The 242500-nt window shown below is 43.1% G+C and overlaps 5 protein-coding genes across 11 annotated transcripts in view; 2 read left to right on the top strand and 3 right to left on the bottom strand.

The window, feature by feature from the left end:
* The window catches only part of CAPN10 (calpain 10), a 31358-nt gene extending 9501 nt beyond the window's left edge, over positions 1-21857 (bottom strand). The window contains exons 1-10 of the mRNA XM_070753775.1: positions 21702-21857; positions 19897-19993; positions 18793-18997; positions 16067-16198; positions 13078-13274; positions 10304-10521; positions 8168-8309; positions 6465-6631; positions 5528-5811; positions 99-301 (exon numbers count right to left, since the gene is read on the bottom strand). Coding sequence (XP_070609876.1) covers positions 99-301; positions 5528-5811; positions 6465-6631; positions 8168-8309; positions 10304-10521; positions 13078-13274; positions 16067-16198; positions 18793-18936 — 1487 coding nt within the window. The 5' untranslated portion in view covers positions 18937-18997; positions 19897-19993; positions 21702-21857. The remainder of the gene's footprint in view (positions 1-98; positions 302-5527; positions 5812-6464; positions 6632-8167; positions 8310-10303; positions 10522-13077; positions 13275-16066; positions 16199-18792; positions 18998-19896; positions 19994-21701) is intronic.
* A 4250-nt stretch (positions 21858-26107) lies between these two features.
* Positions 26108-66223, bottom strand: RNPEPL1 (arginyl aminopeptidase like 1). Its single transcript, XM_070753773.1, is given in 13 exon segments — positions 26108-26920; positions 31552-31694; positions 33625-33852; positions 37759-37867; positions 40157-40269; positions 42265-42378; positions 43586-43821; positions 46261-46377; positions 51224-51375; positions 54457-54597; positions 65228-65494; positions 65496-65612; positions 65614-66223. Coding segments are annotated over 13 exon segments (2367 nt in total). The 5' UTR covers positions 65974-66223; the 3' UTR covers positions 26108-26650.
* An 11082-nt stretch (positions 66224-77305) lies between these two features.
* Positions 77306-142292, bottom strand: ABCC5 (ATP binding cassette subfamily C member 5). 4 transcript variants are annotated; one of them, XM_070753769.1, is made up of 30 exons: positions 142195-142284; positions 133087-133266; positions 128186-128346; positions 125572-125727; positions 122948-123095; positions 118112-118345; positions 117143-117316; positions 116444-116591; positions 114219-114367; positions 113997-114104; positions 112088-112438; positions 110493-110564; positions 108277-108401; positions 106481-106553; positions 105484-105687; positions 101624-101767; positions 100184-100286; positions 98252-98436; positions 96278-96424; positions 95126-95255; positions 92979-93132; positions 92648-92776; positions 91375-91561; positions 89658-89747; positions 86404-86593; positions 85697-85856; positions 85104-85182; positions 84032-84145; positions 81962-82126; positions 77306-79020 (listed from the first exon to the last, which is right to left on the bottom strand). In XM_070753769.1, the coding sequence occupies exons 2-30, from the start codon at positions 133213-133215 to the stop codon at positions 78919-78921; spliced, it is 4311 nt and encodes a 1436-aa protein (XP_070609870.1). In that variant the 5' UTR covers positions 133216-133266; positions 142195-142284; the 3' UTR covers positions 77306-78918. The 4 variants fall into 4 exon arrangements, with proteins under 4 accessions (XP_070609870.1, XP_070609871.1, XP_070609872.1 ...); XM_070753770.1 differs by having other exon boundaries at positions 128186-128343; positions 142195-142283; XM_070753771.1 differs by lacking the exons at positions 133087-133266; positions 142195-142284 and having other exon boundaries at positions 128170-128258.
* A 17433-nt stretch (positions 142293-159725) lies between these two features.
* Positions 159726-204234, top strand: EIF2B5 (eukaryotic translation initiation factor 2B subunit epsilon). Its single transcript, XM_070753768.1, has 16 exons — positions 159726-159934; positions 171720-171844; positions 172865-173050; positions 176518-176695; positions 179849-179929; positions 180286-180363; positions 182056-182365; positions 183535-183680; positions 184644-184782; positions 187456-187557; positions 189104-189211; positions 193125-193215; positions 198315-198438; positions 200428-200553; positions 202623-202733; positions 203906-204234. The coding sequence occupies exons 1-16, from the start codon at positions 159779-159781 to the stop codon at positions 203969-203971; spliced, it is 2127 nt and encodes a 708-aa protein (XP_070609869.1). The 5' UTR covers positions 159726-159778; the 3' UTR covers positions 203972-204234.
* A 19886-nt stretch (positions 204235-224120) lies between these two features.
* DVL3 (dishevelled segment polarity protein 3) overlaps positions 224121-242500 on the top strand; it is a 72675-nt gene continuing 54295 nt past the window's right edge. For all 4 annotated transcript variants that reach the window (XM_070753766.1, XM_070753764.1, XM_070753767.1 and 1 more), the window contains exon 1: positions 224121-224364. In XM_070753766.1, coding sequence (XP_070609867.1) covers positions 224198-224364 — 167 coding nt within the window. In that variant the 5' untranslated portion in view covers positions 224121-224197. The remainder of the gene's footprint in view (positions 224365-242500) is intronic.

The following is a 242500-nucleotide window of genomic DNA, read 5'->3' as shown; positions in this document are numbered from 1 at the left end:
TTTGGGCTGCATTGCACCTGGAAGTGAAGGACCACAGATTTCAAAGGGTCCACCAATCTCTCTTCCCAATTCCACCCACCCCACCTGGCTGGAGGTACCTGAGAGAAATTCTCCCACTGGAGAAAACCCGGAGCAGGAAGTTTCCTTCCGTATTATTCAGGAAAGTGCTGGGAACGACCAGGTAGTAACCAGGGGAAAGCTCACAATGAAGATGGACCTCTCGGTTGAAGGAATGACACGCCGTGCTCGCAACGGGGGGCGCAGAGAGCGTCTTGGGGAGGTTGAACTGTTTCTTCTCAATCTGGAAGACAAGAGAGCAGCATGGGCCTGGATACAGGAAGTCCTCGACTTACAACAATTCATTTAGTGTAGCCGTGTCAAAACTCGATTTCATTGAGGGCCGCATCAGGGCTGTGTTTGACCTCGGAGATCTGTTTGTGTGTTAGAATAAAGCCTTACTTGGTATCGGACCAGATTACTTACAGGACCGCCTTGTGCCACATGGGTTAGGTCCCACTGAGTTGGTCTTCTCCAGGTCCCGTCAACTAGACAATGTCGTTTGGCGGAGCCTAGGGGAAGAGTCTTCTCTGTGGGGGCCCCGGCCCCCTGGAATCAGCTCCTCCCAGAGATTCGTACTGCCCCCACCCTCCTCGCCTTCTCTAAGAGCCTTAAGACTCATTTATGTCACCAGACTTGGGCCCATTAGATCTTGACCCTGGCCAACAAACGATTGTATGGTTGCTGTACAAATGGGTGTGATTAATTTTAATATAACTAGATATTTTAGATAGTTATGTAATTTTAATTTAATTGGATTTGATCTTATTGTAATCTACGAGTTTACGCAGAGGGGCGGCATACAAATTTAATAAATACTAATACTAATACTAATAATAATAATACTGTTTTTATATGTTGAAAGGCACCCCGAGTCTTCAGAGAGGGGCGGCATAGAAATCCAAAAAAACAAAGAAAAAACATTCATGACTGGTTAGTTTCTCTAAGTAAATAAACTAACTGAAAAAATTAAAAAGGAATTAAGAGAAACGGGCAAAGTTGCAAATTTATTTATTTATTTATTTATTTTATTACTTAGATTTGTATGCCGCCCCTCTCCGAAGACTCGGGGCGGCTCACAACATGTAAAAACAAATCATAAGCAATCAGACAAATTTAAAATATTTAAATATTTAAAAAAACCCATATGCTAACAGACACACACACAGACATACCATGCATAAATTAAACGTGCCCAGGGGGAGATGTTTCAGTTCCCCCATGCCTGACGGCAAAGGTGGGTTTTAAGGAGTTTACGGAAGGCAGGAAGAGTAGGGGCAGTTCTAATCTCCGGGGGGAGTTGGTTCCAGAGGGCCGGGGCCGCCACAGAGAAGGCTCTTCCCCTGGGGCCCGCCAACCGACATTGTTTAGTTGACGGGACCCGGAGAAGGCCCACTCTGTGGGACCTAATCGGTCGCTGGGATTCGTGCGGCAGGAGGCGGTCTCGGAGATATTCTGGTCCGATGCCATGAAGGGCTTTAAAGGTCATAACCAACACTTTGAATTGTGACCGGAAATTGATCGGCAACCAATGCAGACTGCGGAGTGATGGTGAAACATGGGCATACCTAGGTAGGCCCATGACTGCTCTCGCAGCTGCATTTTGCACGATCTGAAGTTTCCGAACACTTTTCAAAGGTAGCCCCATGTAGAGAGCATTACAGTAGTCGAACCTCGAGGTGATGAGGGCATGAGTGACTGTGAGCAATGAGTCCCGGTCCAGATAGGGCCGCAACTGGTGCACCAGGCGAACCTGGGCAAACGCCCCCCTCGCCACAGCTGAAAGATGTTGTTCTAATGTGAGCTGTGGATCGAGGAGGACGCCCAAGTTGCGGACCCTCTCTGAGGGGGTCAATAATTCCCCCCCCAGGGTGATGGACGGACAGATGGGATTGTCCTTGGGAGGCAGAACCCACAGCCACTCCGTCTTATCCGGGTTGAGCTTGAGTCTGTTGACACCCATCCAGGCCCCAACAGCCTCCAGGCACCGGCACATCACTTCCACCGCTTCGTTGACTGGGCATGGGGTGGAGATGTAAATCTCCCTGATGGGGAGGCTTGCAACAATAAAGATGGATATCTTACCTAAAATTGTCTTTCTATTCCAGATCATCCCAATAAAATTAGATCAAGGATATTTTAGGAATCTAAACAAAATAATAAGTAAATTCACTTGGCAACAAAAAAAAGAATTAGGATAAAAATGCTTCAAGAAGCAAAAGACAAGGGGATTTGTATTTTATATATATTTTATATAAGTTTTTATATATTTTATTATTAGATTTGTTCCATTGTTATAGAAACATAAAAACATAGAACACTGATGGCAGAAAAAGACCTCATGATCTATCTAGTCTGCCCTTATACTATTTTCTGTATTTTATCTTAGGATGGATCTGTGTTTATCCCAGGCATGTTTAAATTCCGTTACTGTGGATTTACCAACCACGTCTGCTAGAAGTTTGTTCCAAGGATCTACACTCTTTCATTAAAATAATATTTTCTCATGTTGCTTTTGATCTTTCCCCCAACTATATATATACTGTTATACTGTTTTTATTACTGTTGTGAGCCGCCCCGAGTCTTTGGAGAGGGGCGGCATACAAATCTAATAAATTGAATTGAATTGAATTTGGTTTACCAGATTGGAGGGAATATTATCAGGCGGCAGTTCTTACATGGGCAAAAGAATGGATTAAACTGGAGAATACAAGAGTACTAGAATTTGAAGGACATGACCTACAAGATGGTTGGCATTCCTTTCTATGGGATGACAAACACAAATCAAACTGTTACTTTTCAGGACATTACATAAGAAAATTAATATTGAATGTTTGTTTGTTTGTTGATTGATTTGATTTGTATGCCGCCCCTCTCCGGAGACTCGGGGCGGCTAACAGCAATAGTAAGACAGCGTATAACAATAATCCAATACTAAAAACAATTAAAACCCATTATAATAAAAAACCAAACATACATACAGACATACCATGCATAAAATTGTAAAGGCCTAGGAGGAAAGGGTATCTCAATTCCCCTATGCCTGGCGGCAGAGGTGGGTTTTAAGTAGCTTACGAAAGGCAAGGAGGGTGGGGGCCATTCTAATCTCTGGGGGGAGTTGATTCCAGAGGGCCGGGGCTGCCACAGAGAAGGCTCTTCCCCTGGGTCCCGCCAAGCGGCATTGTTTAGTTGACGGGACCCGGAGAAGGCCCACTCTGTGGGACCTAACTGGTTGCTGGGATTCGTGCAGCAGAAGGCGGTCCCTGAGATAATCTGGTCCGATGCCATGAAGGGCTTTATAGGTCATAACCAACACTTTGAATTGTGACCGGAAACTGATCGGCAACCAATGCAGACTGCGGAGTGTTGGTGTAACATGGGCATTTTTGGAAAAGCCCATGATTGCTCTCGCAGCTGCATTCTGCATGATCTGAAGTGGATGAACATTAAAAAACAAATGTATAGAGGCATTTCCCATTTTTTTTCACCATTAGAAGCCTATGTACATCCTACATTTTAAAAATTCGGCAAAATTATAACCCACAAAGAACCGATATAAAAGAAGAAGAATTGCTAAAAACTAGATTAGAACTATGGGACGAAGGGATATATCCAGAGCGGTGGGAGTACCTCCAGATAAAGTTGAGATATGAAAGGGACAAGAAAGATCGTGGGATAGAGAAAAGAACAATACTAGATAAAATATTACTAGGAAAGGATGAAAAATCAATTGCAAAACTGTACCGATATCTGTTAAATTACAAAATAGAAGAGGAATAGTTAATCAGTGGAACAGCTTGTCTCCAGAAGTTGTGAATGCTCCAACACTGGAGGTTTTTAAGCAGATGTTGGATAACCATTTGTATGAAGTAGTGTAGTTTCCTGCCTAAGCAGAGGGTTGGACTAGAAGACCGCCAAATTCCCTTCCAACTCTGTTGTTGTTATTATTATTATTACTGGCCCATGGTCCTCCCCAAACCCCACAAGCCAAATTCATTCAGAGAATTTAATGAGTGACCCAAATGAACTTGCGTTCTTTCGATGCTGCTTTTGCCATTTTTATTTTCTCATAAAAAGTCCATTAAGGGAGAAAAGAGGGACTTGTTGCTCGACAACATTTCATTTCATGCAAGGAACCAGTCAACTTCCAGCACCTTCAATTTTGCAAGGCCAACCTCAGGTGAGGGGAGAAAAGGCCAAATCTGCAGGTGGTATAAAGCCCCATTTGCCCAGATCTCTGAAATTGTTTGGATTTGCTCCACGGAAAAAAATAGACAGCCCTGGGGACAGGTAGGAAGTAGGTAACAGAACACAGGTGTTGTGGTTGGCTCTGGGCCAGCTCCTGCAACGGGGAATTTGGATGTTGGCTTAGGAGAGTCCTCAGGTTCCCAGAGACTTGTCTTACTGCCATCAGCTTCAGACAGTGAGGATTCCTTGCCAAGGTTAGACGCTGGGGAAGAAGATGAATCATCAGATAGATAGAGAGATGGATGCAGCCAGCCCGTTAGTTAATGTTGTGGTTCGCTCTGGCCCAGCTCCTGCCCCAAGGACTGTGGAGGTGGGGGAGACATCCACATGCTGCAGGCCTGTTTTGCCCCCGGTGGAATCTGATGATGAAGGCTCCTCTGACCAAGAAGACATGAGTGACAGGGAGGAGGAAAGTGTGGCAGACAGCTCAGAAGGAGATCAATTATCTCTCTCCTCCTTGGATTCAGAACAAGAGTTAATGATACAGCCACGCATGCAGAGAGCGATGCATAGGCAGCAACAACTGAGAGATTATTATCAAAGAAAATGAGGCCACCTGTGGTTGGGTGGGGCTGTGGTAATTAGTATAAATAGCAGCCTGTGGGTTTGGCCATTGTGGACGATTATCTGATCGTTGTGTTTCGTGACTGCTTTACTGACTTTGACCTTTTGTGTACTGATTTTTCCCACTTTGAAACTAACCCAGAGCAAAGTGTGTTTCACTTTGTGAAAGAAGAAGGACTGTGAATGGCCTCACAGCTGCAAGACAAGTATCTCAGAACTGATAAGGGACTTGTATCAATTACCAGTTTGTTTGGAGACGAGGGCTCTTTGCTATACCAAAAGAGGGCTTGGTTTAAGTGAATTTTCATTATAAAGAACATTGTTTTGAATTTTCAAACGTGTGTGTGTGTCTGAAATTTGTACCTGTGAATTTTGGGGAGGAGTCTACCAAAGAGCCCGACAGAACAGTTAATGACCCCATCCTATGCCCACCCACCTGGGCGGAAGCGGAAGGAGGACTGCCACGCTGGCACAATCTGAGTGCGCAATGCCACAATTTTGTGGGTGGGGGAAAAGGGATGTGAACTTTCAACTGAGTGGGAAATTTGGATTCAGGTTCCCCAGTGTAGGTGTCAGGATGGCTCTGGAAATACATTGGGAGGACTTTGACTCGGACGCTAATTTAGTTCGGATGTTACCTGGAACCTTGACATCCTACCTTCCATATGTGCAAGCCCACAGCATGGTAATTCTTCCCTCGGACGCTATCCACCAAGGAAGGGTCGGCTTCCGGGAGGCGAGGCCAGGCGCGAATCCTGCCAGCCCAATCCGTGCTGTACTTCCGGGGCTTCTGCAGGAGGGCAATGCACAGCTCGCTCTGCTCGCAGACTCTCAGCCAGAATTTGGGGTTGGTGGGGAAAGTGCTGTTGTTACGGCAACCTCCCGCCGACTGCCCTCGCACCCAGGACCCGTACAGCTTCTGCGTGTGGCTCAGCACTCTGTCTAAACGGGAAGGGGGGGAAAGAACAACACTCGTTATGGCTCTCCTGCTAGCGGAGAGGAACAAAACTTTTTAATATTTAAAAAATATTTAATATTAATTATCAATATTAATATTCTGAAGCATTTCAAGTCACGAAACCTTTCACAAATTGTCAGCAAAATTGTTAGAATATTGATGGCTGGGAGAGCTGGTGGTAACAAGGTCGAGTCTGTGCCGAGAATCGAAACTGAATACTTAAGCTTACGGCTGGGCGTGGCTCACTCCTCTCTGCACTCTCTCACTCTGAGCGGTGCTGAAATGAAACTAACTGTTCTCAGCTTAAAAACGCAGCTTGAAAACGGGGCAGCACTCAAGCGCCACTCAAAGACTGGTGAGCTGAGCTGCCGTTTACCTCAGCTGAGGCACAGCAATCCACTCTGCCACGCGAATTGGTTGAGCTTAAAAAGAAGGGAATATAGGACAGGGAACGGCGGGAGCGGGAATGGCAGAGGCAGGGCCAACCTGAGGTAATATTTGCTACTTCTCCGAACTCCTCAAAAAGGCCACTACCAGTTCGCCCGAACCGGTCAAAACCGGCTGAATACTACCTCAGCTTGTATTTTGCAAAAAAGGTATTTTCTTTTAAAACTGGCTCTTTCCTGTCACCACATACCAGTGTAAAGGCTCTGAAGTTGTCCTTCTTCGGTGACAGGATATCCGGTAATAACCTCATCAAATTCTGTGAAAAATTCCTCTTCTTCAGCCCAAAAGTCTCCTTCCTGTAGCTGGGATAAAAGTTCGGCGGCCACCACAGGATCCAGCTGATTCCATCCTGGCCCTCTGAAGACCAGAATAACAGGGAATGAATGAGGGTGAAAAAAAGAAATGGTGGCAGCACTAAATGCTAATGTAACACAAATCTAAGATAGTTCATAGTTTATATTATTTTATATGGGAAAACTATTTTTATCAGGTAAAGAGCTTAAATTGTCGCATGTTGTTTTTACCACTGTTGTTAGCCGCCCTGAGTCTACGGAGAGGGGCGGCATACAAATCCAATAAATTAAAATAAATTAAATAAATAAATAAAATAAATGCTGGAGTGAGGGGAATTTCTTTTCTCCCCATAAATAATGAAGGATATGGGATTTATAGAATGCTAGATACTGAAGGATACATGCATAGAGTAAAACATGGGATTCCAGGAGATATTCGGAAGATAGGAGTAATTATTCAGTCATACAAGACAGATACATTAAAGTGTATAAAACAGTGTTTACTTTAGAAATAGCACAGCCAAGTTAAACAGTCCGGTCATACACATTCAAATCAGTCAATATCTCTCAATTGCATTGGCATCCTTCAGTCTCGAAAGACCATGGCATCATGCTCTGGATTCCCTAGATACAATAATAATAATACAAGCCTGTCTTTGTCTTACATATCAGATGTACATTACAGCTTGCAAATACATCAAACTATCATCAAACACACAGAGCTTACTACATCAGTCACAGTGAATCAGCAGAAAGAACAGAGAGAGAGAATCATGCTTTCTGGCTCCCTCTTATGGCAATTTGCAACACTACCTCTTAAAGCTATAGTTCTTCAATACATACAAGCATTCATTGTTAGCTTGCTTATATCAGAGTGTCCAGGGGGTAAGCATTTTGAAATTCCCTGATATTTCCCTGTAACTTGTGATCTAGTTAAGGCACAGTGGTAGATGACATCATACCAAATGGCAAAGCCGTGGAGAAATATCGGTAGCTGAGGAAGTAAGTAGTTGCCACAGTTATGCTCATTTTTGCTCGACTCTGCCAGGCAGCGCAATCCTTTTTTTTTTTTACATGGTTTTTTTACATGATTTTCCCGACTTTAAAATTTTTAATACAGTTCGTTTTTTCCCCCTGATTTATTCTGGGTTTTTTTTCATGAATTCCCTGATAATCCTCAGACATTTATTTATTTATTTATTTATTCTATTTTTTTATGCCTCCCTTCTCCTTAGACTCAGGGCGGCTTACAACATGTTTGCAATAGCACTTTTTAACAGAGCCAGCATACTGCTCCCCACAATCCGGGTCCTCATTTTACCCACCTTGGAAGGATGGAAGGCTGAGTCAACTTTGAGCCGGTGATGAGATTTGAACTGCTGACCTGCAGATCTAGTAGTCTGTTTTAGTGGCCTGCAGTACTGCACTCTACCCACTGCACCAACTCGGCTCAATTTCCCGAACTGCCGATTTCCCTGACAATTCCCTGTTTTCCAGGTTTGCTGGACACCCTGTTATATATTGCAAACCCAACTGTCTTGTACATAGTACTAACAGAAACACTACTGTAGATGCTGGAGTCAACGTATGACCGACTCACCCTTCCCTCCAGGGGCCTTTCCAACAGCGCCTCCCCCAAGGATTCCGGATCCGCAGCAGGATGGTCTCTTTCCTGGACACCTTGGAAAGATCCTGCATGTCAACCACAATGAAGGCATGGAATTCTCCCAGCTGGCTGGTCCCTGGAATGCAAAAAACAGATGAAGTAGGTAGGTAGCTGCCGTTTTGTCCAATTTCTGAGAGCTTAAATTAGGCACACCACTTTATTATTTATTTATTTATTTATTAATCAGATTTGTATGCCGCCCCACTCCGCAGACTCGGGGCGGCTCACAGCAATAATAGTACAATGTAAACAAATCTAATATTTAAGTTAATTTAAAAACCCCAATTTAGAAACCAATCATACATACAAACATACCATGCATAAATTGTAGAAGCCTAGGGGGAGGGAAAGTGTCAATTCCCCCATGCCTGACGCCAGAGGTGGGTTTTAAGGAGCTTACGAAAGGCAAGGAGGGTGGGGGCAACTCTGATATCTGGGGGGAGTTCGTTCCAAAGGGTCGGGGCCGCCACAGAGAAGGCTCTTCCCCTGGGTCCCGCCAAACGACGTTTAGTTGACGGGACCCAGAGAAGGCCAACTCTGTGGGACCTAACTGGTCGCTTGGATTCGTGCGGCAGAAGGCAGTCCCGGAGATATTCTGGCCCGATGCCATGAAGGGGTTTATAGGTCATAACCAACACTTTGAATTGTGACCGGAAATTGATCGGCAACCAATGCAGACTGCGGAGTGTTGGTGTAACATGGGCATACCTAGGGAAGCCTATGATTGCTCTCGCAGCTGCATTCTGCACGATCTGAAGTTTCCGAACACTCTTCAAAGGTAGCCCCATGTAGAGAGCATTACAGTAGTCAAACCTCAAGGTGATGAGGGCATGAGTGACTATGAGCAGTGACTCCCGGTCCAAATAGGGCCGCAACTGGTGCACCAGGTGGACCTGGGCAAATGCCCCCCTTGCCACAGCCGAAAGATGTTTCTCTAATGTGAGCTGTGGATCGAGGAGGACGCCCAAGTTGCGGACCCTCTCTGAGGGGGTCAATAATTCACCCCCCCAGGGTGATGGACGGACAGATGGGATTGTCCTTGGGAGGCAAAACCCACAGCCACTCCGTCTTATCAGGGTTGAGTTTGAGTCTGTTGACACCCATCCAGACCCCAACAGCCTCCAGGCACCGGCACATCACTTCCACTGCTTCATTGACTGGACAAGGGGTGGAGATGTAGAGCTGGGTATCATCTGGGAAGCCAGGCAACGGTAGTGAGACTGTCCACTTAGGAAGCAACACTGATTGACAGTTAATGTCACATGCTGTTGTGCAAATTCAACTTTGTACAAAACCAAGTATTCAATGAGAACATTTCATTCATTCAGATCTAGCATGTGTTCTTTGAGTGTTCCCTTTATTTATTTTTTTGAGCAATATATATTTTGATACTGTTGTATATACTCCTGTTCAGTTTGAAGATTCTGATTCAGATAGTGTTTATGAATTAGTGGCAGGTCCTGATTTACAGGCAGCAGAGCAAGGAGGAGGCCAGCCACAGGACGTTTCTATGAGCCCAGACTCCAGTGAAGAAGAGACAGATAATAGATGGGTAAATCCGCATTTCAGACATTTACAAAGACGAAGGGAACAAGTGTCAGGGAATAAATATTAAGGGAGGAACGGGTTAATTACTTTAGTGATTAATTCGTCACGTCCGGATGCCAGGAGAGAAGAAGGGCGGAGTTTTCAATGTTGCTATAAATTCAATGGATGTGCCACGATGCGGCTGTGAAGTAAGCTATGCCTTTTTTATGTATTTTAACAGTTGCTTTTATTACACTGGACTAATGCTGCCTAGCCATAAATCTTAAGATAAGGGAGGAGAGCTGGAAGGATGTTTTTTATGCTTTTTATCACTAAGGAATGAGATGAAAGTGTTTGCCTGCACATGACGTAGTTTGATAACAGAGGAGATAAGGAATAAAGATTATTTTTTTTGCTTTATAAATCTCTGTATTCAGCGAGCCTTATTTCCAATTAACCAAGGTTCTAGCCAGAAACCAGAACAGATACACAACTTTCCACGAGACTAAAAATGAGGCTCTGTAAAAATTCTCCTTCCCCTACCTTGCCGCGAACTGAAGACGGAGCAGCTCATGACACACTTCTCCTTCAGGTTCATCAACCGTCTGAACACCGTCTTCTCCAAGACTTTGCCAGCCCGCTCTCGCTCAGGATTTTGGCTCAGGTCTTTCAGGGACCAGCGTTCCGCAAGGCCTCCAGTCAAGTCGACGAGGGCATCGGCTACTTGGCCTGCCCAGAGCTGCTCATAAGATCCATGAACCCTGAAAGGAGAATGATCCAAGCACGGCTAGTCCTCAACGTACGACCACAATTGAGCCCAACATGTACCGTATTTTGCGAGTATAAGACACACCTAAAGAGGCTGAAAATTCAGGTGCGTCTCATACTCTGAATGCAGCTTTTCTCGAAGCTTTTTTTTCCAGCCCTAACTAGGTGCTAACGATCTTCCCAGCTCTTACCTTGCAGGTTCTTTCATTGTTATTCTTTGTGAAGAATGTTTTCCAAGCCCTAAGTCTTTGCAGGGTTTTTTTCATTGCTCTAACTTATTGAAGCTGACTGTAGATCTGAAGGTCAGCGGTTCAAATCTCATCACTGGCTCAAGGTTGACTCAGCCTTCCATCCTTCCGAGGTGGGTAAAATGAGGATTGTGGGGGCAATATGCTGGCTCTGTTAAAAAGTGCTATTGCTAACATGTTGTAAGCCGCCCTGAGTCTAAGGAGAAGGGCGGCATAAAAATTGAATAAATAAATAAAATAAATAAATTACTCCAAATGTTTCTTTTCAGCCCTAACCAGGTGCTAACAATGTTCCCAGCTTTTACCGGCTTGCAAACTTTTTCATTGTTACTCTTTGCGAAGAATGTTTTCCAAGCCCTAAGTCTTTGCAGATTTTTTTCCATTGCTCTACTTGCGAAGAATGTTTCTCTCCAGCCCTAACGAGGTGCTAATGATTTTCCCAGCTCTTACTGGCTTGCAAAGCTCTTTCATTGTCACTCTTGATCCTCAATTTACCAACTTCGGAAGGATGGAAGGCTGAGGCAACCTTCAGCTGGTGAGGATCAAACTGCTGACAGCAGGCAGAGTGATCCTGCAATATGCATATGCACCTTGGGTGTCCAGTAAAATAATTCTATTCTATTCTTCTATTCTGTTCTATATTCTCTTCTCTTCTATATTCTATTCTACTCTATTTTCTCTTCTCTTCTCTTTTCTTCTATATTCTATTCTATTCTATATTCTCTTCTCTTCTGTTCTATATTCTATTCTATTCTGTTCTATATTCTATTCTATATTCTATTCTATTTTCTCTTCTATATTCTCTTCTATTTTTTCTCTTCTCTTTTCTTCTATATTCTATTCTATTCTATTCTATATTGTCTTCTCTTCTGTTCTATATTCTATTCTATTCTGTTCTGTTCTATATTCTATTCTATTTTCTCTTCTCTTCTCTTCTATATTCTATTCTATTCTGTTCTATACTCTATTCTATATTCTATTCTATTTTCTCTTCTCTTCTCTTTTCTTCTATATTCTATTCTATTCTATATTCTCTTCTCTTCTGTTCTATATTCTATTCTATTCTGTTCTGTTCTATATTCTCTTCTATTTTCTCTTCTCTTCTCTTCTATATTCTATTCTATTCTGTTCTATACTCTATACTCTATTCTATATTCTATTCTATTTTCTCTTCTCTTCTCTTTTCTTCTATATTCTATTCTATTCTATATTCTCTTCTCTTCTGTTCTATATTCTATTCTATTCTGTTCTGTTCTATATTCTATTCTATTTTCTCTTCTCTTCTATATTCTATTCTATTCTATTTTCTCTTCTCTTCTCTTCTGTTCTATATTCTCTTCTATTCTGTTCTATACTCTATACTCTATTCTATATTCTATTCTATTCTATTTTCTCTTCTCTTCTATATTCTATTCTATTCTGTTCTATACTCTATACTCTATTCTATATTCTATTCTATTCTATTTTCTCTTCTCTTCTATATTCTATTCTATTCTATTTTTTCTCTTTTCTTTTCTTCTATATTCTATTCTATTCTGCATTCTAACCACTGAGCCACAGCTATACTACTAATAATTAAATATTAGTAGAGAGACTGGAAGTTTTTATTTCAGAGTCAGCCTCTTGCTTCAACAATCTGGGTCCTCATTTTACTGACCTGGGAAGGGTGGTAGGCTGAGTCACGTTTGAGCAGATCAGGATCGAACTCCTGGTTGTGGGTAGACTTAGCAGGAATGTGGACAGGTTAAGTAGCTCAAAAGGGACCCTAACCTAACCCTAACCCCCTACTTTCTTGGGCTGTACAGGTAGTTCTCAACTTACAACCACAAATGGGCCCAAAATTTCTATCGCTAACCAAGAGGTTTTTATTTATTTGTTTACTCAAATTTATAAGCCGCCCTTCTCCAGTGGACTCAAGCATACAAGATAAAATAAATGCAAAATCTTTAAAAAACCCAAACATTAAAAAAAACTATTCATCCCAAATTCATCCAATATCACTAACCTATTATCAGCCGGTGTTAACACTCAATGGTCCCAGGCAAAGCCGTGTTTTTAAAGCCTTTCGAAAGGCAAGGAGGTCAAAGGGGAAGGCAGATTAACAACCTAACTAACCTAACAACTGCAGTGACCCACTGAACAACTATAGTAAGAAAAGTCATAAAATGGGGTAAAACAATGGAAAATTTAGGGTTTACAAAAGCAATGGAAAGCAATAAAAGCCATGGAAAATTTGAGGTTTACAGTAGCCGTTAAGTCGAGGACCGCCTGCAACCAGATGTGACCATGCCCATCACATACTTGGCATAAGCTTTCTCCAGCAGGGGGAGCCAAAACACGCCTTCCGTCTGGCACTGGGAGAAACAGAGTTTGCCCCCCAGGCAAGGCAGCCGGTCATCGATGGTCACCTCCACCCAGTGGCCAAACTGCCAGATACGACAAGTGAAGCAGCCACGGTATTTCTCATCCTTCCAACTGGGCTGTCCTGGAGGTATCACCTGGGATAAAGAGAGGAATCACTCAATTGGCTGGAACAGTCGTCAGTTTCCTAGATTTGACTGCTTAAGCCAGGGGTCCCCAAACTTTTTACACAAGGGGCCAGTTCACTGTCCCTCGGACTGTTGGAGGGCCGGACTATTAAAAAAAACTATGAACAAATCCTTATGCACACTGCACATACCTTATTTTAAAGTAAAAAACAAAATGGGAATGTACTATTTAGAGGGGGGGAAGAAGTCTGAAATTCATATATGTTTATGTTTTGTTTTTAATTTTCTTTTCTTAATATCTGATTGTTGGTTTTCTTGGCTTATAGAAAAATGTATAAAGAAAGAAGGAAGCACTTTGGCATAAGTTAGAAATATAATTGGTGTTGCACTTTTTGAAGGAACATTAAGGAGGCAATTTAATTAAAAGAAAATGAATGTAACTGGATGACAAAATTAGAAAAAAACCTTTTGCAACTTTTTTGATGATTGATATTAGTTACTAACAAAATACCGCATTTTATTCATAGAAAATTAGATGGAACACTGTGTTGTGTCACTCACCCGCGGGCCGGATAAATAGCCTCAGCGGGCCGCATGCGGCCCATGGGCCGTAGTTTGGGGACCGCTGGCTTAAGCCTTCCCCACCCAGCCTTTCCGAACATCCCAAGGTTCTAGACCAGTGATGGCGAACCTATGCCACGCGGAGCCATATCTGCTGGCATGCGATCTGTTGCCCGAGCTCAGCTCCAACATGCATGTGTGTGCTGGCCAGCTGATTTTTGGCTCACACAGAGGCTCTGGGAGGGCGTTTTTGGCTTCCAGAGAGCCTCCGGGGGGAGGATGAGGGAGGGTGTTTTTACTCTCCCCCGGCTCCAGGGAAGCCTTTGGATTCTGGGGAGGGTGAAACATGAGCCTACTGGGCCCACCAGAAGTTGAAAAACCGATGAAAGTGTAATAAAAGAAAAATAGAATGCAGAGAGATGGATAGATTAACATTCAAAGGGAGAAAGGAGAAACAGAATATTTTAAAACACAGGACTTGTTTTACCAATGGTTAGTTCACAGAAACAGAAGTTAAAAACTCAAATGTTTAAGAGACCAGGGATGGCGAACCTTTTTCGGCTCGGGTGCCATAGTTTCACCATCACTGAACTATATAATGAAGGTTTATTAGTATCATTTTCCCTCCTAAAAGAGAGTGGAAATGTCGGTGTCTCTTTTACACCGAATGCAGCCATTTTTGCTGTCCCAAAGCCCTGCCCCTCGCCCCCCAGAGAACTCTTGGGTGCTAGGGAATGGCAAAAATGCCTGTTTTTGCAAAAAAAATGAGCTGTTTTTTGCCCAATTTTTTGCAAAAATAGGGTGGGCTATAGCCTGTAAAGAGTTCCTGGTTACTAGGAGAAGGCAAAAAAATGCTTCAATTTTTGAGAAAAAAAATGGATGAAAAATGGCTTGTTTTTTTACAAAAAATTGGGACATTTTTGCCATCCCCCAGCACCCAAGAACTGTCTGCAGGTTCCCCAGACCCTTTGCCCACCCAATTTGTGCAAAAAAAAAAAATGGTAAAAAGTGCCACATTTTTTTTAAAAAATGGTCTGGTTTTGCCTTCTAATTACCTCATCTAGCATGTCTGGAGGAGGAATTTGGGGAGTTGAAGTCCACTAGTCTTAAAGATGTCAAGTTTGAAAACCTCTGGGTTAGGGATTAGGGGTGCAAGAGTCTTCAAACATGGCACGTTTATGGACTTCAACTCACATTCCTGAGCTAGCATGACTGGAGGAGGAATGCTGGGAGTTGAAGTCCACTAGTCTTAAAGCTGTCAAGTTTGAAGTTTGTAAAAAGTGTACATAGAAACTTAGAAAACTGACGGCAGAAAAAGACCTCATGGTCCATCTAGTCTGCCCTTATACTATTTTCTGTATTTTATCTTGGGATGGATATATGTTTATCCCAGGCATGTTTAAATTCAGTTCCTGTGGATTTACCAACCACGTCTGCTGGAAGTTTGTTCCAAGCATCTACTACTCTTTCAGTAAAATAATATTTTCTCATGTTGCTTTTGATCTTTCCCCCAACTAACTTCAGATTGTGTCCCCTTGTTCTTGTGTTCACTTTCCTATTAAAAACACTTCCGTCCTGGACCTTATTTAACCCTTTCACATATTTAAATGTTTCGATCATGTCCCCCCTTTTCCTTCTGTCCTCCAGACTATACAGATGGAGTTCATGAAGTCTTTCCTGATACGTTTTATGCTTAAGACCTTCCACCATTCTTGTAGCCCGTCTTTGGACCCGTTCAATTTTGTCAATATATTTTTGTAGGTGAGGTCTCCAGAACTGAACACAGTACTCCAAATGGGGTCTCACCAGCGCTCTATATAAGGGGATCACACTCTCCCTCTTCCTGCTTGTTATACCTCTAGCTATGCAGCCCAGCATCCTACTTGCTTTCCCTACCGCCTGACTGCACTGTTCACCCATTTTGAGACTGTCAGAAATCACTACATGGTTGTAAAAAGTATTCTGCTACACTGGTATTTTATTAAATGATACATTACTACACCATTTGGTTCAGAATACTTTTTTCCTTGTTTTCCACCTCTAAAATCTTGGTGCGTCTTATACTCCGAAAAATACGGTGACTTGTATAATTTTATTTAAATGGAGATTCCTGAAATGTGGGGCTTTGGGTGCAGGGATGCAAATGTTATTGTGGTTAAACAAAATTGAACGGAGGCAACAGGCTTCGCTTAGCAATCTGAGGGACCTGCACCCCATGTGGCAGGAGAGCCACGTTTTACCTTGGTGAGCAGGTATTTGTTTTTCTGCAAAGCGGCACAAGCACAGAGAAACCAGCAATCTCCCAGCATGCCTTGCTTGACCGGCCATTCATGTTGATTGTCCGAAAATAATCGAGGCGAAGAGCAGATCTCCTGATGGGGAAGAGAAAGAGAATTTAGGGAGGAAACATGCTACGTTTGCAATATGTTTTCCTTCCTTCCTTCCTTCCCCCATCCATCTTTTCTTTCTTTCCTTCCTCCCTCTCCATCTTTCTCCATTCTCTCTTCCTTTCCTTCCTTCTCTCCCTCCCTCTTTTCCTTTTTCTCCCTTTTTTCCTTCCTTCCTCCTTTCCTTCCTCCCTCCTGTTCCTCAGTCCCTTACCCTTCATCTCTCCATTCCTTCCTTCCTTCTCCCCTCCCTCTTTCCTTCCTTTCCTTCCTCCCTTTTTCTCCCTCTCCTTCTTTCTCCATTCCTTCTTCCTTTCCTTCCTTCTCTCCTCCTCCCTCTTTTCCCTTTTCTCCCTCCTTTTTTCCTTCCTTCCTCCTTTCCTTCCTCCCTCCTGTTCCTCAGTCCCTTACCCTTCATCTCTCCATTCCTTCCTTCCTTCTCCCCTCCCTCTTTCCTTCCTTTCCTTCCTCCCTTTTTCTCCCTCTCCTTCTTTCTCCATTCCTTCTTCCTTTCTTTCCTTCCTTCTCTCCTCCTCCCTCTTTTCCCTTTTCTCCCTCCTTTTTTCCTTCCTTCCTCCTTTCCTTCCTCCCTCTTGTTCCTCAGTCCCTTACTCTTCCTCTCTCCATTCCTTCCTTCCTTTTTTCCTCCTTCTCCTTGCTTCTGCCTCCCTCTTCTTTCTTCTTTCTTCTTTCCTTCCTCCCTCTCTCTCCCTCCCTCTCTCCCCATTCCTTCTTCCTTTCTTTTCTCCCTCTTACCTTCCCTTTTTCTTCCCTACTTCTCTCTCGTTCCTTATCTCTCTTTCCCTTCCTCTCTTCTTAAATGTATAGGCTGCCTGACTCTCAGCAAATCTAAATCTAGACAGCTAATATTGGTACAAAGAAAGATTTGTTGTTATTGTATTAGTGTACTGCACTGGCTTCTATACTATTGCTTTTATATACCGTTTCCTCCAAAATAAAGACATCCCCTGATAAGTCCAATCGAGCTTTTGAGTGCATGGCAATAAGGCCAAGCGCTTATTTCAGGGTTCAAGGAAATATAAGACAGGGTCTTATTTTCGGGGAAACAAGGACACCACTCAATTTCTCTTTAAAATGAGGCAGCCCATATACACTGCTCCAAAAAAATAAAGGGAACACTTAAACAACACAATATAACTCCAAGTAAATCAAACTTCTGAGAAATCAAACTGTCCACTTAGGAAGCAATACTGATTGACAGTCAATTTCACCTGCTGTTGCGCACATTCAAGTTTGTACAGAACAAAGTAATCAATGGGAATATTTCATTCATTCAGATCCAGGATGTGTTATTTGAGTGTTCCCTTTATTTTTTTGAGCAGTGTATTTTATAAATAAATGAAATAACAATTAAACTCATTTCTCACGACTGCATTCTCAGAGTATTTCCCTCATCTAACGTGTGTTTTTCAAAAACAAAAAGTTGGCCAAGAGGTGAGGATGTATAGTTGAACTATTAAACTATAAAACAAGAAAGTAGCCCAATCGAAGCAGGAGGGTGGGAACCAGGATTGATCTAGCATTCCAGCTGGAGAGAAAGTTGTTTGCACATTTATTCCAGGGAGCTGGTGAATTTCCTGAGCTGGAAATTCTAGGAAGATTGGATTCTAGTAAATAGTAAGGTTATCATTGTGTTTAATGAAATGCACTTAGAATTACCCCTAAAGATTTTATGCCTCTTTACAATAATCCATTTGGTGACCGTTTGAAGTTACAATATCATTGAAAAAAAGCAACTTATGACCATTGTTCAAAATTATGATGATTGCCGCACCCCTATGATGAAAATTCAGACACTTGACAAACTGACTCATATTTACAACAGGTCGAAATACCCCCGGAGTTATGTGATCCCCAATTTGCAATCTTCTGACAAGTAAGTTCAACAAGGGGAAAAAATCAGATTTACTTAAGAACCGTGTGACTAAATGAACAACTCCAGTGATTCATTGGAGGAGGGAGGAAAGGTAAGGTAAAATGAGACAAAATTCACTTATAATGACTGTCTTGCTTAGCAACAGAAACCTTGGATTCAAATTGAGGTCCTAAGTCAAGGATTACCTGTATATGAAGAGATCTTTGCAGGCACGCATTTCATTTCTGTTTTCTGCAACAGGAGTTTCCAACCTTGGCAACTTTAACACTTGCGGACTTCAACGTCCAGAATTCCTCAGCCAGATTCTGGGAGTTGAAGTTCACAACTCTTAGAATTTTTCTGGCTGAAGGATTCTGGGAGTTGAAGTCTACAAGTCTTAAGAGTTTTTCTGGCTGAGGGATTCTGGGAGTTGAAGTCCACAAGTCTTACAGTTTTTATCACTGAGGGATTCTGGGAGTTGAAGTCCACAAGTCTTAGAGATTTTCTGGCTGAGGGATTCTGGAAGTTCAAGTCCGCAAGTCTTACTTTTTCTCACTGAGGGATTCTGGGAGTTGAAGTCCACAAGTCTTAAAATTGCCAAGGTTCTAGACCCCTGTTCTAAAATATGGACAGTTCTTTCGGGCAGCTGTCCAGATAGCAAAGTGTTAGGAGTTTTACCCCACCATGATTTTCAAGAACAAACCTGAGGTCTCAGCCAGTAAATTTCTCCCTTGAACTGAGCCAGCGGAGTAGAACAGTTGAAAAAGAGAGAATCGTCACTAGCTGGAAATGCGAGGTCCTTGTATAGGTCTTCCTTTGGATCTGCCAGGACCCCGACGCCCAGCATCTTTTCCAAATCTGCAAGGACCTGCAGCCCCTTTAGAGGCAACTGGGGACACGATTTAAATCTGCAAAACATGTTAGGAGAGAGAAACTACTTTAAAATGGTGTTTTAAGAAAAGTAGGCTTGTTTTGGAAACACTCAACAGTCTTTGTTAAGAACCTGCAGTTAATATTTCATTTTTCTCTTTTTTAGATATAAACATATAATCTTTATTGACAATAAATAGGGAAGGGATACGTAAAGTGCTATTGCTAAAATGTTGTAAGCCCACCCTGAGTCTAAGGAGAAGGGCAGCATAAAAATTGAATAAATAAATAATAAATAACATAACATAACATAACATAAAATGAAATATTTTGTTTCATTTTTCTTCTTACATATTTAAAATGTGTTGGCCTTTATTTAATTGAAGAAACATGGGATAAAATTACAAATTATATAATTATATAAAACTATAAAGGACAGAGGAAGATCGATGTTCTCTACATATTTAAAATGTGCTGCCTTTTTTCTTTTAATAATAATAAATTAATTAATAATTTATTAGATTTGTATGCCGCCCCTCTCGGAGGACTCAGAGCGGCTGAAGAAAGCACAGGATAAAATGATAGAGGACAGAGGAAGATCAATCAAGAGCAAAAGAAAAAGAAACAATACAGGAGAAAAAGTCTACAAGTACAAATGTGATTTATAACTGTTTTTCACACAGCCATGGTTCATTTACCATGGGACAAAACTCACTTCGCAACTCTCTCTCTTAGCAACAGAAATGTTGGGCTCAATTTTGGTCGTACATCGAAGACTACTTGTATTTTAAAGAGGTGATGATCTTGACATTCCATTTAAAATGGCAAAATGTATCTTATGCCGTAATCCAGGGTGAAGCATGTGCTTTTTCCTTCGTAAAGTTGACACTGATTGAATTGCATCTTCTGTGGCATACAGGGGAGCTAATTTGCTTACCATGTTGGTCTTCTCTGTTCCTCATTTGTAGTTGCTAAACTCTCTGGACACCCCAGCTACATTGTGATTCATCGACAAAGAGAGCAGATAGGCAAGGCTGCAGGTAAAACACATTCATAACCAATTAAAATCAAAGAAAGAGGGAGAGAGATGGAGAGGGCTGCAAAGCACTATGAAGCGGTATGTAAGTCTACTACTACTACTACTACTATAGGGTTTCCTTCCTGAGCAGGGGGTTGGACTAGATCAGTGTTTCCCGACCTTGGCAACTTGAAGATATCAGGACTTCAACTCCCAGAATTCCCCAGCCAGCATTCTGGGAATTGAAGTCCAAATATCTTCAAGTGGGAATTGAAGTCCAAATATCTTCAAGTGGGTAGTGTTTTTAATAGGAAAGTGAACACAAGAACAAGGGGACACAATCTGAAGTTAGCAACTTCAGCAAACCACACCAACAAAATGATGTTCAACATCGACAAGAGCAAAGTCCTTCACCTAGGTAAAAAAACCTGGACACACATACAGCCTGGGAGAAACCCCTCTCAGCAGTAGCGACTGCGAAAGAGATCTCGGAGTCTTGGTGGATAATCAACTAAACATGAGTCAACAATGTGCAGCAGCAGCCAAAAAAGCCAATACAATCCTAAGATGCATCAACAGGGGAATACACTCCAAGACCAGGGAAGTCTTAATACCACTCTACTACGCCCTGGTCAGACCACACCTGGAGTACTGTGTTCAGTTCTGCTCACCACACTTCAAAAAAGACATTGAAACTCTGGAGAAGGTGCAGAAAAGAGCAACCAAAATGATCAGGGGTCTAGAAACCAAGACTTACGAAGAGAGACTGCGGGAACTGGGCATGGATAGCCTAGAGAAAAGGAGGGCCAGAGCGGACATGATTGCAGTCTACAGGTATACGAGGGGTTGCCACAGAGAGGAGGGGATCACTTTATTCTCCAGGGCACCAGAGGGCCGGACGAGGAACAACGGCTGGAAGCTGACCAAGGAGAGATTCAACCTGGAAATAAGGAAGAACTTCCTGACGGTCAGAACGATCAACCAGTGGAACAATCTACCAGCGGACGTTGTGAACTCCAACACTCTGGACATTTTTAAGAGGAAATTGGACTGCCATTTGGCTGGGGTGCTATAGGGTTCCTGTTTAGGCAGGGGGTTGGATTTGATGACCCGCATGGTCCCTTCCAACTCTAACAATAAATAAATAAATGAGAAAATATTATTTGACTGAAAGAGTAGTAGATCCTTGGAACAAACTTCCAGCAGACGTGGTCGGTAACTGAATTGAAACATGCCTGGGATAAACATATATCCATCCTAAGATAAAATACAGGAAATAGTATAAGGGCAGACTAGATGGACCATGAGGTCTTTTTCTGCCATCAATCTATGTTTTTAAGTTGCCAAGGTTGGGAAACACTGGACTAGATGACCTCCAGGGCCCCTTCCACAACTTGGTTATTCTCTTAATTCCTTTCGGCTGCGCAGGTCAGTGATCCCCCACCCCCGAAAGCTGATCGCGGTCGAGGCCCCTCCGGTCCGCACTGGCCAGCGAATGAACCCCTGCAGGACCTCGCCAAGTGTTCGATTCCCACCACCCCATAGGGATAGACTGCTCCCAGGCAAGGAGGCTCTCTTTAGAGGAGGAGCATTCTCCCCGGCTTCTGAAGCCCCTGGTTGCATCTCCTCCGACCCTCGATCCCCCCACCCCGCAATCCTGCTTCTTCCTCTCCGCTTTCCCTGCCAGACAAAGCTGGCGGCCCCCTTCCCATCCCCACGCCCACCTTTCCCCCAAAATCTCGGCGGAGGGTGGGGGTCCCTTCTCTCTCTCTCCAGGGGGACCCAAAGGCGTCCCGGTCCGCCGTCCAAGCCGCCCGTGGATGCCGCCGATGTCAAACGCCGGACGTGGTCCAAGGAACCACCTTAGCCGATTTAGGAAACTACCGCTCCCAGCTTGCAGCGGGAGCAAGGAGCCACCCCCGGCTTCCCGGCATCCTTTGCCGGAAGAGGAGAACTACGTCTCCCAGCAACCCCTTGGAGCCCCGCCCTCCCGCTTGAATTAGGCCAGGGAAGCGGGAGCGCCGCTTACTTTTGGTCAGGGCTTTTTTTTTTTTTTTCTTTATCTGTGCGCAGGCGCAGATACCGGCGTCTCAGCCGTCAACTGCTGCTTCCTTGGCCGCACGTGGCGGTTCCCAGCAGCTGCCCCACCCCCACATCGAAGGGGGGAGGAGCTCCCCAAAATTAGTCCTCCCCAGTAATTCAATAGGCAATCAGACGGGAGGGCCGGAAAAGCTCTCCCCGAAAATACAATACAGGCAGTCCTTGATCTACGACTATTCTTTTAATGACTGCTCAAAATTGCAACGAAGCGGGGAAGAGAGGGACTGTGGGGCCCCGCCTTTCCGCCTGACCGTTGCGGCATCCCCATGGCGTCACGTGATCAAACCTGGGTTGCTTGGCAACTCGTATTTCTGACAGGCCGCACCAGTTGCAGAGGCCCAGTCCTCCAGAAGTTGGGCGGCATATAAATTAAATAAATCCTGGAGTCACCTGATTTATGGCCTTCCGAGTCTCCTTAAATGTCCCATTTAGCAACATACTTTTATGTACAGGGAAAGCATCTGCACGAAGACATATTCCTCGTGTGTCCAATCACACCTGGCAAAATAAAATTCTATTCTACAATCTGTTCTATTCTACAATATCTATTCTATTCTACAATATGTTCTATAATATCCTATTCTACAATATCTATTCTATAATTTCTACTCTACAATATCTATTCTATAATTTCTATTCTACAATATCAATTATTATTATTATTATTATTATTATTATTATTATATTTGTATGCCACCCCTCTCCAAGGACTCAGTGGCTCACAATTCTATTCTACAATATCTATTCTATTACTATTCTATACATTTTGGGATCAACTGTGGTCATATGTTGAGGACTACATGTATGCCATCTTTGTAAACCACTTAGAGGGCTGTAAACTAAAGTTGTATACAAGTCTAAGTACTATTACTATTCCTTCTTTCCTCCCTCTCTTCTGCCTTCCTTCCTTCCTCCCACCAGCCAATTCCCTATTGTGCATTTACTGCAGGCTAATTCATTGCTCACTTCTAGTTCGATCCTGACCAGCTCAAGGTTGACTCAGCCTTCCGTCCTTCCGAGGTGGGTAAAATGAGGACCCAGATTGTTGCGGCCAACATGCCGATTCTGTAAACCGCTTAGGAGAGGGCTATAAAGCGCTGCGAAGTGGAATATAAGTCTAAGTGCTATTGCTATCCTACTGGGAAGGATAGCCTTTCTTAGACATAAATATAAATATAGCTGCTATTGCCTCATTTGCAGTCGCTCAACACTGGTGCCAATGTTTTAACAGCCAGGAAGGCAAATCCTCACTTCCAACAGAGGTTGGGTCCTTACCGTAAAGAGGATCCAAATCTTTGGGGCAGAAACGTGGAGTTGCACCCAATTTGCACCTCAACTGATGTGTTGCCTGTTGTGTTGTCGCTGTGAAACAAAAGCTTTTTATAAAATGCTGCTTTGAAAACAGCGGTTGGGGAAAAAAAGCAGATGTCATGCGAAGGGACTGTTGTTGAAACACGGAGTCAGGGCAGGTCATAAAAGTCAAGATGGCTGCCACACAATGCATGCAGGGCTGCAGGCAGTTCGGTCTTCAGGCAAGGTTTTGCCTCTGTTGCTATAGGTAGGCCTCGACTCACAACAGTTCATTTAGTGACTGTTCCAAGTTTCGAGGACACGGGAAAAAGTGACTGACGTGACTCATTTTTCATAGCATCCCCGTGGTCGCATGACCAGAATATCTCCGAGACAGTCTTCTGCCGCACGAATCCCAGCGACCGATTAGGTCCCACAGAGTGGGCCTTCTCCAGGTCCCGTCAACTAAACAATGTCGGTTGGCGGGCCCCAAGGGAAGAGCCTTCTCTGTGGCGGCCCCGACTCTCTGGAACCAGCTCCCCCCAGAGATTAGAACTGCCCCTACCCTCCTCGCCTTTCGCAAACTCCTTAAAACCCACCTTTGTCGTCAGGCATGGGGGAATTGAAATATCTCCCCCGGGCCTATACAATTTATGTATGGTATGCTTGTATGTATGTCTGTTTAATAATGGGGTTTTTTAATATTTTAAATTGTAAATTATTAGATTTGTTATGAACTGTTTTTATTGTGTTGTGAGCTGCCCCGAGTCTACGGAAAGAGGCGGCATACAAATCTAATAAATAATAATAATAATAATAATAATAATAATAATAATAATAATAATAATAATAACAACAACAATAATAATAAAAATTCAGATGCTTGGCAACTAACTTGTACTTGCAACGGTCATGTGATCTCCTTTTGCCACGGGCCAACTGGAAAGCCAGGTTCACTAAACAACTGGGTTACTAATTTAACCACCATAGCAATTCACTTAACAACCGTCAAAGGTCATAAAACGGGGCAAAACTCGCTCTCTTGCTTAGCAACAGAAAGTTTGGGGGGGGGGTCAATTGTTGGTCATAAGTTGAGGACTACCAGTAACGTCCTTGTGAGGCCGTCAACAGCTAGGGGAGGAAAAGCCACAAAACCTCCCAAAAGTCACAAACGTTAGTTTTAATTCAACATTTATAAGTGATGTTATTGTTAAGGCATCCAGGTACATCTCCAAGGAATTCCCACCCTGGTTTGCATACATTCTCCTGGAAAACAATAAAAATAAAAAGGCAGGTTAACACAGCTAAGGGTTGGTAGAAAGGTTGAGGCCGCTGGTGTCAGAAGTGCTGCCAATCAAAAACCCCTTAGAACGAGAAGGTGTTTCTGAGGGAAGATGTGGGCTTTGCACTTTTCCAAACGACGGAGGAATTCCAGAGCCGCTGCGTCAACTCACGACAACCCAACTCACGCAACTTTGGAATCCAACTTCATTGTTGCTGCTTCGTCCTCCTTTTGTCTGAAGGCCAAAATTGCCCCGAGTGAAAAAGATACAGAGCCAAAGAGGACGTGGAAACAAAGACAATTTAAGCACCTTTGTGATCCTGGAACCAGTTTTCACCAAGTAGGAGGCAGCGGACAAGTACCCTCTCTGGACACTAGAGGGATATCTAGGGCCAGAGGTCTTCAAACTTGGCAACTTTAAGACTTGTGGACTTCAACTCCCAGAATTCTCTATGCTGGCTGGAGAATTCTGGGAGTTGAAGTCCACAAGTCTTAAAAGTTGCCAGGTTTGGGGACCCCTGATCTAGAGGGGTTATCTGCCCACCTTTACTGAGACAGAGAATTAAAATATTACTGCTAAACAAGGGAAGCACACACAGAGATGCTTTGGTAAAAACACACGAAAGGAGTTGCATGAACTTGTGTGCGTGTATGTGTGTGCGGGGAAAATAAACAAAGCGGTTTGGAACCCCACCCGTGGCACCACCCAAAGACCACAGCACCAAAGAGGTGAAGACAAAGTCAGTAGGTTTATAGCAGCCGCAACACAGGCTTTTGTGTGGTTTTTTGTTTTTGCAAAGACCACACTCCTATTTTACCTGTTGTGGAAATAACAACATTACACTGTTGCGTTTGGCGATTGGCCCTGGAAATAACTGTGGCGCAATCTCGCAAGGTCTTCTCATCCCCGCTGGGCAAGTGTATGCCTACTACACCATAACCATTGGGCTTGCTGGTCTCTGAGAAAAGCAAAGCAGTGCTAACGCCCACATTCCTACACCTTTCCATGGGTTGACTTCTCCCCCCCACCCCAAGTCCGTCCAGTAATGGGATCCAGCCGATATGGCTAATTGCGCGCGGCTCCACGGCTCCGGCACATGAGATTGAGCGCAATTTTGCTTCCCGCAGCTGTGCAAGTAGCAAAATCTTGCGTGGGAATGCACATGTGCGCGTTTCGGTGGGTTTTTTGCCCGGAAGCATGCGCGGATGCAAAAAACCTCACCGAAACATGCTCGCACATGTGTTCCCGTGCGAGATTTTGCTACCTAAATTGTGCTTGATCTCATGCTTGCGCACCAGAGCCGCACGGAGTTAACCATACCAGCAGGAACGCCCTACTGTCCCTGCCTCTATAAAACCTGCAGTGCGCTCCCACCCTCAGCCTGTGAACCCCACCCAAATCTCTTTTTTTAACATCCGACCCATTTTCAACCGTTTCCCTGAAATCGAGACAACCGCTTAGAAGAAACATTTCATTCTTTTAGGGGTTCTGGGGTCTCGCGAGCGCAGCGTTTACAACGGGACAAATCCCCGACTTCAACATTTACCATGATCCTGATCAGTTTTGGGGGGTTTTCCCCCCTTCCCTTCCAGCCTGGGACCAGGCAGGATTCTTCCTCCTCTCAAAGGCTTGGAAAGCGAGTGCTGCAAATTGCGTTCTGTTGCCAAGCACGCACACCAAATTAAAAAAAAAAAATCAATCTGATGTTTTCACATTCATGATGCAAACGAGCCCAAACAGGCGCTGGCTCCCAGTCGCTGCTTACAGTTAGAAGAAGAAAAAAATTACATCCCTGATATCTCGCTGTGCCTAAGGGAGACAGGCACCTGAAGGCACGTAGGACTCTCGATGTACACACGCGGGGAGGCATTTTTTTTTTTATAAAAAAAAATCCAATTCCCCCTCCCCTCCAGCAGGTGGCACCAAGGGCAAGAGAAGGGCAGTCCTAGCTTGGCGTTCCGGCTGGCCCTTCCTTCCGGCTTCCAAGGTCCTGCCATGAGCTAAGCGGACACATTGACGTCCCTGAGAGAAACAGCACCGTGCGTGGCTCCTCGGTCCTCGAGCTCGGCGCCCGGAGGGTCCACTGCCATGGCGGCCGTGTCCATGGCAAGAAAGGGCGGGTTCAAGCCCTGGGTCAGGATCTGATGGATGGTTTTCCGCAGGTTCGGGTGGAGCTGGGTCTGGGTCTGTAAAAAAACTTCCAGAGCGAAGGACTTGAGGGTGCCGGTGCAGAGGTCCTCGTACAATGGAATCGTGTACATGCGGGACATCTGTAAAAGGAAACAGAAGGAGGTCGGGATCATCACACGAGACTCATATCTCTTGGGCGTCTTCCTCGATCCACAGCTCACATTAGAGAAACATCTTTCAGCTGTGGCGAGGGGGGTGTTTGCCCAGGTTCACCTGGTGCACCAGTTGCGGCCCTATTTGGACCGGGACTCACTGCTCACAGTCACTCATGCCCTCATCACCTCGAAGTTCAGCTACTGTAACGCTCTCTACATGGGGCTACCTTTGAAAAGTGTTCGGAAACTTCAGATCGTGCAGAATGCAGCTGCGAGAGCAATCATGGGCTTCCCAAAGTATGCCCATGTTACACCAACGCTCCGCAGTCTGCATTGGTTGCCGATCAATTTCCGGTCACAATTCAAAGTGTTGGTTTTGACCTATAAAGCCCTTCATGGCATCGGACCAGAATATCTCCGGGACCGCCTTCTGCCGCACGAATGCCAGCGACCGATTAGGTCCCACAGAGTGGGCCTTCTCCGGGTCCCATTGACTAAACAATGTCGTCTGGCAGGTCCCAGGGGAAGAGCCTTCTCTGTGGTGGCTCCGACCCTCTGGAACCAGCTCCCCCCTGAGATTAGGATTGCCCCCACCCTCCTTGCCTTTCGTAAACTCCTTAAAACCCACCTCTGCCGTCAAGCATGGGGGAACTGAAATAACTTCCCCAGGCCTATATTGTTTATGTATGGTGTGTTGTGTGCATGTTTTTAAATTTAAATTATTAGATTTGTATTACATATTGTTTTGCTACTATTGTTGTGAGCCGCCCCGAGTCTACGGAGAGGGGCGGCATACAAATGTAATAAATAATAATAATAATAATAATCATCATCATCATCATCGAATCTGATCATCGTAGTAACAAAACTTCTTCTGCCTCACATATCCCAGTTAGGTCGCACAGAGTCATAGAAACATAGAAGACGTCATGGTCCATCTAGTCTGCCCTTACATTTCCTGTATTTTATCTTAGGATGGATCTATGTTTATCCCAGGCATGTTTAGATTCAGTTACCAACCACGTCTGCTGGAAGTTTGTCCCAAGCATCTATTACTCTTTCAGTCAAATAATATTTTTTCACATTGCTTTTGATCTTTCCCTCAACTAACTTCAGATTGTGTCCCCTTGTTCTTGGGTTCACTTTCCTATTAAAAACACTTCCCTCCTGGACCTTATTTAACCCTTTAACATATTTAAATGTTTCGATCATGTCCCCCCTTTTCCTTCTGTCCTCCAGACTATACAGATTGAGTTCATTAAGTCTTTCCTGATACGTTTTATGCTTAAGACCTTCCACCATTCTTGTAGCCCGTCTTTGGACCCGTTCAATTTTGTCACTATCTTTTTGTAGGCGAGGTCTTCAGAACTGGACACAGTCTTCCAAATGGGGTCTCACCAGCGCTCTATATAGCAGGATCACAATCTCCCTCTTCCTGCTTGTTATACCTCAAGCTAAGATTGGACTGCTATTGGACTAGTGTGATGTAGGATCTCCTGCACCAGCAGGGGGTTGGACTAGATGACCTGCAAGATCCCTTCCAGCTCTAATAATAAATAAAAGACTTATATACCGCTTCACAGGGCTTTGCAGCCCTCTCTAAGCGGTTTACAGAGAGTAAGCATATTGCCCCAAACAATATGAATTCTTATTTTATTGTTGTGAGCCACCCCGAGTCTTTGGAGGGGGTGGCATATAAATCTAATAAATAATAATAATAATAATAATAATAATAATTATTATTATTATTATTATTTACCAACGTTGGAAGGACGGAAGGCTGAGTCAACCTTGAGCCTACTGAGATTCGATCTGCCAAACTGCTGGCAGCCGGTGATCAGCAGAAGTAGTTTGCATACTACACTCTAACCACTGCGCCACCGAGGCTCTTTCTAAATGCAGATGGACTGCAGGGACTAATCAACAGAGCAGGAGTGATACCATATCATCTATCTCCATTCTACAACACGGTCCTTTCAGCGGTTCCAAGAAGGCTCCACAATCTTTTGCATCATTCAGGTGACCCTGAGGACACAGATCAACCTCCAGGTGACCTCAAGGACTCTCTAAAAGGACGCAAATGACCAGTTATCTGCAAGGAATATAAATCCTTCCATTTTCCACCATCCAGTCGGAGTTGAAGAAGCTTCTTGGATAGGAAGCGAAACGTCTTCAAAGAAAACCATAAAGTCCACTTGCCTCTTGGGGGTGGGGAGGGGGGAAGCACCTTTGGGACAATCATGATCTGGATGACTGAGAATCTCCATAAACCTTTGGGCTCAATTGTGGTGTTAAATCCAGGATTATGATCTGCTAAATATTCTGAAACAAGCTCTCTGTCTCCACCTAGTGGCCCATTCTCCCAAGATAAGAAGGGAAACGTATTTATTTCATTATCCCTTGAAGTTGTTAGGATTAATATCCTGGTTTTGTGTTCAGGACAACATACACAGTGTGTGTATGTTTGGTTTTATAATAAGGGTTTTTAGTTGTTTTATTATTGGATTGTCACATGCTGTTTTTATCATTGTTGTTAGCCGCCCCAAATCCACGGAGAGGGGCGGCATACAAATCCAATAAATTATTATTATTATTATTATTATTATTATTATTATTATTATTATTATTACTTTTTTGCCCAGCGTTTCTCATCCTTAGCAGCTTTAAGATGTGCGGACTTCAACTCCCAGAATTCCATCACCAGGGAATTCTGGGAATTGAAGTCCACACATCTTTAAATTTCCTGGGCCATTCTTGGAATTGAACTCCACACATCTTAAAAGCTGCCGGGGTTGAGAAAATAATGCTCTATTCCCCCAATGTAGTAGGCTGGGTTGAGAGGGTGTGTGGCTGGCCCAATATTTAGCCAAAAAGCTGAGTCTATCTGGGGCTGGGGTCTCCAAGCTTGGCCACTCATGGTCCTTCCATTCCACCACCTATGCAACTCATTGTTGAGACATTTAAAATTTAAATAGCTGAAGCAGTGAGTAAGAACACCTGCTTACAATTAACTGGTTAAAGAGAGTTGGGCACTTTATGAGAGAATCTGAGCTGTGATTGGCTGTTTTAAGATTGAAAGGGGAGTTTCCTTGTTTCCCGCCTTTTCCCCTGTGTGTGTGCTCTCTCTGATTTACCTCATGACGCTCCGAATGTGTGGATTTAATTAGATTTCTATGCTGCCCTTTTCCTCAGATTCATGGAGGCTCACAATAAAATAATACATAGCATATAAACATCTAAATCTAAAAAACATACTAAAACTCCAATTTCTTTTAAAAAAACAGTCACTCATATTCAGGCAATCAAACATATAATTAATTCATCGCCCGGGGCTAGATGTTGGTCTTAGCGGCCCCAAGCCTGTCGGCAAAGATGGGTCTTTAGACTCATATTTACCTGAGGACGTGCCTGTTTGCCTATCTTATTTTGTTGCAAATATCACGTGGCTATCTATCTATCTATCTATCTATCTATCTATCTATCTATCTATCTATCTATCTATCTATCTTCTATCTACTATCTATCTATCTACTATCTATCTATCTATCTATTATCTATCTATCTATCTATCTTCTATCTACTATCTATCTACTATCTATCTATCTATCTATCTATCTATCTATCTATCTATCTATCTATCTATCTATCTATCTATCTATCTACTATCTATCTATCTATTTATTGGATTTGTATGCCGCCCCTCTCCGCAGACTCGGGGCGGCTAACAACAGCAACAAAACAGCATATAATAATAATCCAATACTAAAACAGTTTAAAACCCTTATTATAATACCAAACATACATACAGACATACCATGCATAAAATTGTAAAGGCCTAGGGGGAAAGCGTATCTCAATTCCCCCATGCCTGGCGGCAGAGGTGGGTTTTAAAAAGCTTACGAAAGGCAAGGAGGGCGGGAGCAATTCTAATCTCTGGGGGGAATTGGTTCCAGAGGGCCGGGGCCGCCACAGAGAAGGCTCTTCCCCTGGGTCCCGCCAAGCGACATTGTTTAGTTGACGGGACCCGGAGAAGACCCACTCTGTGGGACCTAACTGGTCGCTGGGATTCGTGCAGCAGAAGGCGGTCCCTGAGATAATCTGGTCCGGTGCCATAAAATTTGGCATTTTGATAGGACCACCGTTACCAGAGGAATGCTGTCAATTTAACTTATTTGGGCTTCAGTAAGGCATTTGATAAAATAGACCTTTATAAGGCCTTGGTAAAACCACACTTTGAATACTGCATTCAATTTTGGTCGCCATGATGCAGAAAGGATGTTGGGACTCTAGAAAAATTGCAGAGAAGAGCAGCAAAGAGGATTAGGGGACTGGAGGCTAAAACCTATGAACAACGGTTGCAGGAACTGGGTATGTCTAGTATAATGAAAAAAAGGGACCAGGGGAGACATGATAGCATCTTCCAGTATCTCAGGGGTTGCCACAAAGAAGAGGGAGTCAACCTATTCTCCAAAGCACCTGAGGGTAGAAGCAATGGGTGGAAACTAATCAAGGAGAGAAGCAACTTAGAACTAAGGAGAAAATTCCTGACAACTGGTTTCCTGCCCCAAATCCCACACACTGAGCAGCACCAAGCTTTTCAACCCAGCAACTGGTACCTGGTTTTCCAAGAAGCGACGGACTTTGTGAACCCCAGGATAGTAATCATTGCGGACGATGATCTGCAGCCAACGGATACGAATCTCGGCATTCATGTTTTCCAGCTGGGCCGAGTAGCATTCAGACAACTTCGTTATCACCTCTGCAGAAGACAACATGGATCTCATTTGTTTCTGAGTCAATTTAGAGGCCATCCAATGACTTTGGATGGCGCATATGTGTGTGCTGGTTAATATGAGGGTCGCCCAGAAAGTAATGCACCACATTTTTTTTCTTAGCCCACCGTAATGGTACGAATGCAAAACTTTAGATATACGTTATTTGAATTGTCAGGAGTGTGCAAATTTTGCGTTTCTTCAGACAGATAGCGTAGCTGCAGCAGTTTCGAAATGGCGCCTGTAAATGATGTACATTACAAGCAGCATGTCGTCACTGAATTTCTCACTGCAGAGAAAGAAACTGTTGGGAACGTTCACAAACGTTTGTGTACAGTTTATGGAGAATCTGCAGTCAACAGAAGTACGGTTAGTAGCTGGGCACAGAGGGTGAGGCCATTAGAGGTGATCCACACAGTGCAGAAATGGCTTTGTGACTAGAAAAAGGAGTGGTACCGACAGGGCATACACACCCTTGTGTCTCGCTAGAGGAAGGCCACAGAACGGGATGAAGGTTACGTGGAAAAATAGGGAGTGTAGAAACATTGTTCTTTCTGAAAATATTATTTTACTGAAAGAGTAGTAGATCCTTGGAACAAACTTCCAGCAGACATGGTTGGTAAATCCACAGTAACTGAATTTAAACATGCCTGGGATAAACATAGATCCACTGAAAGATAAAATACAGAAAATAGTATAAGGGCAGACTAGATGGACCATGAGGTCCTTTTCTGCCGTCAGTCTTCTATGTTTCTGTGTTTCTATGTTTCTTGTGTGTAAATTTCATTTTGTTCAATAAATAATTGTTGAAGAAAAAAATGTGGTGCATTACTTTCTGGGTGGAAAGTAATTTCTGGAAAGTCATTAAGGTGGAAACAATATTTTGTTTTGGAGTTGGGCGACTTAAAAATTAAATGAAATGAAATGAAATTATTAAATGAAATGAAATTAAATTAAATTAAATTAAAGATCTCATCCCAGAGGATAGTCACCAGCTGAGAGAAAGAATGCTTTTTGGGTCCCATAAAATGACACTGCTTAATTGACTGACCTTACTGGACAACTAGAAATAACCAATGACCAAAGCAGTGGGGACAAATGAGCATAATGCAACTCACTCATCAGACTCATAAATAGAGAATTTATGTAGCTCACAGGGTGTCCAGGGGAAAAGCATTTTGAAATTCCCTGATATTTCCTTGACATTTCCCTGTAACTTGCGATCTAGTTAAGGCGGGGTCGTAGGTGACGTCATACCAAATGGCTAAGCCGTGGAGAAATATTGGTAGCTGAGGGAGCAAGTTGTTGCCACAGTTATGTTCATTTTTGCTTAACTCTGCCAAGCAGTGCGATCCGTTGGATTTTTTACATGATTTTTCCCTAACTTAAACCGCTCTGAGTCTTCAGAGAGAGGTGTTATAAAAATCTAATTAATAATAATAATAATAATAATTATTATTATTATTATTATTATTATTTTAATACAGTTTGGTTCCCCCCCTAATTTATTCTGGTTTTTTCACACATTCCCTGATAATTCCGATATTTCCCGAACCGCCAATTTTCCTGCTAATTCCCTGATTAAATTAAATTAAATTAAATTAAATTAAATTAAATTAAATTAAATTAAATTAAATTAAATTAAATTAAATTAAATTAAATTAAATTAAATTAAATTAAATTAAATTAAATTAAATTAAATTAAATTAAATTAAATTAAATTAATTCCGGTTTGTTCACACATTCCCTGCTAATTCCCTGATATTTCCCGAACCGCCAATTTCCCTGCTAATTCCCTGATTTCCCTGTTTTCCAGGTTTGCTGGACACCCTGAGCTCAAGAGTTGAAACCGTGGTTCTCTGAGCTTGTTTGTTTTTGTGCAGGCGTTTCATTACCCTACCAGGCAATTAAACTCACCGTGTGGCAAGGGCGACCCATCCAGTAACCTATCCAGGAAAAGCACTGTTTGGAATGTTTGCCACTCGGCGATGTTGACGCTGTTGGCGGCAGCTCCTGCATCCAGAGGCTCTGTGGTCCAGAGATGGAACAGCGTCTCCACCGGCTGGGTCAAGGTGGATCCCTGAGATAAGTCTGGTTCGACTAAAGGAGGCCCTGTGGCATTGAGCCAGCGGTCAAACTCTAGCCCTGCAACAGATTTGCCGACAAGGATCAACTTGGAAACGCGTAACCCGTGGTCATGTGATCAAAATTCAGGCGCTTGGCAAGTGGTTCCTACTTATGACATTGTTGCGTCCCAAACACATGTGATCTGCCTTTTGGGACCTTCTCGCAAGCAAACTCAATAAATTTTTTATTGTTTTTCTCCACAAGACATCCATACATACATAGTGATACCTTGTCTTACAAACTTAATTGGTTCTGGGATGAGGTTCTTAAGGTGAAAAGTTTGTAAGATGAAACAATGTTTCCCATAGGAATCAATGGAAAAGCGATTAATGCGTGCAAGCCCAAAATTTGCCAGCCGAAGCACCCATTTTTGCGCTGGAGGGATTCCCCTGAGGCTCCCCTCCATGGGAAACCCCACCTCTGGACCTCTGTGTTTTTGCAATGCTGCAGGGGAATCCCAGCACTGCAAAAATGAGCACTTCGCTGGCAACGGAAGTCCAGAGGTGGGGTTTCCCAGCGAAGGGAGCATCAGTGAAATCGCAGCATCACAAAAACACCAAAGTCCTCAAAACCCCACCTCCGGACCTCTGTGTTTTTGCGATGCTGCGATTTCACTGAGGCTCCCCTTGCTGGGAAACCCCACCTCCGGACTTCCGTTGCCAGCAAAGTGCCCGTTTTTGTGCTGCTGGGATTTCCCTGCTGGGATTCCCCTGCAGCATCACAAAAACATGGAAGTCCGGAGGTGGGGTTTCCCATGGAGGGGAGCCTCAGGGGAATCCCAGCAGTGCAAAAACAGGTGCTTCGCTGGCAACAGAAATCCGGAGGTGGGGTATCCCATCAGCGGCAGTGGGTTTGTAAGGTGAAAATAGTTTGTAAGAAGAGGCAAAAAAATCTTAAACCCCGGGTTTGTATCTCGAAAAGTTTGTATGACAAGGCGTTTGTAAGACGAGGCATCACTGTACCTTCATTCTTAACAAAATACACAGTTATACATTTCTATTTAAGAGTATATGGACCTATATCTTAATTTGCACCTTTTATGCATTGATTTTATGATTTTACGCTGCCCAGAGTCCACTAGGAGTTGGGTGGCCTAGAAGTTAAATTAATATAAATTAATTACTCGCCTGTTCCCCCTTTTATATCCTACCACGCCCCTCTTTTTTTTCTCCCCCCCCCCAAACGCCCTCACTCTACTAAACAAATAATTCCCTCAACACTGTCAGACTTTTTACTAAATCTGCACTTCTATTCTACTAGTTTTTCTCATCATTCCTATCACCCATTTCCTCCCACTTAGGACTGTATGGCTGTCACTTGTTGCTTGTATCCTAAGATTTTTATTAATATTGATTGTTTCTGCATTGCTTGACCCCTATGACAATCATTAAGTGTTGTACCACATGATTCTTGACAAAGGTATATTTTATTTTATGTACGTTGAGAGCATCTGCACCAAGACAAATTCCTTGTGTGTCCAATCACACTTGGCCAATAAAGAATTCTATTCTATTCTATTTCTATCTCCTTCAACCTTCTTTCTCCTTTTCTCTCACTTCCTTACTTCCCTCCTCTCTCCTTCTTCCCTTCCTTTTCTACTTCCTTTTCTCCCTGCTAGCCTTTCCATGAGTATATCTGTTCACATCCTATAAAAGAGGGCGGTGAAAATATTTACTGATCCCTCACACAAACTGTTTCAACTCCTACCCTCAAAACGTCGCTACAGAGCACTGCACACCAAGACAACTAGACACAAGAACAGTTTTTCCCGGAACGCCATCACTCTGCTAAACAAATAATTCCCTCAACACTGTCAAACAATTTACTAAGTCTGCACTACTATTACGACTAGTACTACTCATTCCTATCACCCATTTCCTCTCACTTATGACTGTATGACTGTAACTTGTTGCTTGTATCCTTAAGATTTTTATTAATATTGTTCCTTCATTGCTTAATTGACCCCTATGACAATCATTAAGTGTTGTACCTTGACAAATGTGTATTTTCTTTTACACTGACAGCATCTGCACCAAAGACAAATTCCTTGTGTGTCCAATCACACTTGGCCAATAAAGAATTATGTTCTGCTCTGCTCTATTCTATTCTATTCCATTCTATTGTTAACAGACAGGTACCTCATGTCCCTAATCCTTTAATTATTGGTGTGTCTCTTAAACGTACTTCCCCCCCCCCTCCAGTATCCATATCTATGCTTAATTCTTATACGGTGTTCCCTCGATTTTCGCGGGGGATGCGTTCCGAGACCGCCCGCGAAAGTTGAATTTCCGCGAAGTAGAGATGCGGAAGTAAATACACTATTTTTGGCTATGAACAGTATCACAAGCCTTCCCTTCACACTTTAAACCCCTAAATTACAATTTCCCATTCCCTTAGCAACCATTTAGATTACAGTGGTACCTCGTGATAAGAACCCCTTGCCATACGAACAATCCGAGATACGAACCCAAGGTTCGGAAATTTTTTGCCTCTTCTTCCAAACTTTTTCCGACTTACAAACCCGCCGCCCGAAAGCCGAACCCGGAAGTTTGGCAAAAGTTCGGGTTCGGGTGGCCGCCGAGAAGCGCTGCCGCCCGGCTGTCACCTTTTGAAACAGCCGGGGGGGCTTCTCGGCGTTCTCCCTGACGCCAAACCCGGAAGTTCAGCAAAAGTTCGGGGTCGGCGTTTGGGTTCAGGAGGACGCCGAGAAGCCCCGCCGCCCGGCTGTTAGCTTTTCAAAAGAGCTGCGAAGCTGTCGGGCCGGAGGCTGGAAAGGAAGTGGGGAATCCCAATAGGGAATTCCATGGGCGGAGCTTTGACGTCACAAACATGTCCTTCCTGACTGGCCGAAACGTGATGACATATGATGTTTGGTGATGACATATGACATCATCGGGCGGGAAAAACCGTGGTATAGGGAAAAAACGTGAAGTCTTTTTTAATTAATATTTTTGAAAAACCGTGGTATAGACTTTTCTCGAAGTTCGAACCCGCGAAAATCGAGGCAACACTGTACTGTATTTTCCTAGGCATATTAAATACAAACTTAATGCTGCCTCCTCAACTGCCTAATTTCGTCACTTGGATTTACCACCTCCATTTTTTTATTTTCCTCCAATCTAATCTACATTACAGTGTTCCCTCGATTTTCGCGAGTTCGAACTTCACGAAAAGTCTATACCACGGTTTTTCAAATATATTAATTAAAAAATACTTCACGTTTTTTCACCCTACACCATGGCTTTTCCCGCCCGATGATGTCATATGTCATCGCCAAACTTTCGTCCGCCTTTAATAAAAAAAATTTTAAATAAACTTTAATAAATAAACATGGTGAGTAATAATCTAAATGGTTGCTAAGGGAATGGGAAATTGTAATTTAGGGGCTTCAAGTGTTAAGGGAAGGCTTGGGATACTGTCCATAGCCAAAAATGGTGTATTTACTTCCGCATCTCTACTTCGCGGAAATTCGACTTTTGCGGGCGGTCTCGGAACGCATCCCCCGCGAAAATCGAGGGAACACTGTACTTATCTTCTATACATACTCATTTTCTAACCAATAATACCTGTAACCAACATTCAAATGCTTAGCAACTGGTTCCTATTAATGACAGTTGCAATGTCCCAGGGTCATGTGGTTACCTTCTGCGACCCTCTGACAATGGGGAAGTGTGATTCACTTAACAACTGGGTTACTCACTTAACAACTGCAATGATTTGCTACACAAGTGCGGCAACAAAAGTCATAAAATGGGGCAAAATGAACTTAACAACTGTCTCGTTTAAGAACAGAAAGTCTGGGCTCAATAGTAGCCATAAGCTAAAGGCTCCCTGTAGTTTATCTCGTCCATCTGGGCAGCACTCCTAAGATTGTGTTTGTGTGTGTGTGTTTGTGTTACATTCCGCCAAGGTCCTCTTCCGTACCTGTTTTGCAATCGATGCATTGTTCTTTCAGGTCTGGAAAAAATGCCAAGAAGGAATCCAACAGATCTTGGGCTACAACGCTTGTGAACTTGTACTTCTCGATATAAGTCTGAAAGAGAGCCAGCATAAGCACAAGTTATAATAAATAAATAAATACAGGTTACAAAATTAATGGGAAAAAAGCAAGGTTGAGCAAGAGGAAACTGGAGGGGCCCTATGTGGAAATGGTCAGAAAAGTAACAGAGATGAGTGCATGTATACACTAGACCAGTGTTTCCCAACCTTGGCAACTTGAAGATATCTGGACTTCAACTCCCAGAATTCCCCAGCCAGCGAATGCTGGCTGGGGAATTCTGGGAATTGAAGTCCAGGTATCTTCAAGTTGCCAAGGTTGGGAAACACTGCACTAGAGAACAAAGTAAAATATTAAAACTGAAGGAGCAGAAAATAATAATAAATAAGGTTTGAATAATAATAAATTATTAAAAATAATAATAAATTATTAAGAATAATAATAAATTATTAAGAATAATAATAAATTATTAAGAATAATAATAAATTATTAAGAATAATAATAAATTATTAAAAATAATAATAAATTATTAAAAATAATAATAAATTATTAAAAATAATAATAATCAAGGTTTAAATAGATCAAGAATAGCCGTGCTGGATTTCTAATCTTTTAACACAAAGATTCTCCGCTAATGGAAAGTTTCTAGACGTCATTCATCCAGCACAATATTTTTCTTTCAATTACAGCAGGCTCCAGTCCTTTACGACAGTGCAGTAATTTAGGGGACCAAGACTAAATTATGAAATAATAATAACAACAACAACAACATTAGGCACCTACATTCCCTCCAAGTCCGATGACCCACTAATGGAGTCATTAACTAATGGGCTGGCTGCATCCATCTCTCTATCTGATGATTCTTCTTCTTTCCTAGCATCTAACCTTGGCAAGGAATCCTCACTGTCCGAAGCTGATGGCAGTAAGACAAGTCTCTGGGAACCTGAGGACTCTCCTAAGCCAACATCCAAATTCCCCGTTGCAGGAGCTGGCCCAGAGCCAACCACAACACCTGTGTTCTGTTACCTACTTCCTACCTGTCCCCAGGGCTGTCTATTTTTTTCCGTGGAGCAAATCCTAGGAACAATTTCAGAGACCTGGGCAAATGGGGCTTTATACATAGAAACATAGAAACATAGAAACATAGAAGACTGACGGCAGAAAAAGACCTCCTGGTCCATCTAGTCTGCCCTTATACTATTTTCTGTAATCTATCTTAGGATGGATCTATGTTTATCCAAGGCATGTTTAAATTCAGTTACTGTGGATTTATCCACCACGTCTGCTGGAAGTTATTTCCAAGGATCCACTACTCTTTCAAATAATATTTTCTCATGTTGCTTTTGATCTTTCCCCCAACTAACTTCAGATTGTGTCCCCTTGTTCTTGTGTTCACTTTCCTATTAAAAACATTTCCCTCCTGAACCTTATTTAACCCTTTAACATATTTAAATGTTTCGATCATGTCCCCCCTTTCCCTTCTGTCCTCCAGATTATACAGATTGAGTTCATGAAGTCTTTCCTGATACGCTTTATGCTTAAGACCTTCCACCATTCTTGTAGCCCGTCTTTGGACCCATTCAATTTTGTCAATATCTTTTTGTAGGTGAGGTCTCCAGAACTGAACACAGTATTCCAAATGTGGTCTCACCAGCACTCTATATAGCGGGATCATAATCTCCCTCTTCCTGCTTGTTATACCTCTAGCTATGCAGCCAAGCATCCTACTTGCTTTCCCTACCGCCTGACTGCACAGGTATACCACCTGCAGATTTGGCCTTTTCTCCCCTCACTTGAAGTTTGCCTTGCAAAATTGAAGGTGCTGGAAGTTGACTGGTTCCTTGCATGAAACGAAATGTTGTCGAGCAACAAGTCCCTCTTTTCTCCCTTAATGGACTTTTTATGAGAAAATAAAAATGGCAAAAGCAGCATCGAAAGAACGCAAGTTCATTTGGGTCACTCATTAAATTCTCTGAAAGAATTTGGCTTGTGGGATTTGGGCCAGTAATAATAACAACAACAACAGAGTTGGAAGGGACCTGGAGGTCTTCTAGTCCAACCCCCTGCTTAGGCAGGAAACTACACTACTTCATACAAATGGTTATCCAACATCTGCTTAAAAACTTCCAGCGTTGGAGCATTCACAGTTTCTGGTGGCAAGCTGTTCCACTGATTAACCGTTCTGACAGTCAGGAAACGTCTCCTTAGTAATAAGATTAATAATTTTCCAGAGCTTTTAGCAAATGTTTGTAGGGATATATTCACACGTGCACTAAAGCAGATTTTTTTCCGGAGCCCCCTCCCGCCCCAAACCAGATTACTAACTCGTAGAAAGGCATCGAAATGAGTTGGGTCTCCACATAGCTGAGACAGATAGTAAACAAAGCAGAACCCTTTCTCGTAGGTGAAGAGGTTCATCAGGTTGCTGGGATTCACACCTGAGGGGGGGGGGAAAGGAAGCGAGGATAAGAAGGATAGAAAAATAAATGGCAATACAATTGTCCTTGACTTATGACCACAACTGAGCCCAAAATATCCCTCTGCTGAGGAAGACAATTGTTCCCTGGGTTCTTTCCCCACCTTATGACCTTCCTCGCCACAGTTGCTAAGTGAATGACTTATTTATTTATTTATTTATTTAATTTTATTTATTTAGAAACATAGAAACATAGAAGACTGACGGCAGAAAAAGACCTCATGGTCCATCTAGTCTGCCCTTATACTATTTCCTGTATTTCATCTTACAATGGATATATGTTTATCCCAGGCATGTTTAAATTCAGTTACTGTGGATTTACCAACCTGGAAGTTTGTTCCAAGGATCTACCACTCTTTCAGTGAAATAATATTTTCTCATGTTGCTTTTGATCTTTCTCCCAACTAACTTCAGATTGTGTCCCCTTCTTCTTGTGTTCACTTTCCTATTAAAAACACTTCCCTCCTGGACCTTATTTAACCCTTTAACATATTTAAATGTTTCGATCATGTCCCCCCTTTTCCTTCTGTCCTCCAGACTATACAGATTGAGTTCATGAAGTCTTTCCTGATACGCTTTATGCTTAAGACCTTCCACCATTCTTGTAGCCCGTCTTTGGACCCGTTCAATTTTGTCAATATCTTTTTGTAGGTGAGGTCTCCAGAACTGAACACAGTATTCCAAATGGGGTCTCACCATTTAATTTTATTTATTCATTCATTCATTCATTCATTCATTCATTCATTCATTCTTTATGGCGCCCTTCTCCTTAGACTCAGGGCGGCTTACAACATGTTAGAAATAGCACTTTTTAACAGAGCCAGCCTATTGCCCCCACAATCCGGGTCCTCATTTTACCCACCTGGGAAGGATGGAAGGCTTAGTCAACCTTGAGCCGGGGATGAGATTTGAACCGCTGACCTTCAGATCTACAGTCAGCTTCAGTGGCCTGCAGTACAGCAATCTACCTGCTGCGCCACCCCGGCTCTATCCCACCAGCTATGATGAGCCAAGACCTTGTTTGCTGTCTTCACCTTCTGCAACTTCCCTTTGGGTAATTCCTTGAGTAATCTACGCAAGAGAAGGCAAGCCTTCTAGATTAGGGGTGGGCAATTAATTTTGCCAGGGGGCCGCATGAGAAATTGGGATGGTTTTAGAGGGCTGGACTAAGATAATTAACTCAGTTCTACCCAATACTGTAAAGACGCAGAGCCTGGCCTGACCTAAACACCCAGACCCCCTCTACAGACCCCTAATTGTTTGCTTTACAGCAACACGGTGCATCACAGTCACTGCGTTGGAGTGTTTGCGTGGTTTCTGTGCTCAGCCACTCTCGGTAGGAGGTCGGGGTCCGATCCAGTGCGAGGATGAAAGAGCTCACGGCGTCTGCCGGGACGCCTCCGGTTCCTGGTTTCCTTGTGATTCATCAGGAAAGCAGGAACCAGAGGTGTCCCGTCAGACGCGGTGAGCTCTTTCATCCTCGCACTGGAGTGGACCCGGTCCCTGACTTCCGCAGACCGGTCACAGACAGCGGGCAGGTCGGATGCGGCCCGCCCGGCCTCCCCTTGCCCAGGTCTGTTCTAGATGGACCATGAGGTCTTTTTCTGCCGTCAATCTTCTATGTTTCTATGTAAACCCATTGGTTTGATTTGATTTGATTTATTAGATTTGTATGCCGCCCCTCTCCGCAGACTCGGGGCAGCTCACAACAGCAACAAAAACAATATATATTAACAAATCTAATAATTAAAAAATCTAAGATAACAATTACACATTTAAAATCTAAAAGCAAGAAACCCCAATATAACAAACATACATACAGTCATATCATGCACTAGAACTACATAGGCAGGGGGAGATGTCTTAGTTCCCCCACGCTTGACGACAGAGGTGAGTTTTAAGGAGTTTGCGAAAAGGTTTGATGTTATAAAAGACAAGACCCAGCCCTCTTTCTCACCTGGTTCAAGTTTAACCTGAAGTTTGCTGACGGGATTGTCCTCCCCAAGGAGCTTCATTTGTCGGTGAAGGGCATCAAGGCGGAAGGCTGTCTCCAGGCAGGTAAAAGCAGCACCTGTCCACACCCATACCCCAAAATACAGGGATTTTAATAGAATTCTTTATTGGCCAAGTCTGATTGGACACACAAGGAATTTGACTTTGGTGCAGGTGCTCTCAGTGTACATAAAAGGCAAGACACATTTGTCAAGAACCACGAAGCACAACACTTAATGATTATTAATATTAATAATGAATATTGATGAATATTAATATACATCGTAAGGTGATGCGGTCAGATCTGACATGTGGGCACATCCTGGAAAATGTCAGGGGCTGGCCAGCCCCAATGTGAAGAGAAAACAGGCCAGCAGTTTGGGAAGTGTCGTCAAGCTGGCCACGCCCACCCAGTTGGCCACGCCCACTCGGTTGACCACGCCTGCCTGGCCCTCCGAGGTTGTTCTATCCCGGGCCTACGCAGATTGAAAACCAAGGAGGAATCCACGCGCTGATATTTCAAATCAACCTTTTTATACAGGAAGCAGCATTTATACAAGCCAAAGTCATGCATGTGAGTTCATCTTGGCAGCTTCTCAGTGGTAGGAGTTAAGAGATAACAGTCCAGTGGCTAGGAGATCAAAGCTAATTGCCCTTTCCTTGATGAGATAAAGAGTCTCCAGTTTCACAGACTTACTTTTGCAGCTTCCCAGACTCTTACTCCAAGGATTTTAGCAGGGAAATAACTGTTAGCTAGCGTAACATGGATGAGACTCCCAAACACCAACTGACTCCATTACAAAACGTTGGAACTCCACCACGAATTACCCATATGCCACCCTTAAATACCTATGGGGAGTGGTCAACCATTCCCTAGAGTTACAAACTACAGACTACTCCCTTTTCCCATACAAGTATTCCTGTCTTCTAAAGCGGGCATCTAGCAAAGGCTCATAGTCTTCCTTCTTCTCCTCTAAGTCAGACTCTACTATCATTGACAGATCTGCCATCTCTGGTGGTCCTTCAGGTTCATCCAGGTCTATTTCTCCCTCACTCTCACTCTCTGCATCAGCTGGCAAAACCACTGGCCCAGGGTACCAAGATGGGCCTGGATCCTCCTCCTAAGAATCTAACATTACCAGAGTTGGTCAAGGGCCACTCACAACAGAGGTCAACCCCAGCCCTGATTTGGCCATCGTTGAAATTGAGTTTGACATCCCTGCTCTAAAAAGAACCAACTCCCACAATCGAAAGGCGCAATACGTAGGCTTGAGGGCGGAAATTACCGTAAGTCTCCGTCGTGATTCGGCGCTGAGCGTAGGTGGCCAGCCCTTCGCTCAACCACATCTCTTCCCAGGTGGCGTTGGTGACGGCATTGCCAAACCAGCTGTGGGCTACTTCATGGATGATGTCAATGATGAGAAACTCGTCGCTCTCCAAGATGGACGAGATGACGAAGGTCAAACATGGGTTCTCCATGGCAACGATGGGGAACGAGGGGGGGAGGAAAACGATGTCGTACCTGGAAACCGAGAGGGGGGGCAGGGAGAGCCCAGATTAAATTTACGAATCCTGAAGCCATAATTCTCAAAGCAGAAAGACAGGCGTTAAAAATGCAGATATGAATCAATAAAATTCCCCATAATCTGCTAGGAGCCCTCATGTTACAATTACTTAAGTGAGTTTTGCCCAATTTTACGAGCTTTTTTTTCTTGCCTCTCTTGTTAAATGAATGTTTCAGTTGTTAAATTAGTAATACGGAATCTATGGAGAGGAGCGGCATACAAATCTAATTAATAATAATAATAATAATAATAATAATTTATGTTTTGTTGAATTTATGTTTTGTTGAATAAAGAAATAAAGGGAGATTAATAATAATAATAATAACAACAGAGTCTGAAGGGACCTTGGAGGTCTTCTAGTCCAACCCCCTGCTTAGGCAGTGTTCTGGTTTCTGATAAAAGTTTAGTAATTACAAATAACTCTCATTAAATGCATCATTTCATGAATAAAGCAACTCCGTTTATTTCTCTGCTCTCCTGTATTTTCAACACATTCCGGACATCCCTCGGTCCGTTATCTCTCTCTTCTGCATTTCTCACATTCCTTTTCCTGCTTCACTGAGACAAGATTTATTTCCTAACTACATAGTTTTAAAAACGACAGCAGCATTGACTAAATACAATACAAAATACTTGGCTTACTTTAGCGTGATAAAAACACCTCCATATTTCCTTTCAGCAAAGTTGAAACTCCATCCTTCTTCTCCACTAGCCCCCTGACCTGCCAAATACCTCACTACAATATTTAACCCATTCCTCTCCTTAATATCTTCTTCCAGACCTTTGCTCTCTGTGTTTCTGAATTCTTCTGAGTTTAGGATTAACCCAGCAAGCATCTGATTCTCCCTCGCTAGATCCTTGACTCATAGCCCCATCCTGTGGCTGGCCTCCCACCTGTTCTACTACCTGTAACCCTGGGCCCCCCACTACTTCATAAACGCTATCTGAATCCGAGTCTTCAATATCTTCATCATCCTCCAACTGATCAAGAGTATGTACAACAGGCAGGAAACCCTACACTACTTCAGACAGATGGTTATCCAGCATTTGCTTAAAAACTTCCAGTGTTGGAGCATTCACAACTTCTGGTGGCAAGCTGTTCCCACTGATCAACCGTTCTCACTGTCAGGAATTTTCTCCTTAGTTCTAAGTTGCTCCTCTCCTTGTTTAGTTTCCACCCATTGCTTCTTGTTCTCAGGTGCTTTGGAAAATAGGTTGACTCCCTCGTCTCCCGGGCAACCTCTGAGATATTGAAACACTGCTATCATGTCTTCCCTGGTCCTTCTCATCAAACTAGCCATGCCCAGTTGCTGTTCTTCATATGTTTTTGCCTCCAATCCCTCTAATCATCTTTGTTGCTCTTCTCTGCACTTTTTCTAGAGTCTCAATATCCTTTTTGCATCGTGACCAAAACTGAATGCAGTATTCTAATTCTGGACTTACAATTACATTCCCCTGCAGCATCGCAAAACCCAGAGGTGGGGTTTCCCATGGAGGGGAGACTCAGGGGAATCCCACCAGTGTGAAAATGGGCGCTTCGGCTGACAACGGAAGTCTGGAGGTGGGGTTTCCCAGCGAGGGAAGCCTCAGCGAAATCACAGCATTTGCGATGCTGCGATTTCACTGAGGCTTCTATCACTGGGAAACCCCACCTCCAGACTTCCATTGCCACCCGAAGCGCCTGTTTTCACGTTGGTGGGATTCCACTGCTGGGATTCCCCTGCAGCATCGCAAAATCCGTCCCACCAGTGCAAAAATGGGTGCTTCAGCTGGCAAAAGGGGTGAATTTTGGGCTTTTCCAAAATTCATCGCTTTTCCATTGATTCCTATGGGAAACATTGTTTCGTCTTACAAACTTTTCCCCTTATGAACCTCATCCTGGAACCAATTAAGTTCGTAAGACAAGGTATCGCTATACTAAAAAACACTATCTAAAAACCCTTATCATTAAAATAGCCACATAACCCAATCATACCATACATAAACTTTATTAGCAAGGGGATGTATCAGTTACCCCATGCCTGGCAACAAAGGTGGGTTTTCAGCAATTTACGAAAGGCGAGGAGGGTTCTAATCTCGGGGGGGGAGTTGATTCCAGAGGGCCGGGGCCGCCACAGAGAAGGCTCTTCCCCTGGGTCCCACCAGATGACATTGTTTAGTCGACGGGACCCGGAGAAGGCCAACTCTGTGGGACCTAATCGGCAACTGGGATTCGTGCGGCAGAAAACGGTCCTGAAGGTATTCTGGTCCAATGCCATTTAGGGCTTTATAGGTCATTAGCAACACTTTGAATTGTGTCCGGAAGCTGATCGGCAGCCAGTGCAGACCACGGAGTGTTGACGAGACATGGGCGTATCTCGTAAGGCCCAGACTTAGGTCTGCTATCCTGAGCTTACCTGCCCCATATGTAGGGACCATAGAGGTTCTCGGCAGCGCTGAGCCAGTGCTCCACTCGTCCTGAGAGTTTGCCGATGGCTGTTGACAATAGGCACGGCTCGGCCCAGACTTTGCTCCTGTTTGAAAAGGAGGCAGAAAAACAACAGCGTTCACACACTGGGGCCTAGCACTGATTCGGCATTCCTAGCTGTGGAGGTGCAAATGAACACCTATTAGAGCAGTGTTTCCCAACCTTGGCAACTTGAAGATATTTGGACTTCAACTCCCAGAATTCCCCAGCCAGCATTTGCTGGCTGGGGAATTCTGGGAGTTGAAGTCCAAATATCTTCAAGTTGCCAAGGTTGGGAAACACTGTACAGTAGTACCTCTAGATACGAGCTGCTCCACATGCGAGTATTTCAAGATACGAGCCAGGAGGGGAGAGACATTTCTGTTCAAGTTCCGAGCTCAAATTCGGGATACGAGCCGAGCGTCCACTAGGTGGTGCAAGGGGAAAAACAAAGTCTAAAGCCATTTGTTCCAGATACGAGTTTGCTCGAGATACAAGCTCCCTTTCTGGAACGAATTATGCTCGTATCTAGGGGTACTACTGTATTAGAGGATGAGGAGTAAACTGTATTACCCCACGCAATGTAAAACGTGGAGGTGGAGGATATCCAGCTAATATTCCAGATATGAGCAGTACTCCAAACAACCAGACCAGATAGCTTTGAGTATATACATATTATTTACATTAGGCAAACATCATAGTTAGTAACAGTCCTAGTCACAAACACAGCAATCTCAATACATATACAATGGAAGCCTCAATCAATCCATATGCAGACTAACATCAGAACACATAGTTCTTACTATACACAGTAGTCCTTACAATAGTCATATAGACAAACCAGCAGAGAATCAAAGAGATAGCAGGGAGCTTTAGGCTGCAAGAGAGAGAGACGCCGCTGACTCCCGCTTATAGCTGATTGCTGATTGCAACACAACCTCTTAGTAGTGTGCTAATTCCTCAAAACCATACATTGCTGGCTTAAGTTACATATTGGAAAACCCAACTAGTTATACACACAGTACAGTGGTACCTCGACATACGAGTTTAATTCGTTCCAGACCCGAGCTCGTAAGTCGATCAATTCGCATCTCGAACGAATGCCTTTAGACTTTGTTTTTCGCGCCGAGATAACTGGAAGCAAGGAGATACTTGCGCCACCTAGTGGAAGCTCGGCTCGTATCCCGAATTTGAGCCCGGGTGTCGAACAGAAATTTCACTCGTGTCGCAGCTCGTAACTTGGAATACTCGCATGTGGAGCAGCTCGTATCCAGAGGTACTACTGTACTAACAACACCTACCGTATTTTTTGGAATATAGTACCTCCACCCACCCTCCCCGAAAAAAACAGTGGAATGCCGATGCATCTTATGTACCAAATACAGCCATTTTTGGCTTCCCAAAGCCCCGCCCTCACATCCAACTTTTACAAAAATGGGGTGCACGGAGGGTTTGGGAGGCCTGCAGGGTGCTCCCGGGGGTCGGCGAAGACAAAAACCTTTTTTTCTTACTGACCTCTTTGAAATCTTGGTGCGTCTTAATAGTCCAAAAATAGTCCAGTTAGGTCCCACAGAGTGGATCTTCTCCGGGTCCCGTCAACTAAACAATGTCGCTTGGCGGGACCCAGGGGAAGAGCCTTCTCTGGCCTGGCCCTCTGGAACCAACTCCCCCCAGAGATTAGAATTGCCCCCACCCTCCTTGCCTTTCGTAAGCTACTAAAAACCCACCTCTGCCGTCAGGCATGGGGGAATTGAGATATTCCTTCCCCCCAGGCCTTTACAATTCTATGCATTGTATGTATGTATGTATGTTTGGTTTTTATATTAATGGGTTTTTAATCGTTTTTAGTATTAGATTACTATTGTACACTGTTTTATTGTTGCTGTTAGCCGCTCCGAGTCTCCGGAGAGGGGCGGCATACAAATCCAATAAATAAATAAATAAATAAATAAATAATATAGTACTGTAATTGCACACTTTCAAGAAAGTCCATGATTGCAATACAGATAGTTCCTTGACGTACAGCCGTTCGCTTTGTGGCCGTTCGAAGTTACAACAGCACTGGAAAAAGTGACTTAGGGTCCTTTTTTTTTTACACTTTTGACCAATGCTGGACAACTGACTCATATTTATGATGGTTTGCAATGCCCCCTTTCTGTGACCTTCTGACAAGCAAAGTGAAGCCAGATTCACTGCACTACAGTGGCAAGGAAAGTCGTAATATGGGGCAAAACTCAACAAATACCGTATTTTTCAGAGTATAAGATGTACCTTTTTCCTCCCTAAAAGAGGCTGAAAATTCAGATTGTCTTATACTCTGAATGCAGTTTTTAAAGCTTTTTCCCCCAGCCCTAACTAGGTGCTAACTATCTTCCCAGCTCTTATCTTGCAAGTTCTTTCACTGTTACTCTCTGTGAATAATGTTTTCCAAACCCAGTCTTTGTAGGTTTTATTGTCCTACTTGCTCCGAATCTTTCTTTCTAGCCCTAACCAGGTGCTAACAATGTTCCCAGTTCTTACCGCTTGCAAGATCTTTCATTGTTACTCTCTGCGAAGAATATTTTCCAAGCCCCAAGTCTTTGCGGGGTTTTTTTTCATTGCTCTAACTTGCTCTGAACATTTCTTTCGAGCCCTAACCAGGTGCTAAAAATGTTCCCACCTCTTACTGGCTTGCAGGCTCCTTCCTTGTTACTCTCTCCAAATAAGGTTTTTTTGAAAAACCAGGGGATAAAATAATGTGCTGAAGCTGACCAGACTAAGGACGCGAGCCAGATGAATATCTGGTAAGCAGATTCTTTCCCCTATTTTCCTTCCCAAGCACTAAGGAGCATCTTATACAGTGATCCCTCGAGTTTCGCGATCTCGAGCTTCGCGAAACGCTATATCGCGATTTTTAAAAAAATATTAATTTTTTTAAAAACCACTTCCGCGTTTGGCTTTGGGAGTCAGCTGGGAAGCGGCGCGGCTGTTTTAAAAGGTCGCAGCCGGCCTGGGGGGCTTCCCAGCACCCCCCCAAACCCCCAACCCGGGTTCGGGGGGGTGCTGGGAAGCCCCCCAGGCTGGCTGCGACCTTTTAAAACAGCCGCGCCGCTTCCCAGCTGAGTCCTGAAGCCAAACGCCAAAGGCGAACTTCCGCATTTGGCTTCAGGACTCAGCTGGGAAGCGGCGCGGCTGTTTTAAAAGGTCGCAGCCGGCCTGGGGGGCTTCCCAGCACCCCCCCGAACCCCCAACCTGGGTCTTCCCGGCCGCCCACGCAAAGGGGAAACCCCGGCTCCTCGCTGATGCCCGCCGCTCGCCCGCCCGCCAGCAAGAGGGGGAAGACCCAGGGAAGGTTCCTTCGGCCACCCAGCAGCTGATCTGCTCGGTAGCGCAGCAGCAGCGAGGAGCCGAATCGGGGTTTCCCCTTTGCGTGGGCGGCGGGGAACGCAAACTCCACCATCTACGCATGCGCGGCCATAGAAAAAAAGGGCATGCATGCGCAGATGGTGTTTTTACTTCCGCAACCCTACATCGTGAAAAATCGATTATCGCGAGGGGTCTTGGAACGGAACCCTCGCGATAATAGAGGGATCACTGTACTCCGAAAAATACAGTACAGTACAGTGGTACCTCGGTTCTCGAACACCTTGGTTTTCGTACATTTCGGATACCGAACAAAATTTTCGGCAAAAATTTGCTTTGGTATCCGAACAAAAATTCGGATACCGAACAGCCACAGAAAATTTTGTTTATTATCCGAAATGGCCGATGTCTATGCCTCCTGCATGTTACATCCCCTCTCTGCAACATGGGGTGGGGGCTGAGTCCAATGAGTCCCTGGGCGACTTGGCAAAGCAGCTGCCACAAGATCTGAGGGGACGGGGTGAGACGGAATGGGAGTCGGAATCCGACACGCCCATTCTGGCCGCCCACTTAACAGCCTCCCAGTCTCTATAGTCTAACCGCTCCAAGTTGACTCACTGGGAACCAATTAAATCTATTTTCTTTATTTCCTATGGGATAAAAATCTGAGGAGATCTATAGTCTAACCTCTCCAAGCTGCAGGAAGGGTGGGGGTGGCTGCAATCCCGGCAGCTTCGGGGGGCTCCTTTCCTCAGTGCTTCGTGTTGTTACCTGCAGGCAGCTGCACCAACTTTCTCCTTCCCGGCGGCAGCGGCGGCGATGGCGGCGGCTTCCCTTCAAGGAGCAGCAGCGCTGGGAACATCACGTGATGAAGGGAAGCCACCGGAGCCATCTCAGCAGTTGCCGCCGCTCCAGAGGCTTCCCTTCATTACGTGACTTCCCGGCGCTGCTGCTCCTCGAAGGGAAGCCACCACCGCTGCCGCCGGGAAGGAGAAAGTTGGTGCAGCTGCCTACAGGTAACAAGACGAAGCACTGAGGAAAGGAACCCACCGAAGCTGCCGGTATTGCAGCCACCCCCACCATTCCTACAGCATGGAGTAGTTAGACTATAGAACTCCTCAGATTTTTATCCCATAGGAAATAAAGAAAATAGATTTAATTGGTTCCCAGCGAGTCAACAGGGGCTGGGAACCAATTAAATCCATTTCCATTATTTCCTATGGGATAAATTAATTCGGTACTCGACCAAATCGGTTCTCAACCACACTTCTGGAACGAATTGTGGTCGAGAACCGAGGTACCACTGTATCTCATTTACGAACATCAATTCCAGGCACAATTGTGGTGGTAAGTTGAGGACTACCTGCACTTTACAACCACATTGTTTAGTGATGGCAACTCTGGTCTGAATTGCCCTTGTAACTCAAGGGCTCCCTGGGTGGCTTTCCACAAGTTGCTGAACTACAATTCCCAGCCTCTCCAGCAACCGCAGTGGTTAAGATTACAACCTAAGATTACAATTATATCCCGGCCTTCCATAAATCCTGCTAAGTCAGAAAAGAGGGCCTTACCTAGGACCAACCTCTGCAGAGACAAGATCCCCGGCCACCAGAGCCACCAGGTAAGAAGGAATGGGGTACTCCATGTAGAACTGGTATGTGCCCTCTTCCTCTTCATAGGAACTTTGGGTGGCGCTCATTAACACCTGCATACCTGCAGGAGCCTGTAAAAACAAAGAATAGCAGAATAGTAGAGTTGAAAGGGATCTTGGAGGTCTTCCAGTTCACCCCATGGTTCAAGAATCACAAAACAGTCATTGATCTGAAAGCATGGGTGATGAACGATGCTCTCGGTCATGATCTTTGGCAGCCCCTGCACTGTACTCAATGGCTGAGTTTTCCACAGCTTGCTTTGCCAAGTCAACACATAAAGTCATCCTGGAGGCGTCTGTAATATGGCAAATGATTTAGCTTTACTAGATAAGTGGTCAAAGCAACAGAAACTGCAGTTTAATGTTTCCATTGTAAAATAATGCACTTGGGGAAAAGGAATCCTCGATCTGAGTATTGTATTGGCAGTTTGGTGTTAGCAAAAACTTCAGAAGAGAAGGATTTTGGGGTCGTGATTTCTGACAGTCTCAAAATGGGTGAACAGTGTGGTCAGGAGGTAGGGAAAGCAAGTAGAATGCTTGGCTGCATAGCTAGAAGTTTAGGGAGAGGGGCAGCATACAAATTTAATTAATAATAATAATAATAATAATAATAATAATAATAATAATAATAGTATAACAAGCAGGAAGAGGGAGATTGTAATCCCGCTGCATAGAGCGCTGGTGAGACCACATTTGGAATACTGTGTCCAGTTCTGGAGACTTCACCTACAAAAAGATTTGGATCAAATTGAAGGGGTCCAAAGACGGGCTACAAAAATGGTGGAAGGTCTTAAGCATAAAACTTATCAGGAAAGACTTCATGAACTCAATCTGTATAGTCTGGAGGACTGAAGGGAAAGGGGGGACATGATCGAAACATTTAAACATCGAAACATTCAGGAGGGAAGTGTTTTTAATAGGAAAAAGTGAACACAAGAACAGAGGAGCACAATCTGAGATTAGTTGGGGGAAAGATCAGAAGCAACGTGAGAAAATATTATTTTACTGAAAGAATAGTAGATGCTTGGAACAAACTTCCAGCAGACGTGGTTGGTAAATCCACAGTAACTGAATTGAAACACGCCTGGGATAAACGTAGATCCATCCTAAGGTAAAATACAGGAAGTAGTATAAGGGCAGACTGGATGGACCGTGAGGTCTTTTTCTGCCGTCAATCTTCTATGTTTCTAACAGCCATTGGTCTGAAAGCATGGATGATGAAGGATGCTCTCCGCGCTGCCATGCTCTCCGCACTGTACTCAATGGCTGAGTTTTCCACAGCTTGCTTTGCCAAGTCCACACATAATAATAATAATAATAATAATAATAATAATAATAATAATAATAATAATAAAAAAATAAAATGAATAATAATAATAATAATAATAATAATAAATAATAATAATAATAATAATTATTAATTTATTAGATTTGTATGCCGCCCCTCTCCGAAGACTCGGGGCGGCTCACAACAACGATAAAAACAATATTATAATGGCACAAATCTCATATTAAAAATAACTAAAAACCCTATCATAATTAAAAACCAAACAGCACATACATACCAAACATAAATTATAATGAGCCTGGGGGAAAGATGCCTCAAATCCCTCATGCCTGGCGGTATAGGTGGGTCTTAAGTAGTTTACGGAAGACAAGGAGGGTGAGGGGAGTTCTAATCTCCGGGGGGAGTTGATTCCAGAGGGCCGGGGCCCGGAGAAGGCCAACTCTGTGGGACCTTATCGGCCGCTGGGATTCATGCGGTAGCAGGTGGTTCCGGAGGTACTCTGGTCCAATGCCATGTCGGGCTTTAAAGGTCATGACCAACACTTTGAATTGTGACCGGAAACTGATCGGCAGCCAATGCAAGCCACGGAGTGTTGTAAATACGTGGGCGAATCTGGGAAGCCCCACGATGGCTCTCGCAGCCGCGTTCTGCACGATCTGGAGTTTCCGAACACTTTTCAAAGGTAGCCCCATGTAGAGAGCGTTGCAGTAATCGAACCTCGAGGTGATGAGGGCATGCTTTGGACAACAAAACTGGTTACAAATTAACGCAATAAGCACATATTTAAGTAAGAGGGAAAATAAAGAAATATTCATCAGACAAGAAACGAATTTAGAAAAGATATTAAGGGAAAAGAGTAAGAATATAAAAGCACAAACAGGTAATATATAGAGAGAATTATTACAAGCAGAGGAACAAGTAGTAAAAGGATTGACGAGATATTGGCAGGATGAGTTAGAAATTGACGAATGGGATATGGAAGGCATAATTGAAAGTATTAAAAGAATCAAAAACACAAGAATAAGAGAGATGAGAAGAAAAATATTACATAAATGGTATTATACACCAGTACAATTAGCATGCTTTCAAAAAATGAGGAAAGGAAATTGCTGGCATGGATGTAAGGAAAAAAGAGTATTTATGCATATGTTTTGGGAATGTAATAAAGTTCAAAAATTTTGGAAGCAAATACAAATGGAAGTGAATAAAATTACGAATGGCAACTGGAAAATAACCAAAGAAGCAGCATTATTGATAAAAAATAGTGAGGTAAAAGAATATGAAGAAATTAAAACTGCAGCGATAGAAAGTGCCCAGGCAACCATAGTGCTTGGGTGGAAAGATGACAATAAATGGACAATAAAAAAATGGTGCAGGTACATGGTGGACCACATTCACTATGAAATTATGGAAATTAGATTACATAACTATAGTGAAGAGAAATTAGCAGCAACAATGAGGCGGTGGGAGAAGGTTAAGAATTATATATTAACAATATCAGCAAGCGATGCAAATGTAAAAAATAAAATTCAATCACTTTATAAAGAAAACAATGTAATCCAGAGATAAAGCAAATGAACGATACAGAATTGAATCTTGGTGAAGGGAATTTTTATTTTCTTGTTTGGCGACGGTATACTTTTTTATGTTTTATGTTTTTGCTTTTTGTAAAAATTTTAAAAAATCAATAAAAATTATATATTATTAAAAAAAGGGAAAAAAAGAGGGCATAAATAAGCAGTGTTAGGAAGTGGGGACCAACAAGGGAGATGGAATTGCTGAATTCTGCCTGTTGCTGAGCGTTAGGTTCAGGTCTGATCAAGGTCTGGTTCTTCTGACCTTCTGGGGCGAAGGAAATGTCTTACCTTGACCACTGCGGAGTAAGTGCATTTCACAGCGGGCGTGTCAAAACAAGGGAAGAAGGAGCGGTTGCACACCGAATGGCCTTGGGTGAAAACAAATGGCTTCGTGTTGCCGTAGGTGAGCTCGGGATCCAGCCACCAGATCTGACCGAAGGAACAGAGAAGGCAAAAACAACAATAATTTAATTTAACAACAACGAATAGATCATTTGACTTATGGCCGACATGAATCCCCGAATTTTGGTTGCTAAGCAAGACACTTGAGTTCTGCCCCCTTTCACCAACTTTCTTGCCACAGTTGTTAAGTGAGTCGCTACATTTGGTTGCAAAAATCGTTGTGAGCACGCTACACTGCAACCGTCGTAATTAGGAGTCGTTTGTCCACAGGCTGAATTTTGGTCGCATGACCATGGGACCCCTACAACAGTGTGAAAAGCAGTCATAAGCCACTTTTTTTCATCGCCGTTGCATCTTTGAACGGTCACTAAATGAACTTTTGCAGGTCAAGGACCACCTGCTCTAATATGTGGACGTATGACCGCAATTGAGCCCAACGTTTCGGTGGCTAAACAAGATAGGTATGACGTGAGGTTTTTTTTCTCCATTTTACGATTTTTCTTACTACGGTAGTTGTTAAGTTAGCAGCACGGTTGTTAAGTGAATCCAGCTTCCCCATTTGTTTATTGGAAGGTTACAAAAGAGGATCACATGACTCCAAGGCATTGCAACTGTCGTAAGTACATGCCAGTTGCCAAGCCTCCAAAGTTTGATCACGTAGCCATCGTGATGTTGCAACGGTGGTAAGTGAAAAATGGTCGTATGTCACTTTTTCCGTCACTGAATGAATGACTGTAAGTTAAGGACTACCTATATAGCGTTTTTGGGGTGTAAGACCCAACTCAGATTCTTTCTTTCTTTCTTCCTTTCTTTCTCTCTCTCTCTCTCTCCTTCCTTCCTTCCCTCCTATCTTCCTTCCTTCCCTCCTATCTTCCTTCCTTCCTCCCTCCTTCCTTCCTATCTTCCTTCCTTCCTCCCTCCTTCCCTCCTATCTTCCTTCCTTCCTTCCTCCCTCCCTCCCTATCTTCCTTCCTTCCTCCCTCCCTCCTATCTTCCTTCCTTCCTCCCTCCCTCCTTCCTTCCTTCCTATCTTCCTTCCTTCCTTCCTCCCTCCTTCCTTCCCTCCTATCTTCCTTCCTTTCTTCCTTCTTTCCTTCCTCCCTTCTTGCCTTCCTTCCTTCCTGTATTTACGATGTGGTGTTGCTCTTTCTTCCCCTAACAAGAGCTTTCTATTTTAACAGACACGGGATTTTATTAATTTCATAACTAGATCAAACAGCAATGGGATGCAAATTCACCTCCCTGCCTCAGTTTAAAGACCCTCTCTAAAACTAACCCACGAAACATATCCTTTGTACTGGAAAAGTATCAGTCCTGACTGGAGTAGATAATATAGACCTGTGGCTGGCTGGGGAATTCTGGGAATTGAAGTCCACCCATCTGAAAGCTGCCAACATAGAGAAACACTGATATGCTGTAGATGCATTATAGATACAACCCCGTCCACTTCTCTCTATACACCAATGACTGCATCTCAACAGATCCCTCTGTTAAAATACTGAAGTTTGCAGATTATGGAACAATGATGAATCAGCACACAGACTAGCCTCGTGGTGCAACCGGAACAATCTTGAATTAAATACACTTAAAACTGTAGAAATAGTGGTGGGTTTTAGAAGAAAACCTCCCGTGCTACCCCCTTTTACAATACTAGATAACACAGTATTAACAGTAAAGTCCTTCATGTTTGTAGGTTCTATCATATCTCAAGACTTAAAATGGTCACCTAACATCAAAAACGTCATCAAAAAAGCACAACAAAGAATGTTCTTTCTGCCCAGGGAGCTGCTGATACAGTTTAACAGAGGAATCACTGAGTCTGTCATCTGCACCTCTATAACTGTCTGGATCGATTCTGCAACCCAATAAGACCGACACAGTCTCCTTAGGTACACTGAGAACATATACACCACAGACAAATTCCTTGTGTGTCCAATCACACTTGGCCAATAAAGAATTCTATTCTAGAAACATAGAAACATAGAAGACTGAAGGCAGAAAAAGACCTCATGGTCCATCTAGTCTGCCCTTATCCTATTTCCTGTATTTTATCTTACAATGGATATATGTTTATCCCAGGCATGTTTAAATTCAGTTACTGTGGATTTACCAACCATGTCTGCTGGAAGTTTGTTTGTTTGTTTGTTTGTTTGTTTGTTTGTTTTATTAATCAGATTTGTATGCAACCCCTTTCCGTAGACTCGGGGCGGCTAACAACAATAATAATACAATGTAAACAAATCTAATATTTAAGTTAATTTAAAAAAAACCAATTTAAGAAAACAATCATACATACTGACATACCATGCATAAATTTTATAAGCCTAGCATCCAAGCATGATGTTCCAAGGATCTACTACTCTTTCAGTAAAATAATATTTTCTCATGTTGCTTCTGATCTTTCCCCCAACTAACTTCTGATTTTGTCCCCTTGTTCTTGTGTTCACTTTCCTATTAAAAACACTTCCCTCCTGAACCTTATTTAACCCTTTGACATATTCTAATTCTATTCTATTTTAAAAATAGTATTGCATGGAACAATATGCCGCCCCCTTAAAATATGCCCCCCTCTGGCCAGCCTCTTTGATCTCCTGGACCTAGAGAAAGAGAATAGAAAGTCTGGCCAAGGTTGGTACATTTAATATAGTGGCATGTCTTTCTATGAAATTCTATTTTTAATGCACCATATAAATTACTTTAGGCAGGACGGTTAAAATGTCATCACCTAATAGAGAAGGACATGACAGCGAATGCCAAATAAGTCTATCAAATGAGTCTGTCATCTGCACCTCTGTAACTGTCTGGTTAGGTTTTGCAGCCCAACAAGACTGACACAGACTTCAGAGGAGAATCAGAATTGCAGAAAAACAATTACTGCCAATCTGCTTTTTCCACTGAGGGTCTATACAATACTGCAAAAGTCCAAAGGAAGGTCGTGAAAATATTTACTGACCCCTCGCATCCTGGACATAAATTGTTTCAACTCCTGCCCTCAAAACACTATACAGCACTGCACAAGACGACAACTAGACACAAGGACAGTTTTTCCCCAAACGTCATCACTCTGCTAAACAAATAATTCCCTCAACACTGTCAAACGATTTACTAAGTCTACACTACTATTAATCTGAAAGAGTAGATGCTCGGAACAAACATCCAGCAGACATGGTTAGTAAATCCACAGTAACTGAATTTAAACATGCCTGGGATAAACATATATCCATCCTAAGATTAAAAAATACAGGAAATAGTATAAGGGCAGACTAGATGGACCATGAGGTCTTTTTCTGCCGTCAATCTTCCATGTTTCTATGTTTCTTCTCATTCTTCCCGTCACCCATCTCCTTCCACTAATGATTGTATGACTGTAACTTTGTTGTTTGTATCCTTACGATTTATCATTCTAGTTCCTAATATGATTTGAGTGCTTATTTGTACCCGGACTATCATTAAGTGTTGTACCTTATGATTCTTGATTAATGTAATGAGTGATGTTTGTATGATGACTGATTAGGTCCCACAGAGTTGGCCTTCTCCGGGTCCCGTCGACAAAACAATGTCGTCTGGCGGGACCCAGGGGAAGAGCCTTTTCTGTGGTGGCCCCGACCCTCTGGAATCAACTCCCCCTGGAGATCAGGACCGCCCCCACCCTCTTTGCCTTTCGCAAACTCCTGAAAATCCCCCTTTGTCGCCAGACATGGGGAAATTGATTCCCTTCGGCTGCTCCGTTTTATGTATGGTTGTAACTCTCTTGTGTAATAACAGGAACTTTCAGCTCAACTGTGGTCGTAAGTCGAGGACTACCTGTATTCACTGCCTCAGTTATGGGGGGGAAATGTAATAATGGAAAAGCTTTCTCCAAATAACTTCCCACCAGTTGTTCCATCTGTTGTTCCAAGGATCAGATGCTCAGCCAATACCAAAATAATCCATCTGAAGAAACAAGAATATTTATATCTATACATAAAACCATCTGGAAGAATGGGAAATTGAGAAGAAGGCCTGTCCAGACATTGCTGACAAAACAGAATTAAACTAAAGTGAAATTCTCTGGGGGGGAAAAGGATAGCAGTATGTAAGAGAATATTTTTTTTCTTCTTCCATAAATCTACATCTATAAAGGCCAAATACCACTCACTCATCACAGAATCTCCAGAATTGTAAAGCCTACAAACTTGAAAGTTGACACGTATGTTCCTTTTGGTTTCTAGGTGCTCGCTAAGAAAGGATTTTTCAAAATAAGCATCAGATCATTAGTATTTCTTATATTATTAACATGCTCTGATGCTACACCTTTGCTAAACTGGATGTGGGCGTGGCCAACGTATGACTCATCGGGCATGCGGGCTGGGAATTTAGACGTTCTACTGCCCCTCCCCACCTGAAAAGAACTCTGTTCCAACTGCCAGTTGCCTTATATTAACATGCTCTGGTGCTAAGGAGTTATACATTCTAGTAACTAGTACACATTCTAGTACACATTCTAATACACATTCAAGCCCTAGTAACTACTCATCAATTTATCAAGCCCAATCACAGTTTCATAGAGAAGCACGGGTATCCAGCTACTAGTGCAATACATTTCTCCCTACTGAAGTACAAATGATTCTCAACTTACAACTATACATTTAGTGATTGTTCAAAGTTATAACAGCAGTGAAAAAGAGACATGATAATTTTTCACACTTACGACTACTGCCACATCCCCGTGGTCATGTGATCAAAATTCAGACACTTGGCAACTGGCTCATATTTATGACAGCTGCCATGTCCAGGGATCCTATGTTCCATTTTTGCAACCTTCTAATACAGGTAGTCCCCGGGTTATGTCGTCCCCAACGTACGACGTTTTGTCGTTACAACGACCCAGGGACAGTTTCGAAACCACCGCGGCGGCTTCAAGGGACCAATAGCCAGTCCTTCTCGGGGCTGCATTGCTGTAGTCTTGGAGGCTGCCGCCGCCGCCTCCATTCAGGCGAGGGGATCTCCATGGTGGGCAGCCTCGGAGGCTACAGCAACGCAGCGCCAAGAAGGACCAGCTGTTGGTCCCTTGAAGTCGGTCCTTCTCGGCGCTGCGTTGCTGTAGCCTCCGAGGCCGCCCACCGCGGAGATCCCCTCGCCCAAACGTTCAGCAGGAGGCTTCGCCAGCTGTTGGTTGCTTAGAAGCCGTTGCCGAATTCCGACTTACACCAAACTCGGCTTACGATGGACCGTAGGAACAGTCGTAAGTCGGGGACTACCTGTAATCATGTTACCAAATTAACTGCAGTGACTCAGATAACAAATATGATAAGGTCACAAAATGGGGCAAACCTCACTTAATGTCTCGTTTAGCAACATAAATTTTGGGCTCAATTGTGGTCGGAAATTGAGGAATACTTGTATGCCTTGCTCCTGTCAGCCCAGTCTTCCATTCTGTCTGGTTTACGTCACAATTTGATTTTGACATCCCTGGGTGTAGACCAAATAATTTTTCCCCTCCTATTGCCTGTTTTGTGACCTTTATACAAAGGAAGTATTTACTCTTTCCGCCCTTGATAACCAAGTTTGCGGAGGGTGAGAGAATTTATAAAGAACTTTTAGCAAATCCAAGTCAATTTTGCAGAGTCATCCCGGCTACTTTGGAAGAACTCTTGAGAAGCTTTTTTTGTAAAGATTACCAAGGGAGGCTTGTGGCTTTGCAGAATCTATATTTATTTATTATTATTAATCTAATTTATATGCCGCCCGACATCTCAAGGACTGATTTTTAAATGTTTAGTTTCTTAGAATATTTTAAACTAATTATTTATGTTAATTGGATTTAGATGTGTTTTATATATTGTGTTTTTATTGATAAGTTGTGAGCCACCCCAAGTCCACGGAGAGGGGCGGCATATAAATCCAACCAATCAATCAATCAGGACCCACGTTGTTGGGGACAATATGCCCACTCTGTAAACTGCTTAAAGAGGGCTGTAAAACACGGTTAAGCGGTATATGAATCTACCGCACAAATCCCAGCGACCCATAAGGTCCCAGAGTTGGCCTTCTCCGGGTCCCGTAGACTAAATAATGTCGTTTGGCGGGCCCCAGGGCAAGAGCCTTCTCTGTGGCGGCCCCGGCCCTCTGGAATCAACTCCCCCCGGAGATTAGAACTGCCCCCAGCCTCCTTGTCTTTTGTAAATTACTCAAGACCACCTATATTGCCAGGCATGGGGGAACTGAGACACCTTTCCCAAGCTTTTATATTTTATGTTTGGTATGTATGTGTTGTTTGGTTTTAAATGATAGGGTTTTATATGTGTTTTTTCTCTTTTAATATTAGATTTGTTCCACTGTAACATTGTTTTTATTATTGTTGTGAGCCGCCCTGAGTCTTCGGAGAGGGGCAGCATACAAATCTAATAAATTATTATTATTATTATTATTATTATTATTATTATTATTGGAATAACTGCAATGATTCATTTAACAAATAGCAATAGCACTTAGACTTATATACCGCATCACAGTGCTTTACAGCCCTCTCTAAGCAGTTTACAAAGCATATTTCCTGTAGGAGTCCTCCTTAGGGTGCTCATTAACCAAACTGGTACTCTCTTAATGAGACATCTGCTAATGTTGGCTATCCCGTAGACTGGTCCAGATTCTACCCTTGGTGCTTGTGCGGCTTTTCACAATGGGTAGAGCTGTGCTGCTAAATCGTAGGAATCCCTTTCTGGATGATGCCAAGCACAGCTTGCCGGAGGGTCTGGGTCCAGTATGCTTTCATAGCAGGGATGGGTTCCTCCCGCTTCGAACCATTAGCGACCCGCTGGTGACGTGACAATGGCATCATGGATCCAGTTCGGTTGGTGCTGGTCTGTGAGTGCTGGTTGTTGTTTTTTTTAACTGTTTTGAAGGTTTTTCCTGTTTTGCTACTTGTAAAAGGGCCCTCCCACCTGCTTCAGAGTTTAAAGTGACCTTTATTATCTATCTATCTATCTATCTATCTATCTATCTATCTATCTATCTATCTATCTATCATTTATTACATTTGTATGCTGCCCCTCTCTGTAGACTCGGGGCGGCTCACAGCAGTGATAGAAACAATGCACAATACAAATCTAATAATACGAAGTTAAAAACCCATAATTTAAAAAACATGCACACAACACACCATACATAAATTATATAGGCCTGGGGAAGATATTTCAATTCCCCCATGCCTGACGACAGAGGTGGGTTTTGAGAAGTTTACGAAAGGCAAGGAGGGTGGGGGCAGTTCTAATCTCTGGGGGGAGCTGGTTCCAGAGTTTATTCCTCCACCCACCCCCCCAAAAAAAGCACAGCTGATCAGCTCCTCAGCTGTGTTTTGGGACTATTCCATCTACTGAGCATGCACGGAAGCCAAATTGCACCAAAGAACGCGCACACAAATCTCACAATGCGAACCGGTGGCAAAGGTACGTGGAACCCATCCGTGCTCCATAGAAGAAGTTATCCAAAGCAATTCTTTGGGCCACTTACATTCTCAAAACTGATGGAGGACCCCTAAGAGAATTGGTTTCCATGGACTGCTTCTATAGAGCTTCGGTGGCGCAGTGGTTAGAGTGCAGTACTGCAAACTACTTCTGCTGATCCCAGTGGTTTGGCAGATCGAATCTCAGTAGGCTCAAGGTCGACTCAGCCTTCCATCCTTCCAAGGTCGGTAAAACAAGGACTCAGATTGTGGGAGGAAATATGCTTACTCTCTGTAAACCGCTTAGAGAGGGCTGTAAAGCAGTGTGAAGCGGTATATAAGTAAATGCTATTGCTATTGATGTTTACTGCAATAGATATGAAAATGGAGAGACTTATAATCTTTATAATTTATAAAGGGACCATGGAAGTCTTCCAATACAACACCCCCCTCCCCCTACTCAGGACATTGCACAACCATTTATATGGAATGGTAGAGTACCATTCCATATAAATGGCTGTCCAATCTCCAGTGATGGAACATCTACAACAGTGATGGCGAACCTATGGTACGGGTGCCACAGGTGGCACGCGGAGCCATATCTGCTGGTACGCGATCTGCTGCCCTAGCTCAGCTCTAACATGCATGTGTGTGCCGGCCAGCTGGTTTTTGGCTCACACAGAGGCTCTGGGAGGGCGTTTTTGGCTTCCAGAGAGCCTCCACGGGGGTGGGGGAGCATGTATGGAGCCTGGGGAGGGCAAAACATGACCCTATTGGGCCAACCAGAAGTTGGGAAACAGACCATTTCAGGCCTCCAGAAGGCCTCCGGGGGGCGAGAGAAGCTGTTTTTGCCCTCCATGGGCATTGAATTATGGGTGTGGGCACTCGCGCATGTGTGATAGCACACGCCCACGCTCTTTCGGCACCCATGCCCTCATCACCTCGAGGCTCGACTACTGTAACGCTCTCTACATGGGGCTACCTTTGAAAAGTGTTCGGAAACTTCAGATCGTGCAGAATGCAGCTGCGAGAGCTATCGTGGGCTTTCCTAGATATGCCCATGTAACACCAACACTCAGCAGTCTGCATTGGTTGCCGATCAGTTTCCGGTCACAATTCAAAGTGTTGGTTATGACCTATAAAGCCCTTCATGGCACCGGACCAGATTATCTCCGGGACCGCCTTCTGCCACACGAATCCCAGCGACCGATTAGGTCCCACAGAGTGGGCCTTCTCTGGGTCCCGTCAACTAAACAATGTTGTTTGGGGGGACCCAGGGGAAGAGCCTTCTCTGTGGCGGCCCTGGCCCTCTGGAACCAACTCCCCCCAGAGATTAGAATAGCCCCCACCCTTCTTGCCTTTCGTAAGCTTTTTAAAACCCACCTCTGTCGTCAGGCATGGGGGAACAGGGACATTATTTCCCCCTAGGCGTCTACAATTTATGTATGGTATGTTTTGTATGTATGATTGGTTTTAAAATAAGGGTTTTTAGCTGTTTTAGTATTGGATTGTCGCATGTTGTTTTTACCACTGTTGTTAGCCGCCCCGAGTCTGCAGAGAGGGACAGCATACAAATCCAATAGATAAATAAATAAATAAAAGGTTTGCCATCACTGACCTACAGCTTCTGAAGGGGAAAGGTCCCATTGATTAATTGTTGTGTCATAGATTGATTCTCTTTTAGGTTAGTTTTCCATAGTTCCTTCTTGTTCTACCTTCAGGTGCTCCGGAAAATAGGTTAACCCCTTCAGCACTATGGCAGCCCCTCAAATATTGGAACATGGCTATCATGTCTCCCCTAAGTCCTTAACAGAATATCAGAATAACCAAAAAAAGGTTCGCCATCACTGCCTTACAGCATTTCAAGAAAAATGGTTATCTACCGTAATTCCTTCTTAAAAACCTCCAACTTTGGAGCACCACAGCTTCTGGAGGCAGGCTGCTCCAATGGCTAGTTGTCCTCACTTTTTTAGGAAATTCCTCCTTAGTTTTCTACATTGCTTCTCTCCTTGATGTGTTTCCGTCCGTTGCTTCTTGTCCTGCCTTCTGATGCTTTGCAGAATAATTTAATTTAATTTGTTACGTTTATAAGCGACCCAACTCCTCTAATTGACTACTCACTCTTTTTTTCTGGCAGCCTCCCAATTATATTAGAACACGTCTTCCCACTTATGACTGTATGACTGTAACTTGTTGCTTGTATCCTTAAGATTTTTATTAATATTGTTTCCTCATTGCTTATTTGTATCCTGTGACAATCATTAAGTGTTGTACCTCATGATTCTTGACAAATGTATCTTTTCTTTTTATATACAGTGAGAGCATCTGCACCAAAGACAAATTCCTTGTGCGTCCAATCACACTTGTCCATAAAGAATTCTATTCTATGGATTTTCTATATTTTATTCTAGTCAAAAAATATTTTTTTAAAAATGCAGTCATCTTCTTTTCCTCTTTTGACTTGTTTTCCTGATTTTATCCCTCCAGGAAAAAGTGCTTTAGAAAGATACATTTGTCAAGCATCATGAGGTGCAACACTTAATGATGGTCATAAGGGTGAAATAAGCAATGAAGAAACAACATTAATAAAATCAATACTTTAAAAGGTGCATAGAGTAGAAGAGAAAACAAAGAATAGAATAGGAATAAGATAAGTTCAAATTAGAATAGAGGAATAGAATAGAGGAAAAGAATAAATTAGAATTAGAATAGAGGAATGGGCTAAGTGTGATTGGACACACAAGGAACTTAATTGATTAAACTCTAAGTTTATACCCAAAATAGACAATATTTCACAATACGCTGTTATATCATCATCACTCACTATACCTGTCCTAATCTAATTTATTCTATCCTGTCCTATCTTATCCTATTCCTCTATTGCAATTCTAATTTATCCTATTCCTATTTTATTCCTCTATTCTAATTAATCTTATTCTATTCTATTCCTCTATTCTAATTCTAATTTATCCTATTCTATGCTATTCTGTCCCTCTATTCTAATTCTAATTCTGATTTATTCTATCCTATCCTATCTTATCTTATCCTATTCCTCTATTCTAATTCTAATTTATCCTATTTCTATTCTATGCCTCTTTTTAAGTATGAATCGACCTGCCTTCGGGGAGCCTTTCAAGTGGCCTGAGGGGAACCGCTGAGGGTCTCGCCCTTGAAAGGCCCCGTTCCGATCCTCACCACACTGGGCCGAAAAGGCCTCTCCGGCTCCCCACTTACCGCCGGGGCATCCACGGTGGTGTAGCGGACGATGATCTGGAAGGGCTGCTGCGGCTCCAGCGAGGCCGGCAGGGAGACGCTGAGCGCCGAGCCGTAGTCGGTGAAGGGGTCCACGCGGAAGAAGAGCGGGCAGGGGGCGGCGGGGAAGGCGGGCAGCGGCGGCGCGGGGGCCTCGGCGTTCTCCAGAGGGGCGCAGGCCCAAGGCCCGGCCGGCGGAGGATCGCCCCAAGGCGGCGGGACCTCGGCCGGGACGTCCGGGGGAGACGGCTAGGCCCGGCCGGTCTCCCTCAGACGGCGCCTGCCCGAAGGCCGAAAGTGCGCTGGCGGTGCTGAGCGGGCAGTGCGGGTGCGGGTGGCCCGTGGGGGCCGAGGACGGGCGGGCGGGGCGGCGGAGGAAGGGCGCCCCGGCCTGGCTCGCCTTCCGCGCCGCTCCCGCCGGCCTTGGAGAAGACGAAGCCGCAAGGCGCCTCGCCGGCCGGGCAGGCCCGGAAAGCCACCGAGGCCACCCGCATGGCCGGGTGCGTGTCCAAAACCAGGACGCGGGATCGGCGGGGCCGCCGGTCTTCCTCAGCTGCATCTTGCTGGTCCCCGCCGGGCTCCGTACGGCCGCACAATTCCAACACCAGACAGCCGGCCAGGGCTCGGGCCTCAGGCCGCAGGTCCAGCCCGAGGCGGAGGTGGCAGAGGCGGAAGAGCGAAGCGCTGGAGGCCGAGGCCAAGTCCGGGAGCGTCTCGAGGGCCGCCATGGGGCCTAAGTGAAATCCATGGGCGGGCGCGGGAGGCCCGGCGGCGGCGGCGGCCGACAACTCAGCCAGGCCGCCCGGGGAAACCGCTCGCCCGGCGCCAGGAAGAGGCGAGGCCCAGCCGGCCTGCCCCGAGCGGGGCGCGCTGCGTGCGGCTGGCGGAGGAGGTGGAGAAGGAGGCGGCGGCGGCGGCGCTGCTGGGCGGCGCCCGAGAGCGGCGCGAGGAGGCCGGAGCGGCCTTTGGACGCGCGCCCTGCCTGGCCGGCCGTTGAACGGGGAGACTCGAGCTAGGCCCAGCCCGGGGCTTTTATTGGTCCCAATCGCCCGCCCCCCTCCCCGGCCGGAGTTCAGTCTTGGGACGGCACAGAAACGGGAAAGACCCGGCGCTGGTGAGCGCATTGTGCTGGGAGGCAGGAGGGGGATCCCTTTCTTGGATTGAGCGGGTCCAAAAACGGGCTACAAAAATGGTGGAAGGTCTTAAGCATAAAATTTACCAGGAAAGACTTCATGAACTCAATCCGTATAGTCTGGAGGGCAGAAGGAAAAGGGGGGGACATGATCGAAACATTTAAATACGTGAAAGGGTTAAATAAGGGTCAGGAGGGAAGTGTTTTCAATAGGAAAGTGAACCCAAGAACAAGGGGGCACAATCTGAGGTTAGTTGGGGGAAAGATCAGAAGCAAGGTGAGAAAATATTATTTGACTGAAAGAGTAGTAGATGATTGGAACAAACTTCCAGCAGAAGTGGTTGGTAAATCCACAGTAACTGAGTTTAAACATGCTTGGGATAAACATATCCATCCTAAGATAAAATACAGGGCAGACTAGATGGACCATGAGGTCTTTTTCTGCCGGCAATCTTCTGTGTTTCTATGGATCTGGCCAGGTGATCTCGGGAGGGATCGTGTGGTCCCGCAGAAAGTGAGCAGGGTGGGAAGGAGTCTTTCTTTGAATAGGGATCAATTGGCATGCCAGGAGTTGGAAGGGAACCTTGGAGGTCTTCTAAACTGACACACGCACACACTCACTCAGGCAGGAGACCCTGTACTTACGACGGTTCGTTTAGTGACCGTTCAAAATTACAACGGCACTGGGGGGAAAAGTTATGTGATGCAGCATCCCCATGGTCGTGTGATTTACATTAGGAGGCTTGACAACTGATTCACATTTGTGATGGTTTTCACTGTCCCACGGGGTCACCTTTTGCAACCTTCTCACAAGCAAAGTCAATGGGGAAACTAGATTTGCTTAACAACCATGTTACTAAGTGTGGTGAGTGCTCCTCGTCCACCTCTGGCAATGATAGATTCGGAGGAGGATGAGCCAGGCCCATCTGGGCACCCTGGGCCAGTGGGGTTACCAGTTGATGCAGAGGGTGAGAGTGAGGGAGAAATAGACCTGAATGAACCTGAAGCACCACCAGAGGTGGCAGATACGTCAATGAGGGATTGGTCCAAGTCAGAGGATGAAGGGCACATTAATGATAATAATAATAACAACCACAACAAAGTTTGAAGGGACCTTGGAGGTCTTATAGTCCAACCCCCTGCTTAGGCAGGAAACCCTACACTACTTCAGACAGATGGTTATCCAGCATCTGCTTAAAAACTTCCTGTGTTGGAGCATTCACAACTTCTGGAGGCAAGCTGTTCCACTGATCAACTATTCTGACTGTCAGGAAATTTCTCCTTATTTCTAAGTTGCTCCTCTTGTTTAATTTCCACTCATTGCTTCTTGTTCTACCCTCAGGTCTTTTGGAGAATAGCTTGATTCCCTCTCTTTGGGGCAGCCCCTGAGATATTGGTACAAGGAGCAAATAAAAGACTTTCCATGTTGGGATTAGTTCTGGACCAAATCTTCTCCAGCTAAAGCCAAATTTAAAGAACTTGATCTTTCCTGCTTAAACTGTTTAAGATTTAAGAAATTTGGAAATGGAGCTATTGGAATTTTAAGAAAGCTCCATGTGGAAAAATAAATTCTGTGACCTCCCTGAATCACTTGAAAAGACAGAAGGGATGATACAGGACGGCAGAGTTGGTTCTGACTTCTAAAAATGAAATCCTTAAAGTGTGGAATTCTCTGCCATATAATTTTAAGTCAATGAAAGCACTTGGGATTGCTTTCCTTGCTTGGTTTAGATCATCTTAATGCTCGTGAGCAGCTGCTTTCTGCTTTGAATCATATAAAAAATGACACCAGGAATAGAGTTACGGATGACCTGCATGAGTTGCTCTCAAACTTACAAAATATGACCCAAGATTAGACAAATTATTAGCGGGCATGCAACAGTAAAAGTCACATTAATAAAAAGCATGCCAAATGCCAAAATTTCATTTCAATAAAAAGTTGGTTGTTTCATTGAAAGCACTGTTATTGTGGGTTTAATCACGTATGAGTTTTTTTCTAAACTAAAACCTCTATTCAGGTTACCATATTTTTCAGAGTATAAGATGCACCTTTTCCCTCCCTTTCAGAGGGAATGTTAGCGCATCTTATACACCAAACAGCCATTTTTGGCCTCCCCTGTGTCTTTGCAAAAAACAGCCTGTTTTTCACAAAAACTGGGGGGTTTGTGCCTTCACCCAGCCCTCAGAAGCACTCTGCAGACCTCCCAAACCCTCTGTATGCCCCATTTTTGGCAAAAAATTGGTGTGTTTTTAATCCATTTTTGCAAAAAGCAGGGTGTGCAGAAGGTTTGAGAAGCCTGCAAAGTCTCCTGGGGGTGCCAGGGAGGACAAAAAAAATTTCTTACTTACCTCTTTACAATTTTGGTGTGTCTTATAGTCTGAAAAACTACACTTGGAGATAAATACGTGGGGTTTGGGTTGCATTTGGGGCACTCAGTCTCAAAAAGGCTCGCCGTCACTGCCCTAAAGCCTCCTTCTATCCCATTTGCTGTGAGTGCCTGACAGAGGTGGCACTTATGGGCCAGGCCAGCAACTCCAAAACATCAGCTTAAGCTGGCCTGGCCCCATGTCAAAACACCAAAATTCAATTGAGATCCAGACTAAAAAGTTGGGAGGGCATGTTAAATGTTTACTTCTTCCTAGGCAAGGTGTAACAGAAAATAATTGAGAAGCAGTGCTGTATACATATAGTATACTATAGTATAAACAGTTGTGTGCAAAAAAGGAAAGTATGGGTTTTAGTTACAAATGCCTTAATGGGCATTGCAGGAAAGCAGGAGAGGATCACTTCCCAGATTGCAGGATACAGAAGGAAGGGTTTAATTTACATGTAGCAAGATTTTTACTTGAACATGGGAAAAAATGTTAAGTAACTAGATGGCGGTGACTTTTCAGATGGATTTGAACATCCATCTTAAGCCACAGGTCATTTACCCAAAGACTTAGTAAATCTGTTTTCCCCCCTTTTCTTTGATAAAGAGCGTTGAACTTACCTGAACGGTCTTCTCGATGCACTGCAAGGAGAGTCCAAGACGGGTTATACTCCAGTCTGATTGGCTGGGACTGAGTTTTAATTTAAATAATTATTAGGCAGGCACCGCCTCCCCCCCCTTAGCCCTCCAGTCTAAAGTAAGGCGAAGGAGCAGTAAAGCAAAACCATTTATTAAACAATTAACATTCAAAAACATCAAACCATGAAATTCAAACCTCCACAGAACCCTGGTCCCAACATCGGGAGGGTTTGGACTCTCCTTGCAGTGCATCGAGAAGACCGTTCAGGTAAGTTCAACGGTCTTTCTCCAATGCACTTGCAAGGAGAGTCCAAGATGGGATATGCCCAAGTTATGATCACAGGGAGGGACAGGACTGGACCAGGGGTTTCTCAAACGAACAGACCCCTTGCAGTACCCTTCTCCCAAATGCAGCTTCCTCTGAGGCAAAGGCATCAATCCTATAGTGTTTTATAAAGGTTGACGGCGCAGCCCATGTGGCCGCTCTACATATGTCCTCTAAAGATGCCTGGGTACGCCAGGCTGATGAAACAGCAGCACTTCGCGTCGAATGTCCTGTTATCCCCGGAGGAACTGGGGATCCCTCAGTTCGATATGCCTCTGCAATACATTCCCTCAACCATCTACTTATCGTTGTGGAAGACACCTTGGTACCTCCGCTTCTGGTGGAAAAAGACACAAACAGGGCTTCAGATGTTCTAACAGGCTGAGTCCGTCTAACATAAATTTTCAGGGCCCGCCTCACATCCAGTTTGTGCCATCTCAAAATAGATGGATGAGTTCCTTGAGTACAGAAGTCCGGCAGTATGATATCCTGACTCCTGTGAAAAGCGGTGTTTACCTTTGGAATAAACGCCGGATCTAGTCTGAGCACAACCCTGTTAGGTTCAAACTTACAAAGGTCCGGTCTTGTAGACAAGGCGGCAATCTCAGAGACCCTCCTGGCTGAGGTGATAGCAACCAGGAAGGCAGTTTTAAGGGTTAGTAATCTCATTGAGATCTGACGTATAGGCTCAAATGGAGGACCTGTCAAGGCGTGCAATACTAAAGGAAGATCCCATGAAGGAAATCGATGTATCACCGGTGGTTTGAGATTAGCCGCTCCCTTCAGAAAGTCTCTAATCCAGGGATGTCTGGTAAGTGACCTGAATCCATCTGTTGGAAGGATTGTGGCCAGCGCGGCGACATGACGGCGTAAGGTGTTAGGGGCAAGGCCCTTGTCTAGTCCTGTTTGCAGGAAAGTTAGCACCACCTGTGGTGATGCCACCTGAGGGTCTGACTGTCGCTGTTCACAGAAATCGTGGAAGACCTTCCAGGTTGCCTGGTAAATGCGTCTTGTGGAAGGCCGCCGGGCCGCTTGAATGGTCTCAATGACCGTGTCAGGTAAAGCTTGTTGTTTTAGATACTCCCGCTCAAGCGCCACACGGTTAGCTGCCACCACTGTGGCTCTGGGTGTGAGAAGGACCCCTGTGTCAGAGAGATCCTCTGATCTGGTATTTTCCAGCTGGGCGCCCCTGATAGTTGTACTAGGTCCGCGAACCATATACGGCGGGGCCAAAACGGGGCTATTAGTATCACTTCCGCTCTCTCCTCCAGAATCTTCCTTATCACTCTGGGGAGGATGGACACGGGTGGAAACGCGTATAGGAGACCCGGGGGCCATTGAAGAGTTAAGGCATCCACTCCCTCCGCGTCCGGATCCGGGTAGCGAGAGAGGAAGCGGGGAAGTTGGGTGTTCAAGTTGGTAGCGAACAAGTCTATCACCGGTTCCCCGAATCTCCTTACCACTTCTTGGAAGATCCCGGGGTCCAGTCGCCATTCGCTCGGGTCGAGTGTCTGACGGCTGAGCCAGTCCGCCCACACATTCTCCACGCCCGAGATGTGTTCCGCCGATAGAGAAGCCAGGTTCCTCTCTGCCCATCTGAGAAGTAATGTTGACTCCTTCATAAGTCGACGTGACCGTGTTCCCCCTTGTCGGTTGATGTGGGAACGTGTGGAGACGTTGTCGGTAAGGATGCGTACGTGGCAGCCCCGTACTAAGTGAGCTAGGCTGTGGAGGGCTAATGAAACAGCCTTCAATTCCAGGAAATTTATGTTGATTTCTATTAGGTCCTGAGGGTCCCAAAGTCCCTGCACCATATGTGAGGAGAGGTGAGCACCCCACCCTGTCAAGCTGGCGTCCGTTGTTATAGTAACAAATTCCCTGTCCAAGAATGTGGAGCCCTTGGTCAGTGAATGGGACCTCCACCATCGTAGAGAGTTGCGAACTCTGGGACTGAGGGAAACTCGCCTGTGAGAGTGACTGGTCTTGAGTCTCTGATACGGTAGCAGGAACCATTGGAGCGGACGCAGATGGTGTCTCGCCCATGGTACTATATCTATACACGATACTAGTGTTCCTAGGATCTTTGAAAGCAGGGCAAGAGTGGGATAACATTGAAGTCCCAGTTCCCCTATCAGAGTTCTGATTGTCCTTTGTCTTTCCTGGGACAGGAAAACCATCCCCTTGACAGAGTCTATAGTGGTGCCCAAGTGGGCGAGGCGATGAGTCGGTGTTAGATGGCTCTTGGACCAGTTGACTGTAAAGCCATGGTCTTGTAATGTCTGGATTGTCAAAAGAGAGTCCCTTTCTGCTTGCTCTCTGGTCCTTGACAGAATGACGATATCGTCGAGATACGCCATCACCCGTACCGACTGGCGTCGGAGACTTGCTGTGAGGACGTCCAGTAATTTTGTGAACGTCCTGGGGGCGGAAGAGAGTCCAAAGGGCATCGCCTTGTATTGGAAGTGCGTGCCGTTGAGGTAGAACCGGAGAAACTGTCTGTGCTGTGGAAATATGGGTACATGAAGGTAGGCCTCCTTCAGGTCTATGGATGTCATCAGGTCGTTTTGTCTTATGGAAGCCAGGATGGACCTTAATGAGTGCATCTTGAACCTCCTGTATTTCACATAGAGGTTCAACTGCCGGAGGTTGAGGATCATACGAACGCCTCCTGAGGCTTTTGGCACGAGGAAAATTGCTGAATAGAATCCCCTGCCTTGGTGATTCAAGGGTACCTCCTCTATGGCCCCTATCTCTCGGAGGTGAGACACCTCTTGAAGCAGGAGTCTCCGCTTTTGTGGATCTGACGGAATGCGGCAAGGGAGGAAGCGATGTGGGGGGGGTCGAATGAACTCGATCCGCAGACCCTGGGAAACCGTAGATGTCGCCCATGCGTCTGATGAGGTGGTCTCCCAGATGTCCGGGAAAAGCCGCAACTTGCCGCCTAGGGGGATCTCGCATTGAGAGTCATTTGCTTTTCCTAAAGCCTCTGCTGCCCCCTCTGAAGGAGCGACGGCCTTGGAAGGATCTGCCCCTGTCGGACTGGTAGGACCTGTCCGATCTGAAGGACCCCTGGTTGAAAGAGCCCTGGAAGTATGGCCTCGACGCCTGGGTGTTGGTCGAGGAGGGCTCCGTTCGAAAGGGCTGCCGGCGCTGATAAGGTGTGGAGCGCCTATCTTGCCGTCTGTTAGCCCTGGGCATCACCTTCTTCTTGTCCTTGTCCTCGACCAGTACATCGTCGAGGACCTCCCCGAACAGCTTTTTCCCTTTGAACGAGGATGAGGCGAGGCTCCACTTAGACTTGACGTCCGCTTGCCAATTGCGGAGCCAAATGAGTCTGCGTGATGCCACTGAAGAGGCCATTGCCCGCGATGCAAATTTAGCGGCATTGACCGTGGCATCTGCTGAAAACTCAGTGGCGGCCAACAACTTGTTGAGGTCCTGCCGCAGTCTGCCGTCCTCTGGGTCCGCTCTGTCCTGGATTTCCTTGATCCATAGAATCATGGCCCTGTTGAAAAACGAGGCCGCCGAGGCGGCTCGCACTGCCCAGGCCGCCATCTGGTGGGTCCTGCGAGTCACGTTCTCCGCTCGCTTGTCCTCCGCCTTCAGTCCCTCCTGAGACTCAGAGGGCACTAAGGCATTGGATACCAGGCTCGTTACGGGCTTGTCCACCGGTGGGAATTCCAACAGTTCCTCCATCTGGTGGTCGAAGGTGTAGAATCTGCGGTCCAGATTGGAGGGGCCCTGGGCCGCCGCCGGGTTTTCCCACGGGCGCTGAATGGTCTCCAGGAATAAATTGGAGGATGGGATGTTCACAGTCTCCTGTTTGGGAAACACGAACAGACCCCCTGTTGGCTGAGATGCTTCTGGTGGAGCTGCCTGACCACTCTCGCCGGCCTGATCAATGGTCAGCTTGGCCTTATTTAGGATCACCTTGAAGAGGGACGGCCTGAAGAGACCCGTGTAGGCGGGCTGTTCCGGGGGTTGGTCATCCCCGGACAGGTCTTCCTCAGCCTCACTAAAATCCTCTCGGTAGGCCTCCTCCTCATCCATGGAATCTGTTACCGATTGCATGCCAGGAGCCGTCCAGATGTCCCTAGGTCTCATTGGGGGAGGTCCCCCGGAGGCCTGTTGGTGTTGTTGTGCCCCCGTGACCAGGCCCTGGTTGTAGGTGGAAGTAATCAGTTCCTGCAGGGCCGGGGACATGTTCTGCCACGTATCCTGGGTATGGCGCAGGCCTGCCGCCGTAGGGGTGAAGGTGGCACTCTGTCCGTATTGCAAAGGTTGAGTGGGGGGGTAGATGGAAGGCCACCCCACCGCATGCCTCCCCGGGCCATAATGTTCAGGCTTGGATGGTAGCCAGGACTGGCTCCCTCTCTCTGGGGACCAATCCCTCTCTGAGGCAGATGTTGCCATCCCCTGGAATAACGTGGGGGAGGCACTGGGGGGATTGGCAGTAAATTGCTGGGTGGGGGGCAAAGCCGGGCCCGCCACCTTCTGTGATGCCTCCAGCTGTTTTTCCAGCGCTCTGATGCGCCTCTCAGCTTCCCTTAATGAGGAGCTCTGAGATGACTTGGTCTTGGAGGACTTTTCCTTGGGGGTGCAAGGCTTGGGCACAGTAGCCTCCTCCCCAACAGGCGCTGCCTGGTCTGCCATGTCCCTGGTATCAACTCACGGTCTCCGCTGATCCTAGAAACTACTCGGGTCAGCCACAGGGAACTTTGCAGCCGCTGGTCGCTACCGGGAAGGCGAAAGTGAAAATAGAACAAGCCTTTTCCTTACTGCGCCTGTGCAAACAGCCTCTTTCCACGAGGCTTGTGTCCCGGTGTTTATCCAAGCCGGCGACCTCACCAACATGGCCGCCGGCTGGTTGTCCTGGCGACGGGGCCTGATTGGCTGAGAGTAGTCAGCCGGGCCTCCCTGGACCATCCCAAGCTGGCCGCCGGAGGACGTCACGGCGACCTACCCAAGATGGCCGCCGGCCGTATCCCTGGCAACCAAGGGATACAATGCCGGCGGGCGGGAAAGGCAGCGATTCCCGCCCTCCTTGCTTTTCGCCGGCGATTTCTCTCTCCACGAGCCGATCCGCTGCTTCTCCCCCGTGCTCGGATCGGCTCACGCCTGCCTGCTTCCTCGGGGGTGGTTGCGCAGGGAACGTCCTCCCTCGCGGGCCGCCGTGAGCGGAGCTTCCTCCCGGCCCGGTGGTGTGTTCGCCGGGGGGGGGACGGACCCCCCGAGGCGTCAACCACATCCTCGACCTCCGGGTGCCACCTCGGGGGTAGGCAGCCCGGGCGCTCACTCCTGCACCCCCGACGTGGCCCAGCAGAGTCTCCTCTGCCTGGGTGGGTGCCAGCGTGGAGGAGCTGCAGGCACTGGGTAAACCCACTGGAGGTTAAGAACCCAGGCCCGCCCGAGGCGAAAAACCCCCATATACCTAAAGAAAGGAAGAGAAAAGAAAAGTTAGTAACATATATAAACACAAATTTTAAACAAATTACAATTAAAATGTAAGAGCAATAACTCAGTAGTCCCTTTACTGCGACTGAGTTTTTTAGACTGGAGGGCTAAGGGGGGGGAGGCGGTGCCTGCCTAATAATTATTTAAATTAAAACTCAGTCCCAGCCAATCAGACTGGAGTATAACCCGTCTTGGACTCTCCTTGCAAGTGCATTGGAGAATGTATGCATTTTAATTTTTGCACTTTATTCTTTTTACATTTTTTAAAATTCCTCTTTAAAAAAAAAAAATTTAAAAACCCTGTGGATTATACACTGGGGAACAATTTGTAACCCAATTTCTGTTGAGTTTGATTTTTTGAGCTTTTTTATAGTTAATTAGGCATGCTGGTTTCAAAACTGTAGTTAGTTTTCTTCTACCACGTCAAGTTTTTTCTCTACACCTTATATATATATATATAATATAGCCGCCCTGAGTCTACGGAGAGGGGCGGCATACAAATCTAATAGATAAATAAATAAATAGTTGATCAGGCAACATGAGCAATAAATTGCATTTTTTACATTGCCATTTTGCTAACTTCCCAGAAAATCTTGATGCAGTCAGAGATGAGCAGGGTGAGCGATTCCACCAAGATTTGAAAGTCATGGAGACACGGTATCAAGGTAGATGGGATGTAGAGATGAAGGCTGACTATTGTTGCAGCATCAAGCGAGAATGTCCACAGATTAAACACTCAAGAAAAAACTATAAGCGAAAATGTTTACCTTAGCATGTATAATTACCATTTGATTAAAAAACAACTATTTGTATGAACACAATTTAACTTGTAGTAACTATTATAGCCTTTGTATGAATAAAATTATTCTTTGTAAATACTATATTTGGTAAGTTTTTACTTTACTTTTCTTTATATGCATAATTTGTATGACTTTTGAGGGTATCCTGTAGCTTAAAAATATAATAATAATAATAATAATAATAATAATAATAATAATAATAATAATAATAATAATATTTGGATTGGGAGTCACTGCTCACAGTCACTCATGCCCTCATCACCTCGAGGCTCGACTACTGTAACGCTCTCTACATGGGGCTACCTTTGAAAAGTGTTCGGAAACTTCAGATCGTGCAGAATGCAGCTGCAAGAGCAATCATGGGCTTTCCCAAATATGCCCATGTCACATCAACACTCCACAGTCTGCATTTGTTGCCAATCAGTTTCCGGTCACAATTCTAAGTGTTGGTTATGACCTATAAAGCCCTTCATGGCACCGGGCCAGATTATCTCCAGGACCGCCTTCTGCCACTCGAATCCCAGCGACCAATTAGGTCCCACAGAGTGGGCCTTCTCCGGGTCCCATCAACTAAACAATGTTGTCTGGCGGGACCCAGGGGAAGAGTCTTCTCTGTGGCGGCCCCGGCCCTCTGGAACCAACTCCCCCCCAGAGATTAGAATAGCCCCCACCCTTCTTGCCTTTCGTAAGTTTCTTAAAACCCACCTCTCTCGTCAGGCATGGGGGAACTGAGATATTCTTTCCCCCTAGGCTTCTACAATTTATGTATGGTATGTTTGTATGTATGATTGGTTTTAAAATAAGGTTTTTTAGCTGCTTTAGTATTGGATTGTCGCATTTGTTTTTACCACTGTTGTTAGCCACCCCGAGTCTACGGAGAGGGGCGGCATACAAATCCAATAAATAATAATAATAATAATAATAATAATAATAATAATAATAATAATAATTTGTTAGATTTGTATGCCGCCCCTCTCCGAGGACTCGGAAAGGCATAAGATAATGTGATAGACAAAAGCTGGTTATTTTTGGATCCAGAGACCAAATGCTAGTTGAAGACAAGTCAGATTTAAAACAACAACATTGCTGTTCCCCAGTGTTATTGAATATACCGTGAAGGCCAGGTTCAATTTTCATGCAAAGCAGTAAGGATGAAACTTACTTAGGAAACTGCAACACAGTGTGCTAAATAAAACAAAATAAGCTATTAAGCGTAACTGGATTCGGTCATGGGTTCCTAAATTGTGGCTGATTAAATAGCAACAGTACACAGTTCATCCCAGTTGCTTCGGGGAGAAAAGTCGACACAGCTCCACAATGAAAGGGCACACACACATCTTTACAAAAACCAAAATAGTTTTTATTCGCTTTTGCAGATGTCTGTCTCGACACGACAATTTGCAAAACATGCTAAGGCTATAAAATGTCCAGCTGGACAAACACAAACCAACAAAACATGCAGTGCTGACCGATCGAAACAGTTATTACAAGACTGACCATGCCCTTCTGGGCTACCAGTCCCATACAACACAGATGGTGTACAGTAACCATGGTGACGTACAACACAGGACCAGCAACCTGAGGTAGGCCTCTTTTACAATTAGAAAATGAAATTTCCTACACCAATGTCAAAACCTGATCAGGTGCCTGCTAAAAGCTGCGAGATGCTGAGGATGTCATCCTTCCATTAACGAGTATGCAAGAGCAAAAGTTTGTGCACATACAGTCGGGTGAATGAACAACGGTTTTTAAAAATATCAAAGTGTCTGGAATAAACGTTCCAAAATAAACGCTAATATCTCAAAAAGTCTGCATCTTGGCAGAGAAACGCCGTAGTAAGTAGCAGGGTCCAATCTAAAAAAGTTTACCTGCTACAGCTTGGGAATAACGCTGTATTGGCAGGGGATAAAATCTTGCAAAAAGATCTGTGGGCTTTAGCTCCCAGAATTCTCCAGCCAATATGGCCGGCTGGGGGATTCTGGGAGTTGAAGTCCACAAGTCTGAAAAATCGCCCACTTTGGAAATCCCTGCCTGCATGCTTTGGAGTGGCGCTTGACTGCGTTGGATGAAATAACAGCCAGCCAAACTGACCGTGTCGTTGGGTGCACCCAGCTGAATGTGCTGGGGTCAAAAGTACCTGAGTTTTGTGATGGCCCTTCACTTCCTGGCTACAGTTCAGTATTTGCTAACATCACCCCAAGTGAGGGGCATGATCACCACCACCACCCCAGGGCACAGTACCATGTGAAACCGTGGCTCCTATCTAACAATTGTCAAGGATCTTGACTGCTGTCTTGTCGGGGGGCCCGCATGCCTTACGTAGGGATGATGGAAATGGGAGAGGGAGGGAGAGTTACACAAAAGTTTCATTTCCTCCCAGAAGTTGGGGGGGGGGAGGAAAAGCACCAGGGAAAGTCCAGTGCAGCCTGGCCCAAGCCAGGTTCCCAACCCCGCTAAAACGGTACAAAAAAATAGAAGAAAAAAAATAGGATAGAAAAGAATATGCACTGGTATTAACCGCAGCGCTCATTTTAATATAAAATAAACAGCTTACATTTCCACTGTAAATATAGGCTATGTACAGAATTCTGTATAGATATAGCTACATGTATAAAGCTTCAATATAGGCCTCTGGATACATTTATAACGTGGCTCCCTGAGCCATCTTGTAGAGTGCATTTTAATAGCAAAAAAAAAAAATAATTAGTAAGAAGAATACGAAATAAATACCATAATAAAAACTATGAGGAATCTTCCTTATAGTGCTTTCCCTCCCCCCCCCCCCCACAAAAAAGAAAAAAAATAAATCCTGACCCCCGATCCTAAAAACAAAACAAAAAACTATTAAAAGACAACTTGCTTGAAAGGCATGAAAATGGAGGGAGGGGCATCCCTGCCACAGGCAGAAAAGGATTACGCTCCATATTAAAGTGACTTTTTTGCCCTGAAATTTAGCCCTTTACAGTAATCTTGTTTTCTGCAGCAGCAAACATGGCGTAGAAGCGGGAATTGTCATTGGACAGAAGGGCAGCTGGAGTGTCGAATTCCACCACCTGAAACAAATGGAAGAGGAAAGTGTTAGTACAGGGTACATGGTTGTTAGGGATTGCCATTGTAAACTGCATATTGTACACTTGTACCAAACTTGTACTTAAAAAGTTAATGTGCACTCAAAGAGTTAACTTGTACTTGAAGAGTTAATATTCAAGGCTGTTTCATCACTTCCTCATTGAAGCTATAAAAGCTCATTATGTTGCTCAGTCACTTCCTTTACTTTTGTCTGAGAGATGGGGGAGTGGTGTTTAAGCTTTGTGCTTGTATAAGCTTTGTGCTTTTATCTATATTGTATTTTAGCTTCACGCTTGTTATCTATATTGTGTTTTGCTTTGTGCTTCTATCTTGTAATTGCTCAGTGCGTAATATTCTGTATTTGCTTCGTGCTTATTCTGGATTGTTTATATTTTGTTCATATGTAAATAATACTTATTTAAGTAAGTCTGTGTCTTGGCTTTATCACACATCCACGCTCTGTTAAAATTCTCTGCTCGGTATTGTCGAAGGTTTCATAGCATAGCTAACCGAGAGAAGCCAACAGAAAGTGCATGAAATGCAATGCACTGTAGAAGCAAACAGAGGTAGTGTTCTGTGAACCGCCCAGAGTTTTCGGAGAAGGGCGGCAAACAAATCTAATACATAATAATAATAATAATAATAATAATAATAATTATTATTATTATTATTATTATTATTATTATTATTATTATATACATATAATCATAATAATTTCCAAATCCTACACGGGAAGAAACCCGAATATACCAAGACCGTCATACCTGTACCCATGAAAATCTACGAAAACACACACATGTGTGTGTGTGTGTGTGTGTTTTATGTCGGATCACCCTGGTATATTGAAGGAACATCACTGCTCCTTTTTGCCTCTAGGCCCAACCAAAATGGTGCCATCCTAGTCTCCCTTAATTTTAAAATTTCAGCAAAAAACATGTGATACATACATATATATATACATGTATGTATGTATGTATGTATGTATGTATGTATGTATATATTGGACTTGTATGCCACCCCTCTCCATGGACTTGGGGCGGCTCACAACATACAGTGGTACCTCGAGATACGAGTTTAATTCGTTCCGGACCTGGGCTCTTAAGTCGAGCAGCTCTTATCTCGAACGACTTTTCCCCATAGGAATTAATGTAAATAATTTTAATTGGTTCCAGCCCTCAAAAAACTCACAAAGTTAGTCTAAATTATGCAGAAAGACATGTTTTTAATGAAGAAATGTACATGTACATATAAATGAATAATGAAGTTTCTTTCACTTAACTTGTAAACTTTCTTAAACTTTTAAATTTACATATGTTCAACTTCTCTGCCACCCAATCCTGTAGGACAGAGGTCCCCAACCCTTTTTGCACCAGGGACCGGCTTTAAGCGATCAAGAGAGGAATGGGTGAATGAATGGACGGAGGGTGGGAAGGAAGGAAGGAAAGAGGGAAGGGACAGGAACAGAGGAAGGAAGCAAGGAAACTTATGAAAGGGGAGAGTAAGAGAGGAATGAGTGAAGGGAGGGAGGGAGGGAAGAAGGTGGGAAGGAGAAAGAAAAGAAGAAATAGAGGAAGGGAAGGTAAAAGAGAGAAAGAAAAAGAGCAAGAAAGAAAGAAAGAAAGAAAGGGGGAAGGGACAGGAACAGAGGAAGGAAGCAAGGAAACTTATGAAAGGGGAGAGTAAGAGAGGAATGAGTGAAGGGAGGGAGGGAGGGAAGAAGGTGGGAAGGAGAAAGAAAAGAAAAAATAGAGGAAGGGAAGGTAAAAGAGAGAAAGAAAAAGAGCAAGAAAGAAAGCTGCAAGCACCCCCCCGAGCCCCCCAGGCCGGCTGCAACCTTTTAAAACACGCGCGCCGCTTCGCAGCTGTCTCCTGAAGCCGAACGCGGAAGTTAGCGTTTGGCTTCAGGAGGCAGCTCCTTGGCGCTTGTATCTCGAATTTGGGCTTGTAAGTAGAACAAAAATATCTCTCCCCTCCCAGCTCTTATCTTGAGTTGCTCTTAAGTAGAGCAGCTCTTATGTCGGGGTTCCACTGTATAGCAAAAACACAACAGTACATTTTATCCAATTAATATACTAAAAGGTTCTTAAAATTCTAACTTAAAACATTCATGCTTCTGAAAGCTCTGTTTGAGAGGCTGGGTGGGGCTACATTTGGTGTACAAGATGCACCCAAATTTTCATCCTCTTTTAGGGGAGAAAAAAGTGCATCGTATACAAAAAAAATACGGTAATCTCTTGGAGAAACAGAATAAGAGAATTGGAAGGGACCTTGAAGGTCTTCTAATCCAACCCCCTCAAGCAGGAGACCCAACACCATTTCAGTCAACTGGTTGTCCAATCTCTTCTTAAAAACCTCCAGTGATGGAGATGGAATTTCTGGAGGCAAGCCTGATTAATTGTTCTCTTTGCCAGGAAATTTCTTCTTATTTCCAGGTTGGATTTCTCCTTGATTAATTTCCATCCACTGCTTCTTGTTCTTCCTTCAGGTACTTTGGAGAATAGGTTGACATCCCCCCTCCCTCTTTGTGGCAGCCCCTCAAATATTGGAAGACTGCTATCATGTCACCTTTAGTCCTTCTCTTCGTTAAACCAGACACACATAATTCCTGCAACCATTTTTCACAATTTTAGCCTCCAATCCCCTAAGCATCTTTTGTTGGTCTTCTCTGCACTTTTTCCAGGGTCTCAGCATCTTTTTAATACCATGGCAACTAAATGATTCTAGGGAAACTTATCATTTTAGAAACATCCGGGCTTGTTTGCCTTACGAGGAAGACTGCTTCAATGCTGGCTATGAATTGAACCAAATTATCCTGCAAGAAATTTCATGAGAGCAGAGGCAGAGTTTTGCCACCTATTGAGAGTCTCCTGGCTCCTGGTTTCTACGGTGATTCGTAGAAGAAAAAGAGCTTTGCAGCTCGCTCACCTGTCCTTGCATCAGTACCATAATCCGGTCAGAGCCCAGAACCGTATGCAGACGATGAGCGATTGTCAGCATGGTGCAATCCGCAAAGGCTTCTCTGATCGTCTCTTGGATTAGTAAATCGGTCTCGGTGTCCATGGCTGCTGTTGCTTCATCCAGGATTAAGATCTGTGGAACACAACATGAGCTTCGTTAAAAATGTAGCAATCAGCCTTTTCCCTGGGCTTCCACTACAACTAAACATTTTTTTCCCAAACGCCATCACTCTGCTATTTTATTTATTTATTCGACTTCTATGCTGCCCAATCCTGAAGGACAAAATTAAACAAATACCATGTCCAACTATTCACTAAGACTGCATTACTATTACTATTTTCTCATCATTCCTATCACCCATTTCCTCCCACATGACTGTAGGATCGTAACTTGTGGCTTGTATCCTTATGATTTATATTACATAGAAACATGTCTGACGGCAGAAAAAGACCTCATGGTCCATCTAGTCTGCCCTTATACTATTTTCTGTATTTTATCTTAGGATGGATAGATGTTTATCCCAGACATGTTTAAATTCAGTTACTATGGATTTATCTACCACGTCTGCTGAAAGTTTGTTCCAAGGATCTACTACTCTTTCAGTAAAATAATATTTTCTCATGTTGCTTTTGATCTTTCCCCCAACTAACTTCAGATTGTGTCCCCTTGTTCTTGTGTTCACTTTCCTATTAAAAACACTTCCCTCCTGGACCTTATTTAACCCTTTAGCATATTTAAATGTTTCGATCATGTCCCCCGTTTTCCTTCTGTCCTCCAGACTATACAGATTGAGTTCATTAAATCTTTCCTGATAAGTTTTATGCTTAAGTCCTTCCACCATTTTTTTAGCCCATCTTTGGACCCGTTCAATTTTGTCAATATCTTTTTGTAGGTGAGGTCTCCAGAACTGAACACAGTATTCCAAATGTGGTCTCACCAGCGCTCTATATAGTGGGATCACAATCTCCCTCTTCCTTAATGATGACAATCATTAAGTGTTGTACCTCGTGATTCTTGACAAATGTATATTTTCATTCATGTACACTGAAAGCATATGCACCAAAGAGAAATTCCTTGTGTGTCCAATCACAGTTGGCCGATAAAGCATATGAGCGTCGCCCAGAAAGTAATGCATCACATTCTTTTTCTCAGTCTACACAGTAATGGTACGAATGTGAAACTTTAGATATACGTTATTTGAATTTTCAGGAGTGCGTGTGTAAATTTTATGTTTCTTCAGACAGATAGCGTAGCTGCAGCAGTGTTTCGAAATGGCGCCTGTACGTGATGTATATTACAACAGCATGTCATCATTGAATTTCTCACTGCGGAGAAAGAAACTGTTGGGAACATTCACAAACGTTTGTGTATAGCTTATGGAGAATCTACAGTCAACAGAAGTACAGTTAGTCGCTGGGCACAGAGGGTGAGGCCATTAGAGGTGATTCGCCCAGTGCAGAAATGGCTTTGTGACCAGAACAAGGAGTGGTACTGACAGGGCATACACGCCCTTGTATCTCACTGGAGGAAGGCCATAGAACAGGATGGAGATTATGTGCAAAAATAGGGAGTGTAGAAGAAACTTCATTCTTTCTTGTGTGTAAGTTTCATTGTGTTCAATAAATAATTGCTGAAGAAAAAAAATGTGGTGCATTACTTTCTGGGCGACCCTCGTAATATAGTATTATTTGGTATTGGTATGGGTATTGGTGTTCTGTTCTGTTCTATTCTACTCTACTCTACTCTACTCTATTGCAGAACACAAAATTAAAGGCCTAAAATGTTGAAAGTATTTATTTATTTATTTATTTATTTATTTATTATTTGGATTTGTATGCCGCCCCTCTCCGAAAACTCGTATGCAAAGGTGGTGAGGGGGACATCATCGGAACGCAGTTCCTCCCGTTTAGTTAATGAAAGCTTAATTGTTCTCAGTTGTCCTGTATAAATCTTGTTCATCCTTGAATACATATAATACATATACTTTGTTTCAAACCTGATTGTAATAATTAACCAATTACTCAATTCATCCCTCACCTTACAACGACGCAACAAGGCTCTGGTGATGCAAAGCAGCTGCCTTTCCCCGACGGAGAAATTTTCCCCATTTTCCATCACTTCGGATTCAAGTTTCATGGGCAGCTGAGAAATCTAAGTGAGAATGAAGCAACAGAACAAGATCAAATACGTGGTTCTAAACCAGAGGTAGGGAGCGATGGCACTCTTATGACTTGTGGACTTCAACTCCCTGGTTCAGGAATTCTGGGTGTTAGAAGTACCCAAGTCATAAAAGGGCCACTGTTCCCCATCTCTGTTCTAAACCAAAATCTCCAAACTTCGCAGCTTTAAGACTTGTGGTCTTCAATTCCCCAGCCAACATGACTGGCTGAGGAATTCTGGGAGTTGAAGTCCACAAGTTTTAAAGGTTGCCAGGTTTGGAGAGCCCTGCTCTAAATCCTTGCAGATGCCCCATCATCTTTTCAGAATCCATCAGTTACGAATTTGCGCCAATGACAAAATGAACTTCCAAGAGATAAAACCTTTTCCATCAGTGGCGGGAACAGCATACAGAAAGGATACGCCCCAAATAAAGCAAGCAATTTTACACTGCTGATTTGTTGGGTCACAAATGGGGGAATCACATGACCCTGGGATGCTGCGGCCCTCATAAGTAGGAACTGGTTGCTAAGCGCCTGAATTCTAATCATGTGATTATGGGTGGGTGCTGCAACGGTCGTTAAGTGTAAAAAATGGCAATTAGTCACTTTTATCAGGGTTGCTGTGACTTTGAACAGCCACTAAATGAACTGTTGTTAAGTTAAGGACTACCTGTAGGGAAAAAGCCAACAAGAATCTAATCAATGACCCCCCAGGGCCCCCTTATAGACACTCAAAAGTCACCATATAGGATGGTAGAGACAGAGATAAAAAAATTAGTGACTATAAATAAATAAATCAATTGAGAAATAAAATAAATAATTAAAATCAATTATCCCAGATAATCCCTTCCTCCTCCTCCTCCTCCTCCTCCTCTTCCCACTGTACTGTAGTTATGTAATAGTGGAGTACCAGAACAGAAAGGAAATTAACTACCAATCCTTGTACTTACACAGTCTTTCATGTGAGTCCTTTCCAAAGCCTCCCAGATTTGCTCTTCGCTATACTGCGTGAAAGGATCTAAATTGGATCTAAAGAAGCCAAAATATAATAGCAAATCAAGACCCATTTCCATCAGAATATAATCCACAGGAAACTAAACACTCCTGAAGGGTAATTCTATCTTGTAGGGAGTAGCAAAAGGAAGGAGGAGAATCAAGGACAGGATTGTTAGTTAAATTATGAAGTTGCTTTGACTGGAATTGCACACACTGAGCACATTCTGGAACTGAAGTCCACACACCTTAAAAGTTGCCAAGGTTGAGAAGCATGCTTACCAATCTGTTGCATGAGCCCAGACATTATAGTTTGTAAACAAGAACAACTAAAGGTCAATAAAGCGAACCTATTATGGTCTAACAAATTGTGGCTTAGCACGATCCAGTTTCAGAATTATTTGCCCCAGTAAGCTCATTTTCATAATGACTAACAAGACAATCCCTTCTCTCTCTTCTCTCTCTCTATCTCTCGCTCACTTTCTATCTCTCTCTTTTCTTTCTATTTCTCTCTCTCCCTCTTTCTCTCTCACTTTTCTGTAATACCAACCTCACAGTGCCACTGAAGAGGACTGGCTCCTGGGGGATTATGGAAAGCTTGCTCCGGAGATCTGCCAAGCCAATGTCACTGATTTTCACTCCATCTATTTTAATGCAGCCCCCTGACAGTTCCACCAAGCGAAAGAGAACCATTCCTAAAGAGGATTTTCCTTGGGGAAAAACAAGGAAGATTGTAGTTAGCCATCATGTTGAGTAACGTACAAGATTAGTCTATACACCATGGGTGGAGTAATAGATTTAGTAATACAGTAGTACCTCTAGATACGAGCTGCTACACATGCGAGTATACCAAGTTACGAGCCGCGACATGAGCGAAATTTCTGTTCGACACCTGAGCTCAAATTCGGGATACGAGCCGAGTTGCTTCCAGTTATCTCGGCAGGAAAAACAAAATCTAAAGGCATTCGTTCGAAATGCGAGTTAATCGACTTTAGAGCTCGGGTCTGGAACGAATTAAACTCGTACGTCGAGGTACCACTGTAGAAGCAGGGTTTTTTAACTTCTAATCCCCACAAGATGGCTCCAGTGAGCTTTTAAAACATCTAAACAGGTGCTAGCACAGGGGTCTCCAACCTTGGCAACTTTTAAGATCTATGAACTTCAACTCCCAGAGTTCCTCAGCCAGAATTCTAGGGGTTAAAGTCCACAAGTTGCCAAGGTTAGAGACCCCTGTTCTATACAGCACCCCAGTCTTACCTGAGCCGGTTCTCCCCACAATTCCAATCTTCTCCTTGGGTTTGATGGTGAAGCATACTTTCTTGAGGACAAGTGGAAGGTTCTCGCGATACCGCATTTCTGCGTTTTCAAAGCGAATTTCTCCTTCGTGGGGCCAGTCTGGAAGGGGAGCCTTATTTTTGATGCGGGCTGGGGCCTCCAGGGAAAGTGTCTTTTGAAATCACAGAGAGAGAAGAGAAAAGATGTCAAGTACGGACAGCACTCTAGGAACAATGAACAGAATGACAGAGTTGGAAAGGGACTCTGGAGGTCTTCTAGTCCAACTCCCTGCTCAGCAGGGAAGCCTATATCCTTTCAGAGAAAAGGTTGTGCAATCTCTTCTTAAAACCTCCAGTGATGGAGCATCCACAAATTCTGGTGGCAAGCTGTTCTGCTAATTAATTGTTAGGAATTTTCTCCTTAATTCTAGGTTGCTTCTCTCCTTGATTAGTTTCCATTCATTGCTTCTTGTCCTGCCTTCAGGTGCATCAGAGATTAAGGTGGCGTCCTCTTCTCTGGGAGAGCCCTTCAACAAGTCTTCGGAGAGGGGCGGCATACAAATCTAATAAAACTTAAACTATTGGAAGACTGCTACCATATCATCCCTAGTCCTTCTTTTTACTGGATTATTATTATTATTATTATTATTATTATTATTATTATTATTATTATTATTATTATTTAGATTTGTATGCCGCCCCTCTCCGTAGACTCGGGGAGGCTTAAAGCAATGATAAAAACAATATATAGTGACAAATCTAATAGTTAGAATTTAAAATAATAATACATTTAAAAAGTCTAAATAACAAGAAACCCCAATATATAAAAAACATACATACAGTCATATCATACACAGAAAACTACATAGGCAGGGGGAGATGTTTCAGTTCCCCCACGCTTGACGACAGAGGGGTTTTAAGGAGTTTATGAAAGGCAAGGAGGATGGGGTCAGTTCTAATCTCTGGAGGGCTGATTCCAGAGGATCGGAGCCGCCACAGAGAAGGCTCTTCCTCTGGGTCCCGCCAAACAACATTGTTTAGTTGATGGGACCTGGAGGAGACCAACTCTGTGGACCTAACCGGTCACTGGGATTCATGCGGCAGAAGGCGGTCTCGCAGATACCATGGTCCGGTATTATTGTTATTACTTTATTCACAGTAACAGTAATACACAGCAAACGAGATTGATATGCTGGATTTTGTATCACAATATCACAAGTCAAACACTTCCCAAGCGTCTAGGACTGTGTGATGTATTTTCATATGATGCACGCAGATCCAAGTACAGTGGCCTTTTGCAACTGACATTATCATCACCATTACCATCATCATCATTATCATTATTAGTTTAATTTATATGCTGGCCAACTCCCGAAGGACTTTGGGTGGCTCACAACAAAGAGAAACAACATCTAAAAAGGAACAATTTAAAAGACATTTTAAAACCCATTAATAAAACCATATTAATAACCCATTAATAAAACCATCTTGTAGCCGGATCGAGATGATACATCATTTGATCAACAGCCCCAGGCCTTCCGACGAAACCAATCCAATCCCTGCATCTATTAGTCATATGTTTTAGCCGCCAGCTCCCTAATAATCTTTGTGCTCTCCTCTGCAGTCTTTCTAGAGTCTCGAAATCTTTTTTGTATTGCGTTGACCAAAACTGGATGCAATATTCCAAGTGTGGTCTTATCAAGGCATTATAAAGTGATGCAAACACTCTACATGATCTTCATTCTATCCCTCAATTAATGCAGCCCAGGACTGTATTGGCTTTTCTGGCAGCTGCCACACACTGCTGGCTCATACTTAAGTGAAAGTCCCCTAGGACTCCAAGATCTCTCTCACAGCTACTGCTATTGAGTCAGGTACCACCTTCTTAACAGAGGCAACTTAGAAGTCTTAAACAATCAACATCAAGAAGCATCATCGGGAACTAACATTTACAGATTAGGCAGCTATTTATTGAATGATTAAGGGGAGAAGTGGGGAGAGGCTGCCCCAAGGCAGTAGCCCACAATCCTGAGCACCAGGGACAAGTTCCATGGAAAAAGTTTTTCCACAGACCAGAGGGAGTGAGGTTTTACATGCTGCCTGCATCTCGCAGATGGAGATTCACTTGTCTGGCGGCCCCAGGGGAAGAGCATTCTCTGTGGCGGCCCCGGCCCTCTGGAATCAACTCCCCCCGGAGATTAGAACTCCCCTCACCCTCCTTGCCTTTCGTACACTACTTAAGACCCACCTATACCGCCAGGCATGGGGGATTTGAGGCATCTTCCCCCAGGCTCATTATAATTTATGTTTGGTATGTATGCGCTGTTTGGTTTTTAATTATGATAGGGTTTTTAGTTATTTTTAATATGAGATTTGTGCCATTGTAATATTATTTTTATCGTTGTTGTGAGCCGCCCCGAGTCTTCGGAGAGGGACGGCATATAAATCTAATAAATTAAATTAAATTGAATTGAATTGTTTACACAGACCAGCTGCTGACATGCTGCTGATGCATGGACTGGGGGTTGAGGATCCCTACCCTAGAGCAACATCCTAGCTATCACTTAGCTGGAGGAGCCAGCATGCATTGGGAGACGACTACTGATTATTTCTCATTATTTCTTTCTTTTTTTCAACACAGTTAACTTCACACAAATTATCAAATTATCTTTCTCTCACAAAAGGCACATCCAGCTTGCTGATCACTGGCTCATCTGTGAGAAGTTAGCCTAGTGTTAAGATTACCATATTTTTCAGAGTATATGACGCACGCACACACCCCCCAAAAGAGGCTGAAAATTTGGGTGCATCAAATGTAGCTTTTTCCAAGCTTTTTTTCTCAGCCCTAACAAGGGGATAAAATAATATCCTGACGGTGATCAGACTAAGGACGCTATCCAGGCAGATTTTTCCCCCGTATTTTTCTCCCACAAAACTAAGGTGCGTCTTATACTCCCAAAAATATGGTATGTTTTTTCCTGGTTCCTAGTGAGCACATTCTTTTAGGGATTTGAGGAACATTTTTGATTTTCACACCATTATTATTGTTGATGGCACTCACTTCTGTCCTTTTGATTTTTATCTTTAATTAGTACACTGCTGGAGACTTCTATTGTTGGGTGATTTAAGAATATACTGCAGAAATCCAGTGGAGCTCATCAGCAGGAACAGGGGGCATCTTTCTAAGAGGCAGGACACCAGAGAAAATATTGGGTAGCGGACAGAATGTTTAAATACCTTGATGTAGTGGTCAATTCTTTCCACAGATGTAAAGCGGGCCTCCGTCTCTGAAGCCAACCTAACGGTAAACTGGAACAGTCCTGTTAACTGAGAAGGAAACAAATCGCTGTTAGTTGCCGGACTATGAGACATTAATCAATTTATTAGCTGTGAAAACTAATAAAACCTCTTTCTACTGAACTGGTAGCCCAAAAGATTGGCAGCCTCTGCTCTATGGAACAACTTAATCCCAGTTAAATGGGATGAAGTATGGAATAAATTAATCCTAATTAAACATAGAAACATAGAAGACTGACGGCAGAAAAAGACCTCATGGTCCATCTAGTCTGCCCTTATACTATTTTCTGTATTTTATCTTAGGATGGATCTATGTTTATCCCAGGCATGTTTAAATTCGGTTACTGTGGATTTATCAACCACGTCTGCTGGAAGTTTGTTCCAAGGATCTACTACTCTTTCAGTAAAATAATATTTTCTCACGTTGCTTTTGATCTTTCCCCCAACTAACTTCAGATTGTGTCCCCTTGTTCTTGTGTTCACTTTCTTATTAAAAACACCCCTCCTGGCCTTATTTAACCCTTTAACATATTTAAATGTTTCGATCATGTCCCCCCTTTTCCTTCTGTCCTCCAGACTATACAGATTGAGTTCATGAAGTCTTTCCTGATACGTTTTATGCTTAAGACCTTAGAAACATAGAAACATAGACGTCTGACGGCAGAAAAAGACCTCATGGTCCATCTTTGCCGTCAGACTTCTATGTTTCTATGTTTCTAAGGTTTCTATGTTTCCACCATTCTTGTAGCCCGCCTTTGGACACGTTCAATTTTGTCAATATCTTTTTGTAGGTGAGGTCTCCAGAACTGAACACAGTATTCCAAATGTGGTCTCACCAGCACTCTATATAGCGGGATCACAATCTCCCTCTTCCTGCTTGTTATACCTCTAGCTATGCAGTCAAGCATCCTACTTGCTTTCCCTACCGCCTGACTGCACTGTTCACCCATTTTGAGACTGTCAGAAATTAAGTGGCGGTTAAGTGAGGCTTTCTCATGAATCACGCCACAATAGGAAGGAAAGGAGTTTCATAAAATTCAAGGCTTCCCATTATTCCTTGTTAGTGGTCAAATTCCATTAAGCTGCCTCCATGCAGAAAAACAGACACCAACAAAAACCATGGTTAATTGTCTTCAATTTTCCACCTCCTCTGATCCACCTTATCCCTCCATTTGTAAGCACCCATTTTTTTCTCATCCACAGGGCACTTTCTCTTCCAAAGAAATTGTTTTAATAAGGGATACCTGCAACTTTGCACTTCAAATCTCACTAGGTTCAAGGCTGACTCAGCCTTCCATCCTTGGGGGGAGGGGGGGTGTTGTAAAATGAGGGGCCAGATTGTTGGGGGCAATGAAGCACTACACCATGGTGTGTAAATCTATGTGGTATTGCTCTTCGTTCCTTCCCTTCTCTTTCCTTTCACTCACTCACTTAGTCATTCACTTTTGTGGTGACACAGTGGTTAAAATCCAGTATTGCAGGCTAACTCTGCCCGCTGTCAGAAGTTTGATATTGATCTGGTCAAGGTAGACTCAGCTTTCCATCCTCCCAAGGTGGGTAAAATGAGGACCCAGATTTTGGGGGGCAATAGACTCTGAAAACCATTTGCAAAGCACTGCAAAGCGGCATATAAGTCTTCAGTACTACTACTGGTCACCTGAACAGCATACGAGATGGCGAGCCCAGCATAAGCGGGCGGGATCTGGCCGTGCATTAAGACTATCATTAAGCCAGTGACTGTAATGAGGGCTATGCTGACAATATCCAGCCTGACAGCCAGCCAGCGCATCGCACAGCTGAACAAGTAGACGGGCGCCTGGTTATCATCCAGCAGTTGTTGGTATCTGCAAGAAAGAGAAAATATTTACAATTAAAGTACAGATTGTCTTCGACTTACAACTGTTTGTTTAGTGACTGTCTAGCTACAACACCGAAAAAAAGTGACCTCTGACTATTTTTCATGATTGTTGCAGCATTCCCCATGGTCACATGATCAAAATTCGTACGCTTGGCAACCGGCATGTATTTACGACTGTTGCAGTGTCCCGGACTTATGTGATCACTTTTGTGACCTTCTGATAAGCAAAGTTAATGAGGAAAGCCAACAACCATATCACCACCTTAACAACTGCAGTGATTCACTTAAAGATCGTAAAATGGGACCAAACTCAGTTAACATCTGTCTCGCTTGGCAATGGAACTTTTGACTTCAATTGTGGTTGTAAGTCAAGGACAACCTGTATTTCATTTTTAAAATTGAATTGGAGGAGAAATTTAAAACACGATCCATGTGAATGCTAGCAAATTCAGATAGCAGTGTGAGAACTAATTCATGTGAAATATTAAACCCAAATTGTGGCTTACTATTTCTAGATTGATACATGAACTTGCATTCTCAGTGAATTCAGCTACTAAGGCTTATGCAATAAACCTAACCTTTAAAAATCCTGTTTTATTCTATTTCTACCATATTTTCTATTTCCCTTTTATTTGTTTATTTTAATAGATTCTAACAACTCTTTTATCTTCTTTCTTGCATTATTCCCTAATTCTTTGTCTCTCTTCTCTAACCACTCGTACCACCTTTCCCACACCTTATAATATTCCGAAATATTAAATGATGCACATGATGTATATAAATAGAATTATGTAATATATGTATATAAACAGAATTGTGTAATATACTTATATAAATAAAATTGTGTAATATATGTACATTAATAGAAATGAAACCTGAAAGAGGAAAGAACTGTAAAACGTAAATTGTACTAACAACGCAAAAATGTTGAAAAGAAGGAAACTATAAATTTCCATGTTTGTCTTTTAAATGTTTAATAAAAATATAAATATTTTTAAAAAGATTAAAATCCTGCTTTATCTGTCTTGTAGCAGCTCAGACTGAATGTCAGAAAATAAACAAGAGTACTAACTTGTACAGGAATTCCTCTCCTTTATTGTAGGCATGGATGGTAGAGAGACCTTGAATGCTTGAAGTGATGTGAGAAAGAAATGGAGACTGTGTTATGTTGTCCAGTCGTTTCAACTCCCGAATGAAGACTCTGCATACAAAAAAAAAAATACACAATCAACTGGAAGGACAAGATCTAACAAAATTATGAAAATAACAAGCCCTTTGATGCTGAATTGGGTTTGGAAGCAGCTGGCAACCAATGAAGCTATTCCAACAAACACCGCAAACTTATGGAAGAGCCTCAAGGCTAATAATGCCTTAAAAGGACCCAGAATAATTGCTGCTCTTACCTAGATACAACATGCAGAATGGTGAAAAGAACTACAAGGGGCCCCACTGCCATTAGGAACCATGGGAAGACACCAGAGATCACTCCCACGCAGAAGAACACCAGGATGACATTCTGTATGAACATTTCAGCTTGAAAGGGCAGGCGGACATCAACTGGAAGAGATGGACAGGCACAGCAGGTTAGGACACACTCAAATTCTCACCAACACGAACAATGGAGAGAGCCAGGTTAAGTGTCATGGTGAAGATGCTGGCCTAGAAACCAGGAAAGTTTGTATTCCAGGTCTCCCCTAGACCTGAAAACCACTGGGTGACTTTGGGGCAGTCGCCAGGAGACTGTGAATTCTAGTCTCACTTTAGCCACGAAAGCTGGTTAGGTAACTTTGGATTAATCACTAGGAAACCTTGAGTTCTAGTCCTGCCTTAAGACATGAAAGCTAGTCACTCTGTCTCAGCTCAACCCACATCACAGGGTTGTCATTGTGGGGGAAATAGGAGTATTAAGTATATTTCCCATCTTTAGTTAAATATATATAAGTGGGATAAAAATATAACAGTAATATAGAATGGAATGGAATTCTTTATTGGCCAAGTGTGATTGGACACACAATACCAAAAGATGCTAAAGTATTTTTAAAAATTATAGAATGTGCAGAACTAGATATGATGACTAAACGTTTGAATAATCAAACTGAAACAGAATTTTACAAAATATGGGACAAAGTATATGATTGGTGGAATTTTAAAAATAGTATTAATAATTAAACACACAAGAATATATAACTACTGTATTTGAAGAATTATAAGATAGAATGAAATAGTATATAGTATAACCAACTTAGAAGTGTTTATTTTCTCTTTTCTCTGTATTACTAATACTTTGTTTTTTCTCTTTGTATAAGTATACAATATTTTAAAAGATAAAGAAATTTAATTAATAGGCTTAATATTAAAAACATAGAGTTAAATTTAATAAGAATGTAATTTACACGTGTGGCATTTCTGTATTGATCTGATAACAATTAGGGTTTTTTATATTTTTGTACTAGTTAGACTTCTACGACAAGCGGAGCAATGGTAGCTCCTTAAATGTTTAATGTTGTATGTCTTTGTCTGTCCTTTTGAAAAACAATAAAAATATTTTTTTAAAAAAAGACATGAAAGCTAGTCACTCTGTCTCAGCTCAACCCACATCACAGGGTTGTCATTGTGGGGGAAATAGGAGTATTAAGTATGTTTCCCATCTTTAGTTAAATACATATAAGTGGGATAAAAATATAACAGTAATATAGAATGGAATGGAATTCTTTATTGACCAAGTGTGATTGGACACACAAGGAAGTTGTCTTTGGTACATATGCTCTCAAGAAAAGATACATTTTTCAAGAATCATGAGGGATAACAATGATTGTCATAGGGTTCAAATAAGCAATCAGGAAACAATCAATACTGAATTTAATTTATGAGACTTATGAGCCTCCCAACTCCTTGCGGATTCTGAGCGGGTTATAAGTCTATAAATAAGACTCTGGATGATTTATATTAATATAAATCATAAGGATATAAGCAACAAGTTACAGTCATACAGTCTTAAGTGGGAGTGGGTGATAGGAACAGTCTTATAGATATACACGATAGAGGCAGGTGTGGGAGGACAATACCTTGTTATAAACTCTCCTGTCCAGCCCAGAATAGATTCAGGTAAAGCCAGCACAGGTAAGATTCACTCATGGCTCTCCTACTCTGTTATCAATTTTTCTGTTCAGAAAGGTTAAATGAATTGTGTTCTATCCTGTGACCCTTTTTTGACATTGTTAAGCCAATCACTGAAATGAATCACGCGGCCATTAAGAGAATGTCACTTCGCATCATTGACTTTGCTTGTCAGAAGCTCCCTTCTTTATGCGTCCTGCAACCATCGGCATGTATTTACAATAGTTGCAGGACATGTCGGTTGTCAAGCATTCAAAGTTTGATCACCTGACTGTGGGGATGCCACGGTGCTCGTAAGTGTGTAAATTAGTTGTAAGTACTAAATCACTTTTTTCAGTGGCTGTTATAACTTTGAAGTCATTAAATGAATGATTCTAAGTCAAAGATACCTGTATTAGCACCAATAGGTTATTATCAAACGAGACTTTATTACCTTCATCCATATCTTTGGAGAACCTATTGAGAATCCGCCCCACAGGTGTAGTGTCAAAAAACTTCATTGGGCTACGAAGAATCCGACGGAAGAGCTCATCGTGCAGCCTGGATGAGGCCCGTAATGTCCCCTGTAGTGACATAGGATTGTTGGAATCAGGCACCCAGGAGTTTTAGAAAAGGAAGTTCACAAATGGCTAATAGGGACCCCAAGAAGGACTACCACACTACCAATGTCTTCCAGCACATTTGTGAGATGATATCAAACTATGTCTATTGTCCAGAATAAAAGGATGGGAACAAGAGATAAGAATTATTTTGTTAACAGAATAACAGAGTTGGAAGAAGCCCTAGGAGGTCTTCTAGTCCAATTCCCTGCTCAACAGGAAACCTTATAGCATTGCAGCAATCCCGTCTTAAATATCTCCAGTGTTGGAGAAGCCACAATTTCTGGAGGCAAGCTGTTCCACTGATTAATTGTGCTTACTGTCAGGAAATTTCTCCTTAGTTCTAGGTTGCTTCTCTCCTTGATTAGCTTTCATCCATTGCTTCTTGTCCTACCCTCAAGTGCTTTGGAGAACAGGTTGGTACCCTTTTTTCTTTGTGGCAGTTCCTTAGATAATGGAAGACTGATATCATATCACCCCTGGACTAGACTTACCCAATTACCGCAACCGTTCATCGTGTTTTATCCTTCGCTTCCCTAATCATATTTTTTGCTCTTCTCTGCATTTCATTATAGAATCTTAACATCTATCTATCTATCTATCTATCTATCTATCTATCTATCTATCTATCTATCTATCTATCTATCTAATTGGACTTCTATGCCACCCAAATCTGAAGGACTCAAGGCGGCTTACAACATCTATGTAAATACAAAACAATAAAAAAGAAGCCAAATTTAAAATCTAAAAAATTATCAAACCCTAATTAAAAACCCCATAAATTAACCAATCACAACAACATGCATACTAAACATTCATACGATTTGGCCATGGTTGTGGTGACCAAAACTGGATGCAGTATTTACAAATGTGGTCTTACGAAAGCATTAATAAGTGATACTAACACTTCACGTAATCTTGATTCTATCCCTCTATTAATGCAGCCTGGGACGGTGTTGCTCTCTCCTCCTTCCACAAATACCTACCTTGACAAAGGCAATGCCACGAACAGCCTTCAGAATCAGCATGACTCCCATGGACAGCGCATAAATGCCAGCGTAGTAACGCATGTGAGGGTTATCCTTCATACTGTCGCTCACTGTGGTTTCATTCCCCAACATCAAGGTAGTGTTCTGGATTTATTTTTTTTTAAAAAGGAATTTCAGGATTAAGACAGAAATAGGATGCACATTGGCCCAGTTCATAGATACAGTTAAGGAATCCGCACATCCCTTGTCCATGATTTTGCTTGGATAGAGGTGGTTCTCCTGACAGACTAAAGGGATATTTAGCTCAGAATAGGAGCTGTTTCTTTAAAAGGTTGTCTTAGAGCAGTCTTCTCAAATAGTGTGGCAGGCCCCCCTGGAGGGGCACAGAGTGATGTCAGGGGGGGGGGGCGTGTGACCCCCAGAGAAAATAGTTTTTTTCTGCCATAGAGAGTAAGACGTGTGTCCTACCTGACGCTTGTACAGTCATACCTCGTCTTACGAACCTAATTGGTTCCAGGGGGAGGTTCGTAAGACGAAAGGTTCGTAAGACGAAACATTGTTTCCCATAGGAAACAATGTAAAGTCAATTAATCCGTGCAACCCAAAAAAAAAACCCCGCAAAAAAACGCTGCCGCCCGGCTGTCACCTTTTAAAACAGCCTGGGGGCTTCTCAGTGACCTCCCGAACGCCGAACGCCAAACCCGAACTTCCGGGTTCGGCGTTCGGGAGGCCACCGAGAAGCCCCCAGGCTGTTTTAAAAGGTGACAGCCGGGTGGCAGGGCTTCCTGGCAGCCTCCGAACGCTGAACGCGGAAGTTCGGGTTTGGCGTTCGGCTTCGTTCGGCTTCCCAGCAGTTTCCCGAAGCCGAACGCCAAACCCGAACTTCCGCGTTCGGCGTTCGGAGGCTGCTGGAAAGCCGCGTGGCTGTTTTAAAAGGTGACAGCCGGGCTGGGAGGCTTCCCAGCAACCTCCCGAACCCGGAAGTTTGGCAAAAGTTCGGGGTTCGGGAGGTTGCTGGGGAGTCCCCCAGCCCGGCTGTCACCTTTTAAAACAGCCGGGTGGCTTCCCAGCCGTCTCCCGAAGCCAAACGCCAAACCCGAACTTCCGCGTTCGGCGTTCGGAGGCTGCTGGGAAGCCCCCCAGCCCGGCTGTCACCTTTTAAAACAGCCGTGCGGCTTCCCAGCAGCCTCCGAACGGTTTAGAAAAAATTTGCCTCTTCTTACGAACTTTTTTCGTGTTACGAACACCAAACCCGAACTTCCGGGTTCTGCGTTCAGAGGCTGCTGGGAAGCCCCGCCGCCCGGCTGTCACCTTTTAAAACAGCCAGGGGGCTTCCCAGCAGCCTCCCGAACGCCGAACCCGGAAGTTCGGGTTTGGCGTTCGTAACACGAAAAAAGTTCGTAAGAAGAGGCAAATTTTTTCTGAACCCCGGGTTCGTATCTCGAGTTGTTCATAAGATGAGGGGTTCGTATCTTGAGGTACCACTGTACTGGTATCTCCGTCGTGTTCCTCAGTGTTGTGTCCAGGGCAGCCCGTTCTAAAAGAAAATGTCTCGTGAGTTCAATCAAACTTCTCAAACTCATAAGACTTTTCTTTTAGAACAGTCTGTCCTGGACACAACACTGAGGAACACGACGGAGATACTGGCACAAGTGTCAGGTAGGATGTACGTCTCGTGGTGAGACACAATTTGACCTGCAAACCCGGTCAGGTGGGCCGGATTGCGATACAGTCGTGGCAGAGAGTTGGTGGCTGCCAAAATGTTTACTTTTTCCTGGGGCCATTACCTTAGGGGAATGTACTTGGAAATTGCACTCTGGGTAATGTAGTCCATGACATGTGACCCCATCTGTGAGTTCTTATTGGCCATCAAGCTATACCTAGGCTTCTGGGTAATCCTGCCAACAGCCATTTTAAAGTCTATCAGGAATCAGAGAAATAAATAAATTTGATGATGCTGGTTGCTCTTACCCCACTGCCTTCCTTGATCCAGTAGCTCAGCCACCAGTTGCTGAAGGCCGTACTGCCCACATTCAATATGAAGAGTGTCATGATGGTCAGGAAAGCGACTGGGCCTCCAGCGGCTTGGATGTAGACCCAATAAACTGACCAGGGGACAGAACCTTTGCCTTTCTCTTCCATCTGCATCAGCTGAACTAAAGCACAGGAGGGGTGGGCAGAGGAGGAGGCTAAGCAGAGAGAATTCAACAAATCCAATCTATTCTAGACAGAGGTATTCCTCGACTTACAGCTAAAATTCCCACTGCTAATAAAGCCAGTTGCTAAAAGAGCTTCGGCCCATTTTACGACCCTTTTTTTGCCACAGCTGTTAAGCAATCACTGCAGTGGTTAAGTAAATCATGTGATCACTCAGTGACTACATGACTCACCCATTGACTACATGACTCTGAGACAGTGCCACCATCATTAACACAATGTCAGGTGCCCGATTTTTGATCACACGACCATGGGGATGCTCCAACAGTTGTGTGAAAACCCAGCATGTCACTTTTTTCAATACTGTCATAACTTTGAATGCTCATTAAATGAATGATTGTAAGTCAATGACTACCTGTACTCATGTTTTACTACTCAATTTTAGCATATTATACTGCATTTTAACTTAACTTATTATTTATTCAAATTCCCTCTATTTTAGCCAATTTTATTGTATTTTAACCAGTCACAGTTTTATGACAACCGATGTGGTCCTTTTCCTCGCTTTGATATGGTCGATTGACTAATCAAATAAAGTTGATATTGACTACCTGTACTCAGCTAAATAATGATTCTCCTAGCCTAGGTAGGTACCTAGGTAGTCCTTTATTGACAACCACAATTGAGTCCAATTTTTTTTATTGCTAAGCGAATTTTTGCCCCATTTTATAATCTTTCTTGCCACAGTGCTTAAGTGAACCACTGCAGTTGTTAAGTTAATAACATGGTTGTTGAGTGGATCTGGATTCCCCATTGTCTTTGTTTGTGAGAAGGTTGCAAAAGGGTTATGAACCTGGGACACTGCAACCGTCATAAGTATGAGTCACCTGCCAAGCATGTGCATTTTGATCACATGATTTATAATTTATGTTTGGTATGTATGTGCTGTTTGGTTTTTAATTATGATAGGGTTTTTAGTTATTTTTAATATTAGATTTGTGCCATTATAATATTGTTTTTATCGTTGTTGTGAGCCGCCCCGAGTCTTCGGAGAGGGGCGGCATACAAATCTAATAAATTGAAATTGAAATGACTATGGGGATGCTGCAGGGGTCATAAGTGTGAAAAATGGTCATAAGTCACTTTTTTCAGTGCTGTTATAACTTTGAATGATCACTAAATGAACTATTGTAACATGAGGACCACCTGTATTATAGAAAGTTCCCTGATAAGTTTTATATAAGCAGGCAGCATTCAAATGTAGCCAAGTAAAATCTGTAAATAGCTAGAATTCAACTTTGGTTAAATTTTCCTACACGCAACTTAAATTATCCTAAATTCTTGCTTAGATTACTTCTCTCATTTTGAAGACAAAAAAGCACATCGTTTCAAACTTAGCACTAAATCTTTGTGGCTAAAAGAAAGGCAAAACCTAATCTGAACTCAGACCCAGCGAGATCATCTGGAACCTATGGCATTGTTAACAGAATATTTGCATGCACACAAGTTGACCTACTACTAAAGAGTAGTAGATGCTTGGAACAAACTTCCAGCAGACGTGGTTGGTAAATCCACAGGAACTGAATTTAAACATGCCTGGGATAAACATACTGTATATCCATCCTAAGATAAAATACAAAAAAATAGTATAAGGGCAGACTAGATGGACCATGAGGTCTTTTTATGCCGTCAGTCTTCTATGTTTCTATGTTTGAGCAGGTGTTAAAATTGGATGAGAGGTTGTACCTTCTTCCTTCTTAACTGCTTTCTCTTTCTTCACAGATCCCGTTTTGGTGCCTTTCTCCGGGAGTCTTTTCAACGAACTGTTTGCAGTCTTCTTTAAGTTAACCTGCAAAAGAGTCAGGAGGTTAAATCAGATTCGGCCTACCTTAATTTTGCAGGGAAAATATCATCAGCACGTTCCCCAGGAGAGGAAAAAAGACCTGGTTAAAGTCTTCATAAGAGGATGTCCCATATGCTAGGACACGTATGATAGGTTTCCCTGAAATGATATAGGATAGTGATGCCTAACTTTTTTTTCATTGCTGCCGAAAGCGCATGCACTGGCACTCATAATGCAATGAACGCACGACACCCACCCGGGCATGCCCATGTGATCCCCCCGTTTCTCCCCCCACACACACACACATGTGCAACCCCCTGCACTCCCCCTGCCCCCTCTGGAGGGGCTCCGGAGCCTGGGAGAGGCCGTTTTCGCCCTCCCGAAGCCTCGGAGAAAGCCAATGGACCCTGGGGATGTGCCCCATCCTCGAGACATGCACAGCAGATATCTGAAAATCACAGTGTACTTGAACTGGGCGACAGCTCGCATGCCTGCAGAAAGTGCTTGTGTGCTGCCTGGGCCATGCGTGCCATAGGTTCACCATCATGGATATAGAGTCCCTTACTTGAGCCAGGGGTTAGACTAGAAGACCTCCAAGGTCCCTTCCAACTCTGTTGTTCTGTTACTCTAACTACCATTTTAAAGACTGACTTCAATAGAGACTTCCCTCTCTTTCTGCCATGACATGAATCATGTTATAATTTGTTTGAATAGTTGTTTACTATAAATTTGTTCTTTGACAGGCACTACAGCAAGAACTAAGTAAAGGACTAGAACAAAGAGGTCAATATTACCCCAACTAGGTAACATAAGTCTGATGATATCACCTAGTTAGGGTAATGAAACACCTGGAACATCTGCAAGAAAACAACCAAGCTCAGAGAGCACGTCATGTCAACCCTGAGCTATAAATATTCTCCTTTATTGAGCTTAGTATCAGGAATCTGGCTGGTGATTCACAGAAGTCAGAGGTTTACCCAGCCTTCATCTTGGCAGATTGTACAAATATGTGGACCCAGATTGTGGGGGCAATAGGCTGGCTCTGTTTAAAAAAGTGTTATTGCTAACATGTTGTAAGCCGCCCTGAGTCTAAGGAGAAGGGCGGCATAAAAATCGAAAAAATAAAATAAAATAAAATATAAAATAAACAAACAAACAAACAAACAAATAAATAAATAATGTGGAATCCTGGGCGGTTCAGAAAAACATAGTACAAGCTGACACAGTAATTTTGCTGTCATATGAATGGCTTGTAAGAAATAATAAGTTATTTGGTCTTTAGGATAATTTACATATGACTTTATTTTCACTTAGGGCAACAACTGTGGCAGCGAAATAAATACCTCAATGTGTGGCGTTTCTCCCAGCTGCAAGCTATTGAAGATGGCTGCATAGTCACCGTTCACATTCATCAAGTGTTCATGGCTTCCCCTCTCAGTGATGCAACCTTCCTTCATGAAAATCACCTCATCGCAATCCACAAGATACTGATAAAAAGAAGAGGAACACTTGCATGGTGAGGTGGAGACAGTGACGAGCGCCACCCGGTATTTATTTATTTATTTATTTATTGGATTTGTATGCCGCCCCTCTCCAGAGACTCGGGGCGGCTAACAGCGACAATAAAACAGTGTACAATAGTAATTTGGTATTGATGATTAAAAATCAATTAATATAAAAACCAAACATACATACATACATACCATGCATAGAATTGTAAAGGCCTAGGGGGAAAGAGGATCTCAATTCCCCCATGCCTGGCGGCAGAGGTGGGTTTTAAGTTGTTTACGAAAGGCAAGGAGGGTGGGGGCAGTTCTAATCTCTGGGGGGAGTTGGTTCCAGAGGGCCGGGGCCGCCACAGAGAAGGCTCTTCCCCTGGGTCCCGCCAGGCGACATTGCTTAGTTGACGGGACCCGGAGAAGATCCACTCTGTGGGACCTAACTGGTCGCTGGGATTCGTGCAGCAGAAGGCGGTCCCTGAGGTAATCTGGTCCGGTGCCATGAAGGGCTTTATAGGTCATAACCAACACTTTGAATTGTGACCGGAAACTGATCGGCAACCAATGCAGATTGCGGAGTGTTGGTGTAACATGGGCATATTTGGGGAAGCCCATGATTGCTCTCGCAGCTGCATTCTGCATGATCTGAAGTTTCCGAACATTTTTCAAAGGTAGCCCCATGTAGAGAGCGTTACAGTAGTCGAGCCTCGAGGTGATGAGGGCATGAGTGACCGTGAGCAGTGACTCCCGGTCCAAGTAGGGTCGCAACTGGTGCACCAGGCGAACCTGGGCAAACGTCCCCCTCGCCACAGCTGAAAGATGTTTCTCTAATGTGAGCTGTGGATCGAGGAGGACGCCCAAGTTGCGAACCTTCTCTGAGGGGGCCAGTGATTCTCCCCCCAGGGTAATGGACGGACAGATGGAGTTGTCCTTGGGAGGTAAGATCCACAGCCACTCCGTCTTGTCTGGGTTGAGTTTGAGCTTGTTGACACTCATCCAGGCCCTAACATCCTCCAGGCACCGGCCCATCACTTCCACTGCTTCGTTGGCTGGACATGGAGTGGAGATGTATAACTGGGTATCATCGGCGTATTGATGATACCTCACCCCACGGTATGAATGGGATTGGCGATCTGTTAGGACAGTGATGGCGAATCAATGGCACGGGTGCCACAGGTGGCATGTGGAGCCATATCTGTTGGCACGCAAACTGTTGCCCTAGCTCAGCTCCAACATGCATGTGTGTGCTGGCCAGGGGTTTTTTTGGCTCCCACAGAGGCTCCGGGAGGGCATTTTTGGCTTCCAGAGAGCCTCCAGGGGGAGGGAGGAGCATGTTTTTACCCTCCCCTGGCGAAACACGAGCCTGCTGGGTGTTCTGCCGGCGTGTTTCAACCGCCCATAATTACAGGGTAATTAGTCCAGGAAGACACACACCACACGATAAAAGGAAAACCCAAACGTTTTTATAAACAGAAAAAACAGAAACAGCTCCCTTTTTAAATGTCAAAGGGATTTTCTGATACACACAAGGCACAGGTGAAATGCAATCCAATAGCTCACCCAATAACTGGGAAATTGAGTCCAATTCTAAATTCCAGAGAGTCCACACACACAATCGTGAACAGCAAAAAACCGCAATCTTGACGAAACAATGAATCAGATAAACTGCCATGAGGCTAACACACCAGGCTGCACTTTTATCTGTAGCACTAATTACAGCAGCCCCACCCAAGCCATTAGATTTTTCTAAGCAGGTTTTAGCATGTTTAAGTACCCACTCCTGTAACCTCTCTTCCTATGGAAAAATTATTTCTACCCCATAATAATTTGGCTATAAAAAGTCCACACAAGCAGACCTCAATGTACAACCACAATTGAGCCCAAAATTTCCAGTAAGCAAGATAGTCATTGAATGAACATAGCCCCATTTTACAACCTTTCTTGCCACAGTTGTTAAGTGAACCACTGCAGTTGTTAAGTGAATCACTGGGGATTAAGCAAATCTAACTTCCCTCACTGACTTTGCTTGTCAGAAGTCAGGTTGCAAATGGTGATCACAATACCCCAGGACACCGCAACTGTCATAAATACATGCCATTTGCCAAGCATTCAAATTCTGATCACATGACCATGGGGATGCTGTAACAGTCGTAAGTATGAAAACCGACTGTAAGTCACTTTTTATCAGTGTCGTAACTTCAAATGGTTACTAAATGAATGACTGTAAGTTGAGGACTGCTTGTACAAACTGAAAATGCAGGATATACACTTTTATATATCGGTTAACAAATCGCTTGCTTTTCATTCTTGGCTGCTGCCGACTCTCAAATACACTTAGGCTAAAATCCTCTTTATTTTTATTTCTTCTGTGAGGCTGTAACCCAGCTGAGTTGATTAAATTAAGAGTTACTCTGGACAGCAGAAGTTATTGTATTATTCGGAGTATGTGCTTTTCCCCCCTAAAAGAGGCTGAAAGTTTGGGTGCGTCTTATATTCCGAATGTAGCTTTTACTAAGCTTTTTTCCCAGCCCTAAGAGGGTGCTAATGAGTGAAACATGCTTTGCTAGCGAAGCGATCTTCCCTTTGCCTGCTTTTCTGATTGTTTCTCTCTGAAAAGAAAGAGAAGTGTTTTAGAAACTGTTTTTTATCCCCAACCAGGGGATAAAAAGCAAGCACGTGCTCTCAAACCCAGCAAACCAATGTGCTGAAGCTGACCAAACTAAGGACCAGCCAGATGAATACCTGGTAGACAGATTATTTTCCCCCTATTTTCCTCCCCCAAAACTAAGCTGCGTCTTACTTACTTACTTACTTACTTACTTACTTACTTACTTACTTACTTATTGGATTTGTATGCCGCCCCTCTCCGGAGACTCGGAGCGGCTAACAGCAACAATAAAACAGTGTACAATAGTAATCTAATACTAAAAACGATTAAAAACCCATTAATATACAAACCAAACATACATACATACATACCATGCATAGAATTGTAAAGGCCTGGGGGAAAGAGGATCTCGATTTCCCCATGCCTGATGGCAGAGGTGGGTTTTAAGTAGCTTACAAAAGGCAAGGAGGGTGGGGGCAATTCTAATCTCTGGGGAGAGTTGGTTCCAGAGGGCCGGGGCCGCCACAGAGAAGGCTCTTCCCCTGGGTCCCGCCAAGCGACATTGTTTAGTTGACGGGACCCGGAGAAGATCCACTCTGTGGGACCTAATTGGTCGCTGGGATTCATGCACCAGAAGGCGGTCCCTGAGATAATCTGGTCCGGTGCCATGAAGGGCTTTATAGGTCATAACCAACACTTTGAATGCAGACTGCGGAGTGTTGATGTAACATGGGCATCTTTGGGAAAGACCATGATTGCTCTCGCAGCTGCATTCTGCACGATCTGAAGTTTCCGAACATTTTTCAAAGGTAGCCCCATGTAGAGAGCGTTACAGTATACTTATACTCCTGGTGCATCTTATAGAAACATAGAAACATAGAAGTCTGATGGCAGAAAAAGACCTCCTGGTCCATCTAGTCTGCCCTTATACTATTTTCTGCATTTTATCTTAGGAAAATAGTATAAGGGCAGACTAGATGGACCAGGAGGTCTTTTTCTGCCATCAGACTTCTATGTTTACTCTGAAAAATAGGGTAAATTTATTCAACCAATGAAATCCTGAGCAGAACAGAGCAAGGTAACTCTCTCAGCCTACCTGGAGCTGGTGTGTGATGAAAAGAACTGTTCTGGACTTCAGGTGCTTCCGGATTGCGCTGTTGAAGATGTGGTTTCCAACATGGGCATCCAAGGCACTCAAAGGGTCATCGAGGATGAAAATGCTCTTGTCGCTGTACAGCGCGCGGGCAAGGCTGATCCGTTGGCGCTGCCCCCCACTCAGGTTTGCGCCCCGGTCACCAATCTAAATAAAACATGCCTTGTTCAAATATTTGTTTGGCCATCGGTTAGGGCACAGTAGACCTTCTTCATTTCTTATTTTATCCATTCTGTCATTTGTCCAAAACTTATATTTTAGAGTCTGATTACATACTGAGAAGATGTAATAAGAACATAAGAAAAGCGATGCTGAATCAGGCCAAAGCCCATCATGTCCAGCATTCTGTGTCACACAGTGGCCCACCAATTGTCCATGGGGATCTTCAGCAGAAAGAGAAGGCAAAACCCTCCCTTTTCCTTGACCCCCAACAAATGGGACCCAAGGGAATCCTGCCTGCTTCAACCAACATAGAAGCAGCACATGGACATCCATTTCAATAACCACCGATACACTTGGCATCTATGAATCTGCCTAATCCATGAATCTGTCTAATCCTGCCTTGAAGCTATCCAGGCTGACAGCTGTCACAACCTCTTCTGGAAGTGAATTCCATAAACCAACGACCCTCTGGGTGAAGAAATATTTCCCTTGATTTTTCCTCACTTTCTTACGAGCTTTAGGGAGTGCCCCCTCGTCTAGTATTGTGTGACAGAGAAAATAATTTTTCTCTATCCACCTTTTCTATCCCGTGCATGATTTTATACTCTTCAATCAAGTCACCCCTTAAATGCCGTCTTTCATGGCTGAAGAGACCAAGACTTAATGAAGTTAAGAAGCAAAGCTTTTTATCAACCTCTAAGCACGTCACACATTTTCCCTCTACAGACGGGTCTCCTAGAATTGGGGGTGGGCTGATGCATTCAAGCAAGGTTCTTACCTCAGTCAGATCTCCATTTGGCAGGATAGCCAGATCAGGTCGAAGACAGCAATCATTCAACACCATATTGTACCTAAATATATATATATATATACATATGTATAGATGGATATACGTATTTTTAAAAAGCAGTGAACAGACCACTTCCAAGTTAATTGGGACTAAGTCTGCCCCCATAGCATTTTCCCAGGATCTTTTTAAAGAGTGAAAAACAGATTTAGAAAATCTAACTCAAGACACATCTGCTCTATTGAGACATTCAGAAATTTATCTGATTGAATTGTGACCCTTAGGCCAATTAACTAATTGCTTTGAAATAGATACATGACTGGTGAGCGCAACAACGGGCAACAAAGACAGTGATTGGTTCAAAACTGACTTGCAACATCAGTTGCATTTTCAATGATTTAATATCAAGCTGGCTCTTACATAATGATGTATTATAATTTTATATAACATGAATTTCTCCTCCATCCTCTTTAAGTGGCCATTGAGGAAAATTCCTGCCAAATTTAGCTCTGATTTTGTTTGTGTATGGATATGTGTTCGGGTTAGTGTCGTCTCCTGCCGATTGCCTGGACAGCTTTCTGAGGTTTCTCTTGGCAAAACCTTTTCAAGCAGTTTGCCCTTGCCTTCTTTCTAGGCTGACGGAGAGGGACTGGCAACAAGGTCGCCCAAAACAGGCCTGGAACTCACAGCCTCATGGTTTCTAACCATGGTGTTGTAAATATACCGTTTCCCCGAAAATAAGACGTACCCCGAAAGTAAGGCATGTGAGGTTTTGCAGAATTTGCTAATATAAGGCACCCCCCGAAAATAAGGCGTAGTCAAGTTTACATACGGTACGGTGGAAAAACATACGGTACCATTCAAAGCTGTTCATAGCGGTACCGTAATAATGTGGTGTCCCCTGCTGGCCCCTTCTATCGCTTTGTACCGTCCAGTACAGCAGACACAGTCTGCTGCTGTCTCACGCCATTACAGTCTCCACTACAGTGCGTAGACTCTAGTTCCTCTGGTGGCCGGAAGCAGCAATAGCGGGAGTATACTGTTGTACCATATAAGTGCCGTCGTTTGTGTGTGTGGGTGCCATACTGACAGGTACCGTACCGTAATCAGTGTACCGTACGGTACACTTTCTTTGGGGGTGTCAGTTTTTCTGCCTGTGAATTTGTCTTATTTGAGAAATATAAGGCATCCCCCGAAAAGAAGACGTAGCACAACTTTTGGAACAAAAATTAATATAAGACAGTGTCTTATTTTCAGGGAAACATGGTATGTATATTACTATGTTTATTATGCAGTTTATGAATCCAGTTGAATCAGTTATCTGTGCTTCTGAAAATTGATTTTTCTGCAACAAACTTTAATAGCACAGAATATTGCTATCCTCCCACTGAAATGGTACCTACTTTTCTGTTTGCATTTGCAAATCTCTGCGTGGGCAGGAGCTGGGGCAAGGAACAGGAGCTCACCCTATCCTGGAGGCTCAGAGTTTGAACCCGGGCTGCCAGCTTTCCAGCATTTTTAACCACTGAGCTATCATGCCCCTAAGTCTCATGTAGTTAATACTAAATCATAGCTTTGTTACAAAAGGCCTGGACCAATTTTTTATTTCAGTGCAAACCAATGTAGATACCCACAGTATGGGAAGTGCAGCCAGGAAATCAGAGTTACCAGATGTAAACTATACAACCAGAACAGCTGCTAGGTCGGTTCAGGAGTGGCCTCCACCCATCAGACTTTCCCCACCGAGGGTATCGCAAGAGGAGCACATGAAACTCCAGCAGACCGACCTTTCTTCTTCAAACTCCTTCCCGAAAAGGATATTGTCTCTAAGTGTGGCGTTGAGAATCCAGGCCTGTTGGGCCACATAAGCAAAGTTCCCATCCACAGCAATGCTGCCTTCCAATAATGTCATCTGAAACAACAGCAACAGGCCTGTCAAAGACACTGCCTCCAGGTCTCACCAACAAAGGAGAATATTTGTAGCTCAGAGTTGAAATGAGGGCTCCTTGGTGCTCTCGGAAGCTAGCTTGTCTTCTTGGGGATGTTTCATTACCAAACTAGCAATGAAATGCTAGAAATGTCTGTAAGAAACCAGCCAAGCTCAGAGAGCACCAATAACCCCTTGAAGTCTCATAAATTCCCGTCCTTCCCTCTCGGACTCTTCTTTCCCTCTCCCAACTCCCACTTCTGGAGAGAGGCCAAACTACCACATCCTGGAAGACATTCTTGCAAAGCCTCGTCTTTACAGGGTTAGATATCTGGGGATAGGTTGTTCCACTGAAGGAGGCCATCTCAAATAAACCCTGCATATTGGCTCCTTCGAAGAAATGACTGTTGAAAGGGTTCATTTTTGCAGCCCAAAGAGCAACTTGGAGATGCCCTAAGACTGGTGTTATCAGGCACTTCTTCTGCCTGGACAGAGACCTCCCCAATGAAGGTGAAGGGAAGCACTAGATGAGCCACCTGAACCTTAAGCTGATGCTCCTACACTTGTGTGAATGACTCACAAGAAAGCAATACATCGTGGCTTTGGACTAGGCTTTCTGAAAGATAAGTTACACCTACTCAACACACCAAAGCGGAGGGCCAGGATATGTTATGGATCCCTTCTTTTAAGAGGGTCCATCTAGTGGGGCCTTCTCCAGGGTGGGTCCCTCCATAGAAGGGCCTTCTCCAGGGTGGGTCCCTCCATAGAAGGGCCTTCACCAGGGTGGGTCCCTCGTTGTGGAACACCATCTGTGTGGAGGGAAGCCTGGCCTCCAACTTGATACTCTTTCACAGATGTCTTCAAACTTGTGGGCTATGCTGGCTGGAGAATTCTGGAAGTTGAAGTCCACAAGTCTTAAAGTTGACAAGTTTGGAGACCCTGCTCTTTCAAAAGGTCCTGAAGACATAATTTTAGACCCCATGCGATAAGATCAACCATCAAGTGGTTGGTTTTATTGTTGTCACCAGGGCAAATGAGACTTTCTTGGATTTTGTTTTGGGTTTTTTTATTTCTGTGGAAGACCTGGAGTCCCCCTGAGGGAGTTGGGAAGCCATATAAATGTTCTTCTTCTTTTAAAAAAAAAATAAAGTTTATTAATTAACAAAAGGTAAATGGGGAAAGGAAAGGAGGAGTACATAAATTTAAAAAAGGGATAAGGTGTAACTGAGCTACACCTTTCCTCTTTTCCAATATTTATATAAATATATTTCCTTTTCTTTTTCTTTTTTTATTCTCATTACTGATATATCACTGCTACACCCATTAACATACTATCACACCATGCCGTATCTCCTGATAACGTCTGCTACTTAGGCAGATCCTTCCTTTTTCCCTCCCTTATTATTTTACAAACACTTTATACAATGGTAAATCTATTTTCCTAACTACTTTTTTATAAATATGTCTCTTACTATCCTTATCACTACTCATTACTGCCTTTTAAATAATAAGATAAGTTAGAAAAATGAAGTATTGATAGTAATAAGATATAAATGTGAACACTGAAATTTTTGTTACAATGTAAGATATATACATCAAAATACAATACTATGTAAGAAATACCCATATAAATGTTCTTCATAAAGCCTCTTCTAGAGTAGGCAGGCTAGTCACAAAATTGCCTGGTGTAACTGTGCACACTAAGCCAGTAGAATCTTAAATAATTTTGCTACAAGAAGTTGAAAACACCTTTGCAATCTGGTCTTTACAATTTAAAGACACCATGAGGTCTTTTTCTGCCATCAATCTTCTATGTTTCTAAAGGGAAGGTAATTTCTCTGTGTTATCACGTCTTGGAAGAAGGGAGAATTTCACAATGGAATGCAATCAGTTATGCTTGACATACAGCATTTGGGGAGGGGGGGAGCCAACTGGACAGGAAGATTCAATCCAGAAAAGATGATCAGAGAGCGTATTTTCACACGAAGCACATTTTCATCACTGTCAACGGACAACAAAAGAAAGCAGAACCAACTACTTAGAAAATAGGTTTTTAAAAGTCTAGTGGTGTCTCACCTGCCCCAAAATGGATGAAATGAGTGAGGTCTTCCCACTCCCCACGCTGCCACAAATCCCAACAAGTTTCCCCTAGATTGGATCAGCAAAAGGAGAAGAAAAATTAGTGCATGATGAAGCACACAAGAAAGTAATGCTATTTGCCACCCAATTACTTAAATAAACATTAAACAAAATCCAATTACTATATGTAATACAAGCAGATGATGATATTATTTCCTTCAGCTCTGAACATAATGTTGTTGAGTTTTTTGCTCAGCAGCCTTGAAAGAAAAACTGCACTAAATGGATAGGAAAATCATGGGGCGTCCTCCTGCCTCTCAAGCAAGCTTGAGCCAAAGATACTTCTGAAAGGAATCAACTTTTCAGCTTTTATTTTCTTAATCTTGTGACTTGAGTTGTTTGAAGCCGCATTGTGAGAAACAGATGAAAAACCCATCCCCTTATATGACCCTTTGCTGTGGTAAAAGACTAAAGGAAGGGTTGTGTTGAAATCACGACATGATTACATATTAAAAATGTACTTTGGCATACCCATCTGCATTTAACCTTAATAAACAGGATATGTTTATCTCTAGGGGAGTATGGTTCATGGAGAGTATGTGGGATTGACCTGCTAAGACATAGCCTTGGAGCAATTTAAATCCCTACGTATAAAAAACAATCATACATCTCAGACAAACCTTGCGTAAAACGGGAAACGGTCCGGGGGAGTCAATTTCCCCATGCCTGACGGCAGAGGTGGGTTTTGAGGAGTTTGCAAAAGGCAAGGAGGGTGGGGGCAATCCTAATCTCTGGGGGGGGAGTTGATTCCAGCGGGTCGGGGCCACCACAGAGAAGGCTCTTCCCCTGGGTCCCGCCAGACGACATTGTTTCGTCGGCAGGACCCAGAGAAGACCCATTCTGTGGGACCTAACCGGTCGCTGGGATTCGTGCGGCAGAAGGCGGTCCTGGAGGTATTCTGGTCCGATGCCATGAAGGGTTTTATAGGTCATAACCAACACTTTGAATTGCGACCGGAAACTGATCGGCAACCAATGCAGACTGCGGAATGTTGGTGTGACATGGGCATACCTGGGGAAGCCCATGATAGCTCTCGCATGATCTGAAGTTTCCGAACACTTTTCAAAGGTAGCCCCATGTAGAGAGCATTACAGTAGTCGAGCCTCGAGGTGATGAGGGCATGAGTGACTGTGAGCAGTGACTCCTGGTCCAAATAGGGCCGCAACTGGTGCACCAGGCGAACCTGGGCAAATGCCCCCCTCGCCACAGCTGAGAGATGGTTCTCTAATGTCAGCTGTGGATCAAGGAGGACGCCCAAGTTGCGGACCCTCTCTGAGGGGGGTCAATAATTCCCCCCCCCCAGGGTAATGGACGGACAGATAGAATTGCCCTTGGGAGGCAAAACCCACAGCCACTCCGTCTTATCAGGGTAGAGTTTGAGTCTGTTGACACCCATCCAGACCCCAACAGCCTCCAGGCACCAGCACTTCACTTCCACTGCTTTGTTGACTGGACATAAAACTAGAAAAAAAGAGAAAGAGAAAGATACAGAGAGAGAGAGAGAGAGATGGGGAGAGGAAGTATTTTCTCACCTTCTCAATTTCCAGGTCAATGTTGTAAAGGACCTTCTGCAGCCGGACGTTCGCAAGCTGGATGCGCTGGTTCTCCTCCTCGGGGCTCGGGGCGTCATCGCTGTCCACCAAAAGATGGCCCTTCTGCTCCGTGAACATGGTCTGCCTCCCCTCGTGTTGCTGCAGCTTCTTCTTGTCTTTTGTGCTCATGGCCGTCTTGCCTTTTTTCATTTTAGGGGTCATCTTGGGTGAACTCTGGACACTAGCATGGGAGGATTCCCAGGCTAAGGTGGCATTTGTCATCTGTATGGCTGCGTGAGGACTGGCTGGTTTTTTCTTTACCATATGAACCTCTTCCATTAGAAACAAACTCTGATAGGAGTTGTGAGAGAGGTGCAAAGATGAGACAGCTGGTCAAGACTGAGGGGGGGACAAGTCTACGGCACACTCACGCAGCAAAACACATCAGGCTTATACAGTGCGAGGAAGCTGAAGAGCAAAAGGTAGCTCATTAGTGAAAACTAACACCAGATCCTTCAAGAGGATCTGGTTGACCCACGAATGCAGTGGTCCTCAAGACAGAAAGACGTGTAAGACTCATTGGGCAGGTGAGAAATTTTGTTCGCCAGAAACACCAGCCGGCTTAAGCGGGCGAGAGCATTGCTCAGCCCAGGTTTCAACCAAATGCTCAATTCTTCTCTGCTGTACAAGAAAAGCAGGCACTTTTTGGAATCTGAACGTGTGTTACCACGGATGGCCAAACAGCATCGTTAAAAACCAGAGCCTCTATGTCACGTTTTCCACTGCATCCGTCTTTCAAAAATATTCTGCAGTCTTTGTTCAACAGTTTACACAGAAAAACCAAAACACAGTTTGAGTTAGTTCAACAAGTATTTTCAAAGAGACGTATTTCTTTAATGACTTCCATCCCCCTCCCACCCTCTACCCCGGAATAATTATGGGACTGGTACTGAAATGATCCACGGATAAGCAAACTATAAGCCTCTGTCTTAAGAGATAACATTATTGGGTTTTCTCTGAAGGACTCCTCTTTCCCTACCTTCTTTTAACTAAGATTTAGCATCCTGCATATTTTCAAAATGATAGTGTTGTTGTTGCCAAGAATAATAAAATTATTCCACTGGCCTAAAGATTTGCTTGCTTGATGGAATTCCTGGGTATTCAAATGACAGACCTAAAAGCAATTTACAGTTCAAAGCATATATACAATGCCTTCATGCAATCTCAGGTAGATACTTCTGCTGATAACATAGCTCTATGGTGGAAAAAGTTGGACATTAGCTAGTTGAAGCACAGTAAAAGAGGAACTGCAACATTCAGAAACCGAGAGAGAGAGAGAGAGAAAATGAAAATTGAAGAACACATCTCAGTTAGGCTGTTCTCAATATTTTCCAGGTTATGTTTTGAAATGCACTTTAAAAGTAACAAGAATGAAGCCCAACAGCCAGGCTAGCTTTCCATCTGAATGAACTATGCATGCTAAAATCCTCAGCAACTCACAAGCAAACTTGGAAAACTTTTTTTAAAAATATGAAAATCGCTGCCAAGGAATTTGATACGGAAAGCTACCAATAAAGCATGCTGTAGGTTGCATTCTATGGGATTCTGCATGCATGTGAATCATGCTTTATTGTCATGCTTTAAATTTATTTAAATCCTGCAATCCTAGTCTCTCTTTGACTTGGTAGTCAACTGAATGCAATTAATTACTAATGTTAAGGATGTTAATATTATGGGCAAAAATGGGCACTTTGGCAAACTTTCTCCAAGTAAAATTTCAGGGTGTTTAGCTCATGCTCCTTGTGATGAGAATAGAGCGATGAAGGTAGCAAGAGATTTAATATGCATTTTAGAATATGCAAAAGGACCCAACCAAGTAGTACAATATGGCAATGCAGGGATGACTTACTTTAAATCTATCAGCTGCAACAGACGCTTCAGACAAGGACTTCACAGAAAACGGGGTGACTTTCAAAGCAAAAGTCATGGAATTGAACACAGTTACCACTGTAAAAGCCTGAAACACAGATGGAAATAAGCATTTTTGACTGCGCCTGCAACAGCCCTGTGTAAATCCAAGGATTTAGAGCTAATCGGCAACAGTGACAGTATTTTTTCAGGTTAAAATTACCTGGGCTGCTGTGAGATCATAGCCGAGGATCATATGAACAGAGAAAGTGACCACACTAGCTATTACTACGACAATGGGTGCCACTCCCACAGTGATGCTCTGGAAGTATCCTGCACGCTCCAGAATTTTGCGTTCTTCCTCTCTGATTTCTAGGAAGAGGAGACAAAGTGATTAGCAGAAGATTAAGATAATTACCAAGTTAAATGTGGTTTTGTCATCTGCAGGAATCACACTTACAGTAGACTAAAATGAAAATGCAAAAGGAAGCATAGTTTATATATTTTAAAATATTGACCCTTCCTGGCTATAAAAATGCAAGCTCAATTTTTTTTCTATGTCTAGCTGATAATCTGGTGTTGCCCAGGTATTTACAGACGTTGAAGCCTTTGTGTGACAGAGAGCCATTGGGAGAGGCCTTCCACACACACACCCAACTCCGATGCCCATCACCCCTGTCCTCTCCCTTCCCCCTTCCATGCACTCCTCTTTTCCACTCTTTCTACGATCCTGGCACTTTGCCCCAAATCCATCAGGTGCTTCCCCCATCAGTTCACTGGAGGGTGAATGTCATGGCTGGCTTTCCAGAGGAAGCTGCAATGGAACTGCCATCATAAACAATTGGCACTTTAGGATGCCGCAGTCTCCTTAATAGCCCAGTCATTCCAGAGAATTTCACACGCAACATGTGAAATTCTAGGGGTGTTTTTCCCCGCCACCCCCACCCCAGTATTTGTTTCCAGAGGGTAAGTCATTTGTGTACCAAGTTTGCTTGAAATTGTTCAAGGTGTTGCAGAGTTATGCTGGAACATACATACATACATACATACATGCATGCATGCATGCATGTATGCATGCATACATACAATACACACACTGCTCAAAAAATAAAGGGAACACTCAACAAAGCCATCCTAGATCTGAATGAATGAAATATTCTCATTGAATTCTTTGTTTTATACAAAGTTGAATGTGCTGACAACATGTGAGATTGTCAATCAGTGTTGCTCCCAAAGTGGACAGTTTGATTTCACAGATGTTTGATTTACTTGGAGTTAAATTGTGTTGTTTAAATGTTCCCTTTATTTTTTTAGCAGTATACATACATATACACTATATACACACATACCCATATATATATAGGAGGAAGATAAAGAAGAAGGAGGAGGAGGGGGGAGGGGGAGAAGAAGAATTAGATGAAGAGGAGGAGGAGGAGGAGGAGGAGGGGGAAGAAGAAGAAGAAGAAGAAGAAGAAGAAGAAGAAGAAGAAGAAGAAGAAGAAGAAGAAGACAGAAGAAGAACATTAGTTATGCAAATGTAATAACAGTAGAAAAGCCAAAGAAATCTTGATAAAGATTCTCAGTCATCCAGGTAGAATTGTCTGAAATTTGAGTCATGGCAACAGGATTTATTGTCTTGCTGGCTTGAGATGTTTCACTGCCCATCCAAGAAGCAAAACTTTTCAAACCAACTAAAAATATTGGTAGTCTTTTGCTTACAGCAGTTCATTTAGTGACCATTCAAAGTTGCAACAGCACTGAAAAAAGGACTTACAACAATTTTTCACATTTTCACACTTTTTCATGACCATTGCTCATCACTATAGTCATGTGATTAAAAAAGGGAAGCAACTGGCTCATATTTATGACAGTTGCAGAATCCAGGGGTCACTTGATCACATTTTGTAACAAGCAAAGTCAAAGGGGAAGCCAGATTCACTTAACTTAACGGTGGCAAGAAAGGTCATCAAATGAGACAAAATCCAATAACTATCACGCTTAGCCACAAAAACTTTGGGCTCAAGTATGGTCGTCGTAAGTCAAGGACTACCTGTAATCCAGTTGCCATGACTCAACTATACAGATACAGAAGGAAGAGGTGAAGCAGATTGAGAGAGAAAGTAGAAAGGGGGAGAGGTGTTAGAATGTAGCTGAGAGAGAGGGAGAGGGAGTGAAGACCGAAAAGATGAGCAGACTGAATGATAATACCAATAGGATTTAATTTAAAATTAAGGTGGGCTTGGATATATGTTTATATAATAATGTGAACTAAAGGCATATGTGTTGGAATGTTATAAATGTGGAGAAAAATAAAAAAATACTGTATATAAAAAAACCTTTCAGACAAACAAATCTCCCCTGTGCATACCCAATGTTTGCAGCAGCAGCAGTTCAAAAAGGAGTAAAGAAAGAGATGATAAAGAACTTTAAAAAACCCAAAAAACTCACTTTGAACAGTCTGCGAGAAGGCTTTCACCCAAGCATACATTTTGATGAATTTAATATAGTTAAGCACTTCGTTCATTTTCTGGACCCGTTCATCAGTTACAGTCACACATTTCCTTCTGAAATAAGCTGTAAAGCGGGATGCAAACATCTGGAATCGAAAGAAAGATAACATCAGCATAACAGAAAGTGCAGATTCCTTCAGCCAACATACAATAGAAGTCAAAAGAATCATCTATTCCGGATCCAACCTCTGCAGCAGCTTGACAGGGGGTTCCTTTTACCTTTTGCTACTGGTACGCATCGCAATGTTTCACATGTGCACAATTTTACTTCTGTGCATACTCAGAGCGACGACTTTACTTCTGCACATGCTCCGAGGGACGATATGGTGGCACCAGAGCTGTCGTGCCAAAATTGCATCATTGGCGGGTCACTACTGGAGCGCAGTAGGAACCCACCCCTGATCTATTGAATGAATTCACTAATAGCTTAGAACAGTGTTTCTCATCCACATTATTCTCAAGCACAATAATTTTTGTATGGACTTCAACTCCCAGAATTCCTCAGCAGGCATCCTGGTTCAGGAAGTTTGAAATATTCAAATATTTTATATAGTCACACTATATTGGCCCGTTTTTCAATCATCAGAGTTGTAATCCAACAATGATTTGGCTTTTAAGCAGATAGTTTTCTACTCACCATTGCGGGATAGAAGAGGATGAAAACAGCTGAGCCTAGGAACCCTGTTGGTCCAAGTATTACAACGGTGTAAACCATGCCAAGAATGGCAACGATGGGACCACCAGCCAGCAAGCTGCCCACAGCCGCAGCTTCGAACATTCGTTGGCCATCATTGGAGCACATATTTATGAGCTGAAATATACACGGTGCAAATCAGAAATTATCAAGGGCACAGGACAGAAAGTAGCCATAGATTCGCTCTATTGTTTTGACTGTACAGGTAGTCCTCAACTTATCCCAACTGGACCCAAAATTTCTGTTGCTAAGTGAGACAGTCGGTAAGTGAATTTGGCCTCATTTTACCACCTTTCCTGCCATGAATCACTGCAGTTGTTAAATTAAAGACACAGTTGTTAAGTGAGACTGGCTTCCCTCTTGACTTTGCTTGTCCGAAGTTTGCAAAAGGTGATCACATGACCCCAGGACATTGTAACCGCCATAAATAGGAACCGGTTCCCATGCATCCAAATTTTGCTCATGTCGCCATGAGGATGTTACAATGGCCGTAACTGTGAAAAATGGCCATAAACCCTTTTTCTTCAGTGTCGTACCTTTTGAACAGTCACTAAACAAAGTGTTGTAGGTCAAGGACTACCTGTATGCTGTTTTATTTGTATATGGTCCATTGAGAGCTAATTTGAAATGGAAAGGCAGGAAATGTCAATTTAACCGTGGATAAAATGAGACCCACTATCAGGAGCATCCATTGAGGTAAGCACAAAAGTCTCCATTATTGCTACTTTTAATAGAAGAATCAAGTCAACTAATGGCCAAAACTAAATTGGCATTAGAAAAGGATCAATGGAATTCACAGGGGGCTGAATTTAAGCCTTTGGTGGCAAACACAGTGACTCCAAACTGATGAAACCTTTAACCCCACCTTCTAGTTCAGCCTGTTCTTCTACATCCATCACCATTTCAACTTACCTCACCCAAAGATTTCTCCTTTAGATTTTTCAGTCTGAGTATTTTCTTGTAAACCATTGTAACGATAGCTCCACGCAGTCTGACCCCCGTGCGATAGTTTAAAGCCCACGTCAATGCCAAAGACCAGGAACGCACTACTTCTGTTATTAAGAGGCCCAAAATTAACAACAGGCTGTATTGTAGGTTGGGTTCCGTTTGCTGAGTGTATTCAAGAAGATGTTTCACCATAAACGCCTACAGGGAGAAAGGCAGTACTGCATGAACATCCGAGCGTGTCAGAGGCACCATTCAATTTTGTTTTTATGTTAAGTTAGAAAAAAGGAGCTATTCGACTTTCAGGTTGGAATTTTTATCATTAATTGGAAGACTTCCGAGAGATAGGAACTGCAGGTAGTAACAGCCTGCTGAATCTCCAAAAGGGAATCAAATTTATCAGGCAATGCGCAAAAATTTGAAGTCTCCCAATTCTTTACGCCACCTCATTGCTGCTCCTTCACACATTGTCTAACTTAACATAAACCTTAGAGTTAGCTGAAACAATTCATCATCACTGTCAATTTTATGATAACTTGTACTTTATGCAAAAATATGAGCATATTACAAACATAACACCTTTTTTATTCTTTCTTTCAAACGTGCTTATTTGAGAAAAAGGAACAAATGTACCTACAGTTGAACTGGGGAAGAGTGTGAGAAGGACATTTTGCAAAACATCCCTGAAAATTAAACATCAGCAGTTTAAAAGTAAAGAAAAGGACAAGCAGAAAAAGGAGAAAAAAAATCAAATTAGGTGATACCAATTAAAAAAAATAAAACCACCAGCCCTCAACCCTCCTCCCAGCCTCCCTCCTTTTAAAGACAAAAACAATTTTACCTCAGGACTCACAATTTCAAACCACCACCTGCAAAAAGAGAAAAACAGCTCCCAAGCCACAAACCCTCTATTCACATGCATTGGCCAAAAGGACAGTGTAAATCCATTACGACTCAGATTCATCAGCAATATTAAGTACTAATAAATGGGAAGCAGGAAACGTTTTTATTTGCAAAAAAAACCCAGTAGCATCTTATGAAAAGTTGAGCAGTAGCATGTCAGAAACACTGTACAAAATAAAATAAAATGTACGGTGGGAGAACGTACAATCGGCATGCACAACAGAAGATTACACAAGGCCTGAATCCAACTCGAGCTTCCAAACACAAAATCGAGGTCACATTTTGCAAAGGCAGAAAAAGAATTAAATATTACAAGAAATAGCAGGACCGGCGTTTGTTCACAAAGTCCAAGGAGGAAGGAAACATTGGAGGCTAATGATCCCCAGGGCCAGATGTGTTTCCCCCTTTCGGTTTAACACGGCTTTGCTAGGCGGAAGATTTTTCAGCTGGGCATTTCCAACAATAAAGACATCTACACATCCTGGAGCTTAAGGTTCTTTGATCAAAGGCAAGAAGTACTGTTGCCCACCACAAAAAATGCGGAAGGATGGAGACGCTTGGGGTGGGTTTCCGGAGTCTGTAGGAAGTCCCCATGGCTACAACTGGCTTTGCAAATCAATGTTCTGGACAACAGCGGGTGCAAGCCCAGGCTTCTCAAGCAAGGAGTAGAAGCTCAGGGTGAAGGTAAAAAGTGAAGGCAAGGACCACAAAGAAGTCCCAAGGTTGATTCTGAATTTTGAACGGAGAACTCACTCGGTAGGATTCCTCCCCCGAGTTTTCGTGTGCACATGTCAACAGCTGGACGTCCATCATGTGCCCAAAGAGGTCCAAAAAAAGGACAAAAGCAGCAAAATAAATAAATAAATAAAAAGGACCTTGAGCTCATATTCCAAGGTCACACTATGCCAGCTTGTTCCTCCTCCGTTGCTTGACTTTACTTTCTCTCCATCCGAGACACAACTGGCTATTTTGTATGGTTGATGCTATTTAACAATAAGACTGTTGGCTTCTGGTTCAGGATCCAATCCATCTCAGCTGAAATCAAGTCACTGGCAGAGTGAATAACCTTTCGGTGCTCTACTTTCATAACCTATGACCCCCCCATGCTGACAAAGATTGCCCACTTGATACAGGGAGAAATAGGGATAATATCTGCAACATCAGCACCAACTCTCTTCTGCCATAACTAGAAAGTAAGAGATTCCAGGGAAGAACAACAAGGTGGCTTGGGGTATTATTTATTTATTTTGTTTTCTTTTGTAATAGATGTAAAGAAAGTAGTGGCAAAAAAGATTAAAAGGGAAAAAGAAACAATATATGCAATCTTAAAAACATTATCGTGGTTAAAATCAGGAAGAGAACAACCAACATATTATTTCCATTTAAAAACATACAGTAGCCCCAAGCTAGCAGAAGCGTAGGAAATTATCCCTGGAAACTATTCCTGAAATTATTCATGAAAACTATTAAGCTAGCCTGGCTGTCATAAACATTCCCACAAATAAACGTCACCTTACCTTCTTCCATCTTGGCGTTTTGGGATTCTGCCCAGCTTGACTGTCTCATTCTGATTCGCAGAATACAGCCATCCTGGAAATTCTAAAGAACAGCTTCTGTCATTGGCTCCACTACAGAGATACGGTAACTCTTCCCCGATTCACATCCAGACTTTCAGAGCCGAAAGCAAGCTGTGGCTGGAATGAACTTGGAAGAGTGGGAGGCTTGCCTTAAATGGCTCTCCCCCACCAGTCCACCCCCTTCCCCCATTCCACAATGCCCTCTGCAAATGAGACCTTGGAGCATCCTTCACTCCATGCTTTTCAAAACCGGAAATTCAATGTCCCAGGGAAGCCAAGGCACGGTTCGAAAAAAGGTTGCCCTGCTTGGCCTGATCAGCAAATGTATGGGGGATGTCTCCTTTTTAAAAAAAATATATTTCAATGAATCTCATGCTGATTCTGAGGGCTATTTAAAAAAAAACCAATTAAGCTGCCACTGTAGGTCGTGGGGCAAACAAGATAGACAAGAAATCCCTGAAGCTACTTTACTTAAAAAAGGAGGACAGATTGTTTTGCAAATCTAGATACACAAGGAGCTTACAAACAAAAGTACTTTGGGTTTTAGGAATTATTAACACCAAGAATTCTCGTACCACATGATTCTTGACAAATGTATATTTTATTTTATGTACGCTGAGAGCATATGCACCTTGTGTGTCCAATCACACTTGGCCAATAAAATTCTATTCTATTCTATTCCTTCCCCCCAAAAAAATTTTCAATAGCCTCACTAGAACTCCAGGTTTTTGGACCTTCAGATATAAATGGTAGTTTGCAAAAAAAGAATACCCTAAAAAATCGTTTTTATTTATGAATGGAAAGAGGTAAGTCAAATTCCTTCTTTGATCCATTCCACATGGATAAAAAGCAAACCAACCCATGGAAATTCCTGTAGAGACAAGAATTCCCGTTGTACTCCAAATAAGGGAGTTAATTTGAGCAGTCTTTCAAGTTTTAGATGCATACAAATAATTGCATATATCCCAATTCAGGACAGGCTGCCTGCCAGTTCTTCCTTCTTGTTCCTGTGCTTCAGATGGGTTGAAACTTTACTAAACAAAAGTGACAATTGAGTTGCCCGCTCACTTTCTGCTAGGTGTTAAGAGCATCCAGGGGGCTCTGTAGTGAAACAATGACAGAAGCTCTTCTCGGGGGAACCGAGGTTCTGTTAAAACCTCATTCTTATTAATAGCATATCCAGTGAAATGGCTCATAAGAGCTTTCATTCCCATTACAACACTACAACATTCCCACTACAACAACAGTAACAAAAAACTGAGGAACACAATTTACTTCCTTCTTAATAAGAAATGCAAGCAAACTTTTCAGATTTAAGGATGGGATAAGATTGGGTGAGGTTTTTGGTTTTTTTAAGAGACAGGAGACAAAACTGTTTCAACATTAACCTCAGCTGTACTTACCCAGAGCACTGAACCTTCCCGTTAATCAGCAAACTGAAATGTGTACTTACAAAGCAATAACACTGCTCCTACTCCTCAAGGGAAATTTGTAGAGAATAGATTTAGTCAAGATGTCAAAGAGTAAATTTGGCAGAGCAGGTGCAACAAACAGGCGAAAAGAAAATGCTGTGAATATGAAGACCTACGTTACACGCTCTTCCTCACCAACCAACATGGCTAGAAGCAAATCTCATCATGCCACTGGTACCTGGCCAACTGTGTTGTCATACGCTGAACAATGCTAGCTCTATAAACTCCTATGAACCCTGGTTCACCACCATTCAGTTCCACTTCTTCGAAAGAGAGAGCCCAACGAATAATATGACTTTATTCATAGATAACTGTAGATGTAGCCCAGGAAAGTTATTTGCCCACCCCTCTCCAACTATAGCCACTGAAAACAAGCAATAAGCTTTAGGCCACAGAAAAAAGCAAGAAAAAGAAGAAAAAGGGGCAGGGGCGTGGGAGGGAGGGAGGGAAGGAAAGAAGGCAGGAAGGCAGAAAGAAGGAAGGAAGGAATGAAGGAAGAAAAAGGAAGGATGAAGGAAGGGAGGAAGGAAAAGGAAGGAGGGAGGAAGGAAGGAAGGAGGGAGGGAGGAAGGAGGAAGGAAGGAAGGAGGAAGGAAGGAAAGAAGGAAGGAAGGGAAAGGAAGGAAGAAAGGAAGAAAAAGGAAGGAAGGAAGGAAATAAAGAAAAGAGGTCTGGAAAGTTTTAGGATTCCTGCAGCTGGAAGACCTATTTCTTCTCTGCAAGCTGCAAGACATGGTTCTAACTAATCACAACATCTAGGAGATTATCTGCAATGTAACCTGAACACATTAGCACTGGCTGCAGGATAAAGGCCAGTCCTGGATGCAAGATAAAGGATCGATAGTACTTACTGGTCCACTGAAGCCAGCAAGTTGTGTGACCATTAAACACGCAATGGAAATGATGAGCCTAGTGCGACAGAAGTTCCACACGACTCTGCAAAGGGAGGCATCGTCTGGCCCACATTCATGTACCTCTTGGTGCCAAAGTCTTTCCAATCTGGAAGAACATAAAACCACATACAGTACATTCAAGCATTTTTTTCTATCTACCTACAGGCCAGGAAATATGCATTTTCCATATTTAAAAAAAAAACAAAACAAATACACTGCTCAAAAAAAATAAAGGGAACACTTAAACAACACAATATAACTCCAAGTAAATCAAACTTCTGTGAAATCAAACTGTCCACTTAGGAAGCAACACTGATTGACAATCAATTTCACCTGCTGTTGGGCCCATTCAACTTTGTACAGAACAAAGTATTCAATGAGAATATTTCATTCATTCAGATCTAGGATGCATTCTTTGAGTGTTTCCTTAATTTTTTTGAGCAGTATATTTTTAAAAGGGAGGTTACCTTTTTCTAAAAATACCGTATTTTTCGGAGTATAAGACACCCCCAGAGTATAAGACAAGCCTAGGTTTTAGAGAAAGAAAACAAGGAAAAAAGTATTCTGAACCTGTATATGTCCACTGTTGTTTAAGAACATCCTTAACAAATATCTTAACACAACACAAACCGTTGTGTTAAGGTATTTAGAAACATAGAAGATTGACGGCAGAAAAAGACCTCATGGTCCATCTAGTCTGCCCTTATACTATTTCCTGTATTTTATCTTAGGATGTGTATATGCTTATCCCAGGCAGTTTAAATTCAGTGACTGTGGATTCACCAACCATGTCTGCTGGAAGTTTGTTCCAAGCATCTACTACTTTTTCAGTCCAATATTTTCTCACATTGCTTCTGACCTTTCCCCCAACTCACCTCAGATTGTTCCCCTTGTTTTTGTGTTCACTTTCCTATTAAAAACACTTCCCTCCTGAAACTTATTTAACCCTTTAACATATTTAAACGTTTCCATCATGTCCCCACTTTCCCTTCTGGCCTCCAGACTCTACAGATGGAGTTGATAAGTTTTATGCTTAAGACTTTCCACCATTTTTGTAGTCCATCTTTGGACCCATTCAATTTTATCAATATCTTTTTGTAGGTGAGGTCTCCCCAGCTACAAAATTTCAATTTCAATTTAAATTTTAATAGCTGGAACATTGAAGGATTGGGCAAGTGAGCCAGCACATACAGTTGTGGTTGATTGATTGGAGAGGGCTGGCTCAAGCATGAGGCAATCTGTGCTGTGATTGGTTGCTGTGGGTGGAGAGGGGGCGTTTCCCTTTCCCCCCACTTTTTTTTCTTTTATGGGATTTATGTGAAGCTTGAGATTTACCTCACGAGTTCCCTGGGTTCCTGACTATCTTGTTTGTTATAAATATAGTTGTTAAATATATTTATTTATAGAAAACTATGTGTCAGTGTTCAGTTCAGACTTCATTTGGACACCTGCTGCACAAATTCCCCTGACCATTAGCCTTGAGCAAAACTAGTCAAGGACTATCTGTATACATCCACTGGGATGCAAGAAACCCCATTAAAAAAAAAGCTTAACACAATGCAAACTGTTAAGATATTTAAATTTAGTAGCTGGAGCAGTGAGATTGGCACACACTAAAAAAAACCCCTCTATTCCTTCTGTTTGTCCCCTGGCTTTAGTTATGAAAATAAAAATACTCTACACTGGATGTTGTCCTGGGGTCTTTAGCACAACCCAGAAACAAAATGGAGAAAATGGGATATAAGTGCCTCATTATCTTATTTTTACTAGAAACATAGAAGACTGATGGCAGAAAAAGACCTCATGATCCATCTAGTCTGCCCTTATACTATTTTTTGTATTTTATCTTAGGATGGATATATGTTTATCCCAGGCATGTTTAAATTCAGTTACTGTGGATTTATCTACCACGTCTGCGGGAAGTTTGTTCCAAGCATCTACTACTCTTTCAGTAAAATATTTTCTCATGTTGCTTTTGATCTTTCCCCCAACTAACTTCAGATTGTGTCCCCTTGTTCTTGTGTTCACTTTCCTATTGAAAACACTTCCCTCCTGGACCTTATTTAACCCATTAACATATTTAAATGTTTCGATCATGTCCCCCCTTTTCCTTCTGTCCTCCAGACTATACAGATTGAGTTCATGAAGTCTTTCCTGATAGGTTTTATGCTTAAGACCTTCCACCATTCTTGTAGCCCGTCTTTGGACCCGTTCAATTTTGTCAATATCTTTTTGTAGGTGAGGTCTCCAGAACTGAACACAGTATTCCAAACCCCATAAAAAAAATGTCTTAACACAATGCAAACTGTTAAGATATTTAAATTTAGTAGCTGTTGGCAACATGGATTAAAGAAAGCAACAGGAGATGCTGGTTGAGCTCAGGGAAATGGTACAGGTGTTTGAATGCAGGTGTGAAGACACCCTGGTAAAATGAAACCTGCATGCCAACCGCCTAGATTTATGACGGGAGAAATGGAATTTAATTACGGGAGTTCTCGTATACAGGTCCCTGAGCCGATATAAAGTGGTCCTTGCATGGAGAGGTTAATTGGTAGCATGGCAAGCTTCTTCTACATTCATACCTTCTACAATTAACCTCGGAAGACTCGTGAGTCGACAAAGGCCACACGTCTTGCATCAGCAATTCTCCTTTCTTGTAGGCTAGTTTTGCCATAGGAGAAAGCCAAGAAAATGTCATGTAGGAAAATAAACCAGCATTGTCAATTGGGTGCCGGTGCCTAAAAGAATAGGAAGAAAGAGAAAACATTGAAGGCAGAAATAAGCATTTTGTTATATACCGTGTTTCCCTGAAAATAAGACCCTGTCTTATATTTTTTTTCAACCCTGAAATAAGCGCTTGGCCTTATTGCCATGAATTCAATAGCCCGACTGGGCTTATTATCAGGGGATGTCTTATTTTAGGGAAAACAGGGTAGCAGATGTCTGAATTAAACTATACCAATGTTTCTCAACTTGGCGACTTGAACATGTGTGGGCTTCAACTCCCCCAATTCCCCAGTCAAGGTTGAGAAACACTGGTAGGCAGGTAATCCTCGACTTACAACAGTTCACTTAGCGACAGTTCAAAGTTATAACAGCATTGTAAAAAAGGGATTTATGACCATTTTTCACACTAACGATTGTGGCAAAATCCTCATGGTCATGAGATTTATTATTATTATTATTATTATTATTATTATTTATTAGATTTGTATGCCGCCCCTCTCCGCAGACTCGGGGCAGCTAACAACAATGATAAAAAACAACATGTAACAATCCAATGTAATAAAACAACTAAAAACCCTTATTATAAAAACCAAACATACATACAAACATACCATACATAACTTGTAATGGCCTAGGGGAAGGAATATCCTAACTCCCCCATGCCTGGCGACAAAGGTGGGTCTTGAGTAATTTGCGAAAGACAAGGAGGGTGGGGGCCGTTCTAATCTCTGGGGGGAGTTGATTCCAGAGGGCCGGGGCCACCACAGAGAAGGCTCTTCCCCTGGGGCCCGCCAAACGACATTGTTTGGTCGACGGGACCCGGAGAAGGCCAACTCTGTGGGACCTTATCAGCCGCTGGGATTCATGGAGTTCCGGATGTATTCTGACCCAATGCCATATAGGGCTTTAAAGGTCATTACCAACACTTTGAATTGTGACCGGAAACCGATCGGCAGCCAGTGCAGGCCGCGGAGTGTTGCAGAAACGTGGGCGAATCTAGGAAGCCCCACGATGGCTCTCGCGGCCGCATTCTGCACGATCTGAAGTTTCTGGACACTTTTCAAAGGTAGCCCCATGTAGAGAGCGTTGCAGTAATCAAACAATTTATGATTGTGGCAAAAATTACATTTGGATGCTTGACCACTGATTCCCATTTACACAGATTCTCTTAACAACCATTGACGTAGTTTGTCAGAAAGATGCAAAAATGGGGATCAGGTGGCCCCAGGACACTGCAACTGTTATGAATATGAGTCAAATGCCAAGTCTCTGACTTCTGATCGAGTGACCATAGGGATGCTGCAGTGGTCTAAGTGTGAAAAATGGTCATAAGTGACTGGCGACATGGAACAGCTTGTCTCCAGCAGTTGTGAATGCCACAAAAGGTTAATGCTAATCCATCAGGCTTTTGGACAAGAAGAAAAGTGTTTGCATATTAGGGGACTAGAAGCTAAAACATATGAAGAACAGTTGCAAGAACTGGACGTGGCTAGTTTAATAAAAAGAAGGACCAGGGGAGACATGATACCAGTCTTCAAATATCTCAGGGGTTGCCACAAAGAAGAGGGAGTCAACCTATTTTCCAAAGCACCTGAGGATAGAACAAGAAGCAATGGGTGGAAATTAATCGAAGAGAGAAGCAACTTAGAACTAAGGAGGAATTTCCTGACAATTAGTCAGAGGAACAGCTTGCCTCCAGAAGTTGTGAATGCCCCAACACTGGAAGTTTTTAAGATATTCAATTCAATTCAATTTATTAGATTTGTATGCCACCCCTCTCCGAAGACTCAGGGAGGCTCACAACAATAATAAAAACAATATTTCAGCGAAAACAAATCAAATATTAAAAAGAACATAAAACCCTATCATATTTAAAAAAGCAAACAACATATACATACCCAAACATAAATATAAAAGAGCCTGGGGGAAAGGTGTCTCAACTCCCCCATGCCTGGCGGTATAGATGGGTCTTGAGTAATTTACGAAAGACAAGGAGTGTGGGGGCAGTTCTAATCTCCGGGGGGAGTTGATTCCAGAGGGCCGGGGCTGCCACAGAAAAGGCTCTTCCCCTGGGACCCGCCAAAGGACATTGTTTGGTCGACGGGACCCGGAGAAGGCCAACTCTGTGGGACCTTATTGGTCGCTGGGATTCGTGCAGTAGCAGGCGGTTCCAGAGGTATTCTGGTCCAATAATGGATAACCATCTATCTGAAGTACTGTAGGGTTTCCTGCCTAAGCAGGGGATTGGACTAGAACACCTCCATCCCTTCCAACTCTGTTGTTGTTGTTATGTCACTTTTTTCATTGCCGTTGTAAGTCTGAATGGTCACTAAATCGATTGTAAATCGAGGACTACCTGTATTTTGAAATAAAATGTCTGTTTGTTTTCCCACAGACCTCCATTCAGCTAGGCATTCTTGGTTAAAAAAAACCAGCTGCCTCTTTCAGCTCACTTCAAGAAAGCCATACTTGGAAGTAGTCCGGATGGGTTTCATCAGATTGAGGCCATAGTGATATTTCCCTTTGGGATGCTCTTCGTCCAGCTCTCGTAGGTGAGAATCTGCGGAGCTCTCCAAAGGTAGACCTTCTGCCCGTGCGGCTGTTTCCAAGGCATCTTGGCAATCCACCTGCTAGAGAGAAAATGCAGAGTTAAACCTTTAACTCTTATCTGCTGCTAATTTGCTTTGGCCATTAGTAGTTCAGATTCTTTCTTTTTTTAAAATATTTTTTTATTATTTTTCATTAGACAAACAAAAACAAACAACATTCAACTTTCAAGGAACTACCATTGCTCCGCTTGTCGCAGAAGTCTAACTAGCACAGAAAAAGAACCCTAACTATGATCAGATCAATACAGAAATATAACACACGCGCTCTATATTCTTGTTAAATTTAACTCTGTATTCTTTATGTTATAGTTTACATAACTTTAATTAATTTTCTTATCTATAAAATATCAAATACTTAAACTAGTAATAAAATATAAAAATAACACTTTAAAATTTATAATATTGCAAAAATACTCTGTGTTTATATTGTTTTTAAATTATTACATTCTATCTATTATTATCATGTTATAGATTTTTTGAAATTCACTTATTTAGTATAACTAAAAAAGAGAAACCTTGTCATATTAATTTCTAAATGTTCTTTCATGTATGCATACAGTTAACATTCAAATTAATAAGATCAAATAATTATAAATTCTTACTTATTTAAATTAAGTAGTTCAGATTCTTGTAGAGCCGTTTAGTGTACAACAAACCTATATAATTTGCCATATTTTTCAGAGTATAAGACGCACCTTGTTCCCCCTTAAAAGAGGCTGAAATTTTGGTGTGTCTTATACTCCGAATGTAGCTTTTTCGAAGGTTTTTTTTCCAACCCTATCTTCCCAGTTTGCAGGATTTTTTTCATTGCTACTCTGAAGGTTTTTTTCCAGCCCTGGCTTTACAGGTCTTTTTTTCACTGCTACTCCCTCTGACGGTTTTTTTCCAGCCCTAACCAGAGGATAAAATAATGTGCTGAAGCTGACCAGACTAAGGTTGCTAGTCAGATGAATACCTGGTAGATGGATTCCCCCCCCCCTATTTTCCTCCCCCAAAACTAAGGTGCATCTTATACTCCGATGTGGCTTATACTCTGAAAAATACGTTATTTGAGTTGTCTAGGCTCCTGACTGACACCTTGCCCAAGCTGGGCCACCGGCACTTCCAACAGTTGAATAGTGGGACCGCCTTCATTTGCATAGAAGCATAGAAACATCGAAGTCTGACGGCAGAAAAAGACCTCATGGTCCATCTAGTCTGCCCTTATACTATTTTCTGTATTTTATCTTAGGATGGATCTATGTTTATCCCAGGCATGTTTAAATTCAGTTACTGTGGATTTATCTATCACATCTGCTGGAAGTTTGTTCCAAGGATCTACTACTCTTTCAGTAAAATAATATTTTCTCATGTTGCTTTTGATCTTTCTCCCAACTAACTTCAGATTGTGTCCCCTTGTTCTTGTGTTCACTTTCCTATTAAAAACACTTCCCTCCTGGACCATATTTAACCCTTTAACATATTTAAATGTTTCGATCATGTCCCCCCTTTTCCTTCTGTCCCCCAGACTATACAGATTGAGTTCATTAAGTTTTTCCTGATACGTTTTATGCTTAAGACCTTCCACCATTCTTGTAGCCCGTCTTTGGACCCGTTCAATTTTGTCAATATCTTTTTGGAGGTGAGGTCTCCAGAACTGAACACAGTATTTCAAATATGGTCTCACCAGCGCTCTATATAGCAGGATCATAATCTCCCTCTTCCTGCTTGTTATACCTGTAGTTATGCAGCCAAGCATCCTACTTGCTTTCCCTACCGCCTGACTGCACTGTTCACCCATTTTGAGACTGTCAGAAATCACTACCCCTAAATCCTTTTCTTCTGAAGTTTTTGCTAACACAGAACTGCCAACACAATACTCAGATTGAGGATTCCTTTTCCCCAAGTTCATTATTTTACATTTGGAAACATTAAACGGCAGTTTCCATTGCTTTGACCATTTACCATATTACAGACACCTCCAGGAATATCAACCCTATTGCACACTTTAGAGTCATCGGCAAATAGACAAACCTTCCCTACCAAACCTTCCCCTATGTCGCTCACAGACATATTAAAAAGAATAGGACCCAGAACAGACCCTTGTGGTATATCACTTGTAACCTGTCTCTGCTCAGAATACTCGCCATTAACAATAACTCTCTGATGTCTATGCTTCAGCCAGCTGCAAATCCATTGAACTATCCAGGGATTAACTCCAATCTTCACTAATTTATCTATCAGCTCTTTATGTGGAACCATATCAAAGTTCCATTACGGTAAGTTCCATTACGGTCCTAACTCAAGGACTACCCGTAGGCCTTGTAATAAAAGCAGCAGCAGCCTTATTTGCGAACCTGCCTCTGGACAGGTTTCTGTCTCTTGCTGTGTTCCTTGTACTTTTCTTCTTGGAGTTCTAATTTTGTGCTTGTCCTGTCTTTCCCGCACGTAGCAAGAAGGGCTGGTCTTTAACAGAACTGCTTACTAATGCGACGAGCAGAATCACAACACTTTGTGAGAAAAGAATTATTTTTTTCAAAAATGCTTGGCGGGCTCTGATATTTTTTTTATGCATGAATATAAACGATACACCAATTTTTATGAAAGGTTTACTAATCCAGAAAAGTCAATTATAGCCATCTGCTATAACATTAGAAGTAACGTGAGAAAATATTATTTCACTGAAAGAGTAGTAGATCCTTGGAACAAACTTCCAGCAGACATGGTTGGTAAATCCACAGTAACTGAATTTAAACATGCCTGGGATAAACATATATCCATTGTAAGATAAAATACAGGAAATAGTATAAGGGCAGACTAGATGGACCATGAGGTCTTTTTCTGCCGTCAGTCTTCTATATTTCTATGTTTCTATACCACATTGGCACAGAAAAACCAGCGAAACCAGTTCTGGGTTTTTCCCGTGCAAATGCAAGCATAATTAAATCCGCTTTTTCCCTACACGCCACCCACAATGCAAAATGTCTACTCATCACCCCATTCACATTTTGTTAGGGGAAGCATCCAGCCACGCCAGGGCCTCTTCTTAGTGTATCCTTGAGACGCCAGCACTGTCCTACCGTGCAAACGGATGCATATAATTTTTTTTTTCTTTTACCCCGTGACTGCTATTTTTGCTTTCCAATCAGAGGTGGGTTCCTCCCACTTTGGACCGGTTCGATAGAACCACTAGTAACCTGGCAGCCTGGGTCGCTAGAACCGGCATTGTCCCAGGCCTGCCACGCCCCTGAGCCATTTCTCCGGTGGCGCTATAGGCAGCGCCATCTTGTTTTTTGTTTCTGCGCATGAGCAGAAGCCTTTTTTTAAATACTGTGCATGCATGACGCTCCGTGTGTGCATTCTTATGCAAACCAGCAGCAAAAAAACCCCAAAACCCATCCGTTTCAAGTCCTTGGTCAAGGACTTGGTTAAAAAAACTCCTTTGCAACTCCTAAGAAACAAATTCGTACCGGTCACACCTCTGAACGTATTTGTTGACACTCTAAAGAATTCTAAAAGAACAGCAACATATAAATTACTTTGGCAGTATTTTTTGCAGTCTAGTTTAGAGCAGTTAACATTTAGTTTAAATCTAATACATGCTCATGTGTTGTTGCGGTTGAAGGTGAAGTACCTGTACACCTACTACTGCACTTAGTCGCACATCCTGAAAACATCTGCAATTTGCAGATTCTCCCTACCCCTCTCCCTACTTCCCCAACCTCCCTCTATTCATATTTCCTCTCTATTTCTTTTTTTATCCTTTAATTTTTCCCCCTTTTCCTTGTTCCTTATAAAGGCATTTCACTTATCTACTATTAGGTACTATGTATATACACTTTATATTTTTTGTTATGAAATGTAACCCTGATTACAAGACAATGATTTAACGACATAGATAACCTTTTGTATAGTTGAAGACCTGTTGCACTAACATGTAATTATATGTTTATGTTCTCATATCCTTTTGACCCCATGGACTCGCCCCTTCCCTCTCCTTTTTTAATATTTGAAATTCAATAAACTATTTTTTTTTAAAGTTTCCCCAACTCCACCTTACAGGATTTTATTTTCCTATCCTAGGGCGACACTTTTATTAGGCTGATTCCCATAAATATGTGAGTCCTTGCCATTTTTCTCTCGCTCTCCCAGCCAGCTGGATGCTATAAAAAGCAGCCTTCGGGGGTAAAAGGTTTAATGTGCTTGCTGAGGTCATGAAATTTGCAAGGTCAAGGCTGGATGATAAAATGGGATGAGAGTCAAGTTTGCAAATCAGGAAAAAGAACACAATAAAGCTCTTTCCTCACCTATTTTATGCTATTACATACACTGAGAGCATTTGCACCAAGACAAATTCCCTGTGTCTCCACTAACACTTGGCCAATACAGAATTCTATTCTATTCTATTCTATTTCTATTCTATCTGAATTTTAGACATGCTTCTACAGCAATCAATCTCCTTTTCACTGATTGGCAGGTAACACTTGAAGCCGATTACATTCGATAATTACAGCAGGACATCATGCGTTCACTATTTATGTAACACAGAATTATATCCATTACATTATGCAATTCAGTCAATGCTGGTGTAAAAGGCAGTGTGTGTTAGCGGTTACAGTGTTAAGATCGGTAAAGGAATCTGCTTTTATCCTCATTCCCTTCCTTCCTCAGCACAACCTATTCTACAGGGTTCCTGTTTTGGGGGGAAACACGAAGGCCAACCCCCCTGCTGCCTTGAGCGGGTGGATAAATGCGCTTTAAAAAGAAGCCGTCGCTACTTACCTTGTATTTCTCTGGCCGGAACTTGATCCCATCTTGTCCACCACGTTGATTCAGGCTATTTCTCTCCCTGGTATTTCTATACCCAGGACTGGGTATCACGTACTCTTTTCCTAGATCGATATCTTTCATCTTTTCCTGGAAACGCCAGGGTTAACACATATATTCGCCACTCAGAAAACTCTGGGAGAAAAAAAAAAGAGAAAAAGAAATAATAGGTGAGAACATCTGCTGTTCTCTATCTCTTCCTTCTTCAACGGATGTCCCGAATGGGGTTGGACTACAGATTCGTAACCCGATTCCCAAACGTGGTCTGCCTACTGTTCTTTCACGAGCCCTGGCAGTAGGGATGCTGCATCAGATGAATTCCTGTAACCGTGACCCCAGATAATCCCAACAGGAAGAGAAGCAAGCTCTTAGTCCAAACTTTGCGTCAGAAATTGCAGGCAGTTACTTAGGTTCTGTGCTATGGGCGTCTTTTCTCAACAGACTTATAGTACATTTATTTATTTATTTATTTACATAAAGAGCTGATAGATAAATTAGTGAAGATTGGACTTAACACTGGATAGTTCAGTGGATTTCAAGCTGGCTGAAGCGTAGACATCAGAGAGTTATTGTTAATGGCGAGTATTCTGAGCAGAGACAGGTTACAAGCGGTGTGCCACAAGGGTCTGTTCTGGGTCCTATTCTTTTTAATATGTTTGTGAGTGACATAGGGGAAGGTTTGGTAGGGAAGGTTTGCCTATTTGCCGATGACTCTAAAGTGTGCAATAGGGTTGATATTCCTGGAGGCGTCTGTAATATGGTAAATGATTTAGCTTTACTAGATAAATGGTCAAAGCAATGGAAACTGCAGTTTAATGTTTCCAAATGTAAAATAATGCACTTGGGGAAAAGGAATCCTCAATCTGAGTATTGCATTGGCAGTTCTGCATTAGCAAAAACTTCAGAAGAGAAGGATTTAGGGGTAGTGATTTCTGACTGTCTCAAAATGGGTGAGAAGTGTGGTCGGGCGGTAGGAAAAGCAAGTAGGATGCTTGGCTGCATAGCTAGAGGTATAACAAGCAGGAAGAGGGAGATTGTGATCCCCTTATATAGAGCACTGGTGAGACCACATTTGGAATACTGTGTTCAGTTCTGGAGACCTCACCTACAAAAAGATATTGACAAAATTGAACGGGTCCAAAGACGGGCTACAAGAATGGTGGAAGGTCTGAAGCATAAAACGTATCAGGAAAGACTTAATGAACTCAATCTGTATAGTCTGGAGGACAGAAGGAAAAGGGGGGACATGATTGAAACATTTAAATTAAATGTTAAATAAGGTTCAGGAGGGAAGTGTTTTTAATAGGAAAGGGAACACAAGAACAAGGGGACACAATCTGAAGTTAGTTGGGGGAAAGATCAAAGGCAACATGAGAAAATATTATTTTACTGAAAGAGTAGTAGATCCATGGAACAAACTTCCAGCAGACGTAGTTGGTAAATCCACAGTCACTGAATTTAAACATGCCTGGGATAAACATATATCCATTGTAAGATAAAATACAGGAAATAGTATAAGGGCAGACTAGATGGACCATGAGGTCTTTTTCTGCCGTCAGTCTTCTATGTTTCTATGTTTCTATTTATTTTATTTTATTTATTTTATTTATTTATTAGATTTGTATGCCGTCCCTCTCCGCAGACTCAGGGCGGCTCACAACAGTGATAAAAACAATATATAATGACAAATCTAATAATTAGAATCTAAAATAACAATTGTACATTTAAAAATCTAAAAGCAAGGAACCCCAATATAAAAAACATACATACAGTCATATCATGCACAAAAACTACATAGGCAGGGGGAGATGTCTCAGTTCCCCCACGCTTGACGACATTATACATCCTCTATAAATAGTAATCTATGCATTTGGCAAGCACAGAGACCAACAATAATCTGTGGCAAGATGACCTTAAAGACCCTGAGGTTTTTTGGGGGTGGTGGAGAGAATGTATAGTGGTACCTCTACCTAAGAACGCCTCTTCTTACGAACTTTTCTAGATAAGAACCGGGTGTTCAAGATTTTTTTGCCTCTTCTCAAGAACCATTTTTCACTTACAAACCCGAGTCTCCGAAACTGTAACTGGAAAAGGGGGGGAAGCCTCCCTGGGGCCTCTCTAGAGATCTCCTGGGAGGAAACAGGGCCGGAAAAGGCGGGGAGAAGCCTCTGTGGGGCCTCTCTAGGAATATCCTGGGAGGAAACAAGGCCAGAAAAGGCAGGGAGAAGCCTCCGTGGGGCCTCTCTAGGAATCTCCTGGGAGGAAACAGGGCTGGAAAAGGCAAGGAGAAGCCTCCTTGGGGCCTCTCTAGGAATCTCCTGGGAGGAAACAGGACCAGAAAAGGCGGGGAGAAGCCTCTGTGGGGCCTCTCTAGGAATATCCTGGGAGGAAACAGGGCCAGAAAAGGCAGGGAGAAGCCTCCTTGGGGCCTCTCGAGGAGCCGTCCCGAGTCTGCGGAGAGGGGCGGCATACAAATCTGATTAAACTTAAACTTAAACTTAAACTCTCTAGGAATCTCCTGGGAGGAAACAGGACCAGAAAAGGTGGGGAGAAGCCTCCGTGGGGCCTCTCTAGGAATCTCCTGGGAGGAAACAGGGCCGGAAAAGGCGAGAAGAAGCCTCTGTGGGGCCTCTAGGAATCTCCTGGGAAGAAACAGGGGTTCCACCCTCCTGTGTTTCCCCAATCACACGCATTATTTGCTTTTACATTGATTCCCATGGGAAAAATTGCTTCTTCTTACAAATTTTTTCTACTTAAGAACCTGTTCACGGAACGAATTAAGTTTGTAAGTAGAGGTGCCACTGTACTTCCTTTTTACCATATGAGTGTTGTTTTCTGCTTTGTAACCTCCTGAATCGAGCATCTCTAAGAGTGGCTCATCCACTCTAATGCCCCCTTCGTCCTCCAACTCGGACCACTCCCCCATTGACATATCTGCCCCCTCTGGTGGTTCCTCAGGTCCATCCAGGTCTATTTCTCCATCACTCTCACTTCTGCATCAACTGGCAACCCCACTGGCCCAGGGTACCCAGAGGGGCCTGGCTCATCCTCCTCCGAATCTAACATTACCAGAGGTGGACGAGGAGCGCTCACAACTCCCTGCTCAAGCAGGAGACCATATATACCTGTTATGGCGAACCTGTGGCACAGATGCCATAGGAAGTACGCGAAGCCATATGTAAGGGCTCGTGAAGCATTATATCAGCGATAGCGAACCTTTTTTCCCTTGGGTGCCGAAAGACCATGTATGCACATGTGCCCACACCCATAATTCAAGGCCTGGGGAGGGCGAAAACAGCTTCCCCTGCCCCCTGAAGGCCGGAAACGGCCGGTTTCCCATCTTCTGGTGGGCCCAGGAGGCTCCTGTTTCTCCCTCCCAAGTTTAAGTTTAATTGGATTTGTATGCCACCCCCCTCCGAGGACTCAGGGCGGCTCACAGCATATATAAAAGACAGAACAATACAATAGATTCAATTAATACAATTAAAATCTTTAAAAAATTCTAAAACACTTAAAAAACATTCATTAACATTCACCCAATCAATTACGCTAAAAACACTCGTTGGTCAGGGGGAAGATCTAATGATCCCAGGCCTGGCGACAAATATGAGTTTTTAAACTCTTTCGGAAGGCAAGGAGGGTGGGGCCAGTGTGAATCTCTGGGGGGAGCTGATTCCAGAGGGCTGGCCCCCCCACAGAGAAGGCTCTTCTCCTAGGTCCCGCCAACCGGCATTGTTTGGTTGACGGGACCCTGAGGAGACCAACTCTGTGGGACCTCACCGGACGCTGGGATTCGTGCTTTCCACCTAACGCTCCAAAAACTTTCCTACAGTCGGAGGAGGGTAGAAGCGGCCTCCCCTGTTCCCCCGGAGGCTCTTTGGAAGCCAAAAACGCCCTCCCAGAGCCTCTGTGTGAGCCAAAAATCAGCTATCCGACACAAACATGCATGTTGGAGCAGCTTGAGCAATGGCTCATGTGCCAGCAGATATGGCTCCGCATGCCACCTGTGGCACCCACGCCATAGGTTCGCCATCACTGCGCTACATCATCTCCAGTGATTTTTGACCTTTAATTGGTTTTTAGATTTAACTCTTAACTTCAGTTAATTGGATTTCAATGTACATTGTCTTTTTATACACTGCTCAAAAAAAATAAAGGGAACACTTAAACAACACAATACCAACTCCAAGTAAATCAAAATTCTGTGAAATCAAACTGTCCACTTTGGGAGCAACACTGATTGTCAATCAATCACATTCAGCTTTATTCAGAACACAGTACAGTCATACCTCGTCTTACGAACCTAATTGGTTCCAGGGGGAGGTTCGTAAGACGAAAGGTTCGTAAGACGAAACATTGTTTCCCATAGGAAACAATGTAAAGTCAATTAATCCGTGCAACCAAAAAAAAACCCCGCAAAAAAAACGCTGCCGCCCGGCTGTCACCTTTTAAAACAGCCTGGGGGCTTCTCAGCGACCTCCCGAACGCCAAACGCCAAACCCGAACTTCCAGGTTCGGCGTTCGGGAGGCCGCCGAGAAGCCCCCAGGCTGTTTTAAAAGGTGACAGCCGGGCGGCGGGGCTTCCCAGCAGTCTCTGAACGCCGAACGCGGAAGTTCAGGTTTGGCATTCGGCTTCGGGAAGCTGCTGGGAAGCCGCCCGGCTGTTTTAAAAGGTCACAGCCGGGCTGTGGGGCTTCCCAGCAACCTCCCGAACCCCAAACTTTTGCCGAACTTCCAAACCCGAACGCCAAACCCGAACTTCCGCGTTCGGCGTTCGGAGACTGCTGGGAAGCCACGCGGCTGTTTTAAAAGGTGACAGCCGGGCTGGGGGGCTTCCCAGCAACCTCCCGAACCCCGAACCCAGAAGTTCGGCAAAAGTTCGGGGTTCGGGAGGTTGCTAGGAAGCCCCCCAGCCCGGCTGTGACCTTTTAAAACAGCCGGGCGGCTTCCCAGCAGCTTCCCGAAGCCGAAAGCCAAACCCGAACTTCCGCGTTCGGCGTTCGGAGACTGCTGGGAAGCCGCGCGGCCCTTTTAAAAGGTGACAGCCGGGCTGGGGGGCTTCCCAGCAACCTCCCGAACCGAACCCGGGGTTCAGAAAAATTTTGCCTCTTCTTACGAACTTTTTTCGAGTTACGAACCGGCCTTCGGGAGGCTGCTGGGAAGCCCCGCCGCCCGGCTGTCACCTTTTAAAACAGCCGCGCGGCTTCCCAGCAGTCTCCAAACGCCGGTTCGTAACTCGAAAAAAGTTCGTAAGAAGAGGCAAATTTTTTCTGAACCCCGGGTTCGTATCACGAGTTGTTCGTAAGACGAGGGGTTCGTATCTTGAGGTACCACTGTATTCAGTGAGAATGTTTCATTCATTCAGATCTAGGATGTGTTATTTGAGTGTTCCCTTTATTTTTTTGAGCAGTATGTGTTGTAAGCTGCCCCAAGTCCTTGGAGAGGGATGGCATATAAATAAATAAATAAATAAGTAAGTAAGTAAGTAAGTACCGTAAGTAAGTAAGTAAATAAGTAAGTAAATAAATAAGCAAACAAACAAATAAATAAATAAATAAATAATATATTTGGCTACATCTCCCAGCAGGATTGGGCAGCATATAAATCAAATACAGTGTTCCCTCGATTTTCGCAGGGGATACGTTCTGAGACCGCCCGCAAAAATCGACTTTCCGCGAAGTAGAGATGCAGAAGTAAATACAGTACACCATTTTTGGCTATGAACAGTATCACAAGCCTTCCCTTAACACTTTAAACCCCTAAATTACCATTTCCCATTCCCTTAACAACCTTTTACTCATCATTATTACTGGTACTCACCATTGAATAAGACACTTAGTGATCCTGATATTTATAAACATAATTATTTATTAACAATAATTATGTTTTTTGTTATTTATTTGCAAAAATTATTAGTTTGGCGATGATATATGACGTCATCGGGCGGGAAAAACCATGGTATAGAAAAAAACCCGTGAAGTGTTTTTTAATTAATATTTTTCAAAAAACCATGGTATAGGCTATTCGCGAAGTTTGAACCCGCGAAAATCGAGGGAACACTATAAATTAAATTATATTAAATTAAATGCAGTTTGTCTCTGGGTTGTGTAGACCTAATAGAGAACATTACTGTACAGTCAAAATAAAGGTTCCTTTCCTTTTCCCCTCCTGTCATAACTTTTATCTTTCTTTTCCTTTATGCCACATCACCCTGCCTGGTATTTTCTACATCCCCCTATTGTGTTGCCTTTTGTGTTTTCTGCCTCACTACAACAGGAGGAGCGGAAATATACTCTCCCCTGGCTGCATGATTCAGCAAAATTCTGCCACCCTGATGGCAGGTTCCTCCTTCTGCAAATAACCCAAAGCGTTGCCAATGTTTTCAACCCTTTGTTTTAAAAAACCAGTTTAAGGGAGAGCCATTATCAGTAAGATGCCGGCTATTACGGCCAAGAGACCATTTCGCTGGGCCATTGGATGAAGTCCTTCTGCACTCTTTCCGTTCCCCTCCCTGGTGGCACGAGATGTGTTTTCATCATCTTACATAATGTGTTTTCATCAAGCAGAAAGGCCTCAGCGAGGCAACGCCTGCCTGCCTGCTTCATTCATTCCCTTGTTTGCAGCACCCTCTGTAGGGCCCACTTGCAAACGGCGAAAAAAACCCCCCCCCAACAATCCCTGTCTCCAAGCATCCTTTCAGGATGGGAGGGAGAGAGAACAGGTAGCCCAGAGAGGCAGAGGTGGCCTATGGGTCACCTGTTTCCAGGCAGCTTTGGCAGCGAGGGGGAGAAACCACCAGCGTTAAATCAAGGAAGAGGAGGGGGAGCTTTCCAACCCGTGAATCCACTCTTTCCCCCTTGTTTTTAGATTGTTTTCCACCTCCTTCCAGGCATACTTTTGAACTATTTGCACACATTTCCAGGCAAAGGGAATGGGACCACCACCACCCATACCTTATGATGTCCTATTTTGAGGGAGATGGATGGTTAATAGGTGAGATGAGATGGATAGATAGATAGATAGGCAGGCAGGCAGGCAGGCAGGCAGGCAGGCAGGCAGGCAGACAGACAGACAGACAGACAGACAGACAGACAGATAGATAGAAAGCAGATGGATGGATAGATAAAATGGAGAGAAAGAAATAGATGATGGATGGATGAAGTAGGGAGGGAGAGAGAGAATGAGAGAGAAAGAAAGAAAGAAAGAAATTTGTGGATGGATGGATGACAGATAATGGATAGATGGATGGATGGAAGATGATATAGACATAGATGATAGGTAGGTAGGTAGGTAGGTAGGTAGGTAGATAGATAGATAGATAGATAGATAGATAGATAGATAGATGGAGAGAGAAAGAGAATGAGAGAGAGAAAAAGAAATGGATGGATGGATGAATGGATGTAAAGAAATAGATAGACATATAGCTGATGGATGGATGGATGATAGATGATATAGAGATAGATAGACAGACAGACAGATGATAAGGTAGGAAGATAGACACAGACAGACAAACAAGATACTGTATATGCAGGCAGGCAAATATAGAGAAAGAGACAGACATTGGAGACAGAGATGACATGTAGACAGGGATGAGAGAGCCGATAGCTAGAGAGGGAGGGACAGAGAGAAAACTGTGTTGCAATGGGGCTTTTCCTGCCTCCCTTCAGCACAATCCATCCGCCCCCAACAGGGGAGGGGGAAGGAAGACCCTTCCCTCAGGCTTTCTTCTCAGGAGCTTTGCAGTGGATGTCCTGGTCCCAAGTCCCCAAATCAACCAGAGTTCGGGGGGGGGGGGTGCAGGTGGAGCCCAGTGGCCGGTGCAAGAAAGGGCCGCCTGCTGGGCAGGGATGGGGTGTGTGTGAGTTGGTATGGTACACACACACAAACACACACTTCCCCGCTGCAAAGCGCCCCCACTTTCCCATTCAGGCCTCTCCCCTTCCCCGCTCAGCTCTTTGCAAGGGGGAAAGGAGAGGGGGGGGATGTTTGTCTCAGCCACCGCAGAGGATTCCCCCCTCCCTCCTTTCCCATCTTCAACAAAGGCAGCTTTGGGTGTGGATGATGGGCACTGGAGTCCAAACTCCTTGGAAAGGGGGTGGGTGGGGTTAGGGCAAGTCAATGAAAGAACTCCCCACCACCGCCAAGGCAGGGAGCCCCCCCTTTCCGATCACAGACCCTACATTCACTTTAGTTCCTTTGGATTGCCCCCTTCTTTCCTCCTATCTTCAATAAAGGGAGCTTTGGCTGTGGATAATGGGTGCTGGAGTGGGGCAGGTGGGGTTTGGGCAAGCCAATGAAAGAGACCTCCCCTGGCCAAGGGAGGGGCCCCCTTTTCAATCACAGCCCATACAGCCCCCCCTTAGCCCCTCTGGGATGCCCCCTCCTCACTGAAGATCCCCTATTTCTCCCTCCCCATCTTGAACAAAGGCAGCCTTGGCTGCGGGTGATGGGCGTTGGAGTCCAAAATCCTTGGAGAGCAGAGGTGGGGTTGGGGTTAGGGCAAGCCAATGAAAGATACCCCCCCCCGGCCAAGGCAGGGAGCCCCCCTTTTCAATCACAGCCTCACTGGGATGCCCCCTCCCTCCCTCCCCATCTTCAACAAAGGCAGCGGATGATGGGCGCTGGAATCCAAAATCCTTGGAAAGCGGAGGTGGGGTTAGTTAGGGCAAGCCAATGAAAGATACCCACCCCGACCAAGACAGGGAGCCCCCCCTTTTCAATCACAGCCCCACTGGGATGCCCCCTCCTCACTGAAGAGCCCCCTCCCTCCCTCCCCATCTTCAACAAAGGCAGCGGATGATGGGCGCTGGAATCCAAAATCCTTGGAAAGCGGAGGTGGGGTTGGGGTTAGGGCAAGCCAATGAAAGAGCTCCCCCCCCGCCAAGGCAGGGAGCCCCCCCCCCTTGTCAATCACAGCCCCTCTTTAGCCCCTCTGGGACGCCCCCTCCTCACCGAAGAACCCCCTCCCTCCTTCCCCTCCCTGCCGGCCCTGCCTTCACCGAGGAGCGCGACAGCCCCCCCCCCCCCCAGCCGAAGCGTGCAACCCCCCCGCCCCCGCCCTACCTGCTCGAGCGGCTCCCCTCCAGATCGGCGGCGGCGGTGAAGGTAGCAGCCGAACAGAAAGACCTTCAAGCGGCTCCTCTGTCGCAACCCGTCGCAGTGCGCCTGCGCGGGCATCCTGGGCGAGCAACAACAGAGGCCGCCGCTGCCTCCAGCTCGGACGCTCCCGGGAACGGTAGTCCGCGCCCTGTGCGAGGGTCTCGGAGACGCCCGGGGGCAGAACTACGTCTCCCATAAGGCCGTCGGGACAGCCGGCTCATTTCCATACGCCCCACCCTCTTCCTCCCTACGGACTCTGCCCCGCCTCCTGAATCGCCGGTGTTTGCAGGGCGCCGGGTCCCCTTTGATCCCGGGCACGTGGGCCCCAAATCTTCGGTCACGCACGCGATGTGGGTGTGGAGTGGGGAAGGCGGCTGCCGGAGGAGCCCCGAGGCCGATCTTGATCCCCATTTCCAGGAAGGTAGTTGGTCCCCTTTTTTCAGAAGAAAAAAGTCCCCTTTTCCTCTGCAGCTGCTACAAGGTCCTTGTTGTCAACGACTACTTCAGCTTTAACCACAACAACACACGACCACGCAACAGATACAAACTTAATGTAAACAGCTCCAAACCCGACTGCAGGAAATACGATTTTAGTAAGCGAGTTGTTAATGCATGGAACTCACTACCACACTCTGTAGCATCATCACCTAACCTTCAAAACTTTACCCTTAGACTATCCCGATTCCTAAGAGGTCAGTAAGGGGTGTGCATAAGTGCACCAGCATGACTTCCATCCCCTGTACTAATGTTTCTTTTTTTACTAGAATCATGTATATAAATATATCTATATACCACCAATATGTACTTGACAAAACAAACAAATGAATAAGGCATTGCACCTGGTCAGTTTATCCAAGTTTATCCCTTTCTGTTTTAATTTAATTTTTTAAAGGTGTTTTTATTGATTTTTCACATTTTACTTATAACGTTTCTTTAAGCAGATCTACAACTTTTAAATATGTTATTGTTATATTTGTACAATTTATGTACCATTTTACAGTACTTTCTATATCTTTATACCACATTTTAGATTAGAATAAAGTAGAATTCTTTATTGGCCAAGTGTGATTGGACACGCAACGAATTTGTCCTTGGTGCATATGTTCTCAGTGTACACAAAAGAAAAAGATATATTTGTCACATGAAGTACAACACTGAATAGAATAGAATAGAATAGAATAGAATTCTTTATTGGTCAAGTGTGATTGGACACAAGGAATTTGTTCTTGGTGTATATGCTCTCAGTGTACATAAAAGAAAATATACTTTTATATTTTATATTTTGTATTTATATAAAATAGTATGTAAAATATATAGTATATAAAATATATTTATATAATATAGTATATAAAATATACTATTTTACTGTGAGTATATCCTCTATAACCTTCATTATATATTTACTATATGTATACCCAATATAACTCATTGTGCAATGGATAAAATCAATAAATAAATAAAAATAAAAACATTGGTACAATACACCACTTAATGAATAGAATAGAGTAGAATTCTTTATTGGTCAAGTGTGATTGGATACAGGGAATTTGCTTTGGTGCAGATGCTCTCAGTGTAGATAAAAGAAAACATACATTTGTCAAGAATCATGAGGTACAACACCATGAATAGAATAGAAACAGTGGCCATGTTAAAACAACAGGTTTGATCTGGTTCCTGTAAACCTATCTTGCAAATTAAGTGAACCTATAACAAGCCAATTAACCTAGGCCCATTACATTGTACAGTTTGTTGAACAACACACATAGACACACATATATAAATTAGCGAGGTTACTGAGCCCAGCATTTCTGTTCCTAAGCAAAATGTTTGTTAAGTGAATTTTGCCCCGGTTGTTAAGTGAATAACTGCAGTTATTACGTTAAGTTTATATGGTTGTTAAGTGAATCTGGGTTCCCCATTGACTGTGGTTGTAAGAAAGCGGCAAAACATAAATATAGGTCGATTGCCAAGCATCCAAATTTTGATCATGTGACCATGGGTGGATGCTGCAACAGTCATAAGTGTGAAAAACGGTCATAAGTCACTTTTGTCACTGCCATTGCAATTTTGAACGGTCACTAAATGAACTGCTGTTAGTTAGCTGAGAATCTCACTGTGTCAAAGACCTTGGAGTACTCATATCCAATGACCTAAGTCCGAGAGCCCCCTGAAACAACATTGCCAAAAAAGTTTTAAGAGTCGCTAACCTAATCCTATGCAACTTCTTCTCTGGCAATATTGATCTGTTAACCAGAGGATACAAAACATTTGTCAGACCAATCCTAGAATACAGCTCAACTGTATGGAACCCGCATTGCATATCTGATATCAATACAACTGAGAAAGTCCAGAAATATTATTTTATTTATTTATTTATTTTTTATTTATTTATTTATTTTGTCCAATACACAATGAGGGTTTTAGTGGGTGTATGTGTGTATATATATATATATATATATATATATATACACACACACACACATAGTAAAATACATGATGAAAGTTATAGAGGAGATACTCATAGTAAAATATATCTATGAAAGAATAGAAAAGAAGATACTGTATAGTAATAGAACATATCAATGAAAGAATAGAAGAAGAGATATAGGAATAGAAGACAGGTATAGGAGATATAGGAGAGCAATAGGACAGGGGACGGAAGGCACTCTAGTGCACTTGTACTCGCCCCTTACTGACCTCTTACTGATTTCACAAGAGGAGTCCTTCACTCCTCTTCCCGCAACAAAATACCTTGTTCCACCAGACTTGAAATACTTCGATTAGACAACTCACAACTTCAGTGCCTCTGTTTCGACTTAACTATAGTTCATAAAATCTTATACCAAAATGTCCTTCCTGTTAGTGACTACTTCACCTTCAACCGCAACAACACATGAGCATGTATTAGATTTAAACTAAATGTTAACCGCTCTAAACTAGATTGCAAAAAATACGACTTCAGCAATAGAGTGATCAACACCTTGAATGACTGACTCTGTGGTTTCTACTTCTAACCCCAAAACCTTTAACCTTAGATTATCTACAATTGACCTCTTCCCCCTTTCTAAGAGGTCTGTTAGGGGCATGCATAAGTGCCCCATTGTGCCTATCGTCCCTGTCCTCCTGTCCTATTGTCTTTTATCATTACTTTTTATCATTACTTTTTCTAATGTTATGTTTATACAAACTACCACCCTATAATTGTTCGACAAAATATATAAATAAATAAAATAAATAAATACCTGCATGCACAAAAACAGCAGCAGGTTTCAATAACGTGGATTTTAATTCAAGAAACAGAAGCCCAACAAAGACCATTCCTAACAACAGAAATATAAAAGGTGACTTCATTTAAGGTAACATGCAGGGGTGGGCAGCAGGCAGAACGGGGTGGAACGCAGTTCCACTGGCGGAAATGGAGTTTCCAGCGACATTGATAAGGTTGTAAGTTGAGGACTTAACAGTTCACTTGAACGATGATGATCATTCAAGCCACTCCCATCTGGTCACATGGCTGGCAAGCCACTCCTACTTGGTCACATGGCCATTAAGCCACACCCACAAAATAAGCCACACCCACAGTATGGCAGTAAAAATTTTGGCTGCCCATTACTGGTAACGTGCAAGCACTCTGTTTGGTAGGGTGTTAAAATACGCCCAGTGAATCTGTGCTTAAGGTTATAACAAATCTCTTCCTATAAATTGGATTCTCTGTGGTTGGGTTCCTACCGTAGATACCATTTTGCAACCCTTTCTATCAGCCTGTTATTAAACATTTGCAATGGATTTTACAGGGCGGCACTGTGGTGTGGGAATTTGGACTCGAGGGCGTGGGAATACTGAACCACAATCTCGGCACAGTTGTTTAGAAGTAAATTCAAGTGTGGTTCGTGAATCAGGCAATCAGGAAATTCCTAACGAGAATAGTGAAGGGCAGAGACAATTCCTCTCTTTTCTGCCTGACCAATATATATATATATATATATATATATATTGCAAAACATGTGCAGCCACATACATTGGACAAACTAATCAAAGAATAAACGCACGCATTGCAGAACATAAGAATGCAGTCAAAAAAGAAGAAAAAACTTCCTCCCTTGTCCAGCACATTAAAAAAACAGGGCATGAAATTGACTTTGAAAAAACTAAATTACTTTCCAAAACAGAACACATATATAAAAGAATAATCATGGAGGCCATAGAGATAGAAAAACACCCCCTCAGCATGAACAAACGAGATGACACGTCCCGCCTACCAGAGATTTGGAAACCAGCCTTAAACAAAAAAACATATCATAATCATCACCATGTCAATCCTTCAACTAAATGTGATTCCACCAACCAATCAAATCATTAAAACATAGCCACCCAATCTATTTGCTACATTCAAACCAAATCTGCACCCCCACCACTATTTATAAGGAACAAATGGCAGTTGCAAACAAACTATATTTACAGCAGCACGAAGCTTACAACTTCAGCCTGATGATGGTGAATGTGATTTCACCGAAACTCGCGTGTAGGATTCAGAAATTTCTGGTGACGTTTCAACGACTCCCACTCGTCATCTTCAGGCTGGTGCTTCTGTCCTTGTGTTCGCCCTAGAACAAGGACAGAAGCACCAGCCTGAAGGTGACGAGTGGGACCTTGTCGAAACGTCGCCAGAAATTTCTGAATCCTACACGGGAAGAAACCCGAATATACCAAGACCGTCATATATACCGGTATATGCTCTCAACGTACATAAAAGAAAAAGATTCATTTGTCAAGAATCATAAGGTACAACACTTAACGCTTGTCATAGTGGTCAAATAAGCAATGAAGAAACAATCCATATTAATAAAAATCTTAGGATACAAGCAACAAGTTACAGTCATATAATCCGAAGTGGGAGGAAAAGGATGATAGGAATGAGTCACTGCTCACAGTCACTCATGCCCTCATCACCTCATCACCTCGAGGCTTGACTACTGTAACGCTCTCTACATGGGGCTACGTTTGAAAAATGTTCGGAAACTTCAGATCGTGCAGAATGCAGCTGCGAGAGCAATCATGGGCTTCCCTAAATATGCCCATGTCATACCAACACTCCGCAGTCTGCATTGGTTGCCAATCAGTTTCCGGTCACAATTCAAAGTGTTGGTTATGACCTATAAATCCCTTCATGGCATCGGACCAGAATATCTCCGGGACCGCCTTCTGCCGCTCAAATCCCAGTGACCAGTTAGGTCCCACAGAGTGGGTCTTCTCTGGGTCCTGCCGACGAAACAATGTCGTCTGGCGGGACCCAGGGGAAGAGCCTTCTCTGTGGTGGCCCCAACCCTCTGGAACCAACTCCCCCCAGAGATCAGAATTGCCCTCACCCTCCCCGCCTTTCCTTAAAACCCACCTCTGTCGTCAGGCATGGGGGAATTGAGATATTCCTTTCCCCCCAGGCCTATACAATTTATGCATGGTATGTTTGTGTGTATGTTTGATTTTTAATAAATGTTTTTAGTTATTTTAAATATTATATTTGTCATACGTTGTTTTATTATTGGTGTTTAGCTGCCCCGAGTCTATGGAGAGGGGCGGCATACAAATCCAATAAATAAATAAACAAGAAAGAAAGAAAGAAAGAAAGAAAGAAAGAAAGAAAGAAAGAAAGAAAGAAAGAAAGAAAGAACTAGTAGAAATAGAACTATGCCGTAGGCTAAATGATAACTCACCATGAATGTGACTCAGCATTTGGATACTGTCCTCTGGTGTACTCCATAATATACGTCCATATTATACACCTGTCCTCTCACCTGAAGCCACACCTCAATTTACCTAATGAAATTCCCAGTTCAACGGCGATTATACTGTTATCTCTGTTGCAAGGCTTTTACCTTCTCAGCCCTTTAGGCAGTTTCACAATCCTCGTTTATTTTTATTTGGCAATCACTGTTTTGCCCCAAAGCCACCCCTGCTAGGAGGAATTCGTGCATTGGCATCATAGCACAGAGGCTACTTTAGCTTCTCAAGGTCAACTGTGGCTTTGATGGAAGTGTTGAGACTTGTGAGGATTCACAATACGTTTCTGGCTTACTGAACGAATGGCCACAGTCGGTTATGGCTTTCAGAATGTAGCATGTGTTGAATAAATGAACATGGGGAGAGGGGAACATTAGCTTGTCTTCCTGAAGCCAGAACTTTAAGGTTGGGTTGGTTTGAGGTTTCACATCTTTATTTGTAAAAATAATAAAGGTGAGATAGTGAGTGAGAGAGAGAGAGAGGGAGGGAGGGAGGGTGAAAGAAAGAGAGAGAGAAAGAAAGAGGAAGAGAGAGAGAAAGGAAGGAAGGGAAGGAAAGGAAGGAAGAAAAGGAAGGAAGGAAGAAAGAAAGAAAGAAAAAGAGAGAGAGAGGCAGGCTAGAGGAGGGGAGGAAGGAAGGGAAGAGAAAGAAAGGAAAGAAGGAAGGAAGAAAAGAAGGAAGGAAGAAAAGAAGGAAGGAAGGAAGAAAATATTTGGAATGTATGTATGTAAATATCTATACTATGCTGGTTAAATTAGTAGCCTGGTTGATAAATGAATCTGAATTTCCACTTCACTTTGCTCATCTGAAGGTTACAAAAGGTGATCACGATAAACATATATCCATCCTAAGATAAAATACAGAAAATAGTATAAGGGCAGACTAGATGGACCATTAGGTCTTTTTCTGCCGTCAGTCTTCTACGTTTCTATGTTACCTGTACTGAATACTGACCTTGATGGATTCTTGACCTGAATCAACTTCAGGGTTCCTCTTATCATTCTTCTGAGCACAATCAACATATGTAGTAGATTTGTGACAAAATAATCTGGATTCAATGTCCACCGCAATTGCTCTTAAATTGTTTACTGAGACCTATTTCACTGCACAAGTACAGAACAGAGGTCACTTTCTCTGTTTTCCTAGAATTAGATAACCATGGTATAGGTTAATTTACGTTGGCAGTAGAACCTGGAGGAGCTCTGGATCCAGGGTGGGTAGGACGGCAGAGGATAATCTCTTTAGGACAAAGTCTAAGATGGAAACAGGCCATTTATTTATTTATTTATTCATTCATTCATCCATTCATTTGTCCAATACACAAATACATAGGAAGAAAAATAGACATATAGTAATATATATAAGGGTAAAAGTGCACTTAGAGGAGAGGATATATGAAAGGAAGAAAATATATATGATAAGTGAGAGAAAGGAAAGACAATTGGACAGGGGATGAAAGGCACACTAGTGCACTTATGTACGCCCCTTAAGTCATGTTTACAATTTAAAAAATCTAAACCTGAGCATTATCACAGAACACCAAGGACCCCTCATTTCAACCCTGAGCTACAAATATTCTGCTTTATTGATACAAACATATCCCTACTCCAAGCAAGGGTTCCTACTTATTACCACTACTGGTGCAATGCGTTTGTAGCTCCAAGTCGCCAGTGTGCACATCAGTAATGGGCTCCAATGGGTAATGGTCAGGTACGCAGAACCGGTAGGAAAAAAATGATTATTTTTCTTTTTTTCCCCTTCTGGGCTCCGGGTATGTTTTTCTTTCATAGTAAATGAGGTTGAATGTGTATACGGTAATTTTAGAAGAACAGTTTATATAGTGTTGTGGTTAGCTCTGGCCCAGCTCCTGCCCCAAGGACTGTGGATGTGGGGGAGACATCCAAATGCTGCAGGCCTGTTTTGCCCCAGGTGGAATCTGCTGATGAAGGCTCCTCTGACCAAGAAGACATGAGTGACAGGGAGGAGGAGAGTGTGACAGACAGCTCAGAAGGAGATCAGTTATCTAGCTCCTCCTTGGATTCAGAACAAGAGTTAATGATACAGCCACGCATGCGGAGAGCGATGCATAGGCAACAACAACTGAGAGATTATTATCAAAGAAAATGAGGCCACCTGTGGTTGGGTGGGGCTGTGGTCATTAGTGAGGCTGCTATAAAGAGCAGCCTGTGGGTTTGGCCATTGTGGAGGATTACCTGATCATTGTGTTTTGTGCCTGCCTTGCTGACTTTGACCTTCGTGTGCTGATTTTTCCCCACTTTGAAACTAAACCAGAGCAAAGTGTGTGTCACTTTGGGAAAGAAGAAGGACTGTGAATTGCCTCACAGCTGCAAGCTACGTATCACAGAACTGATAAGGGATTTGTACAAATTACCAGTTTGTTTGGAGACGAGGGCTCTTTGCTATACCAAGAGAGGGCTTAGGTTAAGTGACTTTTCATTGTAAAGAACATTGTTTTGAATTTTCAAACGTGTGTGTCTGAAATTTGTACCTGTGAATTTTTGGGAGGAGTCTACCAGAGAGCCCGACCGAACATATAGTAGATAATGTATATTTCTGTGTGCCTGTGTGTAATTTGTATTTACACATATGGCATATATACATAGAATTAAATAGTAATGTTGGATGTTCAGTAATAGTAAATATGGAAATTGTGTCTCTTTGAGGCCAGGAGAGGCCAGGCACCCTAACCCCAAACCCTTGATGTGAGTAACGTCAAGTTGGCCACCTTTAAGCCAGTCACATGACCTTTAAGCCACCCTCCAGTCACATGAGTGTCAAGCCACTCCCACCTGGTCACATGGCTGGCAAGCCACACCCACAAAATAAGCCACACCCACAGTGTGGTAGTAAAAAAAATTGTAGCCCTTCACTGGTGCAAGCACGCAAGTCTCAGCATGATCTTGTTTCTGCGCATGCAATGGAAGCAAAATCTCACAAGAGTACGTGCGCGCATGAGATTTTAGCTACTTTTTTTCTTCCGCAAATGCGCAGAAGCAAAAAATTGGCAAAATCTCACACGCACGTCCCCGTACGAGATTTTGTTTCCTCAGCAATGCAGAGCTAAGCGCTCAGTTCCATTTTTGCTAACGGTGTGCATTGTGGCATGTACAGTTACCAACGCAATACTGCCCTGCACTGAGGGACATCATTAAGCACACATTCTTTGGAGGGATAACCATGGAAACTATTGTTTGTTCTCCAGAGCTAGTTTTAATCCAGGTAGAGCAAAATCCAAAATCGGAGTCTAAATTACAAACTAATGCACAGCCTCAATTTTTTTTGGGGGGGGGGGTATTTACATTCTGATATTTCATGGAGTTATTTAAGACATTGACTTTCCTAGAGGTTTCTTTCTTAATCCTGTTTTCTGCAAGAGGCACATGCTGCTGAACCAGTAAAAATATTAATATTATTATTATTATTATTATTATTATTATTTTATTTTATTTTATTTTATTTTATTTTATTTTATTTTATTTTATTTTATTTTATTTTATTTTATTTTATTTTATTTTATTTTATTTTATTTTATTTTATTTTATTTTATTTTATTTTATTTTATTTTATTTTATTTTATTTTATTTATTAGATTTGTATGCCGCCCCTCTCCGAAGACTCGGGTTTGGCCATTGTGGATAATTTTATTTATTGATTTGATTTGATTTGATTTGATTTGATCTGATCTGATCTGATCTGATCTGATTTGATTTGATTTGATTTGTATGCCGCCCCTCTCCGAAGACTCGGGTTTGGCCATTGTGGATAATTTTTTTTATGTATGTATGTTTGTATGTATGTATGTATGTATGTATGTATGTATGTATGTATGTATGTATGTATGTATTTATTAGATTTGTATGCCGCCCCTCTCCGTAGACTCGGGGCAGCTAACAACAATAATAAAACAGCATATAACATATGATATTTAAAATAACTAAAAAACCCTTATTAAAAACCCAACATACTCACAAACATACCATACATAAATTGTATAGGCCTGGGAGGAAGGAATATCTCAATTGCCCCATGCCTGACGACAGAGGTGGGTTTTAAGGAGCTTACAAAAGGCAAGGAGGGTGGGGGCAATTCTGATCTCTGGGGGGAGCTGGTTCCAGAGGGTCGGGGTCGCCACAGAGAAGGCTCTTCCCCTGGGTCCCACCAGACACCATTGTTTAGTCGACGGGACCCGGAGAAGGCCAAGTCTGTGGGACCTAACTGGCCGCTGGGATTCATGCGGCAGAAGGCGGTCCCGGAGGTATTCTGGTCCGATGCCATGAAGGGCTTTATAGGTCATAACCAACACATTGTTGTTGTTGTTGTTGTTGTTATTATTATTATTATTTATTAGACCTGTTTGCCGCCCCTCTCTGAGGATGCGGAGCAGCTCACAACATGCAATACAAACAATATGTATACAATTCTAATAGTTAAAAACAGTAAACTAAAATCCCATTATATAAAAAACAGTCAGTCTACTCAATCACATCCATATATAACATTTAACGGACAGAGAAGAAGGGGGCATTTGTATGCCGAGGACTCGGAGCGGCAATTTAAAAGCAATTTAATAACTGAAGTAACAATGTAACCAATAAGTAACAATACAAATATTTAAATAGTGAATAATACAATAATTTTATGTACAAAGAATTATATAAAACATTGGCAAGGTATGTTATAAATGTTTAAGAAAGGCTGTAAATATTTAAGCATTAGTAAGTGCGTTTAACTCCAGAAAACAGCTTCTGATAAGAGAGGGACTGTAAAGAACTCTTGTATATGTTTTATGCTTGTTTGTGTTTTGTATTGTGTGTTACCTTAAAAAATGCTAATTTAAAAAAAAAAAGTATCTGCAATTCCCTCCTGGTCAATACTTGTTGTTCAGAAATCCTGACTGCTTTGAGTAATTTTCAAATTGATCTCCTGACAATAGACAATTATCTGGATGAACATTGTCTGGGTCTTACGCAGCCTGTGCTATTTAGCTAAAGATGATTTCTCTTTCTTCTCCTCTGGGTCACACGAGGGCAGCATGAAGGAAAGGAAGTCTCTGGAGTTTACATCAGTAACTATGGATACCTCAGTGACTTGCAGAATCAGAGAATGATTGAGTGCATCAGTGGGAAGGCAGCTTCAAGGCAGCGGTGGGGCTACGAGCTGGAACACTAAAATGCGCTCGCCGCCGCGGCTTGTAAGTTCTTGCGGGACTAGCGCGACTGCAGCTGTGGAGGCAGCAAAATCGTCTATGGAGCCGCAGGTAACACCTCGCCGAAACATGGGTGCACCAGAGTTGCAGCAGCAAAATTGTGCTGGTCCCGCAAGAACTTATGAGCCGCCGCGGCGAGCGCAATTTAGTGTTCCGGCTCATAGCCCACTGCTGCTTCAAGGTCACCTAGATCCAGCGTAGGAATCTACCAAAGTATCCTGACCAGTAGCCAACAATACTTTGCACACCCAAAGTATTTTAGGCAGAATAACCCACTGTTATACAGTGTTCCCTCGATTTTTGCGGGGGATGCGTTCCGATACCGCCCGCGAAAGTCTAATTTCCGTGAAGTAGAGATGCGGAAGTAAATACACCATTTTTGGCTATGAAGAGTATCACAAGCCTTCCCTTAACACTTGAAGCCCCTAAATTACCATTTCCTATTCCCTTAACAACCATTTACTCACCATTATTACTGGCCAATTTCGGCCAATCAGCAATGGCAGATGAACGTTTGGTGATGACGTATGATGTCATTGTGCGGGAAAAACCGTGGTTTAGGGGAAAAAAGTGAAGTATTTTTTAATTAATATTTTTTGAAAAACCGTGGTATAGGCTATTTGCGAAGTTCGCACCCGCGAAAATTGAAGGAACACTGTATTGCTGATTATGCTTACTATCATAAGAGTTTATTTTTATTTTATTTATTTATTGTTTTGTCAAGTACATATTGGTGGTATACAAAGATATAACAATGTTTATATACATGATACTAGTAAAAGAGAAACATTAGGACAAGGGACGGAAGGCACGCTGGTGCACTTATGTATGCATTTATATGTGCACTTATAAGAGACCTTGGAAGTCTTCTAGTCCAGTGTTTCCCAACCTTGACAACTTGAAGATATCTGGACTTCAATTCCCAGAATTCCCCAGTCAGCATTTGGGGAATTCTGGGAGTTGAAGTCCAGATATCTTCAAGTTGCCAAGGTTGGGAAACACTGTTGTAGTCCAACTCATTGCTCATGCAGAAGAACCTATACCAGTGATGGCGAACCTATGGCACGGGTGCCACAGGTGGCACGCGGAGTCATATCTGGTGGCACGTGGGCCGTTGCCCTAGCTCATCTCCAACATGCATGTGTGTGCCGGCCAGCTGATTTTTGGCTCACACAGAGGGCGTTTTTGGCTTCCAGAGAGCCTCTGGGGGAGGGAAGCCTTTGGAGCCTGGGGACGGCAAGACACTAGCCTTCTGGGCTCATCAGGAGTTGGGAAATAGGCCATTTCCAGCCTCCAGAGAGCCTCCAGGAGGGCAGGGGGACACTGTTTTTACCGTCCCCAGGCATTGAATTATGGGTGTGGGCACTCATGCGTGCATGATAGCGCATGCCCCTACTCTTTTGGCACCCAAGGAAAAAACGGTTCGCCATCACTGACCTATACCATTGCAGACAAATAGTTTTCCAATCTCTTCTTTAAAATCTCCAGTGTTGGAACAAACATCTGGAGGCAGTTCAACCGCCACTCAGAAGAGCTTATACCTGTGATGGCAAACCTATGGCTCTCTTCCATGTTCCAATGCAGGTTCTAGTTTTGGTACTTGCCGTTGAAAAGGTTAACCATCTCTGGCCTGTATCATTTTGGACAAATAGCAGTCCAATCTCTTATTTAAAACCTCCAGTGACTAAGCACTCACAACGCATTTTTCCCCACTAATTAATTCTTAGGAAATTTATCTTTACTTCTACCCTGTTTTGACCTGAGCAATTGTGGGGAACCTGTCTTTGGGTCCCACCCATTGCTTTCCCCTTGTATGGGATAGACGGCGGGACCTCCCACATGCAAGTGCATGGCAGTGAGTCAGGTGAGGGCGTGGCCCCTCACCTGGATCAGCATGGAGCTATGCCCATAGTTGCCCCGGAAGTTTTTATTACGTCATTTTCCGCCCCGGAAGCAATTGTTTGACCCTGCGGGTCCTTGTTTAGGGTTATAGTTAATTTATGCAAATTTATTTAAATAAATTATGCAAATTTAATTAATAAAAATGACCCAGTTTAAATACAGCTCTTGTGTCCCTGTCGTTACTCCGCCTCTGCTGCAAAATAAGTCACCCCCGAAAGTAAGACATGGGAGAGGTTTCGTAGAATTGCCTAATATTAGGCATCCCCTGAAAGTAAGACGTATATGTTTCATTTCGCAGTACAGTATTCACGAACAGAACATATATAACACTGCTGTCCATAAATTGCATCGCAAAATGCTGCATCAATCATATTTAAAACCCATCCAATATGCATCCAACATGCAGCTGCGTGTTTGGATGCATTTTTGCTGCAGCGGGATTCAGGATACAACTCATTGAAAAAAAATAAGACATCCCCTGAAAATAAGACGTAGCACATTTTTGGGAGCAAAAATTAATATAAGATGCTGTCTTATTTTCGGGGAAACACGGTAGGTTGGTTCTCTTCTTGTTTAAAATGGAATGGGGCTAGGCTAGGCTAGGCTAGGCTAGGATAAGATAGGATAGGATAACAGAGTTGGATGGGACCTTGGAGGTCTTCTAGTCCAACCCCTGCTTAGGTAGGAAACCCTACATCACTTCAGACAAATGGTTATCCAATCTCTTCTTAAAAACTTCCAATGTTGGAGTTCCCAGAACTCCCAGAATTCTCCAGCCAGCCAGTTAAAGTCCAATCTTAAAAGTTGCTAAGTCTGGACATTCCTAATTTAAACAGCAGCTGGACAACCATGAACTGGAGATGGTCTAGATCTGGTTTCCCACATTAGGGAGAAGATGGGACATAGAAACATAGAAGACTGACAGCAGAAAAAGACACCATGGTCCATCTAGTCTGCCCTTATATTATTTCCTGTATTTTCATCTTAGGATGGATCTATGTTTGTCCCAGGCATGTTTAAATTCAGTTACTGTGGATTTACCAACCACGTCTGCTGGAGGTTTGTTCCAAGGATCTACTACTCTTTCAGTCAAATAATATTTTCTCATGTTGCTTTTGATCTTTCCCCCAACTAACTTCAGATTGTGTCCCCTTGTTCTTGGGTTCACTTTCCTATTAAAAACACTTCCCTCCTGAACCTTATTTAACCCTTTCACATATTTAAATGTTTCGATCATGTCCCCCCTTTCCCTTCTGTCCTCCAGACTATACAGATTGAGTTCATTAAGTCTTTCCTGATACGTTTTATGCTTAAGACCTTCCACCATTCTTGTAGCCCGTCTTTGGACCCATTCAATTTTGTCAATATCTTTTTGTGGGTGAGGTCTCCAGAACTGGACACAGTATTCCAAATGTGGTCTCACCAGCACTTTATATAGCGGGATCATAATCTCCTTCTTCCTGCTTGTTATACCTCTAGCTATGCAGCCAAGCATCCTACTTGCTTTTCCTACCGCCCGACCACACCGCTCACCCATTTTGAGACATATTTAATTAAGGTGTTTCCAAACTTTAAATTCTAAATTTTATAATAAATTAAAATCCAAAGCAAGTAGAAGACCAAACCAAACTTCGTAGTAGATGGTGCTATAGCTCCAATTTGTGGCTAGCCAGGGAATTGCCCATGAGAAAGCCAAACTGATAAGTACAATGAATGTATTAATACAGTGATCCCTTATTTTTCACAGGGAATACATTCCAAGACCACCCGTGAAAAATGAATTTCCGTGAAGTAGAGGAAATATAGCTTTTTTATGTATTTAACAAGTATTTGGACTTTTAAAATCCACCTTTTGCATTAAACAGCCATTCTATAATGCTTCTCAGCTGGAACTACATGTGATATCCTACCAAGTTCTTTAATAGTGTACAAATAGTACTGTAGAAGAGGTTTATGAATTTTTAATGGATTTAAAATTTTCAATGGATTTAATGGATTTAAGCCCCCTTTGAAAACCCATGAAGTAGCGGATCCGCAAAAAGATGAACCGCGAAGTAGCGAAGGATTACTGTAATTCCTAATGTTTTGCCCTGTTCTGCCATGTTCAATGACCCATCAATTACGGTCATAATTAGATGGTCATTTGGTAAACGTTTTTGTTGATGAGTGATGGTTGTTGTTATGTCATCAGAAGCTGGGAAGTTTTCATTCCAGTCCAATCAGGAAGTGAAGCAGGGAAATTCTGATTGGCTCCTTCCCAAAAGGACTCCCTATTTAAACCCCTGACTCTGGAACCAACTCCCCCCAGATATCAGAGTTGCCCCCACCCTCCTTGCCTTTCGCAAGCTCCTTAAAACCCACCTCTGTCGTCAGGCATGGGGGAATTGAAATTTTCCCTTCCCCCCTAGGCTTATATAATTTATACATGGTATGTTTGTATGTATGATAGGTTCTTTAAATTGGGGTTTTTAAGATTATTTTTAATATTAGGTTTGTTTACATTGTCTTTTTATTGTTGTTAGCCACCCCAAGTCTTCGGAGAGGGGTGGCATACAAATCTAATGAATGAATGAATGAATGAATGAATGAATGAATGAATGAATGAATAAATAAATAAATAAATAAATAACTGAAGTCTCACTGCCAGGTGGGTGTCATTTCACATTAAAGAGCACAATGCGCCTCAGAGTTTTTGCAAGACAGTCGTTCAATGAATGCTGCCCCATTTTAGGGCCTTTCTTGCCACAGATGTTAGGTAAATTACCGCCATTGTTAAATTAGTAGCCCTGTTGTTATGTGGGTCTGGCTTCCCCAAAAGGGGATCACGTGACCCTTGGATACAGCAACCGTCATAAATCTGAGTCGGGTGCTTAGCCTCTGAGTTTTGATCACATGACCATTGAGAATGTTACAAAGGTTGTTAAGTGTGAAACACTGTCATAAGTCACATTTTTCAGGGCCATGGAACATCTGTCATTCAATTAACTCTTGGAAATCGAGGACTACCTGTATTGCTGCCAAGATCAATATACATATACATATACATATGTGTGTGTGTGTGTATAAACACACACCATGTATACACACAGACATATATATATTTTTCAAACTTGGCAACCTAAGAGGTGGGATTCCATGTATATATACATCCGGACTAAACTGTGTTGTTTCTCTGTGTAACATATGTGGGTATATGCATATGCATAATATTTATTTATTTATTTATTTATTTATTTATTTATTCATTCATTCATTCATTCAGAAACATAGAAGATTGATGGCAGAAAAAGACCTCATGACCAATCTAGTCTGCCCGTATACTATTTCCTGTATTTTATATTCGGATGGATAGATGTTTATCCCCAGCATGTTTAAATTCAGTTCCTGTGGATTTACCAACCATGTCTGCTGGAAGTTTGTTCCAAGCATCTACTCCTTTTTCAGTCAAATAATAATTTCTCACATTGCTTTTGATCTTTCCCCCAACCAACCTCAGATTGTGCTCCCTCGTTCTTGTGTTCACTTTCCTATTAAAAACACTTCCCTCTTGAACCTTATTTAACCCTATCACATCTTCAAATGTTTCGATCATGTCCCCCCTTTTCCTTTTGTCCTCCAGACTAGACAGATTGAGTTCATTAAATTCATTGAGATTTATGATTATTTATTTATTATTTATATTTATTTATTGTTTATACTAACATCTATGTCTGTCTGTCTGTCTGTCTGTCCGTCCGTCCGTCCGTCCGTCCATCCACCCATCCACGCTTCTGTAGCATTTATTGGAAGTGGTGACCCTTTGAGAGCTGTTATATATTATATGAACCGCTCCGAGTCTTCGGACAGGGGCGGCATACAAATCTAATAAATAATAATAATAATAATAATAATAATAATTATTATTATTATATGAATGAACCAAGATGGCGCAGTGGGTAGAGGGCAGTATTGCAGGCCACTAAAGCTGAGTGCTAGATCTGTAGGTCAGCGGTTCAAATCTCATCACCGGCTCAAGGTTGACTTATTCCGAGGTGGGTAAAATGAGGACCTGGATTGTGGGGGCAATATGCTGGCTCTGTTAAAAAGTGCTATTGCTGATATGTTGTAAACCGCCCTGAGTATAAGGAGAAGGGCGGCATAAAAAAAACCGAATGAATGAATGAATAAATAAATAAATAAATAAAAGTGTCATTTTAAGCTATGCCGTTTAGTGTATATTTAAAGTGACAATGAAAAGTCATTCTAAACTCTTAAGTTCTTCGTTTTTTGTTTTGCTTAAGAATGCTATTCATTTTAACTTTTGACAACTCCAGTAGCTGCTGAGGAGAATCACAAATCGCTTTCGACTAGGGGTAGGCAAAGTTGGCTCTTCTATGACATGTGGACTTCAATTCCCAGAATTCCTGAGCTAGGTTAATTGGCTCAGGAATTCTGGGAGTTGCAGTCCACAAGTCATAGAAGAGCCAACTTTGCCTACCCCTGCTTTAGACGCCCCTCCTCCCCGCCCCTCCCCGCGCTGCATTCACATTCAGCAGTCGCGTTTGTCCTCTGCAAGGCACCGTCTTTTTTTCTCCGCTTCCGTTTGTTTCCGGAAACGGAAGAGGCGTGACCAAAAAGCGTGTAGGGGGAGTGCGAGCCAGCATGGCGGCTCGCGGTCCTGCTGGGAAGCGTGGCGCCGGCTCCGGGGCATCGCGTGTGTCGGATCCCCAAGAGGAGCCTCCGCCTCCGCTGCAGGCCGTCCTGGTCGCCGACAGCTTCAACCGCCGCTTCTTCCCCATTTCCAAGGACCGACCGCGGGTGAGCGAGTGCTTTTCTTCCTCCCTCGTGCCCCCCCCCCGGGAATCTTTTGCTCTGGACTTCGACTCCCATCATCCCCTGCCACAGCATGGCCCGGGGCAGCGGTTTGAGAAATTCGCGGTCTCGCCATCTGGAAGGACTCCAGATGTGGCGCCCGACTTGGTGCCCAAAGCCCAGCTGCACTCAGCCACAGAGCTTCTGGTGGCCATCCAGGACCAGGCTTTCTGTGGATGATGGGAGCTGTAGTCCATCCTATTTGGAGGGCAACAGGTTGACAGATCGGGATGCTTTTATTTTCTGCCATTCAGCCACAGAGCTTCTCGTGGCCATCCAGCACCAGGCTTTCTGTGGATGATGGGAGTTGTAGTCCAACCTATTATGGAAGGCAGCAGCTTGACAGGTCTGGATAGTTTTATTTTCTGCCATTCAGCCGCAGAGTTTCTGATGACCAGCCAAGGCCAGGCTTTTGGTGGATGATGGGAGTGTAGTCCATCCTATTTGGAGAGCAACAGCTTGACAGATCTGGATGCTTTTATTTTCTGCCATTCAGCCACAGAACTTCTCGTGGCCAGCTAGGGCCAGGCTTACTGAGGATGATGGGAGCTGTAGTCCAACCCATTTGGATGGCAACAGCTTGACAGATCTGGATACTTGTATTTTTCAGGGGGTTTTTTGTCCTTGTCCCGCTCTCCTAAAGCATTCTGGCCCTCATCAAAGGTTATACAAAGTAAGGGTTGGAAGAGATCTTGGAGGTTTTCTAGTTCAATCCTCTCTGCTTAAGCAGGAGGCCATTTATCATTTCATATTATGTTGAATTTGAACCTAAAGTAGTCAGATAACTTGTGTTCATCTTACAGAAGTGGTGAACTTAGTATTATGACAAGTCAGAAAGCATAAAGGACTGCTCAGGTCAATTGTTGAGCTACGAATATTCTCTTCTAGTTTATGAAATGAGAGCAGATGACACTCCCTTTTAGCGCTGATGATGTAACCTAGTTTGGTAATAAAAGTCTGCCAAAAAACCCCAACCCAACTGGATTCCAATCCTAAACTACCAATACAGTGGTACCTCAAGATACGAACCCCTCGTCTTACGAACAACTCGTGATACGAACCTGGGGTTCAGAAAAAATTTGCCTCTTCTTACGAACTTTTTTCGAGTTATGAACCGGCGTTCGGAGACTGCTGGGAAGCCGCGCGGCTGTTTTAAAAGGTAACAGCCGGGCGGCGGGGCTTCCCAGAAGCCTCCCGAACGCCGGTTCGTAACTCGAACAAAGTTCGTAAGAAGAGGCAAAATTTTGCTGAACCCCGGGTTCGGTTCGGGAGGTTGCTGGGAAGCCCCCGAGGCCGGCTGCGACCTTTTAAAACACCCGCGCCGCTTCGCAGCTGTCTCCCGAAGCCGAACGCGGAAGTTCGGCTTTAGCGTTCGGCTTCAGGAGACAGCTGCGAAGCGGCGCGGGTGTTTTAAAAGGTCGCAGCCAGCCTGGGGGGCTTGCCAGCACCCCCCGGAACCCCGAACTTTTGCCGAACTCCCGGGTTCGGGGTTCGGGAGGTTGCTGGGAAGCCCCCGAGGCCGGCTGCGACCTTTTAAAACACCCGCGCCGCTTCGCAGCTGTCTCCCGAAGCCGAACGCGGAAGTTCGGCTTTAGCGTTCGGCTTCAGGAGACAGCTGCGAAGCGGCGCGGGTGTTTTAAAAGGTCGCAGCCAGCCTGGGGGGCTTGCCAGCACCCCCCGGAACCCCGAACTTTTGCCGAACTCCCGGGTTCGGGGTTCGGGGGGGTGCTGGGAAGACCCCCAGGCCGGCTGCGACCTTTTAAAACACCCGCGCCGCTTCACAGCTGTCTCCCGAAGCCGAACGTGGAAGTTCGGCTTTAGCGTTCGGCTTCAGGAGACATCTGCGAAGCGGCGCAGTTGTTTTAAAAGGTCGCAGCCGGCCTGGGGGGCTTGCCAGCACCCCCCTGAACCCGGGTTCGGTGTTCGGGGGTGTGTGCTGGCAAGCCCCCCAGGCCGGCTGCGACCTTTTAAAACACCCGCGCCGCTTCGCAGCTGTCTCCTGAAGCCGAACGCGGAAGTTCGGCTTTGCCGTTCGGCTTCAGGAGACAGATGGGAAGCAGCGGGGCTCTTTTAAAAGGTCGCAGCCGGCCTGGGGGGCTTCCCAGCACCCCCCCGAACCGGGGGGGGTGCTGGGAAGCCCCCCAGGCCGGCTGTCACCTTTTAAAACAGCCGCGCGGCTTCCCAGCAGTCGCCGAAAGCCGTTTTTTTGCGGGGGTTTTTTTGGTTGCACAGATTAATTGACTTTACATTGTTTCCTATGGGAAACAATGTTTCGTCTTACAAACCTTTCGTCTTACGAACCTCCTCCTTGCACCAATTAAGTTCGTATCATGAGGTATTACTGTATTCTCTTCTATCAATTTAATAAAGATTTTAACTCTGTATGTCTAAGCTAAAGCATGAAAAATCTTTATTTTATGCAGCTGGGCAACTCTCAGTGCCAATTACATCTATGCCGAATGAAATGTCATTTTTATAGTTCTTATGGGTTTTCTTGCAAATGTCTATGCTTTCGATAAGTGCCTGTAGCTTCACATTGGACTCCATTTGTCTGATTATGTGGCAGGAAGCCAACTGCTAAAGCAACAATGTATTCTTTGGTGTGCATGGGAAAGGATAGCTACTTTGCTTGACTAAGTGTGAGGCTGCTAAATTCTGTGGCAATAAGCCATAACATGGTTTGAATTTGGCATCTTGGATAGACCTAGCATTTAAACTCCCGATTAAAATATGGCGTTGATTGCCAATTCGTTGTAGCGGTTATAGGCACTACGATAGAAATAAGGAGGGCATCAATTCTGGTTCCTGTCTCAGGCATGAAACCAGCTCTGGGTGACTTTGAGTAGTTGCTGTATCTCAAATCAGGCAATTGCCAATAGTCAAGACTGACTTGAAGGCCGGGGGAAAAAAAAAGGATTTAGCTGGTTAATGTCTATGGAGATTCTCATTATGTAGGTCATGGTTGTCCCAAAGGTGCTTTTTGACAACCGGACTTTCTGGTTTTTCTTTGAAGACGTTTTGCTTCTCATTCAAGAAGACTTGGTGGTGCTCCACGCTACTTCTGCTGATCACCGGCTGCCAGCATTTTGGCAGATTGAATCTCACCAGGCTCCAGGTTGACTCAGCCTTCCAACCTTCCAAGGTCGGTTAAATGAGGACCCAGATTGTTGGGGGAAATATACTTACTCTCTGTAAAGCGCTTAGAGAGGGCTGCGAAACACTGTGGATTTGTATATAAGTCTAAATGCTATTGCTAAATTCTAAGCTTCTTCAACTCTGAATGGGTGGTGGGGAATAGACATATCAAATCTCTATTCACCACTATCCAGTCTGAGCTGAAGAAGCTTCTTGGATGAGAAGCGAGATGTCTCCAAAGAAAAACCAGAAAGTTCAGTTGTCTCTTAAAAAAGCATCTTTGGGATTTAGCTAGTTATTTGAATAGAATCTATTCCAAACCAAACAAATGGAGTTTTCTGTTTTTACATCTGATAAAATCCTTGGATGGGGTTGGCTTTGAAGATAAGACTGGCAGTTTCATTTGGGATATCTTGGATCTTGTAAGATTTCTACCAGTTGGAAGAGACAGTACTGAACTGAATAGATACCGTATTTTGGGGACTATAAGACCCACCGGTGTATAAGACTCACCAAAAATTCAAAAAGGTACGTAAGGAAAAAAGTTTTTGTCCTCCTCGGTTCCCAGAAGCAGTTTGCACGTCTCCTAAAACCCTCTGTGCATCCCATTGTTTGCAACAATAAGCCCCATTTTTTAAAAAGGAAACAGGGCATGCAGTGTGGTTGGGAAGCCTGCAGAGTACTCCTGCCCCCATTTTTGCAAAAGTGGGGTGCACAGAGGGTTTAAGAGGCCTGCAGAGTGCTCTTACTTCATGGTGGAAGGCAGAAACAGCTCTGTTTTTGCAAAAAATGGGGGTGTTTTTATTTATTATTATTATTTGTTGTAAATTGTTTTCACTTTGTTGTGAGCCGCCTCGAGTCTGCGGAGAGGGGCGGCATACAAATCTAAATAAATAAATAAATAAATTGTTATTTTATTTATTAGATTTGTATGCGCCCCTCTCCGAAGACTCGGGGCGGCTCACAACAATAATAAAAACGATATTCCAGCGAAAACAAATCTAATATTAAAAAGCACATAAAACCCTATCATATTTTTTAAAAAGCAAACAACATATACATACCCAAACATAAATATATATTTAAAAAAAAGCCTGGGGGAAAGGTGTCTCAACTCCCCCATGCCTGGTGGTATAGATGGGTCTTGAGTAATTTATGAAAGACAAGGAGTGTGGGGGCAGTTCTAATCTCCGGGGGGAGTTGATTCCAAAGGGCTGGGGCTGCCACAGAGAAGGCTCTTCCCCTGGGGCCCACCAAACAACATTGTGTGGTCGACGGGACACGGAGAAGGCCAACTCTGTGGGACCTTATCAGTCACTGGGATTCGTGTGGTAGCAGGCGGTTCCAGAGGTATTCTGGTCCAATGCCATGCAGGGCTTTAAAGGTCATAACCAACACTTTGAATTGTGACCAGAAACTGATCGGCAGCCAATGCAGGCCACGGAGTGTTGTAGAAACGTGGGCGAATCTAGGAAGCCCCACGATGGCTCTCGCGGCCGTGTTCTGCACGATCTGAAGTTTTGCCTTACCCAAGTCCCTAGGAGCACCCTGCAGGCCTCCCAAACTCTCTCTGCACCCAATTTTTGTGGAAAAACAAATCCACTTTTCAAAACAATGGGACGCAAGGGTGGGGCTTCAGGAGACCAAATATGGCTGTATTTGGTGTATAAGACACACTGATATTTTCACCCTTTTAGGAGGAAAAGGTGCGTCTTACACTCCAAAAATACATTACATTATGTTCAGGGGACATACACTGCTCAAAAAAATAAAGGGAATACTCAAATAACACATCCTAGATCTGAATGAATGAAATATTCTCATTGAATACTTTGTTCTGTACAAAGTTGAATGTGCACAACAGCAGGGGAAATTGATTGTCAATCAGCGTTGCTTCATAAGTGGACAGTTTGATTTACTTGGAATTATATTGTGTTGTTTAAGTATTCCTTTTGGTTTTTTTGATCAGTGTTTATAGTGAACATATAGGCAATTTGTGCCATACAGATAGTCATTGCTTGGCAACCAGTCCAAAGTTCCAACTGACTTCCCAGAAGTTATTTATGATCCAGTTCTGATAGCTGCACACACCCAAGTCTTTTGGGTGCTTGGCAATCTTTGTTGACCTGGTTTTGCCAGAAAGCAGACATAACGGAGAAAATTTGATAAATTGTGGTCACATGCTCGTTGGAAAACTCCAAAATGTAGCCCAGTTGCCAAGTGCTCAAAATGTCATGTAACCGGAGTGGGCAACCCATCAGAACCTCAAATACAGATCATAACTAGCCCCCAGTAGATCTGTTAGAACTTCAAGCATTCGCTAAGTGACAGGTTATACGTCGAGGACTAACCATATTGTAGGCTTATGGTCTTTCTGTTGACTCATATCTGATCTTTCGTATACTTTTGCCATAGAATATGAAATAGTTCTTACTCCATCCTTTGGTAGTATATCAGTTATGGGAAGAGAAGCTACGCAAAGTTTTTCAAGCCTGCATTGGTAAATTTCCTCATTTACTTCTCCATTGTCCGAGGCACTATCTTGCAAGTAATTCTGTATTGCTTTTGTAATGAAATGACCTAAATGAAACGGTTAATGGAATGTTCCTATATCCAGCGGTACGAGGAAAGAAAATTTCCAGTTTTTGTGGATGTGTGCAAAACAATCATGATGTGCATTTACCAAATTGCAAAAAATTTTCCAATGCAAACTCAAAACAAAGTCCCCAATTATATACTTTTTCCCTTAGTGGTTTTTTCCAGTTTAGCAGTATCATTCTTTGCACCAGGATAGAAACATAGAAGACTGACAGCAGAAAAAGACCTCATGATCCATCTAGTCTGCCATACTATTTTCTGTATTTTATCTTAGGATAGATATATGTTTACCCCAGGCATGTTTAAATTCAGTTACTCTGGATTTATCAACCACGTCTGCTGGAAGTTTGTTCCAAGGATCTACTACTCTTTCAGTAAAATAATATTTTCTCATGTTGCTTTTGATCTTTCCCCCAACTAACTTCAGATTGTGTCCCCTTGTTCTTGTGTTCACTTTCCTATTAAAAACACTTCCCTCCTGGGCCTTATTTAACCCTTTAACATATTTAAATGTATCGATCATGTCCCCCCTTTTCCTCCTGTCCTCCAGAGTCCAGACTATACAGATTGAGTTCATTCCTGATACGTTTTATGCTTAAGACCTTCCACCATTCTTGTAGCCCGTCTTTGGACCCGTTCAATTTTGTCAATATCTTTTTGTCTTTCAAAATAAGTTCAGTTATTTGTTCACTGCAGTCAAAGAACCTAGTTGTTAAATCAATCAATCAATCACTCGGAATAGAGCTGAAAGGGACCTTGGAGGTCTTCTAGTCTCAAGCAGGAGGCCCTATCATTTCAGACGAGTCACTTGTCCAGTCTCTTCTTGAGTATACCACTTCTTTCGATAAAGCAGTTTTTCTGATTCTGAACCAGCAAGCAGACTTTCCTATGAAATAAATACAGCAGCTTGCAGGGTGGATTTGATTTAAATCACTAGTAAATAGGCTTGATTTCAAACATAATTTTTAAACAACCACTGTAATTTGTGTCCATAGCAGCTCCTCGTCTGACCTGCTGTTGGATTTACTGACAGTCTTAGGAAATATTGCAGAATATGCAGCCTCATGCTGCATAATTAAGCTCCATTTCATGCTGAATAAAACTAAATTATTAATGTATCTTAAATAGAAAACTATATTTAGATAGATTTTTTTACTCAAAAGGCATTTTATTAAAATAAATTCAATTTAAAAAAATCCAATTTAAATAAAAAATAATTTAAATCTATCTTTTAAAAATTAAAAAAAAATCATCAATTTTTAGACACCCTGGCAATTTGTGTAGAAGAAATGGCACCTTTTGAGCTGTCCTATGTATGGAAATGAATAAATCCATTTAAGAGTAATTTTAGTCTGCCAGCAGATAAAAACAGGCTTTTCTAGATTGTCTTTTGTAGCAACCGGCTCATCTTGCACAGAATTAATTGCTATACATTATACATTTCTGCCTAATAATTAATAAAAATATCTAATTTAGTGTTTCCCAACCCTTAGCAACTTGAAGATATTTGGACTTCAACTCCAAGTCCAAATACAGTGATACCTCGTCTTACAAACGCCTCGTCATACAAACTTTTCGAGATACAAACCCAGGGTTTAAGATTTTTTTGCCTCTTCTTACAAACTATTTTCACCTTACAAACCCACCGCCACCACAGTGTTGCACCGCCTCCGGACTTCCATTGCCAGCAAAGCACCCATTTTTGCGCTGCTGGGATTCCCCTGAGGCTCCCCTCCATGGGAAACACCACCCCCGGACTTCTGTGTTTTTGCGATGTTGCAGGGGAATCCCAGCAGCGCAAAAATGTGCGCTTCGCTGGCAACGGAAGTCCGGAGGTGGGGTTCCCAAGCGAGGGGAGCCTCAGTGAAATCGCAACATCGCAAAAACACAGAAGTCCAGAGGTGGGGTTTCTCATGGAGGGGAGCCTCGGGGGAATCCCAGCAGTGTAAAAAACGGGTGCTTCGGCTGGCAAAAGGGGTGAATTTTGGGCTTGCACGCATTAATCGCTTTTCCATTGATTCCTATGGGAAACATTGTTTCGTCTTACAAACTTTTCACCTTAAGAACCTCGTCCCAGAACCAATTAAGTTTGTAAGACAAGGTATCACTGTATCTTCAAGTTGCCAAGGTTGGGAAACACTGATCTAACATCAAACATCTATTATTATAAGTTTTCAAAGGCTCCAGAGAAGCTTTCATGTAAGAAAAAAATTTGGCCAGCTCTTAAGCAGTGTTTTGGGGAAATTTAAACTTTTGCTATCCCAAGGAAATACCTCACAATGATTGTTTCCATGAAGTTATTCTTCCCATCATTTTAGTTCCTAGATAGTGCTCAAAAAAAGGGGAGGGGCTCAAAAAACACATCCTAGATCTGAATGAATGAAATATTCACATTGTATACTTTGTTCTGTACAAAGTTGAATGTGCTGACAACACGTGAAATTGATTGTCAATCAGTGTTGCTTCCTAAGTGGACAGTTTGATTTCACAGAAGTCAAATAGAGATGAGACTGGAAATATTTGTATTGGGAATATTACCTGAAACCTACAAAAAAGAAACAACAGTATTTAATAATACATGTGATAACAGCTGCAAGAATAATAATCGCTCAGAATTGGCAAAATAAATATATACCAGCAGAAGAAAATTGGATTAGAAAGGTCTTAAGAGTGTGGCGAAATGGACAAACTTACAAAGGACATACAAGAAACGAAAAAGAGGAAACAGGATACTACAAAGTATGGGGAAAGTGGTATGAATGGTTAGAGAAGAGAGATTAAGGGAATAACGATAGAAAGATGACAAAACATAGAAACATAGAAGATTGACGGCAGAAAAAGACCTCCTGGTCCATCTAGTCTGCCCTTATACTATTTCCTGTATTTTATCTTACAATGGATATATGTTTATCCCAGGCATGTTTAAATTCAGTTACTGTGGATTTATCTACCACGTCTGCTGGAAGTTTGTTCCAAGGATCTACTACTCTTTCAGTGAAATAATATTTCCTCACGTTGCTTTTGATCTTCCCCCCAACTAACTTCAGATTGTGTCCCCTTGTTCTTGGGTTCACTTTCCTATTAAAAACACTTCCCTCCTGAACCTTATTTAACCCTTTAACATATTTAAATGTTTCGATCATGTCCCCCCTTTCCCTTCTGTCCTCCAGACTATACAGATTGAGTTCATGAAGTCTTTCCTGATACTAAATGGTATTAAACATAAACAATCATAGGGGAAATAAAAGATATGTTAGAAATAATATAGATATATTGCAATGTATATAAACAGAATTGTGAAATATATGTTTATAAAGCCCTTCATGGCATCGGACCAGGATATCTGCGAGACCGCCTTCTGCCACACGAATCCCAGCGACTGGTTAGGTCTCACAGAGTTGGCCTTCTACGGGTCCCATTGACTAAACAATGTCGTCTGGCGGGACCCAGGGGAAGAGGCTTCTCTGTGGTGGCTCCGAACCTCTGGCACCAGCTCCCCCCCAGAGATTAGGATTGCCCCCACCCTCCTTGCCTTTCGTAAACTTCTTAAAACCTACCTCTGCCGTCAGGCATGGGGGAATTGAAACATCTCCCCCCTTGCACATGTAGTTTTTGTGAATGATTCGATTGTGTGTTGTTTTTTATATATTGGGGTTTCTTTTTTGGACTTTTTAATCTAAAACTGTAATTTAGATTTTAAAATATTAGATTTGTTACTATGTACTGTTCTTCCCCATTGTTGTGAGCCGCCCCGAGTCTGCGGAGAGGGACGGCATATAAACCCAATAAATCTAGAAATTGAAGAGGAAAAACAGTAAAACACAAAGTGTTTTAGCGGTGTGAAAATGTTGCAAAGAAGGAAGTTGTATAGTTGTATCTTTGTTTTTAATTTTAATTTAATGTTTAATTTAATTTTAATTCCATTTCATTTTTAAAAAATGTCCAATAAAAAAAGAATGCTCTTTATGTCCATTTGCGTTTGTTCCTGTGTACATGTGTAATTTCTCGACCCGATTGCTGAAGCATCTTTAAATGGCAATGTTGTGCCAGCTGTTAATTATATTCATCCCAAGCAGAACGTGGATATTTATTTCTTTGCCACCGCGGAGAAAAGGATCAGTTTATAAGTAGCTGTGTCTCAACAGGCGTCAAAACCCAGCTGCAGTCCTGTCTTTGCTCGGAGGGCTCGGCTCACTTGTGAAAGTTCAAGAGGATTCCAGGGCTGTAGCCCAGACTGGAAGGTCGAAAACAAGGGTCCCTGATGGCAGTGGCCAACTCCTCTTGTCTTGTTGCCAAAACAAGTACACAGATCTGTCTCCAAGGACTCACCGGGAGCCCAGCTCCACTGGATTGTCATTACCAGCCTGTCTGGCTTAGAACATTTATGGCCAGAGAGTTGAGGTTGTGGGTTTTTGGATCGTCAGGATAGGAGAGTGTCACCTGTTGAGAGTAAGGACGATCCTAAGTTACTGTATTTTTTGGAGTATAAGACGCACCGGAATATAAGACACACCTTAGTGTTTGGGGAGGAAGATAGGGGAAAGATAGGGGATATTCATCTGGCTAGCGTCCATAGTCTGGTCAGTTTCAGCACATTTATTTATTTATTCATTCATTCATTCATTTATTTATTGATTTATTAGATTTGTATGCCGCCCCTCTCCGTGGACTCGGGGCGGCTCACAACACAAAACAGTTCATAACAAATCTAATAATTTGCAATTTAAAATATTAAAAACCCCATTATTAAGCAAACATACATACAAGCATACCATACATAAATTGAATTGGATAGGCCCGGGGGAGATATCTCAGTTCCCCCATGCCTGACGACAAAGGTGGGTTTTAAGGAGTTTACGAAAGGCAAGGAGGGTAGGGGCAGTTCTAATCTCTGGGGGGAGCTGGTTCCAGAGAGTCGGGGCCGCCACAGAGAAGGCTCTTCCCCTGGGGGCCGCCAACCGACATTGTTTAGTTGACAGGACCCAGAGAAGGCCCACTCTATGGGACCTAATCGGTCTCTGGGATTCGTGGTCCGATGCCATGAAGGGTTTTAAAGGTCATAACCAACACTTTGAATTGTGACCGGAAATTGATCGGCAACCAATGTAGACTGCGAATTCACTTAATGTCTGTGCTACTAAGTTAACAAGTGCGGCGATTTGCTTAACACCTGGGACAAGAAAGGTCATAAAATGAGCCCAAACTCACTTAACAACCGTCTCATTTAGCAACAGACGTTTTGAGCTCAACCGTTGTTGCACATCGAGGACGACCTCTACAAAGTTGGCCTGCTCATTATGGTATCTTTGAAGTGCTTTGGACTTGAACATCAGCCCCAAGAGCATTGCTCACAGCAACTTCCTCAACCTCTGGAAGGCTGTAAATTCTATCCCTGTTTTAAGGCAGTTCCCTGGTTTCTAATATACTGCTCAAAAAAAAGGGGGGAATACTTAAACAACACAATATAATTCCAAGTAAATCAAACTTCTGTGAAATCAAACTGTCCACTTAGGAAGCAACACTGATTGACAGTCAATTTCACATGTTGTCAGCACATTCAACTTTGTACAGAACAATTGAGAATATTTGTATGTGCTGTTTGGTTTTTAATTATGATAGGGTTTTTAGTTTTTTAACATTAGATTTGTGCCATTATAATATTGTTTTTATCGTCGTTGTGAGCCGCCCCGAGTCTTCGGAGAGGGGCAGCATACAAATCTAATAAATTATTATTATTATTATTATTATTATTATTATTATTATTATTTTCATTCTTTCAGATCTAGGATGTGTTATTTGAGTGTTCCCTTTATTTTTTTGAGCAGTATACTCTCCCCCTCTCCCCGCAAAGCCTCTCCCCGCAAAGGCCACCCATGTTTAATGAATACTGTGCCCGCTTGTTATTGCATTAGAAGGATTGTGTGACTCTTTGCTGTAGGAAGAACTGCAAATTATAGCGTGGTTGTTTTTTCTGGCTGACTTTCCTCTGTTTCCCCAGGCTCTGCTTCCTCTGGCCAATGTGGCCTTGATAGACTATACCCTGGAATTCCTCACTGCGACTGGGGTGGAAGAAACCTTCGTCTTCTGCTGCTGGAAATCGGCAGAGATCAAGGAGCATTTACAGTAAGAGGAGTCATTTTCTTGGTCTCTCCCCCAAAAAGGAGCTTTTCCCCCTCACCCTAAAGTTTAAAGAAACTTTTCTTTTATGTGCACTGAGAGCATATGCACCCAGACACATTCCTCATGTGTCCAATCACACTTGGTCAATAAAGAATTCTATTCTATTCTATTCTACCCTACCCTACCCTATCATCACATCCATTCCATTTCATATTTTCTATTATTTCCCATTCCATCCCATTCCATTATAATCCATCCATTCTGTTCCATATTTTGTATTTTATTCTATTCCATCTCATCCCATTCCATTCCACATTTTATATTCTATTCTATCCTATCCCATCACAATCCATTCCATTCCATATTTTCTATTCTATTCCATCCCAATCCATTCCATTCCATATTTTCTATTCTGTTCTATTCTGATACCCCATCCCATGCCATACCATTCCATTACAATCCATTCCATTCCATATTTTCTATTCTAGTCTATTCTACCCTACCCTACTCTACCCTATCATCCCATCCATTCCATTCCATATTTTCTATTCTAGTCTATTCTACCCTACCCTACTCTACCCTATCATCCCATCCATTCCATTCCATATTTTCTATTCTATTCTTTCCCATTCCATCCCATTATAACCCATCCATTCCATTCCACATTTTGTACTCTATTCTATCCTATCCCATTCCATCCCAATCCATTCCATATTTTCTGTTCTGTTCTGTTCTGTTCTAGTCTGATACCCCATCCTATGCCATACCATTCCATTACAATCCATTCCATTCCATATTTTGTATTCTATTCTATTCTATTCACGTGACCATGGGGGATGCTGCAAAGATTGTAACTATGAAAAACAGATAATGTCACATTACGGTCACTAAATGAACAGCTGTAAGTCAAGGGCTACCTGTATCTGTACTCATCTAATCAAAAAGCTGGTGCATTTCCTGTTGCAGAGGTTCTCATTCCGTTGTTTCTGTCTGTGATTTTTATCCCCCCACCCTCCACCCCAGAAACTCAAAGTGGTGCTGCCCGACGTCGCCCAACGTCGTGCGATTTGTCATCTCGGACCTCTACCGTTCCATCGGCGACGTGTTGCGCGACGTTGATGCCAAGTCTCTTGTTCGTTCTGACTTTATCCTTGTCTCTGGGGATCTGGTGTCCAACATTAATATTTCTACAGCTTTACAGGAACACAGGTGGGTGATCAGGAGAAAGGCAGAAGTCTACGGAGAGGGGCGGCATACAAATCTAATAAATAATAATAATAATAATAATCATCATCATCATCATCCTCGGCTCACAGCCACAATGGAGCCTAAAATTTATGTTGATGATGTTTCCCAAATATATCACCAGAATCTTGAAAATGTAAACAGATACAGGGGACATATTGCCATATATGGTGGATCTGCTCATTGGCACAAAAATATTGGAGAAGAATAAAACACTGGTTAGAGGGAATGGTAAAAGAGCAAGTGGAATTAAAACAGGGTGTCTAGCAAACCTGGAAAACAGGGAAATCATGGAATTATCAGGGAAATCGGTGGTTCGGGAAATATCGGGGAATTTGTGGGGGGGAAAATGGAATAAATCGGGGGGGGGGGGAACCAAAACTGTATTAAAATGTTTAAAAGTAAGGGAAAAATCATATTACAAAAAAAACCAGATGGTGCTGCCTGGCAGTCAAGCAAAATGAGCATAACTGTGGCAACAATTGGCTTCCTCTGCTACCAATATTTCTGCACAGCTTAGTTGTTTGGTATGACGTCATCTACAACCGCACCTTAACTAGATTGCAGGGAACTGTCAGGGTAATATAATAATAAATTTATTGTCATTGTCAAAACAACGAATTGTCATTGACAACGAAGGTCGTGTGACACCCAGAGACCAGTTCCACCATACATAAAATTAGAATAGGTAAATTTAAAAATAGAATAAAAAGTAGAATAAAAAAATAGAATAAAATGTCCCACCCACTACAAATTCCCCACCCTAAACCACTCAACCATCTACATGACAAACTGAGTAATATTGTCCAACAGTTCATTGATGGTGGCCCTTTAGTTCGTTGTTAAGTGCGAGTATAGTTCTGGGATAAAAACTATTCATGAAATGTGTGGTCCGAGTATCCAAGTATAATATCAGGGAATTTCAAAATGCTCTACCCATAGACACCCTGTTAAAAGTTATTTATTAGGTTTTTATTAGGAGCTATTTTTATTAGTTATATTAACAGGGAAATATGCCAATATTTAATGCTACATGTAATAATGAGGGGAGACAATTGTAGATGCTCAAAATTGGAAAAATGGAATTGGTAATAAAGAAAATTTTAGAGTGCCCTCAGATGGACAAGCTGACAATGGAAATTAAGAATAAAGGAGAAACACCCGAAACAGAATATTATTTAATAGACAGTATAATTGATTAGATAGTAGATGTAAAAATTAGTAAACTATGAAAGATGATTTATGAATTAGAAATGAGATGAAGAATATTAATTATACAGTGGTCCCCCGATTATTGCGAGGGTTCCGTTCCAGGACCCCTCGCAATGATCGGTTTTTTCGCGAAGTAGCGCTGCGGAAGTAAAAACACCATCTGCGCATGCGCAGATGGTGTTTTTACATCTGCCACAGCAGCGAGGAGCCGAAGATTGGGGTTTCCCCGCCGCCCACGCAAACTCCTCGCTGCTGCCGCGCCCGCCACTTGTCTTGTCCGCCCGCCGCTTGTCCGCCGCCTGCCTGCCCGCGCGCCTGCCACTCGCCCGCCCTTCGCCCGCCCACGCCGTTCGCTCGCGCCGCTTCCCAGCTGAGTCCTGAAGCCAGAAGGCAAAGGCGAACTTCCGCGTTTGGCTTCGGGACTTAGCTGGGAAGCGGCGCTGGGGTTTCCCCACCGCCCACGCAAACTCCTCGCTGCCGCTCGCCCGCCCTTCGCCCGCCCACGCCGTTCGCTCGCACCGCTTCCCAGCTGAGTCCTGAAGCGAACTTCCGCGTTTGGCTTCAGGACTCAGCTGGGAAGCGGCGCTGGGGTTTCCCTGCCGCCCACGCAAACTCCTCGCTGATGCCCGCCGCTCGTCCTCCCGCCAGCAAGAGGGGGAAGACCCAGGGAAGCCGCCCAGCAGCTGATCTGCCCGGCGCCATCTACGCATGCGTGGCCATAGAAAAAAGGGCGCGCATGCGCAGATGGTGTTTTTACTTCCGGGTTGAAAAATCGCCATATAGCCGTTTCGCAATGATCGGGATCGCAATACCCGGGGGATCACTGTATACTATTATATCATGCTACAAAAATAAGATGTAAACAATATTTTGAACAAGAGTTATATAATGTGTACATATTTGTATATATAAAGGAGAAACCGAATACTATTTAATTTGGGAAGTATGGTACAACTAGGTGCAGAGTAGATGCAGAGATTAGAAAAGAAACCATGAAAGACGAATCACAGACTAGAAATTAGAAATAAATATAAGTACTGTATACTGCTCAAAAAAATAAAGGGAACACTCAAATAACACATCCTAGATCTGAATGAATGAAATATTCTAAACATTTAAATATGTTAAAGGGTTAAATAAGGTCCAGGAGGGAAGTGTTTTTAATAGGAAAGTGAACACAAGAACAAGGGGACACAATCTGAAGTTAGTTGGGGGAAAGATCAAAAGCAACATGAGAAAATATTATTTTACTGAAAGAGTAGTAGATCCTTGGAACAAACTTCCAGCAGACGTGGTAGATAAATCCACAGTAACTGAATTGAAACATGCCTGGGATAAACATATATCCATCCTAAGATAAAATACAGAAAATAGTATAAGGGCAGACTAGATGGATCATGAGGTCTTTTTCTGCCGTCAGTCTTCTATGTTTCTATGTTTCTCATTGAATATTTTGTTCTGTACAAAGTGGAATGTGCACAACAGCATATGAAATTGATTGTCAATCATTGTTGCTTCCTAAATGGACAGTTCAATTTCATAGACATTTAATTTACTTGGAGTTATATTACGTTGTTTAAGTGTTCCCTTTATTTTTTTGAGCAGTGAATAATGATAGACAGAATGTTTATTGTAAATAATAATAATAATAGGATTGGATGTTATAAAAATGTAAAATAATAAAATGAAATGCATGGAGTGATAACTATAGAGAGAAGAGTGTTAGAAATACGGAAACAATAGCTATGAATACAATACTGTATATTAGGGAAAATATACCGATCTGTCAACGTTGCAAAGTTTGAAACGGTGATGTAAAATGAAGAAAACTCTATTAGAAAAAGGCAATGTTAAAAATACAAAAACAAAAATTTATGTTGCTGAGCAAGACAGTCGTTATGTGCGAAAATTGTACCATTTTATGACCTGGTTAAGCAAATCACTGCCGTATCAGATTAGTAACAGGATTTGCTAAGTGAATCTGACTTTGCTTGAATAGAAAGTATCAAAGTGGGCATCACATGAAATTCAGATGCTTGGCCATTGACCCCTATTTATGACGTCATAAAACGGAGTCAATTGCCAAACTGCAGACAAGGACTACCTCCGAAAGGCCCTCCTGGCAGCAATGATGTGCTGCTATCTTACCTGTGAGTGTATTTTATTATTGTTGCTCTTGTTTTTTTAAAAAAGTGAACTTTCCCTCTCTCCTGGAACAGGACGCGGCGTAAAATAGAGAAGAATGTATCTGTCATGACGATGATATTTCAAGAGTGTTCACCAGGTCATCGGGGCCGGTGTCCGGAGGACGATGTTATCCTGGTGATGGACAGTGTTACACAACGAGTGCTCCACTATCAGCGGACGCAAGGGCTCAAGCATTTCGGTTTTCCTATGGTGGGTGCAGTGAAGGGCTACCAATTATTTTTCCTATCGCACTGCGGGCATGGCTTATTTTGTGGGGGGTGGCTTGATGGTCATGTGACCGGGTAGGAGTGGCTTGACAATCATATGACTTGACCAAGGATTTTCCAAGAACCTCAAAACAATACCCAGATCAATGGACTCAAAACAAGCAGGTCATCGAATTCACCCACATCCTAGAAGTGAGCAGCTGTGGAACAGTGAAATTTATATTTATTTATTTATTTATTTATTTATTTAGTTAGTTAGTTAGTTACTTAGTTAGTTAGTTAGTCCAATACACAATACACATTGAAGAGAATAGACATGTAGTAATATATGTAAAGAAAAGGATAGAAGAAAAGATATAAAAATAGAGGAGAAGATATATGAAAGGAAGAAAAGATATATGATACATGAGATAAAGGAGAGACAATTGGACAGGGGACGAACGGCACACTAGTGCTCTTATGTACCCCCCTTACTGACCTCTTAGGAACCTGGAGAGGTCAATCGTAGATAGTCTAAGGGACAAATGTTGGGGGTTAGGGGTTGACACCATTGAGTCCGGTAATGAGTTCCACGCTTCGACAACTCGATTGCTAAAGTCATATTTTTTACAGTCAAGTTTGGAGCGGTTAATATTAAGTTTGAATCTGTTGCGTGCTCTTGTGTTGTTGCGGTTGAAGCTGAAGTAGTCATTGACAGGCAGGACGTTGCAGTGTATGATCTTGTGGGCAATACTTAAATCGTGTTTTAGGCGCCGTAGTTCTAAGCTTTCTAGACCCAGGATTGTTAGTCTATTTTCGTAGGGTATTATGACAGAAACATCTCGCTTAAAATTTTGAAAGCACATTTTGAGCATTGTCATAAGGGTGCCTTCAAGATTAAGATTTTATTTATTTATTTATTTGATTTTTTAATGTCGCCCTTCTCCTTAGACTCAAGGCGGCTTACAACATGTTAGCAATAGCACTTTTTTTTAAACAGAGCCAGCCTATTGCCCCCACAAATCCGGGTCCTCATTTTACCCACCTGGGAAGGATGGAAGGGTGAGTCAACCTTGAGCCGGTGATGAGATTTGAATCGCTGACCTATAGATGGCCACCCACAAAGTGATCACTTACTCAAAGGCAACAACCTAAAGTGTCCCTTGCTACTTTCACAGCCTAAGTGAACATCCCCAAATGCTCCATTCCACATAACAGTCTTAACCCTCCTTCCTGCAGACCACAAAACAAAACCAAGGTTTTTGGCAAGTAGCCAGCACACATGTACATGCTGGGACCCAGAAGAGAACAGCTATGCGTGCAATAGAACCCAGAAAAAACAGCTGGCCGCCACACACGTGCACTGGGCAGCAGCTCTCTTTAGGGTTTTGGCATATGCATGTTCTAGTTTCGGTGCTCTGAAATGATGCCGAAAAGGTTAGCCGTCACTGTCCTATACTATTTCATGACGAGATTTCGTTCCTCTTTAGAAGTTTGAATAAGATCCACCAAGTCGGCAAATTGCTCATTTGATATCTGGTCAATAAAAGACTGAGAAAAAAGTCTTTTCTTTCTCTTGGCAGGCATTACAATGAGCGCGGTAGCTATTATTTAAAATCAACCATCCTCTGCTACCATGTCAGATTTTGTAGATAAATTACAGCCCGCATGGACTATAATAAATCAAATCTGGAGGCGATGGATTAAGTTACAGAAACGGCTTTCAAACGAAGTTACTTTTATTAGAAAAAAATATCAAAAATAGCTAATGCCTGGTCTTTTTAAAAAGGCGCCTCTTGTGACCCATTTTTATTTATGTCTTTGTTTGTTTGTTTGTTTGACTTGTATGCCGCCCAATCACGTAGGGCTCAGGGCAGCTCACAACAATAAAAACTGTACAATAAAAAGTCAAATTGCAACAATTAATAACGGTGAGCATAAGAACATCAGAAGTCCAGCATTCTGTGTCCCACAGTGACCCACCAATTGTCCATGGGGATCTTCAGCAGAAGGAGAAGGCAAGACCCTCCCTTTCCCCTGACCCCCAACAAATGGTACCCAAGGGAACCCTGCCTGCCTCAACCAGCATAGAGGCGGCACATGGACATCCATTTCAATAACCACTGATACACTTGGCATCCATGAATCTGTCTAATCCTGCCTTGAAGCTAAATCCAGGCTGACAGCTGTCTTGACCTCTTCCATAAACCAGTGATTCTCTTGGTGAAGAAATATTTCCCATTATTTGTGCTCACTTTCTTATCTATGTGTTTTAGGGAGTGCCCCCTCATCCTAGTATTGTGTGATAGAGAAAAGAATTTTCCTCTATCCACCTTTTCTATCCCATGCGTGATTTTATACACTTCGATCAAGTCACCTCTGAAACGCCGTCTTTCAAGGCGGAAGAGACCGAGGCGTTGCAACCTGGTTTCATAAGGGAGGGGCTCCATTTCCTTGATCATTCTTGTTGCCCTTTTTTTGCACCTTTTCCAGTTCCATTCTATCCTTCTTGAGATGTGGTGACCAGAACTAAACATAACTCCATTAATAAAGACTAAAAACCTCTAATAATTAATAACAATAAAAACCCCTGAATTCAATCAATACTTTTATACCATCATGCATACCAGTTAGATGAAGTTGGCCGGAGAGAGCTGTTATAGAATTTATACATGGTATGCTTGTATGTATGATTGGTTCTTTAAATTGGGGTTTTTTAGATTATTTTTAATATTAGATTTGTTTACATTGTCTTTTTTATTGTTGTTAGCCGCCCTGAGTCTTCGGAGAGGGGCGGCATACAAATCTAATAAATAAATAAAAATAAAATAAATAAATAAATCTCACGGCCCCCAAGCCTGTCGGCAGAGCAGATCTTTAACACTTTTCTGAAGGCCGGAAGGGTAGGGGCAGTACAGAACCTCGAGGGGGTAATTGGTTCCCAAGAACCGGGGCCGCCACAAAGAAGGCCCTCCCTGGGCCTGCCAACCGACATTGCTTAGTCAACGGGACCCGGAGAAAGCTGACCCTGTGGGCTCTTAATTGGTCTCTGAGAGGTATGCAACAGGAGACGGTCCTGTAAATAGTTTGGTCCTAAACCATGAAGGGCTTTAGGATTGTATTTATTTATTTGTAAACTTTATTTATTTTGTTCTAGAGTTTGTTTCAGAACAACGTTGAACAAGTGCAAGTACGGAACGATTTGCTAGACTGCCATATTAGCATCTGTTCTCCCCAGGTAAGTGTAGAGCATCGGGAATCACAAGGAGCCCTTGGTTGGTTGGTTGGTTGCTTGATTGGTAGGTCATTCATCCATCCATCCATCCATCCATCCATCCATCCATCCATCCATCCAGATCTTAGGCCGCCCTTATTTATTTTATTTTATTTATTTATTCATTCATTCATTCATTTATTTATTTATTAGATTTTTATGCTGCCCCTCTCCGAAGACTCATTCATTCTCCAGGGGACTCATTCTCCAGGGGACTCATTCTCCAGGGGACTCAGGGCAGCTTACAAGATGCATCCTCTCATCATGCCAAGTTATAATTTCCTATTATAAACCAACCCTGCTTTGTTCTTCTTTTGTAGGTGGCCCAGCTGTTTACAGATAATTTTGATTATCAAACTCGGGATGACTTTGTCCGTGGCTTGTTGGTGAACGAAGAGGTAAAATACGTAGCAGAGAATTTGTCTTTGGTGCAGATGCTCTCAGTGTACATAAAAGAAAAATATACATTTGTCAAGAATCATGAGGTATAAGACTTAATGATTGTCATAGGGGTCAAATAAGCAATCAGGAAACAATATTAATAGAAATCTTAAGGATACAAGCAACAAGTTACAGTCTTACAGTCATAAGTGGGAGGAAATGGGTGATAGGAATGATGAGAAAAAACTAGTAGTTGTTCTGGATTCTGGTTAGAACTTAGATTAAATTGGAAATAACGCTTACTGAATGCAGGATTTCATAAACAAAAACTCCATCTTTATTTCTCCTCCGTATTCAAAATGCATTATAGGCAGTCACATTCCTTCCTCTCTTATCTTAACGATTAAAGCACACCAAAGCACTCCTCCAGGCCTCCTCCTTTGTTTTAAGATTTATCTCTATTCAGCGTAGTTCAAAGCACTAAGAACAGCTGTAAAATAGCACAGAATGAACTAACTTACTTCGTAGCCATACCGGCACACGTCCATGATGGATTTACCACATTGAAAACTCCGCCCTTCTTCCCCGCTGGCACCCGGACGTGACGAATAAATAACTTCAGTAATTAACCCGTTCCTCCCCTTAATATCTCTTCCCTAACACTTGTTCCCTGCGCCTTTGTACTCTTCTGAAATTAGGATTTAACCATCTAGTATCTGTCTCTTCTTCACTGGAGTCTGGACTCATAGCAGTGTCCTGTGGCTAGCCTCCCACCTGTTCTGACACCTGTAACCCAGGGCCTGCCACTAATTCATAAACACTATCTGTATCAGAGTCATCAAACTGACCAGGTGTATATACCCTGTTTCCCCAAAAATAAGTCACCCCTGAAAGTAAGACGTAGCAGAGATTTCGTAGAATTGCCTAATATAAGGCATCTCCCGAAAGTAAGATGTAGGAGATGTTTCGTTTCGCAGCATTCCCGAACAGAACATAGATAACATATATTTGAAGGAAGTATAATTGTTGTACAAGGAAATAATGGTACGGTAGTAGTAAGAAATTCTTGATAGGATTCACACTTTGTCTGGTTATGCTGGTTTGTGATGACAACTAATGTACAGGATATAATAAATGTTCATTTTTCTTTGTTCAGCAATAAATGTGAATTCATTGAAAAAAAATAAGACATCCCCTGAAAATAAGATGTAGCAAATTAATGCCGTCTTATTTTCGGGGTAGTAGTGCAGACTTAGTTAATAGTTTGACAGTGTTGAGGGGATTATTTGTTTATCAGAGTGATGGCATTTGTGGAAAAAACTATTCTTGTGTCTTGGTGTGTTCTGTAGTGACATTTTGAGGGTAGGAGTTGAAACAGTTTGTGTCCAGGATGCGAAGGGTTAGTAGTTCATTTCAAGTCATAATTTTAAAATTTCTATATATTTTTAAATGTTTTAGATGTGTTTTTACTTATTATCTTACAACTGATATATCTAACTGTTTTAGATAAAGTTAGTTTATTATTTTTTTCTTTTTTACTTATTATAAATATAAAGATGACTTCTACTTTGAGAGGAGCGATTGTTGCTCCACTAAATGTTACGTGTAATGTATGTTTTGTCTGTCTTTGCAATTTAATAAAAAATATTTTTTTTAAAAAGGAAAAGAAGGTCCGAGGACTTTCCTAATAACCCTCCTCTGTTCCTCAGGTCCTTGGGAACCAGATCCACATGTATGTGACCTCAGAAGAATACGGCGCCTCGGTTTCCAACTTGTCGATGTATGAGTCGGTGTCCTCGGACATCCTGCAGCGCTGGGTCTATCCTGTGACCCCGGAAATGAACTTCATGAATGAGAAAGCGAGCTGCACTCATTCCCGACACAATATTTACCGGGGTGCCGAAGTTAGTCTGGGTCACGAGAGCGTGCTGGAAGAGAATGTCCTCATTGGTCGAAGAACATCCGTGGGCACGAAATGCAGCATCGCCAACAGCGTCATTGGGCCCAACTGCAAAATAGGTACGTCGCGATGCCCGTAAAATAGGATCTGGTTTGGGGCCTGAGGCGTCCTTTGTCGAGCTTGGGGCGCAGGCACGACAGAAAACATCATGGGAAGAAGACTTAATGCAGTGGTACCTCTACTTACGAACTTAATTTGTTGCGTGACCAGGTTCTTAAGTAGAAAAGTTCGTAAGAAGAAGCCATTTTTCCCATAGGAATCAATGTAAAAGCAAATAATGTGTGCGGTTGGGGAAACCACAGGGAGGGTGGAGGCCCTGTTTCCTCCCAGGAGATTCCTAGAAAGGCCCCACAGAGGCTTCTCCCTGCCTTTTCCGGCCCTGTTTCCTGCCAGGAGATTCCTATAGAGGCCCCACGGAGGCTTCTCCCTGCCTTTTCCGGGCCTGTTTCCTCCCAGGAGATTCCCACAGAAGCCCCATGGAGGCTTCTTCCTGCCTTTTCTGGCCCTGTTTCCTCCCAGGAGATTCCTAGAGAGGCCCCACGGAGGCTTATCCCTGCCTTTTCCGGGCCTGTTTCCTCCCAGGAGATTCCTAGAGAGGCCCCACGGAGGCTTCTCCCCGCCTTTTCCGGCCCTGTTTCCTTCCAGGAGATTCCCCGAGAGGCCCCATGGAGGCTTCTTCCTGCCTTTTCCGGCTCTGTTTCCTCCCAGGAGATTCCTAGAGAGGCCCCTGCGGAAGGGGAGAAAATTCTCTAACTGAATCTCTAAGAGAAGACTGTTCCACAGACATAGGGCCAGATCTTGAAAGGCTCGCAATTTTGATGTTGCTGTATCTGTCTGTCAACTGACCCTTCCCTGCCGAACATAGGTCCCTCGATGGTGTGCACCAAGATAAATAGGTCGCCAAGTAATTTGTTGTGTTTGAACGCAGGGCCTTAAATACCATCACTAACAGTTTAAATTGGGCCCTGGCTTGAATTGGCAACCAATGTAGAGAGGTCGACATATGGGATGACTTGAAGAGGTTTAGAACCACCCGAAAAGACTCTTAAAAGGCTTTTAGCGTATTGGGACTTTTGTAAATATTAATTCCTTTTATTAATCAGAACATTTATGTGCATCTAATTTTTGGGGCCGACACTGAGACGAAACCGAACTTATCTATTGTAAGCAAACACTCGGATAAATATGGCATAAAATGATGGTTTGGTTTTTTTTGGGTACCGATCAGGTAACAGTGTCTGTCTGGACCGGGCATTCCTGTGGAATGATGTCCATATAGGTGACGGTGTAAAAATCTATCAGTCCATCGTTTGTGACAAGGCAGAGGTAAAGGAAGGCGTAACGTTGAATCCTCATTGCGTCCTTACTTCCCAGGTGAGTCAGAAGAGATGTGGTTTATTTTATTTTATCAGTGGGTCACCAGAGGGACACAGAATGCTGGACTCGATGGGCTTTGGCCCCATTCAGCATGGCTTTTCCTATATTCTTATGACTTGGGTTTTTGACCCCTCCAGCCTGCATGAATTTGGAGGAGGGGGTTGAAATACGCAAGCCTTTTTCTTTTTTTAACTTTCCCAGATGTTCTGTCGGGTTCTCTGTTAGAATCCTCCCAAAAATTCACAGGTACAAATTTCAGACACACACACACACGTTTGAAAATTCAAAACAATGTTCTTTATAATGAAAATTCCCTTAATCTAAGCCTTCTTTTGGTATAGCAAAGAGCACTCGTCTCCAAACAAAGTGGTAATTGGTACAAGTCCCTTATCAGTTCTGAGATACTTAGCTTGCAGCTGTGAGGCAATTTACAGTCCTTCTTCTTTCACAAAGTGAAACACACTTTGCTCTGGTTTAGTTTCAAAGCGGGGAAAAATCAGCACACAAAAGGTCAAAGTCAGTAAAGCAGTCACGAAACACAACGATCAGATAATCCTCCACAATGGCCAAACCCACAGGCTGCTCTTTATAGCAGCCTCACTAATGACCACAGCCCCACCCACCCACAGGTGGCCTCATTTTCTTTGATAATAATCTCTCAGTTGTTGCTTCCTATGCATCGCTCTCCGCATGCGTGGCTGTATCATTAACTCTTGTTCTGAATCCAAGGAGGAGCTAGATAATTGATCTCCTTCTGAGCTGTCTGCCCCACTCTCCTCCTCCCTGTCATTCATGTCTTCTTGGTCAGAGGAGCCTTCATCAGCAGATTCCACTGGGGGGCAAAACAGGCCTGCAGCATGTGGATGTCTCCCCCACATCCACAGTCCTTGGGGCAGGAGCTGGGCCAGAGCTCACCACAACACCAGAGGGAGTAAACCTGGAAATGTTGCTTAATTGCAGGTGGTGGTGGGCCCCGACAAGGCCTTTCCAGAAGGCACCGTCATATCCCTGCACCCTGCAGATGAAGAAGAGTATGATGACGATGAGTTCAGCGACGATGCGGATGTGAACAAGGAGGAGAGCAAAGCGAAGCAAAAAGGTACGAGGAGAACCTGGGATTTGTTGGAGAGCAAGACTCTGGGTTTTCTAAGGATGCCACGATAGCGGTCTTGCAAGATCTGAGGGGCTGCCCCAAAGAAGAGGGAGTCAAACTGTTCTCCAAAGCAGCTGAGGGTAGAACAAGAAGCAACTGATGGAAACTAATCAAGGAGAGAAGCAACATGGAACTAAGGAGACATTTCCTGACATTGAGAACAATTAACCAGCGGAACGCCTTTCCTCCAGAAGTTGTGGGTGCTCCAATGCTGGAGGTTTTTAAGAAGAGAATTGTCTGACATGGGTCTCCTGCTTGAACAGGGAGATTAGACTAGAAGACCCCCAAGGTCCCTTCCGATTCTGTTATTCTCTTATTCTCTTCTGCCTCTTCCCCATAGAGTCTTCCCTTGGGAACCTGCTAAGGATTTAAGGAAAAGTATTAATAACTCCTTAAGCAACTGGAGAAGGGAAGGAGATGATGATGATGAAGTGGTGGAGGAAAAGCAGACCCCAGGCTCTTAACTACTATTTGGGCACAATTGAAATCCCCTTATATTTTTACTTAGCTTTTGTTGCTCTTGTGGTGCAAATGTCTTCTTATTTATTTATTAGAAGTGTGTCCTGCCTTTTGTTCCACACCTTTAGCTGTTTTATATAGAGCTCTCCTCCTACTTTTCGGCAAAAGAGAACATTTGTAGCTCGGGGTTGAGCTTTGGGGTCTTTGTGCTCTCTGAGCTTTGTGGTTTTCCTGTAGACGTCTCGTTACCAAACTAGGTAACATTGTCAGTGCTAGCTCCTATTTTTCCTGCCCCTACAACGTCAATAATGTAAGGTATGTTAGGCAGAGTGCAAAAGCTGTCTACAAGAATCTGAACTACTGACAGTCAAGGGGAAATTAGCAGGGAAATAGAAAGGAATTCAAGATAGGCCGGATTTAGATTTCTTGTGGGCGCGAAATGATTTGTGACTGATGATGCATTTGTGCTCCTTCACGCTGAGCTGGATTGTCCAAAACTCCTTTATTTATTTATTGATTGATTGATTGATTGATTGATTGATTGCATTTGTATGCCGCCCCTCTCCGGAGACTCGGGGTGGCTAACAGCAACAATAAAGCAGTGTACAATAGTAGTCTGATGTTAGAAATAATTAAATAATTAATATAAAAAAACCAAGCATACATACATACATACATACCATGCATAGAATTGTAAAGGCCTAGGGGGAAGAGGGTCTCAATTCCCCCATGGCTGACAGCAGAGGTGGGTTTTAAGCAGCTTACGAAAGGCAAGGAGGGTGGGGGCAATTCTAATCTCTGGGGGGAGTTGGTTCCAGAGGGTCGGGGCCACCACAGAGAAGGCTCTTCCCCTGGGTCCCGCCAAGCGACATTCTTTAGTTGACGGGACCTGGAGAAGATCCACTCTGTGGGACCTAACTGGCCACTGGGATTTGTGCAGCAGAAGACGGTCCCTGAGATAATCTGATCCGGTGCCATGAAGGGCTTTATAGGTCATAACCAACACTTTGAATTGTGATCGGAAACTGATCGGCAACCAGTGCAGACTGCGGAGTGTTGGTGTGACATGGGCATATTTATCATCATGCCAAGAAGGTTACTAGTTCCAGATGCTGCTCCTGAAATAATTAAGTCAACAATATGTTTTGGTTTGTTTATGGGGTGAAGCAGGTGGGGGTTGCTACTTACTGCCACTACCAGAACCATGCGCGCACACTCGACATGCGCCCCAGCAAGATTTTGCTTCTGTGCAATGCCAGGAAGAAAAATCAACTGATCTGCATTGTCAGTTGAGAAAACATAATGGAGGCTTTGCCTGAAAGTAGCTTTGGATTCCTTTTCTTCCTCCTCCTCCCTTTTCCCCCCTGAGAGGTGGGGTTGGGGGGGTTGCTTTAAATTTCTTGGAAAGGCCAATGAAACCAGTGAACAATTAAAAAATGAGCATTTATTGGACTTTTGCAAAAGGGCATGGAAAGAGAATTTCTCCTTCCTTCCTTCCTTCCTTCCTTCCTTCCTTCCTTCCTTCCTTCCTTCCTTCCTTCCTTCCTTCCTTCCTTCCTCCCTCCCTCCCTCCCTCCCTCCCTCCCTCCCTCCCTCTCTTTCTTTCTTTTGCCCAGATCTGTCTGAGAGCTTGGTTTTTTTGCAGACGTCTCATTGCTCAAACTAGGTAACATCATCAGTGCTAGAAGGAAACGGGGTTTGTAGAGAGGAAGAGGAAGGGCATTGTGGAGACCTTGGTGCTCTCTGAACTCTGTTGTTTTCTTGCAGATGTTTCATACCCAAACTAGGTAACGTCATCAGTGCTAGAAAGGAATGGGGGAGGAGGAGAAGAGGGCGGAGGACCAAGCTCCTAGACCAGGGCTAGGCAAATTTGGCTCTTCTACGACACGTGGACTTCAACTCCCAGAATTCCTGAGCTAGCATGATTGGCTCAGGAATTATGGGAGTTGAAGTCCACAAGTCATAGAAGAGCCAACTTTGCCTACCCCTATCCTGGACCATCAAGGACTCCTCGTTTCAGCCTTGAGCTACAAATATTCTCCTCTGAGGTTGAATTGTTTTGGGACTGCTGTCAATGCACCCATTTCTTTTGTTTAGTTGGCCCCCCCCCCCCCCAAAAAAAAATAGTAATCAATCCGACATTAATTTTTTCCACTTCAGGCTACAACAGAGAAGAGGTTGGCTTAGAAGGCAGAGGTTACCTTTGGAAAGCAGTGGATGAAAATGACGCAAACCAGGATGAGCAAAGACAAAGCCTTTGGGGTAAGCAAAGGGGAACATATAGAAAAAACGGCATCCAGGATGCCATGACCAGCAGGGAATGGTGTTTTTGGTCCCTCTGCAATTCTTCAAAGTGACGAGAATTGACAAGAACATTGGGGCATCATTGGGAATGGGACAACTTGCCACAGCCAACTCGCGGCAGCAAACTCGCCACAGCCACCTTGTTGCGGGGCAATTAAACAATTCTATTTAACTATTTCAAATAAATAAAAATAGAATAATTTTTGCCATTCACTTTTCATTCTGGCCCTCTCTTTCTTTAATGAGTCTATTGTATGTTGTAAGCCGCCCTGAGTCTTCGGAGAGAGACGGCATAGAAAACCATAGACCTCACCTACAAAAAAATATTGACAAAATTGAACGGGTCCAAAGACGGGCTACAAGAATGGTGGAAGGTCTTAAGCTTAAAAGGTATCAGGAAAGACTTCATGAACTCCATCTGTATAGTCTGGAGGACAGAAGGAAAAGGGGGGACATGATCATAGAAACATAGAAGACTGACGGCAGAAAAAGACCTCATGGTCCATCTAGTCTGCCCTTATACTATTTCCTGTATTTTATCTTAGGATGGATATATGTTTATCCCAGGCATGTTTAAATTCAGTTACTGTGGATTTACCAACCACGTCTGCTGGAAGTTTGTTCCAAGGATCTACTACTCTTTCAGTAAAATAATATTTTCTCACATTGCTTTCGATCTTTCCCCCAACTAACTTCAGATTGTGTCCCCTTGTTCTTGTGTTCACTTTCCTATTAAAAACACTTCCCTCCTGGACCTTATTTAACCCTTTAACATATTTAAATGTTTCGATCATGTCCCCCCTTTTCCTTCTGTCCTCCAGACTATACAGATTGAGTTCATTAAGTCTTTCCTGATACGTTTTATTTATTTATTATTTAGATTTGTATGCCGCCCCTCTCCGCTTAAGACCTTCCACCATTCTTGTAGCCCGTCTTTGGATGTTTCAATGTTGTCAATATCTTTTTGTAGGTGGTCTCCAGAACTGAACACAGTATTCCAAATGAGGTCTCACCAGCACTCTATATAGCAGGATCATAATCTCCCTCTTCCTGCTTGTTATACCTCTAAATATGTCAAAGGGTTAAATAAGGTTCAGGGGACAAGTGTTTTCAATAGGAAAGTGAACACAAGAACAAGGGGACACAATCTGAGGTTAGTTGGAGGAACGATCAGAAGCAACATGAGAAATTATTATTTTACTGAAAGAGTAATAGATCCTTGGGACAAACTTCCAGCAGACGTGGGTGATAAATCCACAGTAACTGAATTGAAACATGCCTGGGATAAACATAGATCCATCCTAAGGTAAAATACAGGAAATAGTATAAGGGCAGACTAGATGGACCATGAGGTCTTTTTCTGCCGTCAATCTTCTATGTTTCTAATTAATACATAAAATAAATAAATAATCCTTGACCTAGAAATACTGGATAGAAACGTGAACGCGTGAGAAAGGGTGCTTGGATGGAGCAAAATCCGAGAACTTTCCTCCATCTTAACTAGGCTTCACCGTAAAGACTGAAGAAGAAAGTGAATCGGAAAGCGATGTGAGCGTTGATTCTGAGCAGATGGACAGCCCGCCAGCTTCCCCTCAGATAGGTGACGTCGAAGGTAATCTTAATTTTCTCTCTTTTTATGACAGGAAGTTGACTTTCAGTGCACCTCCATGCACGGCACTGAAGGAGAAATGTTTGTAACCTCCCCCAATTACAAACATATCAAAACACACTGTTTGAACGAACTTAATCAATGAATCACTGTTAATGTACAATTGGTGGGCCACTTTGTGACACCGAATGCTGGACTTGATGGGCTTTGGCCTGATTCAGCATGGCCCTTCTTATGTACTTATGTTCTTAATAACTGGCTTACCATAGAATAGAATAGAATAGAATAGAATAGAATAGAATAGAATAAATAAAATTTTTATTGGCCAAGTGTGATTGGACACACAAGGAATTTGTCTTGGTGCAGATGCTCTCAGCGTGCATAAAAGAAAAAGATACATTTGTCAAGAATCATGTACAACACTTAATGATTGTCATAGGGGTCAATTAAGCAATGAAGAAACAATCAATATTAATAAACATCTTAGGATACAAGCAACAAGTTACAGTCCTAAGTGGGAGGAAAAGGATGAGAAAAACCAGTAGAAATAGAAGTGCAGATTTAGTAAAAAGTCATACAGTGTTGAGGGAATTATTTGTTTAGTAGAGTGATGGTGTTCGGGGGGAAAACTGTTCTTGTGTCTAGTTGTCTTGGTGTGCAGTGCTCTGTAGCGATGTTTTGAGGGTAGGAGTTGAAACAGGATGCGAGGGGTCAGTAAATGTTTTCCCTGCCCTCTTTTTGACTCGTGCAGTCTACAGGTCCTCAATGGAAGGCAGGTTTGGCAGCCATTGTTTCTTCTGCAGTTCTGATTGTCCTCTGAAGTCTGTGTCGCTACTGTTGGGTTGCAGCACCAAACCAGACATTTATAGAGGTGCAGATGACAGACTCAATGATTCCTGTGGAGTCCTGTGGATTACCAGTGGAGACACACACACAAATCCAAAAGCAATCCTTTCTTTCAAAAAGTCAGCTGCTAATTAACCTTCACTAGTAGCTGGTGTAAATTCAAGCAGTCTTAACTCAAAGCAATGCAATTAGTTAGTTCTTGCTATCTCACGTAGCTTCCAAAAGCTTGGCAAAATGCCTAGGAGTCTTCCACGATAAGAATTCCAAAGCAGAGAAACAGGGAATTCACAAGACACTCAGGACAGATACAGGAGTCTAAACTGTTGTTTCCTGCAGCCTTTCAGCTGCCTCTGCGGTTCTTAAGTAGATTAGGGGAGTGGCCAGTTAGCCCCCAATCTTACTCTCGAGGAGACCTCCTCTGGAGTAACCATTCCTGTCTCTTGGCAGCCCTGCGGACTCATGCATCAAGAAGAGGAGAAGCCTCTTCTTCCTCATCACTGCTATGAGGTGCTGGAGGTTCCAAAGGTCCTCACCATCTTCCCCACTATCCAACTTGGGTGCCAGCTACCCAGGCTGCTGGCGCGTCACCAAATTGGTCTCCTCACGAATGGCCCCTGCTATCAGCTGCATGGGGTGCTGGCAAGCCACAATAAAACTGAATTGAAATATAGTGGGGTTAGTGGCTAGAGTGCAACCCTGCAGGCAACTTTAGCTAACTGCTAGCTGTAGTTCAGCAGTTCAGATCTCACCACCGGTTCAAGGTTGAGTCAGCCTTCCATCCTTCCGTGGTGGATAAAATGAGGGCCCAGATTGTTGGGGGCAAGAGGCTGATTCTGTAAACCGCTTAGAGAGCTATAAAGCACTATGAAGCGGTTTATAACTTATTTTTTGGAGTATAAGACACACCAGAGTATAAGACACGCCTTAGTTTTTGGGGAGGAAAATAGGGAAAAGAATCTGCTTACCAGATATTCATCTGGCTAGCGTCCTTAGTCTGGTCGGCTTCAGCACATTATTTTATCCCCTGGTTAGAGCTTTAAAAAAAACTTTATTCGAAGAGAGTAACAATGAAAGAGCTTGCAAGCCAGTAAGAGCTGGGAACATCATTAGCACTTGGAAAGAAACATTGGGAGCAAAGAGAGCAATTTAAAAAAAACCCTACAAAAACAGGGTTTGGAAAACATTCTAGACAGAGAGTGTTCTTCCTGACCGGCCTCAAGCAATGATTAACGGTCCAGGAAAGAAGGTCAGACACACACGTGCATAGTTAGTCAGCAAACTTGTATTAAACAGTAAAGAAAAAGTCTAAAGCAAACGGTCCTTACTTTCAGGAGTAACACACAGGTTGAGTTGAAAATTCAGCCAGCTACAAAGTTCATGGAAAGGCAAACAAATACAAAAGTCACGTAGCATAAATGTTCCAAGAGGTCTCTGAATGTTCACGGCACAAAAGCAGCAGCTTGTCCCAGAGTTTTCAACTCCCACAACGCTGAGTTGAAATCCAAGAGCAGAAACTTCAAAGCAGGAACAACGACGCCACACAAACCACCCAGATAAACAGCCACAGTTTGCCTTGGCCCCTGTTCCCTTTTTATGCCGTTAGCCCTCATTAAGGGAACCACACCCAGCCCAGGTGTGCTTATCATGCCTTATCATGCTTCTTAAAGCGATCCCTTCTTTGTAAGGCCCTTCGGTTGCGTAAATTAATGTATTGTCCTGCAGACGAACTGAGAGGACAAATTGTCCGACGAACTGCCAGCCACCTCCCCTGAGCTGTCTGCTAAATCTTCCTGGCTCTCTGCCACATCTTCCTGACTGTCTGCTACATCTTCCTGGCTGTCAGCCAGGCTTTCACAGTCACTGTGTGCCGCGTCTCCCCCATCTGTGCGGGCAACGGCTGGCCCAGGCCCAAACACAACAGACAGTAACATGAAAGAGCTTGCAAGCGGGTGAGAGTTGGGAACATTGTTAGCACCTGGTTAGGGATGGAAAGAAGCTTATTTGGAGCAAGTTAGACCAATGGGAATAAACTCTGCAAAGGCTTAGGGCTTGGAAAACATTCTTCACAGAGACAAACAATGAAAGAACCTGCAAGGTAAGACCTTGGCAAATCGTCAGCAGCTAGTTAGGCCTGAAAAAAGCTACATGCAGAGTAAGTAGAAAAAGAACCCTGCAAAGGGTTTGGAAAACATTTTTAGCAGAGAGTAACGATGAAAGAGCTTGCAAGCTGGTAAGAGCTGGGAACATCGTTACCATCTGGTTAGGGCTGGAAAGAAACTTACGTGGAGCAAGTTAGACCAATGAGAAAAAATTCTGCAAAATGTAGGGCTTGGAAAACATTCTTCACAGAGAGAAATAATGAAAGAGCCTGCAAGATAAGAGATGGGAAGATCGTCAGCAGCTAGTTAGGCCTGGGAAAAAAAAACAACCCCTACATTCAGAGTATAAGACGCACCAAATTATCAGTCTCTTAGGGAGGAAAAAAGTGCATCTTATACAGTGTTCCCTCGATTTTCGCGGGTTCAAACTTCGCGAATAGCCTATACCACGGTTTTTCAAAAAATATTAATTAAAAAATACTTTGCGGGTTTTTTTCTATACCATGGTTTTTCCTGCCCGATGACATCATACGCCATTGCCAAACTAATAATTTTTGCAAATAAATAACAAAAAAATAATTATTGTTAGTAAATAATTATGTTTACAAATATCAGGATCACTAAGTGTCTTATTCAATGGTGAGTACCAGTAATAATGGTGAGTAAATGGTTGTTAAGGGAATGGGAAATGGTAATTTAGGGGTTTAAAGTGTTAAGGGAAAGCTTGTGATACTGTCCATAGCCAAAAATGGTGTATTTACTTCCGCATCTCTACTTCGCGGAAATTCGACTTTTGCGGGCGGTCTCAGAACGCATCCCCCGCGAAAATTGAGGGAACACTGTACTCCAAAAAATACGGTAAGTCTAAATGCTATTGCTAAAAAGTTTCTGGATTTCAGAACTGAGGCCAAAGGTTGTTGCCTTTATCAGCTCTTCATCCCCCTCAGTTTCTAATCTGCTCTTGATTTCAGTTTTCCAGGATGAGGTGTTGGGGACTTTGCAGAGAGGCGAAGAAGAAAATATCTCTTGCGACAACCTGGTTCTGGAGATCAACTCTCTCAAGTAAGACCTTTCATTGGTCGGGGTGTTTGTGACTTTGGGAGAAAATGGCGATGCAAGACCCCCTGTGCCGAGACAGGCATGGGCCAAGACCTCTTGAGCAGAGGTGTATCTGCACCATGCCTATAGGGGGTATAAAGAATCTGGAAGTATAGCTGATAGAGAGCTGTATAAAATGAGACAGAAGGAGGCGAAACAGATAATATATGCTGCTAAAGCCTCAAAAGAGGAAGAAATTGCCAAATCTGTAAAAAAGGGGGATAAAACCTTCTTCAGATATATTAGTGATAGGAAGAAGAAAAACTGCAGCATCACGAAGCTTAGTACCGGGAATAATACATGCATTGATGGGAGTAAGGAGATCATTGACCATTTCAATAGCTACTTCTGTTCAGTTTTCTCAAAAGACACCTTACAAAATAATACTATAGAGGGATATAACATTGCTTCCAGCTGTACGGATTCAGCTCCAGTGATCTTAGAAGACGATGTCTTAGAAGAACTTGAACGATTAAAGATAAATAAGGCAATGGGTCCAGATGGCATCCACCCCAGAGTTCTTAAAGAACTCAGATCTGTCATTGCTACCCCCCTGACTGATTTGTTTAACCAATCCCTGTTAACAGGAGATGTTCCTGAGGATTGGAGAATGGCCAGTGTTGTGCCTATCCACAAGAAGGGCAGTAGAGAAGAAGCTGGTAACTACAGGCCAGTTAGCTTGACATCGGTTATAGTTAAAATGATGGAGACTCTACTCAAAAAAGAGGGCAGACTAGATGGATCATGAGGTCTTTTTCTGCCGTCAGTCTTCTATGTTTCTATCTCCAATTTGGTGCACACAAACATTTGGGGTTTTTAAAAAAAAACACACAATTAAACTGGGGTGTTAGCCCCGTTACAGGTAGACCTCGACTTACAACAATTCATTTAGTGACCTTTCAAAAGTTCTAACGGCACTGAAAAAAGTGACTTAGGACGGTTTTTCATACTTAGGGACAGCATCAGGTTCCTACCGATATGGATGAGGACGCCACACTGGTAGTAAAAATGGAGCAACGTGCAAAGCTTCAGGTCTCTGGCATTCAGTAGTTGTGAGGGGATGTGCATGTGAGAGATTTCTGCAGTTTTTTGCTTCTGCACTTGCAGATGCAAATGTGTGTGTTTGTGTAATAAGTACACACACACACATACTGTGGGTACGGAAAGTATTCAGACCCCTTTAAATTTTTCACTCTTTGTTTCATTGCAACCAAGTTGTAAAAGCAAAAAAAAATTCATTTTATTTCTCATTAATTGTACACTCAGCCCCCCCATCTGCCCACTTTCTGAAGTTCAATTGTATCCAGGCTGAAGGTTGACTCAGCCTTCCATCCTTCCGAGGTGGGTAAAATGGGGACCCAGATTGTTGGTTGAAATACAGTGTTCCCTTGATTTTCGCGGGTTCGAACTTCGCGGAAAGTCTATACCACGGTTTTTCAAAAATATTAATTAAAAAATACTGCGCAGATTTTTTTCCCTATACCACGGTTTTTCCCACCCGATGACGTCATATGTCATCGCCAAACTTTCATCTGCTTTTAATAAATATTTTTTTAAATAAACTTTAATAAATAAACATGGTGAGTAATTATCTAAATGGTTGCTAAGGGAATGGGAAATTGCAATTTAGGGGTTTAAAGTGTTAAGGGAAGGTTTGTGATACTGTTCACAGCCAAAAATAGTGTATTTACTTTCGCATCTCTACTTTGCCCCGAGTTTGCGGAGAGGGGCGGCATATAAATCCAATAAATCTAATCTAATCTAATCTTTGCGGAAATTCGACTTTCGCGGGCGGTCTCGGAACGCATCCCCCGCGAAAATCGAGGAAACACTGTATACTGACTCTGTAAACGGCTTAGAGAGGGATGGAAAGCTCTTTGAAGCGGGTATATAAGTCTAAGTGCGATTGCTATTGCTGTCTGATCATCAGAACCAAAGTCAAAGTTTCAGGGTTTTTTTCCCATCAAGAATCCAGAAGTGATCTCCAAATAGAAAAAACAAAAATATATTATCTTCTTTGTATAGAACAATTGACTTAATCGTTACTGCTTTATCTTCCTTGCTGTTGAAATCATAGGAGGGTCACCCAGAAAGTAATATTGTGAGCAGCCCTGAGTCTACAGAGAGGGGCGGCATACAAATCTAATTAATAATGATGATGATGATGATGAAAATAATAATAATAATAATAATAATAATAATAATAATAAATCGATCACATACTCAACTGCTGCAAAAAGATCGCACAGACTGACTACAAGCATAGACATGATGCTGTGGCACAGATGATCCACTTGAACTTGTGCCGGAACTACCATTTCCCAGTGGCAAAGAACTGGTGGGATCATAAGCCCGAAAAAGTGGTCGAAAATGAGCAAGCAAAACTACTGTGGGACTTCAGACTGACCGAATTCTGAAGCATAACACACCAGACATTGTGATTGTAAAGAAAAAGAAAGTATGGATCATCGACATCGCAATCCCAGGAGACAGCAGAATTGAGGAGAAGCAGCTAGAGAAATTAGTGAAATACGAAGATCTAAAAATCGAGCTGCAACGACTCTGGCATAAGCCCGTGAAAGTGGTCCCAGTGGTACTTGGCACTCTGGGCGCAGTGCCAAAGGATCTCAGCGGACATTTGGAAACCATCGAAATTGACAAAATCTCCATCTGTCAATTGCAAAAGGCCGCTTGACTGGGATCGGCAAACATAATTCACCGCTACATCACGCAGTCCTAGGTGCTTGGGAAGCGCCCGACTGGTGATGAAATACCAAATCCAGCATAGTGATCTCGTTTGCTGTGTTGTACTGACATAATAATAATAATAATGCACCACATTTTTCTTCTTCAACAATTATATATTGAACACAATGAAACTTATACACAAGAAAGAATGATGTTTCTTCTACACTCCCTATTTTTCCACGTAGTCAACGTCCCGTTCTATGGCCTTTCTCACAGCGAGACACAAGGGCGTGTATGCCCTGTTGGTACCACTCCTTGTTCTGATAACGAAGCCATTTCTGCACTGAACCGTCTTCTAATGGCCCCACCCTCTGTGCCCAGCGACTAACCGTACTTCTGTCGACTGCAGATTCTGCATAAACTGTACACAAATGTTTATTTATTATTTATTTATTTATTACTTAGATTTGTATGCCGCCCCTCTCCGAAGAGTCGGGGCGGCTAACAACATGTAGAAACAAATCATAAGCAATCAGACAAATTTAAAATATTTAAATATTTTAAAAACCCCATATGCTAACAGACACACACACAGACATACCATGCATAAATTAAACGTGCCCAGGGGGAAGATGTTTCAGTTCCCCCATGCCTGACGGCAAAGGTGGGTTTTAAGGAGTTTACGGAAGGCAGGAAGAGTAGGGGCAGTTCTAATCTCCGGGGGGAGTTGGTTCCAGAGGGCCGGTGCCGCCACAGAGAAGGCTCTTCCCCTGGGGCCCGCCAACCGACATTGTTTAGTTGACGGGACCCGGAGAAGGCCAACTCTGTGGGACCTAATCAGTCGCTGGGATTCGTGCGGCAGGAGGCGGTCTCGGAGATATTCTGGTCCGATGCCATGAAGGGCTTTAAAGGTCATAACCAACACTTTGAATTGTGACCGGAAATTGATCGGCAGCCAATGCAGACTGCGGAGTGATGGTGAAACATGGGCCTACCTAGGTAGGCCCATGACTGCTCTCGCAGCTGCATTTTGCACGATCTGAAGTTTCCGAACACTTTTCAAAGGTAGCCCCATGTAGAGAGCATTACAGTAGTCGAACCTCGAGGTGATGAGGGCATGAGTGACTGTGAGCAATGAGTCCCGGTCCAGAATGTTTATGAATGTTCCCAACAGTTTCTTTCTCCGGAGTGAGAAATTCAATGACGACACGCTGCTTGTAATGTACATCACTTACAGACGGCATTTCGAAACTCTGCTGCAGCTATGCTATCTATGCAAAATTTACACACGCACTCCTGGCAATTCAAATAATATATATCTAAAGTTTCGCATTTCTACCATTACTGTAGGTTGAGAAAAAAAAATGTGGTGCATTGCTTTCCGGGCGACCCTCGTAGTTATTTCTGTTTCATTCCACTCTTGTATCTTTGCTCCTTTGGAGAACATTCATGTTCAGCAGCGTCTGAAAAGCTGTACATCGTCTTAAGACAGATGAAACGAAGAAAGATTGACATGATAATTCAATTTTATTTATTTATTTATTTATTCATTTGTCCAATACATAAATACATAGGAAGAAAATAGACATGTGATAATATAAAAGAGGGTGAAAGTGAACCTAGAGGAGGGGATATATGAAAGGAAGAGAATATATAAGATAGGTGAAAGAAAGGAAAGACAATTGGACAGGGGACGTTAGGCACACCAGTGCACTTATGTACGCCCCTTACTGGCCTCTTAGGAACCTGGAGAGGTCAATCGTGGAGAGTGTAAGGGAGAAGTGTTGGGGGTTAGGGGTTGACACAATTGAGTCCGGTAAAGAGTTCCAAGCTTCGATAACTTGATTGTTGAAATCATATTTTTTACAGTCAAGTTTGGCGCGGTTCGTATTAAGTTTGAATCTGTTGCGTGCTCTTGTGTTGTTGCGGTTGAAGCTGAAGTAGTCATTGACTGGTAAGACATTGCAGCATATGATCTTGTGCGCAATGCTCAGATCGTGTTTTAGGCGTCGTAGTTCTAGGCTTTCTAGGCCTAGGATTGTTAGTCTATTTTCATAGGATATTCTGTTTCGAGTGGAGGAGTGAAGGGCTCTTCTGGTGAAATATCTTTGGACATTTTCAAGGGTGTTGATGTCTGAGATATGGTATGGGTTCCAGACAGATGAGCAGTAGTCTAGGATGTGAGCCGCCCATCTCCGAAGACTCGGGGCGGCTCACAACAATAATAAAAACAATATTCCAGCGAAAACAAATCTAATATTAAAAAGCACATAAAACCCTATCAGATTTAAAAAAGCAAACAACATATACATACCCAAACATAAATATAAAAGTAAATAACAAGGGCTGTTAACCTTTCTCCTTCCCCTTTGTAGATTCGCCTACAACATTAGTCTGAAAGAAGTGATGGTGGTACTCAGCAAAGTTGTGTTGGAATACCCTCTACAGCAGATGAACGCGGAAAAGGATCCTAAGCATTACTGCACCCTCGTAGTCCCTGTGAGCATATACCTTCCCTTGGTTAAGCCTGCCTTTAAATTCCTTGAGGGTTTCTCCTGCCCAGAGTCAGGGGTTGGTTGTTTCAGACAGGTAGCGGAGCTGAAAGCTGGAGGATGCACTTATAGGGTACCAAGGAGTCTTGTCAGGGATTTTTCCATGGTTTATAAAGCCATTAATATTGAAAATAGAATGCTTGGCTGTGAAGCTAGAGGTATAACAAGCAGGAAGAGGGAGATTGTGATCCCGCTGCATAGAATGCTGGTGAGACCCCATTTGGAATAATGTGTCCAGTTCTGGAGACCTCACCTACAAAAAGATATTGACAAAATTGAACATAAAATATTTCAGGAAAGACTTCATGAACTCAATCTGTACTGGAGGACAGAAGGGAAAAGTGGGGACACGATCAAAACATTTAAATATGTGAAAGGGTTAAATAAGGTTCAGGAGGGAAGTGTTTTTAATAGGAAAGTGAACACAAGAACAAGGGGACACAATCTGAGGTTAGTTGGGGGAAAGATCAAAAGCAACATGAGAAAATGTTTGACTGAAAGAGTAGTAGATGCTTGGGACAAACCTCCAGCAGACGTGGTTGGTAAATCCACAGTAACTGAATTTAAAATGCCTGGGATAAACATCTATCCATCCTAAGATAAAGTACAGGAAATAGTATAAGGGCAGACTAGATGGACCGTGAGGTCTTTTTCTGCCGTCAATCTTCTATGTTTCTATGAGTCTAGGGTGAATTCTTGGTCATCCAGGTCATGGTTGTCCCAAAGGCGCTTTTTTCCAGAGGAGGCAACTAGATTTTTTGGTTTTGCTTTTGAAGACGTTTCGCTTCTCCTCCGAGAAGCTTCTTCAGCTCGGACAGGAGAGTCGGGGGTGGAAGGATTTGTAGTCCTTGCAGACTGCTGGTCATTTGCATCCTTTCAGAGGGTCTTTGAAGCACTTGGAGGTTTATCTGTGTCCTCAGGGTCACCGGAGTTAGTGCTCCTGGAAATCCATCTATCGCTTTATAAAAAGCAGTAAATTATATCTTCTTGCTATGTAATGTTTCTTGGTCATTCTTTGTGGGTTGTGGCTGGGACATTAGAGGTTTGTTAAAAGAGAGGCTGGACCACCACTTGTCTAAAATTTTATAGGATCTCCTGCTTGAGGAGGGGGATGGACATTTCATTTTCTATTCTTCTCTTCTTTATTTTTCCTTCCCTTTCTCCTCTCCTCTCCTTTTCTTTTTCCTCTTCCTCTTTCTTTCTTTCCTTTCTTTTTTTCCTTTCCTTTCCTTTTCTTTCTTCTATCCACTCCTCTCCTTTTCCTTTTCTTTCTGCTCTCCTTTTTCCTCTTCTTATTCCTTTCTTTCTTTTCCTTTCCTTTCCTTTCTTCTATCCACTCCTCCTTTTCCTTTTCTTTCTCCTCTCCTCTTCCTCTTCCATTTCCTCTTTCTCTCTTTTATCCTCTCCTTTCTTTTTCCTTTCTTCTCTCCTCTCCTTTTCCTTTTCTTTCTGCTCTGCTTTTCTTTTTCCTCTTCCTCTTTCCTTCCTTCCTTCCTTTTCTTTTCTTTTCCTTTTCTTTCTTCTATCTACTCCTCTCCTTTTCCTTTTCTTTCTCCTTCCCCCTCTCCTCTCCTTTTCCTCTTCCATTTCCTCTTTCTCTCCTTTCTCCTCTCCTTTCTTTTTCCTTTCTTCTCTCCTCTCCTTTTCCTTTTCTTTCTGCTCTCCTTTTCTTTTTCCTCTTCCTCTTTCTTTCCTTTCTCTTTTCCTTTTCCTTTCTTCTTTTCTCTCCTTTCCTTTTCCTTTTCTTTCTCCTTTCTCCTCTCCTCTCCCTCTTCTTCTTTCTTTCCTTTCTCCTTTCCTTTACTCTCTCCTCTCCTTTCCATTCAGTGCAAGAGCGATTAACAATTGTCAATTCAAAATTATTCTACATGTGTATTTATTTAAACCCCCACCCCATTTTTCAGCACTTAACCTCCTTTGCTACCCTTTCTCCCAGTTGCTGAAGAATTGGGCTCCTCTCTTCAAGAAGTACATCAAGCGAACGTCAGATCACTTGGATTCTTTGCATGCCATTGAAGAGTTTTTCTTGGAACACGAGAAGCTGATCATGGTTATGGCCAAAGTAAGCTTCCCACGGGTGTTGACAGACTAGCTGGAGTGGATCCCGGGCTGAATAATGAATGCCCTGTTGGTTGAACTGGGATTTCCTTCGCTCTCTTTAAATCCGTGGGATTTAATCCCTGATAGGTTCCCGATTGCTTGGCCAGACATTGAGTTCACCCAGTTAAGCTACCACCTCCGCTGTACCTTGCTTGTTGAAAATGAATACAGGTAGTCCTCGAATTATGACCACAATTGAGCCCGAAATTTCAATTGCTAAGCAAGACAGTCGTTAAGACAGTTTTACTGAAAGAGTAGTAGATGCTTGGAACAAACTTCCAGCAGACGTGGTTGGTAAATCCACAGGAACTGAATTTAAACATGCCTGGGATAAACATAGATCCATCCTAAGATAAAATACAGAAAATAGTAGAAGGGCAGACTAGATGGACCATGAGGTCTTTTTCTGCCGTCAATCTTCTATGTTTCTATGTTAAGTGAGTTTTGGCTTTGGGATGACCTTTCTTGCCACAAGTCCTTAAGTGAATCTCCAAAATTGTTAAGTTAGTAACATGGTTACTAAGAGGATCTGGCTTCCCCATTGAATATGCTTTGTCAGAAGGTCACAAAAGTGGATCCCATGAGCCCTTGCCACCACGGTTCTTCCCACATCCAGCTTGAATTATGTCTTACTCCCTAATATCCGCTCGCAGCTCTCCCGATCTCCTTTTTAACTGGCAGAGGGTTGCAGGAGGCCGTGGCGGCTGAAAATGGATGTCAGGGTTCCAAATAGCATCCAAAATTAAGTCCGAGTCTGAGGCATAGACTTCCTTAAAGTTCCCATTTATTAACAGAGCCATATTGGCACATCACATTGTGATCCCGCTGTATAGAGCGCTGGTGAGACCCCATTTGGAATACTGTGTTCAGTTCTGGAGACCTCACCTACAAAAAGATATTGACAAAATTGAATGGGTCCAAAGACGGGCTACAAGAATGGTGGAAGGTCTTAAGCATAAAACGTATCAGGAAAGACTTCATGAACTCCATCTGTATAGTCTGGAGGACAGAAGGAAAAGGGGGGACATGATCGAAACATTTAATTATGTTAAAGGGTTAAATAAGGTTCAGGAGGGAAGTGTTTTTAATAAGAAAGTGAACACAAAAACAAGGGGACACAATCTGAAGTTAGTTGGGGGAAAGATCAGAAGCAACATGAGAAAATATTATTTTACTGAAAGAGTAGTAGATCCTTGGAACAAACTTCCAGCAGATGTGGTTGGTAAATCCACAGTAACTGAACTTGCCTGGGATAAACATATATCCATCCTAAGATAAAATACAGGAAATAGCATAAGGGCAGACTAGATGGACCATGAGGTCTTTTTCTGCTGTCAATCTTCTATGTTTCTATGTTTCTAAATCCGAATTGGATGTCCCCTGGGTTTCTCCACCCAATTGAAAGTTCATTCTCTTATTCCCACACCCACAAGTTTACCACGTTGACCAGTCTCCTTTTGCCAACCATGTCCATTACGCCCATCAGCTTCCTGGCAGGTGTTGAACAAAGGATGACCTTGAGACTCTAGAAGGAATTTGTTGTGGCTACAACTCTACACCCCTCATGCAGCAGCCCCTCCCAACTTCCCACAGCACCAATGCAGCCTAATGCATAATACGTGGCAGGCCAGAAGTCTCCAACTCTAACGATGACTTTGGCCTGGCAATAAAATTCGGGAGCCTGTTTTCGCTGGCAGAGTGCTTGGTCCACCACAGATGCCGCCAACAGGAGTGACATTGAGCTGGCCACGCCCATCCTGGCTACGCCCATCCCCCTGAGATCAAAGAACCCTAATGCATCCCCCAATGAAATTGAGTTTGACACCACTGCTTTAAAACAACAACTGGGAGTTCTTGAATTAGCTTCTTGGCTGAGAAGTTAAATGTCTTCAAGAAGATTCAGGAAAGTCCAGTTGTCCAGTTTTTGAAAGCATCTTGGGGACTTTTTTGTATAATTCTTTATTTCACTTAATAGTGTGCCTGCATTCCTGACCATACACACAAACATAGCTTCTCTTGTGGTCCTCGCAGGTCCTGATGACATTCTATGAACTGGAAATCTTAGCAGAAGAGATGATTCTGACCTGGTTTTCTGAACGGGACACATCAGATAAAGGCAGACAGCTTCGCAAAAACCAGCGGGTGAGTTACCATCTGTGGTGAGGATCAAGTTTTTGTGAGCCATATCCATCCATCGCACCTATTTATACCTCATCCCAAGATGCCAGATGGTTTACAGGCATTAAAAAAACAATAAAAGCAAATAAAGTTACATAAAAGTAGCTATAAACAGAATATAAAAAATCAAATTTTTTAAAAAGGGTCACATGGTCAAGGCGCTGTCCGAAGGTCTCCTTCCTCCGATCAGGTACAAAAATGACCTTGGTTCCCAAGAGAAAGTGTTCGGAAACTTCAGACCGTGCAGAATGCAGCTGCGAGAGCAGTCATGGGCTTACCCAGGTATGCCCATGTTTCACCATCACTCCGCAGTCTGCATTGGCTGCCGATCAGTTTCCGGTCACAATTCAAAGTGTTGGTTATGACCTTTAAAGCCCTTCATGGCACTGGACCAGAATATCTCCGAGACCGCCTTCTGCCGCACGAATCCCAGCGACCGATTCGGTCCCACAGAGTGGGCCTCCTCCGGGTCCCGTCAACTAAACAATGCCGGTTGGCGGGCCCCAGGGGGAGAGCCTTCTCTGTGGCGGCACCGGCCCTCTGGAACCAACTCCCCCCGGAGATTAGAACTGCCCCTACTCTTCCTGCCTTCCGTAAACTCCTCAAAACCCACCTTTGCCGTCAGGCATGGGGAAACTAAACATCTCCCCCTGGGCACGTTGAAGTTATATATGGTATGCTTGTATGTGTGTATGTTAGTATAGGGGATTTTCTTAAATTTATAATATTTTAATTAATTGGATTGTATTGGATTGTTTTTCACTTGTTGTGAGCCGCCCCGAGTCTTCGGAGAGGGGCGGCATACAAATCCGAATAATAAAATAATAAATAAATAAATAAAATAAATAATAAATTTTGTTTTGACTACACAAGCCCAGCTATCTCTAATCCACCCCGCCCATCCCTCAGCTCCAATATCCAGTTTTGAAACTCCATGATGGCTTCGGCCAGGCCAGCTTTAGGGTTGACCCCTGCAGTTGAAATCCAAGATCTGAGGGCCATCAACTTATGAAAGGAATTCTTATGGGCCATCCCCTCGTTCCAGCTGTTTATTGTCAAGATGTTTCAGGTGGTTCTTCCTAGGAGTCACAACAGCCGCAATGTCAATCATCTCTCACCTTGGCATTGTTTTACAGCTGCAGAAGTTCATCCAGTGGCTCAAGGAAGCAGAAGAAGAGTCCTCCGAAGGAGAGCAAAACTGACCAGACGGCCTCCGTCGGAAAGAAAGACGAGCTTTGCTCTCTTTCTCAGAAGAAAGGAGGCCCAAAGCACCCACGGTGGCCGAAGGCGGTGGCCGTACAGCAAGAAGAAATTGTGTGCATGGCCCCCGTGCATGTGGGATTCGAACTCTCGGCTGGCTGACAATCCTGTGGCTTATTTCGTTGTAATATTTAATGTACCTGGCCGACAACATGTGTGGGACGGAAGGAAACAATTGCTGGATAAACCAGAGACCTGTATACTATTTAAAGTCTTTCTAAGGGGTGTGTTGTGCACACACGCATGTGTGCTTTCGGTTCTGTATATCTATATCTAAACCCACCCAGTGGGGGGCAAGGGATGAGGGTGGGATGTCCACTAATGTCCAGGTAAGCTGTAAAGATGTGCAAATCCCAAGTCGGCCTTAACAGTTAGGATCCCAACAACTTTTGAGTTCTTCACAAAAAAAGATACAGTGATACCTCATCTTACAAACTTAATTGGTTCTGGGACGAGGTTCTTAAGGTGAAAAGTTTGTAAGACGAAACAATGTTTCCCATAGGAATCAATGGAAAAGCGATTAATGCGTGCAAGCCCAAAATTCACCCCTTTTGCCAGCTGAAGCGCCCATTTTTGCGCTGCTGGGATTTCCCTGAGGTTCCACTCCATAGGAAACCCCACCTCCGGACTTCTGTGTTTTTGCGATGCTGCAGGGGAATCCCAGCATTGCAAAAACAAGCGCTTCGCTGGCAACGGAAGTCTGGAGGTGGGGTTTCCCATGGAGGGGAGCCTCAATGGAATCCCAGCAGCACAAAAACGGGTGCTTCGCTGGCAACGGGAGTCTGGAAGTGGGGCACCCCAATGGCGGCGGTGGGTTTGTAAGGTGAAAATAGTTTGCAAGAAGAGGCAAAAAAATCTTAAACCCCGGGTTTGTATCTTGAAAAGTTTGTATGATGAGGCGTTTGTAAGATGAGGTATCACTGTATCTTGAAATTCCTCCATTTGCTTGTGTTCACAGGAGGTCGTCCATTTGAGTCCCAGGACTAGCTGTAAATCCGAAAAGAGAAAGACAAAGATAGGATAGTAGGATAAGCCAGGACAGAGAAGATGATATTGGCATTAACCAAATTGTCCTTGCTTTAACCCTAACACCTAAACTAGGAAATTTAACAATCGAAAAAAGAACTTTCCAGAAATTAAAAAATATATATTATTTTTAAAGTGCAGGGTAGTTCCACACGCTCCCTTAGAAATGTGATGTCATCCCAAACCACAGAGTCCTCCCACCCCCACCCCTTTCACTTTTCTTTGCAAAAAATGGGGCGAAATGCTCATCTACCTCACAAAGCATTTGTCGCTGAAGAGAAATCCCTGTAACGAATAAGTGTTCTTAGGCCTCTTAACGTCGGTGCTCTGTTGTGTGTTGGTTTCGCTGACAAGTTTATTTCTTCAGAATTGGATGACGGGGCTCGTTTTTGAGGGAAAAAAGGGGTTTGTGGTTCTAATGAAGTTGGTTCCCTTCAGCCTCTTGACAGATACATGGTTTTTCTGGGGTTTTGTTGTTTTGGTAACTCAACTTTTTTGTGGCTCAACTTTGCCTCATGTACCGACTCCACGTAGATCCTAGCTAGGCCTCTCAGAGACACTTTGTATAGGATTCTGGTTCTTCGGAGGTGGATGACGGGGCTCATTTTTGAGGGGGAAAAGGTGTTTGTAGTTCTACTGAAGTTGGTTCCTCTCAGCCTCTTGACAGATACACGGGTTTTCTGTGGGTTTGTTTTTTTGGTAACTCAACTTTTTTTGTGGCTCAACTTTGCCTCACGTACCGACTCCACTTAGATCCTAGCTAGGCCTCTCAGAGACACTTCGTATAGGATTCTGCTCATTCTGACAGCTTTCAAACCCTCAGAGCACTTCTGCTAATGAGGGTTTGATGGAAAACGGATGACTTGAAATTTACCAGATAAAAGGGTTTATCGTAGCTTGTTCTTTCTAACACAGTTCTCTTCAAACTTGGCAATTTGAAAGGCTTTGCGACCTTCCAACTCAGCCATGCTGACTGAGGAATTCTGGGAGTTGAAGTCCACAAGTCATAAAAGTCTATAGAGATTCTCAGTCATGCAGGTCATGGTTGTTGTTTTTTTAAATTTGAAGTCCAAGAGGTTTCTTCAGCTCTGACTGGATGATGAGGCCTGGAAGGATTTTTATTCCTCCCCAAAAGATGCAAATGACCAGCTGTCTTCTGTTCTGCCGGGCTTTCTGATAGGAGCCTCCCGAAAATTCAAGGGTACAAATTTCAGACACACACACGTTTGAAAATTCAAAACAATGTTCTTTATCACAAAATTCAAAATAAACTAAGCACTCTTTTTGTATTGCAAAGAGCACTTTTCCCAAAACAACCGGGTAGTCTGTACAATTTCTCTTAAGCAATCATTAAGTACTTAGCTAGCAGCTGTGAAGAAACTTCACACCCCTTCTTCTTCCAACGAAGTGAGACACACGCACACACATTGCTCTGCTTTGGTTTTAAAGGCGTGAAAAAGCAACAAAGTCCAGCAACACAAGATTCCTGGCGAACTCCGATCAGATACTCTTCCACAATGGCCAAACCCACATGCTGCTATTTATAGCAGCAGCCCTAATTACCCACCCAAACACAGGTAGCCTGCCTTATTTCCTGAAATATGTTCTTACTTGGTCTCTTCTACGCATAATTCTGTGCTTGCGTGGGTCCAAAACGTCATCATCCAAATCAATGGAAGATAAGGGAGATTGACTGCCTGGGCTGTGTGCCAAGCCCCCCTCTGCCGAGTCACTCCCACCTTCTTCGTCCAAGGAAACTAAGCTCTGAACTGATTCTGTCGGCAATAACACAGGCCTGTGACATGGTGAAGTTTCCCCTGCATCCACCTCCCCATTCCCTGGGGCAGGAGCTGGGCCAGAGTCAACCACAACATTCAAAGATTATAAAATGTTTCCATTTCCCTCCATCCAGTCACAGCTGAAGAAGCTTCTTGGATGAGAAGCAAAATGTCTTCAAAACAATAAGAAAGTCCAGTTGCCTCCTGGAAAAAAGCACCTTAAAAGTTGTCAACTTTGGAGGGACTTTGTTACTTCTTGTCCTACTGTCATTGCTGGATGGGGTGTCCTCCAGCCTCTTTTCCTGATGGTGATACGAAGAACGTGGAAGAGAAGAACCCGAGTTCAGATTTGTAGTGACCAACCTGACGTCCTTTAAATCTTAACCGTTGACCATAAGTGGATTTTACTGACCAGATTGTACTTCAAAAACCTCTACTGAGCTAACAGATTTTTCACCTGCCACAGTCTCTTTATTTTGCCACCATCCTTTCTACAAAGGAGAGAAAAAGTGAATAGCAAAAAAGCCCCCCTCAGATTGTGTCGTGCAGTGACTTAAATGTCTTGGAGATATTTCTTGGGTTTGTTTAGGGTTTTTTTGAGTGGGTGGGGGGAGAGTTTGAACACTAACTCTACTGTTTTACCCACTATTCTCAAATCCACTTGTAAATGCTGGGAAATAAGTGCTATTTTTTTCTCTCCCGATCCCTGCTGATATTCCATTTGGAGTCATTAAACCCCTCCGATGCAAAGGATGATGTGTTTTGCAATATTATTATTATTATTATTATTAATTATTATTATTATTATTATTATTATTATTATTATTATTAATTTATTGGATTTGTATGCCACCCTTCTCCGAAAACTTAGGGTGGCAATATGTGGCTTACATTAGAGCAGCGCTTATCAATTATTTTCTGTTATGCCCCTCCTATTTATTGATTGATTAGACTTTTATGCCGCCCTTCTCAACCGACTTAGGGTGGCGTACAACATAATAAATACAGTACATATGTGTAGGAATCTAATATTAAAATACTAAAAAAACCTAAAAATTTCTTTAAAAAACCCCCCATTATCCCAATATAATCATCCACATTCATCTAGTCTAGCCACTCATAACATCAACTGAGTCTACAGAGAGGGGCGGCATACAAATCTAATAAATAAATAAATAAATAAACCAGAGTTAGGTCTCAGCTCTCACGGCTCCCCATGCCCGCCAGCAGAGATGAGTCTTCAAAGCTTTGCGAAAGGCCAGGAGAGAGAGGGTGGTACGTATCTCCGGGGGGGAGGGATAGATTCGTTCCAAAGGGCCGGGGCCACCACAGAGAAGACTTCCCCAGGTCCTGCCAGATGTCTGGCCAACAGGACCTGGAAGAGGTCGACTCTGTGGGACCTAACCAGCCATTGGGATACATGCGCCAGAAAGGAAGTAAAGTTTCACGCCCCCCAACTCTCCACCATGACTAAATAATATTGTGGCTTGCCCTACCAGACCTGCCCCCCCCCCCGAGTTGCGCCCCACTGTGAGACATGAGTCCTACCTGACTTGTACCAATACCTCTGTCGCATTCCTCGGTGTTGTACCCCTAACGGACCTTAGTAGAGCCTCGGTGGTGCAGTGGTTAGAGTGCAGTACTGCAAGCTACTTCTGATCACCGACTGCCAGCAGTTTGGCAGATCGAATCTCAGTAGGCTCAAGGTTGACTCATCCTTGCAAGGTCGGTAAAATGAGGACCCAGATTGTTGGGGGCAATAGGCTTACTCTCTGTAAACCGCTTAGAGAGGGCTGGAAATCACTATGAAGCGGTACAGTGTTCCCTCAATTTTCGCGGGGAATGCGTTCCGAGACCGCTCGCGAAAGGAATTTCCACGAAGTAGAGATGCGGAAGTAAATACACTATTTTTGGCTATGAACAGTATCACAGGCCTTCCCTTAACACTTTAAACCCCTAAATTGCAATTTCCCATTCCCTTAGCAACCATTTAGATTATTACCATGTTTCTTTATTAAAGTTTATTAAAAAAAATATTTATTAAAAGTGGATGAAAGTTTGGTGATGACATATGGTGTCACCGGGCAGGAAAAACCGTGGCATAGGGGAAAAAAACGCAAAGTATTTTTTAATTAATATTTTTGAAAAACCGTGGTACAGTGTTCCCTCGATTTTCGTGGGTTCGAACTTCGCGAAAACTCTATACCACGGTTTTTCAAAAATATTAATTAAAAAATACTTCGCGGGTTTTTTCCCTATACCACGGTTTTTCCTACCCGATGACGTCATATGTCATCGCCAAACTTTTATCTGCTTTTAATAAATATTTTTTAAAAATAAACTTTAATAAATAAACATGGTGAGTAATAATCTGAATGGTTGCTAAGGGAATGGGAAATTGCAATTTAGGTGTTTAAAGTGTTAAGGGAAGGCTGGTGATACTGTTCATAGCCAAAAATAGTGTATTTACTTCCGCATCTCTACTTCGCGGAAATTCGACTTTCGCAGGCGGTCTCGGAACGCATCCCCTGCGAAAAGCGAGGGAACACTGTATAGACTTTCCGCAAAGTTTGAACCTGCGAAAATCTAGGGAACACTGTGTATAAGTCTAAATGCCATTGCTATGCTCAACGCTATTGCATTCTGTCATTTATCTTTTATTTTTTCATCCCGCAAAGTGCTGCTGCCTGCATCTCGAACTGTTTCTCTTCCGACCTCGAATTTGGAATCAAGTTGTCAGCAGTTCTAATCCCAACATTCTTATATTCCCTGAGTGGAATAAACATACAATATGTGGGGGATAATACTCAGCCTGGTCTCCCTCCCTTATTCTAAACACTTGGTTTCTCCAAACTTGGTTCTTACAGTAGTTACTTCTTCCTTGTAAAGATTCCTCAGACACACAACCAGCTGTCCTGGCACTCCGTTTTATATTGCTCATTTTGGCATGATTTACATACTGGAAAGCCTTGATGTAATTAAGAGGAGGAATCATCTTAAACCACTGTCGCTCTTGCCATTATCCATTTTACTTTATCTCAGCATTTCTCACCCAGGGGGGATTTCACTTACTGTATATTTCAGTGCCGTTTGGCGGGGCCCAGGTGAAGAGCCTTCTCTGTGGCGGCCCCGGCCCTCTGGAACCAACTCCCCCCCGGAGATTAGAATTGCCCCCACCCTCCTTGCCTTTCACAAACTCCTTAAAACCCACCTCTGTCGTCAAGCGCGGGGGAACTGAGACATCTCCCCCTGCCTATGTAGTTCTAGTGCATGATATGACTATCAGTGTTCCCTCTAATTTTTTGGGGGGGTGGGCGGAAAAGTATAGTGTCTGAGCGGCAGTCCCTTCGGGACTGGGCGGCACAGAAATAATAAACAAACAAACAAACAAACAAACAACCCACCCTGTTTTGCCTCAGAGAATTTCAAAATAAAATACTGTACTGTGTGTCTATAACAGTGAGCTCATAATAGGGCAACTCTGTCAATATCAAAATGCCACTTAAATAGTTGAGCTAGTTTCAAAGTAGATTTTGATTTTCTTTCTCTCTTCCTTACTCCCATTCTTTTTCTTTCTATTTTCCTTCCTCTCTTTTTTCTATCTGTTTCTCTTCCTCTCTCTCTCCTTCCCTCTCACTCTTTCCCTCTCGGCTTCTGGTCAGGTTTGGAAAACTCTGAGTTGATGATGATTTTTAAGTGAGCGATTGCTCACTGCTCAGCTTAGAGGGAACTATGATGACTATGTATGTTTTTTATATTGGGGTTCCTTAGATTTTTTAAATGTGTAATTGTTATCTTAGATTTTAATTATTAGATTTGTCAATGTATATTGTTTTTGTCACTGTTGTGAGCCACCCCAAGTTTGCAGAGAGGGGCGGCATACAAATCTAATAAATACAAATACAATACAAATACAGACTGTAAGACATACTGGTTGGTGTATAAGACGCACCAAGATTTCAAAGAGGTAAGTAAGAAAAAAAAGTTTTTGTCCTCCCTGGCCCCCAGGAATTATTATTATTATTATTATTATTATTATTATTATTATTATTATTATTATTATTATTATTATTTATTAGATTTGTATGCCGCCCCTCTCCGTAGACTCGGGGCGGCTCACAACAGTGATAAAAACAATACTTGGCAGCAGGTAGAGTGCTCTACTGCAGGCCACTGAAGCTGACTTGTAGATCTGAAGGTCAGCGGTTCAAATCTCATCACCGGCTCAAGGTTGACTCAGCCTTCCATTCTTCCGAGGTGGGTAAAATGACCCGGATTGTGGGGGCAATAGCCTAGCTCTGTTTTTAAAAAGTGCTATTGCTAACATGTTGTAAGCCGCCCTGAGTCTAAGGAGAAGGGCGGCATAAAAATCAAATAAATAAATAAATCTAATAAGGAATGATCTGCAGACCTCCCAAACCCTCTGTGTGTCGTTTTTTGTAAAACAGCCCATTTTTTTTGCAAAAATCGCATTTTTGCCTTCCCCCAGGAGCACTCTGCAGACCTCCTAAACCACCTGTGTGCAATGTTCCCTCTAATTTTTTTTCCGGTGTGGGCAAAAAAGTATAGTGTCTGAGCGACAGTCTCTTTGGGACTGGGCGGCATAGAAGAATAAATAAACAAATAAATAAATAAACAAACAAACAAATAAAAAACCCACCCTGTTTTGCCTCAGAGAATTTCAAAATAAAATACTGTACTGTGTGTCTATAACAGTGAGCTCATAATAGGGCAACTCTATCAATATCAAAATGCCACTTAAATAGTTGAGCTAGTTTCAAACTAGATTTTGATTTTCTCTCTTCCTGACTCCCATTCTTTTTCTTTCTCTTTTCCTTCCTCTCTTTTTTCTATCTGTTTCTCTCTCTTCCTCTCTTCCTCTCTCTCTCCTTCCCTCTCACTCTTTCCCTCTCAGCTTCTGGGCAGGTTTGGAAAACTCTGAGTTGATGATGATTTTTAAGTGAGCAATTGCTCACTGCTCAGCTTAGAGGGAACTATGCCTGTGTGCCCCATTTTTTTTGCAAAAATGGACTGGTTTTTCATCCATATTTGTTAAAAATGGGGCATGCAGAAGTTTGAGAACCCTGCAGAGTGCTCCTGGGAACTGGGGGGAAGGGAAAATGCCCCAGCTTTTGTGAAAATGGCCCCTTTTTTGCAAAAATGGGGTGCACAGAATTGGAGGCCCTGCACTCCAGTGCTCCTGGGGGATGGAGGAAGGAAAAAACACCTCCGTTTTTGTAAAAAAAATGACCAGTTCTCCCCCCACCTTTGTTTTGCAAAAATTGAGTTTTTGCCTGCCCCCAGGTGCACTGCAGGCCTCCCAAACCCTCTGCACACCCCATTTTTTGCAAAAATTAGATGTGGGGATGGGGCTTCAGGAGGCCACAAATACTCGTATTCAGTGTATCAGAGGCACTGACATTTGCACCCTCCTTTAGGTGTGAAAAAGTTGCATCTTATACTCTGAAAAATACAGTACCTTCCCTACCTGTTCGCATCACCTCCGTCACATCATGCAAAACACCCAGAAATGATCCTCTGCGCATGCGTAGCAACCTTTGCACATGTGACCGAAGGACCAGTTCAGGAGTGTTGACCACTGGTCATAGCTGCCAGTTTGGCGAGCGGCAGTAAATTTCTGGTACTGGTTTCAAAGAATCGGGCTGAATCGGCAGCAACCCGTCATTGTTCTCACAGACCTAGCATCTCAACTCCCAGAATTCAGAGTTCTGTAAAATTTATGTCCACATATCTTAAAGTTGCCAAGGTTGAGAATCACTGAGCTATCCAATTATTTGTGTTGTTTTAATTATCTGATCCCAGGATCACACTGCTTCCACTCACGTCTTCCACTTATGACCACAACTGAGCCCAAAATACAGGGATACAGTGGTACCTCATCCTACGAACTTAATTGGTTCCGGGATGAGGTTTGTAAGGTGAAAAGTTCGTAAGATGAAACAATGTTTCCCATAGGAATCAATGTAAAAGCAAATAATGTGTGCAAATCCTTCAGGAAAATCCCAAACTTTAGAAGGGAGGCGAACAGAGGGCAGGGAGGAGCAGCTAAAGGGGGCGGGTGGAAGAAGCAAGGCTAGGCTAAAGGGTGAGTGGGAAGGAAGAAAGGCAAGGGGGGGCGCCCCTCCCTTTTCTTTCTTCAAAAGACACCGTTTCAGTGCCTTTGCAAGCATGCAAAATCTTTACTCCTCCAAGCTGCCCCTCCCTTTTCTTTCTTCAAAAAAAGGGGGGGGAAGAAACCCCTTCATCCCAGCAGCAGCTGCTTGGGTTCGTAAGGTGAAAATAGTTCGGAAGAAGAGGCAAAGAAAACTTAAACACCGGGTTCGTATCTTGAAAAGTTCGTTAGAAGAGGCGTTCGTACGATGAGGTACCACTGTACAGGGATACCTCATCTTATGAACTTAATTGGTTCCGGGATGAGGTTTGTAAGGTGAAAAGTTTGTAAGACGAAACAATGTTTCCAATAGGAATCAACAGAAAAGCGATTAATGCGTGCAAGCCCAAAACTCACCCCTTTTGCCAGCTGAAGTGCCCGTTTTTGCACTGCTGGGATTCCCCTGCAGCATCACAAAAACATGGAAGTCCGGAGGTGGTGTTTCCCATGGAGGGGAGCCTCAGGGGAATCCCAGCAGTGCAAAAACAGGTGCTTTGCTGGCAAGAGGTCCGGAGGTGGGTCATCGCAGTGGCAGCGGCTTTGGTTTGTAAGGTGAAAATAGTTTGGAAGAAGAGGCAAAAAAATCTTAAACCCCAGGTTTGTATCTCGAAAAGTTTGTATGACAAGGTATCACTGTACTTGTCAAGTCAGCTTTGCCCTACTTTACAAATCCAATTAAATCTAAATCTAAGACCTTTCTTGGCACATTTGTTAAGTGAATTGCTCCAGTTGTTAAGTTAGTAACACAGTTGTTAAGTGAATCGGGATTCCCCATCGACTTGGCTTGCTAGAAGATTGCGGAAAGTAATCACGTGACTCCACGACTCTGCATCCATCATAAATATGAGTCAATTGCCAAGCCGCTGAATTTTGATCACATAACCTTAGGAATGCTGCAATGGCTTTGTGAAAAGTGGTCAGAATGCTCTTTTTTCAGTGTGATTGTAACTTCGGTCACTAAATGAACTGTTGTAAGTCAAGGACTACCTGTATTATATCTGACTCCTGAAATGTGGATGGCAAGAGAGTAATAATACCTCATTTTTGGCTAGCTCTATGTTTGGAGTTTTGGAACTGAGTTTGGAGATGCACACAGTTGCACAAACACATACATAGACATACAAACACAAAAACATTCCCTGACTCCCATTAACTTCACAGAATTACTTCTGCTTGAAAACGTTTGCTAAAATGGACACTGTAAAATGTGGCTGAAAGTGTTTACTATAAGACGTCTCTTACTTCATTGTTGTTGTCTTCAGTATATTTTATTATGTTTTTTTTCTTTAGCCTCTTCTATTTTAGCTGAGCTTTTTTTGTGTGTTGCTTCTGGGCAATTCATTCGTTTGTTTGTTTGGCTTCATGTTGAATAACTTGCTGTGATTGTGCTGTTTATAAACCGACATCTTAGAAACTTTGAAATCTTACAGAGGAAAAGAATTGGCAGCGTTGCAACGCACAGTGGATCACGTGGACCGAACACAAAAAGTATACAAAACATGCCATAAAGATTCAGTTAGTACTGTGCATTAAACCAACAGAAAGACATGGTAGTTATTATTGGAGTGCTGGGCTAGGATGGAGGAGAATACAGTTTAAATCTTTTGCTTAATTTAAGATAAATCAGGGCACTGCTTGTCTCCGAGTCTTCGGAGAGGGGCGGCATACAAATCTAATAAATTATTATTATTATTATTATTATTATTATTATTATTATTATTATTATTATTTTATATCCCCCAATCCTTAAAATAGGCTGATTTACATAGCTCATTATTAAATGTTTGGATTGAAGTAAAATATTATGTTCTGGGCAGTTATATTAATAGAATACAAAGTTGAAAGGTGGAAACAGATCAATTCAGGTAGCCATTTCAATCAGTCAATCAATCAGTATAGAGCTGGAAGGGACCTTGGAGGTCTTCCAGTCCAGCCCCTAAACCATTTCAGACAAGTGGCTATCCAGTCTCTAATAAAAAAACTTCCAGTGATAAAGCACCCACAACTTCTGACAGCAAGCTGTTCCTCTGGTTATCCCAAAGGTGTTTTTTCAAGAGGCAACTCGACTTCCTGGTTTTTCTTTGAAGACATTTCACTTCTCATCCAAGAAGGTTCTTCAGCTCTGGCTGGCTGGCTGATCCTTCCATTCCCCACCATCCAGCCAGAACTGAAGAACCTTCTTAGATGAGAAGTGAAATGTCTCCAAAATAAAAACCAGGAAGTCCAGTTGCCTCTTGAAAAAGCATACTGGGACACGTGGCTCTCTGTCACTCAAAAAAAGCATCACAATTGCCAATGTGCGACACTCACTAATAGGGCAATTTATTAAGCTTTTCAACCCTGGGTAGGCCAACCATGGATGAATCCAAGAAAATAAAAGTTTCAGAAGAAAGCTGTAATTTTATTTATTTATTATTTATTTATTAGTCAGATTTGTATGCCGCCCCTCTCCGCAGACTCGGGGCGGCTCACAGCAACAATAATACAATGTAAACAAATCTAATCTAATTTAAGTTAATTTAAAAAAACCAGTTTAGAAACCAACCATACATACTAGCATACCATACATAAATTTTATAAGCCTAGGGGGAGGAAAAATGTCAATTCCCCCATGCCTGACAACAGAGGTGGGTTTTAAGGAGCTTACGAAAGGCTAGGAGGGTGGGGGCAACTCCAGTACAGTAGTACCTCTAGATACAGTAGTACCTCTAGATACGAGCTGCTCCACATGCGAGTATTCCAAGTTACGAGCCACGAGGGAAGAGAAATTTCTGTTCCAGACCCGAGCTCAAATTCGAGATATGAGCCGAGCGTCCACTAGGTGGTGCAAGAATCCTTGCTTCTGGTTATCTCGGAAGGGAAAAACAAAATCTAAAGCCATTTGTTCCAGATACGAGTTGTTCGACATACAAGCTCCCTTCTGGAATGAATTAAACTCGTATCTAGAGGTACTACTGTATATATGCTAGCTTTGAGGTTGTTCAGGAAATAATCAGGCACGGGAAGAGTTTTGTGGCTCCCGGTGTTTTCTTCTCTGTGGAAAAGGGGTCCAAATGGCTCTTTGAGTGTTTAAGGTTGTCAATCCCTGGCCTAGATCACTGGTCCCGGTGACCAACCCCAGATTGGATCCTGCAATGTTGTCTCCTATAACGATGCCTTGGATCATGACTTGAAAAGCAGAATTATGATACTTGTGCAAACAGTTTTCAGTGGAGGATTAGCTAAATCACTTGGAGATTAGCCTGCCTGCCTGGACCCATCCTCAAAGACAATTGAAAAGAATTTTCAGAGGAAAGCAGCTACAGAGACCATTAGAAAACTACCGGGCCTGTCAAGCAAGGATAGCCCATGGAATAGTTGAATGGGACCTTAAAGAATAGCAATAGCATTCAGACTTATATACCGCTTCACAGTGCTTTACAGCACTCTCTAAGCGGTTTACAGAGAGCAAGCATATTGCCCCCAATAATCTGGGTCCTCATTTTACCGACCTTGGAAGGACGGAAGGCTGAGTCAACCTTGAGCCCACTGAGATTCGATCTGCCAAACTGCTGGCAGCCGGTGAACAGCAGAAGTAGCTTGCAGTACTGCACTCCAACCACTGCACCATCGAGGCTCTTCTTTCAATTTTATTTTTTTAAAAAAAATTTAAAGGAATTTTAAAAATCTTTAAAGTTCATTTTAAAGATCATTCAATTTAACTAGAAAAGAGGCCGCACAATGATATAGTGCCTGGAAATGTCAGTATGAAGGAATACAAGAGAAGCCACAAAGCATTAGAACAACAGAGTTGGAAGAGATTTTCTAGGTCATCGTCCAGCCTCCTGCTCAAACAGAAGTCCCTATACCATTTCTGACAGATGGCGGCTGTCCAGTCTCTTCTTGAAAGCTTCCATTGATGAAGCTCCCATAACCTCCGAAGGGAAACTGTTTTATTGGTTGATTGTTCTATTTATTTATTTATTTATTCATTTATTCATTTATTCATTTGTCCAATACACAAATACATAGGAAGAAAAATAGACATGTAGACATATATAAGGGTAAAGTGAACTTAGAGGAGAGGATATATGAAAGGAAGAGAATATATATGATAGGTGAAAGAAAGGAGAGACAATTGGACAGGGGACGAAAGGCACACCAGTGCACTTATGTACGCCCCCTACTGGCCTCTTAGGAACCTGGAGAGGTCAATCGTGCAGAGTCTAAGGGAGAAATGTTGGGGGTTAGGGGTTGACACAATTGAGTCCAGTAGTGAGTTCCACGCTTCGATAACTCAATTGTTGAAATCATATTTTTTACAGTCAAGTTTGGCACGGTTCGTATTAAGTTTGAATTTGTTGCGTGCTCTTGTGTTGTTGCGGTTGAAGCTGAAGTAGTCATTGACTGGTAGGACATTGCAGCATATGATCTTGTGGGCAATACTCAAATCATGTTTTAGGTGCCGTAGTTCTAGGCTTTCTAGGCCCAGGATTGTTAGTCTGTTTTCGTAGGATATTCTGTTTCGAGTGGAGGAGTGAAGGGCTCTTCTGGTGAAATATCTTTGGACATTTTCAAGGGTGTTGATGTCTGAGATGTGGTGTGGGTTCCAGACAGATGAGCAGTAGTGTAAGATGGGTCTGGCAAAAGTTTTGTAGGATCTTGTGAGTAGAGTGAGGTTGCCTGAGCAGAAGCTGCGTAGGATCAGGTTGACAACTCTAGAGGCTTCTTTGGCGATATTGTTGCAGTGGGCTTTAGCACTTAGGTCATTCGATATTAGTATTCCAAGGTCTTTTACAGAATGTGGGTTAGCAGTGAGAGATTGTTTATTCAGTTCGTATGTGCGGTTAGGATTCTTTTTGCCAATGTGGAGGGTAGAGCATTTGTTGGTTGATATTTGAAGTTGTCAGGTGTTAGACCAGTCTGAGACAAAGTCCAGGTCTTTTTGGAGGTTGAGTGTGTTGTCAGTGGTGTTGAAAAGTTTCACATTGTCGGCAAAAATAACACAGTTGCTTTCGATATGGTCACAGAGATCATTGATGTAGAGAATGAAGAGAGTAGGACCTAGTACGCTTCCCTGGGGAATGCTGCTTATGACAGGGGTGGGGGTGGAGATAGCGCTACCAATTTTGACAATTTGTTGCCTATTTGACAGGAATGCAGTAATCCAGTTGTGGAGGAGTCCTGAGATGCCATAGGATTTGAGTTTTAGGAGTAGTTTGTCGTGGACCACTGAGTCGAAGGCTTTGCAGAAGTCTATATAAATTGCATCGATGGATTTTCCTTGGTCGAGGAGGGTAGTCCAAATGTTTTTGCAGTGAAGTAGTTGTAGGTTGCAGGATAGTTTCTTTCTGAATCCAAATTGTTTGTTTGAGAGTAGGTTATTAGATTCTAAGTAGAGGGTGATTGATGGATTTATGATTGATTCTGTGATTTTACAAGGGACGCAGCAAAAAGATATTGGTCTGTAGAAAGCTTCTCCTTATTTCTAAATTGAATCTCTTCTTGATCAGTTTCCATCCATTATTCCTTGCTTGTCCTTCATGTGCTTTGGAGAATAGCTTGACTCCCTCCTCTCTGTGGCAGCCATTCAAATATTGGAAGACTGCTATCATGTCTCCCTCCAATCCTTCTCTTTGCTAAACTAGCCATGCCCAGTTCATGCAATTTTATCCTCCACTCTCCTAATTATTGCTCTTCTTTGCACTCTTTCTAGAACAGGGGTGTCAAACTCAAGGTCTGGGGTCTGGATCCGGCACAAGAAACATAGAAACATAGAAGTCTGACGGCAGAAAAAGACCCCATGGTCCATCTAGTCTGCCCTTATACTATTTTCTGTATTTTATCTTAGGATGGATATATGTTTATCCCAGGCATGTTTAAATTCAGTTACTGTGGATTTATCTACCACGTCTGCTGGAAGTTTGTTCCAAGGATCTACTACTCTTTCAGTAAAATAATATTTTCTCATGTTGCTTTTGATCTTACCCCCAACTAACCTCAGATTGTGTCCCCTTGTTCTTGTGTTCACTTTCCTATTAAAAACACTTCCCTCCTGGACCTTATTTAACCCTTTAATATATTTAAATGTTTCGATCATGTCCCCCCTTTTCCTTCTGTCCTCCAGACTATACAGATTGAGTTCATTAAGTCTTTCCTGATACGTTTTATACTTAAGACCTTCCACCATTCTTGTAGCCCGTCTTTGGACCCGTTCAATTTTGTCAATATCTTTTTGTAGGTGAGGTCTCCAGAACTGAACACAGTATTCCAAATGTGGTCTCACCAGCATTCTATATAGCGGGATCATGATCTCCCTCTTCCTGCTTGTTATACCTCTAGCTATGCAGCCAAGCATCCTACTTGCTTTCCCTACCGCCTGATTGCACTGTTCACCCATTTTGAGACTGTCAGAAATCACTACGCCTAAATCCTTTTCTTTTGAAGTATTTGCTAACACAGAACTGCCAATACAATACTCAGATTGAGGATTCATTTTCCCCAAGTGCATTATTTTACATTTGGAAACATTAAACTGCAGTTTCCATTGCTTTGACCATTTATCTAGTAAAGCTAAATCATTTACCATATTGCCGACGCCTCCAGGAATATCAACCTTATTGCACACTTTAGAGTCATCGGCAAATAGGCAAACCTTCCCTACCAGACCTTCCCCTATGTCACTCACAAACATATTAAAAAGAATAGGACCCAGAACAGACCCTTGTGGCACACCGCTTGTAACCTGACTCTGCTCAGAATACTCGCCATTCACAACCCTCTGGTGTCTATGCTTCAGCCAGCTGCAAATCCATTGAACTATCCAGAGATTAAGTCCAATCTTCACTAATTTATCTATCAGCTCTTTATGTGGAACCGTATCAAAGGCTTTGCTGAAGTCCAGTCTAAGCACAAGGGTGCTTAGATCTGGCCTGCAGAGCCAGGACTGGCCTGCAGTGCCTCTGCCAGTGAAAATAGAGCTCGGGAGGGCCACACAGGGCCCTCCGGAGTTCCTTTTCTGCTTACAGAGGATTACAGGAGGCCATTGGATTGTGGCTGAAGCTGAAGTAGTCATTGACAGGTAGGACATTGGTGTAGATAATTTTATGTACTTCATTTAGGTCAGATAGAAGGAGGTGTAGTTCTAAATTGTCTAACCTCAAAATTTCAAGTCTGGTGGTATATGGTATTCTGTTGCGAGCAGAGGCATGGAGGACTCTTCTCATGAAATATCTCTGAACTCATTCAATTGTATTAATGTCCGATATGCAGTGAGGGTTCCAGACAGATGAGCTGTAGTCTGCAATTAGTCTAGCAAATGTTTTGTATGCTCTAATTAGTAGTACAATATTACCAGAGAAGAAGCTATGCAAGATTAGGTTAATGCTTTTTTGGCAATGTAGTTACAGTGGGCTCTGGCACTAAGATCATTAGAGATGAGTACTCCAAAGTCTTTGACAGAGTGAGGATCATCTACAAGGTTGTGTCCATCCAGTTTGTATTTTATGTTGATTTTTTTTTTACCAATGTGTAGGACAGAGCATGGGTTGAGATTTGAATTTGCCAGTTGTTTGACCATTCTGACTCATAGTCAAGGTCTTTTTGAAGGGTAGCAGCATGATCGGTAGTGTTGAATAGTTGTACATCATCAGTGAAGAGAACACAGTTGCTCATAATATGATCGCAGGGGTCATTTATGTAAAGTACAGAGTGCTGGTCTTAAAACGCTGCGTTGGAGAATATCACTGCTAACAGGTACAGGATTTGACAGAGCTCTATTTTGACCACTTGTTGCCTGTTTGACAAGAACACAGCTATGCATTTATGCAGGGGCCCAGATTTTAATTTTGGAAGTAGTTTGTCATGTACCACTGAATCAAAGGCTTTATAAAAGTCTACGTAAATTGTCTACTTTGCTTTGCCCTGATGAAGTTGTGTAGGTCATGCTTTTACAGTGTAAAAGTTTCAGATTACAGGGTAATTTTTTCCTGAAATCAAATTGTTTGTTGGAGAGTATTTATTTTATTTATTTATTCAATTTTTATGCCGCCCTTCTCCTTAGACTCAGGGCGGCTTACAACATGTTAGCAATAGCACTTTTTAACAGAGCCAGCCTATTGCCCCCACAGTCCGGGTCCTCATTTTACCCACCTCGGAAGGATGGAAGGCTGAGTCAACCTTGAGCCGGTGATGAGATTTGAACCGCTAACCTTCCGATCTACAGTCAGCTTCAGTGGCCTGCAGTACAGCACTCTACCTGCTGCGCCACTCTGGCTCTTGTAGTGGAGGATAATGGATTGGTTAATGATTAATTCCATTACTTTGCAGGTGACACAACATAGAGATGGGTCTGTAATTGTCAACTAGGCTGATGTCTCCTTTTTTGAAGATAGGGATGACAGTGGCTAGTGATCCCAGGTTGGCAAGGAGTTGATCCTGAAAGATTTTTTCAAATATTATGCTAAGACGTTCTGTTAAGGCAGTGGAAAGCTTTTTTAGAGAAGTAGATACATAGTCCACCAGGTCCAATTTAATTATTTAACTGATTGTCCAGTAAGACTCCATGTTTCCTCTCACAATTAATGCTATTAAGGCTGGTTTCACCAGGTGTACTTTTGGTTTCTCTTGCCTATGTGTAAGACTTTATTTTTCTCTACATTGAATTTCATTTTATTAGATAGGGTACAGTGTTCAGGCTAGTTAGTGCTAGTTCACCCTTTCCAAAAAGCCATAGTTTGTGTCATAGTTGCAGTGGCTTTGCAAGGAACAGCTGAATGAAGCCAATTATCTCAACCAAGAAGGTCATTTAGTTATTTATTTATAAAATGTATAGGCTGCTCATCTTACTTCAAGGTAACTCGGGAAGGTTTAATCATAAAAAAATAAAAGTAAAAGCTGTGTAAAGTAAAAAACATAAATAAGTAGTGTAAAATCCAGAACATGGCTTCTTGCAAAGTGTTATTACTGCAAGAAGAGTGTGTCGCAGTCCCTCCCTGCAAAGCGCAAAAGCAGATGGGAGGCATTGCCCCACATCTCAGGGATCTCCAGGCCTGGGTGTGAAGATAAACACCAGCATGGGATGAGACTCAGCGGAAGCTGAGAATAGAAAGATGCCAAAAAGGCAACTGAAGGGATTACGGGGCCGGAACAGCTCCCAAACAGGAAAGAATCCAGCCGTTGAGATCTTAGATGACAATGACAGATGACAAGAGGCCTGACCCAAAAATAAGATAAAAGCAAGTATGACCTAGATAAGAGAGAGAGGGAGGGAGGGAGGGAGAAAAGAAAGTGTGTCTGTGAGAGAGAAATTATGTGAGAGAGAATGTGAGCGAGAAAGAGAAAATAAGATTGTGTGTGAGAAAAAATGTATGCATGAAAGAAAGAGCAATTGTGTGTGAGAGAGCAGAGAGAAAAAGAGATTGTGTGTGAGAGAGAAAGCAAGAAAGGGGGAGAGAGATAATGGGAGAGAGAAAGAGGGAGGGAGAAAAAAGTGTGTGTGTGTGAAAAATAGAAGAGAGGGAATGTTTGTGTATGAGGGAGAAAGTGAGAAAGAGAAAACAAGATTGTTTGTGTGAGAGAGAAAATGTGTGAAAGAAAGAGCAAGATAGTGTGTGAGAGCAGAGAGAAAGAGATTGTGTGAGAGAGAAAGCACAAGAGATAGAAAGCTAGAGAGGAAAGAGAGATAAAGGAAGAGAGAGAGAAAGAGAAAAAGGAGTGAGGAAGAGAAAAAGGGAGGGAGAGAGGAAGAGAAAAAAGTGTATGAGAAAGACAAGAGGGAATGTTTGTGTAGAGAGAATGTGTGTGAGAAAGAGAAAACAAGATTGTGTGTGTGCGAGAGAAAATGTGTGAAAGAAAGAGCAAGAGAGATTGTGTGTGAGAGCAGAGAGAAAGATATTGTGTGTGAGAGCACAAGAGATAGAAAGCTAGAGAGGAAAGAGAGAGAAAGCCAGAGAGGAGAGATAAAGAGGGAGAGAGAGGGAGGGAGGGAGAAAAGAAAACATGTATGTGAGAATGTGAGTGAGAAAGAGAAAACAAGATTGTGTGTTGAGAGAGGAAATGTACATGTAAAAGGAAAAAAAAAACAGAGCAAGAGATATTGTGCCTGAGAGAGCAGGGAGAAAAAGATTGTGTGTGAGAGAAAGCAACAGAAAGCCAGAGAGTGATAAGAAAGAGAGAGAAAATGAGGGAGAGGGGGGAGAAAAAGTGTGTGTGAGAGAGAAATTGTGTGTGTGTGTAAGAGAGAGAGAGAATGTGAGTGAGAAACAATATTGTGGGTTGAGAGAAAATGTACCTGTGAAAGAAAAAAAACAGAGCAAGAGATATTGTGTGAGAGAGAGCAGAGAGAAAAAGATTGTGTATGTGAGAAAAAGCAAAAGAGAAAGCACAAGAGAGAGAGAAATCAGAGGGGAGAGATAAAGGAAGAGAGAGACTCTGAAAGAGTGAGTGAAAGGAAGAGGGAGAAAGAAGGAGGGGTGGGGGAGAAAAAGTGTGTGTGTGTGAGAGAAATTGTGTATCTCTGTGTGAGAGAGAATGCGAGTGTGAGAGAAAAAACAAGACTGTTGAGAGAGAAAATGTATGTATGAAAGAAAAAAAAACCAGAGCAAGAGATATTGTATGTGAGAGAACAGAGAGAAAAAGATTGCTTGTGTGAGGAAGCAAGAGAGAAAGCACGAGAGAGAGATAAAGGAAGAGGGAGACAGAGACAGGGGGAGTGAGAGGAAGAAAGAGAGAGAAAGATAAAGGAAGAGAGAAAGAGGGAGAGAGGGTTGGGAACGACCGCCAGATCCATCCACCCAAACTCCCCCACCACAGGAACCGCCTTTTTCCCCTCAGCGGGGACGAAACTGGCACCCCTCCCCCCTCCCCCTCAGGCACGCTGAGAAAGGCGGCTGACCCTCCCCCTCCCAGCCGGGGCTGCGCAGAACTCCTCCCTCCCCCACCCGCCTCAGGGAAAGCGAGGGGCGGGGCCTGCCCAAAGCCGAGCATCCCCCGGGGCGGCGCCGGCTGCCACTCGGAGGGTCCCGGGGCGGCTGAGGCGGCTGCGGCGGCGTCTCCTCACGCAGGGGAGGAGCCGGCAGAAGAAGAGGCGGTGCCGGCTGGGCCGGAGCTTGCGCGCTGGGGCCGGGCGAGCGGGCGGGCGGCGCTGGCACCGGGTCCGAGAGAGAACAAGGGGACGAGGCCGGGCGGCGAGGCGGCTCGGGCGGTGGGAGGCCATGGCGGCGTCGGAGACCAAGATCATCTACCACCTGGACGACCAGGAGACGCCCTACCTGGTCAAGCTGCCGCTGCCGGCCGAGCGGGTCACGCTGGGCGACTTCAAGGCGCTGCTCAACCGGCCCAACTACAAGTTCTACTTCAAGTCCATGGACGATGATTTCGGGTGAGATTTTTTTTTTGGCAGGGGACGATGGGCCTGGGAGTCCCCGCGGGCCTGGGAGGGAGGAGCAGCCCTCTTCTTCCCCCCCCTCCCGCCGTCTTGGCCGACCCATCCAGTCCGTCCTCCCCAGCGACCCCTCCCACCCCCCCTCAAACCCTTCGGATTGCAACTCCCATCCTCCCCGGCCTGGGCGCCGATCGGCTGCTGCGGGTCGGGGTTTTTGCTGGCGCCGCGTCGCCCGGGCGGCGTTTTTGCTTTTCGCTTGGGCCACGAAAGGGAACAAAAAAGAAAAAGCAAGACAGCCCCATGCTTATAACCCGCGCCTAACCCGGTCGTGGCTGGACGGGGGGGGGGGGGCTGATTCGGGCTGTCGGGTTTACTGAAGCCCATCCACCCGGGTCGGAGCTTGGGGAGGACCCCCAATTTGAGGGTTAGGACCACCATCACCCCAATTTGGGCAGTGGTCCTTCCTCCCCCCAATTTGAGGGTTAGGACCACCATCACCCCAATTTGGGCAGTTGTCCTTCCTCCCCCCCAATTTGAGGGTTAGGACCACCATCACCCCAATTTGGGCAGTTGTCCTTCCTCCCCCCCAATTTGAGGGTTAGGACCACCATCACCCCAATTTGGGCAGTTGTCCTTCCTCCCCCCCAATTTGAGGGTTAGGACCACCATCACCCCAATTTGAGGGGTGGTGGTGGAAGTCCTTGGTGGTCTCTGAGCTTGAGTTGTTTTTCTTGCAAACATTTTGTGATCCAAACTAGGGAACATCATCAGCGCTGGAAGAGAGTGGGGTTGGCAGGGAGGAAGAGGAGGAAAAGAGGACTCAGACTATTATAGGGCTTACATTATATTATATCATATTATATTATATTATACTATATTATATTATATCATATTTATTATTTATTTAATTCGACTTCTGTGCCGCCCAATCCTGAAGGTCTCAGGATTATATTATATCATATCATATATTATATCATATCCTACCCAGGCTTCATGCTCTGGGGAATCCAGAGCATGATACTCTGGTCTTTCGAGACTGAAGGATGCCAATGCAAATTATATCTCATATATCTATTATATAAGGTATGGGAGTAAAATCTAGAATTGGCTAAAAAAGAAATGGCAAAGGAAGTGAAATTGAATAGAAAACCTAAAAGATTAATAATGGATAAAGGAATTTTTGACATGTTAACAAAAATATGCAAGCATAAACGTTAACCAAATAATGTAAAAATATATAGGTATATCTCTGTTAGAACTTCTGATAGAAATGGAGATGTACCGTAAATACCCCAAGTGTGTGTTTTTGTGTTTGTCTTTTAGGTGTGTTATGTTTTAATTTAAAAATAAAGGTTTAAACAAAAAGGAAAAGAGGAGGAAGGGGAGGCCTGTGGGGTCCTTGCTGTTTTCTGACTTTGGTTGGGTTTTTTTTTTTTAAAGACATTTCATTACCCAACTATGTCACATCATCAATACTGTGGGGTTTTTGCAGGGAAGAGGAGGGGGAGGACTGTGGTGTCCTTGGTATTCTCTGAACTTGCTTGTTTTCTTGCAGACTTTTCATGATCCAGACTAATAATTTGGATCATGAAACATCTGCGGGGAAACAACAAAGACCAGAGAACGACAAGGACCCCGGCGTTCCAACCCCGAGCTACAAATATCCTCTCTTTGTTTTCCCAATAAATTCTTCAAAGGCCATTAAACTTTCCTCCTTCCGAAGTAGAGGCGCAAACGGCCAGTTCCAGCTCAGCAAACTCTGCTTCATCCTGGATTTCCTCATTAATTTTGATGCTGCCAATTTATTTTGAGGTGTGGTGTAGCCAATATCGGGTTGCTACCTGGCACTTGCCACACGGGTTACCAGTAGTGAAAACGGAACTCACGCGCAGCTTTGCATCGCCGCCATGCGCTTGTATGTATCCCAGCGAGATTTTGCTTCTGTGCAAGCGTGGAAACACAAAATTTGCCAAAATCTCTCTCGTGTGCATCCTCTCGCAATATTGTGCTTCCTGTGCAGAAGCAAAATCTCGCGGGGACACGTGCATGCTGGCGACCCAAAGCTATACACGCATTGCACCCCTAGCGGCGGTAAGTAGCAAACCCCGTCTGGGTGTAACGACTCCCCCCATGGAGATGTTACCCAATAGGTTGGACTTTAAGCCAGGGGTCTCCAACCTTGCCGACGTTAATCCTGGCGGACTTCAACTCCCAGAATTCCCTAGCCAGCTGTGTCTGTTTCCTTTTCCCTTACCATCTAAAGTGGAGCAATTGCAGAGGAAGGGATTGCAAGAGAGTAAACTTTGCTGGCTGGGGAATTCTGGGAGTTGAAGTCCGCCAGGCTTAAAGCCGCCAAGGTTGTAGAGCCCTCCTTTAAGCTACTCGAGCAGGCTGGGTTCAAATGAGACCCGCAACCCCAGAAATCCTAGCCCAGGTTTAACCCGAGGCACTGAGCTTTACATCCTTATGATCCCTGTTGCTTGGACTGATCATTAGGCCAATTAAGATGGTGGTGTTCAGCAGTCTGTAAACGCTAGGCCATAATTGGCAGTTCCAAGCTCTCAGCTTTAATTGGCATAGAGCCTCTCCTCAACCTCAAGAGCAGCTCCATGTTGGCTTAGAGCTTCATGATTTATGAAAGAAATAACTTGCGGAAGGTTGGATGTTCAATGTTGCAAGAGCATCAAACTACAGTGTTCCCTCGATTTTCGCGGGGGATGCGTTCCGAGACCACCCGCGAAAGTCGAATTTCCGCGAAGTAGAGATACGGAAGTAAATACACCATTTTTGGCTATGGACAGTATCACAAGCCTTCCCTTAACACTTTAAACCCCTAAATTACCACTTCCCATTCCCTTAACAACCATTTACTCACCATTATTACTGGTCCTCACCATTGAATAAGACACTTAGTGATCCTGATATTTATAAACATAATTATTTATTAACAATAATTTTTTTTTTTGTTATTTATTTGCAAAAATTATTAGTTTGGCGATGACATATGACATCATCGGACGGGAAAAACCGTGGTATAGAAAAAACCCTGCGAAGTATTTTTTAATTAATATTTTTTGAAAAACCGTGGTAAAGGCTATTCGCGAAGTTCGAACCCGCGAAAATCAAGGGAACACTGTATAGCATTAGCATTTAGACTTATATACTGCTTTTACAGCCCTTTCTAAGTGGTTTACAGAGAGTAAGCATATTGCCCCCAACAATCTGGGTGCCGACCTTGGAAGGATGGAAGGCTGAGTCATCTTGAATCAACCTTGATATCGATCTGCCAAACTGCTGGCAGCCCGTGATCAGCAGAAGTAGCTTGCAGTTATGCACCCTAACCACTGCACCACCAAGGCTCTTGGTCCTCGCACGATCATGGTGTTTTCTGGATAGTCACGTGATCCAAATTCAAAGGCTCGGCATGTATTTTTTGAGAGTTGCAGGGTTCTGGGATCACCGGATCACCATTTGGGATCTGGCCCAGCTGTCTTCCGACAAGCAAAGCCAAAAGATTGAGGTCAGATTCACTTAATGACGGTGTAGGGTGTTTAAGAACTTCAGTGATCTGCGTTGCAGCTGTGGCAATAAACCTAGCAAAACTCGTTCGGCTAGCTGAATAACCGCTTTGCTTAGCAACGGAAATTCTGATCTAATTGTAGTTGTAAGTGTGGTCCCTGTATATGTGGTCCTTGATGTACAACCCATTCATTTAGCGATTGTTTGAGATTAACAACAGCACTAAAAATGGGGACCCTTTTTTTTCACTCGTGCAACCATTGGAGCATTTCCTAGTTACATAGAAACATAGAAGACTTGTGGCAGAAAAAGACCTCATGGTCCATCTAGTCTGCCCTTATACTATTTTCTGTATTTTATCTGATATTTTTGGATATCTTAGAAGATTGACGGCAGAAAAAGACCTCCATGTCCATCTAGTCTGCCCTTATCCTGTATTTTATCTTAGGATGGATCTATGTTTATCCCAGGCATGTTTCAATTCAGTGACTGTGGATTTACCAATCATGTCTGCTGGAAGTTTGTTCCAAGGATCTACTACTCTTTCAGTAAAATAATATTTTCTCACGTTGCTTTTGATCTTTCCCCCAACTACCCTCAGATTGTGTCCCCTTGTTCTTGTGTTCACTTTCCTATTAAAAACACTTCCCTCCTGGACCTTATTTAACCCTTTAACATATTTAAATGTTTCGATCATGTCCCCCCTTTTCCTTCTGTCCTCCAGACTATACAGATTGAGTTCATGAAGTCTTTCCTGATACGTTTTATGCTTAAGACCTTCCACCATTCTTATAACCCATCTTTGGACCCGTTCAATTTTGTTACATGATCCAAATTCAGATGCTTGGCAAACGATTCATATTTACAACGGTTGCGGTGTCCCAAGATCATGGGATTCCCCTTTTGTGACCTGACAAGCAATGTCCATGGGGGAGGGGGAGGGGAGCTAGATTCACTTAATGACCATGTGACTAACTTAACAACTGCAAGGATTCAGTTAACCTCTGTGGCAAGAAAGGTCAGGAAAAAAATGGGGCAAAGCTCAGCACAGAAATCGGTTCTGGTCGTAAGTCGAGGACTACCTGCATTGCATTGCAGGATTGGAGATTTGCTGCTCCCTGACCCAAATTCTACTAAGACTTGCACTCATTTTAATACTCCAGGATTCTCAATGCTTTAGAATTTTACTTAATCCCACCCTGACGGTTTTTAACGAATTCCACAGTTCACATTTTGGGGGCTTTGAAGATCTGCTTCGGATCAAGCAGTTTGGCCAAAACGCGTTGGGTTAATGGAGAAAAGATGCTCATTTAAGATGGCGAAACCCTCCGGGCAGAGGGAATTGTAGTAGCCAGACGCTGATGTACTCCTGGACTTAAGCTCCTGGCAAAGTTGGGCTCTTGCTTTGTTTTCCTGCCCTATGGAAAGTGGAGGGCTTCCTTTTGTCAAAAGTCATCCAGATTCCAGTTCTCTGAGCCTGCAGCTTTTGTACAGCGGTCTAGTGGCAGATCCTCCGAACAACAATGTGGGTTTTTTCCAAACAAATAATCCAAAATGATGAATGCTGATTGTTTTTTGGCTTCTGTCCTGGGATCCTGCTTGGCAGAATGCTGGAGAGTTTCAATACCAAATTAGTAATCTTCCAGAAAGATGGTAGAAAGATGAGTCTTTGATCAGTCTTGGGTCTGGATAGGATCCTGCCATAGACTCAAATTTCTCACTTTCTCCTCTCCCTCCCTCTCTCCTCCTCCCCCATCCTCCTCCTTTTCCCTTCTCCCCTTCTCCTCCTCCTCCTCCTCTTCTCCTCCTCCTCCTCCTTCTCCTCTCACTGTTGTAAGTAACTGCTTGGCTGAAAAATACTTTTGGTGGAACTAAATATCTTTTGAACAAATGGTTTCCTAAAATAGCCCTTTTGTCCTTGCTAGTTCAGAGTTCAGCTGGTGGGGTAGGGCCGGGCTAGGAAAGCTAGGAGGTTTTGGTGCTGGGGGCAAACAGGGAGGCCCCCTTTCTCTCTCATACTGCCTGCCTAGTGGTTGTTTGGCCTCCAGCTTATTGGAGATTAAACCCAGCTAGGCCTCAATGTACAACAGCTCATTTCATGACCATGGCGGTTCGAAGTTACAACGGCCCCGAAAAAAGGGAACTTATGTCCATTTTTCATACTTAATGGCTATTGCAGCATCCCCCATGGCCATGTGATCAATATTCACATGCTTGGTTTTTTTAGTATTTTTTTATTTATTCTCCACAATTTCCACACACACACATATATATACTGCTCAAAAAATAAAATAAAGGGAACACTTAAACAACACAATATAACAATATAACAAGAGCCTACAAAACTTTTGCCAGACCCATCCTAGACTATTGCTTATCTGTCTGGAACCCATACCACATCTCAGACATCAACACCCTTGAAAATGTCCAAAGATATTTCACCAGAAGAGCCCTTCACTCCTCCACTCGAAACAGAATATCCTACAAAAATAGACTAACAATCCTGGGCCTAGAAAGCCTAGAACTACGGCGCCTAAAACACGATATGAGTATTGCTCACAAGATCATATGCTGCAATGTCCTACTGGTCAATGACTATTTCAGCTTCAACCGCAATAACACAAGAGCATGCAACAGGTTCAAACTTAATACGAACCGCTCCAAACTTGACTGTAAAAAATATGATTTCAACAGTCGAGTTATTGAAGCGTGGAACTCATTACCGTACTCAATTGTGTCAACCCCTAACCCCCAACATTTCTCCCTTAGACTCTCCACGATTGACCTCTCCAGGTTCCTAAGAGGCCAGTAAGGGGCATACATAAGTGCACTGGTGTGCCTTTCGTCCCCTGTCCAATTGTCTTTCCTTTCTCTCACTTATCATATATATTCTCTTCCTTTCATATATCCTCTCCTCTAAGTTCACTTTCATCCTCTTTTATATTATCACATGTCTATCTTTCTTCCTATGTATTTGTGTATAGGACAAATGAATAAATAAAATAAAAATCAATCAATCAATCAAACTTCTGTGAAATCAAACTGTCCACTTAGGAAGCAACACTGATTGATAATCAATCTCACATCATGTCAGCACATTCAACTTTGTACAGAACAAAGTATTCAATGAGAATACAGTATTTCATTCATTCAGATCTAGGATGTGTTCTTCGAGTATTCCCTTTATTTTTTTGAGCAGTGTATATTTCAATGCATCTACCTTAAGATATATCAATAACATTCACAATTCTACATTTTAATCCAATCATTCTTAAACCAATATCCTGTTTTGCACCTATTCTATATACTACTGCTCATCAGTCTGTTTTCCTCTTTTCTTTACACTCCTCTCCTTCTGTCTCCATCTTTTCTTTCTATCTGCATATTCCTTCTCTCCCCTTCCTACTTCACTACCTCTCTTCTCCCTTCACTTTCCTAATTCCTCTTTCTCCCTCTTTGTCTTTCCCTGAGTGATTCTTATCTTAGTTCATATTTAGCAGACTGATAACATATTCCCATACATTTTCAAACTGTTGGCATCTCTTAAATTATTTTTATATAATTTCTATAGACATAATTCTTTAATCTGAATATATGGTATTAATCTAATGCTGCCTCCTCAAAACTTAATAATTTTGACGCTTGGGTCTACCACCATTTATTCTCCATTTTCTTCTTTTACCGTCATTCTAATTTAATTTCTAAATATATTCATTTTCTAACCAATCGTAAAACTTCACCCATACATTATAATATCCTGTATCTTCCTTGTCTTTAATTTTCTTTTTTCTTTTTTATAAATTTCTTTATTGAGTTTTCACATATAGTTCAAATCATACATTATTCTGTTTTACAGATTATAAACCATCTCTTTTAAAATTCTTATAATAAATTTTTACCTGTTACATTCCATTATATACATTATATTTCATACTTTTATATTCTAATATTTATTATATTCAATAACTGGTAAATAAAACTTTTTACAAGGTAGCTGTAGATTGTTTCCATTGTACTGTTGCTTCTTATTATATTGTTTCTATATTCTCTTTTGAACCCATTCATGCCATTTTTGCCATGTTCGTTTTGATTCTGTGATTTTGTTTCCCTTAATTGAGTTAGTGAGTTCATCCATCTCCACGCATGTATATATCTTATCTATAATTAATTCTTCCGTTGGGGTCTGATCATTTTTCCAGAGTTGTGCTATCGCGATTCTCGTTGCGGTGTTTATGTGTGTTGTAAAAAGCATTGTTTGTTTTGAGTAGTGTTTTCTCCAAACTCCTAATAGCATAGCTTCTGGGGTAAATTCTATTTCCTCTTTCGTAATCTCTGAAAGCCAAGTATGAGTTATTTTCCAAATTTTTTGTATCATAGGACATGACCACCACATATGGAAAAAAGTACCTCTTTCATTTTTACCCTTCCAACATGTGTCTAATAATGTTGGGTAAATCTTTGCAAAGATTTACCCTTGTCTTTAATTTTCATGTCAGTTTGTTCATCTCTGCGCAGTCCAGGATTTTCTTAATTGCCTTTCTATCAGAGGGAATTTTGGCTGCTTTCCATTTTTGTACAATATTCACACACTTGTGAATTTATCATATTTATGACAATTGCCAGGGTCCCTTTTCCGACCTTCTGACCAGCAAAGTCACTGGGGCAGCCAATATGCACTCACTGGCTGTGTTACTAACTTAACAACTACAGTGATTCACTGAACAATTATGGACAAAACAAGTAAAAGGGGGCAAAATTCACTTAACAACTGTCTTGCTTAGCAACCAAAATTTTGGGCTCAGTTGTGGCCCTAAGGCAAGGGCTACCTGTAGATCTGGAAGTGAGGGCTATCTGTAGTGCAGAGAAGAGCAACAAAGATAATTAGGGGACTGGAGGCTAAAACATATGAAGAACGGTTGCAGCAACTGGGCATGGCTATTTTAATGAAAAGAAGGACCAGGGGGGACATGACAGCCATGTTCCAATATCTCAGGGGTTGCCCCAAAGAAGAGGGAGTCAACCTATTCTCCAAAGCACCTGACGGTAGGACAAGAAGCAATGGGTGGAAACTAAACAAGGGGAGAAGCAACTTAGAAGTAAGGAGAAATTTCCTGACAGTCAGAACAATTAATCTGTGGAACAGCTTGCCTCCAGAAGTTGTGAATACTCCAGCACTGGAAGTATGCTTTGTATGTATGTATGTATGTATGTATGTATGTATGTATGTATGTATGTATGTATGTATGTAAGGTTGGGATCCCTTTGGGGGTCGAACGACCGTTTCATAGGCCGTTTCAAATTCCCACAGTATTAGGAATTAAAGTTTCTATTGTGGCGCCTTGGAACATACTTTTACAATCCGACCAATCGGGCGTTTACGGTGGGGGTGTCACTCTAATCTTCCTGACAATCCGCTTACAGCTCTGTTGGGAGAATTGGCGCTAGACTTATGGTTGGGGGTCACCACAACACGAGGAACTGTATTAAGAGGTCGCGGCGTTAGAAAGGTCGAGAACCATTGCTCTAGGCCAAGGGTGGGCAAAGTTGGCTCTTCTATGACATCTGGACTTCAGCTCCCAGAATTTACGAGGTAGCATGATTGGCTCAAGAATTCTGGGAATTTTGAATCCCACCATTGGGACTCATGTGATTAAAAGTTGGGTACTTTGCTACCGGCTCATATTTATACACCTTTTGTAACTTTCTGACAAGCAAAATCCATGGGGAAGCCAGATTTTCCCAGTCCACCGTGTTACTAATTTAACAACTGCGATGATTCACTTACCAACGGCGGCAAGAAAAGTCTGTAAAATATAATAGAATTCTTTATTGGCCAAGTGTGATTGGACACACAAGGAATTTGTCTTTGGTGCAGATGCTCTCAGTGTTCATAAAAGAAAATATACAATTGTCAAGAATCATGAGGTATGAGCCAGATGAGGCAAACCCCACTCAACTGCCTCGCTCAATGACAGAAATTTTGGGTTCCATTGGGGCGGTTGTATGTTGAGGAATACCTGTAAACTATTTAAATGCATACATTTATTTATTTATTTATTAGATTTGTATGCCGCCCCTCTCCGTAGACTTGGGGCGGCTCACAACAATAGCAAAGACAATGTAAGAACAAATCCAACAATTTAAAAAACACTAAAAACCCCATTATTAAAAACAAACATACACAGAAACATACGATGTATAAACTGTATAGGCCCGGGGGAGATGTCTCAGTTCCCCCATGCCCGACTGCAGAGATGGGTCTTAAGAACTTTACGAAAGGCAAGCAGGGTAGGGGCAGTTCTAAACTCCGGGGGGAGCTGGTTCCAGAGGGTCAGGGCCGCCACAGAGAAGGCTCTTCCCCTGGGTCCCGCCAAACGACATGGTTTAGTCGACGGGACACGGAGAAGGGCAACTCTGGGACCTAACTGGTTGCTGGGATTCGTACGGCAGAAGGCGGTCCCGGAGATATTCTGGTCCGATGCCATAATTGTAAATGTTTTTTTTAAATAATGTTTTATCAAAAGGCAGTTCCAGAGGCTGCACGAGAGTAGGGTCATTCCTTGTGATTTCAGAGGGTCCAAAGGCCTGTCGGGTCACGGTGTCAAAATGACACCATGTCACACATTAAGCCATCCTGTTTAGGATTCACTTTCAAAACAGGCATTTTGTTGGAGTCCCTTATTCTTTCTTCCCTCTACTTTTGTTCTTCGCAATGGCATTAAAATCACCAGGAGGTTCTGGAGGTGGAAAGGAGACCTATACTGAGGAACTAGACTTGACGAAGTCAACCTGATATTTTTGGATATCTTTCTAGAAACATAGAAGATTGACGGCAGAAAAAGACCTCCTGGTCCATCTAGTCTGCCCTTATCCTGTATTTTATCTTAGGATGGATCTATGTTTATCCCAGGCATGTTTAAATTCAGTTACTGTGGATTTACTAACAACGTCTGCTGGAAGTTTGTTCCAAGCATCTACTACTCTTTCAGTAAAATAATATTTTCTCATGGGTGAGAATATTTTCCATGGGTGTCTGTGGAGATTCTCTTATCAACCAGGTCATGGTGGTCCCAAAGCTGCTTGTTCCAAAAATGTTTTTTTCTTGAAAATGTTTTGCTTCCCACCCGGGAAGCTTCTTCAGTTTTGACTGAATGGTGGGGAATGGAAAGATTTATATTCTTGGCAGATCACTCCAAATCCTTCCATTCCTCACCATTCAGTCAGAACTGAAGAAGCTTCTTGGATGAGAAGCGAAACGTTTTTCATGAAAAAAAAGAAGAAACAACCCAAAAAGTCCAGATGCCTTTTGGAAAAACAGCTTTGGGGTGTTTTTCCATGAGCTTTCCTGGTGATCCAAGTCTGTTGGTCTTGATGGCAGTGGGATTTCCTCTGAAGGCCATTTCCTAGGACAGTGGTGGGAAATGATGGTCTTTTATGATTTGTGGACTTCAACTCATAGAAACATAGAAGTCTGACGGCAGAAAAAGACCTCATGGTCCATCCAGTCTGCCCTTATACTATTTCCTGTATTTTATCTTAGGATGGATATATGTTTATCCCAGGCATGTTTAAATTCAGTTCCTGTGGATTTATCTACCACGTCTGCTGGAAGTTTGTTCCAAGGATCTACTACTCTTTCAGTAAAATAATATTTTCTCATGTTGCTTTTGATCTTTCCCCCAACTAACCTCAGATTGTGTCCCCTTGTTCTTGTGTTCACTTTCCTATTAAAAACACTTCCCTCCTGGACCTTATTTAACCCTTTAACATATTTAAATGTTTCGATCATGTCCCCCCTTTTCTTTCTGCCCTCCAGACTAGACAGATTGAGTTCATGAAGTCTTTCCTGATACGCTTTATGCTTAAGACCTTCCACCATTCTTGTAGCCCGTCTTTGGACCCGTTCAATTTTGTCAATATCTTTTTGTAGGTGAGGTCTCCAGAACTGAGCACAGTATTCCAAATGTGGTCTCACCATCACTCTATATAGTGGGATCATAATCTCCCTCTTCCTGCTTGTTATACCTCTAGCTATGCAGCCAAGCATCCTACTTGCTTTCCCTAGCAGCATTGGGTGGCTCAGGAATTCTGGGAGTCGAAGTCCACAAGTTATGAGGGAACCATCGTTCCCCAATTCTATTCTACGAGATTAATGGTCTTGTGCCATCGGCTAGCCACTCCGAGGACGAGATAGGTCAGTTGGAACCATCCGAGAGAACATAACTTATCTTGACAAACTTGAACAATGTGTCCTATCGAAGAAAATTAATTTTATTGTGGAGAAAAGCAAAGCTTTACATTTAGACAGGGAAAAATCAAAGCTATAAATAAGTACAGATCAAAACAGTAACTGTGAGAGGGACATTGGAGTCCTAGTGGATGGTCACTTAAACATGAGCCATAAATGTGGGGAGGCATCAGCAGACAAAAAAAATCTAATGCAATCCTGGATTGTATAAACAGAGGCATAGAATCAAATATCACATGAAGTATTAAGTACCGTTTTATAAAGCTTTTAGTAAGGCCATACCTGGAGCACCACATCTAGTTTTGGTCACCACATTACAAAAATAATGTCGAGACTTTGGAAAAAGTGCAGAGAAGAGCAACTAAGATGATTAAAAGCCTGGAAACTAAAACATACGAAGAACAGCTACAGATTTTGGCTCTGGCTAGTCTAAAGAAAAGAAGAACCACAGGGTGACATGACAGCTGTATTTTTGGGGCTACCACAAAGAAGAGGGAGTCAATTTATTGTCAAAAGCACCAGAGGGCAGGACAAGAAACAATGGTTGGAGACTAATCAAACAGAGAAGCAACCTGGAATTAAGGAGAACCTTCCTAATAGTGAGAACAACTAACCAGCGGAACAACTTGCCTCTAGAAATCATGGGCACTCCATCACGGGAGGTTTTTAAGAAGAGACTGGACAGTCACTTGCTGAGATTGTATAGGTTCTCCTGCTTGAGCAGGGGGCTGGACTAGAAGACCTCCAAGGTCCCTTCCAGCTCTATTCTATTCTAATTATTTACTCAAGCTAACAGACCAGTGGCAAGAGATTGAGAGTTCCTGTCCAAAATAGCTTCAGGATTTAGACCATAAAAAGAGTGGAGAGACTTCAAGTGTTGCAACCAAACTCAGCCAACAGTTCTACTATCGTGGCCCAGACAACATGCTAAACGACAATAAAGTTTGTTTGGTTGGTTTGGGGCTTTAGCATATTGTATAAACTGCTCCATGGGTGGGTTGGTCATTCTTAATTTCTGGCTCGGCCCATTGTGTGGCTGCCCGCCTGGTTGTGTAATTTATTCAAACAAAACATTGGTAAAACAAACAATAGCTTAGGGTGCTTTATAATCCAGATATCCAAGGAATGAAGATAACAGAAAGGAGTGCAGAGGTCAAATGTGCCAACTCAAATTTTGGGGAAGAAGGATTGGAGGGAAAAAATGCAATAAAATACAGGTAGTCATCGACTTATGACTATTCATTTAGTGACTGTTCGATGTTAACAACTGCACTGGAAAAAGTGAGTTATGACCCTTTTCACACTCAAAGGTCAGGGCCCTGGCAATTGCCTCCTGTTTATGATGGTCGTAGCATCCCCGGGTCATGTGACTAACTCCACAACTGCAGTGATTTCCTTAATGGCTGTGATACGAAAGGTCACACAATGGTGCAAAAACTCACTTAACTGTCTCGCTTAGCAATTTTGGGCTCAATTGCGGTCATAATTTCAGGACCACCTGTACGCATACAGTAAAATTTTGTGGAAAGAAAATAATATGAATCGGCTGAATTTTGTTTGGTAAAATAAACTTTATTTGGTAGGTTGTCCCCCCCCCCCTCTTCTGATGGCATGCAGTGGGGAAACTCTAGGTCAAGGCGTGGATTTGGCCCACAGGGTGCTTAAATCTGGCCCGCGTGTTTGGCCTGGAAATAGCCAGCCCCGCGAGCCAGATTTAAGCACCCCATGAAGAATCCACACCTCTGGCAGCCAAAATAGGGCACAGGTGGGGCACACGCTCATTTTAGCCTGGTTGGCCAGTAATACCCTGCTGGCCAAAATGGCGTGGAGGGCCGCACCCTTTTCCTGTATGCCCCCTTTTGGTCAGCAAAGTGCTGGACACCATCCAGGCTGTAAATGGGGCATGTGGGGGAGGGGTTGCGTGCGATCCCTCATGCCCCATTTTGATCGGCAAAGGGCTGAAAAGCCATCCAGTCCGAAAAGGGTGCGTGATCTCCTGTGCCATGTTTTGGCCGGCAGGGTGCTGCCAGTTTCTGCATTGCAGTGACCTCCATTTTGATTCTGGATTCTGGCCGGCCCTGACAAGAAGCCCTTGTTTGTTCTTTTGGAAGCATCTGTTCCACCCCCCTCTCCGTCCCCCTCCTCTAAAGCAAACACCAGTAAAATAGAGCAACGGGAGGGGCTTTTCTCCTAATTCAGGTTTCTCCTGACTGGAACTAGTGTGTCCTTTTTAATCCCAAGCAAAATCGAATTAAAAGCCAGCGCCTGACGGTTGCAGTCCCAACTCCTACCCTGAGGATGCAAACAGAGGCCTTTTAATTATCACCCCCTTTTTCTCCAAGGGTTTTATGGCTGCCCTTTTTTTTAAAAAAGGGGACTGGTTTGAGAGCAGAGCAAAGGAATGGGAGACTGGAATTTCCCAGGGCCGCTTGGGTTTTTTGGCAGCCGTCTCTCGCACAGGCAAAGATACGTTGACGGGGATAAAATAATCCGCTGATTTATTTCCATTGTGCGGGAGATGGGTTTGAAACCCATGCCAGAATTATTCCCCCTCCCCTTCCCGCTCCTAGCAGAGACGAAAGGCTTGGATCCCTCGTCCGACAAGCCGTCGCTTTTTCAAACGCCGGCTGGCGTCACGCCCTCTGTCCTTCCTCAGCTTCGCAGGCTGCCAGCGGTGGGTGTTCCAAGTTGGCATTTCGGGTTTGCTGCTGATGACGGTTGGCGGGAGCTGCTGGGCCGTTCTGGGCTGGCGAGACCCGGGCGTACAATACGACTTGTTTTCTTTGCTAATTTTTCCCTTGTTGCACATTTGGCGGAGCGGCGGGCCTGCCTGCCTGCCTTGCCTTGCCTGGAGCAAAGCTGTACTGACGTGGTCCTCCTCCGCCCATTTTGCTGCCAACAGGCTCAGTCAAGGAACAAGGAAAGTTCCGTCCTTAGATTAGCTTGGCGCCTGTCATGGCTCTCGAAAGGAATAAGCTGAGGGGTTTTTTTGTGCAGGCCTGTTATGATACTGTCCCAATTTTTTTCGGGGTTATTTTTTTTCTCCACTCAAAAACATGTTCAATATCATATACCTTCCATCTACATTATAATACAATAATGATCCATTTGCTTTGGTATTTATCCTCCCTCCTTTCTTTTATCACCTGAAAAATCAAATATAAAATTTTCCAACATCCTTGTTCAAAGTTAGTGCCATTAAGCTAATACATCTAATCAAGTATTTTCACCGATCAATAAATTGAGGCCAAAGGGACCTCTAATAGTGCTCAATTTAATTTTCATATATCCTTATTTATTCATACTGTATACAACTCTAAATCCTTATTTCTAGCTTAATTGCCCTTTTTAACATAAAAAGAAAAAACGTTAACATAAACAAGCAAAGAAAAAACAATATTACTTATATCATCATCATCATCATTATTATTATTATTTCAATACAACACAGCAAACGAGATCACTATGCTGGATTTTGTATTTCATCACCAGTCGGGCGATTATTATTATTATTATTATTATTATTATTATTATTAATTATCACATGATTCTTGACAAATGTATATCTTATTTTATGGACGCTGAGAGCATATGCACCAAGACAAATTCCTTGTGTGTCCAATCACACTTGGCCAATAAAAATTCTATTCTATTCTATTCTATTCTATTCTATTAGTTAGATTTGTATGCCGCCCCTCTCCGAAGACATCCCTTCATATTCACTAGATCTTATTGAATATCCTCATAACAATAGCATTACCGGAAAGTGAAGGCCGAGCCGTAACAGATCATTAGACATCAATCAATTAAAATTTACATTATTACACATTCATGACACTGTCCCAATTCTTTAAAGTGGGGGTGGGGGACGAGGGCTCTTTTATGACGGGTGGACTTCCGCTCCCAGAATCCCTGGGTCAGCCAGGGCTTGGCTGACTCAGGAATTCTGGGAGTTGAAGTCCATTCGTCGTAAAAGAATCCTTGTTTCCCACCTCTACTTTAAAGGCTTAAATCAGTGATGGGGAACCTTTTTTCCCTCAGGTGCTGAAAGCACATGAGTGCACGCTATCGCACCCGCGTGACTGTTCACACACATAATTCAATATCTGGGGAGGGCGAAAATGGCTTTCTTCACACACCCCTCCCCCGGAGGCCTCTGGAGGTCAGAAATGGAGCAGCCTCCGAACGCCGAACGCGGAAGTTCGGGTTTGGCGTTCGGCTTCAGGAGGCTGCTGGAAAGCCGCCCGGCTGTTTTAAAAGGTGACAGCCGGGCTGGGGGGCTCCCCAGCAACACCCCGAACCCGGAAGTTCGGCAAAAGTTCGGGGTTCGGGAGGTTGCTGGGGAGCCCCCCAGCCCGGCTGTCACCTTTTAAAACAGCCGGGCGGCTTTCTAGCAGCCTCCGAACGCCGACCGCGGAAGTTCAGGTTTGGCGTTCGGCTTCGGGAGGCTGCTGGAAAGCTGCCCGGCTGTTTTAAAAGGTGACAGTTGGGCTGGGGGGCTCCCCAGCAACCTCCCGAACACCGAACTTTTGCCGAACTTCCGGGTTCGGGGTTCGGGAGGTTGCTGGGGAGCCCACAGGCTGTTTTAAAAGGTGATAGCCGGGTAGCAGCGTTTTTTTGCAGGTTTTTTTTTTGGTTGCACGGATTAATTGACTTTACATTGTTTCCTATGGGAAACAATGTTTCGTCTTACGAACCTTTCGTCTTACGAACCTCCCCCTGGAACCAATTAGGTTCGTAAGACGAGGTATGACTGTACTGTGTTCAGTTCTGGAGACCTCACCTACAAAAAGATATTGACAAAATTGAACAGGTCCAAAGACGGGCTACAAGAATGGTGGAAGGTCTTAAGCATAAAACGTATCACAGGAAAGACTTCATGAACTCAATCTGTATAGTCTGGAGGACAGAAGGAAAAGGGGGGACATGATCGAAACATTTAAATATGTTAAAGGGTTAAATAAGGTTCAGAAGGGAAGTGTTTTTAATAGGAAAGTGAACACAAGAACAAGGGGACACAATCTGAGGTTAGTTGGGGGAACAATCAAAAGCAACATGAGAAAATATTATTTTACTGAAAGAGTAGTAGATCCTTGGAACAAACTTCCAGCAGACGAGGTAGATAAATCCACAGTAACTGACTTTAAACATGCCTGGGATAAACATACAGTATATCCATCCTAAGATAAAATACAGAAAATAGTATAAGGGCAGACTAGATGGACCATGGTGTCTTTTTCTGCCGTCAGTCTTCTAATCCTATCCTTGGGCCAGTCACTTTCTCCCAGCCCTGGGAAGGAAGCAATGGCAAACCACTTCTGAAAAACCTTGCCTAGAAAACTTCAGCGATTTATCCATGCCGTCTCTGAGAACTCCGACCCGAGTGAATGGAAGGACAATATATATAAAAAAGAAAAATCATTACTGTAATTTTTTTTCCCTCCTGAGTAATTTCTTGGCAGGACTTACCTCATTAATTTAACTTGGAGGAAAGGAACCTGTAGATCAGCCTTCCCCAGTCTGATGCCTTCAAGATGTGTCGATGCTAAAACCATTATCCTCATCCAGCGTAATTGAAATAAATGCCAGTTAAGGAACCGAATGGTACTTGGCGGGGAAAAAGAGCAAGGGTGGCAACTCTTTTGGTTGGCCATACTTGGCATTTTGTGGAATTCCCCAGGGTGGTAGAGCTGTGGCGTAACCTGGCCATGTTCTCTTTCTTTTCCTGAGGCTGATGGGGAGAAATTAAGCACTTAATTGATCACCTGGTGGCAGCACCCAGACAGCTGGCCTTAAAAATTTAGTTTGCCTTTTCCAGATCTGTTTGGAGACAGAGAATAACAGAATAAACAGAGTTGAAAGGAAGGTCTTGGAGGTCTTCTAGTCCAGCAAATGCTGGCTGGGGAATTCTGGGAGTTGAAGTCCAGATATCTTCAAGTTGCCAAGGTTGGGAAACACTGTTCTAGTCCAACCTAAGCAGGAGATCCTATACCTGTGATGGCGAACCAATGACCCGAGTGCAGTGATGGGCTGCCAAATTTTTTACTGCCACACTTTGGGCTTGGCTTGTTTTGTGGGCATGGCTTCATGGCCATGTGACCGGGTAGGAGTGGCTTGACAAATCATATGACTGGGGGCTTAAAGGTCATGTGACTGGGCGGGAGTGGCTTACCGACCAAGGTAAGTTTTCAAATAGGTGCTTAATCCACTCTTTCTCAGTGGATTAAGTCACATTATTTGAATAGCCACAAAAAGGACAAATGACAGGCAGCATTATTTGTTGAGGAAGCACAGTAACATTTTAAGGTTTTGTACTGAACCCACAAGGTTCAGTATGATAACAGATTAGGCAAGTAGATTCCCGTA

This window comes from Erythrolamprus reginae, chromosome 5 (assembly GCF_031021105.1).
Source record: "Erythrolamprus reginae isolate rEryReg1 chromosome 5, rEryReg1.hap1, whole genome shotgun sequence".
NCBI classification, from domain to species: domain Eukaryota; kingdom Metazoa; phylum Chordata; class Lepidosauria; order Squamata; family Dipsadidae; genus Erythrolamprus; species Erythrolamprus reginae.
The sequence above is the reverse complement of the archived record's forward strand: the minus strand, read 5'-3'. Positions and strand labels throughout refer to the sequence as shown.

What these genes read in the sequence shown, in the direction of transcription:
- ABCC5 (XM_070753769.1), bottom strand. Translation starts at nt 133,215, where the DNA reads ATGAAAGATATCGATCTAGGAAAAGAGTACGTGATACCCAGTCCTGGG. An exon ending in TTTCATCCATTTTGGGGCAG is followed by an intron (nt 108,402 to 110,492) that starts GTGAGACACCAC and finishes CTGTTGTTTCAG; the next exon opens with ATGACATTATTGGAAGGCAG. An exon ending in GTGGCATTGCCTTTGTCAAG is followed by an intron (nt 95,256 to 96,277) that starts GTAGGTATTTGT and finishes ATGTCACTACAG; the next exon opens with GGGACATTACGGGCCTCATC.
- EIF2B5 (XM_070753768.1), top strand. Translation starts at nt 159,779, where the DNA reads ATGGCGGCTCGCGGTCCTGCTGGGAAGCGTGGCGCCGGCTCCGGGGCA. An exon ending in GAGCAAAGCGAAGCAAAAAG is followed by an intron (nt 184,783 to 187,455) that starts GTACGAGGAGAA and finishes TTTCCACTTCAG; the next exon opens with GCTACAACAGAGAAGAGGTT. An exon ending in AGCTTCGCAAAAACCAGCGG is followed by an intron (nt 202,734 to 203,905) that starts GTGAGTTACCAT and finishes ATTGTTTTACAG; the next exon opens with CTGCAGAAGTTCATCCAGTG.